The 288,358-nt window shown below is 42.2% G+C and overlaps 2 protein-coding genes across 8 annotated transcripts; both read left to right on the top strand.

Moving 5' to 3' along the window:
* Nucleotides 1-9,182: 9,182 nt before the first annotated feature.
* On the top strand, nt 9,183-234,394 carry CCNY (cyclin Y). 6 transcript variants are annotated; one of them, XM_084619274.1, is made up of 12 exons: nt 9,872-9,998; nt 48,813-48,848; nt 52,641-52,793; nt 156,862-156,936; nt 164,133-164,167; nt 183,033-183,133; nt 186,493-186,528; nt 190,011-190,068; nt 190,173-190,292; nt 208,236-208,402; nt 215,529-215,691; nt 233,928-234,394. In XM_084619274.1, the coding sequence occupies exons 4-12, from the start codon at nt 156,870-156,872 to the stop codon at nt 234,042-234,044; spliced, it is 864 nt and encodes a 287-aa protein (XP_084475400.1). In that variant the 5' UTR covers nt 9,872-9,998; nt 48,813-48,848; nt 52,641-52,793; nt 156,862-156,869; the 3' UTR covers nt 234,045-234,394. The 6 variants fall into 6 exon arrangements, with proteins under 6 accessions (XP_084475397.1, XP_084475401.1, XP_084475398.1 ...); XM_084619275.1 differs by lacking the exon at nt 48,813-48,848 and having other exon boundaries at nt 9,871-9,998; XM_084619272.1 differs by lacking the exons at nt 48,813-48,848; nt 52,641-52,793 and adding an exon at nt 138,292-138,385 and having other exon boundaries at nt 9,871-9,998.
* A 36,980-nt stretch (nt 234,395-271,374) lies between these two features.
* On the top strand, nt 271,375-276,597 carry GJD4 (gap junction protein delta 4). 2 transcript variants are annotated; one of them, XM_084619269.1, is made up of 3 exons: nt 271,375-271,463; nt 271,986-272,126; nt 274,602-276,597. In XM_084619269.1, exons 2-3 carry the CDS (start codon nt 272,063-272,065, stop codon nt 275,798-275,800), a joined length of 1,263 nt encoding a protein of 420 aa, XP_084475395.1. In that variant the 5' UTR covers nt 271,375-271,463; nt 271,986-272,062; the 3' UTR covers nt 275,801-276,597. The 2 variants fall into 2 exon arrangements, with proteins under 2 accessions (XP_084475395.1, XP_084475396.1); XM_084619270.1 differs by lacking the exon at nt 271,375-271,463 and adding an exon at nt 271,770-271,790.
* Nucleotides 276,598-288,358: the final 11,761 nt, after the last annotated feature.

The raw sequence follows: 288,358 nt of genomic DNA on the forward strand, positions 1-288,358 counted from the left end.
GCTCTATTGTTAATTTTTGTCCCTTATCCCTCCTCTACCATATAACAATGTACAGGAGAGCTCAATCTCCTCTCACTGTACAAAAATGAGCACTTATTGGCACTCCCCTCTCCTGCATCCTGCGCACCACAACTGGAGTGCTGGGACTGGCTAGACTTCTCCAGAGTGGAAAAAAGGTCCTGACTTGCCGCGCCATCAGAAGCCCCGGCCATGTGCTCCACATCATCCTCCAGCTCTACCTTCTTGTCCACCACTTTGTCATCATGGTTGAGTCCGCTGGCCACTGCCTCCACTGACCCCAAAGTATCCATGGGACTCTTGATGGTGGATGTGGGGTTGTCGCCAAGAATGGCGTGCAGCTCTTTATAGAAATGGCATGTCTTTGGCGCCACACCAGAGTGATAGTTGATCACCCAGTAGCTTCAGTCACTTCTGTAACTGTCTGTAGATCAAAGGACCAGTTGAGAGCCACCATTAACATCTTCTACCATAACAACACCTCTCACCTCAGCTCTGCTTACACTCCCAGGACAGTCTAAGATGCCGACACTCTGAATGACCTGTGTCCCAGACAGAAAGAAAAAGAATGGGGGAGGGGAAGGAGAGTGCACACAGCGCCCTGGCATGGGAGAGAAAAGGGACTAGGGGATTTTGATATGGGGAGAATGGGGGACACACTGAAACCACATAATGGGGCAAAGGGAGGAATGGGGGTCTGTGGATGTGGGGTGAAGGGCATACAGAGCACCTAGACTGGGGGACAGTAGTATGGGGAAGGAGATATTAAAGCACACGGGGTCTCTGGCATGTGGCAGAGGAGGCAATGGGGCACACAGAGCCCCTCTTATTGCGGGGGGAAAAATGGGAGACCCTGGCAGTAGGGGGAATGTGAGGGTACACAGAGTCTGTGGTATGAGGGATGGGAGCTGCTGGGAGTCCCTGAAATACAGAGGGAAGTGAGAGGGCACACAGGGAACAGAAGAATTCCTGGAGGCCCTGTGGTGAGCAGTGAGCTTGGCCTTGAAGCAACAAAGCGTGTGACCCTCTAGTTTTAAGAGAGACCCCTAACTATTTGAGCCTGCCCTTACAGGTGCTGACAACACCTGACAGAAAGGTTGCAACTATTATAAGATGTACTTAATTGCACTTTTAGTCCACTTGGGATCAAACATTTGATACCCTTACTTGTGGCTCCTACAATTAGATCCACCAGAAAACCCCATCTACAAACTCTAACTGCATGATTACACAGTGGTTTTTGTCACTGCATGTGTTCTAGTGATTTTTTTTTTCTTGCTCGATTTCTTTCTTAAAGAAAATAACCACAGCAAGGGACTCCATGTGACCAGCAAAGGAAATGTGTCAGATATTAATTTACTCGTGAACTTGCCTGCATGGTTTAAACAAACAATCAAGTGGAAAATGTTCACAAGTTAAGACACTTTTGCAGAAGTAATGCCAACAGATCTGACCAGCAACAAAACCTTATGTAAACACAGTATTTCTCCACCTACATCTAACCAACTATTTATTTTAACCATTAAACACCACCTCCTAAAACAGGTACTAATTGGACTGATCTCTCACATGTTGCATTGCTCTGTGGAGAAGCATATTGCATTGTGATTTAAGAATTAGGTCTCCCCAAGGCTAGCTAAGGCTAGGGGTAGTGTGGCTGAAGAACTTGCAGACTGCCCTCCACCACCACATCCTGCTACAGTGTAGAGCTAAAGCGTCAGATGAAGCTGTCAGCCTTTATGACAGGGTTGTCTTGTGAGGCAGCTATTGAAGCACCAGAGGAGGTTGAGAAGCTGAGAGAAGACTCAGGGATATAGACATTCTGGAATAATTTCTACATTTACAAAAAAGTCTCCGCGCTTTCTGGATGGAGAAGGGAAGGCTGGTTCTCAGTCATGCAGTGGAGGCATAGAGCTCCTGGCAGTCAGACAACTGAGCCCACAATATGAAATGGTGGCCGCAGTGCTCCCAGCCTCTTTATTTGAAGGGAGAAAAGACTTATTTCCTTCCCCATGGCCAAAGAAGTGGCGGTGATAGCAAAGGCAGACACTATCCAGACCCCTCTTTGCCCCTTTCCCTCCCAAGTCCAGTAGTGTCTGAGAGAGCTAAGTAGCTGTGACCCAGATCCTCAAAGGTATTTAGGCTCCTAACTGGCACTGGTTTCCATGCAGGTTAGGAGCCTAAATACCTTTGAGGATCTGGGTCTGTATGACTGATTAATAATAGTAGCCTGGTGTTTGGAAGTGCTGAGCACAACCAATTCCAACTGAAATCAGTGCAGTTACACCAGGGATGAATCCAGCCCAGTGGGTGTAATAGCATTCTTCCTTTAGCTGACAATGGGTCTATTAAATGCAAGTGGCAGCAGAATAGCCAGACTGAGTACACTCTGTTGCTAGACATACCTCTTTGCAATGTTTATGTTCTGTTTATATGTGTAGGTATTTATATTACATTCGTTCTTTATTCTTGGACTTCATTAAAAGGTCTGTTCTCCTCTGTAGATGGAGTCTCATTAAATAATACTCAAATAAATTTCTCTCATTTTCCAGAATTATTTAAACCCTGATGTTTGTTCTCTCTCCACTTCCTTGATGTGTAGGCACTTAGCACTGAAAGGTTAACTAGAAGTCTCTAGTCTCAGCTCCATTTGACAGAAAATCCACATATCCTCAAGGGCATTCACCTCTTTAAAGTCCCAAGATGGAGTTTTATGTCAGGTTAATTATATAATTCTTTACAATTTGACACAATGAATCAGAATAAACACAAATAGGTTGAATGACCAGATTAAATTTCTAATTAGCATAGAATTAGATTTTTTTAAATATGGATGTGTCAATCATCTCCACATAAAAATGACATTTACTCTTATTTAACTCTGTTTTTTCTTACTACCTTTGGGATAACAGACTTTATTTTCTAAACCTTATTTATCATACATGGAACATATATATTTAAATGTGCCATTAGGAACACAATACATTTATTGGTTCAGAGACTGCAGAAGTTATACGCTATAAATGAAGCATGTCAAAAATTCTTTCCATTATTGAAATTGAATGGTGACCAAATTGTCTTGTCTTAGTTAAGAGATGACAAGAATTTTATCATTTTAACTAAAAGTAAAGGAGTACTTGTGGCACCTTAGAGACTAACCAATTTATTTGAGCATAAGCTTTTGTGAGCTACAGCTCACTTCATCGGATGCATACTGTGGAAAGTGTAGAAGATCTTTTTATATACACACAAAGCATGAAAAAATACCTCCCCCCACCCCACTCTCCTGCTGGTAATAGCTTATCTAAAGTGATCACTCTCCTTACAATGTGTATGATAATCAAGTTGGGCCATTACCAGCTATTACCAGCAGGAGAGTGGGGTGGGGGGAGGTATTTTTTCATGCTTTGTGTGTATAAAAGATCTTCTACACTTTCCACAGTATGCATCCGATGAAGTGAGCTGTAGCTCACGAAAGCTTATGCTCAAATAAATTGGTTAGTCTCTAAGGTGCCACAAGTACTCCTTTTCTTTTTGCGAATACAGACTAACACGGCTGTTACTCTGAAACCTTTCATTTTAACTGTTTCTCTCCCTCTCTGTGTGAAACTTGCAAGCTGCTAATTGTGTTAGTACATCCTAAGACAGAGAGAGACTCAAAGCTATACTTTGTAACAACAGAAACAGCACACAGAGACTCCCCACCCTTTTGTTGTATTTATCTCGCTTTGTTAACAATTGTAATTAAAATAGAGATAGAGGATGTTTGTGGATGGATGCTTGGTGTAGATAATAAATGAATGATCAGGGAGGTGCCAGCCGAGGAGTTCAGTATCCGGCCAAAGAATGCGCAGAGTGGAGACAACCAGAGGACCCCCGGAGGGCAGACTGGAATCCACCCAACAGCCTCAAGGAGGGGAGAACCAAAGAACAAGATAACATCTGGCAGCACAGAGCCGTCAGGAATGTGCCATCTGCTGATCAATTCAGCAACAGCATGATGAAGAAATTCCCATAGACTGGTATAGGAATAAATTCCTACAAAAATAGACTCTAGAAACTGAGAACTTTGAGTCCGGTTCTGCTACCACCCTCCAGGAGCATCAGACGTGCAACTGACAAAGACTCAGCTCCACTCTCATGCCCAAGTTACCTGGCTGGTAACTTGGCATGAGCAACCTCCAGGCTGGTAACTATAACAAATTTGCAGGACCTGTGTGTGTGTATGAATGAAAGTGTGAATGAATGTGAAACTGAATGAAATGTTATAGCTATAACTGACTGCCTACTCTGATTATTTTTGTATTCACAATAAATGTGACATTTTGTCTTATCCCCTTTAATAAGATCCTGCTAGTTTTTATTTTATTGGTATAACACAGAGACTGAAGAAATTATACCCTATAAATGAAGCATGTCAAAAATTCTTTCCATTATTGAAATTGAATGGTGATCAAATTATCTTGTCTTAGTTAAGAGATGACAAGAAGTTTCATTTTAAACTTTTATTTTCAAGGGTTTATAAAACTTTGCTCTGGGGCTAAAATTTTGATGTTTTATTGCAAGTAGGACCTCTGTTCACCATTAGGGGGCAGAATGGGATGGAAGTTGTATGACAGAAGTTTCTATTCTAGCTTATTTTCTTTTCCAGATGTAAATTATGAGCCTGGAAAATGTAATCCATTTAAAAAGATATGGTTGCCACCAGTCTATTATTTATAATGCATTCCTACTTTTTCACTTCTGTCTCCCATGTTATTTATTCTACAGACTGAAAATGATTTTGGATTAAAAACTATCTTCCAGATTCTTGTACATCAACAGTGGTACCTGGAGTCAAAAGACTTCTCATTTTAAGCAATACAATGATCCACCTCAGACTGTCCCAATCATTTACAAGTTTTCATGAACGTTATAGGAAGATCTCAGAGATCAAACCTTATGAATCCCGATGGGTTCCATCTTCATAACTTGACAGAAACCCTCCTTATTGAAGCCCACTCCCCTTCCTGTGGGATAAGCTGTGTAGTTATGCAGGAGTAAGTGCCATATAAGCCTAGTCAGCTCCAAGCAGGCCAATCTTCAAAGGCCTGGGCCTAGTGTTGAGGGGCTTTATGGTTGTTCTGCAGTAGGCAGAATAGAGCTGTTCACAGAAGAAAGAAGCTCATGCTGATCTCTGATCAAATGAAACACACAACAGATCTTCCTTTGAAGTCAATGGAACTTAACCAAGTTAATAATGGTTCAGGGAGCAGCTCTGACTTTACTGTACCAAGAGCTATCAAATAATAAGATTTGCATCATGCATTAGTCTCTAAGGTGCCACAAGTACTCCTTTTCATCATGCATTTGATGTCACTAAAATAAAGTCATTATAATTGAACATCCAAGAATATCTTTTTGACATTTATTTCACAGGTGTTTTGGGTTCAGCTCTTGTGTAGCACCAGCAGGAGTCCATTATCCTGTGGCAATGTTCTCTTCCCTTGACATTATCTTTTAAATACATAATGTAGCACCAGCCTCTTTTATCAATAGACTGCCAACTAAGTGAGATTTGAGGGTGAAACCAAGAAGAATACAAGTCAAGATAAAATTGAGAACACAAGTAACCAAATAGGAAAAGAGAAAATTACATTAATTTGTTCAAAATGTCTTGTACATTTTTAAAGGCTGCTTTTTAAATGTCTAGTTTCAAAATATATCAGTGTTTTAATTGTTTCAAAACTCACCTCCAGTAACAACTTCTGATTCTTCTGTCTTCCATCTCATCTAGTAGGAATTTTGTATTCAATTCTAATAGAAGGTGCCTAACTCCAGATTTACACATGCACAAACTGTTTTTAAAAGGTGCTGAGACACTCTCATTAAAGGGATGAATCCAGCCCATTGCATTTAATGGCATATCTCCTGCAGCAGACGTTGCATTTACTTAGCGCCAAGAGAAACAGATTGGCAAGAGTGAACACACTCTGTTAGTTACTAGCATGTATGGCTAGATGTATGTCTGTGAAATATTTCTGTTTTGTTTATTTAGGTACCATTTTATAAGTGCTTGTTTTTGGCCAAAGTTTCTTAGTGTTATAGATGAAAACACATACAATATATAAAGTTATACAAAGAACCTAGTGTGCCAGAAATGAACTAATACGTCATAATGTTATGAATACTGTTATGTAATAATTGTTAGTGAGGGAAAATTATAGTATATTGGGGGAAAGTGTAAATGTTTATTATATGCCTATAATGCTCAAATTCAATGGGTGTGTACAGGAAGGTAACCCACTGGCTTCCCAGATAAGAATACCCAGGCACACAATCAAAAGACAGTAGCATCCATCAAGGCTCCAGGCTGAAATGGCACAGCTGTTTTGCCAGGGTGGGAAAGGATCAAAAGAGATCAAAAAGGACTACAAACTGTTAAAAAGTGTCTTGATCCCTGTGAAGAAGGTGAGGGACTGTCCAGACAGTATCAGTGAGTTCTGACAAGGGAGGCATACAGACAGAGAGAGGCTCCATGGAAGAGATGATAGAAAGCCAGTCCTAACTAGGGTTCTCATGTGGAAGACACCTGCTAGGCTGGACATGTGTAGTGTGTTTTACTGTTGTTAGGTTTTCTCTAATATGCTTTGTTCTAAAAAAATAATACTTTGCTTGAAGAAAACTATTTGATCAGTGCTTACCACTGTCATTGTCCCAGAAGGTACAGAAATATAGGGTCTGAACCTAAGTCAGACCTGCTAAGGCAACCATGGTAAGTACCAGAGGACGGCAACCCAGGGCCTGGTCTGTGAGTGGGAGAATTGCATGATTCCACCTAAGCCAGATGATAGCGAGAGGTTTGAGTCTGAAAGGTGGGTGCACTTGACAGGACCAGTTTAGCTCAGTCACTGTGACACCTGGCTAATGATGGAAAGTACTAGACATTACAGTGCACAAGCTAACACTTTTCCTAAAAAAGGAAAACAAAAAGTTTTAATTTCTGTTTCTTTGGATGAAACTCAGACATTCACTCCCAATGGAAGAAAATAGGAAAGATGCTCCCATTAATATGTGTTACTAAAGTAAAGTACAAACAGCCATGGGTAAGTAAACAAATAACTCATCAAAAGTTGTGCATTTATAAAGGTTACACACCTTTTTGGGTGCTACTGCAATATTGTCAACCTCAAGCATTCAAATATGAGTCAGGCCTCATAAAATTGTAATTGGCTAAAAGATGAGATTTACTTTTAAAAAACTGGATTCTTTTCCTCTGCTTTCTGGTTTCTGAGCCTCTAGGGTGCCTTAGAGCATGTTATCAAATATTTTTATGCAACTATGAGGTCCAGAAATGTACTTTTTAAAGGATGAAAGCTGAAACTCTCATGTAATCACATGACTCCAGGAGTTGAGGTTTTAAGAACAGTACCAAATCTCATGAGACTACTGCTTTGAGCCACCACAGTATAAAGCCACAAGACAAAACTCTTTTCATAACCTGAGAAGTATAGGTTTCTTCTACCAATGTTGGCAATCCAAAGTGTTCAACAATCATGAATCAGGCCTCCAAAAATCATGAGATTGGCTTAAAATAATGCGATGTTTAAAAAAATAAATAACATTTGGAAATCTACAATTAATTTCTTCTAAACACTCGGCACAGCAATCAATCAACAATAATTCATATAAAGCACAATCTCCGTCTTGCGTAGCACGAAAACCGAGAGTAGTCACTCTGCTGTTTGGGAAAGCTATGAATATAGAGACAATGGAGTGTAGGAAGACAGCACTGCATTGGTTACACTCACTTCATGTTCGGGAGATTATCTTTGTCACCTTCAGGGCTAGAAACAATTTTATGCAAATTAATACTTAAGAAACTGACGGCTTAGAATACTATTTGCCAAAGAAAGTTTCCTACTTGCCATTGGTGAATGTCTGTCGCGAGGTGGAGAGGCAGAGGATGTAATTTGGATTAGGTGGCTAGCCCCTATAGTTTGATCAATCATAAATTATAAAGGGCCTATTTTCTGGTTGAGGTTTGAATGGAAATGACATCTTAAGAATGCATCCGATGAAGTGAGCTGTAGCTCACGAAAGCTGATGCTCAAATAAATTGGTTAGTCTCTAAGGTGCCACAAGTCCTCCTTTTCTTTTTAAGAATACAGAGGCTCTTGTGAGTTTTCTGTCATTTGGGGCAAAAATAGCGGAAGAACAACCTGTGTGATTTCCATGCTGTCAAACCTGACCCCTCGTCCTGATTCACTCCCATACCCAAGCTCCAGCTCTGTGCCTAACTGGACTGTCTGGCTGGCCCATCTCTATTACTTTCAGTTTGTTCTGTAAAAAGAAAAGGAGGACTTGTGGCACCTTGGAGACTAACACATTTATTTGAGCATGAGCTTTCGTGAGCTACAGCTCACTTCATCGGATGTAGCTCACGAAAGCTCATGCTCAAATAAATGTGTTAGTCTCTAAGGTGCCACAAGTCCTCCTTTTCTTTTTGCGAATACAGACTAACACGGCTGCTACTCCGAAATCTGTTACAATGGGAGTCCTGCAGGCCATTGACCAACACTGCAACTTAGAGCCAGGGGGTGCTGCTGGGGCACCCCCAGTTCCAGCGCCCCTGAAGCCCCTTTTGGCCAGGAGAGAATCCTGAAGAAATAAGGGAAGGGGGGGGCCGTGAAGAAAATGGGCTCAGGGGTGGGGGCGCTGATTCTTGCTTTGCAGAGGAGAAGCAGCGGGCGCATGAGCTCTGCGCAGGGGGCATGAATCTGACGGCGGGAGGGAGAAGCAGAGAGGGGGTGAGTGCGACAGACAGGGCGGCCGGAGGAGTGAGAATGGAGGGAAGCGGGGGAGAGAGGGAAGCGCGGCGGCGGCGGCGGCGGCGGCGGGATCACTCCCCCGCCCCCAAGCGCTGCCCCTGCCAGCCGCACCGGCGTGTGAGGCCGGGGCGGGTCCGAGTCTGCCCTCGCCGAGAGGCCCGGCCCCGCCAGACCGGACCTCGGTCGCAGTAAGAGCCGCCCAAGGAGCTGGGGGCCGCTGTGGGGAGCCCGGGACTGCCTAGGAGGGGGCTCTTCCCGCAACCTGGCGGGCCGGGGGCGGGGCCTGGGGGGAAGGGGCGGGGCGGGGCCAAGGGGCGGGGCCTCGAGCGGGGCTCGGCGCGGGTGTGCAGCGGCGCGACGGGAAGGCAGCCGCAGATTGGACAGGCGCGGCCCCCGCGCGCGCGCTGCCTGCCCCCGGCCGCTCTGTTCTCTTCCAGGGCAGCCGCCGCCGCCGCGGGAGGAGGGGCTACAGCCCTGCGCCTGGGGCTTCCCCTCTCCCGAGGCGCAGCAGCAGCGCCCCAGCTGGGCGCACCCTGGGAGCGGGCGGCGCCGCTGCACGCGCCCCGTGTCTCCCTTCCCAGCCCGGCGGGCAGGTGTTGCCGCCACCCGCTTGAACCGGAACCGTTTTTGCAAAGGCAGCCTGGGAGGCTGCGGTGCCGCCGCGTGCGCCGGGGGAGTGGATCCAGCCCGCTCCTGGGGAGGCGGAGGAGGAGCGCGGCCGCTCCGCCGCTGGCAATGGGGCTGTGCCTGAGCCACGCTTAGCCGGCCTGTGCCCTGCCTGCCGGGGCAGGATGATTTAGCCGCTGCGCCCTCCGCTCGGCTGGACGTGCTCGGGGCACGGCTTCTTGGATGAGCCGCCGCGGGGATCAGCCGGGGAGCGCGGCTGGAGGGAGCAGCCGCCACCGCCTCTTCCTCTGCCGCTTGTTGTTTTCTCCGCTGCTGCCCATGGCTTCTCGCCCCCGCCAGTGACGGGCTCCCCCTGCATCCTCCCGCGCCTGGCCCGGCGGCGAAGGAAGATGGGGAACACCACCTCCTGCTGCGTCTCCTCCAGCCCCAAACTACGCAGGAATGCCCACTCCCGGCTGGAGTCCTACCGCCCGGAGCCCGAGCTGAGCCGCGAGGACACGGGCTGCAACCTGCAGCACATCAGCGACCGGGAGAACATAGACGGTAAGAGAGGTGTGGGGGCTGCTGGGCTGGGGAGCTCCCGGCAGCTAGGGCAGCCCCCCCCCCCACAGCCCCGCTGGGCTGGGGAAATCCCCTCTATCTCCAGCCACAGGGGCAGCCCCCGGGGAAAGGCATCTCCCACAAGCACAGGAATTGCCAAGTGGGGGACACTCTGCTGTCCTGCTCAAGGGGGGAAACATGGAAACACCCAGCCCTCCCTCCCCCCCCCCCAAACACCTTGGGAGCTCCCGTCGCCTCTTCCTTGCCGCTCAGTGTTTACTCACTTCTGTCCCCCGAGGGAATCTCTTCTCTCCCCTCCTCCTTTTCCTGGGTCTTTCGGTGATCGCAGAATATATAGCGAGACAGAGGGTTTGTTTGGGTTTTATGCCTCCATCCACAACTTCGAGGTCTTTGGATGCCCCTATACTTGTATAGCACAATGCAGCATTATTGACCCCATACTAATATGTCATGATGTAGCTCTATTTGTGTGGATTCCACCTGTGCAAGTATGTGGTACACAGTGTTAGGATCCTTGTGTGGATTCTTGCAGTGTACATTGTGCTATGGCATTATTTATCTGCCCTTTCTTCTGATTTGAGGCCTTTATAGTTCTCCCACCTTAGCATTGAATGAAAACCTGGAGTACTATTTACCCCAGACCATACTTTCAAGATCTTTGTGTGTATTTGCCCCCTCACCCAGGGTGGACTGATGTGACACTGTTTACGCTGGTCCACAGCTTCCAGATCCAATCCACTCAACTGTTTGAATTTCAAAAGCGAATTTTGGCCCACCCAAATTTCCTGAACAAAGATGGTCCGTGGACTCAACTGGTTATCTGTTGCTATGTGCATGCCAAAGCCAATCCTGGTTGAGGGATAAAACATAAAGAAAAACCCAGATAGTTATGGAAGTGGGAGGAATTTATCTTGTAACAACCTTCAGTTCCAGTGACTTATTTCCTTCCATTATACTGATGATGAGGCATTGGTATAATGGAGTGATGAATATTCTCTTTCTGCAGTATTATTGGAAAAACTTTATTCTCATTGACTTAATAATGACCAATATCCTTTTGTGTGCTCTGGTTAATTAGAACCTGGCTTATTCTTAGGTGTGATTTTAATGTTTAAGTATAAACTAGTTTCTGATTAGCTGAAATAGTTCTAAAACTTAAGTGGTAAAACATCAACTTTCTCATAGTTTGACGTGAATTTCCTTTGGTAGAAAGCCAAAAAAGTCACATTGGCATACACTTAATTTTTTTCAAAATTTTTTCATAGATTGTGATCAATTGCAAACTTTGTTTTAAACCAGTTCTCACCATTGGCTAAAATTTAGCTCTTAATAATAGAGTAATTTTACCTCAGATTACGATTATTTCTTTTAATTAAGTTACGTTCTGGAATTGTGACTGTTGTCTTTAAGACATTTTTGTTTCCACAGTAGCAGAAGTGGACTGTAAAAGAAAAAAAAAAAAGTGTAATGGTCAGGTTTGAGAAAACTGGGGAAGATTTCTGAGCCAGTTGTTGACCTGTGAATGGCTGATTCTTGTAACACCAGTGTTGTCCAGGTTGGCAGTGAACACCATTTTGCATGATGGTATGGATAATATCTAGTCATGTTTCACATCAGTAGGAAGAGGTCTTGCTCTATAGTTTTAAATGAGAGGTTTGGGTTTTTTTGAGGGGTGGGGAGTTTTTCTTTAATGTGGTGACAATACAGAAAGTTCTAAATGTCTTTCTTTGTAAACTTACTTTTTGCCAAGAATTCTCTTCATGGTTTGGTTAGACCAGTGATGCTCAACCTTTCCAGACTACTGTACCCCTTTGAAGCGTCTGATTTGTCTTGTATACCACAAGTTTCACCTCACTTAAAATATGCTTTCTCACAAAATTAGACCTAAAAATACACGTGTCACAGCACACTAGTAATGAAAAATTGGTCTTTTTAATTTTTACCATATAATTATAAAATAAATCAGTTGGTATATAGATACTGTAATTATATTTTAGTGAATAGTATATAGAGCAGTATAAACAAGTTGTATGAAATGTTAATTTGTACTGACTTTGCTAATGCTTTTTATGTAGCCTGTTGTAAAACTAGGCAAATAAGTAGATGAGTTGATGTACCCCGTGAAAGACCTCTGCGTATCCCCAAGGGTACACATACCCCTGCTTGAGAACCAATGGGTTAGACCAATTTTCAGATCAGTAACAGTACTCCATGAGTGGAAGCACTGATGGGATGTGTGTGCATGTTGTCTCTGTCCTAATAAATTCTTGTCAGTTAAAGGACCCTGTGCTTCACCAGTGGAACATAGAAAATAAATACTATCTATCTCTGTTTCATCAGGCTCAGCACTGTGGCAAATGAAGTTAAGTTCTCAGGTGGGGGAGTTGCCTTCAACTCTAAGAGCATATAACAAATGTTATGGTTTGTCTCCTTTGCCTTGCTGTTTGCTCAAATCTTGCTCCTCCCTATGATACTGATTAGGTATAGGGTCAGAGGCATCAGTTTTCATTGAGGAGACTGATGAAGAATGAGTTAGTGTTTCTTTGTTGAACACAATTGGGGATCTTATGGATAAAACTAATTTGAAATACTCACTTTTGCATATCTGTTGTGTTGCAGTCAGATCCACTGGAGGTCTTTGGTCAAAGATGATAGACTGATTACAAAATGTAATAAGACTTCTTTTTCTGGAATCTTATTTCCTGAGACTGGGTACATTTTTGTTTTTAGATTGCCATATAGTTTCAAGCAAACAGCTGTGGTGACACAATGGAAAAAAACAACAAATAGTGCACTGTAATAATATTTCTACTGTTTTTCAATAACTTGAAAAAATTTACATGAAACAATGAAGGAACAGTACTGTCGTCAATTCTTTGTGTGTGTGTGAAGAGAGAATAGAAGGTCTTGATTCTTCAAGCATCCTACAAGATATCTAAAATCCGTGAAATATTCTTGAGAGCTATTTAGCTCTTCAAGAATTGGATATTTCTTTGAAAACAAACAAAACAAAAAAAAAAAAACTGGTGGTACCACTGTAAATAAACAGTTTGGGTACTTTGCCACTTTGTTTTTTAACCTGTGTTTCTTGCTACCTGTTACTGCAGCGAGAACATCACTATCAGATACAGTATGTTTGACAGTGACGTTCAAGTTCTGGAAATGCTAATTCACTAGCACTGTTTTTTTTTCTCTCACACAAGTACTAATCCGGAATTGCACATTGTGGTGAGTAGCATGAGTTGTTGTTGTCCTCTACCTTCAAGTCTGCCTTCAGTCCTCTTGTGTTAATCAAGATTTATAGAACTCTACCTTTTAGGGTTGGGCAAAGCAACTTTTGTAAAACTACGCTAAACCTTCTCCCATCTTTAAACCAATCTTAATCTGTTACTAAGGTTTGAAAAATGTAACCTCTCATCTGTTTGTTCCCTACATCATTGCATGCTTTAGTCCAGGGCAGGACCAAAATGGAAATGCTGAAATGCAGTGAGAGAACTGATTATTGTGGCATTTCCAGGGTAAGTAGAAGCTATGGTATCTTGTGAAAGAGATTCTTCTCTTATAGTTGCCCGCCTAATTTTGTTGAAGAAACTGGTTCTTGTAAAAAATGAACTCTTGAGAGCCTGTGCAAACAGAACCTTTTGAGGTTTGCTAGTCGTTCTGTGCTTTGCACTGAAACCATTGCAAATGCTGTCATGAAGTGAGGTACCAGTGAGTTGCAATTCCAGGACCTGATCATGCAGCTCTTGCAGTGGAGGGGCTTGCATTGTCTTAAATGGAAGTTCTGCCTGAGTAAGGAATGTAGGATTGGGCCTACAGATATACCTGCCTGATGCCGTGTTGTCAAAAAGCATCATTTTTGTAAGATATCAGGAACTCTTCATGTCTGTAAGTGAAGGGAATTTTGGAAACGTTTGGGAACAAACTTCTTTCAGAGACTTCCAAGTGAGAAGGCTAAACTCCTTTTCTGAATGTTTTTTCTGCATGGTGGCCATGTGGAAATGCTTCAAGAATCACCTTTTTGATTATCAGTCAACAACACATTTTTCTGAAGAGTTAAATCCATTGAGTTTCACTGTTAATTAGACCATTATCTTCAGGCACAGACAGAGGCAGTAAGGATAACTGGTTATCTGCTTTGCTGCTATATGCTTCCCAAAAGCAAAAGAGGAATTCTAACATAGAGGTCAGAGGATACCCACTCTTTTTAATGACTGATTGCTCATAGAAACTTTTAAAGTTTATGAAATGGTTTAACCTTTAAAATCTTGCTTCAGGAAAGTTATGACAATAGGCTAAGGCAGTGGTTCCCAAACTTGTTCCACCGCTTGTGTAGGGAAAGCCCCTGGGGGGCCGGGCTGGTTTGTTTACCTGCTGCGTCTGCAGGTTCTGCTGATCACGGCTCCCACTGGCTGAGGTTTGCTGCTCTAGGCCAATGTCAGCTGCAGGAAGTGGCGGCCAGTACGTCCCTCGGCCCGCGCTGCTTCCAGCAGCTCCCATTGGCCTGGAGCAGCGAACCGCGGTCACTGGGAGCCGCGATCGGCCAAACCTGCAGACGTGGCAGGTAAACGAACCTGCCCGGCAGGGGCTTTCCCCACACAAGCGGCGCAACAAGTGTGGGAACCACTGAGCTAAGGACTTCTTCATGAATTTGGATGACCCATTTTTATATCTGTTGCTCATCAGGAGACTTATCCAGCAGTATCCTGGCTACAAATATAAGAGAGAACAGTAGATCACTTAATGTGTCAATCTGGTAAATTGCTGTTATTACTTAGATGACCTTTTTTTTTTTTTTAACCCAGTCTTTTGCTAGACATTGTCCACTTTAAAATTGTTGTAGTATTTGGTTATTGGTCTGATTAAGACATGTGGGCTGGATTGTGTATTCCATTTGGACATGGGGGTTCTGGATTTGAAAATCGCACAATGGACTCTGTAAGGGGCTCAGGTGTTATGGTGCTGGTGCTAGGTGCTGTTATAAAAGCTAGCTAAATAAAGGAAATTTAGATTACAGATTAGCTGTGGTCTAGACTACATTTATACATGATGTCAGCGTGTCTGTTGTCACACAGACAGATCCACTGTTGGCTTAACTAGTGAAAGAACTGAGAGATTGCTGGTCTGAAAAAGGTGGCTCTCAGACTTGATTTTCCTGGGTGGCGCAGATTTTTCCCACAGTAGGCTCTTTGTTTATTGAGCTTTGGTGGAGAGAGGATAACCTCAAAGGATATATGGTATGAGACCACTGTCATAACCTGAAACCGACTGAGCTCGTTGAGCATGGGCTAATCATAACTTGCTTTTGGTAGGAAATACAGTTCTTATTGTAAGAAGTTACTCTGTTCCACCCCTCCTTTCCCCCTTGCAAAATCCTTCTAATGTTGCTGGGTCCCATTTTTCATTGCCAATTGCAGATCAGATAACTGCACCCTGTGTGACTACATCCATAATAAACCTATTCAACGCTTTTTGTGGTGGGTTAATTTTTCTGCAGCTGGTAGACAAACTCTTGAAAAACAATCCACCAGGAAAGCAGTTTATTTGTGAAAATGGGTAGTAGCCATGTGAGAACATCTGAATTAAGATTACATAGTGTGCCTCAGGTGTGCTGGACTCTGAGAATCATGAAGTTTTATATGTTACCAAGTACAAAACTCAAGTGTAGTACGGTTTTATAATCTGTCTGGTTTACTTAATGAAGATTTACTGAATGAGAATGTTCCTTTCAGAGTTAATGGTGGATTGTATCCTGCCCTCATTTTCATTTTTTCCAATTTCACTGACCTCAACAGAATTGCACAGGTATAACTGATAGTAGACATTTCAGGCCAAATTCTGCAATTTTAACTGGTTCGTACTGGGATCTAGTGACAGTGTGGGGGTGGATTCCAAATCCATACATTAAAAAGCTGAAGTCTTAAGGCAGTGATACCCCCTTCTCTGTGAATGACTATTGTGTGATTTCGGTGTCTATATTTAGGATGTCTCACGTATAATTTTGTTCCATAGAACCAGTCAACACAAAGATATACATTCATTTGTATCCAGTTGAGTGCTGATAAAATACAACAATCTTCTGAACACCCAGGGCCACGTTTCACGAAGGAATAGACCCAGACCCACAAAAGCAATTTTGCCACTGTCTTAGTTTAGTTTGGAGTGTTTAGGTACTTGATCTTGCATACCACAGACTAAACTGTTTTTAAAAGTGTAATCTTGCTCACATTAGCACCTCCCAATCTCTCATAAAAATGGGCCATATGATTTTTAATTACTGTAAGTATGACTGATCTTTTGTCTTTACATTTCTTTTGAAAAAACAATGTAGTTTAGTACCCCTAAACTCTGTGCTGGAACACTGGTTCAGTACTGGCTCAGAGACAGCTTTGTCATTTACTGACTTTCTAACAGTATACCTTGCAGCACCTACTGTTATTCTTAGAGGTCGTGCATCTAGATATCGCTGATACCTTAGCCTTTAATAAAACTACTGTGTTTGCATTCAAGCTCCTACACTGAGCTTGGCTCCTATATTGCACTTTGCTACTGATGCCAGTTTGATGCTTTCCTTGCTTTTTGTGTTGGTTTTTTTCCCCTCCCCCTCTCATCTCCGTGCCTTTTTTCTTTCTGATCCTTCTTTGCCAAGTGACTACCAGCAAACTACCAGGCTTGTTCAAAGCCTGCCTAAATTCTCATTTCTCCCATGTCATTTGCAGGAAGTGAGTTAATTCACACTGTGTAAAATACAGTGCAGACCCGTTTATGCACGGATGTCGGGAGTCAAGCCGTCACGACCGCGTGATAATGGACTGCGGGTTAAGAGGGCCATGCTCAAAAAATGTCTAGTCATTCAACCATTTTTGCTGTTAGTGTATATTACTGGCAGTTTGGCGCTCTTGAGGTGATTAAACCAGCAGTTTATACCAGTTTCGTGAGTGAAATAAGCTATACTGGTAAAAGCACACATTGTTGCCACCTGATGGTGTGAAACTGTTGAGCCTGTCTTCCAGCTAGTAGAACCTTGGGAGCAAAAGAGCAAATCAGTAGTAGACCCAAGTGTGACAGGTTGGATCACAGAAACCCCCTGGGAGCTGCCACCTGATGTGCCAAGACTATTTCTGCCCGTGCTTTCCCTGCCCTAGCAGCTTAGGACTTCAGTGCCCTCCCTGGTTTGAGCCAGATCCGCTAGCCTGCTGCAAACAAAGCCCCAGGTCTGAACCGTGTCCCCTAATCGCTGTAGGCTTAACTGAAAGCAGCTTACAGAAGTATTTTTGTCCTTAAAAAGAAAAGGAGTACTTGTGGCACCTTAGAGACTAACCAATTTATTTGAGCACGAGCTAGCTCACGAAAGCTTATGCTCAAATAAATTGGTTAGTCTCTAAGGTGCCACAAGTACTCCTTTTCTTTTTGCGAATACAGACTAACACGGCTGTTACTCTGAAACCTGTCATTTTTGTCCTTGACACTCAGATGCCCAACTCCCTATGGGGTCCAAACCCTGAATAAGTCCGTTTTACCCTTATAAACTCATAAATCGTTCGCCCTCGATAACACTGATAGACAGGTATGCACAGCTATTCCCCCCACCCCCCAAGTATTAATACATACTCTGGGTTAATTAATAAGTAAAAAGTGATTTTATTAAATACAGACAGTAGGATTTAAGTGGTTCCAAGTAGTAACAGACAGAACAAAGTGAATTACCAAGCAAAATAAAATAAAACCCACGAGTCTATGTCTAATAAAACTGAATACAGACCAAACCTCACCAGTTCCAGTAAGCTTCCTCTTACAGACTAATCTCCTTTTTGTCCAGGTCCAGCAATCACTCACACCCTCTGTAGTTACTGTCCTTTGTTCTAGTTCCTTTCAGGTATCCTTGGGGGTGGAGAGGCTATCTCCTTAGCCAGCTGAAGACAAAATGGAGGGGTCTCCCACAGGCTTAAATAGACTTTCTTTTGTGGGTGGAGACTCTCTCCTATGCAAAGTCCAGCTCCAAGATGGAGTTCTGGAGTCACCTGGGCAAGTCACATGTCCATGCATGACTCTCAGTTTTTACAGGCAGAAGCCATTGTCCACATGGTATCTTGAATGTCTTCAGGAAGACTGATTCATAGATAATAAGGTCAGAAGGGGCCATTATGATCATCTAGTCTGACCTCCTGCACAATGCAGGCCACAGAATCTCACTCGCCCACTCCTGCGAAAAACCTCACCTATGTCTGAGCTATTGAAGTCCTCAAATCATGGTTTAAAGACTTCAAGGAGCAGAGAATCCTCCAGCAAGTGACCCGTGCCCATGCTACAGAGGAAGGCGAAAAACCTCAAGGGCCTCTTCCAATCTGCCCTGGATGAAAATTCCTTCCCGACCCCAAATATGGTGATCAGCTAAACCCTGGGCAAGATTCACCAGCCAGATACTACAGAAAATTCTTTCCTGGGTAACTCAGATCCTACCCCATCTAACATCCCATCACAGGCCATTAGGCCTATTTACCATGAATATTTAAAGATCAATTAATTACCAAAATCATGTTATCCCATCATACCATCTCCTCCATAAACTTATTGAGTCTAATCTTAAAGCTACATAGGTCTTTTGCTCCCACTGCTTCCCTTGGAAGGCTATTCCAAAACTTCACTCCTCTGATGATTAGAAACAATCTAATTTCAAGCCTAAACTTCCTGGTGGCCAGTTTATATCCATTTGTTCTTGTGTCCACATTGGTTCTGAGTTTAAATAATTCCTCTCCCTCCCTGGTATTTATTCCTCTGATATATTTATAGAGAGCAATCATATCTCCCCTCAACCTTCTTTTAGTTAGGCTAAACAAGCCAAGCTCCTTGAGTCTCCTTTCATAAGACAAGTTTTCCATTCGTCGGATCATCCTAGTAGCCCTTCTCTGTACCTGTTCCAGTTTGAATTCATCCTTCTTAAACATGGGAGACCAGAACTGCACACAGTATTCCAGGTGAGGTCTCACCAGTGCCTTGTCTAACGGTACTAAAACCTCCTTATCCCTACTGGAAATACCTCTCCTGATGCATCCCAAGACCACATTAGCTTTTTTCACGGCCATATCACATTGGCAGCTCATAGTCATCCTATGATCAACCAATACTCCAAGGTCCTTCTCCTCTGTTACTTCTAATTGATGTGTTCCCAGCTTATAACTAAAATTCTTGTTGTTAATCCCTAAATGCATAACCTTACACTTCTCACTATTAAATTTCATCCTATTACTATTACTCCAGTTTACAAGGTCATCCAGATCCTCCTGTATGATATCCCCGTCCTTCTCTAAATTGGCAATACCTCCCAGCTTTGTATCATCTGCAAACTTTATTTGCACACTCCCACTTTTTGTGCCGAGGTCAGTAATAAAAAGATTAAATAAGATTGGTCCCAAAACTGATCCTTGAGGAACTCCACTGGTAACCTCCCTCCAGCCTGACAGTTCACCTTTCAGTAGGACCCGTTGTAGTCTTCCCTTTAACCAATTCCTTATCCACCTTTCAGTGTTCATATTGATCCCCATTTTTTCCAATTTAAAGAATAATTCCCCATGTGGCACGGTATCAAACACCTTACTGAAATTGAGGTAAATTAGATCCACTCGGTTTTCTTTGTCTAAAAAATCTGTTACGTTCTCAAAGAAGGAGATCAGGTTAGTTTGGTACGATGTACCTTTTGTAAAACCTTGTTGTATTTTGTCCCATTTACCATTGACTTCAATGTCCTTAACTACTTTCTCCTTCAAAATTTTTTCCAAGACCTTGCATACTAAAGATGTCAAACTAACAGGCCTGTAGTTACGCGGATCACTTTTTTTCCCTTTCTTAAAAATAGGAACTATGTTAGCAATTCTCCAATCATACAGTACAACTCCTGAGTTTACAGATTCATTAAAAATTCTTGCTAATGGGCTTGCAATTTCGGGTGCCAATTCCTTTAATATTCTTATGTGGATTGGAGCATTCCAAGATGCATTGCTCCTTAAAAAGAAAAGGAGTACTTGTGGCACCTTGGAGACTAACCAATTTATTTGAGCATAAGCTTTCGTGAGCTACAGCTTACTTCATCGGATGCATACTGTGGAAAATACGGAAGATGTTTTTATATACGCAGACCATGAAAAAATGCGTGTTAATCACTACAAAAGGTTTTCTCTCCCCCCATCCCACTCTCCGGCTGGTAAAAGCTTATGTAAACCTGATCACACTCCTTACAATGTGTATGATAATCAAGGTGGGCCATTTCCAGCAGAAATCCAGGGTTTAACAAGAACATCTGAGGAAGGGGGGCGGGGTGTTAGGAAAACAAGGGGAAATAGGTTACCTTGCATAATGACTGAGCCCCTCCCAGTCTCTCTTCAAGCCTAAGTTAATTGTATCCAATTTGCAAATGAATTCCAATTCAGCAGTCTCTCGCTGGAGTCTGGATTTGAAGTTTTTCTGTTGTAATATCGCAACTTTCATGTCTGTAATCGCGTGACCAGAGAGATTGAAGTGTTCTCCGACTGGTTTATGAATGTTGTAATTCTTGACATCTGATTTGTGTCCATTTATTCTTTCACATAGAGACTGTCCAGTTTGACCAATGTACATGGCAGAGGGGCATTGCTTGCACATGGTGGCATATATCACATTGGTAGATGTGCAGGTGAACGAGCCTCTGATAGTGTGGCTGATGTTATTAGGCCCTGTGACCGTGTCCCCTGAATAGATGTGTGGGCACAGTTGGCAACGAGCTTTGTTGCAAGGATAGGTTCCTGGGTTAGTGGTTCTGTTGTGTGGTATGTGGTTGCTGGTGAGTATTCGCTTCAGGTTGTTCCTTAAGTGCTTCTTGATTGGGCACTTAACTTTACGAATTCCTTTCTCCAGGAACTGACCAGATGCTCTACTAAGGTTATTTAGAAATCAAGCCAGTACACGGTCAATATTCATAACTTTGAATACAAAAATGATACATGCATAGAAATAGGATTAATAGATTCAGTAGATCATAACTTTACATAGATATGTTACAAGGCATACGTAGCATAGAACATATTCCAGTTATATATATTCATAAGCATATTTCCATAAAGCCTTATGCGGGGCACTGTCGCACCAAGTTTACTTCCAGTGTGGTGCTTTCCATGGTGCATTAGTATTTCAGCAAGGTGATGTATTTGATACTGTTACCGCATTGTTCTTGCGTTTGAGATCTTTTCACAGCCTTCTGATGGATACAGAAATGCATTATGAATTATTCCTGCTTCTCTCTGTGTGAAGGGAAGAATTTATTACTTTTCGCTGTTGAGAAGCAGTTGTTCGTGCTTTGCAGGTCTTGCATAGGAGAAGAAAAAAAAATAAAAAATGGAGATGTGCTTGATCAGAGAACCCTAAATTTCCTTGCTTGCACTCTGTCTCTAGGGAGCATGACAGAGACTGTAAAAGTGTTTGTGTGTGGCAAATGGTGATTTTGTGTTGGGAAAGTATGGGTTGTGGATTTTTGTTTCTCCATTTCTGCACAGTTTAATTGTTTGTAGGGAGTAGTGATGTTGTCCTCCTCTCTCCTTTCCCAGCTCTGTTGTGTTTATTGAGAGGGAAGTAAGATAACAGTGGGATCCATGTCAGATGGATCAGTACTTTGACTTTCAGAGATGTGATAAATCCTATATGGCTTTTTACTTGTTCTGTGGGGAAAACTTTCCTTGCTGCAGTTGAGACTGGTGACCGTAAAAATACAAAACCTTTCTCCTAAATGAACAAGTCAATATTTATTTCCTTTACTATGCAACAATTCAGGAGATAAAGAAAATTTCCTGCTTTACCTCTTTATGCCTTCTGCACAAAAATGATTTTTCTAATGTTCCCTTTGATTTCGTTAAAAATAAAAATTAGACAACTGGTACCTGTAGGTCAGAGTTTCTCAAACTGGGGAGCAAGCTGCTGGGAGGGAAACATGCAATATATTTTGGGGGCATATGAGAAGCTTTAGAGGAAAAAAACAAACATAGCAGTGAATAACTAGCAAAGCTGATTCCTCCTGGTCCTCATATGGTGCTGTGCATTTTGATGGATTTCTGTTAAGGTTGCATAACATGATACAAAATCATTGCCATCTGTACATTAATTTTTTTGCTGTGACACAGCTGAGATACTCTGTACCTCAAAGTAGTACACTGTACCCCCCATATTGATCACTGTCATATGATTATTATATGTTTTGTACAAAGTATGCCTTGTGAGGCATCATTTTAAAAGTCTTGATCTATTGAATCTTAATATCCTGGTGAGGTTGTATGTACTATCAATGTATGTGAAGTTATAAATTTATTGCCATATGTGATACTGAAATATGTTTCGTGAGGTTGGGAGACACCCATAGCTGTCCTTTCGGTCGGGGCAAAGGAACAACTAGCCCTGGCCAGACAGGCATTGTGGCCCATAAGAAGAATCCACTCTCCTCGAGATTTCTGAGAGAGGGGACATACGCAATGAGGGCTGCCTAACCCACGTCACAGCAAGGATCTTTCTAACTGCTGAAAGACAGTGTAAAAGAGGGACAGTGACATCATGACAGTGAATTTCAGCCTGTCTTCTTCCCCCATCTCAAAACCTGGAAGATTGTCTGGAAGACAAAGACTTTGAACTGGGGAGATTGGTCCCAGCTTCGAAAGGGAGTTCAGCCTGTGAATTGAGAACTGTGAGCTGCCTGTAATATGTTAGAGTGAGAGACTCTTTGAGTCAAATCTTTCTGTAGAATTTAGATTGTGAGGTTTATCCTTATTTCTTATGTAACCAACTCTGATCTTTGTCTGCTACTTATAATCATCTAAAATCTATCTTTCTGTAGTTAATAAATCGCTTTGTATTTTACCTAAAACAGTGTCTTTGGTTGAAATGCTTGGGGAAATTCATCTCAGATTACACAGGCTGGTGCATGTCCACTTTCCTTTGACAAAGTGGTGAACCATCTAATGAGTTTGCACTGTCAAAGGGAGTCTTGAGCAGCATAAGATGATATATTTTGGGGTTCAAGGCTGAGGGCTTGGGTGATGTGCTGGTGCCTCTCTGTATGATTCATGGGACTCAGGGAACATTCATGCAGTTTAGCTGAGTGTGGGGCTCCACATGTTCATGGCTGAACGATCGCAACTCCTGGAGGAGTTTTGCTGCTTGTTGCTGGCATAGCATTATGTGAGAGACAGCCCAGGCTGGAGAGTGAAGGGGGCACAGAGGTCCCTCAGTTCCAGGTTATACCATGGGGATCCTGTCACAGCAGTATGCATATTTGATTGTAAACATAGACTACATTGCTTTTGCTCTTGTTACAATGGATTCTTGGCTCTGTTTGAATCGGTGCCTTAGTGAATTTCATGTTGATTATTTTTTAAAATCGATATATGGCCCTACCAAATTCACCATCCATTCTGATCAATTTTACGGCCAGAGGGTTTTAAACTGGTCAATTTTCATCTGAAATTTCACCGTGTTGTAATGGGATTGGGGAAGGGGTGTTTGCAAAGTTGTTGTAGGAGGGTTTCAAGATGGCCACCCTCACTTCTGTGTTGCCTTCAGAGCTGGGCTTTGAAGGCAGCACCCTCCCAGGTTCCTGTAGTTAAGAGTAGGTTCCCAGAGGTAAAGGTGGGTAGGATCTTCCCCGTTCTGCTGAGAGCGCTCCAGCCATGGGCTTCTAGCTGCTAGTCCAGGGCAGGGACAGATTAAGGCAGGGACTCCTTGCCAATTTGGGGAGCCCCCCAGGAAAAATGGGTGCCCCAGCCCCAGAAAAAGCCCCAGGGGCTGAAGCCTCGAGCTCGGACTGCCCTGAGCCCCAACTGTAGTGGCAAGGGGGGTGGACGCCCCAAGCCTGGGCTGCCTCGAGCCCCAGCTGGAGTGGTGAGATGGGGCGCAGAAGCCCTGAGCCCAGGCTGCCCCAGTTGGAGCAGTGGGGGGAGGCAGAAGCCCCTGGGGAGGAAGCCCTGGACTCAGCACCCGGAGCCACAGCAGAAGCCGAGGGAGGGAGGGGAAACAGAAGCCTGGAGCCCAGCTCCTGGGCTGCTGCAGTGCATCCTAATTTCTGCGCTGCCTTTGGAGGTGGTCTGATCTCTGCACCAACAGCGACTGTGTAGGGGAAGGGCAACTCTTGTCCCTGCCCAGCCGGACTAGCAGCTAGGAGCCCCCAGCTCCCAGCAGCAGGGGAGATCAGATTTCATGGGGGAGGGCTCATTTCATGGTCTATCACACATTTTTCACAGCAATGAAATTAGTAGGGCCATAGGTATACGTACTTGTGTGGCTGTGGGTGGGGGCGTAAACTGCTACAGACATGAAGAGAGGCATGATCAAATAAATTTGAGAACCACTGGTCCAGGTATGTCTACAATGTTGTTGTAGCCATGTCGGTACCAGGGTATTACAGAGACTAGATGGGAGAGGTAATATCTTTTATTGGACCAACTTCTGTTGGTGAAAGACGAGCTTACACAGAGCTCTTCTTCAGGTCTGGGACACATACTCAGTTTCACAGCTAAATACACGATGGAACGGATTGTTTAGTATCAGTAGTTCATAAGGTTATAGATAATCGTCAGACCTCTGGGGACGATGTTTTGTTTCTGCATCTGTGGACTGCCAAGATGTTTACCTCCTAGATGTCTGTAGCGATTTGAGCACCATAAACACCTGAGATACTACCTTGGGTTGGGAATAAGAAGTTTGTTTATAATATTGTGTTCTTCTGTTTAACTTAAAGTATTCATGAAACTAGCTGATTAAAGGAGGATATAACTCCAGTATTTTACTGGGACAGTTGGCTAGTAAAGAAGTCCTCCCTACTGAAAGCAACGAGAGTGGTTCAATGGACAATACAAAACTTAGCTCAGTGGAATCAAGGAATATTGCTCAGAGGAACCCACAAACTTCATTGTAGGAAAAAAGACTGTAAGGGGTCTGTTTTGGATTAGTTGACTTGAGTATTGTGGTTGACCACTGTTCAGTTTTATTTTATTTGATCATTGTTCACTCAATGAAGTAAGGTGTTTCTGTGATTTGGGAAATTATGCAAATATACATACTCACGTCTGACTAAGTGTAAACCGTATACTTTCCTGTGTAAAGAAAGCTTGTATCAAAATAATACATGTTTAGTTAGGAATCTTGACTATTATTGAACAAGACAGCCAAAGGTATATAGACAAAACATGTCCTAAGAGAGAGACATTTAGGTAGTCCTCCAGATACTTTACAAACATTGAATTGAACCTCACAACAACTCTGTGGGGTAGAGAAGTACTTTGCAAAAAGAAGTTAAGTGATATGTCTGAGGCTATATAGGGAATTCAGTATCTGAGTGGGATTGGAACTTGCACATTTTTGGCTCCCCGTTCTGTGCTGTACCATTAGATCGTGCCTATCTTTATAGATTGAGTAAGGTTTTCGTTAATCAATAAAACTATTTAACCATCATTTGGTTTGAGCAACTGTGGTACTGAGGCAACTCTGTCCCTTTAAAATGAAATACAGGCTAAAGAAGTCTCATAACCCAAAATCCCCACACAATCCCAGAAATGATGGTTAGTATTACGTAGATCAGCAGAAGCTTCTGTTCATAGACAGATGGTTACTCTTCGTTGAACTACGGTCAGTGTATTGCAGTGTTAATTCTAAAGGCTTGGCTATACTGCACCCTAAATTGGTGCTGCTGCGATTGGTGCAGCAGTGTCGATTTAGGGGGTCTGGTTAAGATGCAATGAGCTCTTGTTGACTTCAGTACTCCACTTCCCCGATAGGCAGAAAGTAAGTCGGCAGGAGAGCATCTCCCGTCATCCTAGCATGGTGTAGACATTGCATTAGGTCGATGTAAGCTATGACCTTGAGAGGGGTGATTTTTTTTCCACACCCCTGAGGGACGTAACTTACTTTGACTTAAGCGGCAGTGTAGACCAGGCCTAAGGTAGACAAAGGTTGCCTTCAGTTTTCGTTCTAATACATATTTATTCTCTTGGCAGACATGGTAGCTTGGCTGCCCTAGTCAGTAAGGGTAGACATTATTATAAATTGGTCTTATCTTCCTTTATCTTCGCTGAAGTCTCACTGACACTAAATAGTATTACATACATTACACTCCCTCAGTATATAGCTGTTAAATTTAACTGCATTTTAATTTTAGAGCATGTTTGTTTTTTCTTAAATACTGTTACTAGCATGATCAATGACACTAAATTGGGGACTAAGAGCAATTATTGCAAGACAAGATGCTTAATATGCAAGGTCACACACTGTTCTACTCTGTACATTGGGATTTGAAACCATTTTTTCACTTTACTAGGAAGAACAATATTTCATGATGCTAACACAGTTTCAGATTCAGCTGTAGACCGACTGTAGCCTTATACAATACCCAAACTCCGTGGGGTGAGTTCAGGATGCAGTAGTAGCCTTAAGTTGAAATTCCCTGACATGCCTTTTTTTGAACACATTTTGAATTTTTTGGTGAATATTAAATCCATGTAGCAATTAACAATAAATAGGACAATTTTTTAGCCATTTTATGCTAATATAGGCTGAAGAGAAATACTAAAACACTTTTCCAACTATACAGAAACTCAAACTGTGATGAGCTTTGAATTAATTAAAAATGTTCTTTGATACATGCTCTTACTCTGTACATTTTAAGGACCCAGTTCAGATATGTTATGTCTATTTCAAGATGATTTAACAAGGTACTTGATGAGAATAGTTCATCTACACTAAAAAAAAACAAAAAACAACCCCACAGCTGTGAGTCTTATAGCCCAGGTCAGCTGACTTTGGCTCCTGGGGCTTGTGCTGCTGGGCTAAAAATAACAGTGTACACACTCCAGCCTGAGTGGGAACCTGTATGCTGCTATGTTTAGCCCTGTAGCATGAGCCTGTTTAGTTGACCTGGACTCTAAGACTTGCTGCTGTGTTTTTTGCAGTGTAGACATACCCCTGAGCACTCTCGAAAGTGTGGTTTCTGCTGGTGACTCATCCTCTTAGCTCTTTCCCTTTGGATTAAATGTATTGTTAAAAAATGCAAAATAGCTGTCTTTAAAAAAAAAAAAAAAAAATTGAACTATTAAACCTCAACATTTTATTCAAGTGACTCTGGCAAGTGGCTCTAGGATTGTTTCAGCTTAAAACAAAACATCAACCAAAAAAAAATCCAGTTTCACAGGTGAACAGTGGAGTTTTACCCTCACATGTGCACATACAACAGATCATATTTCTCAGCTCTCCTGGTCTCTCTTCCATTGGGTTAGTTATCATTGGCACTCCCTTCTCTGTAGCTTTTTATCGTTAATATTCCAGCTTGACAAAAATCCACCCAAACTATTATTTTTAGCAGTCTTGGGGTTGGTGAGAGAAGGGAGTAGAAAGTTGACCATTTTAAAGTTTTAAATCATACTGTCTGCAGTGGAAAGTCCTCTCTTCTTTCATGGTTGGCCTTTGGGATAATCCTTATACTGTCAAACATATTGCTTTAGCAAAATATATTTACCATCCTGATACCAGCCACAGAAAGAAGTAAAATATGCAATATATGTTGGTGTTGTAACCCTTTTTTGTTTTGTTTTTTTGCTTGTGTGTCTGCGTGTGTGTGTAACATTTTTCAAAGGGCTGAATGTGAGAAGAATGGGATTTCAGTAATTTAGAAGCCCTTAGAGATCTGCGACACTACAAAACCAGCATGCAGTATGAGTTTTAACCAGTTGTTTTGTGAAATTTTACCTTTTGTGTGAACTGGTGGTTTTTTATTTCAATACTTAAAAGGTTTTTTCACTGCAGTCACTGTAGTTTTCCCTTTCTACCCAAGTAGCTAGTCAAATTTCAGGGCCCTGGGGATGTTCCAGTTGGAAGTAGAAATTGTTGGACTGTTGTTTTCTTTGATGCAGTCATGTTTATTTGAAGGAATGTATAAAGTCTTTCTCTGAGTGCAGGAGAAATCAGAAACCAAAGAAATAGTTACTTAACTTAAAGCCCCAAGCCTCTTTAGCCAACAGACCCAAAAGTGTTCTCTCTATTCCAGGGTTACATAGTGCCCACAGGCTACTGCTGGACTTTCTCTTGCTTTTTGACTCTTTCTTTGTTCTTGTCTCTTCCCAGTTTCTGTGTGATTCCACACCCCCCCACCTGGGCACAATGCCCAGTGGAACCCCTTGCCCACAAGGTGTTAGTTTTTGGGCATATTCTGTTAGGCCTTGTTTTAGGTGTGGCCCTTTAAGTGTTTCTCTCATTTGTTTTAAGTGAAGGGTATATTCACATATCCTCTTGAACAAGGTTTTTAATTCAGCTCACAAAATGGTTTCACCCAGCTCATAACAGTACAAATTTTGCACCCCATGAAATTGTCTGCTTGGCAAAATTGAATGTTTAAGTTAAAGGGACACAGTCAGGTTCCATTTAGCTGGAGATGGATACTTTTTTTTTTAAAGTAAGCTTTTAAGAAACTTAGCCAGGTTATTCTTAATATTCTAGTTGACAGTTATTTCTAGAATAAATACTTGAATTGCAGTGTGTGCAATCCAAACGTTAAGGCATTGTGGTAGGCCATGAGAACCTGAAAGTGAACTTGAGTGACTAATGTATTTTTTTTTTTTTTGAGAGCCTGACCTGTTCCATTACTGAGAGAAGAAATAATTAATGCTTAAATAGTATCACTACTCTTCCAACCTTCTCTTAGAATACAATGGTCCTTAACTCCACAGGATGCTATAAAAGGGTGTTCTGTTTAATGTGTCACTTCCAAAGATACTGTTTCTGTCAGTGCAGCACCTTTCTGTCTACTGTGCTGTAGTGTTAGCAGTATAATCTTGAGACCTGGTCTGGGATGTGAAATTGATCCCTAATTCTCGTATTATCAAAAGGTAAATAGGATTGTCTGTCTGATTAACCCCCTCTGTTCATGCGTTAGTTTGTATATCTCTATCATACTCCCTTTCCAAACTCATCCTAATCGTCTCTTTCTCTTTACAAGGACATCTTTCCAAGTCTCTCATTTTTTCTCATCACCCATCTCTGGATCATATCTATTTCTGCTATACCTTTTTTGAGATACCATGAGCAGAGCTGAACATAGTAGTCTAGGTGAGAGTGTATTATTGATATATTTTGATGGCATTGTAAATTTCAATATTGTTTTGTAGTCTTATGCATCCTAACATAGTTTACATTTTAACAGCTGCTGCTCATTCCTGGTTCCTATTGCTCTTGCAGGTTTTATTGCAGGGGCAATGGTATTGATCCTTATTTTCTCAAGTCTATACAACATCAGATCAAACAGCTGTGTCTACGGTGATAAGAATTCATATTTTTGATCTTTGGTGCCTTCTGACATGAAATAGTATTTGTATTTTGAGCATACACTTTCTCTAGTAACATATATATGTGAGTAATCTGCTTCGTTGCTATGCTTTAAATGGAATTTAGTTGTTTTCTTCCCTGGCTTTAAGAAGTACTGAGCCGTGTAGGCTGCTTTCCTCTTGTTAAAAAAAAATACCAGCAGATACAGTCCATTAGTAACAATGTTAAGACCTGCAGTTCATGGAACAAATGTCTCAATTTCTGTCACTGTCATTGGTGCTCTGCAAAACTTTAATACCTCCAGCTGTAAATCTTCTCTTGCTACATATTTTTGCATTTCTCTTTTAATGTAAATGCGAAATCTCATTTCCCTATTGGGACCCCAAACCGATCCATTTGGCAGTTACATTGCAAAACAGGTTACATTGCTGAGATGGGGAAGTTTTTTCTTTTGTCCCCTTCTTCCTCTTAAAGGGAGGTAACTTACATGAGTGTGTTAAAATAAAATTGTTGTGGAAAGTTGCTGAAATTGTCTGTGCTGTTGCCTACGCCTACCTGCGGTTACAGTGTTCTGTTGATCTCATCATCCCGACAAGCAACTTGTTCTGTGTAATCATACTGTGCTAATCAAACACTGGGGGGGAATGTCACATACTGAGTCAGCACACCAGCCAAACTTTGATAGTATAGTCAGCTGTATAGCTTGGCCTGTCTTATTTACTTGACAAAAACTAGCCTAGACTGCAAGAATGTGTGCCAACCATCTTGGTCCCGTGTCAGTTTTAGGAATGGGTTTTTAATCTTCCTTGCATCTTGGTGAAGCAGTCAGTGCAGGTACAGCAGGAATAATTTAAGACATTCAGTGTTTGCTAACTGCATTATCTCAGACCATGATCTCAGTCGGAAAATGGTACAAGGAATTTGGCGTGCAAGTCCTCAAATCAGCAAGACGCACAACCATGTACTCAAGTCCATTCCATTATACAAAACACTTAAATGCATGCTTACGTCCGAAAGCACTTCAGCCTGTGCTTAACTCTCAGCAAAGAGTGGGACTTAAGCGCATTCTGAAGTGCTTTGCTGAATCAGGGCATGCGTGGGGATAATGTTGGCTAAAACCATTGTGTACTCTACATGGAGTCCTGCAAGATGCTGAGCAGGTGAGCATATGTAACATGAAACTCGTAAGTAGTCCCATTGACCTCATTCTGCTTTTTAATTTAGTGTTCTGTTTCATTCAATGATCTGGTTGCAAAATTCACATTTCCTAAACTTTGTTACAGTGTTACCTATAAGAGAGTGCCAGCAAATACCACTGGTATTAAAATAGCACATGATAACATTTACTTTGATGGTATTGTCTACATTTGAGGTTGTTGCAATGAAGAATGGAAGCAAGGAGAAATCTAGTTAGATTGGTCTACAAACATAAATCAGAACCATGATTGGTTGGTTGGTTCTCCAGAAAGATCTGTACATCAACTTTAAAGAATACAGTCATAATGTTTGTGTGCTTATAGCTGAAATAGATACAGATCCAGGCCCTGATTCAGAAAGGCATCTTGAGTTTCAGCATGTATTTTAAGTCCCATTGAATCTTTCCCTTCTTTGAGTGATTGCACATGTCTATTCCGCTTCAGGTATGTGCACACCTAGTATGCTGTTGTCAGAGACTTTTTCCTCAGCAGTACTCGTCAGGGTGGGGCTTGTGCCCTCTGCTGCCTCGTGATGGTATAAAAGACAAAGCTGCCCCCAGTTACCCCCTTAGTTCCTCCTTACTGCCCGTAACAATTGTTGGAGCATCTTGTTTTGCCTTTACAAGCTTTCCCAATTTGTCTGTTTTGTAGCAGTTGGTACTCATTTAGCTGTAGTTTTTAGTGTTAGGTAGATTTTAGCATTAAGTTTTCCTTTTAGAGTGTTACGCTCTTCAGTTCCTTTGGTGGGGTCTGGTAGTGGAGCATGCTTCGGTCACAAGGCTTCAAGCCTGTCATTCCCGCAAAAGACGTTGCTGGTAAGTGACTCCCATTCCAGGTACCTGAAGTGTCTTGGAGAGTCTCAAATTTGGGATAAGTGTCAAGTTAGTAGGGACTTCAAACCAAGGACCAAAGAGGCAGAGTTGCCAGACTTAAATTTCTACTGATGCAAGCAGTTCTGCACCCTCTCTGAGCCTTCCCACTCTGAAAGGCTGCCAAACACATGTGGTTCAGTTAGGAGCATTACCCCTGTGTTGGCTGACGCCGGGTGCCAGTCTGCTTCCCAGGCACTGGGGAAGAAACACTTCAAGTTGCTCTTGAAGGATTCAGCATTTAGGGGAGAGAACTCCATCTGTCTGCAAGCTTGCTGACCTTTGGTGCCAGGAGGCTGAGTGCACTTGAATTCAAGGCACGCCCCAAGGAAGTCATCTACTTGGGCAGATCTGTTGACTCTGGTGCTGGCACCGTTGAGACTGGCCCCTGAAGTAGCACTGTTTGAGCCCAATGGTGCCGCCTGTGGTGTCCCACCAGCAGGAGACTTTCTCAGTGCCATCAACTCTAGAATCTTATGCTGTGGCATGGGACTTACTGAGTCTGTTGGTAGCAGTTTCACCAGCAGTTGAGGAGTCGTCTTGCACGGAACCTCTGACTGTGGGTAAAGCATTGCCAACCGCTATGACCCAGCATGTGGTACCGGGGCACCTCCTGATCTGAGTGCTTCATCATTCAGTGCTGTACAGAGGGAAGCTGGCAGTGATCTTTTTGATGCTGTCTTCTCCGGGCTGTCAGCACTGATCACCAGCGCCAAAAGGAACAGTCCCCCCAGGTCAGAATGAGCTGTTGGCTCGTGTCTTTCAGTTGCATCTCATCCCTCACTGTTCCCCTCCAAGGACTTACCGCTACTGGTAACCTCTGGAGGGGCCCATCTTGTCAAGCCAGTAGAGATCCATGGCCTGGAAGGAATTGGGCACTAGGGCCTTAGCCCAGTGGCTGTTTTGGAATCCTTGGAATTTCCACCTGCCTCCAGGTTGTCTCTGTGCCCTCCCGACTCTGCTTCTTTGAGCAGGTAGCAAGACCCACCCCACCAGGTAGAGTTGGAGGCCGGGCTCAGTATCGAATAGGAAGGTGTTACCGCTCAATTGCCAGAGGAGTCTCCACTGTGCAGATCTTGGCTTCATACTCTTCTTCACCTGACAAGGCAGTGGTGTCAGAAGGCTTTGTGTGATAGCTATAAGGCCCATCAGAACCTTTCAAAGAGGGTGGCTTCTGCCTTGAATATCCAGGTGGAAGAGGTTTGTGAGTTGTCCCACAGATGTAGTGACATTTTGGTCACTGTAGGACCATCTCAACTGGCACTTCTGATTAATGAGGCTCTCCTGGAGCCCACCAAAGTACTGTGGCCGACTGTACTTTCCCTTCCACCCACATCACAGTGGGTTAAGTACAGGCATTATGTACCCTCCCCCAGTCTGGGCTGCAATAAATCATTTTCTGGAATATCTGTAATCCATAAAACAAAGTCCTGGCCATCAAGGTCTATCTAGCAACTGTCTTGGCTTTCTGTCCTCCTGTAGCCAATTGGCTCATTTTATCAATCATTTATTGTGTGATGTTATGATTAACTGTCCTGTCATATATAATCATTGTATGCTAAACAGATTTAAATTGTAGGATTATAGAAGCATAAGATTGATTAGTATTTAGGTTGGATTAGATATCTAAGTAAGTCGCGCTGAAACGCTGAGGTCTGTAAAATGTCCGCTTTGCCATACTAGGCCATAGGCTTAAGAAATACTTGACATAAGTGACCAAAGAATGACCCTATGCCACAAGATAATGGGAAAAGATGTGCCAGTGGGTGGTATTGTGAAAAATTCACTGCAAGATTAATTTTTGATTACAAGACACCTGGTAGTCCCATTTTTCTAACACTTGCCCAAGTTGCAGAGTGCACTATGTGCATAATTGTTAATGAGAATAAAAGGAACTACAAATAACCTATGAAAAATGGGTACCCCAATAATCTTGGGGGACAAATAAGGAAATACAAATAAGGAAAAAGAGGATGAACACTTCATTCAAATGTGTAGAGTGTAGTGTAGTCAGAATTAGAAGATAAAAGAGGGCTACCAGATTGGGTAAAACAAGTTCCCCATGGGAAAACTCCAGCAGGAACCATCCCTCTACTGATGATCAATTGGCAAGGCAGCCATCAGACTCTAAGAAGTTTAGGATGTGAGTATGATTATACTTGTGCAGAGGTCTTCATAGGATTTCTATATGCATGGGTAATCATAACTTTAATTGTAAATTTAATAAAACGTGTAAACCAGACTAGACGTTTTACTTGTGAATGTATGTGTAGTCACTATCTTTGGTCTTTGTGTTCCTAGAGGCTCTAAATCTAAAGCAGGTAGCAGAGGTGACTTTCAGTCTGAGCTTGAAACTTTAGCCACCAGAGCCGAACCTGTGGTGGTGTAATACAACATTACTAAATTCGCTCTAAATAAAATAAAAGGCTACACTCCGATTGAAGATTGTTCTGTTTTTTCCAGTTCTGTGTTGATCATGTTTTTGTAGTGTTTGGAACTGTTATACCCACAGGTGGAGAATCCTGTTCCCCCATAGGATTTAAACTTGATGTCAAAGCTAATGGTCCTCCCTTTGAACCGCTAGCTATCTGTTCCTTGCTACATCTTTCAATGAAGTTAGCATTTTTGGTGGCAATCAGTTCAGCCAGGAGAGTGGGTTAACTTCATGCTCGAATGTCTGGACCTCCATATATGGTTTTCAATGACAAGGTTTACCAGCGTCCCCCTCCGAAGTTTCTTACAAAAGTTGTGTCTCGCTTCCAATTCAATCAGGCAGTATACTTGCCTTCTTTCTTCCTGAAGTTCATAAGGATGCGGAGACAGTGCACGCTTAGGATATCAGGAGAGCATTCTACTTGGACAGGACTAAGCTGTTTAGATCAGCCTCACAATTATTTGTGGCAGTTGCAGATAGGATGCAGGGACTCCCAGTCACTTCTCAAAGGATCTCATCTTGGATATCCTCCTGAATACACTTGGGCAATGTAGTTCCACCAAGTGGGGTAATGGCATGTTCAACAAGGCAGTGGCCCTTCTAGCTTAAGTGTCTATCCTACATAGTTGTTAGGTGGCAATGTAGTTTTCAGAGCATACTTTTGCCTCACATTATGCCATCTCTTAGCAATCTAGAGATGATGCCAGATTTGCATTTGTGGGCCTCCAATTCTTCCTCAGCTAGACTCCGATCCCACCTCCAATCAAACTGCTAGTGAGTGAAGTGGAATGGGCATGTAATCACGCAAAGAAGCAGAAATGGTTACTAACCTGTTGCTTAACTGTTTTTCTTAGCGATGCATTGAATGTGTTTATTCCATGACCTACCCTGCTTCTCTTCTGTATCAGTGTCTGCTCAGTAAGAAGGAACTAAGGGAAGCTGGAGGTGGCTCTGCCTTTAATACCATCATGCAGCAGCATGGGGCTGCAGTGTTCATGTGCTACCCTGATGGGTACTGCTGAGAGTCAAATCTCTGACTGCAGTGCACTGGACATGAACACACATGAAGCGGCATGGACAAGTGCAACACCTCTCGAACAGCAGCAGTTATGGAACAAGTTAGTTACAGTTTCTTAAGCTCTTCTTGGCCATGAAGTCTAAAAAACACTTGATGCCATGGTGTGGACAGTACTGTTTCATCGAGTACATCCCCGCTGCAATAGAAGACCTGTGGCATGACTGCAGCTGGCTCAGGTCGGCTGAGTCGTGCTTGCCAGGCTCAGGCTGTGGGGCTAACATTACTGTGCAGATGTTTGGGCTCTGCTGGGGCTGGGAAATTGACAAGAAAGCCTAGCTCCCCAGCCGGACTGCTGCCCAGGCTCCTTGCATGGAGTCTGGCTGCGCCGAGGCTCCCAGCTCCGAGCCAGGTTCCTCCCCCTGGGCCCAGGTTCCTCCCCCTGGGCTCTTGGTTCACCACCGGTAGCACAGCAGCCAGTTGGACTCTGGCTGTGGGTCTCCCCACTGGAGGCGGGAAGCCCCGGATGGCTTAACAGGGAGGCGAGAAGCCCGGGGGGAGCTGTGTGGAGTTAAGAGCCTTGGCTCTCAGCCCCCTACACTGCCCCTCTTCAGTAAGTGGAAGCACTTCTAGTAAGGACACGCACCACCGACAGAAGGAGAGTAGTGTGGACACTTTCTAGGTTGACTTAAGGTTGTAGTGTAGATATAATGTCTGTGTTCAATATTTCCAGCTTCTTTGTTACTTTGGTTGAGAGGGTTCATTATTACCTTAATGTGCAGGGTGTTGACCCAGCAAACTATCAAGGGTTGGGAATTACCTATGGATGAGTTGTATTATTTTATTTAGTCTTATGATCCTGCTGTTGTCATACTTACCCCTTTAGCAGGGTGTGTCTAAGTGTGTGTGATTTTCAGGCTTTGGTAATTTTTTTGTTTTGTTTTGTTTTTTTTTAAAAAGCTCAGGCAGCAGTAAAAGGAGAATTGCAAAATTACCTATTCTTTGCCTTTTAGGAAGATGGAAGATAAAGAAAAAGGCCAGGCAGCATTGAGAATGAAAGCTAAAGGAGATTCTCTCATTAGCTTATTTGGCACATACAACATCTGGATCTTGGAAACAAGAATCAATTTCAAGTCAATATTTATTCTCCTTTGCCAGTCTCTAGCATGAAAATATATTTTTAAAGGGCGTCTTGATACTGAAAACTAACTTTAAAAATAATAATAGACCTTTGTTGTTCATAACTGTTGCTAAATGCATTATGCATGATAGTAACAATATTTGTGACAGAATCAAAAGCACTTCATTCTTCCAACTCTTGCACTGATGATACAATATAACTCCTGAATTCTTCTTAGTATATTTGTGAATCTTCTCATTCAAACAACACTGAAGGGAAATTAACAATTATTGTTAGGAAATGCCCTCCGAAGGGTGGTCTTTCCAAATTAGGTTTGAGGCTTGTTGGTGGGGAAACACAGAGGCCGCTTGCATTGCTACTGCTCATGCTATCTCTGTTTTGTTGGAATTTCACCCTCCCTGGGTTCATTTGTTTAAGCACTTTTCACCAGCACTAATGCTCACTTAAAACTTGGCTTGTGTAGCCTTACCAAAAGAAGGGTGAGAGGAGATATGATTGCTCTCTATAAATATATCAGAGGGATAAATACCATGGAGGGAGAAGAATTATTTAAGCTCAGTACCAATGTAGACACAAGAACAAATGGATATAAACTGGCCATCAGGAAGTTTAGACGTGAAATTAGACAAAGGTTTCTAACCATCAGAGGAGTGAAGTTCTGGAATAGTCTTCCAAGGGAAGCAGTGGGGGCAAAAGACATATCTGGCTTCAAGACTAAGCTTGATAAGTTTATGGAAGGGATGATATGATGGGATAGATCTTCAACTATTAGCGGTAGATATGCCCAGTGGCCTGTGATGGGTTGTCAGATGGGGTGGGATCTGAGTTACTACAGAGAATTCTTTCCTGGGTGTCTGGCTGGTGAGTCTTGCCCACATGCTCAGGGTCTAGCTGATCCCATATTTGGGGTTGGGAAGAAATTTTCCTCCAAGGCAGATTGGCAGAGGCCCTCGGGGTTTTTCGCCTTCCTCTGCAGCGTGGGGCACATTGTTGGAGGATTCTCTGCACCTCAAAGTCTTTAAAATACGATTTGAGGACTTCAGTAGCTCAGACATAGGTTAGGGGTTTGTTACAGGAGTGGGTGGGTGAGATTCTGTGGCCTGCGTTGTGCAGGAGGTCAGGCTAGACGATCATAATGGTCCCTTCTGACCTTAAAGTCTATGATACTCAGCTGTTGTGAAGTAGGAGGTCACATGCCTCGTAGCTGCAGTAGGCTGAGTATACTGCACGCACCAGCAGCTCCTTGTATCTCTCTCTTCTACCCCATGAGATCCCTGTGTATCACCCTCACATGCCCCTCTGTTTCAGGGATGACTCCCTGCAACTGTCTCCTATTCCCTCCCAGGGCTTCTGTGTGCTGCCCATACCAGTGTTCCCCAGCGCTCGATGTGCTCTCCATTTCCTCCCCAGCCCCATGCTAGGAGCTCTGTGTGTTCTGGTCCCCCATTCTGTTCTCTCCTCCTGCACGCTATGCCAGGAGCTGTGTGGGCACCCACATTGCCTCTCGTGTTCCCCCCATTGTGATGTGTCTGGGAGAGAAGTCATTCAGGGTGTCAACATGTTAAGCTCTAGTGGGAGGATGAGCAGGGGTATTGGTATGCTGGAAAGTATTAATGGATGCAATCAACCCGTTGTTCTGTAGTTGATTGCAAAGGTGCTTGTAACTGTGGCTGTGCTAAACAGATGTCAGGGGCTCCATGTGTCCCTCACAGTATTGCCAACTTCCAGAGATGAAAAATCATGAGTCGGACCCCCTAATATTGTAAGATTTTTTTTTTTTTTTAAAAAAGATTGGATTGTGTTTTTTAGGTCAGTCTCTTGATTTATTTTATTTTATTTTTTTTTTAACTCCCCCTGCCCATCCCCAGGGTGTGTGCATGTGACAGTTACTGTTGCCCACTCTCCCACATGTGCTGGGTAAGGTGATTTTTGGCTCCAGCTGCCAGAGCTCTCCCCCCTTCACATTTACCTGTCTCCTGTCCAGCAATTAATTCTGTCCAGTGTCCCAGCCCCCATCGACCCCCACTGCCTTCAGTTCACCCTCTCATCACTCACCCCATCTGCTCAGAACCCACCATCAACACAGCCCTGCCTCACCCTCCTCACTTCAGCCCACCTGCAGCAACCAGGACATAGTTCAGCTCTCCCAGCCTCACCTCTGCTCCTTTCAGAGTACTTCACCCTCCCCAGGCCTGGGGGGCGAGGGGTGGGCTACAGTGGGGTCCTCTCTCCCACATCTAGGCTGGAAGGGTAGTGGCCTACAGCAGGAGCCCTGAAGTGCGGGGCTGACAATGGGAGCCCCTCCTTGTGGGGCTGAAAAAAATTCCTGAGATTTGATAACTCTCTTGTGAGATCATGAGTAAAGCGTAATTCTACTTAGGAATGGTGTCTCTCACAATAAATTTGTGAGAGTTGGTATGTCTGTCCTCATTTTCCCCTCTTTGTTTTTCTGCTTCCCTATCTCTAAATCCACACGGTTCTCTTCGTTGGTGCCTTGAGCATTCCCTGAAATTCTGGAATTGATCAGATGTGGCATTCGAAAACTACTGTGTTACAGATAATCAGACAAAGGCAGAAATGACTTCAAGCTGGGAGTAGGGCTTTCGTAGACTAAATTGATTTATACCACCTGAGGATCTGTCTTGTTACTTCACCATTTCTATTAACAGTTTAAAATATGTCTCCTAATTAGCATGGAGTGCTTTGTGCAGAATAAACTCAGGTTACAACGAAAGAAATTTCTTCAATAGGTTGCTAAAGGAAATGTGGTGTTTTAAAACAATAGGCTAGCCAGACAATACACTTTCCAGCATGTTTTCTCAATTCCTTTCCCTTAAGTCATGACTTTCGCCTTTCATGTGCTTTTACTCTGAAAAGGCTTAGGGTTTGTCTACGCTGGCACTTTGTCGGCAAAACTTTTGTCATTTGGGGTGTTAAAAAAACACCTCAGAACAACCAAAGTTTTACTGATGAAAAGCGCCGGTGTGAACAGCACTTTGTCGGCAGGAGGCTCTCCTGCCGACGAAGCTGCTGCTGCTTGTGGGGGTGGAAGCTTTTCGTCGGCGGGAGAGCTCTCTCCTGCCAACAAACAGCAGCTACACTGTGCGCCTTTTTGCAGCAGGGGTGTAGCAGCACAGCTGTGTAGTTAAAAGCCTCATAGTGTAGCCAGAGCCTTAGTTTGTTTTATAATTGAATATACTGCTGCTTTTCTCACAGATCATACCCCAAGTTTTTTCCCCAATGGGCAGGCAAATGCAATGAAGTGCAAACATCATGTCAAAATAGGAAATTCCATAAATTTGTTTGTTTTCTAAGGTGCCACAAGTACTCCTGTTCTTTTTGCGGATACAGACTAACACGGCTGCTACTCTGAAACCGAGTTTCACTAGTTATCTAGGACTCTTAGTTGTTGACTTCACTTCAGAGAGCTAGAGATAAAGCCTAGAGTAAAATCCTTGTTTTATAAGAAAAGAAGTGATCTCCGTGTTATGGACTAGAAGACATCACTATTTAGAAAGCACCACATCTTTATATACAGAACACTAGGAACTCTGGGATTTGATTGGTGACTGTCAAGGCATATGGATTCCTAATGTGAACCCATAAATTAAATAGAGCTGCAGCCACAGAGATTTATTTTTTTTGTTGCTTTTCTCTCCCTGCCTCCACGAGCTGTGCAGTCCTGTCTTCCAACTGCTCTGTAAAAAGAAGAGAAGACAAACAAGAATGGGATAAAGAAAAAGAGCCTCTCAGGAGTCAATGAGCAACATAACCACGTGTCCCACTGCTGCTGGGTCCTTAATCAATTGTGCATTTGAAAGCTGGGCACAGTCACCAGTCTGGGCAGAACGTCATTTGGACATCTCATGAGCTCTCTATCAAAGCGTGAAGGACGACAGGTAGAGAGACGCAAGTGGAACGTGAATGCAGAACCATAGGCTTTCTTAGGGTCGCTTGTAATGATAAACTCAAGCCCAGAACAGCATCTTCACTCCTCAAAATGTGAATTTCATATTAAGTAGATTGAGCTTTCCTCTGTCGAGCCTACTGTAACTATATCTCATTACCACTTACAATGTCACTTAGTCACTTTCCTAATAAACTCAGGGTAGGGAAATTTTGGCTTTTTTTTATAGTTTTCCATAGTGACAAAATCATCCTTCAGAGTTGCAAGTTTTGTTTCTTTCCCTAGAAAGTATACCGAGAACACATCTCAAATCTGGATTTTCCACTGCATAGAGTACTCATGTTTTTGTATTAACATACTAATGAGATTGGACTTTGACTTCTAGAAAAAGCAAAACTCCTGTTTATCCTCTCCTATCAAGGAAGGGGAAAAAAATAATGTTTTTTTAAAATAAATGCTGGGAATGCTATATTAGGGAAGACCCTTACAGAAGTGAAGGGAAACAAAGCATTAAAATGGGGTTTCCTTTTGACACTGTAGCAAGAGTATGAATAACAGAAAATGGGGAAATTTTGTGGTGGTAAATTTGTAAATAAACAAATGGTAATCAAATACAAAAGCACACGGGCATTAGCATTTGAATGGGAAACTCTTGGAAAGGTACTGGGGATGGCTTTAACAACAACAAAATGTTGGGCAAGATGTATACTGTGTTTTCTCACCAGTTACATACTTTTCTCTCCAGGTGCACTGTTTCTATACAAAGTCTCTATGTTAAATTCGTGCCACCATCAGTCAAGTAAAGATTCAACTTGGTAGTTCAGGAAAACCCAATGAATATTGGGGTGGGGAGAGGAATAGAAGAGGCAGCTCCTTTCCCTTTCCAGTGAACAGAAGTCCAGGGAAGGGCAGAATAGTAAACACACATCATAATAACAGGAGGTTGCGGTATGGGAGGGAGGGAGGAAAAACGCACACAGATAATGCTCCCTTCCCTGCAGTCAAAGGGTCCTGGAGGAGGTAGGGAGCAAGGATTTCATGTTTATCAGGTTCTTATTAGCTTGACAATGATCCAGATGATGGAGGCTCCAAGTAGGCTCCAAGGATAGCACTCTGATAGGAACCACAGGGTTCTCATCCTTTCCAGCAGAGTGGTTGGAAGCAGTGGTGGTGGCTGGACTGGCCTGTTTACCAAGGTGTTGCCACTGGCCAAAGTAGTGGTTGGACTCTTCTTTAGATTTAGCTTCTGTTTCATAGGTGTGAATGCATTCCCTCCCTCCCCTTCTTAAATCCTAGTTTAGAAAAGGCCAGCGTGACCAGATGTGGCTTCTGCCCCATCCCAGAGTTAACTAAAGATTTTCTGGGATTAGCACACTTCATTTAGGTTAATCTGGGTTGTTCTGGGTATTTCTTGTGCTTGGAGTTCCATGAGGACTTTCTTTTCTTTTGTGGTAACTGTCATCCTGAAAGAGACCCTCATTTCACCAGGAGAAACTAGCTGTGTAACAATTTGCTAAGAGTTCAAACATTCACTTATAATTAAAGTGCTTATGTAAAGTACTACATCAACCACTTTGGAGACTGAACTTTGCTGTTCAGCCACAAAATGGGTGCAGCATAGGGAGGGTTTGTTGCTTGCTTTTCCGCAGACCATGTTGGTTTGCCCCAACCCTGACTTGAAAGGACCGTTTCTTGGGGTGATGTAGTTCAGCCTCCAGGAACATCCAGTCCTTCGCTTCTCTACTCAGACTGCCTACAGAGTGTGTGTCTATGTATGTTGTAGATACCTGCCCAGTAGGAACTGTCCTGAGACCTACAGTTGTTTCCCATGGAGTAGGCAATTGGGTAAATAGTGGAGGGGGATGAGGGATGTTTAAAAAGCACTTGTGTTAAAATGTGTGTTTAATTTTCTGTCTGACCTTGAGCTGAAACCCCATCTTCTTATAAGAAGAGATTTCCTTACCTCATGGCTGTCTGTGAAGGGAAAAAAGATGAATTCAGAACACAAAACTTCCATTAACAATTTAATCTCTGCTGTGCTATTGTGGGTGTTGAAGAAGAGGGTCGATACATTGAGAAGAAAATCAGACAGGAAAGCATGTCAATAAAGAGCCAAGTGAAAAAGCCCTTTCCAGAGAGTAGATGGTCTTACATATATTGGGTAGCTGGATAAGTGGAAAGGCTTTTATGAATTAAAAAATGCTTTTTGTTGGAGGCTGTGGATAGAGTTCACCAAGAGGCACTGTAAGAATCTGACTATTGACCTCAAGTACAAGCTTTTATATTCTATGCTACTTTACACAAGAAATAGGAGTGCTAAGCCCAAGGTCCTTGGGCAAATCCTGTTCTCTGGTTTACATTCTGCCTAATTTATATTTACCGTGTGTCTTCTTCTGTTGGATTAACTTCTGTTGGTGAGAGAGATGAGCTTTGGGGCTTACACAGAGCTCTTCTTCAAGTCAGCATGCACAATAGCTACAGATGGCACTGGTAAAAACAATTCATTCTGCATATATGAATCCTAACATCTTTTTACATATTATATTGGTACTGGGCGGACATGAGTGAGTATACTGTACTTTGTCTGTTCACTACCATTGGTTTTGGGGGGCTGGGGAACATAAGGAAAAATAGGGGGGCAGGGAAAAAAAGGGGTTGCAGTTGGAAGAGGAAGCATATCTGCCTTATGACAACTAAGTGCTGCTAACTAATCTCACATATTTCTGACCTTTCATAGTTGTGTGGCCACATAGAGATAAGAACGTACCGTAGCCCTCTAAATCTAGTTTTGTTTTATTTCAGTGGCATGAAAGCAAAACCATGAGAATGAAAATAGTATTGTAACAGTTTGATTTATCTTGCAAATTGATACTAAGTTTTTAATTTAGGAATAAAGTCTTCCTTAATCAAAATAAAGGGTCTTAATATGTATGTAACACATAAGAACTAATCTCAACTAATTTATTAACAGCACACTTAAAAATCCAGACTTATTGCAAATAGCTTTTGAATATATTCACCAATTTTAACTGCATCTCCGTCAAGCGTTTTCAGAAGGACACAATCAACCTAAAATCTAGTTAATTTCAAAAAGTGAAATAAGTCTTTTTAGGTACTGCACATGCCTCACCCACCTTGTTTCTAATATTCTGGGACCAACACAGTGAATGCAGTGTTGTTGCAGCTAACTTATAAATGCAGTGTGTGTTAATTCCCCCTCACCTCTTCAAATACCTGAGTGGCATGGCCTTACCTCTGAGACTAGCAACATTACATTGTTCAACTATTTGAGTAGGTGGCATTTTGATCATGAGTTTGTCCACTGGTTATTTGGGTCACATGGAGTCGAGAGTACTGTTTGCAGCTATCATAACCATTCAGTCTCTTAGTAGACAAGATTTTTGGAAGGAAGCTTAATTTCTGTTTTCTGGGCTCTTTTTGTCTGCCACAAATGTGATTTGTAGAGGATGAAAACTTGACTGCTGGATGTGCATGTGTGTGAACCAGTGAGAGAATGTAATGTGAGTGCGGACGATTAAAAATTAGGGAAGTTAAATAATTTAGTGAAATTGGTCACTTAATGCATAAGCCTAGAATCTAGTTTAGCCTGCTACCTATCCCCTTCCAGCACCACTGCTATAGAGTATTAAACCAAAGAAAGAAGTAGCAGGTTGCTTGTGGGTTTGGAGAAACCTTCTGGTGCAAAGGGGATATTTATTATCCTACCAAAATAATTTACTAAGCCAATATTGCTGGGATGAGAAACAGGAACTTGATCATTAATGCAATTTCCTTATGGGTATCGAAAGTATAAATAACTTGGCTGTTTCTTTGTGCCCTCTGAGGCAATAAAATGATCCAGAGGATTCAAATTTATAATTTCATTGCCTTTTCCATAGAATACATTAGTTTTATAATGTTTTTATTAAACGTTACTCTCAGGCTAAGTTATATATGTAGATTTGGTATTTTTAAGTGTTAAATTTATATGAAAGACTTTCATTGTATTTGCATTGATCAACAACATTATTAGGATAATTGTTTTTTCTTGTGACACACAATGGCTAGCCTTTTCAGCCTTTTGCTGGGTTCTGTAAAACACAGTCTGTTCTCAGCACTCTTTCAGCTGGATTCTAACTTTGGGATTGTTAGGAAATGAACAAACAAAGCTTCAGGATTAACACTTGTCTCTCTATGGGAGCACCAACCTCCTGTTAGGAGTGCTTGTGTGTGTTTTGTGAATCCGTATTTTTGCTTGTGTTGGAAAAGGCTAATCCCTGTTTAACCCAGACCCTTAAGAGATTATTTTCCTTTACTGGATTAATTATTTACAGACTTTTAAACACTTTAAATTCTGGCAAATCCTGAAGTCTGATGCTAATTCCAGATAAATAGATGATATGCACTCTTTTATGTGAACACCATAATCCCTTTTAAGGCAACCTGCTTTTTTAATCCACAGGTACCCCTCAGTGTCTCTCTACATTTGCTCTTAATGTGCAGAGAAGCTGATTCTACTAGATAAATGCTCATATAATTAGAACCATAGCAGAATGAAGCCTGATGACTTATTTTACTGTCTGCCGCAATATGTATGTGGTGGACAGAATTTCTAGTGGCACCTTAGAGACGAACAAATTTATTTGAGCATAAGCTTTCGTGAGCTACAGCTCACTTCATGGAATGCATCTGATGAAGTGAGCTGTAGCTCACGAAAGCTTATGCTCAAATAAATGTGTTAGTCTCTAAGGTGCCACAAGTACTCCTTTTCTTTTTGCGAATACAGACTAACACGGCTGCTACTCTGAAACCAGAATTTAAAATGATGTGCCAGTATCTTAATTTCAGTGGAACTAATATTTAGAACTGTGATTTTAAACTGCACATAAGTAATGTCCTTGGTAAAGTTGTGATGTTAGGAAATTGCATACGCATGCTGCGCACTGGAAATGTCTGAAAGATTTCAAAGTGACGATGTGTCATACCTGTAAAGTAGCTAACCCATTTCTGCAGCAGTGTTGATCCTTTGCATAAAATTTGCAGTAAGCAGCTTCCTTTTCTTTTATAAATAGTGGGAGTGTGGGCACAGTGGGAGTATATATTCACATACTCATCCCCAGAGTCTCTGAGAGAGCAGAGAGAATGAACATGGAGATTCTTTCTCCAGCTCATAGTTGATGTGATAGGGAAAAGACACTTGCTCTGCTTCTGTCTGTACTGTAACTGTTCAGTCTCTAGAGAATTTCAGTCTCAGGGACTGTCAAGCCACAGGGCTGGCCTGATAATCCTGTGGGACCTTCAGCAAAATGGAAGAAGTGATGTTTACACCTTTGCAAAATAGTGGTGACACAGCAGTCTATCTGATGTGATGCACATGGGCAAAAGGGGAGCAACCACACTGGATAGTCCCATCTCCAGTATTGTCTTTTGTATTTTGCAGTCAGAGAATGCCCCATTACATAAGCGTTGTCAGTCACTGTTTTACTGTAGTAGACTCAGTACTCCTTTTCGTTCTCTGTCATTTGGGCATGCTGAGTTATTGCCTCATTTCTTTTGGAAACTAGTTGGGGATGGGCCCAGAACAGAGACACTGTAGAATACTTTTCACACGATGCTCTCTGCTATTCTGCCATGACCTGAGGCGCCCTTCCCTTCAGACTGAATGTGCTGTTTTTACATCATTCCCAGCCCATTCTGGGACTGACTGGAAGCAAGAGACAAAGAGCAGGAATATGGCGTTGCTACCCCAGCCTTCTCTCTTAGTCTTGCCTTTTGCCTTTCTCCTACTGTTTTGCATACTTCTGAAGGCTTTTAACTTTTTTTCCTAACTTACGTAAGGTGAGTTCTTTCTTTTTGCCACATCTACTCCCTAAATGGCTTTTCTGGATTAAGAGTTTTTCTGTCTGTGATTGACCAGAAATGATGATGATGATCTTGAGGGAATAGCTTTTCTGCTTTGGTCCAGAATGAGATGTCAATCTGGGAGTGGGGTTGGACAAGCATTGATTTGGTGGTGTTGAAGTGATTTCTGTCTGAAACCTCCTTTAGCATCTCCCATGGCTTAACCTTCATCAGAGAAGATTGAGATGTGCTCTGATGTTTACAAAAACAAACCCTAAAGTTGTTGCTCCATTCTGAAAGGTGAATGGAACCAATAAATGAGAGATGTTACCAGACAAGCTGTATCCGAGTGGAGAATGGACTCCTTCATGCAGCTGCACATTGTCAGGCTTAAGGTGAATATCTTAATTTATGACCGATAGGTGTATTCTCAGATGTCAGAGAGGAGTTCAAATGTCTGGCATGAGGAAAACAGTGGATTCCACCTGATGACAGTTTACAGGTTTTTGTGATAACCTGGTTATTGAAAAGTAATGTAGCATTCTTCTTTTTTTCTCAAGCCAGGTTTTTATTTTGGGGAGGCTTTAAGGAAACAAAAACAAAAGAACAAAACAAAAACCCTAGTTGAGGATTCCAAAAAGCCAAAGTCTGGTACATTGAATATGCAGTACCATACATGGCTTTCTCAAGGGCTTACTCACCTACGTTTGCGTTCTATGAGTTAGGGTTAAGGACTTCTGTTCCGAGCTAAACAAAATTTACCCTCAGTCAGAACTTAAGGAAGAATCTGTTGCTTTTTTAAACTTTGTAAGATATGGAGCGATCTCTGTGTGAATAATGTGTGAAGTTAGCATCTACTTCACATCAGAATTTGTTTAATTCAGGGCAAGCCTGAGGCACATGCAGAAGGGTGATCTAATTAATCTTTCAGTTTTGACAGCTATAAAGTTTTACACAGATTGGTTAATCATGGACACTTTATGGTGTATTGCAGCACTGAGGAAAAAACTCATTTGAGAACTGGTTAGTGAAAGGCAGTTCATGGCATAAATTGTATTCTAGTTTATTATTCAGGCCTGACATTGAGGGGCAATGTATGAACTACATAAAAATCCTGCCACTTCCAGGCTTGCTGTGCAACATAAGCATGTGCAACATTGTAAGAAAACAGTTCATGTCATGATTTCTGACAAGGCAGGCATGTATATAGTCTTCGTGCGACTGTTTGTGAACCTGGGAAGTATTCATTTGAGAAACCCATGAGGAGGTTACAACAAAAGAGGAAGATTCTGATGGATTTTCCTCTTATAGAAAACAGTGGTTGTGCAGTGAAGTGGGGAGTGGTATAATGTTTCTTGATTTAATAAAGGAACTGTAGGAAGTTATTCCTACTGGTCTGTTTCTATATTGGACTTGTCCAACAAGAGATTTCCATAGGAGGATTTGTTGTATTCTGAGCTGATAGTGTGGATTAATGAGAACTATTGTGTATTGTCCCTTCTCACTACTTTGAGAACTAAATGTATTTGTCCTATACAAGGAGCTAATACTAATAACAGATTTTCACCCCTCTATTTAGTTTACTCATTGGGTTTGTAAAATTAATATTCAATATTAAAATTAATAATATCCACTAAACCCATTAGGTTTGTAATGTTTTGAGTATGTAACATTTTTGTCTTCCTAGCCATCTATAAAGGCCTGACCAAGTCTATTGGAGTCAGTGAAAAGATTTGCATTGACTTCAGTGAGCTTTGGATCAGGATCTGATGGTGAAACTTTTAGTTTGTGACTACAACTTACAAATTATTTCCCCTCTCCCTCTCTTGTTGTGTAGAGTCCTGTAGTTTTTACAAAACTGAGTTTAAGTAATTGGATTTGAGAAATCACTTAATAAGGGATGGTATATAATTCATTTAAAAAAGTAAATAAGGATCTGACTTCATTAAAAAGGAATACTTTAAATTTGGTATCTGTTCCCAAGAGGCCACTGGAATTACATGATGCAGCACATTTAAAACTCTGTCTCTTCTGTCTTTGCTGCAAGAGGTGCTGGATTTATAGATGTCTGTGAATGTATGTATCTGCAAAAATATTTTGATCAATTTAACTTTGTGGGTGCGCAAAGAAATGATGATCCCTTTTTCCATCTCCTATATAAGACAGTAATTCTTTACTTATCAACTTCTTTCTAAGATGCTTTACTAAATACCTTCTCATCGTCTTGAGGGAGCATGTCCATGGTTTTAACTTTTTTTGCTTTTATCTTCAATGTTGTATTTATGACAGGTTTAGTATTTTAATACCACAATTATAATGGTGTATATTTTAACTCCGTAGTCAGGCCTCTTTTGCTCTGAGCATTTAGGACTTGCCTGACTGATCAAGCATGCTTAAGATGACTCCTTAGTTTGAAACAAACTGCAGAAATTCCTTTATCTCTTAGGGATTGATTGATTGAATGTTGATGAAAACCCTGAGGCCTTTTTCATATGCAAGTGTCTTCTCTTGTCCTAGGGTGGAGGTCAGCGCTGGCCTGTATCATACACTTGGAAGACTGTAAATATAATGCCCTTTTAAATGGGAACATACAATGTAAACAGTAGGATATTTGACCAAAGAAGCTGTTTTTTCTCAGAGACATTTAGAACTCTTCTGCTTCAGCATGTTTGTGGCCAATGTGTGACCTTTCTTGCCTGTAAACAGTCCACTCCTTCAGTGACAGGTTTCAGAGTAGCAGCCGGGTTAGTCTGTGTTCGCAAAAAGAAAAGGAGTACTTGTGGCACCTTAGAGACTAACCAGTTTATTTGAGCATAAGCTTTCGTGAGCTACAGCTCACTTCATCAGATGCAACCGATGAAGTGAGCTGTGGCTCACGAAAGCTTATGCTCAGATAAATGGGTTAGTCTCTAAGGTGCCACAAGTACTCCTTTTTCTTTTCACTCCTTCAGTGTTTGCTCTCCCTGTTGGCATTTACTTTCCTCTCAGACTGGAATCAAGCCAGGGGGTGATTGGCTCTTTGGAAGTATTTTAGTTACAGTTTTTTTAAAAATTTGCCCTTCCTTCTCATTTATAGGAAATTCCAGCACTTACATGGTGGAGAAAGAGTGAGGCAAGTATAACATTTTTACTCTTCTCTCCCCCCCTCCTTCTTTTTTTGCCTAAGAGGTTATGGGATTGAATTTTTGCTTTTCTGCTCTGCAGATGGAATCTTTCTCCTCTCCACCACCAACTTTTGCCTAGTTCTTTAGTAAGTTCAGTTTCACCAACAGAAGAAGAGTGCTTTCCTCTGTCTAATAAATTTTAGTCTCTAAGGTGTCACAAGTACTCCTTTTCTTCAGGAGATAATGTTCTGCAGTGAGTGTAGGGAATCTGCAGGCAATTAGGCCACCCTAAACAGAGGTAGCAGGGATGAATGTGTGGGGTTGTGGGGAAGTTTGCTGTGTATGGGGAAGGAAAATCTAGAGAGGATGTTTGAATGACATTGAGCTGATGTAATGGCAGCTGGATGATGGCCAGCATTCCTAGACTTTGTTGTGGGAAAGCAAGTAGTAATGACATGACTGAAGGCACTAGTCACGGAGGCAGTATTGGGGTGAAAAGAGGGGGAAGGAGAAGGAGGATGTTGAAGGTTGGGAGAAGACTGCGTTGAAATATAAAGAGAGAACTAAGAGAAAAATGAGATGTTCTGCATTAACTCTTGCTTGTATTCTAGCTTCTCCTGAGTCCCCTTTGCTAATATTTGCAGGTGGTATGTAATTCAGCGGGAAGGATACTCAGGATTCTTAAATATTACTTATGTCAGAAAGATCGTGTGGTCAGGATAATCCAAACCAGTAGGCCTGGGACTAGAGATTTTAGTCTGCTATTCTGGAATGGCAGCTGTGTGAACAGTACCACCCACCCTGCTCTCTGGCTAACAGGAAGACCTGGATGGGTGGCTATCTTGCCTCAATGACTTCAGCAACAACAGTAGCGCCAGCCAGGTTTAGGCAGTGAGATGCAGCTGAATGTTAGGTACATCAGAGGAGCAGCATGTGGGGGGTGAATGAATAGGTGGTTTGGGGATAGGAAGACACCAGAGTTGTGTGTGTGGGTCATTGGGAGAAGGGGGGGAAGAGAGGAGAAAGAGGATTGTAGGTGCTAATCAAGGAGGGCAGTCTCTGAAGAGAGAGGGGTTAAACTTGGAAGGGGGTGCTGCAACCCTTTGATCGTTTCTGAGCAATTCTACATTATGATTAAAGGTGAAGAATGGGAGGTAGTGCACAACTGAGGGCCAGAATAACACTGGGCTATTCTGGTCCTACTTGTGGTGGATATGGGTGCAAAGTGGGGCAGGGGGAGGAGAAGATATGTCACTAAAGCACACAACTTTTTGAACTATCTGCAAAATAATCCCGGGCTGGTTATAAATTCAGGCTCTGACGTGGCAAAAAACTTGCATAACTGAAATAAATTAAGTAGCTAAGGGGCATGCCATATTTTGACCTACAATCCAGTTTAAACTATCTTGTTTTTTATTAATTAATTTAATTATTTGTGGAGAAAAGACTGACAATACTAAAGCTTTTGCTTGAAAGGCTTTCTATTATGTGTGCTCAGTCAGACCTTCTTGAAAGAAATTCATTAAGAATGTGTCTTTTAGGCTGTCAGATCTCCATTTACAAGGAGATGTTCAGAAGTTTTGTAGAATAAATATTTTTAATAACATTCATGGTCTTAATTTGGGTGTTATAGATCTTAGGGGTGGGCAAACTTTTTGGCCTGAGGGCCACATCTGGGTATGGAAATTGTATGGTGGACCATGTATGCTCACGGAATTAGGGTTGGGGTTCAGGAGGGGGTGAGAGCTCTGGCTGGGGCTGTGGGCTCTGGGGTGAGGCCAGAAATGAGGAATTCAGGGTGTGGGAGAGCACTCCAGGCTGGGTGTGGGGGGTGGGTGAGGGCTCTGGCTGGGGGTGTAGGCTCTGGGGTGGGGCTGGGTATGAGGTGTTTGGGGTTGTAGGAGGGTGCTCTGGGCTGGGATCGAGGGAGGGAGGTCAGGGCTGGGACATGAGGTTGAAGCCATGGGAGTAGCTCAGGGGTGTAGGCTCCGAGCAGCATTTACCTCAAGCAGCTCCCAGAAGCAGCGGCATGTCCCCCCTCTGACTCGTGGTCAGAGGAGTGGCTAGGCAGCTCTGTGTGCTGCCCTGTCTGCAGGCATCACCCCTGCAGCTCCCATTGGCTGCAGTTCCTGGCCAATGGGAGCTGCGGGGCCGGTGCTTGGGGCAGGAGCCAGATGGGACACATGCTGCAGCTTCTGGGATCCACGCGGAGCCGCTGCCTGTGCACGCAAAGCAGCCCCCAGCCCTGCTCCCCGGCTGGAGCGGGTCAAGCCCCAGACCCTGCTCTCAAGCAGGAGCTTGAGGGACAGATTAAATTGGCTGGCGGGCCAGATGTGGCCCGTGGGCCATAGTTTGCCCACTTCTGATCTTGCTAGTTCTTGCATGTTGGAAGAAATAGAAATCAAAAAGTAAAGCAGGGAGCTTTGTTATCCATGTTTATTCCTCTTTCTCTTTCTAGCTAGAGCTGGGAGAGTGTCAGCCTTCCTTTGCCTTAGATGAGTTCTTTCATTAGATTTTGAGTCCATCTGTTAGGGATAGCTGGCCTATGGTGATGGGGAAGAAGAGTTTTCAGGGAAGAGAATGAAGTGAAGAGGCAAGCTTCTAATTTGTGTGGCTTTCTCCCAGTTTCCTTAGACTCTTTTAGCATATATTCCATTAGGTCCAGAAGGACAAGAGTGCTCCATGTCAATCACCCATTATCAGTATCTCTTACTACTTTGTTGTCAGGGCCAAGGGTGCAAAAATATAGGCCATTCCCCCTTGCTAACGTCCCCAGTACAGTTTTGCTCAGACCATGGTGACACTTTCCCATCTCATCCATCTTGACAGACTGAGTGTCTTTCATCTTCCCTTTTACTCCTTGCTGTTTAATGTGAAATGTGTGGTAGACTTGACAGTTGCCTAATAGGTTACCCACATATTTAATCAAATGGCGGTGGGGGGGGGGAGAATTCTTCTCCACAATATGTTGCATTCATGGGTAAGGCATGTCAGCTCCCAACAACCAAGCACTCCATTCTTCAGAGCCGGGGACAAAACTGAAACCTGTTTCACTCTTGTCTGTTAAATGAACTTCCCTTGCATAAATCTCTGTGAATGTGAGAGTCCCCTGCCCCCTCTTCCCTGCCCCATGGGTAAAATTAACAAAACTTGAACAATAAGATTTAAACATTTTATCTAAAATGGAATGAAAACTATTCAAAGATAGAAAAATCCTAATTAAGATAAACACTTGAGAGGATGTCAGGTTAGTCTTTGTTGCATGTTTTTAAATTTTATTAGTTTTGTTGAAGTCTTAATTTTTTTAAGCCTGGGTTTTGTTATTTACTCTTCATTCCTGCTGGTTTACCATATGCAGTTTAACTAAAGTGGCATTAATTATAAGCCCAGCTAATTATAACCCTGAAGGCAATGAAACGATGACGGTTGTTTTAAGGAATTGAGACCAAATGAAGGCATGGTGTACTGTACAGAAACTAGCTTCATTGTGAGGTTTCCAACACTCTTTCCTACAGTATCCTTATTCAGAGAAGCACAATATTATTCTTTCCATACCCTGTACCAGGAACTGCCCAGTGTTGCCAATTAAATAAATTGAATTTAGTGATGTTGGGTGATGTTTTCTAGGGACTTGAGCTGAGACTGCCACGCTTACTTTATTTTAAACTTTGCAGTGGACTCTTAAAAGTGAACTATCTATCAACCCTCACAGCTCCCATATGGGTCAGTAACATTTAGCTTTTTGATTATTGAGCCAAGCTAATCCAGAGAAGCTAGTTCCAATTATTTTTCTTTTTCAGATGGCTGACCACTGTGCTTCTGTACTCATGATTGCTAAATGAGTCCTAACATGCTTTCTCAACACTTTGAAGTGTGAAGAAAAATCAGTGCTATTCTAACATTTACTTCTGTAAACTTAGAATTTTGGGTCAATGGCTCACAGCTACATAAAGGTAGGTGGGCAATTGATGCTCTTTGGTGACCACTACTTTTTTTTTTTTTTAATTAGCAATTATTATAGATGTTGAATCTTAAGTGTCCCTGTGCAGGAAAAGAGAAAAGAGACTGGTACTTTTTTGTGTCTAAAAATCTTTGATATGCTGTGTCAAGTTTCCTTCCCCACTCTGAACGCTAGGGTACAGATGTGGGGACCTGCATGAAAACCTCCTAAGCTTACTTTTACTAGCTTAGGTTAAAACTTCCCCAAGGTACAAACTATTTACCCTTTGCCTTTGGACTTTCGCTGCCACCACCAAAGTCTAACACCAGTATTATTATTATTAGGAAAGAGTTGGTTTGGAAACGTCTTTCCCCCCCAAAATCCTCCCAAATCTTACCCCCTTTTTTCTGGGGAAGGTTTGATAAAAATCCTCACCAATTTGCATAGGTGACCACAGACCCAAACCCTTGGATCTTAAGAACAATGAAAAGAGCATTCAGTTTCTTAAAAAAAGAATTTTAATAGAAGAAAAAGTAAAAAAGAATCACCTCTGTAAAATCAGGATGGTAAATACCTTACAGGGTAATTAGATTCAAAACATAGAGAATCCCTCTAGGCAAAACCTTAAGTTACAAAAAGACACAAAAACAGGAATATCCATTCCGTTCAGCACAGCTTATTTTCTCAGTCATTTAAACAAACAGAATCTCACGCCTATATAGCTAGATTACTTACTAAATTCTAAGACTCCATTCCTGTTCTGTCCCCTGCAAAAGCATCACACAGACAGACCCAAACCCTTTGTTTCTGCCCCCCTCCAGCTTTGAAAGTATCTTGTCTCCTCATTGGTCACTGTGGTCAGGTGCCAGCGAGGTTATCCTAGCTTCTTAACCCTTTACAGGTGAAAGGGTTTTTCCTCCGGCCAGGAGGGATTTTAAAGGTGTTTACCCTTCCCTTTATATTTATAACGTGCTGTTAGACTGTGACTTAGCCACTTGAGATTTTAATTCTGTTTTCTTTCTAAATTCATTTTTTTCCTCTCAACGTCTTCAGGGGTGCCCTGGTCACTTTGTTATTTCAGCATGAGTTGTAGACAGCCAGCAGACTTTGATTTAGGAACCTAACTTTCTGTTTCCAAGTTTGAAAATGTGGCTCTGAATGTTTCTGGTTTAATGAGGTTAAACTGAAAGCATTAGGTATGGCTTAAGTTTAAATATTATAAAGGTTGTATTTTAAAATAATTTAATTTTTCTCTTTGGTAAGGCATATAACAGTTTTCCTATATTTTATCTGGACAGCCTGGAAAATGAATCTCATGGGTGGTTTTGTGGCCAGACAGTTTACTGTGCTTAGATGTGTCCATACGGGAGGAGTTAAGTATGCACAATTCTCTTGATTCTGAGATGGAAAGCTATGTCAGGGAAGCTTAGCACATTGTCCTGTTCCTGTTGAATGGGAGCAGGATCTAGCTTTTGGCTATAATATTGTGTTTTGTGTGTTATCTGTCCAGTAATGTCTTCTATAAATGGTTTGCTTGACCAAATAGCTATATAGAATAAACGGAGTAGAAGTACAGTATCTGATAACTTTACAAGATAACCAAGTTTTCTTGTTGCAGTCAATTTAGTAATATATAATTGACTATAAAAGTCCCTTGATGCCCTCTCCAACCTGGGAATTTATCTCATGTCCACTTTATGTACTGATGGAGATTAATTTCCAAGAGGTATAAAACAAATATCAGGTGTGCAATTGAGAAAAATGACAAATTGTGCCTTCTGTGCATAGATCATCTTGCTGGACATAGGCATGCTGTCAAAGTGGGATGAAAGTTGTCCTAATCATGGCAATAAAATAATACCTCTGTTTGCCTTGGGTGATTATTATAAAAGTATCATCTTTGAAATATTGGTGGTACACCCAGAAATAAGACAATATGTGCTGCAAAAAAAAAGCTTCAGATACAAGTCTACAGTGTGTTGAATGACCCCCTTTGTGTTGCAACCATGTACACAACTAAGTATTTAAGTAATCAAAATAGAACCTACACTTACTCTTCCAGCTTCCTGTATTCCTCCTCCCCCCCATCAACAACAACAACAAAAAAATGGCTGCTCTGATAACGTTTTAAAAGAAAGATACCCTAATCAACCTTATAAAAAGCGGTCATGTTCAAAATGAAAGACTCCAAGCTCATTGTCTTGGAGAGTTTGAAATTTGGAAGACAGATATGGGAAGAGGAAGGGGAAAGAGTTACCTTGGATGATGCTTTCTTTTATCTTGTTAATCTGTTCTTTGTATTCTCCTTAAATTACTCTTTTAGGGACTTGGAAGTGGAAAATATATGGGATAGTACAAGAAGTATCAAATGAAAACAGTATTGAAAGGTATTCAGTTAAGCGTATTCCATTGTACATAACCTGAATTTGTGCAGATGTTCCGAATTCTAAGGATTTGTGCACATATTGTAGGTGTGGGCTAAATAAAGTTATATATGAGATCATTTAGATAAGGAGAGAGAATAATTATTTCAGGTTTACATGTGTCCTGTTTTACTTCTTATGGAATAAGGCTAAATATAAAATCTTTGTAAGTCTAAGTAGAATACATTTCTTTGTATTGTATTATTGGTATTTTATTCCTCATTAACATGGGAACATTCTAAATGTATTCCTAAGCATAATTCCATTCCCAAGTGCAATCCTTGATTTTATATTCTTGTTCTCTGATGCAAGATTTTGAGCCTGTGTCTGCACTATTGAAGTTGTGTGGGAGTTTTGCCATTTATCTCAGTTGGAGCAGGACTGGCCTCCACAGCATTATTCTGTTCTATAAAGGGAGGTGGATTGATGTTAATTTACCATGAAGAAGAAGATGCTGCAGAATTTACTACCCTCACAGCACTCGTCTTCTGCTGTTGCAGCCATGTGCCTCTAACAGCTTCATGTTGATTTTGAGAGCTGCTCAAAATGTACTGTTGTGTGGTGGAACCAGTCATAACATCTGTAATTTTGGATCAAATGGTTTGTGTTCTTGTACTAACACTGTGGGGAATGCCCTGTTTTTGCAATATGGTATTTTTCAGTTTGATCTTGTAATAAACACAATGGTTATGAACCATTATTCCAAAGCTTGATAGTTTAATCTTTTTGTAAATTGCTGTCTCAGGAAATAGCTTTGCCCTGTTTGGCATCCCAGAATACATGAATGACAACTACATAGAAAGAAATGTGCTGAAGACATTATGCACTTTTTCTATCTTTGGTTCACCTTTTTTTAAAATTAAAGGCCTGGATAATTCCCTTCACTCTGTGCTCCCATCATAGACTTTATGGGAGCAGACCATCCCCAAGATAGGTAGTCTTTCAGACTACTGTTCTGCAGTGGGTTAGGCTGTCTTCACGGTGCTCTTTTGTCACACGTTCTGCATGCGTGGCAGCCTCTCAAGTTTGAAACCCTACCTCCCCAGTGAGATGATGTATCGGGGGATCCTCTTGGAGTCTTGGAAATCCCCTTCCTCAGATCCCTCTCCCGTTGTGTAAAGGGGGCGCTGATCTGCGTTGAAGTACTTCAGTGTCCTCATTTGTTGGGTTCCATTATTTAGCTAGCAAGGACATGGCTTTAGAAGGGAATGACGAATGTTATTTATAAATCCCCAGAATAAATAATCAGTACAAGGTGAACAGTTTTGGCATTTTATATTTGTAATATTTTAAGTGAGATTTTCACACTTGTGAAAAGATTTGGTTTAACCACTCTGGAAGACAAAGTTAAACTATTAAAAGAACAGGTACAGCACAGTCATTGGCACTGCTAGCTTTCCTCATTGTCCTTGCAGTCCTAGATCTGGAGAGACCACCTCTAGCTCTGGGAAAGATAGTTGGGTTCTATTGTCCGTTTCGTGTTGTGGATGGTGGTGGTTCTGCTATGAGCATTTGTCTACCATAAAATGACTGATGCAGTGAACAGTGCTGACACCTCCAACTCATTTCACCTTCACTAGGCCAATTATCAGCCATTAGAGGCAAGCAACTCTTGAACGTTACCAACATGGTTCAGGTGCAGATAAGGGACCTAGAGGCCAAAGGCTTTGTCTGTACTTGTGGATGTTGTCAGCTTCACTCCAGCAGAAGAGATAACATTGCTAACAGCCCAACTTATATGCTAGGGTGACTTGCCAAAAATGAAACCAGGATGCTTTGTAGGAGTGCATAAAGCTATCTCTCTGTCTTTCACGTCTGTTTCTTTTTTCTCATCAGATGGGGCTTTGAAATAGATAGGGATCCTGATAAGTGCACCTTACGTAGCTGATTGTATATTTCAATTCCCTGTCTGTTCTAAAGGGGTGAGCGCACACACAGGGGATAGAGTACGTCATACATGTGTGCAATTATGAAGAAATCCAGCTTTTCAGATGTTTCTTCGGCAGGTTGCCCATCAGGGAAGTTGGTACTTTAGCAATGTTGCTACCTTGTTTTGGAGAGCTGATATATTTTTTAACATCCAGATGGTGAAAAGTAGAATATAATTCAATGCAGAAAGCTCTTAAAGCAACAGTATGGTTGCAGTAAGAGAGAAAAGTCAGGAAAGGCAAAAGTGAAGGCTCCTGCAACAGGGTTAATTTGACCATGTTTGTGCAGCGGCATCATTTTGTATTCCTGTTTTTTCTTTTTAAATGTTTTTAGTTTTAAATGATATGTCCTTTTGTTTTTTAGAATAAACTTGTGCAGTATGAATAAGTTAAAGCCTCTGTGTGACCCTCTTGCTTATCCTGGTGTTATATTCTGCAACCTTAATGGAGTTTTTGGATGGAGATATATATAATTTATTTTTTTTAAAGGGGAAAGAAATAGACTGTACTTAATAATGATTCTAGCATTCAGTTTTTTCACCTATGCTTTGGAGTTCATGTCAATAAGGTGACTGGGGTGCGGGAGAGAAGTGCCTTCCACTTCTGATGATATTGCTGTCATCTGGCTGTAAACACAGTTACTGCAAGGCTGGGTCGCAGATCAAGGCAGCAATGTGTGGGTTTACCCTGTGGTACATCAGCCCTGTCTTTCCAGTGGCAATAGAAATTTGTAGACATAAAATTTAAACAAAACTTAGAACTTTCCCCTCTTCAACACAGTCACCCTCTCCTCTCCTCCCTTCCCTCTCCATTTAGTGAAGGCAAGGCAGAGTTTTATTTTTCTTTTGTAAAATTTTGCGGTGTACTTAATGATACATTTGCAATATCTCTAATACAGGGATGCCTAACCTGTGACCTAGGGGCCACTTGTGGCTAGTGACAGCAGCTGTTCTAAGGAGATGTGCATTTGATTACAAATGTAAAATGCATTCTCGGAACTGTATTCTGTGATTTTTAAACAGAAGAATTTGAATCACCCCATTGCTACAGGGAAGAGGAAGAGATACTATCTATCACTGCTTCCCTTGCAGCCCTAGGCATAATTTTTGGCCTGAGCTGGGGGGGAGGAGGTATTGTTTCATGGTCTCTGTGTGTATATAATGTCTTCTGCAGTTTCCACGGTATGCATCCGATGAAGTGAGCTGTAGCTCACGAAAGCTTATGCTCAAATAAATTGGTTAGTCTCTAAGGTGCCACAAGTACTCCTTTTCTTTTTTGCGACTACAGACTAACACGGCTGTTACTCTGAAACCTGCACTGCCACTGGCAACCTGCTGCGTTGTGGAAGGAAGGGAGGAAGTGTGTTCTTCCGGGCTGTGAAAGGAAGCCCCAGGGAAACTGGCTCAGCTGGCTGTGCCTGAGCCTGGGGAAATAGTAGAAGTTTTGATTGTGGCCCCTTGAACTTCTTGAAATATGTTAGGCCCTAGACTGCAAAGTTCAGGCTCTAATGCTAATTGTCCCTGCAAAAGCCTGAAGGGCAGCTGCTGCTCATTTGGGGCTAAGGCAGAAAGATTGTGCTGTGATGTCTGAAAGGGGACAGGGCTTTATAATCTTCTGCTAAAATCGTAGCTCAGGCTTAGAAACAACCGTAAAAATCATGTTTTAATGTGTGCTTAAACAAATTTATCCCAAACCTAGCAAAACTTAGTTTTTAACTTAAACAGGCTTTGGTATGGCTGTGTCTTTCTTTATATGTTAAGTGTGTATGTAATCTAAATTACACTCTTTATTGCAACCGTTGTTTGGAATTCTGTGTTGCAAATTTGTTTGTTTTTTTTTTTGGTATTAACTGTATTTTTTTCTGTCACTGCACAAACCCTTATTTCAGAGGCTTAGCTATATTAACAGGTGGCTGAGCTTTCTCTTAATCCTTTCTTTCAGATGAAATCTATCCAGATAAGTCAAAGTAACCTTTCTAAGAAATTAGAAGTGATTGCCAGGATAAAGAAAGGCAGTCTTAGGAGGTACAACAGAGTTGCAGTTGATAGGAAGAATTAGGCAGCCAACCAAAACTACTTGAAATAATTCACAAATTATGCAATACTTTGAAGTGGTTTGTTGAATTAAAAAAAAACCCCAAACAACCCCTCCCCCGCAACCTTACACAATGTTAGGAATTGTCTTGAAGATTCTTTTGGGTAGTTAGGAAATTAACTTCTGTATATTACTACATAATTGTATATCTTTAATAGAAGGGGAATTACAATAGGAGATGATTTCAAAGACCTGGAACCTGCTCTCGCTATTAATGTGTTTTTGCTCTTACAGTGATTCTTCCTGAGAAAAGCAAACAGACATTTGTGTTTGTGTATTATATTTAATCTAACTTTCCCTTATTCCATATTCCCTTATTCCCTAAATCAGTCCTCAATTCCATAACATACAAACACATGTCCTCACCAAAGCAGCATTATCATCAGAAACACATTATATTCCTGATTCATTGTTTTTCTAGTAAACTGTGTAACCAGTTTGGGTGTAATATGAGTTTTATGTTGCTTCTTTACTTGTTGGTGATGGTGGTGAATCTGCCACCCTGACACATTCTCCTTCTCCATGAGTATTCCCATTTGTATTAATAAGGCAGTTTGTTTAGTGAGATATTTCTGCCACTTCATTGTATTAAGAAGTTGGTCATAAGACATTTTCCCCTATATTTCTCTCCAATAACTCTCCTGTGGCTACACTGAATTTCCCCTTTATTATTATTGTCGCTTATTGATTTCTGGAATGTATTTTTCTCCCCTCAAACCATTACAGAATTAAAAGCTGCATACCTGTGAGGATCTCTTCATCAGTCACTATCGGAATGAGCCATTGCTCAGGTGGAAGTTACCAGCCACTATAACAGCACCAGTACCACTATGCAATAGTTTAGGGATGCAGTTGAAGCCTGATTGAACTTTTAAAGATGCAGAATAAAATTACCTAGTTGGAATTTAACCAGAGCACTAGGCCAGATCTCCCTCTTGTGTTAATTTTTCAATTGCAGTAGCCCTATCACATCCATCATTGACTACTGGGTGGGATGGGAAACAGAAGCTTCATTTTGAAGACTGTGTATCTGTCAGGGGCAAATCCATTTAGTGCTGCTGTTGTGAAGAGATGGCTTTGTAAACAGCGTATTACTTCCTTACCTCCCATGTTACTTCTCCGACAAAGTCAGTTTCCATTAATCACCTTTGTGCCACTTCAGGCCTGGGTCACTTAGGCCACTTACACAGTATTCGTGCACTAAACAGTATACTGCACTTACACAGTATTCGTGTGCCCGCTTACGCACCTGATGTTTGCATACATCTTGAAAGGGAAGTTGCACGAAGAGCCAGAACATAGATGAATTGCTTTGCCCTATCAGAGCTTCCACATAGAATGTCATATATTTCCTGGACTTCCAGGAGCTAACAGTGTTTATAGTCGGAGGGTAGGGAGGGGAGTAGAGACTGCAGCCAGACATATGCCTTTCTGTCAGACTGTGGGCTAATTGACACTACACTGGCTTAGCCAAAACAGCTATACTGTTATAGCTATATCGGCAGAGCCTCCTAGTGTAGTCAGTGTCCGCTGAGAGAAGAATTTTTTTCTCCCAGCATAGTAACACCATTTCCCTGAATGATACTAGCTGTGCCAACAGAAGCATTCTTCTGTCAGAATAGTTGCATCTACACGGGGAGTTTTGCTGGCATGGCAGTGTCTGCTAAAGGGGTGTGTGTGTTTTAAACGCCCCTGCCTGACATAGCTCTATTGGCAACACTTTGTAGTGTAGACCTGGCTTGAGTATTGCTGCTGTGCACTATTAAATAGTTGTCAGGTTTTAACTCAGAGGCAGCTACATTGCAGCGTTAGGCAAAATAATTTAATCCTCTCTATCAATATATATTTAGAATCAGTCCTCATGTGAGTGGGTGCAACTCCAGTGCAGTCCCTACTTCTGTCTAGGGCTGAATGACTCCTGATTTGTACAGTCACTTAGCCACGTGGGATTCTTTGAGATGAGATGTGCTATAAAAATGTACAACTCCATCAACTTCATAAAAAGAGCATGCACTTTTGTGTGGGTTTAGTACTTCACTGATTGGGTTTTCATGTTCTGCATGGTTGAGAATAAGATGCAGCTGAGAATGAAATCATATGAATTCTTGTATATATGACAAACTGCAGCTCTACGGAATATACATTTCATTCATTTTCCTTTCTAAATAAGTATACAAAGCTTCATTGATATTCAAAACTGGATGCTGATGCCAGAGTGAGTTAACCATTTAATGTGCAGCCACAGCGTTCTGGCACTAGGCTGAATCTCCTTTTCTCATTGGATAGTTTATTGGTTTAAACAACATAAGAGTCAAAGGATGGTGACTTGACATTTTCTTGTTTTGTTCTGGAATGCTTTGCTGCTTAATTTCTCAAGAAGAATGGTTGAAAAGGCTGAGTCAAGATAAAATTGCACATAAAAAAAATCTCTACCTATGTTGTTAATGTGTATTTACATTATTAAAATTGAAACGTTATAAAAATCTAACTCTTTCCCTCCATTCTCTTACTTTGGCATTTCATATGTTTTGGGCAAGGAAGTTATACAGGTTAGTTTCATTTCTTTTTGTGCTTTGCTTCTAGTTATTTTCATTATCTGGCTTTTGTACAACACCTTGCAAAATACACTTACCACTGAGTAAGTAATGATTTTATCTGATCCAAAACTGAGTGTGTGTGTGTGTGTGTGTGTATATATATATATATATTTTTTTTTTTTTTGCCAAAACCATTATAGTGTAGGGTGGATGAGTAGGTTTGGTGCATGGGATAGCAATACCATAGTGCTGTTCGTTTGGTTTCACAAGGCTACAAGTGAATAAATAAAAAACAAATTCTGGACCCAAATTGAATTGAAGGTATTTGTTTTTAATAAAACTTTTTGAAAGGGGAGGAAAATGTAGCACTGATCTGGACATCAAGTAAAAGCAGAAGTTGTCATGTGTCCCTCACTGCTGTTTTATGTACCTAATGACCTATTCCAGTGGTTTTCAACCTTTTTTCATTTGTGGCCTCCTAAACAATTTAGAATGAAGGTGCGGACCCCTTTGAAAATCTTAGATGTAGTCTGGGGACCCCCAGAGGTCTACAGACCACATGTTGAAAATCATTGACCTAATCAAATGTATTTGTGGCTGGAGTCCTGTCAAGTAAAGAGACAGATGCATACAAATAGACTGGAGAATCTGGGCTTCCTGGTGGGATTCCAGAGTGTTTATCTCTTGCTTTTTCAGTGTTATCAGGAGGATTAGCTTTAGGAGACAGAAATGAGCTGTACAGTACATGTGTTGCGATATTTGTTTGAATATGCTGTATATTATGTGTTGTATTTGAGTCAGTATGTGCTGTCACACATTTCTGTTGTTCTATTTGGCCTTGGCAATAGAGGGGAAAGGGTGTGCTCCATTGTGGAGTAATGTTTTTCCGTCTCCAGCTTGTCTCCAGGGAGAGGCGTGCCTGTTGTGAGTTTCCTACAATTACTTCCTTTAAATAATTGTGAAGTGTTGTGGGCTGCTGAAAGCTGTTTATGACCTTTTAGAGCTGCTCCTTCACAGTGACTAAACTCTGCAAATCTGATATGTAACTTTTTTTTGTCTACATACATTGAGTTTTCTTCATAAATTAACAGTGGAGTTAATAAGATGCCATAAACATGGCGGTTATTTGTAATGTGTGGTGGGGATGTCATGGCTTTGATTTGTGCATCCTGAGTAGCCCAGCGATAGCTCTGCGGAGCCAGTCTGTTTCAATAGAGGCTATCAGACTCGGCAAGTACTAATGCTGGCAGAATAACATTCAGTATCTCTTTACTTTCAATCTTTATTCAAACAAACACACGTTCACACTATGCCAGTTGTTGAGGCTTTCTTGAGGCTTGGTATGAAGTCATCTCAGCTTCCTTCAGCTAAATGTCTCCAGATAGACGTGTACCGTAAGGGCAATATGAGCATCCTCGAACATAGCTCTGTCTTCTATGGCCTTTCCATACTTTCGACCTGCCAGTTGTTTCTGCTGATCTCATCTCTCTTACCTCTGATGGCAAATTTGACTGTCTCCTCTCTGACTTTGTCCATGTACACCAGTGCCCCGCTTCTCCAAATGTGCCTGAACAAAACCCCACTCACAGAGAGCTGCATTGCTGTCAGCCAGAGTCTCCAGGGATCTAGAGACTGGTTCATTTCCTCCTGCACTCCTCCATCCTAAACATTGTTAATGGGGAACACAATTCCTGGTCTGTGGCAGAATTCTTATGCTCTTTTGAGGAATTGGATAGCATTTTTCATGCCTGTGGGTAAACACACTAAGCCCTATTAGCCATTTCTAAAGCCTTCCTCCCGTAACACTTAGGGCTTGTTTTTACTGCTGCGCTAAATCGGCGCTGCTGAAATTGATGCAGTTGACGTTTACGTACGTCGATGGGAGATCCACCTCAACAAGAGACAGAAGCTATGTCGGCAGGAGAGCTTCTCTGACTGCCATAACGCACTGTACACACCGCATTAAGTCAATGTAAATTACGTCGCTCAGGGGTATGGTTTTTTTACACCCCTAAGCAACGTAACTTACATCGACTTCAGTGGTAGTTTAGAGAAGACCTTAGAGACAGCTGACAGTGCTTCGTCTATCTGCCAGGATGATTCCTTTGGTTCTGAAATCCTACAAGTGGTAAGGAAAGCCCCACCTCAGCTTGGTAGGTTATGCTATGTCCATCTGTCCCTGCATGTCTGAGACTTAGAATGGGAGAAACATTATCTATAATGAGGGAAAGTTACGGTAATTCCTTTATCCTCCCATTCCACATCCCGCCGCCTTCTCCTCTGAGGCAGCTATGCCACGATGAAAGAGAGACTAAGGAGGATAAAATACAAAGAACCTTTTCTTTAGGGTTCTGGAAATCTCATTGAAGGGAAGTGGAGCAGACTGGTGCCTTTAATGTAGAGCTTGACTGACCTTTTGCCTATCTTTTGTACTTATATGGTCCCCAGCACTGGAGTAACTGAATGCTTCACACTGTTTGTAATAAGAACAGGAGTACTTGTGGCACCTTAGAGATGAACAAATTTATTAAAGCATAAACTTTCGTGAGCTACAGCTCACTTCATCGGGTGCATAGAATGGAACATGTAGTAAGAAGATAGATAGATATATCTATCTCTACACACACACACACACACACACACACACAGAGAAGGTGGAAGTTGCCATACAAACTGTAAGAGGCTAATTAATTAAGATGAGCTATTATCAGCAGGAGAAGGCTGTTACTCTGAAACCTGTGTTAGTCTGTATTCGCAAAAAGAAAAGGAGTACTTGTGGCACCTTAGAGACTAACCAATTTATTTGAGCATGAGCTTTCGTGAGCTACAGCTCACTTCATCGGAGTATGCATCCGATGAAGTGAGCTGTAGCTCACAAAAGTTCATGCTCAAATAAATTGGTTAGTCTCGAAGGTGCCACAAGTACTCCTTTTCTTTCAGCAGGAGAAAAAAACTTTTGTAGTGATAATCAAGATGGCCCATTTAGACAGTTGACCAGAAGGTGTGAGGATACTTAACATAGGGAAATAGATTCAATATGTGTAATGACCCAGCCACTCCCAGTCTCTATTCAAACCCAAGTTAATGGTATCTAGTTTGCATATTAATTCAAGCTCAGCAGTTTCTCCTTGGAGTCTGTTTTTGAAGCTTTTCTGTTGCAAAATTGCTTCCCTTAAATCTTTTACTGAGTGGCCAGAGAGGTTGAAGTGTTCTCCTACCGGTTTTTGAATGTTATGATTCCTGATGTCAGATTTGTGTCCATTTATTCTTTTGCCTAAAGACTGTCTGGTTTGGCCAATGTACATGGCAGAGGGGCATTGCTGGCACATGATGGCACGTATTACATTGGTAGATGTGCAGGTGAATGAGCTCCGGATGGCGTGGCTAATGTGATTAGGTCCTATGATGGTGTCACTTGAATAAATATGTGGACAGAGTTGGCATCGGGCTTTGTTGCAAGGATAGGTTCCTGGGTTAGTGTTTTCATTGTGTGGTGTGTGGTTGTTGGAGAGTATTTGCTTCAGGTTGGGGGGCTGTCTGTAAGCGAGGGCTGCTCTGTCTCCCAAGATCTGTGAGAGTGAGGGGTCATTTTTCAGGATAGGTTGTAAAACTTCGATGATGCGCTGGAGAGGTTTTAGTTGGGGGCTGAAGGTGACAGCTTGTGGCGTTCTGTTGTTTTCTTTGTTGGGCCTGACCTGTAGTAGGTGACTTCTGGGTACTCTTCTGGCTCTGTCAATCTGTTTTCACTTCAGCAGGTGGGTATTGTAGTTTTAAGAATGCTTGATAGAGATCTTATAGATGTTTGTGTCTGTCTGAGGGATTGGAGCAAATGTGGTTGTATCTTAGAGCTTGGCTGTAGACAGTGGATTGTGTTGTGTGTCCTGGATGGAAGTTGGAGGCATGTAGGTAAGTATAGCGGTCAGTAGGTTTCTGGTATAGAGTGGCGTTTGTGTGACCATCACTTATCTGACATCAGGAATCATAACATTCAAAGACCGGTAGGAGAACACTTCAACCTCTCTGGCCACTCAGTAAAAGATTTAAGGGTAGCAATTTTGCAGCAGAAAAGTTTCAAAAACAGACTCCAAGGAGAAACTGCTGAGCTTGAATTAATATGCAAATTAGATACCATTAACTTGGGTTTGAATAGAGACTGGGAGTGGCTGGGTCATTACACATATTGAATCTATTTCCTTAAGTTAAGTGTCCTCACGCCTTCTTGTCAACTGTCTCAATGGGCCATCTTGAGTATCACTACAAGAGTTTTTTTTTCTCCTGTTGATAATAGCTTATCTTAATTAATTAGCCTCTTACAGTTTGTATGGCAACTTCCACCTTCTCTGTGTGTGTGTGTGTGTGTGTATATATATATACGAAAAATATACGAAAGCCCACGAAAGCTTATGCTCAAATAAATTTGTTAGTCTCTAAGGTGCCGCAAGTATAATAGGTTAACTTATCTTTGTAGTGTAGATATAGTCTTAGTGACTTGCCCAAGGAAGTCTGTGTCTGAGCAGGGATTTGAACCTTGATCTCCAGTGCTAGACTAGTGCCTTAACCTCCTGGACTATCTTTTCTCTCTGCTGCTTGATTCCTGAAGCCATGTATACATTACACATATGGGCCACAGTTCCTGTCTGAAGGCAGTGGGAGCTACAGGTGCTCAGCGCCTCTAAAATCAGTCTGTATCCATCCTTCAGTGTCTCTGTTCATAGAATAGATAGAAAGGACTAGGACAACAGGAATTGTTGGTCTAATTGATCTTCCCTCTGCACTCTGCTCATTGGGATGGATGTGCCTTGTTAGCTATTTGCTCTTGCCAAATGAAGCCACTGATTACAAGTGTCCAGCTCATCAACTCCCCATCTATTTTCAAATCTCATCTGAAAGCATATCCATTATCTCGGTCTCTGTACCTCTTGATTTCACGCATTCTGCTATTTATTTTAACTTTCATTGTGGTGGTCAACTCTATAAAGCATTTTGGGATAAAATAATTTTAATGGCAGGTGCTATAAAGAATGAAGTTGTATTTTATTCTTTAGACATATTAGGCCTTATTCTGATTTCACCTCGACGTTAACCCGTTAGTAGTGTTTCTATTTAGAATAAGGCCATGTCCATGCTACAGCCCCTGTAGCCACACAGCTGCAGTGCTACATCTATGTGCTGTATCACTGTAGTGTAGACAGTTCCTACATCAGTGGAAAGGGTTATTCCGTCTGTGGTGTTTGATCCATCTCTGAGAGACGTGATCACTAGGTTAATGGAGGAATCCTTCCATGATCTAGCCGCATCTACCTACCATCGATCTAGCCGCTGATCTAACTATGACACTCACGGTGCAGAATTTTTCATAGGCCCCGAGCGACATAGCGAAGTTGACCCAAGTTTTAACTGTAGACTGGGTCTATATCTGAGAGGAAAATCATCCCCATTAAGTGAAGTTTTAGTTTCATTTTCTCCCTTTTATATCCAGTCTTGAATGTGTTTGCTTTTTGCCTTTCTTTGCTGAAAAGCTTTTTACGCCTAGTCTAACATCTGGAGACTGTTCAGAGGATTAAATAAATTATCTCCTAACTTCAGTGGTTCTCTTGGCCTTATCCTCTCTCATTTTCCAATTTTACTCTTGTGATCTGTTCCCTTTGGTTTTTTAGTCTGTCTTAAGCACTAGCAATAGAGAGAAATCTGCTTTTGGAATAACATTGGTTCTTATCTCTGCAGAGAAGCATGTTTTGCGCTTCAGTATTTAGTTAAAGGACGCCTGAAGAGCAGTGAATGTGACATTACTACTGTAAGTGTGCTTGACATAAAAAATCAGTTGACAGAGGCAGTTTAAGGAGGAGATTGAATATTCGAATTTGCTTTAATAGTGATATAAGTGATTTAAAGAAAAAAAAATTTGAGAGGGCCTTCTGTGTTGTTGAATATAGCCAAGGCAGGAGGCTTTTAAGATAGGATAGGACATTAGGGCTTCGCATGGGCTCTCAGTGTTCCTGACTATTTGATCAGGACTAAAAGCAGGAAGCTTGGCTTCTGTAGAAAATGGATGGACCAATGGATACGTCTATATGAAAAGCAGTAGTGAAGTGGAAGAATTGATTTGAATTAAATTACAGCAATACACAACATCAATATTTGAAATTATAGTGAGTTAAAATCCCCCAAACCCTAGTCCAGTGGTTCTCACAACAGATTTTTTGGTCGCCTCCGAGTGCGGCCACAAACTCTCACTGGTGGCCGCACTGATGCTTTTTCCTAAAATACTTAATTAAATTTAGGGGAAAAAATTAAATATGCAAAGATTCACATCCAAATCATTGTAATTTATGTTAGTAGGATTTTTTGGAAGATTCAATAATAAAAATAGTGCTGCCCCCTTGCCCGCCGCCCCGGTCTTAATGGGACCTGGGGCTTGCTGTGAAAAGTAATATTTATGTATTTGTTAATATCACAGTCTGCTTTGTAGCTACCTGGGAGGCTATGATAAGTGATATTAACAAACACACAAGTATCACTTTTCACAGATAGCTAGTAAGTCTGCTGTGAAAAGTGGTATCTGCATGTTTGTTAATATTTTTCTCAGCAAGCCCCAGGACCCATTAACCCCTGGATGGGGGCAGGGGGAGGGAAGAAGGGGGTGGCAGCAGGCAGCGGCCGAAGGCAATGGCGGGGGATGGATGCAGGGCTGGGGAAGGCAGCGGGAGCCCGGGGCAATGGGGGTGGGGCAGGGGCGATGGGTGATGAGCCCCACTGTTGCATGGCCAGAGCCTGGTGTCTGCTGCCATGTGGCCAGGGCCAGGACTCAGTGCCCATGGCCAGAACCCGGAGCCAGGAACAGGACCTGCATGGCTGGAGCCAGGGATCCTGCTGCCATGCAGCCGGAGCTGTGGGTCAGTGCCCAGGGCTAGTGCCTGCCACGGCAAAGCCAGAGCCCGGAGCTGGGTGCCGGAGCCCAGGAGTGTGTGGCTGGAGCTAGGAGCCAGCGCTAGCAGCTGTGTGGCCAGAGCCAGGGGTTGGCACACAGGGCCAGCTCCTCTCACTGTGTGGTCGGAGCCCAGGAACAGAACTGTGGGTCAGCGCTTGCTGCCATGCAGCTGCGGCAGGGGATCAGCGCCAGGGCTCGGGCCGTGTGGCTGGAGCTCAGGGCCAGCGCCCGCCACCGCGCGGCAGGAACTGGGGGCGAGAGGCTGACTGAAGCCAGAGCCGGGGGTTAGTACCTGCTGCCCCATGGCCAGAGCCAGGGGTTGGCGGCCAGAGCCCTGCGGTTGGAGCCCGCTGCCTTGTGGCTGGGGCTGGCGGGGTGGTGCCTGTGGCCAGCGCCTGCCACTGCATGGCTGGAGCCCGGGATTGGAGCTGGGAGCCAGCACCTGCTGCCACGCAGCTGGAACCAGGGGCCGGAGGCTGAAGCCCGGCAGCTGGAGGCCAGGGCAGCGTGGCCAGCGCTGGGGGTGTGTGTGGCAGTACCCGCTGCTTCACGGTCAGAGCCTGGGGTCGCATGGCCAGGTTAATCAAGTCCTGCTGCTGGAACATGCCGCCCAAACCCCTCCCCCCAACCTGGGTCAAAAACTCACCTTTCTCCTGCAGTGTTGTGCCCCACCTCTCTTCAGGGCGATGCATCAAGGAGCTACAAGGAGGGAGGAAAAGCAGCCGATGCTTTGCCGTTCTCCCCCGCATCACCGCCCAGGAGACTGTCATGGCCGCACGAAAAGCCATGGGTGGCCACATGCAGCCACGGTGGCCGCATTTGAGAAAGGGTTTGGGGGGTTTAACTCACTAAACTTCCAATAATACTGATGTTGTGTATTGCTGTAATTTAATTCAAATCAATTCTTCCTCTTCATTACTGCTTTTCATATAGATGTATCCATTGCTCCAGCCATTTTCTACAGAAGCCAAGCTTCCTGCTTTTAGTCCTGATCAAGTAGTCAGGAATACTGACAGCCCATGTGAAGTCCTAACTGTGTCCTATCCTATCTTAAGAGCCTCCTGCCTTGGGTATATTGAAGGACACAGAAGGCCTAGTCTAACGCCTTTCATTGCTTCTGTTCTCTAGTTAAGGATGCATCCGATGAGGTGAGCTGTAGCTCACGAAAGCTTATGCTCAAATAAATTGGTTAGTCTCTAAGGTGCCACAAGTACTCCTTTTCTTTTTGCGAATACAGACTAACACGGCTGTTACTCTGAAACCTGTAGTTAAGGAGTATGTTTGCTGTAGCTTTGTTGTTGAAGTGCTGTGATGTGTTAGTATCTGTTACAAGTAGAGCTAAAACCTTGATCTATCACGTAGTTGTCACTAAAATGCTGTGCCTGCCTCCAGCATAGAGGGAATACAAATAGTCTTTCCTATGTTACATTGTTTCTCTGAAGGCAAAAAGATGCATTGAAATTCCCTGAGTAGCACATTATGACATTGCTAAATGGTTTTCTATGTCAAGTAGAGAGATACTTATACAATGTTCAGAGGAATTAGGCAATCTTTTCAATCCATTTATCAAAGCATTTGTATTGCACAATTCAAGTCCATTTCTGCAATAAGAAGTGTTGGCTTACAGCTTTTTTAAATTAAGAAGCTACTAGGTAGGACAGACAGACACTGCTGCAAGACAGAAGTTTGCAAAACCATTTTTTCTTCCCTCTGATAGGAAGTGATGTAGAGTCTTCCTCAGAACCCTCTATCTATGATATTCAGAGTATATCTTAGGCCTGATCTAAACACACAGTTGCACCAGTGTAAATAAAGGCGTGATTTGAAACTGATTAGTTAAATCAGTGGAACTTTGTGAACAAATGTTCTTAAATTGTTTTTTTAAACCTGGCTTATTTCAGTTTAGCCTGCACTCTGTAAATTTGCAGGGGCAAATTAAATTGGTAGAATTCTATGCACACAGGAGATTTTATCAGTTTAACTACACCAGTTTATTAAACTAGTAAGAGATTGTGTGTGTTTGTAGATGAGTCTTTAGATAATGTCTGTGATAGTATCCTTTGCTTTTGGAAGGATATTTGTGTTTTGGATGAAAATGGATATTTCACAGAAACACCCCCACACCAGAAACACAAAAAGAAGAAAAAATGCAGTGGTTTTTGCTCAATTTACAAAAGTCAGATCTGAATCTAGGTTTACAGCTCCTCAGTGTTTGGGAGTGGCAGAATCTGGGGCTCTAGGTCAGTTATTTTCTCTCCAGCAATGAAACTGTTAAAATGAGTCTAAGAATCCAAGAAAATCTCTTATCTATATTGTGTGTGGAATGAGAGTGCATTATTTTGCTGGTTTGGGAGGGCATCATCTGATACTGGTCATGTGTGCTGACAGCACTGAATCATTGTATGTCTGTAAACGGGAATTATTATATAAAATCTCAAATGCTCTCAAATGAGTGCTTATGCAGCTTTTGGTAAAGCAAAGGGAAGAAGGTATAGTAAAGATTGCGCTGGATTTGTGTATTTTTTTTTATTGAGTTTATCACTTGCAAAAGATTCCGGCTGGACTGTGTGGATGTCATCTTTCATCACCATATCAGGTTCAACACAGGTAGCAGCAGTGGTAGCTTAACCCGCTGGCCCACAAATGGGTGACAACTCTCAACTGCATGGGAATCATCTGTTCGGGGGAGAGGGAAATTCACTTTCAGAAGTTGACCGTTTTTCTGACCCGCTGACCAGGATGCCATTTATAATAGAAGTCGTGTGATAAGGGTTATCTGCTAGGAAGTCATCTGAGAGAGACTGTTTTCATGATTGCTTGGTGCCATTTCTGCAGAGGTATATTATGCATTGTAATGTTTACTGCTGGTGCCTCTTCCTCTTGTCTGTTGAGTGAACAGACATCTTCTAAAAATTGTGGCCTAGCATTGATGCTGCTGGTACTAGTTTTGATTTCACCTTGGCTGCTAAGCAGCTATTTCAGGGTTACAGCTTCTGAGCACTAAGAACACAGCTTGAATTTGAATAAGTGAACTGTTAATTTCTCCTCACAAATAAATGGGAAATACTAACATCTAGTTTTCCCCTCTTTTAAATGCAAATCTGGAATATGAATTTTCAGAAAAAAAAAATAAAACGGGGCTAAACTTTAATTTTCTTGACATTTTTAAGGCATTGTGGTTGCTACATGAATATCAACTGCATTTGTTTTTGTTTTGGTGCTATATATATGTTTTCTAAATTTATTATGTTGAATCCAGAGCAGGTAGACTTTGCATGGCTTTCCTTTCTTTTCCCATTCTCTAATGCAAAACATTCTCCAGACATTTATTGTGAAATATACAAATTTAACACAAATTCTTGGTTACCCAGTCTTGCACTTGCCTTTCTTAACACAGCATATTCTGATGTCTTGTCAGCTGCTCTGTTCACAAAGAACCATATCATACTGCCATGTGCCCCAAAACCACAACTCTCTCTTCAAACGAAGGTTTTGGAAAATGTCTTTGCAGCAGGCGGGTAGTATTTTGCCTGAAACATATGTCAGAAGGTGTTGATACTACTGGGAAAAGGGTTAAGTGGATTCAATTGACGCAGGCCTAGTCTACACTAAAAAGTTAAGTTGATCCAGCTATGTTGCTCGGGTGAAATCCACATCCCTGAGCGACATAGTTAATACACGCTAACCCCCTGCGTAAACAGTGCTTAATAAAGGGAAGAATTCTTCTGTCAGCTTAGCTACCATCTCTCGGGGCAGGGATTACGTAGACCACTAGAAGAACCCTCCTGTTGGCGTAGGTAGTGTCTACACCAGAGGTCCCCAATCTGTGGGGCACACCCCCGTAGGGGGCGCTGAGGAACATTTGGGGGTGTGCGGTTGGGACCTGGGCCAACCCCCACTGGGTGGTGGGGAGGGAGTGTCACCCTGCTCGGCTCCTGGCCTCGACCCGACTACTGGCCCTGTGCCCAGGCTCTTGGCTTTGGCCCGTGCCCAGGGCTCTCTTCTCCCAGTCCTGCACCTGGAACTCCGCATTCACCCTCAGCTACGGCCCTGGCCTCCACCCCTTTACCCTTGTTCGCATCCCCCATTCATGGAGCCGCGGCCCCGCTACTGGCCCTGGGGGGTAAGGAGGGCACAGATGGGGTAAGGGAGGGGCATGAGGTAAAAAGTTTGGGAACCACTGGTCTACACTGACGTGGAACAGTGGCACAGCTGAAGCCCTGCAGCTGTGCTGCTGTAGCGTTTCAAGTGTAGACAAACCCTTTGCTTTAAGATGGCTTGTTATCCCACTTGGGTATAAAGGAAGGTGGGAATGGTTTTCTAGAGAGAGGCCGCCGATGTGGATTATCAATTGTGGGGCTGTTTTTTCGTAATGTGGACACGTCTGTTGGGAACTGGACTTATCATGTCATTTCATTTCACGTAGGTCATTGAAACGGCACCGGATAGTTACAACTTTTTGGTCACTGTTTACTGTTACAGTTTCAGGATAACTGCACCTGTATTGGAGTAACTATTTATTAATAATCCTGCAGTATCTAAAAATATTGAGGTTAATTTAGTCTTGTAAAAGGTCACTTGAGAAACTATTACAGAAAAAGAAGCCTTATGGGAGCAGGACTGAAGGTAAGATTTGTGATTAACACATCCCTGTGTCAGAATCCTTTTTTGGAATTTAGTTCTTTACTTGAACAAGTTTTTTACTGACTTAGGGTTGTATGTAGTTTAGTATTGGTTTCCATTTAGCTTCTTTTTGCCTTCTTGCCAGAATTCTGAGGATGGAATGTTCTTACTCTCCTCTGACCTGGCATGTATTCTTCCCTGTAAAGATCCCTTGTTAATAGGGCTGTCAATGAATCACAGTTAACTCAAGCGATTAACTCAAAAAAAAAAATTAATCATGATTTAAAATAATTGCGATTAATCACACTGTTAAACAAGAGAATACCAATTGAAATTTTATTAAATATTTGGCATGTTTTTCTGTATTTTTCATATATATTGTATTGTGTTGTAATTGAAATTAAAGTGTGTATTTTTATTACAAATATTTGCACTGTAAAAATGATAAAAGAAATAGTATTTTTCAATGCCCCTCATACAAGTACTGTAGTGCAATCTCTTTGTTGTGAAAGTGCAATTTACAAATGTAGATTTTTTTTGTTATATAACTGCACTCAAAAACAAAACAATCTAAAATTTTAGAGCCTACAAGTCCACTCAGTCCTACTTCTTGTTCAGCCAATCGCTTAGGCAAACAATTTTGTTTAGATTTGCAGGAGATAATACTGCCCTCTTATTTACAATGTCACCAGAAAGTGAGAACAGGAATTTGCATGTCACTTTTGTAGCTGGCATTGCAAGGTATTTATGTGCCAGATATGCTAAATATTTGTATGCCCCTTCATGCTTTGGCCACCATTCCAGAGGACATGCTTCCATGCTGATGATGCTTGTTTAAAAAAAAAGAAAAGAAAAGAAAAAAGTGTTAATTAAATTTGTGACTGAACTCCTTAGGGGAGAATTATGTCCCCTGCTCTGTTTTACCTGTATTCTCCCATATATTTCATGTTATAACAGTCTTGGATGATGACCCAGCACATGTCGTTCATTTTAAGAACACTTCGACTGCAGATTTGACAAAACGCAAAGAAGGTACCAATGTGAGATTTCTAAAGACAGCTATAGCACTCAACCCAAGGTTTAAGAATCTGAAGTGCCTTCCAAAATCTGAGAGGGACGGGGTGTGGAGTACGCATCAGAGTGTGGCTCTTTTAACACTTCTGAAAGCATAAACTACAGAACCCGAACCACCAAAAAAGAAAAATCAACCTTTTGCTGGTGGCATCTGATTCAGATAATAATGAAAATGCATCAGTCCTCACTGCTTTGGATTGTTATCGAGCAGAACCGATAATCGGCATGGACGCATGTCCTCTGGAATGGTGGTTGAAGCATGAGAGGACATATGAATCTTTAGCACATCTGGCACATAAATATCTTGCAACGTCAGCTACAATAGTGCCATGTGAACACCTGTTCTCACTTTCAGATGACATTGTAAAACAGAATCCTAGAATATCAGGGTTGGAAGGGAACTCGGGAGGTCATCTAATCCAACCGCCTGCTCAAAGCAGGACTAATCCCCAACTAGATCATCCCAGCCAGGGCTTTGTCAAGCCTGACCTTAAAAATATCCAAGGCAGGAGATTCCACCATCTCCCTAGGTAACGCATTCCAGTGTTTCACCACCCTTCTAGTGAAAAAGTTTTTCGTAATATCTAACCTAAACCTCCCCCACTGCAACTTGAGACCATTACTCCTAATTCTGTCATCAGCTACCACTGAGAACAGTCTAGATCCATCCACTTTGGAACCCTCTTTCAGGTAGTTGAAGGCAGCTATCAAATCCCCCCTCATTCTTCTCTTCCGCAGACTAAACAATCCCAGTTCCCTCAGCCTCTCCTCATATGTGTTCCAGTCCCCTAATCATTTTTGTTGCCCTCCAGTGGACGTTTTCCAATTTTTTCCACATCCTTCTTGTAGTGTGGTGCCCAAAACTGGACACAGTACTCCAGATGAGGCCTCACCAATGTCAAATAGAGGGGAACAATCACGTCCCTCGATCTGCTGGCAATGCCCCTACTTATACATCCCAAAATGCCATTGGCCTTCTTGGCAACAAGGGCACACTGTTGACTCAGATCCAGCTTCTCGTCCACTGTAACCCCTAGGTCCTTTTCTGCGGAACTGCTGCCGAGCCATTCGGTCCCTAGTCTGTAGCGGTGCATGGGGTTCTTCCGTTCTAAGTGCAGGACTCTGCACTTGTCCTTATTGAACCTCATCAGATTTCTTTTTGCCCAATCCTCTAATTTGTCTAGGTCCCTCTGCATCCTATCCATACCCTCCAGCGTATCTACCTCTCCTCCCAGTTTAGTGTCATCTGCAAACTTGCTGAGGGTGCAGTCCACGCCATCCTCCAGATCATTTATGAAGATATTGAACAAAACCGGCCCCAGGACCGACCCATGGGGCACTCCACTTGATACCGGCTGCCAACTAGACATGGAGCCATTGGTCACTACCCGTTGTGCCCGACAATCTAGCCAGGTTTCTATCCACCTTATAGTCCATTCATCCAGCCCATACTTCTTTAACTTGCTGGCAAGAATACTGTGGGAGACCGTGTCAAAAGCTTTGCTAAAGTCAAGGAACAACACGTCCACTGCTTTCCCTTCATCCACAGAACCAGTAATCTCATCATAAAAGGCGATTAGATTAGTCAGGCATGACCTTCCCTTGGTGAATCCATGCTGGCTGTTCCTGATCACTTTCCTCTCATGCAAGTGCTTCAGGATTGATTCTTTGAGGACCTGCTCCATGATTTTTCCAGGGATTGAGGTGAGGCTGACTGGCCTGTAGTCAGCCTTACCTCAGTGAGATCCTCCTTTTTCCCTTTTTTCTGTAGAAGATCCTCCTTTTTCCCTTTTTTAAAGATGGGCATTACATTAGCCTTTTTCCAGTCGTCCAGGGCTTCCCCGGATCGCCATGAGTTTTCAAAGACAATGGCCAATGGCTCTGCAATCACATCCGCCAGCTCCTTTAGCACTCTCGGATGCAGTGCATCCAGCCCCATGGACTTGTGCTTGTCCAGCTTTTCTAAATAGTCCCAAACCACTTCTTTCTCCACAGAGGGCTGGTCACCTTCTCCCCATCTCCCCATGCGGTGCTGGCCAGTGCAGTAGTCTGGGAGCTGACCTTGTTTGTGAAGTGGGCAGTGTGATCTCCTGCAAATGTAAACAAACTTGTTTGTCTGAGCGATTTGGTTGAACAAGAAGTAGAACTGAGTGGACTTGTAGGCTCTAAAATTTTACATTTTTAAATTTTTGAATAAAGTTTTTTTTGTACATAATTCAACATTTGTAAGTTCAACTTTCATGATAAAGTGATTTCACTACAATACTTATATTAGTGAATTGGAAAATACTATTTCTTTTTTTTTTTTACAGGGCAAATACTTGTAATCAAAAATAAATATAAAGTGAGCACTGTACACTTTGTATTCTGTGTTGTAATTGAAATAAATATATTTGAAAATGTAGAAATTGTCCAAAAATATTTAAATAAATGGTATTCTATTGTTTAACAGGGCGATTAATTGCACAATTTTTTTAATTTTGCGATTAATTGCTTGACAGCCCTACTTGTTACGAATTGGATTTTGGCTTGGAGGCCATACTCATTTCACCCTTTCCTTCCATAGGCCATTTTAAAAATGTTTTCCTCCCCTTCTCCCTCCCTTTTGAAGCAGTTTCCAAGTCATTATAGCATTTGCATTTGTGTCTGTTTTGAAAGACACTGCCCAACTACATTGTCTTATATTGGTGAGCAAAGAGCAAATACATTATGTCTACATGTCTCTTCTTCAGATGCCTTCCTAATGTACTGATCCATTTAAGTCTTCTGGCATAATAAGGTACTACTGAAAAGTTCTGTCCATATAAAATCTAATTCTGTGTATGCTTTAAGGTACTAAACAAGATAATGTTTCATTATCAAGGCCTTGACGCTAAGACTGTTAGAGTTTAGGACTGAATGCTAGCTGCCCTACAGTTAGCTCTGAATTCTTCTAAGTACAATCCTGTGTACCTCCTTCTGAAAGCAATTGGTTAAGTGAATTAATTTTAGATTGTGCTCCTGACAAAAGCACAGACTGAGCCTGCAGTCAGCATGTGATTCTGTCTTGTTTGTACCAGCAATATGTGTGCAAAGCAGAGAAAAAATCATTATTATAACATGGGACTTGTAGTTTTTTCCCCCAATGCCTGCATTTCTGCGGTAATTTAATTTTTCCCTTTCTGTTCAACATACTTATGTGTTGAGAAAATATCTTTGTCAGAAAAAGATGCTACAGTAGTGTACTCATTAGAAATGTAGGTAGATATTTTTGTAAAACATAAGGCTAAAGAACTATTTGGCAATATTTATTCAACATTAACATGTTAAACACAAAAAAACCCCTAATTTAGTTCAATGGTTAGCTTTTCATTTTCATTACCGGTTAGGAAGTACAAAAGTCTTTGTTTCCACATAAATGAGAGAAGATGGGGAGGGGGAGAGATTTAAAAATGGTTCTTCAGTCAGTGTTCAAAGTCCATCTTTATTATGGATTAGGATGGTGCCTCCATGGGAGTGCAGATTATACCACATCCACCTACTCAGAGGTTCTTACACCGTCTTCTGAAATGTCTAGTGCTGGCTGCTCTTGGAGACAGAATACTGGGCTAGATGGCCCATGTGTCTGAAACAGTATGGCAATTCCTGTGTTCCTAACCACTGGCTCAGGTTGTCCGTGAAGAACACCGTTGCTAGAATATCTTCAGAGCATTCTCAGTGAGGGGAATTCAGCTGTGGTGTATCTCTGGCTTGAAATGAGTCCAGGATTGTTAAATGCTGAAGGAATACTGCAGAGCAGTCATTTTGGGAGAATGGAGTAATGGCTGGGAAAATCTTGCCTCTGTGGGGTTACTTTTTGGGAGTGGGGTGGGCTAGAGCTTTTGTGGTAGTTTGCTGCTGCCTTTGTTTGGGTTGTATTGTTAAGTAGTGTCTGAGTAGGAAAAGGGCATTTTTATGTCATAAATCAAAAGAAATAATTATTCAGAGCTACTGCTGCCCAGGAGGCTCCAATGTACCTATTTATTGATGCTCCCATCACCTAGAAGGGCTAGGAAGCTCTTTTCAGTTACTTTTCCCCATAAGGACTTTGAAAACCATAAACTCATGTTACACAGGAGCCAATGAAAAGAGATTACTGGTGGTTGTGGTAGGAACTGAGTGGTAGAGTGGAACTGTGAGATTAGGATCAAGGAAACCCCTCTGAGAGAAAACATGTTGTTAGAGCTGGTGAATAATATTTTTTTTTCTGGTTTGGCTAGTACACTGAAAAACCAGGCAAATGATTTGGTTCAGTTCCAAAAATGGCTGTGGGAGACCCAGGTTTGAATCCCTACTCTGGAGCAGGGACTTGAACTCAGATCCTTCCCCCACAGGTGAGTGGTCCAACCACGAGGCTAGACTATTGGGTGTTCTGGGCTGAGTTGCTCTCAATCTCTCCTGTTGAAGCTATTCCACTTTCTATAAATACTTAAATATTTATTGGGCCAAGGAGAAAGAGACTGAGAGCGATTCTCTGTCCTGATGATGAAGGCACTCACCTGGGAGGTGGTAGAAGTGGATTCATATCCCTCCTCTGAATCTCCCTCCACGTCCCCCAGCCGAAACTATTCAGGTCAAATTCACAAGTAGTTCTGGATCAGCGGAAACTGCTTTTTTGCTGAGTAAACTGTTTATCTGAAAAACTTGACCAAGATTTATCTGCCATGCTGTTTGAGGATCACAGGGGCAGGTTTTTGATACCTGTACTGATGTTGAATGGTACTTTGCTTCACAAGTAGTCCCACTGACGTGAGTGAGGGGTTTCTCTGTGGATGGGTATCAGAATTGGGCACACACTGATACTTTTATGAAGAGACTGGAGAAAGCCAAACAACTTGCTTTTAGAGCAAGAGCTTGAACTGTCTTGTGCTTGATTACGCATGTTTTTGAGAGCAGGAAGTTCTGTGGCAATTGGAGCAGCTACAAATGGTCAGAGTAGCCCCAGACATTTTATTTTATTGCAGACAGGTGACAGGCTATGATAAACCTGTCAGCTAAGAACTCAAAGGATTGTTTTGACTCTCAGCACAAGGGTGGGGTAGGTATATCACATATATGTGCATGTTACATAAAGTTGGTCTCTATTCTTGCTTTCTACTAGCTGTTGTGTAAGTAAAATATTCCTGTCTGCCCCTGTCTCTACTACATCTTGCTCAAAGGAGGTAGGTTTGGAGAATTGTAGACAACTGGGCCTCTTTTGTTGCTGTTTCCTGGAGAGTAGGGAGAGCCCTGGCTGTATATGTGGGAGGGGTTAAAGGCTTCAGTTCTATAGTGTGTTCTCCATACCTGATGAAATACCCTTAGGGTATGTCTACACTACGGAATAAGGTCGAATTTATAGAAGTCGGTTTTTTAGAAATCGGTTTTATATATTCGAGTGTGTGTGTCCCCACAGAAAATGCTCTAAGTGCATTAACTCGGCGGAGCGCTTCCACAGTACCGAGGCTAGAGTCGACTTGCGGAGCGTTGCACTGTGGGTAGCTATCCCACAGTTCCCGCAGTCTCCGCTGCCCATTGGAATTCTGGGTTGAGATCCCAATGCCTGATGGGGCTAAAACATTGTCGCGGGTGGTTCTGGGTACATATCGTCAGGCCCCCGTTCCCTCCCTCCCTCCGTGAAAGCAAGGGCAGACAAACGTTTCATGCCTTTTTTCTTGAGTTACCTGTGCAGACGCCATACCACGGCAAGCATGGAGCCCGCTCAGGTAACCGTCACCCTATGTCTCCTGGGTACTGGCAGACGCGGTATGGCATTGCTACACAGTAGCAGCAACCCCTTGCCTTGTGGCAGCAGACGGTACAGTACGACTGGTAGCCGTCATCGTCATGTCCGAGGTGCTCCTGGCCACGTCGGCTGGGAGCGCCTGGGCAGACATGGGCGCAGAGACTAAATTTGGAGTGACTTGACCAGGTCATTCTCTTTAGTCCTGCAGTCAGTCCTATTGAACCGTCTTATGGTGAGCGGGCAGGCGATGCGGACTGCTAGCAGTCGTACTGTACCATCTTCTGCCAGGTAGGCAAGAGATGAGGATTGCTAGTAGTCGTATTGTACCATCTTCTGCCGAGCAGCCATGAGATGTGGATGGCATGCAGTCCTTCTGCACTGTCTGCTGCCAGCCAAAGATGTAAAAGATAGATGGAGTGGGTCAAAACAAGAAATAGACCAGATTTGTTTTGTACTCATTTGCCTCCTCCCCTGTCTAGGGGACTCATTCCTCTAGGTCACACTGCAGTCACTCACAGAGAAGGTGCAGCGAGGTAAATCTAGCAATGTATCAATCAGAGGCCAGGCTAACCTCCTTGTTCCAATAAGAACGATAACTTAGGTGCACCATTTCTTATTGGAACCCTCCGTGAAGTCCTGCCTGAAATATTCCTTGATGTAAAGACACCCCCTTTGTTGATTTTAGCTCCCTGAAGCCAACCCTGTAAGCCGTGTCATCAGTCGCTCCTCCCTCCGTCAGAGCAACGGCAGACAATTGTTCCGCGCCTTTTTTCTGTGCGGACGCCATACCAAGGCAAGCATGGAGGCCGCTCACTTTGGCAATTAGGAGCACATTAAACACCACACGCATTATCCAGCAGTATATGCAGCACCAGAACCTGGCAAAGCGATACCGGGCGAGGAGGCGACGTCAGCGCGGTCACGTGAATGATCAGGACATGGACACAGATTTCTCTGAAAGCATGGGCCCTGCCTATGCATGCATCATGGTGCTAATGGGGCAGGTTCATGCTGTGGAACGCCGATTCTGGGCTCGGGAAACAAGTACAGACTGGTGGGACCACATAGTGTTGCAGGTCTGGGACGATTCCCTGTGGAAGCTTGCAACGCCAGACAGCTACCAGTCAGTTGGGAATCAATTTGGAGTGGGCAAATCTACTGTGGGGGCTGCTGTGATGCAAGTAGCCCACGCAATCAAAGATCTGCTGATATCAAGGGTAGTGACCCTGGGAAATGTGCAGGTCATAGTGGCTGGCTTTGCTGCAATGGGATTCCCTAACTGTGGTGGGGCTATAGACGGAACCCATATCCCTATCTTGGCACCGGAGCACCAAGCTGCCGAGTACATAAACCGCAAGGGGTACTTTTCGATAGTGCTGCAAGCTCTGGTGGATCACAAGGGACGTTTCACCAACATCAACGTGGGATGGCCGGGAAAGGTGCATGACGCTCGCATCTTCAGGACCTCTGGTCTGTTTCAAAAGCTGCAGGAAGGGACTTTATTTCCAGACCAGAAAATAACTGTTGGGGATGTTGAAATGCCTATATGTATCCTTGGGGACCCAGCCTACCCCTTAATGCCATGGCTCATGAAGCCGTACACAGGCAGCCTGGACAGTAGTCAGGAGCTGTTCAACTACAGGCTGAGCAAGTGCAGAATGGTGGTAGAATGTGCATTTGGACGTTTAAAGGCACGCTGGCGCAGTTTACTCACTTGCTTAGACCTCAGCGAAACCAATTTTCCCACTGTTATTACTGCTTGCTGTGTGCTCCACAATATCTGTAAGAGAAAGGGGGAGACGTTTATGGCGGGGTGGGAGGTTGAGGCAAATCGCCTGGCTGCTGGTTACGCGCAGCCAGACACCAGGGCGGTTAGAAGAGCACAGGAGGGCGCGGTACGCATCAGAGAAGCTTTGAAAACCAGTTTCATGACTGGCCAGGCTACGGTGTGAAAGTTCTGTTTGTTTCTCCTTGATGAAACCCCCTGCCCCTTGGTTCTCTCTACTTCCCTGCAAGCTAACCACCCTTCCACCATTGCTTGCAGAGGCAATAAAGTCATTGTTGCTTCACATTCGTGCATTCTTTATTCATTCATCACACAAATAGGGGGATGACTACCAAGGTAGCCCAGGAGGGGTGGTGGAGGAGGGAAGGAAAATGCCACACAGCACTTTAAAAGTTTACAACTTTAAAATTTATTGAATGACAGCCTTCTTTTTTTGGGGCAATCCTCTGTGGTGGAGTGGCTGGTTGGCCGGAGGCCCCCCCACCGCGTTCTTGGGCGTCTGGGTGTGGAGGCTATGGAACTTGGGGAGGAGGGCGGTTGGTTACAGAGGGGCTGCAGTGGCAGTCTGTGCTCCAGCTGCCTTTGCTGCAGCTCAACCATACACTGGAGCATACTGGTTTGGTCCTCCAGCAGCCTCAGCATTGAATCCTGCCTCCTCTCATCACGCTGCCGCCACATTTGAGCTTCAGCCTGCCACTTACTCTCTTCAGCCTGCCACCTCTCCTCTCGGTCATTTTGTGCTTTCCTGCACTCTGACATTATTTGCCTCCACGCATTCGTCTGTGCTCTGTCAGTGTGGGAGGACAGCATGAGCTCGGAGAACATTTCATCGCGAGTGTGTTTTTTTTCTTTCTAAGCTTCACTAGCCTCTGGGAAGGAGAAGATCCTGTGATCATTGAAACACATGCAGCTGGTGGAGAAAAAACAAGGGACAGCGGTATTTAAGAAGACACATTTTATCGAACAGTGGCTACAGTCTTTCAGGGTAAACCTTGCTGTTAACATTACATACATAGCACATGTGCTTTCGTTACAAGGTCGCATTTTGTCTCCTCCCACCGCGTGACTACCCCCTCAACCTTCCCCCCTCCCTGTGGCTAACAGCGGGGAACATTTCTGTTTAGCCACAGGCAAACAGCCCAGCAGGAATGGGCTCCTCTGAGTGTCCCCTGAAGAAAAGCACTCTATTTCAACCAGGTGACCATGAATTATATCTCACTCTCCTGAGGATAACACAGAGATAAAGAACGGATGTTGTTTGAATGCCAGCAAACATACACTGCAATGCTGTGTTCTACAATGTTTCCCGAGTACGTGTTACTGGCCTGGAGTGGTAAAGTGTCCTACCATGAAGGACGCAATAAGGCTGCCCTCCCCAGAAACCTTTTGCAAAGGCTTTAGGACTACATCTAGGAGAACCGCAAATGCCAGGGCAAAGTAATCCTTTCACATGCTTGCTTTTAAACCATGTATAGTATTTTAAAAGGTACTCACCAGAGGTCCCTTCTCCACCTGCTGGGTCCAGGAGGCAGCCTTGGGTGGGTTCGGGGGGTACTGGCTCCAGGTCTAGGGTGAGAAACAGTTCCTGGCTGTCGGGAAAACCGGTTTCTCCGCTTGCTTGCTGTGAGCTATCTACAACCTCCTCCTCATCTTCTTCATTCCCAAAACCTGCTTCCGTATTGCCTCCATCTCCATTGAAGGAGTCAAACAACACGGCTGGGGTAGTGGTGGCTGAACCCCCTAAAATGGCATCCAGCTCATCATAGAAGCGGCATGTTTGGGGCTCTGACCTAGAGAGGCTGTTCGCCTCTCTGGTTTTCTGGTAGGCTTGCCTCAGCTCCTTCAGTTTTACGCGACACTGCTTCGTGTCCCTGTTATGGCCTCTGTCCTTCATGCCCTGGGAGATTTTCACAAAGGTTTTGGCATTTCGAAAACTGGAACGGAGTTCTGATAGCACGGATTCCTCTCCCCAAACAGCGATCAGATCCCGTACCTCCCATTCGGTCCATGCTGGAGCTCTTTTGCGATTCTGGGACTCCATCATGGTCACATGTGCTGATGAGCTCTGCATGGTCACCTGCAGCTTTCCACGCTGGCCAAACAGGAAATGAGATTCAAAAGTTCGCGGTTCTTTTCCTGTCTACCTGGCCAGTGCATCTGAGTTGAGAGTGCTGTCCAGAGCGGTCATAATGGAGCACTCTGGGATAGCTCCCGGAGGCCAATACCATCGAATTGTGTCCACAGTACCCCAAATTCGAGCCGGCAACGTCGATTTAAGCGCTAATCCACTTGTCAGGGGTGGAGTAAGGAAATGGATTTTAAGAGCCGTTTAAGTTGAAATAAAGGGCTTCATTGTGTGGACGGGTGCAGGTTTACATCGATTTAACGCTGCTAAATTCGACCTAAAGTCCTAGTGTAGACCAGGGCTTAGTGAAAAGACCAGCCACTCTGGGAAGATCAGAGTCTTAGCCCTGATCTTCACTAGGACTTCAGGTCAAATTTAGCAGCATTAAATCGATGTAAACCTGCATCCGTCCACACGATGAAGCCCTTCAGTTCGACTTAAAGGGGTCTTAAAATCGATTTCCGTACTCCACCCCTGACAAGTGGATTAGCACTTAAATCGGCCTTGCCAGGTCAAATTTGGGGTACTGTGGACACAATTCAACGGTATTGGCCTCCGGGAGCTATCCCAGAGTGCTCCATTGTGACCGCTCTGGACAGCACTCTCAACTCAGATGCACTGGCCAGGTAGACAGAAAAAGAACTGGGAACTTTTGAATCTCATTTCCTGTTTGGCCAGCATGGCAAGCTGCAGGTGACCATGCAGAGCTCATCAGCAGAGGTGACTATGATGGAGTCCCAGAATCGCAAAAGAGCTCCAGCATGGACCGAACGGGAGGTACGGGATCTGATCGCTGTATGGGGAGAGGAATCTGTGCTATCAGAACTCCGTTCCAGTTTTCGAAATGCCAAAACCTTTGTCAAAACCTCCCAGGGCATGAAGGACAGAGGCCATAACAGGGACCCGAAGCAGTGCCGCATGAAACTTAAGGAGCTGAGGAAAGCCTACCAGAAAACCAGAGGGGCGACCGGCCGCTCCGGGTCAGAGCCCCAAACATGCCGCTTCTATGATGAGCTGGATGCCATTTTAGGGGGTTCAGCCACCACTACCCCAGCCATGTTGTTTGACTCCTTCAATGGAGATGGAGGCAATACGGAAGCAGGTTTTGGGGACGAAGAAGATAGCTCACAGCAAGCAAGCGGAGAAACCGGTTTTCCCGACAGCCAGGAACTGTTTCTCACCCTAGACCTGGAGCCAGTACCCGCCGAACCCACCGAAGGCTGCCTCCTGGACCCAGCAGGCGGAGAAGGGACCTCTGGTGAGTGTACCTTTTAAAATACTATACATGGTTTAAAAGCAAGCATGTGAAAGGATTACTTTGCCCTGGCATTCACGGCTCTCCTGGATGTACTCCCAAAGCCTTTGCAAAATGTTTCTGGGGAGGGCAGCCTTATTGCTTCCCTACCCCTCCATGGTAGGACACTTTACCACTCCAGGCCAGTAACACGTACTCGGGAATCATTGTAGAACAAAGCATTGCAGTGTATGTTTGCTGGTGTTCAAACAACATCCGTTCTTTATCTCTCTGTGTTATCCTCAGGAGAGTGAGATATCATTCATGGTCTCCGGGTTGAAATAGGGTGCTTTTCTTCAGGGGACATTCAGAGGAGCCCATTCCTGCTGAGCTGTTTGCCTGTGGCTGAAAAGAAATGTTCCCCGCTTATAGCCACGGGGAGGGAGGCGGGTTGAGGGGGTAGCCACGCGGTGGGGGGAGGCAAAATGCAACCTTGTAATGAAAGCACATGTTATGTATGTAATATTAATAGCAAGGTTTCCCCTGAAAGACTGTAGCCGCTGTTTTATAAAATGTCTTTTTAAATACCGCTGTCCCTTTTTTTTCTCCACCAGCTGCATGTGTTTCAATGATCACAGGATCTTCTCCTTCCCAGAGGCTAGTGAAGCTTAGAAAGAAAAAAAAAAAACGCACTCGTGATGAAATGTTCTCTGAGCTCATGCTGTCCTCCCACACTGACAGAGCACAGACGAATGCGTGGAGGCAAATAATGTCAGAGTGCAGGAAAGCACAAAATGACCGGGAGGAGAGGTGGCAGGCTGAAGAGAGTAAGAGGCGGGCTGAAGACGGGGCTGAAGCTCAAATGTGGTGGCAGCGTGATGAGAGGAGGCAGGATTCGATGCTGAGGCTGCTGGAGGACCAAACCAGTATGCTCCAGTGTATGGTTGAGCTGCAGTAAAGGCAGCTGGAGCACAGATTGCCACTACAGCCCCTGTGTAACCAACCACCCTCCTCCCCAAGTTCCATAGCCTCCAGACCCAGACGCCCAAGAACGCGGTGGGGGGGCCACCTGCCAACCAGCCACTCCGCCACAGAGGATTACCCAATAAATTCATTAAATTTTAAAGTTGTAAACTTTTAAAGTGCTGTGTGGCATTTTCCTTCCCTCCTCCACCACCCCTCCTGGGCTACCTTGGTAGTCATCCCCCTATTTGTGTGATGAATGAATAAAGAATGCATGAATGTGAAGCAACAATGACTTTATTGCCTCTGCAAGCAATGGTGGAAGGGTGGTTAGCTTGCAGGGAAGTAGAGAGAACCAAGGGGCAGGGGGTTTCATCAAGGAGAAACAAACAGAACTTTCACACCGTAGCCTGGCCAGTCATGAAACTGGTTTTCAAAGCTTCTCTGATGCGTACCGCGCCCTCCTGTGCTCTTCTAACCGCCCTGGTGTCTGGCTGCGCGTAACCAGCAGCCAGGCGATTTGCCTCAACCTCCCACCCTGCCATAAACGTCTCCCCCTTACTCTCACAGATATTGTGGAGCACACAGCAAGCAGTAATAACAGTGGGAATATTGGTTTCGCTGAGGTCTAAGCAAGTGAGTAAACTGCGCCAGCGTGCCTTTAAACGTCCAAATGCACATTCTACCACCATTCTGCACTTGCTCAGCCTGTAGTTGAACAGCTCCTGACTACTGTCCAGGCTGCCTGTGTACGGCTTCATGAGCCATGGCATTAAGGGGAAGGCTCGGTCCCCAAGGATACATATAGGCATTTCAGCGTCCCCAACAGTTATTTTCTGGTCTGGGAATAAAGTCCCTTCCTGCAGCTTTTGAAACAGACCAGAGGTCCTGAAGATGCGAGCGTCATGTACCTCTCCCGGCCATCCCACGTTGATGTTGGTGAAACGTCCCTTGTGATCCACCAGAGCTTGCAGCACTATCGAAAAGCACCCCTTGCGGTTTATGTACTCGCCGGCTTGGTGCTCCGGTGCCAAAATAGGGATATGGGTTCCGTCTATGGCCCCACCACAGTTAGGGAATCCCATTGCAGCAAAGCCAGCCACTATGACCTGCACATTTCCCAGGGTCACTACCCTTGATATCAACAGATCTTTGATTGCGTGGGCTACTTGCATCACAGCAGCCCCAGCAGTAGACTTGCCCACTCCAAATTGATTCCCAACTGACTGGTAGCTGTCTGGCGTTGCAAGCTTCCACAGGGCTATCACCACTCGCTTCTCAACTGTGAGGGCTGCTCTCATCTTGGTATTCATGCGCTTCAGGGCAGGAGAAAGCAAGTCACAAAGTTCCATGAAAGTGCCCTTATGTATGCAAAAGTTTCACAGCCACTGGGAATCGTCCCAGACCCGCAACACTATGCGGTCCCACCAGTCTGTACTTGTTTCCCGAGCCCAGAATCGGCGTTCCACAGCATGAACCTGCCCCATTAGCACCATGATGCATGCATAGGCAGGGCCCATGCTTTCAGAGAAATCTGTGTCCATGTCCTGATCGTGACCACGCTGACGTCGTCTCCTCGCCCGGCATCACTCTGCCAGGTTCTGGTGCTGCATATACTGCTGGATAATGCGTGTGGTGTTTAATGTGCTTCTAACTGCCAAAGTGAGCTGAGCGGCCTCCATGCTTGCCTTGGGATGGCGTCCGCACAGAAAAAAGGCGCGGAACGATTGTCTGCCGTTGCTCTGACGGAGGGAGGAGCGACTGACGACATGGCTTACAGGGTTGGCTTCAGGGAGCTAAAATCAACAAAGTGGGTGGCTTTACATCAAGAAGTATTTCAGGCAGGACTTCACGGAGGGTTCCAATAAGAAATGGTGCACCTAAGTTATCGTTCTTATTGGAATAAGGAGGTTAGTCTGGCCTCTGATTGTACATGGCTAGATTTACCTCGCTGCACCTTCTCTGTGAGTGACTGCAGTGTGACCTAGAGGAATGAGTCCCCTAGACGGGGAGAGGGGGGAAGCAAATGAGTACAAAACAAATCTGGTCTATTTCTTGTTTTGATCTACTCCATCTATCTTTTACATCTTTGACTGGCAGCAGATGGTGCAGAAGGACTGCATGCCATCCACATCTCATGGCTGCTCGGCAGAAGATGGTGCAATATGACTGCTATCCATCCTCATCTCTTGCTTGCCCGGCAGAAGATGGTACAGTACTACTGCTAGCAATCCTTATCGCCTGCCTGCTCACCATAAGACGGTTCAATAGGACTGACTGCAGGACTAAAGAGAATGACCTGGTCAAGTCACTCCAAATTTAGTCCCTGCGCCCATGTCTGCCCAGGCGCTCCTGGCCAATGTGGCCAGGAGCACCTCGGACATGACGATGATGGCTACCAGTCATATTGCACCGTCTGCTGCCAGAAGGCAATGGGTTGCTGCTACTGTGTAGCAATGCAGTACCACATCTGCCAGCACCCAGGAGACATAGGGTGACAGTTACCTGAGCAGACTCCATGCTTGCCGTGGTATGGCGTCTGCACAGGTAACTCAAGAAAAAAGGCATGAAACGATTGTCTGCCCTTGCTTTCACGGAGGGAGGGTGGGAACGGGGGCCTGATGATATGTACCCAGAACCACCCGCGACAATGTTTTAGCCCCATCAGGCATTGGGATCTCAACCCAGAATTCCAATGGGCAGCGGAGACTGTGGGAACAGTGGGATAGCTACCCACAGTGCAACACTCCGGAAGTCGACGCTTGCCTCAGTACTGTGGAAGCACTCCATCGAGTTCATGCACTTAGAGCATTTTCTGTGGGGACACACACACTTAAATATATAAAACCGATTTCTAAAAAAACGACTTCTATAAATTCGACCTTATTCTGTAGTGTAGACATACCCTAAGGAGGTAAGATCAGAGATAGTAGGAGCTGCCTGGAGAGATGAGAGGCTGAGAAGGAGGGAAAGATCCGGCCTTAGCCAGGCTTGCTAGGAAGAAGATTGGAGACACGCAGTCTTGGCAGAATTTAGCATTAGGCGGGGCAGTGATTGGAGACTGAGAAATGACAGGGGAGTAACGGAGGAGGAGAAGGACCTTGGAGTATTGGTTGGTCATAGGATGACTGAGCCGCCAATGTGATATGGCCATGAAAAAACCTAATGCAGTCTTGGGATGCATCAGCTGGGGTATTTCCAGTAGAGATAAGGAGGTGTTAGTACCGTTATAAAAGGCACTGGTGAGACCTCACCTGGAATACTGTGTGCAGTTCTGGTCTCCCATGTTTAAAAAGGATGAATTCAAACTGGAACAGGTACAGAGAAGGGCTACTAGGATGATCCGAGGAATGGAAAACCTGTCTTATGAAAGGTTTCAGAGTAGCAGCCGTGTAGTCTGTATTCGCAAAAAGAAAAGGAGTACTTGTGGCACCGTAGAGACTAACCAATTATTTGAGCATAAGCTTTTGTGAGCTACAGCTCACTTCATTGGATGCATAAAGTGGAAAATGCAGTGAGGATGTTTTATACACGCAGACCATGAAAAAATGGGTGTTTATCACTTCAAAAGGTTTTCTCTCCTGCTGGTAATAGCTATCTCTTATGAAAGGAGACTCAAGGAGCTTGGCTTGTTTAGCCTAATCAAAAGAAGGATGAGGGAGATATGATTGCTCTCTATAAATATATCCGAGGGATAAATACCGGAGAGGAAGAGGAAGAGGAATTATTTAAGCTCAGTACTAATGTGGACAGAAGAACAAATAGTTATAAACTGGCCCTCGGGAAGTTTAGGCTTGAAATTAGACGAAGGTTTCTAACCATCAGAAGAGTGAAGTTCTGGAATAGCCTTCCAAGGGAAGCAGTGGGGGCAAAAGACCTATCTGGCTTCAAGATTAAACTTGATAAGTTTATGGAGGAGATGGTATGATGGGATAACATGATTTTGGTAACTAATTGATCTTTAAATATTCATGGTAAATAGGCTTCATGGCCTGTGATGGGATGTTAGATGGGGTGGGATCTGAGTTACCCAGGAAAGGATTTTCTGTAGTATCTGGCTGGTGAGTCTTGCCCATATGCTCAGGATTCAGCTGATCACTATATTTGGGGTCGGGAAGAAATTTTCGTCCAGGGCAGATTGGAAGAGGCCCCGGAGATATTTCGCCTTCCCCTGTAGCATGGGGCACGGGTCACTTGCTGGAGGATTCTCTGCATCTTGAAGTCTTTAAACCATGATTTGAGGACTTCAGTAGCTCAGACATAGGTGACAGGTTTATTGCAGGAGTGGGTGGGTGAGATTCTGTGGCCTGCACTGTGCAGGAGGTCAGACTAGATGATCATGATGGTCCCTTCTGACCTTAATACTATGAATCTATGAGATCAGTGAAGCTGGAGACAAAAATACAAGAGATGCGCAGCCATATTTGTTTGGGAAGGTGAGAGAAGGGGCTCCCACTCCCAACCCCTCATGCCCTCAGTGTCATGACTACCATAATTTTCCAAATTGTGTTAGCCATCCTTTTGTGTCTCTACAAAACCCCAAAAGTAATTTCACAAGTGCCAGTTTAAACACTACATTTGAATGGTAGCTGCAGTCCTTGGGCTTGTCTACACTGGCAAGTTTTGTTGCCAAAAACTCTCTTTTGGCGACAAAACAGCAAGAGCATACGTACTGCAATGGGACTTGTGTCGCGAAAAATGCCTAGTCTTAGCAACAAAAAGCTTCCACCCCATGAGAGACTTTTGTCTTCCCCCCCCCTGTATTGTTGACGAAGAGCCCGTGTAGATACTGCTGATTGTTTTGTCGACAGAACTGGCTTCTGCCAGTATCCCACAATGCCTGCTCTGATGGTTCTGCTCCCTGTTTTGATCTCTGCTGCCCCTCCCCTTTCAAAGCTCTGGGAAGTACCTGTGTGCCGCTCCTCCGTTTGGGGAGCAAAGAAAGAGCAAAGCATTGGAATGCTTCTGTCCTGCCCTGCACTGGGAACACAACAGTGGGCAGATTGCTGCTGCAGGGGGAGAGGGGGACAGACTGCTGTGCTGCTTTGCCATGCCTCAGCACGGAGAGCTCACAGAGCTGCTCATGATGCTGCCCTTGGCAGCTGAGGGGGCTGTGGGAGAACTTGGAGAGAATCCCAAGATGCGCAGCCATCAGCTCTTCCTTCCCACAAGACTGCACTGTGGGATACATACCCACGGTGCATTGCTCACCCTGTCGATGATGGTGTCCCCAATGTGGACATCTGTCGATGGAGGGAGCAAATGTGAACGCCCTTTGGCGATTTTTGTTTTGTTGACATTTGGGTGTCGACATAAGTTTTGTCAACCAAATTTGGTCGTGTAGACAAGCCCCTTTTTCCTCAACTAATCAATTTTTTTCTTTTTAATCTCCATGGTAGAATGTTATGCACAAAGTGGAAGCTAATAGCCTCTTTTACCAAAGGAATAGAGGTGAAGGTTGCTTTCAATTACTGTATAAAATATATTTTTATACCATTTCTTTTGTTTTCTCCTTTTACTCTCAGCTTTGTTTCCATTTTTCACTCTTGCCTTCCATACAGACCCCTGTTTCTGACTCCCCCGTCCCCCCATTTGCCAATGAACCACCCTCTCCTTTGTATTTCTTTAACACACTCTCCATTCACGAGGCTATTTTAAACTTCTATCTTCCACTTTTTGGTAACTGTAGTTTTTTAAAAATTAAAAAAAAAAAACATAACACAACCCTTACCAGCTAACACAGCCACATGATCTTACTGTTTATGACCCTTGTACTTCTTCTACCCAACGGTTTTTACCATCTGAGTGAGCATGGCTCCCTGTAAAATAGAAATATTTTGTGTGTTTTCAGGACCATTTCTGACATTCTGATCAGTTCTACAAAAATCCATGTGGCGGTTCTGTTTTTGTAAACCCTTGAAGCCTCTATCCATCAGAAGGCCTCCAGCCAGCTGAGCTGGTGATATTGACAGCAGGCTGGCCAAGCATGTGTGTGTCTCAAGGAGCACCCTCACAATTCCTGTCACATGTAGCAACCCAACTCAGCCCTTCTCCCAGCACAAACCCTTGAGCCAGTGCTGTCCTTTATGTATGATCAGCCTCATGGCTGTCAGCGTCGGGAGTAGTGAGGCGACAGGTAGCTCAACTGCTCTGCTACAGAATGCAGACTCTCCTGTCAGCATAATAAAACCACCTCCACAAGTGACAGACGCAGTGTTGGTGGGAGAAGCTCTCCTGCTGATATAGTGCTGTTCACACAAGTGCTTATGTGGGTGTGATTTGTGTCACTCGGGAGGTGGTTTATTCACACCCCTGAGTGACATAAGTTACACTAACATAGCCTAAGGCCGTGTTTACACTACACAGTTATGTCTACAGAAGTCAGGTTTCATCGACGAAGCAATGGAGGCATACACACACTACAATGTTCCTCCCGCCGATTTAACTCTCCTGCTACGCCGACAAAATAAAACCACCCTGACAAACAGCATAAAGTTTTTTGCGACCAAGTTAGTGATGTAGTGTCAACATAGACACTGCACTTGCTTATGCCACCCTAAGTGGCTTCCAGTAGATGTCCCACAATTCCCATCATGATCTCTCTGGTTAGCAGTTTCTCCTCTGCTGCCCTTCACCCAGGTATACAGGTGTGCGCCCCTCCTCCTTTAATGACCCGGGAATTTTTGAAATTCCCTTTCCTTTTTGCTTGGCATGGAGAATTCTCATGGCATCTTCCTAGCTGACTGCAGTTAGGGAATCCCATTGCTGCAAAGCCATCCACTATTTCACGCACATGGCTCAGAGTCAGTCCTTCACAGCAGGAGGCGATTAATGACCCTGTACATGTGCTTCACTGCAGCCCCCACAGTGGACTTTCCAACTCCAAACTGATTCGTGAGTGACTGACCTGTTGCAGTCTGGAGTTGCCAGCTTCCACACAGCAGTCGCCGCTCACTTTTCCACTGTTAGGGCAGCTCTCATTTTGGTGTCCTTGCACAGCAGGGCAGGGGCGAGCTCTACACAAAGTTCCAGGAAGGTGGCTTTGCACATCTGAAAGTTTTGCAGTCCCTCATCAACCTATACCTGCATAACAATACGCTCCCACCACTCAGTGCTTTGTTTCCCGAGCCCAGTAGTGACTGTCCACTGTGTGCAGCTGCTCCATGAATGCCAACATCAAGCTTGCATTTTCTTTCCATGGCACACAGCAGGGCAAGCACTATGGATTCCTGTTCAGACTTGCAGCTCATGAGATACTGCAGGATTAGCTGTGTTGTGTTCATCATGCTCATCACAAGACAGGAGAGCTGTGCAGGATCCATGCTTTCAGACAGAGATGGTGGGCCCATAGTTTACATGGACAGTTGAAAAATGGTGTAAAACCTAGTTAGACGCCCATGGAGTGATGGGACGGAAAAAATGCATCATGAGATCATGGGGTGGTGAACCCTCTTCTCTCCCCCTCCATGAGGGACTGCGATCCATTCCCAGAACTCCTAGTGCAGAGGTGGGCAAACTATGGCCCGTGTCCTGCCTGGGCTTTGAGCTCCCAGCCGGGGAGGCTAGCCCCTGGCCCCTCCCCTGCCATCTCCCCTCCCCTGCAGCCTCAGATCGCCATGCTGCCAGCGCTCTGGGCGGCGAGACTGTGTGGCGGTGGGGCTGGCTCCAGTGGGGCTGCTAGTCCTGGTGCTCTGAGCGGCATGGTAAGGGGATGGAGAGTGCGGGCATTGGATAAGGGGCAGAGGGTCCTGGGCAACAGTCAGGGCACAAGGAGCAGGGGGCAGATGGTTAGGTGTGGGATTTTTGTGGGGACCTGTCGAGGCAGGGGTGTGGATAGGGGTTGGGGCAGTCAGGGGACAAGGAGCTGGGGGGTTGGATGGATCAGGGGTTCTGATGGGGGCAGTCAGGGGGCAAGAAGTGGGAAGGGGTGGATAGGGGGCAGGGGCTAGGCTGTTTGGGGAGGCCCAGCCTTCCCTATCCGGCTCTCCATACAGTTTTGGAACCCCGATGTGGCCCTCAGGCCAAAAAGTTTGCCCACCCCTGTCCTAGTGGGAAAAGGTGGTGAGTTGCACAGTTGGATAGCTACCCACAGTGCACTGCTCTCTGGTGTGAGAGCACCAATTGTGGATGCACTCCGCCGACACAAGGAACGTTGTGTGAACATGCACAAGCTATGTGATTACAGCTGTTTATGATCATCGACATAACTTAAGTTGACTTAATTGTAGTGTAGACTTGGCCTAAATCTGTGCTCTTCCACATCTCCCTAACTGCAGATGTGAGAATGCAAGTGTAGCACAGAGAGAGAGAGACTGTGTGTCTGGGAGACTGAGGGTGAGATGGAGTACACTGAAGTGAGGAACAAGCAGAAGAGAGAGACCAAACAGGAAGAAAAAGCATAGAAAATATAAGAATAGAAACCAGTGGCAGAAATTGGATGGAGGCCAAAGGAGAAAAATCAAGAAGTAAATTAGACTTTGAAGCAGGAATGAATTAAAAAACAAACAAACAAAAAAAACCAAAACACCCCACAGTACACAAAAAACTGGACTTGCAGATACAGGACAGGAAATGCACTAAAGGGGCAGAGACTGGAGAAGACAGTAGTGAGGCGGCAGAGATAAATGCTGCTTCTTTGACATTGCCTTTCCGGTAACCCCACTCCCCATGACTTTATTCTTAAAGGAGAGAGAGTGGGGGTGGGGCTGGAAGGAGAAGAGAGTGAGGTGTTGCTTGAATGAAGAAGTGAGGTTGAGTGGGCATGCTTTTACTCTCCCCCAAGAGTAGCCAAATCTCTCTTCGCACTCTTTCCCTTTAACTTAAGGGCTCACATTCAGCTTCCACACGTACAGCTGGAGGTGAGCAAAACCACAAAAGAATGTGGTTGGGTGCAGGGAGGAGAACTGGCTCTGTGGCCTGCTCTTGTCTCCTCACACCTCCAACTCTGTAGAAGTTCTTATGCGGGGATCCAAATTTCATGACTGGAGAGGGGTCAGGACTGAAAAGTGAGGATGAACTCCAAGATTACTTCTCACCTCTCCCATCTCCAGGCTATGGATCTCTCTCTCCTGAGGAGAGTTTTGTGGGCGGCACTTATTGAGGGACTACGGAGAGACTCTGTGGCCATATGGGAGCCTACTGCAATATTGCCAACCCCCAACGTTAAAAAAATCATGAGATCAAAAACCCAAAACCTCTGAATTCTTTTAATTTGTTTTCTGTTTTCTGAGTCATTATGGTGCACTTGGAACATGTTTTCAAGGTGTGCCCCCCCCCCCCCAAATCTCCCTGTAACCGTGAGTAAGGCTACAATTTAGTCAGGGATATTTTTAGTAAAAGTCATGGACACATCGCGGGCAATAAACAAAAATTCATGGCCGGTGATCTGATCATGACTTGCACAACTGCTGTGGGAGGGCGCATGGGATCCATGGCACCAGGTGCCGGGGCTGCAGACCGTGGCTGACGCAACCAGCCACACTGCTGCCCTGGGACCAGTGGACTGTGGCTGCTCTGGCTGGTTGGCTGGAGACCGCTGCCCAGGGCTGCAGACTGCAGTGGCTCCGTCCATCCCGGGACCGCTGCCGGGGGCCTTTGGAGCAGCAGCTGGTGTGGCTGTCCCAGGGACTACCTGAGCAGCTGGCCCTGGAGCCAGCCACACTGGCCCTGCAGAAGTCATGAAGGTTGCAGAAAGTCACAGAATTCGTGACTTCTGTGGCAGACATGGAGCCCTAACCCTGAGGGCTAGAAACTTTTTATATTTTTTTAAATGAAAGAACAGCTGATTTTTCTCTTATAGGCACAGCTTCCAGGAACTGGGGCTTGAAGTAAAGCACCAAATATCAAACAGATCTTGATAAAATGTTGAGAGTTAGCAACAAAGCATTGCCCCCTGCCCCCACTCCTCCCACCCAAAGTGCTCAGGGTGAATCCTGGACATTACCATTTTTCTGACCTCCCCACCCTCCCTGAAAGAAACATTGGGAAAACTTATAATGAAATGCTGGCATCAGTGAAGTCAAGTGGGAGTTTTGTTGCTGCCTTCAGTGGGGCCAGGACTTCATCCATGGAGTTTCTCCTCTCATCTCTGCATAGGGGATTACTAGTCCCTTAGACAGTAAATTTTTTCTGGGCCAAGCGTGTTGTCTTTCACAAGTCTATAATGCACTTATGCACATTTATTGAGATTTATAAACAACAATAAAGAGCCTATTTTTTAATACCGTGGCTGCTGTCAGCTGAATCTAAATAGTAATAATTTAAACAAATAATCAAATCCTTTTCTTTAGGAATAATGTTCATGTCTCCCAAAGTTTAAAAAAAATACATTTATATTATATTGATGTTAAACTTTCACAGAAGAAATCTGCAAAAATTTTGACTGTTCATGAAACTTTCCAGGATCGAAGAACAGATGGATCACAAGTTAAAGTGAATAATGTGTTCTAAGCACAGTGTCCAAAAAGTAATTTCTCCCTCCCCCTCCCCCCCCGCCTCCGAACTTAAAGGCTGCATTGTGGTGGTTTGGTTTTGTTTTTGGTTTTTTAGATGTGTGCATTTTGCTTTTGTTACCAGAGAATTCCAAGTTTCATAGATTCACTGATGTGACTTGTCATTTGTTAATGTATAAGACATGTTATGATGGTTACCAGCAATGATGATCAGTCACACAAAAGAAAACCAGCTGCTTCTAGTTAAATTTTGTTGATATAATTAAAAGTAAAGACCATTCACAGGTTAAGACGAATGGGCCTTTATGTATTGGTTCCTGCTGAATATGAGAATGAATATGTAATTGCTGTTCAGAGTGAACATTTGGATTAAACAGCCTGATACAGTTTACCTCAATTCTTTAATTCAATTGGAACATAATTTTGCCTGCATCATAAAATTATTAGTGCTGAAGGACATGTTTTAGGATTGCAAAGGGGCACTTAAGCTAATTTGAATTAGAAATGGAAAAAACCGATTACATAATTGAGTCAGTTATTGGTGGATTTGAAAGTATAAACACAATTTTAGGAATCGGAAATGACGGGCTGTACTCCAACCTCCCAGGACATCTTCTGTTGTGCATATTCATTAACAGACAAATGGCTTCTTCAGGCCTTGGATTTTTAGACTAATAAGCCAGGGCAGACATGAGTTTTATCAGGAAACAAACTTTGAACAACCTTTGCTATCTTGGTTGGAGTAAAGACTTTGTTCTACTAAAAGTGATAGGTAGAGTAGATTAAAAGAACGTAAATAACTGTCTTCTAACATGAGGCATTCTTATCCTTTTACATACAAAGAGTTCATAGAAAACTTTAAAGAGCCTATTGATCTATTGCATGTCCGTAAACCTGATAACCTAATGGCTTTGGCTGTAGCAACTGTATGGTATCTCACTCTGGAAATACTGTCAGCCATCTCTAGCTCTGTTGCTCCCATTGAAATTATTTAATAAGTGTATTATGCATGTTCTTAATTCACTGATGTGAGGTAGTTACCCAGGGATCAGAAACAAACCTAGTGGATAATGTCTTGTTGTGCAATCTGGGACAACATTCTTTGGTCGCAGTCATTTGGGAGGCAGAAGCAGCTAATTGAGTCTTCCTCACTAACCTAAACTGGCCAGGTGAGATTCTGCCCAAATTAATCATATTCGTGGGCAAGGCAAATATTCATAGGATTGTCTGTCATGACAAAATCATCAGGAGGCCGCAATTATTATAATCTGTGGATCCCACAATTCCAGAAATAAACGTAAGTCTCTCTGAATGCCCTACAAGCTAGCTTTGCAGGGTGCTAGATGGACTGCTTGACCATGTTGCAAACTTCAGGATAGCTGATAGCAATAATTGCATTTTGCTCTGTCCCTACCATTGTAGCTATTGCCCAGAAATACAAAGATGAATAAAGCTGCATCTCCCAGAAGCTTATGTAATCAATCAGTATATCCTGATTTTTGTCAGGGGGCGGGCGTTATTTAATGGGAAATGTTGTTGTTTGCCATGAATTAATATCAGGGAACCTATAAAAATTAAGGTTTCAGAGTAACAGCCGTGTTAGTCTGTATTCGCAAAAAGAAAAGGAGTACTTGTGGCACCTTAGAGACTAACCAATTTATTTGAGCATGAGCTTTCAAAATTGGTTAGTCTCTAAGGTGCCACAAGTACTCCTTTTCTTTTTATAAAAATTAATTAGCTCCTGAAAGAAATGGTGGTTTACTTAGTGAAATATTGCAGAAGTTATTCTGGGGGTCATAGTACCATGTGATCTGTCAAAAGCCATCTTTCAAGCATTGGCAACATTTTTACTTCATTTTAAGCTGCTGCTTATAAATGTTTCAGTTTCTTCATGTGTACTTTAATATCAGACTTCTGACATTCTTCTGTGCATTCCCAGGAAAATTTTGTATTTAGCTTCTCTTGGTTAAAATTGCAACTGTTATTTGAATTCTGTGCCACATGGGTTCCAACTGCAAGCGAGAGCTTTTGGGTGGCCTGCTGCACTCATCATCATTCCCAGTTGCATCACAAACTTTATTTTACTCCTTAAGGACCTGCACTGAGGAATCCCATGGGAACATTGCCATTTATTTCAGTGGAGATAGGATCAGACCCTTAAAGTATTTAGGTAATAATGAATGCTCTTACCCAAAACTTGAGAGCGTGCAAAGGAGGGATTTTTTTCTACCAGGCCAGCTAACTTCTAAAGGCCCGATCTATACTTCTGTTAAGAGTGAAAGAAAACACTCTCATTGTCGTCATTAAGAATTGGATTTGGTCCTAAAATGGACTGTGTTAATCCTTAGACTAGTAAATCTGACATAAAAAATACCCAGACCTTGAAAAACTGCATTCCTATGTAAAAGAGAGATCTCCAGATCATAAGTAAGAATTTCTTTCTGATATGAAATGATATGTTAAATTACCTCAGCCATTATTAAATGAATGATCTAGGTCTCTCATTCTATTAAGTTTTGGAATGACTCTGCCATTTAAATGGGAGATGGCATTAGGTTAAAAGATACACACAAACTGGTAAGAGTAAACAAATGCCTCCATTTTCCTATTAGAGAGGTACAGTAGTTTTCATCAGGATTGTGTAATTTACCACACCTTTTTCTTTAATGCTCAGACTGTGGGCTGCTTGGGATAAAGTCATAGTATTGGTATTTAGTATTGATATTTTTTTTTTAATAAAAGACTAAGGTAAAGACTTGGAAGTAAAATAGCAAGAGACATTCAAACCATTCCACTCCTCCTATCACATCTACCTATATAATTGATTTCATTTTATTAATATGTCAAAAGACAAATAAGTTGTGGCAAGGAAACATTTCAACATCTAGATAGCTATGTCCATTGTTGTTGGGAATGATGTGTGAATTTGCCATAAAAAGGTTTAAATGAAAAAACAAAACAAATCCACAATATGCAGTGCTGGTTTGCATGAGGCCAGTTAGAGCATGTTGTAAAAGTGAATTGAAGTGCAAACACTCTCCTTTCAGGACAACGGTTGCATTTACAGATTTAGGTGGTGGTGACTGTAGTTACTGGCAAAAAAATATGTTTACCATGAATATCTCTGTTAGTAAATGTTTGGGTTTATAACTAATTTTAATGGAAATATAAAAAATTTTCAGAAGCATTGGTAAGGTACACGTTTGAGTCTGATGTATAGGCTGGAGTGATGCTGGTAGGAAGAAAATAACAATCCAAGAACTTTTCCCATAGAACCCCAGTTACCTTCAGATAGTTCTGTCTGCAGCTGTGGAGGTCATCTTTGACTCCACTGTACTTAGATGCCCAGATTGCTTTGATAGCAAACAAAACCCACTTCCATCTGTTGCTGGTCAGAGGACTGCCTCTTATCCTTTTGGATAGAGTGTAAGCTCGTCTACTGCAATTTCCTTGATCTAGGAATGAAGCCCAATGCCCCAAGGAAATTCCATCTGGTTCAGAACGTGCTGGCTTGTCCACTTTCTTACACAAGTTAACAGGAACATACATCCAGATCTGGTTGGTGTGATATTCCCAGAATAGCCCTCTCAAACACTTCATCATCCTCACACTTACATATATATCACTTTTTTAAAAAAACAAACAAACAATAGCCTAAGTTTGCTGGGCTACAAAAGATTTTAGGGGTATTTTTGGTGTGTATTTTCTTTTCCGTGAAAGTTGCTCAGATACCATGGTGATGAATGACCTCCTCAAAACCTAGGTAGTTCCTAAACCTGCTTCATTCTAAGCTGATGTCAAATAGTAACTTTAGTTCCTTTCTCTTTAAGTTAGTAAATAGGACTAGCAAAAAGATATGAATGTGACATTGCTTCTTCATAGGGCAAAACAGATGGCCAATGGTATTTTTATGATTTACACACAAACTGCATTAAAAGAACAATAGTCAGGTTGCAAAGTTAAGAAGTGCCAGAAGTAAGGTTGCTTATGCAGCCTTCATTAGGTCCCAGTTTGTATGCGCATTATGTTAGTTTTCAATTACGTGACCACCTACTATTTTTCCCCCCGAGGTCCCCTGCCTCATTTTCATGTAGTATTTTTTGTTTTTGTTTTTTGGGGTTTTTGTTTTTGCATCTTCCTAGGTTTTTAAAGAATAAGCTGAAAAAACAAATTCCATCTTGTAAAATCATATTGACACTCTCATGCTTCACCAGCTGTTTTGGAATCTTTAGATCCACTGCAAAGGCCTCTGCCACTTAAGCTAATGGAGTAAGTGATAGCAGTAGTAGGTTGTTATCCTGTGTGTGGAACAGCACACTGGAGGGGTAGGAGACACTTTGGTGGTGGGTTTGAAAGATGCTTGACAGCGGAGGAATGTTGACTTCAATTTCAGGCTCTAGGGGAGAGTGTGGTTTACCAACTCTTCTGCCTATTTCTGCCAAATTTGACCCTTTTTCTCCTGCCCCCCTCCAGCCTTACCCTGACTCATTCCTGTCTCTCATTTCCCCACCCTGGCTCAGTCCCATTTTCCTTGCACAGCCAGTCTAGTCTCCCTGTATTGTGTCCTGGCCTCCACACTTTCCCACATCCAGTCCCAGTCTCCATGCCCAGCCATTCCCATTTCTCCCTTCCCAGTCTGGCTTTCTCCTTCTGCACACTGACTCCGAGTCTCCTTCCTCTGACTCTTCTTCCAATCTCAGTCTCTTCCCTTCCCCCCAGTAAATACAGTGGTATATAGTATTAAATGTAACATTATTAAGATTTTATAATCTGTCCAGCCTAGTATTCAGTTTTCACATGCAGTTGATGATATTGTCAAGCATCCAAAAACTGCTGCTGACACCTTGATTATCACAGCCCCATTTTAACATATTTTAGTTTTGAGAATCTTCCTTTTTTTTTTTTTTTTTTTTTTTTTGAATCAATGGTTAGAGAAACTCTTAATCCAACAAATGAGCTGTGCTTGGAAAGATTTCCGCAAAATTTTAAAAGTACAAATTCACTTGGTGCTCATGCTGTATGTTTCAACACAGTTGGTTATGATGTCATTAATTGTATTACAGTTGTTTCCAGAGGCTCCATTCCGGATTAGGGGACCTATTTCGACATGGTACAAATTCACTGGAAGAGATAGTCCCTGTCATGAAGAGTTTACAAGGCAGTGCTACCGGCAGATATAACCAACAAAGAGAGACTGAGGGAAGAAGAACAAAGCTGACCAGTGACTGAAATGTGGTTAACTGATCTAATAATGACAGGTTTCAGAGTAGCAGCCCTGTTAGTCTGTATTCGCAAAAAGAAAAGGAGGACTTGTGGCACCTTAGAGACTAACCAATTTATTTGAGCTTAAGCTTTCGTGAGCTACAGCTCACTCCATCGGATGCATTCAGTGGAAAATACAGTGAGGAGATTTATATACACACAACATGAAAAAATGTGTGTTATCATACACACTGTAAGGAGAGTGATCACTTAAGATGAGCTATTACCAGCAAGGGGGAGGGAGGGGGGAAGAGAACCTTTTGTAGTGATAATCAAGGCGGGCCATTTCCAGCAGTTAACAGGAACGTCTGAGGAGCAGTGTGGGGGGAAATAAACATGGGGAAATAAGTTCCTGTTGAGTGCTGGAAATGGCCCACTTTGATTATCACTACAAAAGGTTTTCTCCCGCCGGCCCCACACTCTCATCTTAAGTGATCACTCTCCTTACAGTGTGTATGGTAATACCCATTTTTTCATGTTCTGTGTGTATATAAATCTCCTCACTGTATTTTCCATTGAATCCATCGGATGAAGTGAGCTCACGAAAGATAAAATAAATTGGTTCGTCTCTAAGGTGCCACTAATACTCCTTTTCTTTTTGAACTAATAATGTGCACATTTAGCTGGCTGAGTCAAAATTAAGATTATAAACAAACCAGAAATAACCATGATATGAGTGAATCCATGAACCCTACCAATCATATGTCCAGTGGGTGAAAAACGCATTCTTTGATACGGTTGGGCCATCCTTATCTGAATTATTTTTGCTGTTAAACCCAGTTTAGTGGTGTTAATAGGTCTGATGTTCTCTAATGTTGCAAGATGGCATTTTAATTTTCAGCGTGAAAAGCCAGGCTTTTCTTTTTTAATTTCAACATATTTTAAGTTTTCTCCCTTGAGAACTTGCTATTTCTTGAGAACATTTAAATCCAGTTTAACATGTCTGTGTTTGAATTCTACTTTGTAGAAAGATGGTTGTACTTGTCAGCACCATGGCTGTTTTAATTAACTTGCCTTTGTTGCAGTCACTGTGGGACAGAGCCAGTATGTTGAATCGGAGGTTTCAGTCCCAAGTGCTGGAGTGACTTTTTTTAATGCAGATTTTTGGGTGTTTGTGTGTATAGTGATGTGTATATATAATGTCTGAAATATGTAATAATTTGCTGAGGTATAAAAGATTATCTGAATGAATTTGAGATGGCCTGGGGAGGTGAAGCCAAGATTCAGTTATGAAGCTAATCCTAAACTATTTTTGATTTAAAAACCACACAAACCATCGTCTTTTATGTCTTGTTACTGGAGAACTTTTTAGAAAAGTTGTAGAGAATTTTGAAAGCATTTTTTGGAACTATTTTATTTTTATCCAATCTCATGTAAAGCCACATGACTTAATTACCAGAAGCTTAGCTGTGGAGGGGTCAGAGAAGAAAACTACAGAAAACAACCTGAAGTAACTGAATTATCTGTGATCTTCCAAGTGTGTATAAACTGTTAGGTTCCATGCTGATGATCTCCCCATCCCAATGTGATAGTTTCTGTTTCTAGCTTTACAGGTCAACGAGGTAATGGATTTTAAACTGTAAGAATTTTATATCTAGAGAAGTTTGTGCTGGCCCAGGATGACTCTGAGTTGTCTTGGGCCTCGGGTCAGTATAGTTTAAGATTCCATGTTTGGGAGAGAGAAGAGAACATGTATTTAGGAGGCTGATTATTTTAAAAGAAATGCTGCTGAGGAGTTTGGTGTTTTGGAAGAGGGAGATGGACTGTTAATGGGTAAAGGGCACATGAAGTGACCAGAGGTGTATAATAAGCATATTTATTACTTCCAAATTTGTTCATGCATGTGTGTGACACACAGTGTTTATTAATTTTGTCTTATGTCCCTTCCAACCCCATTGTTCTCAGCTGGATTTGGTCCAGAGCCTTCAGATAGAGATCCTTTTAAATATGATAATTTTTTTAACTTCTTATTTCTCAGAGCTGGAGAAATCTGGGTACTTTCTTAGGCTTTTTCTTTTGCAACTTAATTTCTTTTTTCTGTTTAAAAAAATGAATGCAGTAAAATGTCTGTTGCCCAGTGGTCCACTCATCTGTGTACTCCTGTAATTTAATTATTTAATGTTTGAAAAGCAGTTGGAATATGTAAAGAAGTTTATAAGAGTTACATCTTTTTTCTCCACTGTGTTTAGTTGATCTACTAGCTCTTTTTGTCTGGCTGGCCGATCTTCCTTTTGGTAGATCTTACTACTTTCTTGTAGTGACAAGCTTGTTGACCAACTAAATACAATGTAGTTCATCTGCTGTATAATTATATTCCAAACTACACTGTACTTTTGGTGTGCAGTTTATTTGTAGAGGAAGGTGTGATATGAAAAAAATAGGGATTTTAAAATTGCATTTATGCACTAAATTCTGTAACTTAGACTGCAAAACTGTCCTGTAATTAATAGCACATATAGATGCTAAACTGCGTGATCAGACATCTCCCCTTCACTGAACAATAATGTTCAAAATTTCCCCCTTTTCTTAACATCAAATGCAAGGAAGATGCTTGAGTTAATATATGAATACAGTAGCAAAGATGATAATTGAAGAAATAAACTGTAAAGGGGGAAAAAAGGCAAAGGTGCAAAAAGAAGAGAATGTTTATAAATATTTGGGCCTTTCCTCCGGAGAAGGGCAAGTTTTCAGCAAATGTTACTTACTGGTATTACCTTCCCATTCATCGACTGTATGTCTCTATTCCATTTGATTGTGTCCCTGTCTTGGGGCAGAAAACCTTAACTGTGATGTTTTATGCTCAGAATGGTGACATTTTCAGTTCTTGTTAGCCTATCATAAACATGATGATTAGCACATTGGAAAAAAGAATTATCTGTAACATATCAGACTCTTAGGCCATGTCTACACTAGCACTTATGTCGGCAAAACTTTGTTTTCACACCCCTGAGTGACAAAACATCCCGCTGAGTGACACAAGATTTGCCAGCATAAGCGCTTGTGTGCACAGCGCTATGTTGTTAGGAGATGCTCTCTCACCAACATAGCCACCGTTGCTCGTTGAGCTGGTTTTATGATGCCAACCTGAGAGCTCTCTCCCATTGGCATAACGTGACTACATGAATGATCTTACAGCGGCACAGCTTGTAAGTGTGGACATGGCCTTAGGTCGTCAAGTGGGATACTTTTTCTTCAGGCCAATCCTTGAGGGTTCAGAGCCAAGTGGAAAAACCTTTCTTAATCTAGTTGCACGGTGCTGTACATGGCAAGTCAAGGGAACACCTTTCTAACTTAATTTGTAGCCTGAAGCAAGAGACTTATTTACTGTTTTCATTGCTTGCGTAACAAATATTACACTTAAAATTATCCCTCCTGGTTGCAGCTGCATTGCATTTATCCAGTGCGAATGGAAAATATGTACAACATTCTAACTGGCTTAATTGGTTATATCAGGTGTCACACTAAATTGTGTCTGAGGTTAGTTAGAACTTAAACCTTAAAGGTGGTTTTGGAATAATCCTAGTTGGCCTTATAAAATGATTGCCATTAAAATTTTTTCCAAATGCTTCTACAAATGGTTAGCATTAGTATAGTATTTACAGTATATATCCCCCAGAGGTATTCCCTGTACTAGATATGGGAAACATCACAAACACTGCTGTAACTGTAGCTATTTGCAAAGGCAAAATTGTCAAGGCTCTCATCTAATAGTTTCCTTTTTGATCGTTCTTTCCTGTTTTTTAACTTGGGGCCCCTTCCCAGTCACCAATTTGTTTTAGATGTTTTTTATTTTGGAAAAACGGTTGTGATGTTTTTATCACTTTGTATTTTTTATTCTCTTTTGCAGAATCCGTATGTTTTGGCTGTGCCAGGGATGCTTTATAAATAATGAAATAATTTTATTATTATTAATAATAAATACTTTATTAGTAGGAGATTAAACTTTTGGAAAAACCATAGGATCTCAGAATGAAAAATCATTCTTAGGGAGTTTTTTCAACAAATGTCATAATGCTTTAGAAATACTTTTTTTGTTGTTGTTGATAATAAAGATCAAAATAACACTACTTTCTGACACTCCAGAGAAAGTGTTTTTATTAACAAGCCAAGCTGTTAAACTGCTTCTGTACCTTTCTGTTAATTGTGTTTTGTTCCTTCTCTCTCCCCCAAAATACAATGATACAATGTTTGGAGTATTATTCCACTTAATATATCAAAGTATTTGTGTAAGCCACTACATTATGTGCACAAAGTACAGTTGCGCCAAATGAACCTAAAGATCTCAGAGGATTTCAGTCCTAGGCCTGGTCTAAACTTAAAACTTCATTTGACGTATGTTGCTCAAGGGTTTGGACTTTTTACATGTTTGAGACCTTGTCTATACTACGGGGGTAAGTCAACCTAAGTTATGCAATTCCAGCTATGTGAATAATGTAGCTGGAGTCGACGTAGCTTAGGTCGACTTATTGCCGTGTCTTCACCACTCTGGGTCGACGTGAGATGCTCTCCTGTTGACTTACTTACGGTACTCCACCAGAACGAGTAGAGGAGTCAACAGGAGAGCCATCTGTGGTCGATTCAGTGAGTCTTCGACTCCTGGTTCATTGATCGCCACGGCGTCGATCCCCAGTAAGTGTAGACTTGCCCCCGAGAGATGTAGTTAAGTTGACCTAAGCTGTGGTGTAAACATAGCTAAGTTGACAGAATAATTCTTCCATTGACCTAGCTACTGCCTCTTAAAGGCACAGATAGAAAAACTCCTTCCATGGCTGTAACGAGTGTCTGCACTATGTCGTCACAGCAGCGTAGCTGCAGAACATAACTGTGCTGCTGTAGTGTCTGTAGCGTAGACGAGCCCTTGTCTTTTTTCTTTGTAGTGGCTTTCTTTGCATTTCAGGCACTTAGGTCTCTGATCTATAAGGTGCAAGCTCTGATGTATGATTTGGTTTGTTTGGCTGAATTCCAAAATGTTCACTGTCAAAGGCATAGTTTGAAAGCCCATTAAGTCAATGCTGTGTTCGGCGAAAGCCCACAAACCCTGTATGGCTGTAGAGTTATTGTGGGGAAGCCAATAATCTTAAATATGATATAGGATGAGGGAGAAGAGTTTGTGTTTTGATGTTAGGCAAAGGCAGCTTTTCCCCTCTTTAAAGAGACTCGAGAGGCCTGTACACTGGCTCGAGTACCTTTTTTTCTTGGCTGGGCATGTCATGAATATAAAGGGAAGGGTAAACAAAAAATCCCTCCTGGCCAGAGGAAAAACCCTTTCACCTGTAAAGGGTTAAGAAGCTAGGATAACCTCTCTGGCACCTGACCAAAATGACCAATGAGGAGACGAGATACTTTCAAAAGCTGGAGGGGGGAGAAACAAAGGCTCTCTGTCTGTGTGATGCTTTTGCCGGGAACAGAAGAGGAATGGAGTCTTAGAACTCAGTAAGTAATCTAGCTAGATATGAGTTAGATTCTGTTGGTTTAAACGGCTGAGAAAATAAGCTGTGCTGAATGGAATGTATATTCCTGGTTTTGTGTCTTTTTGTAACTTAAGGTTTTGCCTAGAGTGATTCTCTGTTTTGAATCTGATTACCCTGTAAGGTATTTACCATCCTGATTTTACAGAGGTGATTCTTTTTACTTCTATTAAAATTCTTCTTTTAAGAACCTGATTGTTTTTTCATTGTTCTTAAGATCCAAGGGTTTGGATCTGTGTTCACCTATGCAAATTGGTGAGGATTTTTATCAAGCCTTCCCCAGGAAAGGGGGTGTAAGGTTTGGGGAGGATTTTGGGGGGAAAGACGTTTCCAAGTGGGCTCTTTCCTGATTATATATTTGTTAGACGCTTGGTGGTGGCAGCAAAAAAGTCCAAGGGCAAAAGGTAAAATAGTTTGTACCTTGGGGAAGTTTTAACCTAAGCTGGTAAAAATAAACTTTAGGGGGTTTTCATGCAGGTCCCCACATCTGTATCCTAGCGTTCAGAGTGGGGAAGGAACCTTGACAGCATGTTAGGCAGCATATTGATCTCTTTAGCATTCATTAATTCACCACAAAGTGGCATTTTACAAAAACTGCCTTAAGCCTCCCCTAATTGCTGCAAATCTCAAATTCTTCAGACATTAATTTTACTCCAGATGCTACCTGCCTTCTAGGAAAGGAAAAGATCCTGATGTTGCCTTTCTCTCCTGTCTCCTGTTCAATATGTTGTCCCGTTTGGTGTCCAATTTCTGAAGAAAGCTTTATGGGCATCAGGTCTTGTAGCAGCTAGGCTTAAAGGGCTTTTTGATGTTGTGGGCTTTATCCAGAGGACCCCCCAAAAAACAAACAAACAAAAAAAAACAACCCACTGGCAATGAGATTCACCTTAGCCCAGGGGTGGGCAAACCTTTTGGCCCGAGGGCCACATCTGGGAATAGAAATTGTATGGTGAATGCTCACAAAATTGGGGTTGGGGTGAGGGCTCTGGTTGGGATGCATGCTCCGGGATGGGGCCAGAAATGAGGAGTTTGTCCACCCCTGCCTTAGCCGCTTGCATTCTCCTGGTTTTGGAAATCAAGAAAATTAATGTAGCTATCTGCCTTATTGTTGCACCTGGAGTTAAAGCAGCAGAGCAACCAAATGAACTGTGCACTTTCAAAGCAGCCAAACTGAGTTTTTCCTTGTACTTTGTTAGGTTTTATGATGATGTATTCAAAATACCTAACTTTCTGTTAAGTTTACTCAAATTGTTCATAAAGAAATGATTCATGTGGAGCCCTCCAATATGCAAAGTGACAAGCATGTTCATTATTTGTGGCATTTCATGGTACAATAAGAGAAACCTCTCCGTTTAAATTTGCTATTTATAACCGTTCACACTCTAAAAAGGATGATTGTGGTAAATAAGATCTTGGACTTTTATGAGAACTTGTGAACTGAAATTTGGTTCATTGTTACTTGCCACATGTACTTTTAATCTTTTAATTTTTCTAAGATTAATATGCTATATCTGTGTGAATCTGGAGTGACGACACGGAAGTTGTAATTTAAAGTCAAATTTGTCCGAAAGGGCAAAGCTTTTTGCATATGATTATCTGAGCTGTAATGGGGAAATAAAACATAGGCAGATATTACATTTTTTGCATTATTTCACGATGACTTTTGTTAGAGACCTTATTCCTTCACTCTCCCACTTCCCTGGTCCTTCTCGCATGAACAGAGAACAACAATACCCAAAGTCGAAGGTGTAAACAATTCGATGTCTATTGGGATGAAGTTGCAGGAAGCTTCAATCCAAGTTCCTTTTTCCTTATTTTCGAATCCCAACTTACTTCCTGTTTGCCCCTAATTTATATAGTAATATTCTTAGCTATACCTTAACCAATCATTTTACTGAAATTTATCTAACCAATCCAAACATACTGTAACATGATTAGCTAACCAATTATATTCCACCACCTTAATTAGTTTACACCCAGCAAAATTAATTATACAGCAGACAGAAACAATCACAGAATGAGACAGAGACCATGCAAATAAACAGCAGCAAAGTGGGAACAATAATGACAAAACAATACAGAAGTGAGCATTTCACAACTACATCTCTAAAGACATAAGGGTTTCCCAGCTGTGTCTATTGATAAGTGAGTTTTTACCAGACAGAAAACTATCAAACTCAATTTCCTTTTACATCTTCTAGGTTCTTCCCTTTCTCTGGAGGTGATAGATCGGATCACCTTCCTAACAGCCCCATATTGACTAGTTTGGAATGTGAGGATGTGACCATTCGCTTCCCAGCTTATGGCTGGTCCCACTGCTTAGCCAAAGGCATTGGCCTAAGAACAGGGCCTCAGACTGTCACAGTGAGAGAAGGCCCTTACACGGATTCTTTCTTATATACCTCTATTACTAGCTAAGTGATAAGAATACACCTAAATTCTTTAAAGTATAGGCCTTTACAGGCAGGCCTGAAGATCTATATCCTAACAACTTTATTTATGAACCAAAATGAACAACTTTTGCAGGGTACCTATGTGTTTAATTTAGACCCCATCATTTTATATGTATAGTTGGGATTATGTTTTCCAATGTGCATTACTTTGCATTTATCAACATTGAATTTCGTCTGCCATTTTGTTGCCCAGTCATCCAGATTTGTGATATCCCTTTTTAGCTCTCCGCAGTTTGCTTGGGACTTAACTATATTGAGTATCATCTGCAAATTTTGCCACCTCACCATTTACTCCTTTTTCCAGATCGTTTATGAATATGTTAAATAGGATTGGGTCCAGTACAGATCCTTGGGGGACACCGCTATTTACCTCACTCTCTTCTGAAAACTGACCATTTATTCCTACCTCTCGTTTCCTATCAGTTACCAATCCATGAGAGGACCTTCCCTCTTATCCCATGTCTGCTTACTTTGCTTAAGAGCCTTTGGTGAGGAACCTTGTCAAAGGCTTTCTGAAAATCTAAGTACACTATATCCACTGGATCCCCCTGTCCACATGCTTATTGACCCCCTCAGAGAGTTCTAGTAGATTAGTGAGGCATGATTTCCCTTTATAAAAACCATGTTGACACTTCCCCAACAAATTGCGTTCATCTGTGTATCTGACAATTTTGTTCTTTACTATAGTTTCAACCAGTTTGCCTGGTAGTGAAGTCAGGCTTACTGGCCTGTAATTGCCGGGATCACCTCTACAGCCCTTTTTAAAAATTGGCATGACATTAGCTATTCCCCAAGTCTTTTGGTACAGAAGCTGATTTAGATGATAGGTTACAGACTACAGTTAGTAGTCCTGCAATTGCACATTTGAGTTCCTCAGAACTCTTGGGTGAATACCATCTGGTCATGGTGACTTATTACTGTTTAGTTTATCAATTTGTTCGAAAAACCTCCTCTAATGACACCTCAATCTGGGACAGTTCCTCAGATTTGTCATGTGGCTCAGGTTTGGGAATCTTCCTCACATCCTCAACTGTGAAGACCGATGCAAAGAATTGATTTAGTTTCTCTGCAGTGGCCTTATTGTCCTTGAGTGCTCCTTTAGCATCTTGATCATCCGCTGGTTGTTTAGCAGGCTTCCTGCTTTTGATGTACTTAAAATTTTTTTTGCTATTACTTTTTGAGTCTTTGGCGAGCTGATCTTCAAATTCTTTTTTGGCCTTCCTAATTATATTTTTTACATTTTATTTGGCAGTTTATGCGCCTTTCTGTTTTTAAGGATGTCTTTTTGCCTCTCACTGCTTCTTTTACTTTATTTAGCCATGGTCGCTCTTTTTTTGACTCTCTGTTTTTTTTGTTTTTTTTTAATTTAGGGTATACATTTAAGTTGACTCTATTATGGTGTCTTTAAAAAGTTTCCATGCAGCTTGCAGGGATTTTACTTTTGGTACTGTACCATTTTAATTTCTGTTTAACTAATCTCATTTTTGTGTAGTTCCCCTTTCTGAAATTAAATGCTACAGTGTTGGGCCGCTGTGGTTTTCCCCGCCACAGGGATGTTAAATTTAATTATATTATGGTCACTGTTACCAAGCGTTCCAGCTCTTGGACCTGATCCTCTCCTCCACTTAGAACTAAATCAAGAATTGCCTCTCCTCTTGTGGATTCCAGGACTAGCTGCTCCAATAAGCAGTCATTTAAGGTGTCAAGCAACTTTATTTCTGCATCCCATCCTGAGGTGATAGGTACACAGTCAATATGGGGATAGTTGAAATCCCCCATTATTACTGAGTTTTTTATTTTAATAGCCTCTCTAATCTCTCTGAGCATTTCACAGTCAATATCACCATCCTGGTCAGGTGGTCAGTAATATATCCCTACTGCTATATTCTTATTATCTGAGCATGGAATTACTATCCATAGAGATTCTATGGTACAGTTTGGTTCATTTAAGATTTTTACTTCATTTGATTCTACACTTTCTTTCACTCCCCCACCAGCACAATCTGTTCTGTCCTTCAGATGTATTTTGTACCCTTCTATTACTGTGTCCTATTGATTATCCTCATTCCACCAAGTTTCTGTGATGCCTGTTATAGCAATATCCTAATTTAATACAAGGCATTCTAGTTCCCCCATCTTATTATTTAGACTTCTAGCATTTTTATATAAGCACTTTATAAACTTGTCACTTTTTAGCTGTCTCCCTTTACATGATGAATGAGCCTTTTTTCCATTTGACTAAAAAAACAACAGAGAGTCCGGTGGCACCTTTGAGGTGCCACCGGACTCCTTGTTGGTTTTGTGGATACAGACTAACACGGCTACTCCTCTGATACTTGGTTTTATTTGACTGTTTCTCATCAGATCCTATCTGTATTTTATCTTCCATACTCTCCTGCTTACTAGGATATAGAGAATCCCCATTAGTAGATCCTCCCTTAAGGGAAGTGTTTTTCCAAACCACGTGCTACTCAGCACCTGTCTGCTTTCCCCCAGCCCATAGTTTACAAACTGCTCTTCGACCTTCTTAATTTTAAGTGCCAGCAATCTGGTTCCATTTTGGTTGAGGTGGAGCCCATTCTTTCTGTATAGGTTCCCTGTTTCCCAAAAGTTTCCCCAGTTCCTAATAAATCTAAAAATGAAAGAGAGATACTGTTAAACACAGGCATATATTTTTTCACCAAATATCTTCCTGAATTAACTCAGGCCCTAAAAATATAGCTCAGTAAAAGCAACACATAAGAAACATCCTCATTAGACGCCTGAACATATCAAACTTTGCTTTCTCACAGAAGATCCAGATGGAAACATCGTAAGCAGGGAAGGATTTTTTTTCCCCCTCACCAAAGAAAAGAGGAAAAATATCCAGATACTTTATTTTTAATTGTGCTTGCACTGACAATTGAAAAAGATCACTATAAACTCCCCCTCCCCAACCATTAAATATCTTCCTGTATTTACAATAATTGTACCCTCAAGTTAATTTTAACAGGCCATTAGGATCTAACTAAGGAAAAACTCTAAGACTGTAATAAGAACAGGAGTACTTGTGGCACCTTAGAGACTAAGAAATTTATTTATAGAAAGGATACAGTGGGTAATTCTGTTCATGGGCTTCTGGTAACAGGAATAGGCAATGTAATCTTGCTAAGCACTAGCCCTGGGCCCCAAGAGCCAGTTTGACACCCAAACTGCCAAGCTTCCTGTCTCCAACCCAAGGAGGTGGTTTGTGCAGTTTTTCTGCTTTCATTGGGAGCTTTTCTGTCTATCCTTGTTCTGCTTTCCTTTCTCCTTCCTACCACCCCATTGGTCTGTGGAACCATGATGCTTCTCCGGACTCCACCTCAATCCACTGCACAGGGCTGAGGCCGTCACTGGTGGCTTGTTCCAGAGCCTCCTGCCTCTCAAGCTGCCAGCAGCAGTTTCAGGAGGGTTACAAGTGCTCAGCTGCTACTGCTGATTTCTTTAAAGTGCCAATTCACAGGAGAAGCTTGTGGCGAGCTGCCTGCAGTTAAGTCTTTACCTGTCACCTGTCCCCAAGTTGACCTGCCTGCTACCACCACCTTCTCCATCTAGCTTTTGGGCTGCCAGGGGCTCTCCAGCAGGATCCCTCCACAATCTCATTGTGGGGGATCACAGGCCTTGAACTTGAGCCCACAGGTCCTCAGGCAGTGCTCAGGCCATGAGTGCCACACAGCAGCTCACCTGAATAACCAGGGAAGGGTCCAGTGAAGGGCAAGCGTGCAGAGGGCCCCACCCCCAAATACGGTTGCCAACCCTCCTGGTTTTGCCAGGAGTCTCCCGGAATCAGGCTCTATCTCCTGGAGGCTACTGAAGCCAAACTGGGAGATTTTAGGCCGCTGAAAGTCTGGTGGCGCAGCAGGGCTAAGGCAGGCTCCCTGCTTGCCCTGGCTCCTTGCCACTCTTGTAGGCGGCTGACACGTCCCTGTGGCCCCTCGGGGGGAGGGGCCGGGCTGGGGACTCCGCACGCTGCCCCCGCATGGAAGTCCGCAGCTCCCATTGCCAGGAACTGTGGCCAATGGGAGCTGCAGGGGCAGTGCCTGCAGGAAGAGGTAGCGTACAGAGCCCCCTGGCCTCTCCCAAGGGCCACAGGGATGTGCCTGCCACTTCTGGGAGCAGTCCAGGGCCAGAGCAGGCAGGGCCAAGTCACGAAGAGGACACTGGTTCCTGGAGTAAGAGAGGGGCTACAGAGCAGAGAGAGCAAGAGAGAGCATGCAACCGTGGGAAGGGGCGCGTCGACCTTGCAAGCTAATCCCCAGAGTAGCCAAGAGAGGCTAAACCTAGTGGTAAGTGGAGCACCCGGTGACACTCAGCAAGGCAAACATCTGCATGCATGTGAAAGATTCATGTTGTGTACTGCATAGCATGTCAGGTGAAGGGGGAAACACTACCACCATGGTGGAGGGGCGATGTATGCTGAATTTGAAAAGACCGGCACAAGGGCTATTAGAAGAACCAGCTATGGTCCTATTCAGCTGAGGGAAGCCTTAAAAAGATCATTTTAACAGTCACAATAGTGTTTTATCATGCTTTTATAAAACTAGTTTGCCTTTGAGTGCACAGAGCCTAAACACAGCTGGGTTACAGATTTCTTTTGTGAATTTTGTAATGAGGCTCTTATGCATGGTGTAAACTACTATACTCTGATATATATATATATATAGAACTTCATTGTGTTCAAAGACACAGGAAACAAAGTGAAAGTGCAAATACACAAGGCAACATTTTTTTTAGTAGTACTGTAAGATGGGTTTTTTAAGTATGGATTACCAAGTAAACAAAAAACATTAACGTTTGTGTATTAAACATATTACAATGTTTCATTCATATTAGAACTCATGGAGTGCATCATGGCTGATCCTGTGGTTGGTGTAGGTGTGGTCACGGTTCTCCTTGTTTTCCCCTGGCATGGAGTGGTAGGGTTAAGGGTTCTAGCCATGCTACCACCTGTTATGCTATGGGGGGCATAGAGAGCATGGAGTTTTCCATGGATTGGAAAGACTGCTGTGTCTGGAGTCTTTGGACATGCAGCTCAATAATGCTCTGCAACATCCACGTTTGTTGCTTGAGCAAACCCATAACATCCCCGCGCATTTCCCAATGCACCTTTTGGTCTCTTTGCCTTTCCTGCAGCAACTGCTCTTTCCATTTTCATTCCTTCTCCCTGGTGTTGACCATTTGGCCCACCAATCCCTGTGTTCACTGTTATCAACTGTAGAGCACTGGAAGATCTTGCAGAACATATTATCCCTGTTCTGCTTTTTTCTTTGGATCAGGATCAGATGTTCAAGAGGTGTAGAGGGGCACCTCTCAACACTAGAGGCAGCTGATTAAAACATACAGATGCAGCATTAGATTTACAGTCAAACGGAAAAGGGAAGTTAGTACAAAACTCCCTTACATTATTCCCATAAATACCTTTAATAAGAAATTCTGATAGTCACTTTAGTGTCAGAGAACCTCTTTACAGCACCACTCTACATCTCAAGCCACAGTGAGCACAGCCCAGGGGAGGAAGGGGAGGAGAAGAAAGGTTCAGGTTGCTCTGTTGCATGGAAGGTTTAGAGGCTAGGCGCCCATGGGTACGAGTACAGGGAAAGTGCAGTGAATATTGCCAATACTTTCATAGGCAGTGGTGATTTTGGCAGTTCTCTCCCTCCTGAGGATGACAGAGAACATAGTGGCTCCTGGCATCCCAAAGCCACCTTTGCCGTATGCTGCTAGCCTGTTTACTACAATGGTGCCAGTGTAATTTATCCCAGAGTGGTGTGGGAATGCCCCTTATCATGGGGGGAAGAAACAATGCTACCATCCCTAGAAATGTTTGGGAAAGGATATCAGAGGTTTCTCCATGAAAGTTTAATCGAGATTGCTCAAGGGACATCCCTGTTCAGATATGCAAAGTAGCCCGCACAGGGAGAACTGCGGTCCACCCTGCCGAGGCCAACAATAATAAGACACAGAATAAAAGCGAGGATGCCGCCTCTACATTTCTGCTACCTGTATCCAAGCACAGGAGAATGTGGACTGTGTAATTCAGACTGCCATACTATTTTTTTAAATTTATTTTCTAACTTTTTTAAAGTAAAAGGAGCAATCAAAAGTCATTGCCTTTGTTCTCTAAATGCATGGACAGGATGGACACTGTTTTTAAATGGGGAAGAAGTTATGGGCAGGAGGTTTCAGGCACCTCAAAGGTAAAAAAACGCTTTGAGGAATAACGCAGGTATACACTTACCCAAGGTTCCTTCTGCTTCATCACTGGCCTCATCTGCACTCATTTGGAGGAACTAGCTTGACTCCAGTTTCAAACAGCTCCTGGCTCACTGCATGGTTTCTGTCTCTCTCCATTCAACCCATTCACTGTGCACAGCAGGGATCTCCGTGTCAAGCTCCTGCAAAGCATCCACAGTCACATGCAGGGTGCTGTAGGGGTCCACCCCAAGTACGGCATGCAGCTTGTTGTAGAAGTGGCAAGTCTGCGGAGCTGCCACAGACTTGCTGCCTTCGTCACCTTCTGTTATGTCTGCTGAAGTTCCTTGCTGTAGGTGGTACTGCTGCTCATCTGTTGTGCCCCAGCTTCTACATCCCCTGTGCAATCTTTATGTAGAGGTGTATATTTCTTTGGTGGTTCCTTAGCTGTGCTTCCACAGTCTCTTCACTCCACAGGCCAAGGAGATCCATGACTTTTTTTCCTTTTGCAGGCACGGATGTACCTAGCAGCTCTGTGTGCGCGTGGAGCCGGCATGCTCAGATGCTCACAAAGGTGGTCTAGTTAGTAGGTGTGTTCACCACAGGGGGCAATCAGTAAAAGTTATTTCAAAAACAAGCTCGTGAGTTTAACGTAGGGGGAGAGGAGGAGAATTCCAGTGTCTGTGACCCCTGAGGAGTAGAGTTCAAAATTGTGACCAGAGCAACCACTATCACAGGGACAGGGGCATTGTGGGACAGCTGTTGGACTGTTAGGTCTGACACTGGTAATGCAGAGTCTACACTGGCACTGCATCAACAGAAAATAGGTCAACTGTGACTGTGCGTCGTTCAAGGAGGTGGTGAATTGCATCAGTGTAACAGGATGCTTACGTCAGCAGGAGACAACTTTAGATGTAGAACAAAACAAGTCAACTTTGGTTGACCTAACTTTGTAGGGTAGATCAGGCCTAAAACTGGAAAAACTTCAGGAAATATAACTAGAAAACAACACTGGGGTAACTTTGGGCAGCTAAGGCAGGCTCCCTGCCTGATCTGGCCCCACTCTCGGAAGTGGCCAGCATGTCCCTGCGGCCCTGGGAGGGACCAGAGGGCTCCGCATGCTACCCCTTCCTGCAGGCACCGCCCCTGCAGCTCCCACTGGCCGCAGTTCCTGGCAATGGGAGCTGCGGACTTGCTGCGGGGGCAGTGCACGGAACCTCCTGGCCTGCTTCCTCCCTCCAGGGGCCACAGGGATGTGTCGGCCACCTACAGGAGCGGTAAGGAGTCAGGGCAAGCAGGGAGCCTGCCTTAGCCCTGCTGCGTCGCCAGACTTTTAGTGGCCTAAAATCTCCCAGTTTGGCTTCAGTAGCCTCTGGGAGATGGAGCCTGATTCCGGGAGATTCCTGGTGAAACCAGGAGGGTTGGCAACCCTACCAGTGTATGGCTTCATGAGCCAAGCAAGCCAGGGGTTGGCACGGTCCCCGAGAATCACTACTGATAGTTCAACATGGCCAGTGGCAATGGTCAAGGAAGATGGTCCCTGCTTGCAGCTTTTGGAGAAGTCCTGAATTCTTAAAATGTGAGCATTGTGCACCTTGCCTGACCAGCCCACTTTAATATCAGTGAAGCATCCCTGGTGATCCATCGGTGACCGCATAACCATGGAAAAATATCCCTTTCTGTTTATGTATTGACTGGTACTGTGTGATGGTGCCAGAATAGGCGTGTGCATCCCGTCTCTTGCCTCACAGCAGTTCGGAGATCATATTACTGGTATTTCTGTCTACTATTTCCTACACATTGCCAAGAGTCACAGGCCTCTGTAGCAGGAGACGCTTAATGGCCTTGAACACTTTGGCGATCATGGCCCCTGTCACCGTGCCTTTGTGGGTCACATCTGAAAATACCAAATTCAAGACAAACTGCTCAGAAATAGGGCAGACACACTTCAAAGCTGGTGGTTATTCTCGACTACCAACAGAAGTAAACTTCTCTTTCACCACACTGTCTAACGAAGTCAGAAAAGCAATCTCCGTAGGTATTCCAGTCCTTGGATCATGACCAAAACCACCAGACTTAATGATGAGTGGTTATTTAAAACCAATTTTATCAACCAAAGGGTTCTTCTGCTCTCAAAAGACCAGCCACATACCCAGGTCAATATATAACTCGGATCTTACCCAATAATCATGCTGTTGCCAATCCTTTAGTACCGAATATCTAAAGGTTTATTTATAAAAAGAAAGGTGAGAGTTAAAATTGGGTAAAGGAATCAAATACATACAATAATTGCAAAGTTCTTGGATCTGGCTTGGAGTAGTGATGGAATAAACTGCTAGCTTGGTTGCTTCCAAATCATTGGAAGGTCCTCAATCCCTTGGTTAGAATGCTCCCATTAGTACAAATTCATAGTCCAGAGATCAGAGCAGGAAAGAGGCAAAATGGAGATGCTCTCAGGGCCTTTTTGCTAGATCTATCAGTATCCACTCATCATCGAACATCTCTTCTTTTTCCTTGCGTGCCCGGTTGTAAGTATTAGTTATGGAAGTTCTACAGATGCCAGGAGAAGTGTGTCCTGTATTAGCCGTGGTCATGAGAGTTGTACTGAGCTGGGCAGGGTCCATGTTTCCATTAGGAAGATGGTGGAGACCAAAAAGTGGTGTGCTGGACTATGGGACTTTTAAAAATGATGCAAAAATTATGGGATAGAACAAGCATTCTGGGGTGGAGAAAGTGGTATCATGGGAACTTGATCCATGGTTCTCTGAAACCTGTGGGTGAATTGTTAGTATCCCACAAAACTGCAAAAATGTCCTTCAAGGCATTACACTGGAGGACAGCATGGGGCACACTGGGATACCTACCTCAGGTGCACCATGTTCTCCATCAGTGAAACTATTCGTGGTGATTACGTGCAGTGCCAGTGCAAGCAGCCAAGCATGCGTACATCTCAGGATGTACAAAAGTCTAATGGATGTTCACTGCCGTTACTGATGTTCACCAAACTTCGTAGTGTACACATGGCCTTAGAAGCATTCTCTCAAGTTTCAGCATTAAACCGGTTAAGTGGTTGTTTCCTGGAGAGAGAAATTTGCATATTCCAGCCCCCTGAAGTAAATGAAGTTAGCCAGCAGTTCTCTCTGGATTGGCAGAGGGCCATTCCCTGAGATAATCCATTAATGAGTAAAACAGAATTGGTCTAATCTGAGGACATAGGAGTTTCACTCTTAAAAACTAGAGGTATGTGTTTCAGGGTTTATCTTTTTAACACGAAACAGATTATGTGCAGAGGAACCAGACCACTACCAAAATATTTTGAAGAGTCCTTTTTCTTTGTCACCTGTTCATGAATTTTGGTACCATAATATTAATTATTTAAATAGTATCATTGATGTTCACCACGCTCAGAAGATGGAAGCAAAAAGTAAAGGTTCCTGTCTGACAGAGCTTATCAAGTTTGATCGAAGATAGAAACAATGAAATGACAGACATCACAGGGTGTAGGTAGGACTGTGGAGGAGAAGAGGAGAGGGGTAACAGCCCTTGAAAATTGGTAACTGGCAGTGAACAGGGGGATGAAGCTGGTATAAACTTGAAGGCATTGAATTGGTAAGACTGATGGAAGAAGTGAGTGTTGACCTTGTTAGGATTGAGACTGAATTCAAAGTACAATTTACTCCTGGGGAAATTCTGCACTGAAAAATTGAAGTCTTTGCACAATATTTTAAAATTCTGCGAAGTTCTGCGTACTTTATTTATCAAAATTACATAATCACCCCAGTTTCAATTATTTTGGTAATTTATTTCGAAATACCTGTCAGCAAGTATGTCTGTAACAATACAGACAACAAAAAAGATTCAGGAAATGTTTTTTGACAAATAGATTCCTTGTTAGGCATGTTAGAATCATAGAATATCAGGGTTGGAAGGGACCTCAGGAGGTCATCTAGTCTGACCCCCTGCTCAAAAGCAGGACCAATCCCCAATTAAATCATCCCAGCCAGGGCTTTGTCAAGCCTGAACTTAAAAACTTCTAAGGAAGGAGATTCCACCACCTCCCTAGGCAACGCATTCCAGTGTTTCACCACCCTCCTAGTGAAAAAGGTTTTCCTAATATCCAACCTAAACCTCCCCCACTGCAACTTGAGACCATTACTCCTTGTCCTGTCCTCTTCTTCCACTGAGAATAGTCTAGAACCATCCTCTCTGGAACCCCCTTTCAGGTAGTTGAAAGCAGCTATCAAATCCCCCCTCATTCTTCTCTTCTGCAGACTAAACCATCCCAGTTCCCTCAGCCTCTCCTCATAACTCATGTGTTCCAGACCCCTAATCATTTTTGTTGCCCTTCGCTGGACTCTTTCCAATTTATCCACATCCTTCTTGTAGTGTGGGGCCCAAAACTGGACACAGATGAGGCCTCACCAATGTCGAATAGAGGGGGACGATCACGTCCCTCGATCTGCTCGCTGTGCCCCTACTTATACATCCCAAAATGCCATTGGCCTTCTTGGCAACAAGGGCACACTGCTGACTCATATCCAGCTTCTCGTCCACTGTCACTCCAGGTCCTTTTCCGCAGAACTGCTGCCTAGCCATTCGGTCCCTAGTCTGTAGCTGTGCATTGGGTTCTTCTGTCCTAAGTGCAGGACCCTGCACTTATCCTTCTTGAACCTCATCAGATTTTTTTTGCCCAATCCTCCAATTTGTCCAGGTCCCTCTGTATCCTATCCCTGCCCTCCAGCGTATCTACCACTCCTCCCAGTTTAGTATCATCTGCAAATTTGCAGAGAGTGCAAACCACACCATCCTCCAGATCATTTATGAAGATATTGAACAAAACCGGCCCCAGGACCGACCCCTGGGGCACTCCACTTGACACCGGCTGCCAACTAGACATGGAGCCATTGATCACTATCCATTGAGCCCGACAATCTAGCCAACTTTCTACCCACCTTATAGTGCATTCATCCAGCCCATACTTCTTTAACTTGCTGACAAGAATACTGTGGGAGACAGTGTCAAAAGCTTTGTTAAAGTCAATACAGAAGTCTGTTAATACAGAACTTTGAGTAATTTATTTAAACTACAATACAGAAATGTATTTCACACACCCATCAGAAGCAGTGTAAAGGCTCAGGGGAGTCGGGGGTAGTGGAGGAGCTGAGGAAGAGGGAAGTAATTGCTGGGAAGGAGCCTGAGGAATGAACCTGAAGAGTTGTTGGGTGTGGGTGGGAGAAGTATGAAACTTTTTTTTTTTTGTGGGGAGGGATTGTTAGGGAATTGGGGAGCCTCCACCATGCAGACCCTGGCTGAAACCTAGTCTCTCCCATTCAGTCAAGCATGTGCCTCTGCACCCCCATTCAGCGAGCCAGATGTGCACATATACCCATGTGGCCCTGCTTCTCCACTCTCCATTCAGCCCCTGGTTCAATGTTGTCAGCCTACTAGCTCATGTGCCCCAACTCCAGTCTATCCCTCCCACTAGTCCTTCTGAACCCCAGTCTGTGTGACACCCCAGCAGCTCCATGTGCCCCTCTCTGCCCATTTCCCGCATATCCCATACCTTCTCAACTGGCCCGGCGGGCAGCATATTATGAGGAAGGCAGCCTATGCCACCTGTCTCTCCTCAGCTGGCTGCTCTGGCCCATGAACCCACTGCCCCCTTTTCTGGTGCCACATCATCCCCTGGTCGTGAAAGGTGTAGTTGCAGTGTGACCCTTCTCATAGCTGCACGGGGAGAGGGGGAAGGGTGAAATCTTTGGGAGATATTAATTGTGTGTTTGATCAATGGCACCAAATTCCCCCAAGAGCATATAACATACTTTGTTTTGACTATCTTTGGCAGAAGATAAGTCTAGGAATTTGTAGTGTTGGAATGAGAAAGAATGGAATAAGTGGGGAAAGAGAAATACTTTGGCCAAGTTGAATCTCAGAGTGTCTCTCTGGAAAAACACAGCTCTGACTTAATACTAAGCAGCATTTTACATACATTCACAGCATTAGCTAAGCTATAATACACTGATCTGTGTTATTGTTTGTTTTATTTTAAAGATTTCTTTAGAGAGACTCGGGGCTGGTCTACAATACCACTTAAGTTGATGTAACTTACGTCACTCAGAGGTGTGAAAAAGACCTCCCCACCCCGCCCCGAGTGACTCAAGTTTCGTTGACTTAAGTGTTGTCCACACTGGCCTCATGTCGGCAGAACGTGCATTCCCACGGACATAGCTTCTGCCTCTCGCGGACGTAGTGTAATTTTGCTGATGGGAGAGCACTCTCCCACTGGCATAGCGTGTCTTTACCAGAGGTGCTAAAATGGCACAGCAGCATTGACGCAGCTGTGCTGATGTAGCACCGTAGTGTAGACTTGCCTGCAGACAAGGATAGAAAAGGTTAAATACTTTCTAAAAATCAAATTAATTATTTCTCTGGAGATGGTATAGTTTGAAAAAGTTTATGGAGTATTGCTAGTCATTAAGCACCTGCATTCAAATGTTGTTTTTTTTTGTATTCACTCCCGGAATTAAATTCTAGGGGTAGAATTCATCAACCTGCAATCAGCCTCTGAACCGCTAGACAGCTCTTGTAAAGAGTGGCTTCCAGTATTCAGTTTCACCAGTGCTGTGAATAATTAATGTGGGTATTAAAAATACACACCGATCACTTCCCCCCGTGAATCTACAACATCGTAGCCTGTTTGCAGACTTATGGAGATGTTGTCATAACCTCAGAATCTTGGCTTCCTTGTGGAATGAACATCTTGGGTTTGGGTTATCAGATTGCTAGGTGCTCAGATTCTGTGGGAAGGGGAGCCATACAAATACCTAGATTAGTATTTTTAATAATGTATCAATCAGAATTTATTTTCCTAAGCCATTTTTGCCATTGTTACAGTAACATTCAAATTGAATTGTTTCTTCAAAGTGAATAGGAAAAGCACGAAATAAAACGTGTCTGAAAACTATAAATAGGTATATGGGGAAAAGGATTGTCTTTATTAGTAGAAAATTGCAGTGGCTAAAATGGATTTGTCTGGATAATTGGCAGATTAATTTCTATATAAAACTAATTTAAAGGAATGCTGTGAAGTTGTCACCATGAGGAGTCCAATGAGAACAGTCATTCTTGGCAGATGAAAGAAAGAGAAATGAAGAGATCTGAGGCCATGTATTAAACTTTTTTTTGAACTTTTGAAAATTTGCATAATAAATCTGCTTGCTTTCTCTATTGGCTGGATGGCAATGGTTTTCTACTCTCATATGAAAAATGTGTATTTCTGTCTATTTGCGTAGTGTGTCAGTTCGATGATGATATTTTCATGCTATCTCTTTATGTGGATTGTAGAGTGACTCTGAAATGATGTGCATGCTTGGGCAGACAAAGCAATTGGTGAGCATCTTGGTAGCCATAATAGTGGTATGACACTTTTCCCTTGTAGCTAACACTTGATTATTTCTGTCCTCTTCAAAGGCTTGGAAAGCTGAGTATTGTGTGTTGCTATGCTAATCTATTAGATGCAGCCTTCTCAAGATCATCGGTTTTATTGCACCAAAACGTATGCTGTTCTTGGTGTTGTCCTTGTAGTGCTTTCCAGGGCGGCCTTGATTCTGGTGTTTTTGTGACAATTCTCCACAGAAAATTTTTCTGGGGAGTCGATGTTCAGGCATCCTAATGATGTGTCCAACCCAGCGTAGTTGGCCTTTTATCAGCATGGCCTTGATGCTTGTGGCATTTGACTTTTGGAGGACCTCCGGGTTGGTAATTTTGTCCAGTGGATCCCCATAATGGTACGCAGAATCTGCATGTGGAAGGCCTCTAGCTGTTTGTTATGCCATTTGTATGGTGTTCAGGTCTCTCAGAAGTAGAGGAGAGATGAGAGCACAAAAGCATTGTAAATTTTTTTATTTTTGTTGAGAGGCTTATGTTGTGGGATTTCAGGACTTTGATATGTAGCTTTCTTAGTGACCAGGAAGCTTCCTGTATCCTGTTTTTGATCACTTTGTTAAGAGATCCATCATGGGAGATGTAACTACTGAGAGAGGTAAACCTGCCAGCTTGCTTTTGTTGGGTTCCACTAATGGAGATGCTCGGGGGGATATGGCCTGGAGCGGTGAAGATGACTGATGCAACACCACAGTTTTCTCCAGGCCGATTGTGAGGCCAAGCTATTCGGATGCTTAGCGAAATGATCTGCGATGCACTGGAGATCTCTCTCTGTGTGCGCTAGGAGGGCACAATCCTCCGCAAAGAGTGCTTTTCTCAGTAGTAGTTCTGTTACTTTTATTTTGGCTTTAAGCCTTATGAGACTGAAGACTGAGCTGTCATGTCTGTATCTGTTGTATATGCCTCTGTGGAGCCTATTTGTAGCATGGTTGAGAACTTGGGTGAAGAAGAGGTTGAACAGTGCAGGGGCAAGGATACAGCCTTGTTTGACTCCATTTGAAATGGGAAGGAGTCAGTGAGATGGTCATGAAAAAGTACCTGACCTTGCATTCCCTCATGGAATAAATGAATGATCTTTACCAAGTTTGCTGAAGATCTATAGTCCTTCTCTATTGACTGTATCAAATGCTGTTGTCAGATCAATGAAGACGCTAAACAGATCCAGGTTTTGTTCAATACATTTTTCTTGTATTTGCCTGACACTGAAAATCATGTCTATGATGTTACAACCAGTTCTGAATCCACACTGAGCCTCGGGTAGATTGGCTTCTGAGATGGATGAAATCCGTTGGTTCAGGAAGAGACAAGCCAAGATGTTTTCCAGCGACAGATAGGAGAGATATCCCACGGTTATTATCACAGACGCTTTTGCTGCCTTTATTTTTAAATAAAGGAATAATTATAGCATCTTTGAAGTCTTGTGGCATTTCTTCATTCTCCCAGATGTCAGTAAGGATCTTCCGGAATGTTGTTGCCACCTTTGGACCAGCAGATTTATATATTTCTGCTGGTATTCCATCTCTGCCTGAGGACTTTGCTGAGCTGCTTATACTGATTGCCTTTTCTGTTTATTCAAGTGAGGGTAGTGAGTCAAGGTGGTGCTCAATAGGCTTTTAAGGTATCTTGTTAATAACACTTGTTTCAATTGAGGATGGTCTGTTAAGTAGCTGACTGGAGTATTCAACCCATCTCTGTTTCATGCCATGTTTTTCTTCGACTGTCTTCCTGTCAGCCATCATGAGTGAACCTGTGTCCACAAACCCAAAGGTGGGATAAGACCTATCTTTGATCTCAACAAGTTTATCAGATATTTGAGATTCCATGTGGTCATCCCGGCAGCTGTTCTCCCCCTGACTAGTTTGTTGCCCTGGATCTTCAGGATGCTTATTTTCATGTGACAATTTGAGGTGTCTGAGGTTTGTCATTGCAGGTCAGCACTATCAATACATTGTGCTTTCTGTCGCTTGTCTGTGGCTCCCAGTATTTTTACCAAGTGCGTGACCATGGCAACAGCATACCTCAGTTAGAGGGGAATTCATGTCTAGCAACTGGTTAGTGAGGCAAATGCAGAGAAGTCCTCCTCTAATGTCCAGTTCACACTACATCTCTTTGTGTCTATTCTGTGCCTCATCCTAAACAAGGGAAACTCAATATTGGTACCTACTCAAAGAATTGAGTTAATTGGCACTCTTCTAGATTCTATGAGTGCAAAAGCTTTTCTGCCAAACGAACAATTCTGAACAATTCGCTGCTTATGTCTGGCATTGCAGTCTGAACCTTCAACCATGGTCCATGTATGCCCCAGTTTGTTAGGCCATATGGCTGCATGCATGTACAAAGTCCAGCGTGCAAAACTGAGCCTTAGTCATAAGCTGTAACTCGTTTGAAGATGGTTTGTTATCCCAGTTGTCATTCTTTGGAGAGGCTGGTCTGAGTGCCTCTGAGAATGCTAGACTCCTTACAGTGGTAGATGTTTAGTGCAGTGTGTGCCAGGGTGCTCCATTTTCCCTGTTCCCTACTAACCAGGACTACAGCCACCTATGCCTCCTCTACAGGCTGGGCAGTTCATCTAGAGACATTGACAATTAAGGGGCTATGGTCAGAACAGGAAACTTCCCTGCATATCAACATCCTTGATCTGCGAGCTATTTAAAGTGCCTACCAAGCCTTTCAGAATCACAACAGGGACTTGGCGGTTTACATAATCACCGACAATACCACCACAATGTACTGTGAAGAACCAGTGAGAAGATTGCTCTAGCCAGCTTTGTCAGGAGGCAACGAAACTTTGGCTGTTCTGCATCGAGGAGAGCATTATTGCAACTGCCTGTGTGGAATGAATGAAGGGTAAGGCAGTCTTTACACAAATGGTTTCCAGGTAAATAACGTGCTGTATTACAACCGCTTATGATATAGCTCAGACTGTGCCTCCATGGAGATTGCAGGCCTGTTTGACAAGAGCTCAAGTGACATTGATTAGCATTCCTCAGTGATGTTTCAATTTTGGACATTGTAGGACTGGCACTTGGTCCTCTTTATATGCTTTTGCCAAGTGCTGTGCTATCATGACTGCTTTGAGATCAGATGCAGACGTTGGGAAGTCAGTCCTGCAGTCATTGTGTAAATAGATCCTGAGACACACCTCCCACGTGTACAGCTTGTAAGTCACTTAAGTGTAATACACATCTGCAGCCACTCGAACAAGAAAATGGTTGCTTACCTGTTTGGTAACTGTTCTTTGCGATGTCGGTGCAGATGGGTATTCCACGACCCACCCTCCGTCCTCTCTGCATTGGAGTCTCTCCTCTTGTTGTTCTGTGCAAAGAAACTGAGTGGGACCGGGGCACCACCAATCTTATAGAGCCAGGGAAGGGGGTTAGGGCCACAGTGCTAGAGCACTCCCTATACAAGTACTAGTAGGCAAACTTCTCCAGTTTCGATGCACTGGGCATGCACATACCTATGTGGAATTCATGTCTGCACCCATATCATGAGGTAACGAACCTGTTTTTTATCCATTGGCGGTTGGATTGAGACCATTAAAATAACTTCACAGAGGGTTTGTCTATGCTACAATCTAAACTCATGGCTAATAGAACTTGAATTGGCAGCCCCTGGGTTTGTTAACCTAGGGCTTGTGTCTCCACTCATTTGTAACCTTGGATTAGGAATTGTTGAACCCTTGGTCCCAGCCTAGGGCTTCAGTGTCTACACTGCATGAGGGCCTGAGTCCAAACACCCACATACCAGACTTCCCAAAATGTGGCTACTCTAGCCCGTTGTTTGTGCTGCAGGGTGGGAAAACGTCACTGTCGGCCACTTGACTGTTCAGAGGACAAAGAAAGTTGGTTCGTGTGATTGTGGAATACTTCTGGTGACTCCCAAAGCTGCATCTACACTGCAAAGCAGTAGGGCTTGAACCTGGGTCCCAGTTTGACCTCAGATCTTCCACCCCTCTGGTTCTGGATCCCTGGGTTAGCGCAATTTGTGTATAGATGGAAGTGAGGTTAGGCTTGAGCCTAAGTTTGAACCCTGGGCTTACTTTTCAGAGTAGACCTACCCAGAAGGGGCCAGAACCTCAGCTAATATAAATTAGTACAGATCCATTAACTTGAATGAAGCTGTGCTCATTTACCCCAGATGAAAATCTGGTTCAAGATTTTTTTTTTATTTAAATAATTTAAATCTCTCTTCTGCCCTTTATCTGGTAGTCCATTTTGTAATATATAGAATGTAAGGGCTCACTTGTAATCTCAGATACATTGATATGCCTTTGAGATGTATGCAGCTGTGCTTTTGAATACATAAGCAGTAGGAGATTTTTCAGGCAAGACTGCAGTTCCCTCCCACGTATCTGGAGATTACATAATCAGATCTTGTGCGTGTTTCATGCAACTGGAAAATAGGGACAAATTAGAAACAGCAAAGTGAAATTAACACTTCTAGTTATTTAAAGTAAAGCTGGGAGCTGCCAGAGGGTTGCAGTATTATTATCGGGGAGACAGTGAAGATGAGGGATTCTTTTGGTGGAGAACAGTGATTCCAGATTGGATTCAGACTATGGTCCAGGTGGATGAGGACAAAGGTGATTTTAAGTCCTTTGTTCTTCTACAATCCTGTGGTAAACCAGAGTACAGTCTGGTCTCCAGCATAAATTAGAACAGTACTGTGTCCTCCTTGCCAAACTTGGTAAAATGCTATTTATTTGCTTCCATGTGTTGAGAGAAGGATAATGCATCAGCTGGGGGGAAAGAGGAAATAGTTAACTATGTTTTTTGAACAGGAGGACCTCCTGAGCTTTTTCATTTTAAAAGGTGACTTATTACTAGGGAAGGTTGAATAGCTAAATAAAAAAAAATGTCCTAGTATTATTCAAGTAATTTCATTAGAATTTGTCAAATATGTTCACCAAATAGAATCTCACTAGCTGTGGAGGTATCAGAGAGTACCAAAAAAGTGTTAATTGAATAAATTATTTGTCAAATAGCAGTAAAAACTGTTGAATAGTCTGTTTACTTGAATATTATTTGATCAGCTGTACCTAGCTCATCTTTGCTTTTGCTATACCTTATTGCCTTCTCTGGCTTTGCTCCACTTTTTTTTTTCTTTTCTTTTTTCTATGATAGATCATGCTGTATCTTTTCTTGAGTTGTCTTAAGTGTCTTTTTCTTTTTCTTCTCTCACTCACTCTTCCCCATCTTCTCTCACTCTCTCTTTCCCTATATTTTGTCCACTACTGCCTCTCCTGTATTTTGTCTTTTCATTTATCTCCCTCCACAATCTGAGTTTTACATTTCTCTTCTCTAATTTACCCCATTAGTCTCTCCATCCCTTTCTTATGCCCATCCACATACTCAGAAACTGCAGGACACTACAAAAAATATAGGCCCTGCTCTCCAGAAGCAATGCCCCGTCCAGCTTATGCTCCACCATACAAGTGAGATCATGAGATAGAAAATATTGCAAAAAATCATGGATGGTTTCCAAATCTGTGTATTATTTTTTTAAATCAAAATTTTCCATTGTTCTGACGCTTTTTACAAAACTTTTTTTCAAAATAGCAGCACTTGTAGTCATCTTACAAAAGAGGCATGTATACTTTTAAAGATAGTATTGGCTTGTGTCCAAATGTGTGGTGTTAGGTGGAAGAGTTGAATGTCTGACTTACTTACCCATCTTTAATCTCAGAGTGGACAGGAGAGATATGTGTTACTAAATGGAAAGTGAGTGTTATTCGGGCCAGAAAAATTGGAACACTTTAAATGCCAAATGTCTTAAATGTGAGGCCACCTTGTCATTGCCATCAATGGGCAAATGACTGGATTGTATATTTTGGTTTGGACTCTTTCTATATCACCTCAGATCTAGCTGTGTTTTGGGTGCTGTGGTTGAAACACAAGATGTCAACAACCCTTTTCCCCCTTCCTTCCCAGAATTGCCAGTTGTCAGGTCAAATGCATGTCAAGTCAATGTTCTAAGGCTGAAAGTCTGTACAGTGCAATAAAACTGTTCTTGGAAAGTTGACACTTCTAGGCCTATGGAGGAGAGTGATTTAGCGTAAAACTACTTAGCCATGTCACCTCCCACTCGCTCAAGAAGGTCCCAGTAGTTCCTTCCAAAGGGGAGCAGTGGGGCCAAAAACTTAACTGGTTTCAAGATTGAGCTTTGTAAGTTCATGCAGTGGATGGTATGATGGGACTGCCTGTGGTGATATGTGGCCCATTGGTGACTGCCAGTAGCAAAAATCCCTAACGGCTGGAGACAGGACACTAGATGGGGAGGGCTCTGAGTTACTACAGAGAATTCTTTCCCAGTTATCTGTCTGGTGGGTCTTGTCCACATACTAAGGGTCTAACTGATTACCATATTTGGGGTTGGGAAGGAATTTCCCCCCAGATCAGATTGGCAGAGACCCTGGTGGTTTTTAACCTTCCTCTGCAGCCTGGGGCATGAATCACTTGCAGGTTTAATCTACTGTAAATGGTGAATTCTCTGTAACTTGAAGTCTTTAAACCATGATTTGAGGACTTCAGTAACTTAGCCAAAGGATAGGGTCTATTTCAGTGATGGGTGTGGTGAATATGCAGTTCAGACTAGATGATCACAATGGTCCCTTCTGACCCCGTGAATAAAGGAGTCCTCCTGCTTTGTGCTTGATTAGACCAGGTATTCCAGTGACCCTGGAAGGGAGTAGAGCTGTCAGTATCTAGGATTGTAATCATTGGCCCTCCTACTCTGCCTTATGAGTGTTGGTTTTGGGATCACAACTTATTGGGGTTTTGAGAAGTTGATTTGAAGTTCAGCTAACTACCTGGCACCCATTGTCGATAATGGGATACATGCTAGGAACGCCTGAATCCCCACATCATGGAACAAAACTTACAAGTTTTTGTGCGTAAATGCATGAAGTTGCAGTTACTCCATTTAAGAAGATTGAAAGCACCAATACATGTCCAGTAGTGTGTACACTGGAACAATCCAGTGGACTTTCTTGTGCTAATTAACTGCCAGTCCTGATTTAAAGGAAAAAGTCTGAGAAGACCTAAAATGATAACGTTCTGTCTTGAATAAAAGTGTGTTACTGCATTTTATCTTTATGGGGCAATTTCTGTATTTAAAGGTGCTCAGACAGGAGAATTTCACATCCATTTAGTACCTGGTTAAACATCACTTGACCCGTTGATGCTTGCTAAACGCATTCCTATTAGGTGGAAGCACTGCTGTGACTCTGGCTGCTGTTCACTGTCGTTAGAGTAAATTGGTTCTCTTGGAGGAGAGTGGATGAAGCAGCCATTCTGATTAAGTGGGTACTATATTATAAATTCTCTTTTTCAGTGTAATTTCTGTAACTTTTATTGGACTCTCTCCTATAGGTAGAGCAATGGAAACATAACAAAATAAGAGAACACATCAACATCTATCATCAATGAACCTCATATATTTTCTGTTAATAATTAGGCTGTTAGCATATGAGTATTTCTGGTTTTGGTTAGCGATTTATATCTTTGATCTTGCCCAAACTTGCACTTTTTAGATACTTAATTTTCTACGGTCAGGGGCAGGCAGTTTTCCAGAAGCAGGTAATTTTAACCAGTGTGTTGTCTAACTACCATTTCTCTGTTGTTACTATCAACATTGGATCATTGCATCATTGGAGAAGTACAGGTCTGAATTTGCTTGCATAGATATATTCTTAGTGAATATTTTCTTTGTGATCATCTTTATAAATAATATAAAAGCATTTAAGCATCGATATTGAAAGAAAAATAGCTGAAGGAAATTGAACTCCACATTGCGTGAAAAATATAGAGGTAAAATAACCTCTCTTCTCCTACTCTATTCCCCTGTTTATGCATCCGAGGATCACGTTAACCCTTGTGGTCACAGTGTTGCACTGGGAGCTCAAAATTCAACTGATTATCCACCTCGACCCCCAAATCTTTTTCAGAGTCACTGCTTCCCAGGATAGAGTTCCCCATTCTGGAAGGAGAGTGATCACTTTAGATAAGCTATTACCAGCAGGAGAGTGTGGTGGGGGGAGAGAAAACCTTTTGAAGTGATAAACACCCATTTTTTCATGGTCTGTGTGTATAAAAACATCCTCACTGCATTTTCCACTTTTATGCATCCGATGAAGTGAGCTGTAGCTCACGAAAGCTTATGCTCAAATAAATTGGTTAGTCTCTAAGGTGCCACAAGTACTCCTTTTCTTTTTGCGAGTACAGACTAACACGGCTGCTATTCTGAAACCTGTCATTCTGGAAGTATGGCCTACATTCTTTGTTCCCAGATATATACATTTACATTTAGCCATATTAAAATGAATAGTTTGCTTGCGCCCAGCTTATCAACTGATCCAGATTGCTCTGTATCAGTGACCCATCTTCTTTATTATTTACCACACTCCCATTTTTTATGTTATCTGCAAACTTTATCAGCGATTTGTTTTTTCCTAGGTCATTAATCAAAATGTTAGGTAGCACCAGGTCCACAGGGGGACCTCACCAGAAACATACCTGCTTGATGATGATTCCCTATTTATAATTACATTTTGAGACCTTTCAGTTAGCCATCTTTTAATCCATTAATGTGTGCCATATTAATTTCCTATCTTTATAGTTTTTAATCAAAATGTTATGCAGTACTGAGTCAAAGTATATTATATCAACACTTTTACCTTTGTCAACCAAACTAGTAATCTCATTACAAAAACATAGCAAGTTAATTTGACAGGATTTATTTTCCATAAACCCATATAGATTGGCATTATTTATATCACTCTTCTCTCATTCTTAATTAAACAAGCCCTGAATCAGCTGTTCCATTATCTTGCCAGGAATTAATTTCAGACTGATATGCCTATAATTCCTTGTTCATCCTGTTTACACTTTTAAAATATTGGTACAACCTTAGCTTTCCTCCAATCTTTTGGAACTTCTCCAGTGTTCCAAACATATTAAAAATCGGCAATAATGGTCTAGTGTGCTTCTCAGCTGGCTCTTTTAAAACTCTTGAATGCAAGATCTGTTTTAAAAATGTCTAACATTAGTAGTTGCTGTTTACTCCTCCTGAGATACTTGTGAAATAGAAAGTGTGTTATATGATATGACTCTCTCATTTTTCCCCAAAATACACAATAGAAATATATATTGAACACTTCTGCCTTTTCTGTATTATTTAAAATTCTACCATTTCCATACAGTAATGGGTCAAAACCATTGTTAAGATTCTTTTACTTCCTAATACACTTCTTCTTGTCCTGCTGGCCATAGATTTCTCCTCATATTACTTTGCTTCCTTTATCAGTTTTCTGCAATTCCTAACTTCTGATTTATATTCATTACTAACAACTTCTCCTTTCTTCAGTTTGTTATATATTATTTTTTATAGCTGCTTTCACTTCCCTTCTAAACCAGGTCATTTTTTAACCTGTATGTTTTCTTCTTTGATTATGGCTGTCTGGGTATCTAGTAAAGTGTTGTTAAACAATTCCCAAATATCATTCACAAATTTCTGATTAAATTGGTCCTCCCAGTTGATTTGGCTCATTGTATTCAGCATTGCAAAATTGGCCCTTTTAAAACACCAAGTATATATATCACTGGTCTGGACTTTATTCTGCTTACACATTATAAGTGTGATGAAGTCATAATCACTTGTAACTAAGTTACCATTAATTTTCAATTTTCTGATCAGTTCCTCTTTATCTGTCAAGACAAGGTTTAATGTAGAATTTTCCCATGTTGGACGCAACATTTTTTGAGTTTGGAAACTTTCATCTGTAATATTTAGAAATTCCAGGTACTGGCAGCATGAGACCTTCAGCATATGTCACCCACATTGACGTCCCCACTGATCACACTGCTTTTTTCCCCTACACATTAAAGATAGGGGCGTAAAGAAGTGGTCAGTCCTGTTCCTTAGTGATTTGGTGATCTGTGGCAGACACCAACTAATACCTCATCTTGTGCTTTTTATCTAGTAAGACACTGATCCATAAGCATTCAAGATATTTTTCTTCTAAGTTATAAGTGACTCAGAAATAGGTAATGCCAATTTTGACAGAGTGCAACTTCCTCTGTCCTTTTGCTCACTCGATCGTTCCTAAATAGATTAGGACCATTGATTTTTAACATTCTAATTGTGGGAATCATTCCACCTGGTTTCACTAATACCAACTAGATCAAATTTATGCTTAAAAATAAGCATAAGGGTCATTGGTGATGATTGTTAAAATGTTTTTCTAAAAATATTATAGTACAAGATGGTTTGTCACTAATTTTGCCTACAACCAATTTGCAGTATACACCGGCATAGTCTCTAAATATACTCTCTGGTTCAGCAGCCCATGGTATGGATGTGAGAACATGTAGCTACCCATAATAATTTATGAATACTGTATTTTGACTGTTGGTGTGGTGGTTATTATATGCCTATTAATTCACTAGCAGGTTTTTCAGGAAATGCACCCAAGAAAGGGGAGATGAATCCTGATATTCCCCTCTCTGCAAACACTTGAGGAACAATGCAAAGCAATTCACTTTGATGCCTTTACTCAGTCCCCAGCTGGGCCTGGAGACAAGTTTTACCCAAAAGTGACTCAGTCCCTGTGAGAGCTGGGAGAATCAAAAGCTTCAGGAGGGTTTAATTAGACACATGCCTTTGAGGAAGGACACAGCTGGATAAAGTGGAGAAAATGACCTTCAGATGTTAGGGGGTTTTGAGGAAACTTATTGTGCATAGAATCATAGGATCATAGAATATCAGGGTTGGAAGGGACCCCAGAAGGTCATCTAGTCCAACCCCCTGCTCGAAGCAGGACCAATTCCCAGTTAAATCATCCCAGCCAGGGCTTTGTCAAGCCTGACCTTAAAAACTCCTAAGGAAGGAGATTCTACCACCTCCCTAGGTAACGCATTCCAGTGTTTCACCACCCTCTTAGTGAAAAAGTTTTTCCTAATATCCAATCTAAACCTCCCCCACTGCAACTTGACACCATTACTCCTCGTTCTGTCATCTGCTACCATTGAGAACAGTCTAGAGCCATCCTCTTTGGAACCCCCTTTCAGGTAGTTGAAAGCAGCTATCAAATCCCCCCTCATTCTTCTCTTCTGCAGGCTAAACAATCCCAGCTCCCTCAGCCTCTCCTCATAACTCATGTGTTCCAGACCCCTAATCATTTTTGTTGCGATCATAGATCGCTAATGTTTTGGGATGGTCATACTTTAGGTTAGATAGAGGTGTGTAAGCTCTGTTTAAAAAACAACTCCTCTTTTTTCTCTTCTGCTTTGCTATTCTTACTGTTAAGATTAAACAATACTTGTTTTAAGAAGGCTGTTTTGGGTCACTGTATTCATCACTGGTCATGTGCTCCGAAAGGAAATAACTGCAGGTACCCAAAACCAGTGGACCTGTTGGGAGTAATCCTGGGCAATTCGCAGGGTACTGTGCCAGGAACCAGGTCTAGGAGTGGGAGAATTGTGGGACTGCACTCTGGGAGAGATGCAGGCATGGGGTCTAACATGTGGGGGGGAGGCCAGAGAGGTGTCAGAGGTACAGCTCACCCTGATCTGTGACAGTGAAATATGCCATGTATTGCTGTGAAGAACTTTATCTGTAATCCTTTTCAAAGAAAAGACCTTCTTCTGTCAGTTTCTAAACCTTCTTCCATTGAAGTAAGGAGCAAAACTTTTACAGTTGACTTCAGTGGGAGTAAGGTCAGGCCCACAGAGAGGTGCACATACTGTTCATATGCACAGCACCATTTGTCAGACTTCCTAGTACAAAATCTAAAGGAAATACGTTAGGTTTTTTTAGGACTGTAAAGTGATTAAAAAAATTAATCGCGATTAATCGTGCTGTTAAACAATAATAGAATACTATTTATACAAATATTTTTGGATGTTCTCCACATTTTCAAATATATTGATTTCAGTTACGATACAGAATACAAAGTGTACAGTTCTCCCTTTATATTTATTTTTTATTATAAATATTTGCATGGTAAAAATAAAAAATAGTATTTTTCAATTCACCTAATACAAGTACTGTAGTGCAATCTCTTTATCACAAAAGTTGAACTTACAAATGTAGAATTATGTACAAAAAAACCTGCATTCAAAAATAAAACAATGTAAAACTTTTTAGAGCCCACTCAGTCCTACTTCTTGTTCAGCCAAACAAGTTTGTTTACATTTGCAGGAGATAATGCTGCCTGCTTCTTCTTTATAATGTACCTGAAAGTGAGAACAGGTGTTCGCATGGCACTGTTGTAACCAGCATTGCAAGATATTTAAGTGCTAGATGTGCTCAAATAAATTTGTTAGTCTCTAAGGTGCCACAAATACTCCTTTTCTTTTTGCGGATACAGACTAACATGGCTGCAACTCTGAAACCTAAAGATTCATATGTTCCTTCATCTTCAACTGCCATTCCAGAGGATGTGTGCCCATGCTGATGATGGGTTCTGCTGGATAACAATCTAAAGCAGTGCAGACCAATGCATGTTTATTTTCATCATCTGAGTCAGACGCCATGAGCAGAAGGTTGATTTTCTTTTTTGGTAATTTGGGTTCTGTAGCTTTCGCATTGGAGTGTTGCTCTTTTAAGACTTCTGAAAGCATGCTCCGCATCCTGTCCCGATCAGATTTTGGAAGGCACTTCAGATTCTTAAATCTTGGGTCGAGTGCTGTAACTATCTTTAGAAATCTTACATTGGTACGTTCTTTGCATTTTGTTAAATCTTCAGTTAAAGCATTCTTAAAACGAACAACAAGCTGGGTCATCATCCGAGACTGCTATAACATGGAAATATATGGCAGAATGCGGGTAAAACACAGAGCAGGAGATATACAATTCTCCCCCAAGGAGTTCAGTCACAAATTTAATTTACGCATTATTTTTTTTAACAAGTGTCATCAGCATGGAAGCATGTACTCTGGAATGGTGGCCAAAGGATGAAGGGGCATGCGAATATTTAGCATATCTGGCGTGTAAATACCTTGCAATGCTGACTACAAAAGTGCCATGTGAACGTCTGTTCTCACTGTCAGGTGGCATTGTAAATAAAAAGCAGGCAGCATTATCTTCCGTAAATGTAAACGAACTTGTTTCTCTTAGCGATTGTCTGAACAAGAAGTAGGACTGAGTGGACTTGCAGGCTCTAAAGTTTTAAATTGTTTTGGTTTTGAGTGCAGTTGTGTAAGAAAAAAAATCTACATTTGTAAATTGCGCTTTCACGATAGATTAAACTACTTTACTTGTATGAGGTGAATTGAAAAGTACTATTTCTTTTGTTGTTTTTACAGTGCAAATATTTGTAATAAAAATAAAATAAAGTGCGTACAGTACACTTTGTATTTGTGTTGTAATTGAAATCAATATATTTGAAAATGTAGAAAAGCATCCAAAATATTTAATAAATTTCAATTGGTATTCTATTATTTAACAGTGCGATTAAATCTGCGATTAATTGCGATAAATTTTTTTGAGTTAATCGCGTGAGTTCATTGTGATTAATTGACAGCTCTAGGTTTTTTGGCCTTTCCAGTCATTGCACGTTGGAGCACTCTCACTGCCAAATTTGAGCTGTTATGAAAACAAGAAAAAATTATAAAAAATCCTTTCCACAAAATATCGATTTGTTTTTTTACCTCAATTAAATTCTGGATCCTTTTCATTTATGACTTAAATATTAATTGTATTATAAAAGCAAAGACTATTCGGTATCTATACTACATGAAATAGTATGGACAGGATCAGAAGAACAGTGCCATATCTGTTCTCTGGATTTGATTTTCCAGATCTCTGGGTCAGGAGCATAATCTTTCATGAAAACCTCTGTATTACAGGTTTCAGAGTAGCAGCCATGTTAGTCTGTATCCGCAAAAAGAAAAGGAGTACTTGTGACACCTTAGAGACTTAGATGCATCCGATGAAGTGAGCTGTAGCTCACGAAAGCTTATGCTCAAATAAATTTGTTAGTCTCTAAGGTGCCACACGTACTGCTTTTCTTTCTGTGTTACAGGCCGTTCTTTAATTTCAAAGCTTTAAGGCCGTTGCCTCCAGATTCTCACAGTTGTCTGAAAATATTAAATCACTAATTTATATTGCCTAGTTTATTGCTCTCAGCTAAATGAGAACATTTTCTCACTATATAGCAGACCACACTACCCTGCATGCACTAGTTAATCCATCCGAAGCGTGTTTGCTAGTTTCTTTCCAATTTCAAGGCACACTTATATCTTGATCAAGTGCTGAGTGGACCCAGCAGACAGAAATTTTGTAAGGAATTCTAGGCCTGAATTGACACTTAGTCTGATGTAAACCAGGAATAATGCTACTAAATGAGATTATACCTTTGAAAAATTCATGGGAGTGGATCTTAGCATTTAAACTACAGTTCCTCAAAAACCAGTTCTTGTTTTGAAATGTAGGTCACAGTGCATGTAAAGCCCTTCAGACTATTGTAAGTGGCATGTTCATTTAGTAATAAACAATAAATAGGACATGAGAAGTTTACAAATATTTTGAACCTTTATAATCAATATTTATATCAGAGCAGCATGTAGAATACTAGATTGTACAGATACTATTTTGGGAGATAAAGAATCAATGCGCAAGAAAACCACTGACAGCTGTCAGTTGTTTTTTTTTTAAGTTTTGAACAGAACGTCTGCAACATTAATTCAGCCCTCTTGTGCATATGCATTATGATAGTCTTTAATTACAAGGTGTCACTCTGATTTTTTTTCCCCGTGACAGGACCCCTGTCTCATTCCGTACAGAGAGTGGACCTGCTCTGGGGATGAATTGTAGCAAAGGAGGACCCCGTCTCAATCACTGCAGAAGTTAGAAGGTGTGTAGCAAATGACGACAGGTTTCAGAGTAACAGCCATGTTAGTCTGTATTCGCAAAAAGAAAAGGAGTACTTGTGGCACCTTAGAGACTAGCCAATTTATTTGAGCATAGGCTTTCGTGAGCTACAGCTCACTTCATCGGATGCATACTGTGGAAACTGCAGAGGCAGTGAATTGCAGAAAGAGAAAAGATAGTCTCATGCTTAAGGCCGTGGCATGTTGCCGTGGATAATTGGATTCTATCGCTGCCTCTGCCACAGAGTTCCTGTGTGATGCTAATCAAGTCACTTAACCCAAACTTGTGTCACTAATTGTGTGTTTTCCATTTTCTGGGTTCCTGACTTTCTGGGTGCCTAGGGTCTGTTTTTTCAGAAGAGCTGAGTTCTTGTCCTTGCAATTGAAGCCAATGGGCTCTGTGCTTTGAACATATAAAGTGCTGTATAATACTTAGTACTCTGAAAAATCAGGTCCTCAGTATTACCCAGAATTAATGGATACTTTTTGTCCCTAATCTCTGTACCTCAGTCCACACACCTCACAGGGGAGTTAAGAAAATAAATTAATGTTTGTGAAACACTCAGATACTATCGTGATGAGTGCCATATAAAAGATCCTGAGGAAATTAATAATTCTATCTATAGAGCAGGGTCTGAACAGTGTGCAATAAGTAAAGCATGGAGGTCAGACATTGAACAGTAAAGAACTCAAAATATTGAATAGCTGCTCATTAAGTGAGCATCATCCAAACTGTGCACTGAATGAGGTAGGGGTCCTGTGCAAAAAAAAATTGTTTGGTCATATAATTAAAGATTGTATCAAGTCTTATATATTAATAATGTATACACTTGGACTGAGGTTGAGATGGAAATAGGAGACAGACTTGTTGAAAGTCTCTGGGTAAAGATAAGGAGGTAAAAACCAAGGATGATGTCATGGTGGGGGGGTCTACTACAGACCACCTAACCAGGAAGAAGAGGTGGATGAGGCTTTTTTTAAACAACTAACAAAATCATCCAAAGCACAGGACTTGGTGGTGATGTGAGACTTCAGCTACCCAGACATCTGTTGGGAAAATAACACAGCAGGGCACAGATTATCCAACAAGTTCTTGGAATGTATTGGAGACCATTTTTTATTTCAGAAGGTGGAGACAGCTACTAGGGGGAGGCTGTTCTAGATTTGATTTTGACAAATAAGGAGGAACTGGTTGAGAATTTGAAAGTGGAAGGCAACTTGAGTGAAAGTGATCTTGAAATGTTCATGATTCTAAGGAATGGTAGGAAGGAGAACAGCACAATAAAGACAATGGATTTCAAGAAGGCAGACTTTAGCAAACTCAGGGAGCTAGTAGGTAAAATTCCATGGGAAGCAAGTGTAAGGGGAAAAACAATTGAAGACATTTGGCAGTTTTTCAAACAGACATTATTAAGGGCACAAGAGGAAATTATCTCACTGCGTAGGAAAGATAGGAAGTATGGCAAGAGACCGCCCTGGCTTAACCAGGAGATCTTCAATGATTTAAAACTCAAAAAAAAAAAGTCCTACAAAAAGTGGAAACTTGATCAAATTACAAAGGATGAATATAAACAAATAACACAAGTATGTAGGGACAAAATTAAAAAGGCCAAGGCACAAAACAAGGTCAAACTGGGTAAGGACATAAAGGTTAACAAGAAAACATTCTACAAATACATTAGAAGCAAGAGGAAGACCAAGGACAGAGTAGGCCCATTACTCAATGAGGGGGGAAAGACAATAACAGAAAATGTGGAAATGGCAGAGGTGCTTACATGACTTTAGTTTCGGTTTTCACCAAGAAGGTTGGTGGCTATTGGACATCTAACATAGTGAATGCCAGTGAAAATGAGGTAGGATCAGAGCCTAAAATAGGAAAAGAACAAGTCAAAAATTACTTAGACAAGTTAGATATCTTCAAATCACCAGGGCCTGATGAAATGCATCCTAGAATACTCAAGGAGCTGACTGAGGAGATATCTGCACTATTAGCAATTATCTTTGAAAAGTTATAGAAGATGGGAGACATTCCTGAAGACTGGAAAAGGGCAAATATAGTGCCCATCTATAAAAACAACCCGGGGAATTACAGACATGGTAGCTTAACTTCTGTACCCGGAAAGATAATGGAGCAAATAATTAAGAAATCAATTTGCAGACACCTAGAAGATAATGAGGTGAAGAAGTAACAGTCAGCATGGATTTGTCAAGATCATATTGTGTCAAACCAAACTGATAGCTTTCTTTGACAGGGTAACAAGCCGTGTGGATGGGGGGAAGCGGTAGATATGGTATATCTTGACTGTAGTAAGGCTTTTGATACTGTCTTACATGACTTTCTCATAAATAAACTTGGGAAATACAGCCTAGATGGAACTACTATAAGGTGGGTGCATAACTAGTTGGAAAATCATTCCCAGAGAGTAGTTATCAGTGGTTCACAGTCAGGCTGGAAGGGCGTAATGAGTTGGTTCCTGCAGGGATCGGTTCTGGATCTGGTTCTGTTCAATATCTTCATCAATGATTTAGATAATGGCATAGAGAGTACACTTACAAAGTTTGTGAACGATACCAAGCTGGGAGGGATTGCAAGGGCTTTCGAGGATAGGATTAAAATTCAAAATAAACTGGAGAAACAGTCTGAAGTAAATAGGATGAAATTCAAGAAGGACAAATACAAAGTAATCCACTTAGGATGGAACATTCAGTTGCACACATACAAAATGGGAAATGACTGCCTAGGAAGGAGTACTGTGGAAAGGGATCTGGGGGTTATAATGGATCACAAGCTAAATATGAGTCAACAGTGTAACACTGTTAGAAAAAAAGCAAACATCATTCTGGGATGTATTAGCAGGAGTGTTGTAAGCAAGACACGAGAAGTAATTCTTCTTCTCTACTCTGTGCTGATTAGACCTCAACTGGAGTATTATGTCCAGTTCTGGGCATCACATTTCAGGAAAGGTGGAGAAATTGGAGAAAGTCCAGAGAAGAGCAACAAAAATGATGAAAGGTCTAGAAAACATGACCTATGAGGGAAGATTGAAACAATTGGGTTTGTTTAGTCTGGGGAAGAGAAGACTGAGAATACATAAAAGGTGGTTACAAGGAGGAGCATGCGGAGCAATCCTACAAAATTGTTGTTCTTAACCTCTGAGGACAGGACAAGAAGCCATGGGCTTACATTGCTGCAAGGATGGTTTAGGTCGGACATTAGGAAAAATGTTAAGCACTGGAATAAATTGCCTAGGGAGGTTGTGGAATCTCCCTCATTGGGGACTTTAAGAGCAGGTTGGACAAACACCTGTCAGGGATGATCTAGATCAGGGGTGGGCAAACTTTTTCGGCCGAGGGCCACATCTGGGTGGGGAAATTGTATGCAGGGCCGGGGCAGGGGGTTGGGGTGCAGGAGAGGGGGCGGTGTGCAGGGATGGGCTCAGGGCAAGGGATTGGGGCAGAGGAGGGGTGCGGGGTGTATGAGGGGGCTTGGGGAAGGGGGTTGGGGTGCAGGAGGGGTGCAGAGTGCAGGAGGGGGCTCAGGGCAGGGGTGCAGGAGGGATACAGACTGTGGGAGGGAGCTCAGGGCAGAGGGTTGGGGTGCAGGGGGCTGCAGGGGGCTTAGGGCAGGGAGTTGGGGGCCGGGGTGCAGGAGGGATTCGGGGTGCAGGCTCCGGCCCAGCGCCGCTTACCTAAAGTAGCTCCAGGGTGGCAGCAGCGCACACTGGGGCCAGGGCAGGCTCCCTGGCTGCCTGCCCTGGCCCCATGGTGTGCCGTGCCGTGCCGCTCCGCTCCAGGAAGCGGCCAGCACCACATCCCTTCGCAGCCCCTGGGGCAGGGGTGGGCCACAGGGCTCTGCATGCTGCCCTTGCCTCGTCTCCAGGTACTTCCCCCGAAGCTGCCATTGGCCGTGGTTCCCCGTTCCCGGCCAATGGCGGGGGAGGGGGGATGATGCCTGGAGGCAAGGGCAAAGCATGGAGCCCTCTGCGGTGCCTCCTCCCCCCCTCCCCCCCTGGGGCCCCAGCTGGTTCTGAGAGTGGTGCGGGGCCTGCAGCACCAATGGGGAGGCAATCCTGTGGGCCAGACCCAAAGCCCTGAGGGGCCAGATCTGGCCCACAGGCTGAAGTTTGCCTACCCCTGGTCTAGATAATATTTAGTCCTGCCTTGAGTGCAGGGGACTGGACTAGATGACCTCTCGAGGTCCCTTCCTGTTCTGATTCTATGATTCTAAGATTGCACAGGCAACCGTAATTATGGCATTTCTTAAATTCTGAGTGCTTGACTTTGCAACCTTAAGAAAGTTCTTTTAATATAATTTGTGTGTAATATATAAAAATGTTGAAACTTTTAAGTCTGTTATCACATGGCCCTGCAGAGCAAGTACCATTGGAAAGGGGAGATTCTCAGATCCCAGCAGGACTGATTGCTTTCACTTAACCCTGGACTATCTGAAGACAGACTACATTTCTGCATGTTTATGGATTGAAAACTATTTTCATTTGCTTATAGAGGCACATTGGGGCTCAGCATAACAAAGTCACATGGCTTTAAAGGCATTTTTTGTTTTCAAAATTAGTACCAAGAGCATTTCTTAAAAAAAAAAAACCAAAAACCCACCCTCAATTATATCTACAATAGTTTTTTCTGTAAATTACTTGTCAGATACAGAATACATAATGGCGTGGTGTATAGACATTTTATCAGTAGGAGTTTAGAATGGTCACATTACTCATGAGTGGCTCGGTCAATGTCAAGATTTTGAGAGCTAGAGGAAAGAACTGGGTGTGAGAGTAAAAGGAGAAGAGGGACATGGATGGATGAGTGAATGAATAGGAAACTGAAAATATCCCCATACCATTGCTATAAAGCTCCTATTTAGATCTGCAGAGTTGCAAGATATCTGCCTAGAAATAATTACTGATCCAGGACTGAACATTACTTTTCCTGGGCATTGGGCCAATGTAACTTTGGGAAGAATTCCATGTTTGGGGGAAGAAGAAAACATTTCTATAGGAGTTGAATTTAAAAATAACTGTATAAAACTTTGTGCTTGTTGAAGCCGCTCCCAGGTTTGGAGTGCCAGAATAAGTCTCAGTGGAAATTGATGAGTGGGTAGAGTGTTAGTGATTCAGTCAGAAATTCACAATAACTAAAATTTGCACATGGCTCTGCATTTGAGCATATTGAAATCACTACCTTCTATTTGACTATCAGATATGTAGTCGCCACAAAGTGGGATCTCCCCAGTCCATACTTGCTACTTCCAAGAACAAAAAATATGAACCGAGATTTTCTTTCACTGAGATTTTGATCCCTTAGTCAGCACAGCCTCTTCCCCACTCTTGCTCCCCCTTTTTTGCCTGGTATAGAAAGCGTATGGATCTGATTGAGCAGCCTGGACCTCCCAGGTCCCTTTGAACAAGCATGAGAGAGTGAGGTGTTGGGGAATCCCAAATTTCATGGGGGTGCTGGGATGTGACACCCTCAGTGTCCTTAGTCCTAGTAAGATCCAGAGGGGTATTAAATCCCCTCACAGTTGGATGTGCTTGCACTATGTATCTGAACTAGAAATGTGCTGAGGCAGTCTGACATCCTTTTGTGGGTTAAATGTGTAGCATTGTTGGCTAGGTTACAGCCAGCATTGTTCATGGAGTCTGTAGTTTAAAACCTCTTTTGGTATCTGGCATTTAAGGTATTAAAACATTGACTGGCAGGTGAAATAATTTGGTGTAGCAACAACTGATCGTTTAAGTCTGTCAGGATATGATTGTAACTGCAAGTTTATTTTGTGTCTTTAGATTATTATTTTAAATGAGAGGGCACTGTGCTTCATGTAATTCACGTCTCTCCTTAAAATACACCTCTTCATAAAATCACACCTTCTTTCTGTCCTTCCTTCTCATCACTTCCAGTCCCTCCCTCTTCTGAGCTATTTTCTGTTGTTGCCTTTAAATTATAAACTCTTCAGGTTGGGAAACCTGTTCTGTAAAGACCCTTGTAAATGCAGTGACATACAAATGCTTTATAAAGTATATACACAACTGATGCAATCCTATTAAAAGAAAAACAGTTTAAGGGGTGGATAGACCATTAAATTCCTATCCTGAATCTGCCTCCATGCAGTTCACCAATCCAAATTCAGTTGCAAGATTCGTAGATTACAAGGCCCGTAGGAGTCACTGGGATCATCTAGTCTAGGCTGTTGCGAGACACAGGCTGTGGACTTCCTTGAATTAATTCCTATTTGAACTCAAGCATATCTTTTAGAAAAACTTGCAATCTTGATTTAAAAATTGCCACACATGGAGACTCCACCACAATCTTTGATAAGTTCCAATGATTAATTACCCTCACCATTTAACTATTTTCATCTTATTTCTAGTCTGAATCTGTCTTGCTTCAACTTCAAGCCACTGGATCTTGCCCTTAGCCCTGCAGCTGCATTGAAGGGGGGATCTCACAGGATAATAAGAAAGTGGGGAGGAATGATGGAGTTAGAATAAAGCTTTCAAATGGATCGACTTTTTCAAACTTGTGTTCATGATATTTAAGATGTAATTTGTTCCAACTGGCAGGCCTGCAGCTCAGATCATTAGGGGCTATATGAAATAATTATCATTTCAAGCTGACTTAAAATACAGTGTTAATTATATTTTCAAACAAGAAATACTCCCCCACTCCCCGTTTTGGGATTTTGTTGTAAGTACAAGTTTTACAATTTTTAGCAAAATCTTAGCAATTCACCTTTGAACACCTCTACTGGGGATTTAGCTTTCTGTAGCAAATGCGGAACAGATAGCTCAAGACTCTTGTTCTTCACTAGTTCACATTTTTCCTTAATTATTGTACATTAAATAGGGTTAGACTTAAAAACAAACTGACATTTATATTTTTATTAAGGAGTATGATGGGTAGTACATAGTAGGCAGGACATTGAGTCAAGACAGAGTATATTACACTGATATCATGAAAGTATATGTTGTGATTCATTCAATTACATTAGTATTCATCCTTCCAGTATTTTATTTTCTCGAGGTTACAGATTTCATTATTTTTGAGTTCCTTTAGTGGAAGCAACATTTTTCTTCTTACACCCACAAGCCTTGGAAACAATATTTTTCCTGTGTACTGGTGGGTATATCCATGTATTTATTATATATAAGGCTACGATTATGTTACAGAGGTCACGGAATCCGTGACTTCCAGCAACCTCCGTGACATTGGGGGCCCCCAGCTGACTAGCCCTGTAATGTGAAAAACTGCTGACCGCATGCGCTAGTAACAGTAACATCTGCTGAAGCCAGCAGCGGGGGACCCCTGCAGCAGCCCAGACACAGGAGCTACTCAGTGGCCACGAGCAGCCACCCCCACCCCCGCAGCTCCCAGCGTCCGGCCACAGCAGAGGGACTCCGGAGCTGCTCAGTGGCATCTGGAAGGTCCCCCTACTGCTCCCCAACCGGCGGTGGTCAGGAACCCTTCCCTGCTCCATCTTTGCAGGGGCAGTGGGGACCCTTCAGGTCCCTGCTGTTGCAGTTGGGGGAGGGGCAGGGTGCTGGACCCTCTTCCCTCCCCATTTTAGTAAACAATTTTACAAAACCTTTTGTAGTAGTAAACACCCATTTTTTTCATGGTTTGTGTGTATAAAAAGATCTTCTGTACTTTCCACAGTATGCATCCGATGAAGTGAGCTGTAGCTCACGAAAGCTTATGCTCAAATAAATTGGTTAGTCTCTAAGGTGCCACAAGTACTCCTTTTCTTTTTGCGAATACAGACTAACACGGCTGTTACTCTGAAACCAGCCTTAATTATGTATTAGGCACCTTTTAGCATTTTTACACAAGCATTTTCTCTGTCATGTGGGAGTTTGAGAAAGAGAGGTGCTCTTGCATTAATGGAAAGCTGCCAGAGGAGTCTTCTGTTCCCATAGCACAGAATGGTTGGTCTCTAGGATCATGCTGATTTTTCACTTAATATGGAGAAATCACTTATTTCCTTCTCTTTTCTCAGAGAGAAGAATTAAATTACTCTTTTCTGATGGTATCATTTATGTAGATGAGACTATAAACTTTATCATCATTTACAATTAAAAGTGACAGGTTTCAGAGTAGCAGCTGTGTTAGCCTGCATCCGCAAAAAGAAAAGGAGGACTTGTGGCACCCTTTTCTTTTTAATTAAAAGTGAAAAGCTTTTGAGTTCAGTACTGGGATATTCCAATGAGAATTCATCATAGAATCAGAGAAATTAGATGGAAAAAGACCTACTATTTATTTCCATGTCCACAGGTGCCACCCCCGCAGCTCCCATTGGATGTGGTTCATGGCCTGTGGGAGCTGCGGAGCCAGTGCTTGGGGCTAGGCAGAGGCAGCGCAAGCCACCTGCTGCCCCTCCACCTAGGAGCAGCAGGGACAGGTCGCCGATTGAGGGGAGCCACCGGAAGTGAGCGCCCCCCCAGATCCGGCACCCTGAAACACCACCTGCTCCCCAACCTCCTGCTCTGAGCCCCCTTCTGCACCCAAACTCCCTCCCAGAGCCCGTACCGCCTCCTGTGCCACAACCCCGCACCCACTCCCGCACCCAAACTCTTCCTCCCTCTTAAGTGGAATTTCCCTCCCCCCTTCCCCCGACATGTCGGGTAAAAAAGCTTTTACTGTAGTTTCCACCATCACCAAGGTGCCCCAGTGTGTGGAACAGAGCAGTAAATAGATATGGGCAGTTTTCTCAAGCTTAAACCTAGAAAAGACAGAATGAAAGTCGAAGGAGGGGAAAACCTTAACCTCAACTACGATCAGTGGTATTGGACTACAGATTGCCACAGTGGCTTGAAACCTTGTGGTCAAACTGGACTCATTACTGCTCCTGGACGTGCCATTGTCATAGTGACCAGGAATTTCTCCTCCTCTCTCACTAACAAACTTGCGTCATTCTCCCTCAGATGAGAACCTAGCCATGGTGATCCATGCTTTTGCCTCCTTCAAGTTAGGTGACTGCACCTCCCTTAACATGGACTAAACACAGCTTCCACAAGAAAGCAGAAGACTTACAACCTGCTTTATATTCCACAAAGATCAATTCTGCTGGTTGTCAATTCACTCCAGAAGGGAATTCCTGCACCTGATTCCAATCTACAGTCCCCTTGAATGACTGCAGCCTGGCTCCCTCAGAGGTCACCTTACCTTCTGCAACTCTCCAAGATATCTATGCTCCGTGGGGACAATGCTGCTGCAGAGACCTCGTTTTAGACCCTCAAGTGCAGGAGCCAGAGTCTTCTCAATAGCAGGACCCTAGCTCTCGTGTAGGAAGAGCCATACTAAGCCCAAGCCTGGCTAGGTCTGAAATGAAGTTTAAGATGCACCTTTTCCATTTTCTTTTTTCTCCGGGAATCCTTCCTACTTAATGAATTTTAAAAATAAAGTTGAACATACATATTTGTACTCTCCTGTCGCATGGAGGAATGTAGAGAGAAAACACTAGTTGCACTAGTTTCTTTGGCTACTTCTTTGCTTTGTTCAACACTAAGACCCTGATCTAGCAAATCACTTAAATATGTACTGAACTTGAAGCATGTGAATAGTCCCATTGGCTCCAAAGGCAGTGTATTCCTCATTTGCTTGAGTGTTTTGCTGGATTGTGGCCTTAAATGCCTAGGTAATCGGTTCCGTATACATGCAATGTTGGCTGAAACTTGTTTTTTTTGAATTGCCATCCTTTATATTGTAATCTAGGAAATGGCTGTACTTATAAACTGCTGCAATTACATGTTCTAGACACTGGCATATGATTTGACCTGATTATTTGGGCTTTGAAAGTTGGGGAAACTTCTGAACAGATTGGGTTAATTCCCAGAGCTCGATTTGCTATTGCATAATTTTAGAAATCAACTCCAAAAATGGTATTTTGAAAGATTCCAGTTAGAAATGCTGCACAGTAGAGTGAGTCATTCAGTTTTTCAATAGGCAGATTGTATCTCTGCACTGACTTCTTTGCATAAATTATAGAGATTTTATAACCCAATACAAGAAGGAGATCTACAAGAGCTAGGAGTGTTTTTTTGTTTTTTCCCTATGATTTCATTTTTAAAAAATCTTTGGGTTTCTGTTTCTTTTGATGGCAGGAGACTGATTAGGGAGATCATCACTTGGTGTACCCATTTAACACTCTTTGACCTTATGTTTCTGCTGTCATGAGAATATTCCCTTAAATGGCTAACCAGTATTAAACTAACATAAGCAGCCCACCAGAGTGAAGAAGGCAAGATAGAAAAACAACAGACATATCTCAGGCATTAAGGACCAAGTTGAGATTATGTCTAGATCAATGTAAGGAGACTCTCAATTCCTACTTGATTTCCCCCTTGATCCAGGGGACAAGCAATCTGTGGCTCTTCACCAGTAGCAGATTACTTCCATCTCCAGTCTGCAACTTTGCCTGTATCAACTCACTTGCACTGGCCGGCATGTTGGGAAGTGGAACCAAGAATCCAGCCACTACTTACTCCTCTCTGCTCACCATCATGCAGGAGAAATAGCACCTCTTCTGAGCCAGCTTCACACATGCACCTAGAGAAGCAAGCACAGACTGCACAGAGTAGAGGGGGTGTGGGGTAGGGGATAGAGAAAGGTCTTATGCCTCCTTATTCCCTTGTGTGGCAGCATAAGAGGAAGGCACTGTCAATGCTCATTGAAGTCAGTGGGAGTCTTTCTGCTGACTTAAGTGTGCACTGAATTCATGCCTATGTTTGCATGAGGTATGTAGTTTGGGCATTCCTGCTGTTGTGTGCTCAGCACTGAATTTGTGTGAATATTAATTGATGTACATTATTGTCTTCCATTTTGACATACTTCAGTGAAAATTAACAATAATACATAGCACTTATGCAATACTTTTTATCTTCTAAGTACTATGCCTCATCACCCCTGGGAGGTGGGTGTACAAGTAATATCAGATTACAGATGTGGAAATTGAGGCAGAGAGGTTAACAGAGTTGCCTAAGGTGTCAGAGAGAATCTGTAGGAGATCTGGGATTAGAACTTGTGTTTTTTGGCTTTCCACCTTGCTTAGACCTCTCAGTCAGACCTTTCTCTAACCCAAAGGTTCTCAAACTGGGGCTTGTGGTCCCTCAGGGGGTCGAGAGGTTATTACATGGGGGGTCGTGAGCTGTCAGCCTCCACCCCAAACTCTGCTTTGCCTCCAGCATTTATAATGGTGTTAAATATATAAACAAGTGTTCTTAATTTATAAGGGGGGTTGCACTCAAAGGCTTACTATGTGAAAGCGTTCACCGGTACAAAAGTTTGAGAACCACTGCTCTAACCCTAGTACATAAATAACTGTGAAAATTCATTAAAAAAACCAAACACTAATTGACTGAGGCTGTATCTACACGGTGAGCTAGGAGTGTGATTCCCCTGCTCGTGTCCTCACACTCATGCTGGCTTGAGGAGTGCTAGCACAAGTCTGAATAGCTATGTAGCCATGGCAGCATGGGCACCAGCAGCAGCCGTGGAGGCATGGCTGAGGTGTGCTGGGTACAGACGTGTGCTGGGTACTTGGCACTGCTCAGCTGTTCTGCCGTTGCCTGTGCTACCATGGCTGCACTACTGTTGATAATCTTGCTAGCTCTCATTGAGCTACTGCGACTCTGTGGGTAATCACACCCAACTCGTGGTGTAGTTTTACCCTGAGTGTGTGACCTTACCAGTTCCGAGCCTCAGTTGTTCGGTCTGTAAAATGATATCTATGGATACGATACAGGTGGTAACTATTATCCTTCACCAACTTACGATTCAACATGAAATAATGGGCAGAACATTGCATCAAGAGGGAGGTAAGTAATTTCATTGTGTTTTATAGCTGTTCAAATATAAAACGTGTTTCTATAGGTCATGTTCAGTAACGTTATTTTTTTATTGTCACAGCATTGTTAAGGGAGTGGGAACATGGTGAATTTTATTTGCTGAAGAATAAGAAACAAGGTCTTATTTTTCTAAAATTAAATACGATGTTAACACTGCTGTCTATTCCGAGAGCCATATATAGAGTTTTTGAAACCAGGTAACAGTGTTGATTTTCCTTTTGCAACACAGTGAAAGCTCTGTGTTCCTCAGAAGAAGCTAGTTGCTAGGATACTTGTCCTTCATCCTCTTGTGGGGCCAGTGTTCTATCTGTCTATGCTAATGAGTTTAAGGCATTGTGATATGTCTTTAAAACTGTGCCAGAAAAACCACCTCCCCTTTTTTCTTGTTTTATTTTGCCCAATGCTTTCTGACCATGAGTTTTGAAACTTAGATCTTTAGAACTTAGGTCTTTCTGAAGTAAAGAATGAGGCAGAGTCAGATGCAAGTATAGAAAGTTTACTAACGTGTCCTAAGCTTTTTGGGTTTGCTGAGATTGTTTTCTACTTCGAACTAAACCCTGTTTCTTTATGTTGCTATACCTGAGAGGAGATGATGTTTTGATCATCATGTCTTGGATTTAAACTCCCAGTCCAGGCTTTAAATGGCCTGAAATGGAATTGTTTCACAAACTACTTCTCTGTGATCAGAAGAGACCTTAACAGCTATAATCCTTACGGTATGTTTACACTGCACCTGGGAGCATGCTTCCCAGCCCAGGTAGACAGACATGCACTAGCTGTACTCAAGCTGGCGTGCTAAGAACAGCAGCGTGGGTGTTGTGGCACAGGTTGTGGTATGGGCTAACTACACGAGTTCACACCCAGGCTATTGGGCAGCTTTATGCTCGTGCCACTGCCCATGCTGCATTGTCCACTCTGCTATTTTTAGCAGGTTAGCTCTAGCAGAGCTAGCCCACGTCGGTCTACCTCTGGGGTTCTCAAACTTTTGTACCAGTGACCCCTTTCACATAAGTGCGACTCCTCCCCTTATAAATTAAAAACACTTTTTAATATATTTAACACCATTATAAATGCTGGAGGCAAAGCGGGATTCTGGGTGGAGGCTGACAGATCGAGGCAAAGCGGGATTCCGGGTGGAGGCTGACAGCTTGCGACCCCACCATTTAATAACCTCGCAACCCCCTGAGGGGTCCCGACTCCCAGTATGAGAACCCCTGGTCTACCTGAACTGAGAAGCATGCGGCTAGCTGCAGTGTAGACATACCCTTAGGGACTTCGGTTCTGACCATTCTAGGGGCCAAACCTATATGACCTTCCTGTAGTCACCTTTCAGATTTTGGAATGGCTGTGTATGTTCCAACTTCCCTCAGAGAGCTCAGGTAAGACTTGCCTCTCCTTTTCTCAGTATCATTCCCACAAAAAACTGCTTTTAAGACAGCAAATCAGTCAAGGAATATGTCATGTTTTCTTGGCACATGCTATGCCAATGCTATGCCAGGGAAGAATACAGTCTTTGGTCTGATTGCATATTTTTGTAATTGTGGTGGTGTTCAGATACCACAGTGGGAGGTGGATTATTGACCGTTGTGGGATCTCATGTTGTGGAGGTGCTTGAGGAAGAAATTGTTTGGCGTAAAAAAGATTTTGGGCCCAAATCCTGCAAACATTTGGGCACACGTATAGTTTACTTATGAGATGAGTCTGTGACCATTCTCAGGCTACGCAGGGCTGTGAGTCATCTTGTTACTGCCTGCCTCCAGCGTGAGGGAGTCTTGCTTGTGGTAACTGGGTCAGTTCCCTAATGCCAGCCAGTCAGGCACTCTCCTCCGGGCTACGCCAGCCCTGTCTTTGTCTTGCAGGTTAACAAGAGTTGTGCCTCAGTCCCCAACTCCCTTGAAGCGTTTCCCTGATTCAGAAATCCCAGATCCTTTGCACCCAATAGAGCACTGTACCTCCCATTACCAGTTTCACCTTAAACCCCATGCTCCTGTATAGCATACCACACTTGTGAGTACTTATGATAAAACAAAAGAAGGTTTATTTAAGAAAGAATAGAGATTCAACTAGAAACTAGAGAATGTGATGAAAACGAAAGGTTATAATACAAAACAAAATAACAAAACTTAAACTAGGGTCTACACTTACTAAGAGTTGCCTTTCTTAACTGATAAAGTATTTTTTCCTCCCAGAGTTCAGTCTCTTGCAGAGTTGGCTGGCTTTACAGGAACTTTACAGGAGCTCTCATGAAAACACCCCTGCTCCGAGATGTTTTCTCAGTGAATGGATTCAGAGTGCCTCTCCCCGCTCGGTGTTATACTGAAACAGTCTTTTGTCTCTATTAATAGACAGAGATTCCCTGTCTGATGTAATATTCATTTTTTTTTTTAACTTCCAAGTGGTTTTGATTGTTTGCAGTTGTCCATTGGTTTTGGAATGGAGCAAGGCTTGACAGTTATGCTTTGTACAACATTATCGGCTAACTAGGGAGGTGTGACAGTTCCTTTCTGCTTGAATGGGCCATCCCTGAGACATATTATCCACTAACTTTTACTGCAAGGTCATAAAGCATATTTTCAGAATAGTTACATTGTTCTTTCAGTATTATCTATTATAGCCCCTAGGGCTAGCTTGCCTTTATTAAAATATGCCTTTATTATACTCCGCAGTAATGCAAGGAACCTACAGGCCTATATCCTGTAAGACATTGGCTTCAGCAGTTAGCACAAGGCTTGAGACCTATGGACTTCGGCACAGATAAACAGCCCAGTGGTAACCCCTAAGTTTTGAGGAACTGGCAGTAGAGTGTAAGGGGGAATTTTGTCCATAATGACATCAGCCAACCACAGGAACATGAGCTAACACCAGATTTTGGAAACTTTTGAAAAGAACATCCAACCACAAGACTGCCATGGCAACGAATTGACATATATGATAAGAAGTTGAGATAATTAATAAACTCACCAGAAGAGAAGGGCACCTCAACATTAGTAAATTGGGGAAATACAAATAAGGAAGAGAGGGAATACCCTTACTGAATATGCATTAAGCGTAGTGATGTCAGCATAAGATATGAAAGAAGTTATATTCCAGCCCAGGGGCAGTAGGAGAGAGAGATGTAGTCCTTGGGATGTGCCACATGATGGCCACTGGTGATGAGGGGGAAGGTGACGGCGATGAAGAAGATGATAGCTAACTTTTCAGGTTGTTCTGCAAGGGGATGGTGTGAGTATATGGCTGTGCAGATGTACATTCTGTAGTATCTCTGTCTACCTTACTGAGTTTGAGTGCTTGTGACTGAGCTAAATGTATTAATAAACTATTAATAAATAGAGAGGAGTTCCTATAGTGTGAGTGTTGCAACTGTGCAGATGGGGGTTCCCGACTGTGGAATAATTTGAATAATACTGGGCCTGATCTTGGGACAGGAACCTGGAAACCCTCAAAGTGATAACTGGGAATTCTTAAGTAATCAATATAATTATTACATAATCTATAGATCAGGCTACACCATACATACATCTCGCAATGACTGAGTCCTGATTAAGTCACAAGCTGTCTGTAGATACCTTACATGTCATTACTTATTGATACATATCCTGTAAGATGTGTTATGTGTAATGAGTTTGTCGGGCCTGACATGAGAGTTGATTGCAGCCGGGAGGGGGCGGGGGGGGGGCTTCTGTGTCATGGAGTCCCAGTAAGCTCACTAGAGTTTGTGCATGTGAGTAAAGTTATGCTTGCGTTGGCAGAATCAGACCCTTAGTTTATATAGCTATATAGACCTGATAACTCTCTGAAATGGTACCAAAATGTTGTCTTCTGTAATGGAATAAAAATGCACGGGAAACTAAAGAGGTGAAAAAAGCAACATTTAAATTATAGTAAGAGGCCAAAAAATATTGGAAAGCTAGGGAAACATCTGTGTGCAGCATGAGTCAAAACGCTCAGACTTGATCCCAATGAAATTAATGGCAAAACTGCTACTGTCCTCAGTGGGGAAGAATCAGTCCCAAAGTTTGCACAGAAGACATCACCAGAACCATAAAATTTAGGAACCTTAATTGTCTACATCTGACATACACGTTTATATTCCACTAAAATGCTCTATTCTGGGAGCAGATGGAATCTCAGCTGGTCGGGCTGAGATGCTGCCCAGTTTTGTTCCTGTCTAAAGTACAACACAACACGTGTCCAAAGGTTCTGGCCACCATCAGAGACGTGGTACTGAACTAGATAAACTTTGGGTCTGATCCAGCAGGTCAATTAATTTGTTCTTGTATTCCTAAGAATGCTCACTATGCCAACCATGGCACTGGTGAAAAATCAATTTTTTTCTTATCACTGCTCCAGAGTGAATTATCTTTTCTCTGTCCAAGTTATGGACTTACAGTAATGTGTGTTAAATTACCATAGGCACAGTCTTTGAAAAGCTCCAGCACTTGAATATCTAGTATCTAAACCATTTAATTACCTTTCATAACAAATTTTAAAACAGTGTTGCCTTATAAATTGCAGCAGTCTAAAAACACAGTTTACCTCGCCATGTCCTGTCATTTTAAAAAGAAATGAAAGATTGCACAGGGAGTTTGAAATGCAAGCTTGAAAGGAGAAGGAAGAACTATCGGACTTAGACCAGTGTTTCTATTGGGTGGGGCGAGGAGGAGAGAATCTCATAATAAAGGTGTTGAGACTGATCTTTTAACTCTCAGCCTCTCCAAGTTTTTATAGTGACATTTTTTACAGCATTTTTTGTAATACAATGAATTGATGACAATTAGAACCTCTTAGGTTTTTTTCCTTTATAAAATATGCTATGGTACAGAGCAGAACATTATAAGCAAAGATATCATGTTAGTACAGATTTTTATAATTGACTTCCTTGCTTGCTCTCACTTTTCTCCTTCCCACCAATTACTGAAGATTGTTCACTTAAAATTTCTCTGTACCTTAGTTTAGTATTGGGAAATGGGTAATGTAGCTGCACCGGTATTTTCCCCCTTGTGGTACACTCCAGGGGCTTCCTCAGGTTTCTGTCCATTTATCCTGTCTCTAGATGGGGACTATTCTCTCACTCCTCCTGACTGGGCTGCACAGCCTCTTGCCTTACACTGTGATTTCCCGAGCAATCCAATTTGCCTAAAAGCCAGTGTCAGTGTTCCCCCCGCCCTCTCAGTGTGTGTGTTTGTGGGTTGTGAACAGTGTATTGCCAGCAGTCACAAGTCACCACACAGCTCTTCCTCAGCAAAATACATTTATGCTTAAGATTAAAAAAAAAAGATGAAAGAAAAAAGAAAAAAAAAAAGCCCAGAGCCTGAAAACTTCTTCACAAGATGTAAATCTTCATCCAACAGTGATGCGCCAATAGTATGTAAGCAATTTACAGTCTAAAGCAGTGATCGGCTTAGAGATGTGGTCATCGGTTTTTCTTTCTTATATTTCCTGAAAACAGTGTCTGAACCTGTGCCAAAATATCCATATTTGCTGAAAAGACAAGGGGCTGATCTTACGGCCTTAGACTTGAATAAAAGGAAACACCTGGTTGCTGAAGTGCTATGTTTAAATGTCAGAGTTCAGCTACGTGTTAGGGAGATTGCTTTGACTGATTTTACATTGCTGTGATGTAAACAGAAGTTACATGGAAACCTCTACAATAGGATAAAACCATATTGGGTTTTATTTATGACTGTACAGAAAATGACATATTACACAATTTTAAAGTATTGATTACAAAATGAAATGCATGTTGGGTTCAGGTTAGTGGGTAATTATCTTAGCAGCAGCACCACCCATCTCATTGCGGGTCATCTGATGGTTTGTTTTTTTTTTTTTTACTTCTCCAGTGCTGTTTCTAAGTAAGGTATGGAAAGCCACATGAAAAATGTTATTTGTAATCATGCACTATTGTTCAGAGTTTCTCAGCGAAATAAGATGGCCATCTCAGAATCTTTTGGGAGGGCGTTAATCTTGCCAAGGAAAATAATACTTTCTGGAAGTTCACATATGTTGTGAAAGGAGGAAGTAGGCTGGTACTGATTTAATTTGTAACCTGGTACCACAGGGCATCCTTATGATTATCTTGGTGCATTCTTTTTAGAAATGAAGTTGCCACAGCAGGAAATATGCCATTCTGTGACGCTTCCTGTGGACCTCCGGGAAAAGTTCATTTTCCAAAAATGTAGCCTTTTTAAATGCTCTGTTCTAATTGTTTAATTTAAACAGCAGTAGTTGTTTATTGTAATCACATATAACAGTGGAAAGCCATCTACTGTCTGCATGGTTCTACATAATTGTTTTACAGTACCTAATTCTCCTATATTACATGCAAAAGGCTCTATTCCTGCACTTGGTGAAGTCTTGGGGGTGTGGAAGGGAAATGAATGAAAAATGTACAACTCTCGACTTTGTATTACAAATGTCTAAAAGCTGCTTGTCTTACTTCAGTCCAGGAGAAACCATTGCACCCAAGGCCAAATCCTACAACTCTTTCTGATGCAAGTAGTCCTCACTCCAGTGGGGCCCATTTGTGCAAATAAGGGCTAAAGTCTGCTTGTTGCATTGGGTGATTACAAACCTTTTAACATATTGTAATTTTGTTTCTTCCTTTCAAGATTTGAACATGGAGTTCAACCCATCGGATCACCCACGGGCCAGCACAATATTCCTCAGTAAATCTCAAACAGACGGTAGGTTACTGGATTTACTACAGTTTTCTCTTTTCAGATTATTTCTAAACTTTGCATGCAGTAACCTATATTAAGTGGGGGGTTTCGGTTTTGTTTGAATTTTTGCCCACCTTCAGGAGAACAAGACACAACAATGGCAGATTGGTTTGGCTAAATGTAATTGGCCAGGTCCTTAGCTGGTGTTAACTGGAGCTATGCTGATATACACACACTGAGGATCTGGCCCAGTGGCTTATTGTTAGTAATTAATGCACAGTAAGATATGATCCTGTTTCTTTTATGCAAAACAATAAAATCTAAGTTGACTTCAAAGTGATCCTTACCTGTGAAAGGACAACAGGATCAGGCCCATAGTTATCGCTATGTTCTCTAATTTATTTGAATCCTAACCTATTGAATTGATTTAAGTGTCAGAAGGTTGTTAAAAGGTGTGGGCCCATCCTGCAAACACCTGTGCACATATAGAAGTTGACACCTGTGAATAGTCTTGTTGAGTAGACCCCATTGGACTACTCACATGCATCAAGTCGTGCACATGAGTGGGTTCATGATTGGGGTTTGTTGGACCAGTCCCACACATTAATTCATACGAGTCACTATGTTGAAATCGTTTGGACCCATGGATATGCAGAGAGATTCACACAGGGCCTGAGGCAAAGCCCGCTGAAGTCAATGACAGTCTCTCCATAGCTTTAGGTCAGACCCATGAATAAATGGTTACAGAATTGAACCCTGTAGCATGTTGACTATTACAAGTTCAAAACATACAGTGGAGCTACAAATACTAATAACGTGTAAAAGAATTAGCTTCTTTAAGTGTAAACCTTTCAGTACAGTTGTCTTTCAGAACTAAACAGAAGGAGCCAGGTTCCCAGCTAATGTACATCCACATAGCTTAGTTGGACCAATGGCAGTTTAGACCAGCTGAGGATGTAGTCTGATGTCTCCCCCAGACAGATTGAAAACTGTAAATCCCAGTTCACATGAGCCCTTCGATGGGTTTTAAAAACAAATAAAAAATATCCCTTTATTTTTATTGATCAGCATGGTTTGACAGTATCTTTCATTTATCTGGAATTTATTTTATTTATTTTTTTACTGAGAGACAAAAATAACCTGATAGAAATTAAGCCTGTGTTTTTAGAGAGCCTCTTGATGTAATTAGTGGAATGGAAGCCACTTACTTTTGGCTAATTGAATCTACAATGTCTAGCTTGAGTGATGTTAGTGTTTTGCCAGAAGTAGACGTGAATAATGAATACAAAGCACGTCATTTTCTACCCAAACTTTCCAAGCAACTTTTCTGTTGTTGTTGTGCATTCTCTGTGCTCCTTGTTCGGGGCATATGAACTCTGTTTTAGACTTACTGAGTAAATGATACTTTACTGAGATTTTTATTCAGCTAAGTGCACATTTGTATTTCAGAAATTCTAGTGACCTCGTTGTTTGTTTTCTGGTAGTTTTTGAAAATGTCTACAGAGACTATGCATTTTAGGCCCTGATTCTGCAGTGGGTTATGTGTGGGTACTCTTCTGCCCTTGGAGGCCTACTGACTGCATCTGCAAGATTGGAGCCTTAATCAAAAGGCAGCGTGGTATAATGGGGAGAGGGCAAGAGCCAGGAACTTGTTGCTCTGCCGTTGATTTGCTGTGAGGTTTGGGTATGTCACTTAATCACACGCACCATGCCTCATCCTTCCCTGGGCTTGGCAGTCTGTAAATTGGGTATGGTGACACTTCCTTACATCACAATGGTACCGTGAGGATTAATTAGTTAGTGTCTGTACAGCATTTTGAAAGTGCAAAGTAATATTTGAATGCTAAATATTGTTCTTAGAGCTGGCTGAAAAGGTGAAAATGTTTCACACACAGTTATATCTGAAAACATTTGATCAGCTCTAATTATAATTCTTTTATTAGTGACTGATTTTTTGTAATTGTAGGTTATGAGAAATTTTAGAAAATGACAATTTACAAAATCTGATTGCTTTCAGCCCAGTTAGTTGTTGAGTTATGCAGCTTCTTCCAGCTTAGAGAAAAGGAAGGAATTTATTATTCTCACAAAACAATGTCAACCTTGCTGAACTGCCTTAGAAATTTACCAGCTGAGGTATAAAACCTGCTCGTCAACCTTCTGAGTTGATGATAATGAAAAAACAAATGACACCTTACTCGCCTGCCATATGAAACACTGTCCTGAAAATACTACTGGGTATAGTGCCCAGAACAATCACATTTCAGTGGGCTAAACAGCACCAGTAAGCACTACACCTGGTTGTATTTCAGGCCCATTTAATATATGTATCTGCTCTGTAAGGATAGGAGAAAATATTCAGTAATGTTTCATGATGCCAAACTACAATAACATGGTTTATATAGGGGGTAAGCAGAGTTAGCATAAGATTTGTCAGATTGCGTAGGACCCTGTACAAATGTTCAAGTCATGGTAGTGTACACTGCATCTAAGAACTGAGGCCATTTAAGGCCCAATAAATGTTAATCAAGGTGCCAGATGGTAGGCTCAGAGAACTGCTTATGCAAAAAGTCTTTCATTTTTTATCCCTCCTCTTCACAGGGACTGTTCAAGGTGCTAAGCCTGGTGACAATCTTCCTAGCATGTTAGGAGTACCACCTTTGATATCTTTAAACTTAATTTAGAACTCATTAAAAACAAAAAAAAAGCTTAATAGAATCATAGAAGTTTAGGGTTGGAAGAGACCTCAGGAAGTCTAGTCCAACCACCTGCTCAAAGCAGGACCAACCCCAACTAAACCATCCCAGCCAGGGCTTTGTCAAGCCAGGCCTTAAAAACCTCTAAGGATGGAGATTCCACCACCTCCCTAGGTGTAACCCATTCCAGTACTTCACCAGCCTCCTAGTGAAATAATGTTTCCTAATATCCAACCTAGACCTCTCCCACGGCAACTTGAGACCTTTGCTCCTTGTTCTGTCATCTGCCACCAAAGAGAACAGCCATGCTCTTATCTCTTTTGAACCACCCTTCAGGTAGTTGAAGGCTGCTATCAAATCCTCCCCTCACTCTTCTCTTCTGCAGACTAAACAAGCCAAGTTCCCTCAGACTCTCCTCGTAAGTCATGTGCCCCAGCCCCCTGATCATTTTCGTTGCCCTCCACTGGGCTCTCTTCTTTCTGTAGTGTGGGGCCCAAAACAGGACGCAATACTCCAGATGTGGCCTCACCAATGCCGAATAGAGGGGAATAATCACTTCCCTCAATCTGCTGGCAGTGCTCCTACTAATGCAGCCCAATATGCAGTTAGCCTTCTTGGCAACAAGGGCACACTGCTGACTCATATCCAGCTTCACATCCATTGTAATCCCCAAGTCCTTTTCTGCAGAACTGCTGCTTAGCCAGTCGGTCCCTAGCCTGTAGCGGTGCATGGAATTCTTCTGTCCTATGTGCAGGACTCTGCACTTGTCCTTGTTGAATGTCATCAGATTTCTTTTGGCCCAATCCTCCAATTTGTCTAGGTCACTCTGGACCCTATCCTACCCTCCATCATATCTACTTCTCCTCACAGTTTAGTGTCATCCGTGAATTTGCCGAGGGTGTAATCTATCCCATCATCCAGATCGTTAATAAAGATGTTGAACAAAACTGGCCCCAGGACCAACCCCTGGGGCATTCCGCTTGATACTGGCTACCAGCTAGATACCAAGCTGTTGATCACTACCTGTTGAGCCCAACGATCTAGCCAGCTTCTATCCACTTTATAATCCATTCATCCAATCCATACTTGCTGGCAAGAATACTGTGGGAGACCATATCAAAAGCTTTGCTAAAGTCAAGATATATCACGTCCACTGCTTTCCCCATATCCACAGAGCCAGTTATCTCATCATAGAAGGCAATCAGGTTGGTCAGGCATGCTTGTCTTTGATTAATCCATTCAGTAAGGGTCCCACACTTTCCCTGACCTTTTTCTTGTTGCTAACATACGTGTAGAAACCCTTCTCCTTACCCTTCACATTCCTTGCTAGCTGCAACTCCAGTTGTGTTTTGGCCGTCCTGATTACACCCCTGCATGCTTGAGCAATATTTTTATTCTCCTCCCTAGTCATCTGTCCAAGTTTCCACTTCTTGTAAGCTTCCTGGATGGGATGTGTGTTGGACTGGAAACAAAGGGTGTGTGCATGCTGCACACACTGAGTTGAAAGTGGAGGCTGTGGTTAATTCAGGGTTTTTAAAGTCAGCCTCTGCAATAGTGATTTCCCCACCTGTATTAGTTAGGGGAAACTTGATTGATTGCTACTTCAGTGTGTTGGAAATCCCCCTTTTCATTAGTTAGATAGAGCTGTCTCCTTCCTTCACTTCCATTAGGTCCTTACTGTACCAGCATTGCTGACTTTAGCAAGTAATTGGCTTCAAAGGAAACCCCAGTTTATGGGATGAGCAGGAATGAAACCGACTGTGCTCTGTTTTTATAGGTTTCACAGTAACAGCCGTGTTAGTCTGTATTCGCAAAAAGAAAAGGAGTACTTGTGGCACCTTAGAGACTAACCAATTTATTTGAGCATAAGCATCCGATGAAGTGAGCTGTAGCTCACGAAAGCTTATGCTCAAATAAATTGGTTAGTCTCTAAGGTGCCACAAGTACTCCTTTTCTCTCTGTTTTTATGTAGACCAGCCCTTAGATCAGGACCAGTCAATTCCCTTGTTCCTCTAACAAGAGGAATCGTAGCTGTATTCCTGTTCTAAATTATTTAGGAACTCTCAAAACATGAGAGGCTTTGATCGATGTGTAATTATTAACCCAGGGATATTGCCTTTCATCCTTTTGAGGTCTACCATTAACACTGCTTATGCACATTGCACAAAGGAATACTAAGAGAGCACAATAACAAAAAGGTGTTTTTCTCCCCCATTTTAATCCTGCATAATTTATTCATCCTACTGTAGTAAAAATGCAGTTTTAACAATTTGAGTGCGCTTGCAAAAATGAGAACAGGTTATTTTGCCTTGACATTTAAAGAAAATTAAGAAATTTTGGCAGCTTTCCCATTTGTTAGTATGCCTGACGAAATCTACCCAGGATGCAAGTTTTGTAAAAAGCGAAAAAAATGTAATAGAAAAATAAATAGGGACTTAGAGTCTGAACTTCGAAACTGTGATTTCAAGTCTGTTCAGCTTCATTTCATCTTAAACCACTGTTCTTGAAGCCAGATACTACAACTGTAGCAGTCTGCGGTACTATATGCTAGTTAATTAGAATGGGGTCAAGTTCTGTGGTTTGCACAGGAGCACTTTGCACTGCTTACACCACACAAAGTGCCCTTGGGCAGCCGGTGAAGAATTCCCTCTGCACAAGGACTCTGTTGGTGAAAAGCTGGCACAAGTGGCTTTGCCATCTCCTGTACCAGATGTCCTTATTCCTAATGTGAAGGGGGTTTGTTTTGGGTAGAATAGGAAGGAAGTGTGACAGAGTGGAGTTCTGCTGTGCCTGATGCTCCCGGCAAAGGTTTCTTGAGGGATCATACACCTTGCGTCAGTGCTGGGCAGCGCAGAATTAGAGAGTCCTGCCTGACTCTCTGTGGTCCTCCACTGGAGAATAAAGCTCAATGAAGTTTACTTTCCTTTGGGAAAAGATGAGGAAAAAGATCAATTTGGGTCTCACAAGGAGAGAGAATCTGCAGAGTGAGGGGTGTGTCTGTGTCCGTCTGTCCAGCATTGGAAGATGGTAAATGGCATGGGTGAATGAGCAGTAAGTGCAATACTTCAGCAACTAGAGCATCATACAACGGTGAGGGCACCAAATGATGTGGAGGGTGGGAGCAAGAACATGGAAAGAGAAGAGTGGGGGATCAGGAAAAGCCGATAAACTGAAATATTGACACAGGGCTCAGAGGCATTTTGTCACTAATTTTGTTGCATGCCACAGCATGCAGTATGAACGCAGTGAACAAAGTTATGCTCCTAGATATTTAATTGTGTGCAAGTAAAGTTTTGATCAAGTACAAAATAAATTTTGCCATTATGAAATTACATCTGTGCTTGGTAAAGTGTCTGCCTGCAGCTTGTGAAAATTATTTACATCACTTACATTGTATTACACAATAGAAAAATACTTTGGCCTGGTGTTAAGTAACTAAATGATGGTAGATATTTTCTTAGATTTATTATTTACTTAATTGATGGAATAACACCCTGACTGGAGCTTCAGAATAGAAAGAACAGCATTTCAGCAGAAGGACGAGCAAGCTGCTTAACTGCTTACTAGCTAATCAGAATCCCCCCGCTGTGTTTTGAAAACTGCACAATCAAATACACTTAACAAAATAAGTGTTCTTTAACAGCGACCCGTTAACAAGGTTGCACATATGAATACACTGAAATCGTGCGTGTGAATACGTGCAGACATAGAATCAAAATGTGTAAAAAGTGTTTAAAAAAATCCATACGTAGTATTCCTCCCAGGGAGAGGAAGTGAGAAAAAGAGACTCTCACATGACTGATGCTAGTTGTCTCTTAAGGTGCTTCTGGAAGATGCTCAGATACCACGGTGGTGGGCGTAGTGTAAGAGAGAAAATAGAGAACAGGACCAAGCACACCAAAGTGCCTTTAATCACCTATGACATTAAACCATTTTTAGTTTAATTCCACAATTTGGTTGATATGTTACTGCAGCGTTATCACAGTTGTTGAACAGAGCTCCACAGGCTGGCTAAGGGATGAGTCAATAGGAAAAATATTCACAAAAATTAAACCAGTATATAAAATCAGTTGTAACATTAAAGTTTATTTTAGCTTGCTCCTTTGCTTGTAAGCATTTTGTCTGATAACAGTGGGCCTGATCATGCAGCGGTTACTCATGTTGAGTAGGAGTTACTCATTGAGTAGTCCCATTGACTTCAGAACAACTACTCAGGATGAGTAATGGCTGCAGAGTTGCACCAACTGATTTTAGGAGGCAGAGTTCCAATGCACGCAGTCGTAGTGAAATATCCAAACAGATGAGAATTTTAATCATCCAGCACAATGCAGAATTTAAATGCCTTTAAGTGTCCAGGTATATGAGATGTTCCTTCTGTGCTCAAATAATGAGTGAACTTGGTTAGTGCAATAATGATGTTACACATAGATACCTTCCTACTTTTGATCGTAAAAATGGTGTAACAGAAGCTTAACTGAGACAAAATACAGTCATATAATATTTCTATTACATTTTATGTTTTTGCAGTGAGAGAAAAACGCAAGAGTCTCTATATAAACCACGTAAGTGAAAATGTCTCCCTGTGCGGCTTCATACACATTGTTGTCTATATTATGCAGAACTAAGAGTCTTTGTAAGTAAATCCCTTGTGTGTGAGAGAGTATAATGTTGCCTCTGGGGACTGAACCATGGACCTCAGTATGTAAAAGCATGGGCCTTCACTATTTGAGCTAAAGGGCCAGTTCCATTAGCTTGGAATTAGTAGCATTCACACAACCCTGTATATGTGGCATGGCCACTAGAAGGGACAGAGAGCCACACTGTGTTAGCGTGGGTCACAATATTATTTCAGATTAATATTTTTTTGAAAAACTCAGAACTTAAAAATGTGCTTGCAGTGTGTAAATTTATATTATGTGGAGAGTCTGTAGAGTATCACTATTATTTTTGAAAAGGGCTATTAAGGTCCAAACTGATGGGATGCATTGCAGAACATATATGTAATATATGGTAAATGTTGGAGTAGTTAGATGTCTTAATATTTATCCTCTACGTTTTTCTTTCTTGTATTCTTTTCAAATGAATACATTGTGGGGCTGCTGCCGGTGACATCAAGAGCAAAACTCCAGTTGACTGTGTTAGGGACAGGATCAGGACCTTTATTATCATTCTCTTTATTACCTTAGCACCTTAGGAGCTTTATAGATCAAGGATTATCCCCAGTGTAACCAGCAATATTGCCAACCCCAAATATTCAAAAATCGTGAGTCATGTCCCAATAAATCATAAGATGTGTCAATAACATAAAATTGGGAGGTTCTTTTTATATGCCTCCTGGTTTCTGAGCCATTAATGTGCACTTGGGTCACATTTTCAAGGTTTTCTCTACCACCATGAGGTCTAAACATTTAATTTAAAATAAATAAATAAAATAAAAAGCTGAGTTGCTTATGTAATTTCAAGAGCTGAGGCTTTAAGAAAAACAGAATATGGAAGGCTTCAAAATTGCGAGATTTGACAACACTGGACCAACAAATATTTTTCTTCTAAAATACTAGTTTTTATTGTTTACCTGCATATGAGAATAGTTTGCACTGAAACTACTTTGAAAGTCATATTATAACAATGCACAGTATTGGAGTCCTGTAAATTTACTGATATGTGCTGAATAACTGCCAGTGAGCACATTAACACAAAACTTATTTTTTCTTCTTTTAAGTCCTCATTGTCCAGACAGGTAACACAGCTAACTGTCTCCTGACTTGCTTTGCCACTGCATCACTCACAATGGGTGGGATTCTCATCCCTACCCTGGCCCGTTTACAACCTGTAAAAGGGCTAAAGTAGAATAAAGAGGCTATAAAAGCTTATCCCAGCTGGAGGAGAATTCCTCTGGTAAAAATGAAGACAGGCTCTGACTTTACATACTTGCCACTGTTGCTGCGGCTTCACTGCTGTTGTTAGTCAAGCGAGCTTTGGTCTAGCTAGATCTTGGATATGTCTAAATATGCTGCAACCACTCCTCCCAATTGCAGTGAAGACCTGCGCTTAGGAGAGCAGCACAGAATCTCGCCCCACATTTTGACTTTACAGTTACTGCAGAACCTTGCCAAAGCCTTGAGAGAAATCCTCTTTCTCCCCCACTCATCCAAAGTGTGTTTATATAAAAAAGTGTGTGTGTGTGTATTTTTCTGGTTTTTTAAGTTTTCCTATTTTATATTCCAAAGAAGAAGAATAACGAAACTTTGAAAAATGTGTGGTATTAATTTTTAAAAGGACTGAAAACTGATCCTTTTAAGGCTGACAGCATGCTCCCAGGGGGGTTTTATGATAGGTGTAAGAGTATAGTGCATGACAAACCATCAACTGTATGTGGGACTAAGCAGCTGCAGCAGGACAGAATGATGTAGAGCCTGAAAGATGGAATATTTTGTTATGGTAATTTGCATGTCCTTATTTCCCTTCTTACTGATGGCGTTCAAAATGTTAAATAAAATTCCTACAACTTGATCTTTTTTCAGGCTTGGTTAAATGAAATTAATTTACAAACTCCAGGTGTATGGAAATTAAAGATTTCAGATAACTTCTGGATACCAGTCAGGTGATTTTCCTGTGTAAAATATCATTTCTGGCTACAGAAGCAGCTGCTTGACACTACAGTGTTGACAAGTCAATAGTACTGTGTGTGTGCAGTATGCATGTACAGAAATTGCTTCCTGCTAGACTTGTTCAGCACCCAGGCAAATAAATAAAGAGGAGGAAAGATTAACAGGGCCCAGTTATCCTTGTGCTTGAGCCCTTCTTATCTTGAGTGCAACAGTGACTTTCAGTAAGAGATGGCTAAATAATTAGTATCAGATCTGCTGAAGGGGGCGGAGAGGGGAAACCTGGAAGTGGTCTTAGCAGCTGGTTCGTTATTGACAGCAGTTCTGGAAAATGCTATGCTGGAGACTTGCTAACTCAGAATTCCTAGGCAGAGCTACAAATATCCAGGATTGTTCTACTAAGACATGTGCCAACATATTCACCCATGTGATAAATTCTAAAGTGTGCTCAGCACGAATGTTTTAAATGGTTGAAAAATAATCACAGTAGAACTAATGTGAATGCTTCAAAAAAACTGCCATCCCCTTTACTAAACTGGATTTTACTTTGTTTTATCCTCCTCTTATAGTTTAGTAAGTTAAACGGTGTTACATGGGCTACTTGCCAGACTTCACTTTGACCAAAAGGTAAAGCAGAAGACCGAAATGGTGGCATGAACAGGCTACACACAGGGTTAAAACTGCTACTTTTATGTAGGGGAGGAAAAAGTGTTTACTAGGATTCCATTGGTGCTTAAGGTAATCCTCCGTAACATAATTGAATATCAGTGTTCTACCTTAATGTATTTTTACCAATCCCTATCGTAAATTGGAAAACTAAAGAATTTTCTTGACAGCTGTTCCTTTCTTGCCGAAAAATTCCCGTAACTACGAGTTTTGTTCTTACAGATGAGTAACCACTCCATAGGAGTTAGCTATGCTTCATATGCTTAAGAGCATAAGGGCCAAGTGGCCTAAATGTTCAGAAGTGGCCCCTGATTTTGGACATTCCTCAGTTGTGGAGTGCTGCTGAACTTCAGAAACTTAAGGCTTGATTTTCATGGGTACTGAATAACCATAACTCAAACTGATGTCAGGAGTAGCTGAGGGTGCTCAGCACCTCCTAAATAATCAGGCTTCAGATTTCTAAAGTTGGGCACCCAAAATTGGAGATCACACTTGCAAATGTTGCTTGGGTACTTCTAAACATAGTAAACTAAGGTGGCTCCTAGATTTTTAAGGGCAGAAGGAACTATGATTTTTAAGGCCAGAAGGAACTGATCTCCTTATTTGAAGTGAATGGGAGTAAATAGCTTAAGATGCTGCAATTTGCCAACAGCTTAATGTGGCAAATTATAGACAATGTTTAAGGGTAAAGCAAGTATTGTTCGTGTACTCTATCGATTACTTAGTCTCTCTGGCACCAGGCTCATCTTTCTATGCTTATTAAGGCATGTTTGTAAGAGGAGTTGGCTTTGTTTGGCACCGTAATAAGTAATCTGTTTCCTAACTGACTTGCCCACATGTGCTGCAGGGAACAGGCAAGAGGACATAAACTCTGGGTGGTTGTTTTGCTTCCCTTGTACAAAAGCTGCTTGTCACAATACAGAGGAAAACGCTCCTTTCTTGCAAGTTATTTCTCTCCAAGATCATTGTTAGGTTTTAAAATTTCTACCTGTACTTATTCTCCTTCTGTGACCTGTAACCAGGAAGATTGGCACCTAGAATATTGTTATTTTCTGTACAGCATTTTAATAGTTTGAGCTAGTATAGTGGCTCTCTATCTTTCCAGACTACTGTACCTGGTTCAGGAGTCTGATTTGTCTCACTTAAAAATTACTTGCTTACAAAATCAGATATAAAAATACAAAAGTGTCACAGCACACTACTACTGAAAAATTGCTTACTTTCTCATTTTTACCATACAATTGTAAATAAATGAATTGGAATATAAATATTTTGCCTACATTTCAGTTTTTAGTATATAGAGCAGTATAAATAAGCATGAAATTTTAGTTTGTACTGACTTCACTGGTGCTTTTTATGTAGCCTGTTGTAAAAGAAGGCAACTATCTAGATGAGTTCATATACGCCCTGGAACACCTCTGAGTACCCCCCCCCCCAAGGTACATGTACCCCTGGTTGCGAGCCACTGATTAGTGTTTAAACGTCTCCTGTGAGTTCAGGTATGACAAGTAAGCTGCAATCAGAAAGAGAAATCTTGGGAAACACAATTTTTCTGTACAATTTTAGTTTTTTATAATAAAACATGTCCGTTTTTACACAAAATGTGATTGTAATTCAGGAGCTTTGTAGTTATGGCTCCTTTTTGTTGTCATATTTAGCAAACTTGTCACAGTTTCCTGAAATAGTTTTCTGGCAGTTTAGTTGCAAGGTTATCAAATGGCCAATTATGCTTCTTTTGATCTGGTTTCCTGTTGTCTCTTCCCTTCAAATGTACCTTTTCAGCATAGTCACTAGCATGCTCTCTTTTATAAAGTACTTCTGCTGGGTGAATCATTTCCATTTACCCAAACACAAACAGTGGGATCTAGAATTACTGCGATTTACTGAACTTTGTCTGGTGTAGGTAGCTGCAGAGTTTTTATTGTACCTTGTCATTAAGTGGGCTTGAAGGATCCAGCAACTGTGTTAATGTTTTTGTTTGTTTGTTTGTTTGTTTTAAAACCAATTAAAATAGAGGGATGATTTCTCTGGTGTAGCAGTCTCTCACACCCTTCCCCAAAAAGACACTGAGATGACTTGATTTAGGATTGTGCTGAATCCCACATACCACTCCAATGCTCACCTAAGTGGGAATTTTCAGAATAAGCTGCTAACAAGGGAGGTAAGCCACCTTGTATCAGCTGTTCATGTTTTCCTCCAGCCAATTTTTATCTCAAGCATTTGCAGCAGATTCTGTTTTCCTTTCGGACTGAATTGATGATCAAGATTTTTGTTACACCTTTAATGCTTCTCCATTCTTCACTTGTCCTTTAATCTGCTATCTGTCTCAATTTACTAAGTGTGTGACTTAGGTCTGGTCTACACTACAGACCTATATCAGTGTAACTACGTTGCTAGGAGTGTGAAAAATCCACATCCCTGAGCAATGTAGTTATACCCACCTAACCTCCACTGTAGACAGCACTATGGCGGCAGGAGAGCTTCTCCCGCTCAGATAGCTTCTGCTTTTCGGGGAGGTGAGTGAAGTATGCCGACAGGAGAGACCTCTCCCATCAGTATAGAGCATCTTCATTAAAGCACTGCAGTGGCCTGGCTGCATCATTGCAGCTGCGCTGATGCAGCGTTTTAATGTAGTCTTGCCCTTTGTCAAACGACTTGAGGGGAGAAAAAGATGCTTGCATTTCCTCTTCGCTGAGGGAGTGATGACTTCAGTATCTCCGCCTTCAGAAGGAAGGCAAACAGGAAGGCTTATTTTATTTTTTGCAGTACCTGACTTGGGAGGAAGGGGATTTTTGTTTTCTCTGTCAAGTTGGATGTGTAGGATTTTTCCCCCCTGGAGGTCATGAAAATGCTCCACTTTACAAAGATCTTTCTCTCTTCTACTCTGGCAATACACATTCTAATCTTAGTAGTTTTAGGAGCAGTAGCATCCTAAAAATAAACCTTTTTTCCATAAGGGAAATATTTCTAAAGGAGGAATTATCCTCAGTGGAAGAAGATACAACATTTCTCTTAAGCATCTTTTGGATTCTAAAGTTTGGATCACCCTTATGCTTTGTAAGAACAAGATGATGCTGGAGGGGATTGCTTGATGGTCTTAACGTTGACTTCTACCACCTAGACTCTCTGGAACTACAGGTTCAAATCCCAGCAGGCTTTTCTCACCTCTTTATCCTTCCAAGGTGGATGGACTATGTTCCACATGCAATTATGCTGCGAGTGTGTTGTCCTGAACAAAATTTCATCTCTTTGCTATTGTGTACTTGCTGCCACTGTCCATTCCAGAAATGGATGTTTTCCAGTGCCCTGATCCTTTAACCTGATCCACACAGGTAGACTCTTGCACCCATGTGAAGCCCCACTAACTTCATTGGGATTCTGTGTGATTGCAAGGGTCTTGTCTGGATCACATTGCAGGATCCACTTCACCGGGGTACCTGTGCTTAAAGTTAGGCATGTGCTGAACTGGGGCCAGAGTTTGTAAAGCAGTTTGATTCTTTGGGATGAAAAGCAGGATTTAACTGAAATATTACTGTTGATTTATTATCTGGAATGCCCAAGGCCAACGATGACTGTGGAGGTTTATAATGCCAGTTCAAATATTGTGTGCCTGTCTCCTTAAGATTTTTTTTTAGTATTACTTACTGGGAGATGAATTAGAGACTACTGAGAGGCTACTGCACTTTCTTCTGTATAGATTGCCTAATCTGCTCTTTGCTCCTTTCCTGTGCAAGAGGCAGATCTTCTCCTCATCCACTTGCCCTACCAACCAGGAGACTGAGTGTCATTTTGATGTGAAATGAAAAAACTTTGTGAAGGGTGAGATATTAGAATGTAGCCGTCAGTTGTGTTTGACTCACCATTTTTAAAAGGGGAAGAGTAGCACATGTAGTAGTTCCTAAAGAAGTTACTGAGTGTTTATTGCTGTACTGGAAGTATAGCAAAGGCCGCCTTCTGCTGTTGCACGATGTAACCACTTACATGCTATGTAAACTTGGGTCTCTGACATGCTGTTAGTTCCCAAGGAGATCCTGAGTCTCTAAAACCCGTTGCTAGAATTGGATGTGTGTTATCAGTAGTTAAGGAAGGCCCTGTGTATGCTACAGAAACAAAATTTATGAACTGTTAATAAACTCATTTGGAGCTCAACTATGCTCTCATGTGGATTGCATAGTCTGTGTGTCTGGGGCCAAACTATACTACAGTTGGGTTCAAAAACTGTGCTTACACCCCAGTAAAGACCTAGGCTAGGGCACTGTTTTTGAACCAGGTTAAAATGTGGGTCAGCCTAATAAGCTAAGGATGGCACCAGACCATGTGATAGGATGGTTATGTGCAATGGAGTTGAATAATTGGTTAAACTGGATTGTGTTTTGTAGTGAAGACGCCACCATTATCAAAGTACAACTTAGGGCTTAACTACAGTTACAGCAGTGCAGCATCAAAGAAACTACCTACACCAGTGGGAGAGAGTCGCCCATTGGGATAGGTACTCCGCTTCCCCGAGAGGCAGTAGCTATGTCGATGCGAGAAGCTCTCCCATCAACATAGTGCTGTCTACACTGGGGTTAGGTCAGTATAACTATGTCACCCCCACACCCCGGGCAACGTAGTTATACCGACATAAATTCATAGTGTAGACCAAGCTTCAATACAAAGAGAGTTTCTCCTGCTGCTTCTGTTCATTGAGACAACTATAAGCATGTAGCCATTCATGGAAGGGTTCGGTCATATTGTGCAGCATGCTACGAGTCACGGTATTGTGTAGTTTGACTAATTTTGGCTAGTTTCTCTCACTGACGCATAAAATCATGTTGCTTCAGTGAAGAAAACGGGTATCAGAACAGAGACCATGTTTACATTGCCACTTATGCTGACAAAACTTATGTCACTCTGTGGTATGAAAAAAACACACCCCGAAGTGACATAAGTTTTGCCGGCATACGTGGCAGTGTACACAGCAGAATGGCTGCGGGACTCCAGCCGACATGGCTGCCGCCAGTCGTTGAGGTGGTTTTATTGTGTCAGTGGGAGTGCTCTCTACCATCAGCATAGAGTAGTTACACAAGTGATCTTACAGTGGGACAGCTGCATCAGCACAGCTGAGCCACTATAACTCACTAATGTAGACATGGCCTAAATCATAGCCTGACGCAATGGAGAGTCCTCAGAATAGGCTTTGTCCTGTCCTGTTTGAGTCAGAAACAGTCCCAGTCTTAACCTCTTGCTGTAAGTTGGCTCCTGACATTCCTTTACACGCCAGTTTTGCCTACTTGTTTTTGGATGTCACCAGCCTCTACTTTCCTGGAGCTGATGGCAGATAAATAACTTGCAGTGCCTTTTGGTTTAAAAACACCGACAAAAAACAAAATCCTGCAAATCTCATTTTAACTTTTTCAGTCATTTTTAAATCAGGCCCCAGAGGGATTTATCCTTTTGCACTGACTGAATATGAAGCAGTTTACATTTTGTCTTGTCTTCTCACAACAACAACAACAACTGTGATACAATCTGCAAAGCTTGTGATTTTTGTCTTTTTTCAGCGAGCATCGGTCTTAGAGCTGTTCTGGTTTGGGTAAGACACCTTGTGTTTAAGATCTGAACAGTTCATACAGAGAACTATAAAAAATAAAAAACATAAACACAGAGAGAGAGAAGACAAGGTAGGTGAGGTAATATCTTTTATTGGATTGGAAGTTATGAAAGTAACAAGGTGGAATATGGTGCCAAATAGAGCAACAGTGTTCCCTTAGAGTTACGAATGTCCTGTGACAAAACAGTTGATTTTAACAGCTCGAAAAGCTCCTGGCTGAAATGAAAGTACTTGTTACAGCACCTGCATATTTTATAGGAACATTCTAAAATATTCAGGTGCTGTAACAAGTCTAACACATTTCTCCGCTTTGTATGCCTCTTCCTTACAAATCTCATTAAATACACACTGTTTTATATGCCAGCTCTGTCCTCTAACTAAATTTGGTAAAACGTTGATGACCCTGACCTTTCATGGAGGAAAGAGCTAAAATCCTCGCCAGCCAAAGAAATCTGCATGGACGCTTCAGAAGCACATCTTTTTGACCTGTGAAAATAGGACTCCAAAGCAATTCTTTACCCGTTCCTTCAACCCCCATTTGCTGATTGTGGCTTGGGCCATGTCTACACTACGAAAGTACTCCGATTTTGCAGAAGTCGATTTTTGGGAACAGATTGTATAAAGTCGAGTGCATGCGTCCACACTAAGCACATTAATTCAGTGGTCTGCGTCCACAGAACTGTGGCAAGTGTCGACATTCCGAGCGGTGCACTGTGGGTAGCTATCCCGCAGTCCCCGCTGCCCCTTGGAATTCTGAGCTGAGCTCCCAATGCCTGATGGGGCCAAAAATTTGTCGCGGGGGTTATGAGTAAATGTCATCACTCAATCCTCCCTCCCTCTGTGAAAGCAACAACAGACAATCATTTCGCGCCCTTTTCCCTGGATTGCCCAAGCAGACGCCATAGCACTGCAAGCGTGGAGCCCATTCAGCTCACCGCAGCAGTTATGACCATTGTAAACACCTCGCGCATTATTATGCAGTTTATGCAGAACCAGCACCTGAAAAACCAGGCAAGGAGGTGACGGCTGCGTGGTGATGAGGACCGTGGTCCCCAGCAATTTGAAGATCATGGTGTTACTGGGGCAGGCTCATGCCATGGAACGCCGATTCTGGGCACAGGAAACAAGCATAGTGTTGCAGGTGTGGGATGATGCATAGTGGCTCCGAAACTTTCGCATGCATAAGGGCACTTTCATGGAACTTTGTGACTTGCTTTCCCCTGCCCTGAAGCGCAAGAATACCAAGATGAGAGCAGCCCTCACAGTTCACAAGTGAGTGTCAATAGCAATGCCAGACAGCTACCGGTCAGTCGGTAATCAGTTTGGAGTGGGCAAATCTACTGTGGGAGTGCTGTGATGCAAGTAGCCAATGCAATCATTGGGCTGCTGCTATCAAAGGTAGTGACTCTGGGAAATGTGCAGGTCATACTAGTTGGCTTTGCTGCAATGGGATTCCCTAACTGTGGTGGGACTATAGACGGAACCTATATCCCTATCTTGCTACTGGACCACCAGGGCAGCCAGTACATAAACCGCAAGGGGTACTTTTCAATGGTGCTGCAAGCACTGGTGGATCACAAGGGACGTTTCACCAACATCAACGTGGATGGCCGGGAAAGGTTCATGACGCTCGTGTCTTCAGGAATTCTGGTCTGTTTAAACAGCTGCAGGAAGGGACTTACTTCCCAGACCAGAAAATAACTGCTGTGGATGTTGAAATGCCTATAGTTATCGTTGCCCTGGCTCATGAAGCTGTACACAGGCACCCTGGACAGTGGTCAGGAGCTGTTCAACTACAGGCTGAGCAAGTGCAGAATGATGGTAGAATGTGCATTTGGACGTTTAAAGGCGCGCTGGCGCAGTTTACTGACTCGCTCAGACCTCAGCGAAACCAATATTCCCGTTGTTATTGCTGCTTGCTGTGTGCTCCACAATCTCTGTGAGAGTAAGGGGGAGACATTTATGGTGGGGTGGGAGGTTAAGGCAAATCGCCTGGCTGCTGAATACGCGCAGCCAGACACCAGGGCGGTTAGAAGAGCACAGGAGGAAGTGCTGCGCATCAGAGAAGCTTTGAAAACCAGTTTCATGCCTGCTTGCAAAAGAAATAAAGTCACTATCGTTTAAAAAACATGTATTCTTTATTAATTGATTATAAAAATAGGGAGATAACTCACAAGGTAGCCCAGGTGGGGTGTGGGAGGAGGTAGGAAAAGGCCACTTTAAAACTTGTTGAATGCCAGCCTTCTGTTGCTTGGGCTGTCCACTAAGGTGGAGTGGTTGGGTGCCCGGAGCCGCCTCCCCCCCGCGTTCTTGGGCATCTGGGTGAGGAGGCGATGGAACTTGGGGAGGAGGGAGGGCGGTTAAACAGGGGCTGCAGCAGCAGTCTGTGATCCTGCTGCCATTCATGAACCTCCACCAGACGCCAGAGCATGTCCGTTTGATCCCAGCATTGCATCATGCCTCCTCTGATCTTCCTGCCGCCACCTCTCCCTCACGTTCATCAGCCACTGTCCTGTACTCTGCTATTGTGTCCCTCCACACATTCTGCTGAGCTCTGCCAGTGCCGGACGACTGCATGAGCTCAGAGAACGTCATCGCACGTTTGGTTTTTTTTTTTTTTGCCGTCTTATCTGAGATAGCCTTTGGGACGGAGGAGGGAGGCTTGAAACATTTGCAGCTGCTGGGGGAAAAAAGGGAGTGCAGTATTTTAAAAGGTACATTTACAGAGCAATGGCTATACTCTTTCACGGTGAATAACACTATTCAAATTACATAGCACATGTGATTTTGGTACAAGGTCGCATTTTGCATCTTATACTGGCCATGAATGCATCCCAAGTTCTCAGGGCTACTTAATGGTTAAAAAATGCTTGCTTTTATAACATGTATTATATTTTAAAAGGTACACTCCCCAGAGTTCCCTTCTCCGGCTTCGTTGGCTTGGGAGGGTATTTCGGTCAGGGTGATAAAAAAGATCGTGGCTGTCGGGGAGAACGGTGTGCTGTGTGCCCTCCTCAAGCTGCTGCTCCTCCTCCTCCTCCATCTTCCGCATCCGCAAAATCCTTAGGCATGGCGGAGAGTACCCCATCATGGGAGTCCACGGACTGGGGTGGGGTAGTGGTGGCAGCCCCCCCTAGAACTGCATGCAGCTCAGCGTAGAATGTCTGGGGCTCTGTCCCGGAGTGTCCATTTGATTCTTTGGTTTTCTGGTGTGTTTGTCTGAGCTCCTTAAGTTTCACGCGGCACTGTGTTGCCTCCCTGCTGTAGCCTCTGTCCCTCATGGCCTCAGAATTTTTTGAAATGTTTTGGCATTTCGTCTTTTGGAACGTAGTTCTGATAGCACGGATTCCTCTCCCCATACAGCGATCAGATCCGGTACTTACCGTTTGGTCCATGCTGGAGCTCTTTTTCGATTCTGGGACTGCATGGTCACCTGTGCTGATGAGCTCGCCTGGTCAAACAGGAAAGGAGATTCAAAGGTTCCCGGGGCTTTTCCTGTACACTTGGCCAGTGCATCAGAGTTCAGAGTGCTGTCCAGAGTGGTCGCAATGGTGCACTGTGGGGTAGCTCCCAGAGGCCAATACCTTCTAATTGCATCCACACTAACCCTAATTCGAAATGGCGATGTCGATTTCAGCGCTAATCCCGTCGTCGGGGAGGAGTACAGAAATCGGTTTTAAGAGCCCTTTATGTAAAAAAAAAAATGGCTTTGTTGTGTTGATGGGTGCAGGGTTAATTTGATTTAATTCTGCTAAATCCGACATAAACTCGTAGTGTAGACCAGGCCTTAGAAAAGAACCTAATGCTATTTGAGGTCTTCCTTTAGCTGTAGGGCCTAGGTTTCAGTTTCTGGAGATCTGTGGTATTTTATTATAGAGAGGGAGGGGCTAGCCTCCCCACAATTGAGATAGCAACTACTGTCCCATTAATGTGCTGATTTCAGTCCAGTTTTACCCCTTGCTCTCCCCTTTCTGCAAGTCATGCTATCACAATTTAAATGTTTAGGAATCTGGTTTATCTTCGACCTAAAGCAGATCTATTTCTTAGTAATCTACTGTGCAGAGCTTCGGACAAGCATCACCAGTAGTGCTACTGGTCCCCTCCTAACATCATGTACATCAGTAAGTAAAAAATTGTAGTACCACATCTAGAACTGTTCCCTAACCAGACTCAGAGCTCCCTCTTTCTTCATCCCTTTGATCCTGGCATTTTCTTAAAGATGGGTTGGGACACTGCTTCATTTTACATACCTTATGGTGAGCTGTCATATACTTCTGGATGGTTAAAAGCTAGAAATCAAGCTTCAACAATCAATTGCTGCCTGGAATATGAACCTTGTTCTTCATTATCTTTGTCTTCACTGCTTTGTCTGTAGGTCAGTCTTCCTGTTTTGTCTTTAAATACTAGAAGCTGTTACTTTAGCACCTAGCGCTGGAGCTCACTGCCCAGTTTAGGCTATTTTTCTTTCCTGATACTCCTCAATGTTTTCTTTTAAGACTGTACCCAAAATTAACTCTGTTTTTTACATGGTCATACTTTCCACCTGTCTACCCTCCTGCCTTCCCTAAAGAGTGGCTTTGACAAACCCTAGATGTGGTTAGGACCTCGTAGTTCCACCTCCATGTAACACCAGAATTTAGGGTTACTAAATCCCTCTTTGTGGGTCTTTCAAGGCCACAAGAAGGGACAAAGTGCCTACTAGATCTGTTAATCAAGGCAAATACTGTGCTCATCTCCGTGGATCTGAGCCCTTGACTAAATGGATCTGACTATGCACTGAATTGTGTTTATATAGCCAAAGGGCATCCATGTCCTCTGCTTGAGACATCTTGTTCCTCTGGTAGGCTGAAGTACTCCTGCTGAGAGACCGTCTTGTTTTAGGAAGCCACCTGATGATCTGCTGGCACATTTATCATTTATGATATTAGGGTGAGTGGCTTCTCACAGATTCATTGGGACCGTAGCAGTTCGATGTTACTTTTAATTGAAACGTTTTTGGCACCTTTTTGATAAAACCCATGTTTTCCATGGGTGTTTAATTTCACCATGAAATGAGTTATGTGCTGAAATAGCAGAGAGAGTCTCAGCTCAGGAACGAATTATCAGGGCAAATTACAGGTTCTTCCACTATATGTAAGTGTGAATCCCACTGTGAGTAAGCTTTAGTCTTGTGTACAAGATCAGAATTTTTTGAATAGCAGCATCCTTCAGGGTCATGCCTGCACCCCTGTGCTCCTGTATGAAAGGAGAGAGGGCTAGGGTGGTCACGATCTCCCTTATCACCTGTGGCAGCAAGATGGAACCCTGTGAGTGTCTGACCTGCTAGGTCTTTTTGCCTTTGGCTAAATTTCTTCACACTCTTCATAAAGCCTTCAGAACTCTTCTGATTCTGTGGCACACAGCCTCCATGAGTGATATTGACCTATCTGGATGGAATATTTACAGGACAAACTTCCCCACACAGGGCTTCTCAACATGGCAGATTAGAAACCTGCAGGCTTCAAGCTCTACCCATCCTGTGATGGGCTAATGACATTGAAAGATGGACAAAGCAGATGCCTCTTCAGCTTAGGGAGATTCCTGTATACCAAGACGTTGCTCATTGTGCCTTTCGTTCTCCATAATAATGCGTAAGTCATGAGACGCTCAGTTGAAGCCTCACCTCCTTGGAGCAATCTATGAAGGTCTCTTTGGATCCAAAGGGGACGAGTGCCAGTGTCCAGGCAGCAGACGAGCCAGCTTCATCCTGTGCCCGGCCTAGTAGGCAGGTGACTGTAAAAAGAAGATGAGGAGAGACCTGGCATTAGTGCCACTACCAAAGTTGGCACCATAAACACCCCTGGAACTGAAGCCGATGCCAGCACTGAAGTCCAGCTCTGAGAGGCACATAAGCAAATGCCAAACAGAGCTTTGTGTCTCTCATAAAGACAGGCCACCTAAGGTCTCAGGGGAAAAGCCACCAAGCCCCTCATGGTGTCAAGGGCTGGTGATAAGCAGCAGCCTATGGCACAGAGAGAGTCTTCTCCAGCACTGATCTGAGCTCTGGCATTGCAGCCTGTACCACTGGGGAAACCTGCTGATACTGATGCAAGATACCTGCTGATACTGATGCAAACCCTTGTACTGAGAGTGCGGTATACCGTGGCACCACCCCACAGAGGTGGTTTGTGCCTCTTCTCAGTCACCAGGACATATGTTCTTGCCATCTTCAAGCAAAGGACACTCTCTGGAACCTGTGGTCAGTATCACTGATGTCTGCCAGCTCTTCCTCTGGGCTCAGTCACCTGTGCAGCAGGAATGGCATTGGACTGGCTGATACCGAACAACCCAGCCATACTGCTACAACATGTGCCGTGGCTCTGTTGGACCTACTGGGGTCTTGCCTCACCGGCCTCTAGGAGCTGCTCTCCAGCAGATTTGAGGAAGAGGTCACTCCTATCTGCTTTTCTGGCCAGATCACCAGGAAGACCCAGACCCTGGGACAGAGCAACAGCAGCATCCTATTTCACTATCAAAGGAGCTGTTACCTTTGTCAGCCAGTGAGGCAGTGCCTTTGGCACCGATTACTCCATGTCATTTCAAGAGCTCCTTATAAGAATCCTGAGACTTTAGAGTTGGAGACTTTAGTCTTGGAGAAATCTCAAAGGTTTTTGACATTTGACAATCCCCAGCTCGACCAGATACATCCTTCCTATAAATGAGGGGCTGCTCAGCCCAGCCAAGGCCTTGTGGCAGACACAATACCAACTGTAAAACAGGTAGAGAAATGGTGCTAGGTCCCTCAATCTGCGTTGGAATATGTTTCTGCCCCCACCCCAACCCGGGTTGTCTTGACAAAATACAAACATTTTAAATCAAACAAAAGTACTTCTAAGGCTAAGGACCCAAAGGGGCTTGAGCTGTCTGGGAGAAAATCTTACTGCTCTATCTCTTTACAACTCTGAGTGGCAAATTCCAAAGCCTTACTGGCCAAATACAACTTTTTTGACTTGGGACAGAGTGAAAACCATTTCTCTCAACTCCTGCATGACTGGAAGGAGGAACTCTGGGATATAATCAAGAAAGGCCAAATGGTGGCCAAGATGGCTTTACAGGCAGCACTTGGAAACCTTTGACACTGCAGCCAGATTTATGGCCACAGTGGTGACTGTTCAGAGCATCGTGGCTCCAAGCATCAGGCATCCCTAGGGTTGTATAGGCCACAATCAAGGACCGGCCCTTTGAGAGCGTGGAATTATTCAGCAAGCACACTGACAGTGCTCTTCACTCTCTAAAAGATTCAAAGGCCTCTATACCCTCCCTGGGGATTTACTCTCTGGCCCCCATGCCACAAGCCGTATGTCCTCAACCCCAGTGCCATCCTATGACTTCTGGCAAGCTGAGGACCATACTACGAAGAAGTTGAGCTACAATCGGGGTTGCCAGTCTTCCTTCTCCTCTGCGGTGCATCCTGTCTCTCTGGCATGTCAACAAATTTGATAGGACTGTTTGGAGCCACAACAGATCCACTTCTGAGGGCACCACTTTCGGAAGCACACTTCCCCATTCCACTGGATGTAGTCTGCCACAACATTGGATGAATAGGTGTTAGGGATCATGGCCTATTGCCTGGGCTGTTGTCCTTCGCTCAAGTTGTAGAGAACTCCCTTGCCTCTGCAGTTGTTAAGGCTTGTCTACACATGGGTTATTCAGGAATAGGTATTCCCCTTTCAATTCACACCCTATCTTGTTCCTGGATAACTTTAATGTGTATCCAAGTAGAGCTGGCCAACAAACTGTTCTCCTGTCTTATGAAAACTCTTGAGATGTTGAAAAATTTCCTGATCTGCATCAGGTCAGAACTGAGACCTTCTGATGTTTTTCACAAAAAGAGGGAGAGCAAGACTCACCCTGGAACAGTCAATAGCCTAGTAGTTAGGGCGCTCACATGGGGTGTGTGAGACCCAGGTTCAGGTCCCAGCTCTGCCTGAGTCAGACGCTGATTTAAATGTGAATCTCTCACATCCCAGGTGAGTGCCCTAACCAGTAGGCTATTGGCTATTCTGGGGCAAAGCTCTCTTTCTCTCTCTCTCCCCCTTTGTTTTTTCCAAAAATTGCAAACCTTTCCTGACAAAAGTTTAGTAGAAACTGTTACATTCTCACTTAAAGTTGTGCTTTCAATAAATCACCATTTTCCAACAAAAAAGTTTAATCCAAAAATTCCAAACCAGCTCTGTAGACAAGCCCTTAGCTTATTGGCGAGGCTCTGTGCCTTCCAATGACCTCTTGCATAGACCAGGATGACAAAATGTGGAACCAAATGTGTCTTTCCAAAGAGGGAGTTGGGAAAGACAGGGAATCCATTCTTTGGCATAGCAGTGGGGTCAGATGGCATTGCAGACTTGGAATTGGAAATGTAGCTCTCTCTTTTATGGGTCCGATGTTCATATATGCAGAATAGTGGGTTCCTGTATGGTACTTTCAGAAATGTTGTGCTTACCAGCGCCATGCTAGGGCTTTGGTTTAGTACTTACTCAGATTAAATGTAAATACTGTTTACTTGTGTAAGCGTAAAGTGATGGTGGTGTTATGACATTGCTTTTCGTTGTTACTTATTGCAGTAGAAAAGTCTACTGATTGTATTTAGTTATTCCAATCCTATTTATCTTAAATTTTATAACAAAAATGTTCTTTGACATTTAAAAAGTATAATTGGATTTTTCAAAGCCTTTTGTTTTGGGGGTGGGGTTATGATACTATTCTGTCTGTACATGTTCATTTTGTTCAGATACCAAATAAGAGCCACTGCGAATGAATCTGACTTACTCTGGTTTTATTCCTGTCAGAAGTGAACATCATGGTTGTGAAATGTACTGAAGAACCTAATATAGAACTATGAAATAGCAGATGATGGGACAGAAGTTGTAAATCACGTGAAGCTTAGTCATTTCTTCCACATCTCGCAGTACCAGATAGCAATAGTATATTTTACCATGTTATCACACTGAGTGCTTTCCCTTTTTTTACCTCATGTATTACATATGTTAATAGCTTGGGTATAGATGGATTAAAAGTTCTCAAATTAATGCCAAGTGTATTTCTGAACTCCCAGGTGATAACCTTTCCATAGTTAAGGTTGCAGGTAATTTTCTGCTGTATACCAGATTTTGCACCCTTTCCAAGAAAATGTAAAGCAACCTGAAAATGTATAGGTGAAGTCAGGGGCCTGGATAGAGTTGTGGGGAAGCTGCAAAATCATTTGAACAAAGACGTCCCAAGATGTGCATTATAAAAACCTGATCTGTTTCAAAGTTGCAAAAGTCTTCTAATGCTTTTGCCCAGACATAGGGAAAAAACAGGAACAGAAATGCATACAGTTTTTATCACTGGAGTCGAGTTAGTGCATGTTACCAAAGAAGGTCCAGAACTTAAATGGGAAAAGTTACTAGACCTTAATTTTAGAACTAGAGTGAGATAACAGAGTGCTGGTGATGCATTTATAGATCACAGGCACATTGCATAGACTAGATCTGGAAAGGAGCACTGAGATGGGAGTCAGGATACCATGGGCCAGATCCTCAGCTGCTACAAATCGGCATAGCTCCATTGATTCAGTTGTCTCTCTGATATTGCTGACCCAAATCTCTTCCACTCCGTCACAGTGCCAGGCAGAGAGAACAGGCCAGGGAAAACCAGTGGAAAGTCATTAACTGGGGGCTGATAATGGAGATGGTTAAAATTTTTCTTTAGGGCGGCAAAGTGTAAGCTACTTTTTACCAGCTAATGGAAAGGCCATTGGTGAAGGCCTTTCTTGAGCTTGGCATTCTTGCTAGCTATCACTCAGTTTCAGACTGGCTCCCTGTGGCCACTGCTCTCCACCAAGTCCAAGTGCTGCTCAGATAGTGGTGAATCAGGGCTGAAGTTTTGTAGAAAGTAAATTTTCTAATTAAAGAAAAATTCATTTTTGTTTTCATATGTTTTATCTAGTGTTCCTCAGACTGACTAACCTATATTTTCTCATACTTTTAAAATGTTTTGTGGGAGCTTTTTTGCTCTAAGCCTTCTGTTCGCCAAGATATTTTCCCCTTGATTTTCCCTTTCTCCCCCATTGTATAATCTTCAGTGCTTTATTCTTCTTTCCTCTCTCAAACTCTCCCCATTACCTGTTTCATGTCCATTTCTAAATCCCCTTTTGTCCTCTCCTTTCCATTGATGCACGCTCTCCTGTTCTTTTTGAAATGAGGACCAGAGTGCAGAACTTGCTCATGTTTGCTTTCTAAATGTGGATGCTGAAAGTGTTTGGGAAGGCAGGTGGGGTGACACAGAATGAATTCTCGGGTAGGTGTTTAGATCACTTGTGGCTTTTTGTGCTTTTAAGAAAGAACCATTGGGTGGGGAAGGGATCATTTTGATTTTTATATAGGATTGTTTTTGCCATTTCTAAATTTCTTCAAGACATGATCAACTTTGAGAGAGTGATTTCTCTCTCTCTCTCTCTCAGCTACTTCTTAATTGTGATGTCTCCTTGGAAAAAGATTTTTGTATTATATAATTGCTATTATTCTTTTGCATTTTATTTCCTAGCATCCTCCTGGGCAACTGAGAAGGAAATACAGTTCCTGCTCCACTATTTTCCTGGATGACAGCACAGTCAGTCAACCAAACCTCAAGTATACAATTAAATGGTGGGTGATGTTAAATTCTTTGACTTAAACATATATTTAATTATTTCTGAACAACTGCTAAGCAGGCACTGCAGAAACCAAGCTACAAAATAGTGGGGGTTTTGTGTGTGTGCAGCCATATATGGATGTACTGCAGAGGTAATGGCTGGGATTTTCTAAAGGTTTTTTTTTTTTTTTTTGTAATAAAGATTTTTGATGCTCAGCTCCTTCTAGGGTCATGCCATAACTATCTGCACTGCACATGTTCTCACAAGAATGGAGTGATCAGGGATTTCAGTTGTACTCGTGATGAGTGAACCAGCCTCAGATTGGTTGGTTTGCTTTGGATGAGCACCCGAAAGTTAAGATACCTATTTGCTTATCCAGTACTTGTGAAATCTGATGAGATTTCCAGAACTTCCTGCTTCTTTCGGGATTGAAAATACAGTACTTCCAGATTTGGCTTCCACATTCAGTGCAGGCAAGTACTGCACAGCAATGAACTGACAATGGGCAGCCTTGTGTAGGGAGTGCGCCTCTGGCTCGTCTTCACGTGGATTCTCAGCACAGCTAGGTTAGTTACCGTCTTTGCTAGAAAACTTTTACGTTTAGATCATGTGGAAATGCAGCTGGTGTTTGGAGCATTGTTCTTTCCTCTACGTTCTGTACAGTGGAGGGAAAATGGAAGACTAGATGGCCAAGCACCTTACATTCTTTAAAAATTTAAAAAGAAAAGAAAAAGTTGCTATTTGAATCCTGCTCAGATTCCAATCAACTGTAGTATCTCTATTGTTGGGTATACCCATTTAATGTAAAGTGTGTTAAATCATGATCCATGCTGCAAAGGTATTTACATAACAGACCAGACATTCAGATGAGTATATAGCATTGGTAGTCACTAACGCATTTTCCATGTCTGTAAAAAGGCAGTTGCCTTATGCTGCCCTCGTGTTTTTTTTTTTAATTTTTTTATTAAAAATATCATTAGAAGAACCAGAGGACAAAGGGGCAGCATATAGGCCACTTCCAGTTCCTAAACGTTGCTGAGCTGGGTCCCAGCCCTTCCTCAGTTTTTGGGCCACTCTAGTAGTGCCAAGGGATTTAAAGCAGCCTCCTAGATAAACTTGAGGATACCCCTAGTTTAGAGGTATCCTCAGATGGCATAGGACTGGCTCCCCAGTGTAGGGGAAGGAGTGTGTCAGGGACAGGAGGGCGCAGGGCCAGAGCAATGTGCAGTTTGGTAGTTCAGGTGGGAGGAGTGACTCCTTTAGAGCCATTATCCACCAGTGTAAATAAAAGTAGCCCTTATGCTGCTTTAACTTTTATAAAGGGACTGGATTGGCCCCTGGCAAACTCCAGGGTTGGATGGGTGGAAAGTTGATGGAAAGCTACTTAAGTTCACAAGCTCCTCCTATCCCAAATGCACTGACTGCTGATCTGATCCAAGAGATTATTTAAAAACACACCAACATCCTAAATTAAAATATTGAGGGATCTGACCAAAGTTAGGAAATGCAGACTCAGCCCTCACTCTACTTCATAGGTTTCCAAACGGTGGGTGTTTTTCCAGTTGGTGGGGTGATGTTTTGTTACGAAGCCACCCTTTAAGGGCAGCAGGTAGAGCTGTGCTTTCAGGTGTCCACATGCCACTCCACTGAAGTCAAATGGAGTTACGTATATGTTCCTGAGGGCAGAATTTGGGCTGCATTTTTAGTCTTAACTCACAGCTTCCTGAATTTTTTTCAATCACATCAAATTATTAATTATCTTTCCTTTTTTTTTCCTCCTGTGGGTGGACATGTGTTCAGTAAGCAAGGTGCACTGTCCAGGGAATATTTAGTACTTTTTAACATCTCCTTTTTTAAAAAAAGTTGCAATTTTAGATATGATCAAGCCATTTAAATCTAGGAATTTCTAATGCATCTGTCACCAATAGCTAAATTCTATATTGCCAAAGCAAAGTACAGTTTGCAATATATGACATTTACCTTCATCCGAGCAAAAAAATTGTATTTTCTACCATATTCCTGTTTTTCGGCTGCTTGCCACCTAGAATCATTTAAAATTCCACTGAGAGAAACACACAGTATAGCTGCAACCTGGTGTTTTCTCAACATGTGGGGCGTCTGATGCATCACAGTTGTCTTACAGAAGTTCGGAGCAGAAATTGTGAAACAACCAATTAACTTTTTTAAATGGAGCCTTTTAGGTCAGACTGATTAAAAGAAAATACTAGACTAGCATGTAACAATGAATCATTGACAGAACAAATTGCCAATAAATGGGAACAATAAAATCCCTCCTCCCTCTTTATTCCCCTGTTAGTTCTAGTGGCTCCTCAGGCTGTCAGAACAAGTAGTTAGGTTGGCGGTTCTGCTTTGTCATATGGTGTTTACCTCTGGCACCTGTGGGTTTGTTCAGAGCCAGGAGCTGAAAACTGACAAATAATATGAGGAAGCTATATTTTTCTTGTTCTCGGGTGTGAATTAGATCAGTGTGTCATATTTGCACACAACTAAAATTTGAACTGCCTGTGAAGACTTTCACGTTTAATTTCTGAGTTTGACTTTCAAGTAAAGAGAAAATATAAAGGCTTGACTGAGAGCAAGAAAAATGCATAATATAATATGTTAAAATAAAATAAGTAACTTATAAATTGGTGCAAAATGAAAAAAAATTGGAGCTTGGTATTTCAGTAGCTAACTGGGGAGACAGCCAAAACGTAATGGATTTAAAAGTAAAAATCACACAAGCCACTACAGGAGAAGTAATTCACATAACTTAGCAGCATTAGCAAAACCACTGATCTACAAATGCAGTAGATAATAGGCTGAAGGTCCATGGAGGAGTTCAGGCAGGGGTCTCACAAAAACTCGTTTATTAATGACCAACCTCTGTTTTACGTACCAGAGAATATCCAATCCTTCTAAGGCCTTATCTTGCATCTTTCAAGTCATTGAGAGTTTTGTCATTGACTTAAATGGGAGTAGGCCTTTAAATAGAAGGTACATTATGGAGTACAGGAGATGAGGGGTGAGAAGGAAGACAAAATTTTCTGGAAATGTGAGTGACTTGATATATGGAGTATAAATGTTCCATTTTATCCACAATTTATCCACAGTGAAAAGTGGACACTGTCTGCTGAGCAAAATACTCCTAACTCAGTTTCTACAGTGTTTTTTACTACCATTGAATCCTGGACAGCAAAATATGTTAATGATCATACTGGTTATCTGGGCTTTGTGCTGTTTTAAATTTATATAGCTCTCTGTGTGTGTGTGTGTGTGTGTGTGTGTGTGTGTGTGTGTGTGTGTAAAAAAAATATATTTTTAATCCTAAATCTGATTCCAAGGCCATTAACTCTATATTTTGCTTTACAGTGTAGCTCTTGCAATATATTACCACATCAAAAACAGGTATGTAAACAATGAGTCTCACATTATAAAAAACGTTCAGTGTTTCTTTTTAATTTTTTTCCATAGCCTGTAGCTTCTCCTACCCCTGGAATAAAGAGATTTCTCTATAGATCACACTGCTTTTCTGGGAATAAATTGAGAGTTTTAAAAAACAATATTATAATGATGACTAAGTGTGGTTCAAATTCGTTGTAGTTTTAGAAAACTTCGACTTCTGTTTAACAATTTTAGTTACACACACACACAATGGTCACTTACTAATAAAAAAATGTGAGTACAAATTACGACACACACATCTAAACTGTGTCCTGCTGTGGCTTCTGTTTTGCCCTTTGGTGAAGGTTGCTGTAGGAACCATTGGGTCAGTGAGTAGTTAAGAATTATCAATAGTGATGTGGCATGAAATAAAAACTCATATATTGGGCAATGGGAGTGGCATTATAAATAAATTAGTAGCCTCAGGAACAAAATTATTCACCAAAGTAGGTGTGCCAATACCAGGTAATGTTTGTTTGGTTTTAGCTTGGGTGTGGTAATTAAAAGGTGACGATTAGGAAAAGGATGAGAGAGAGAGATCTAGAAATTAACTATTCACTTAAACTGTTAAAGAGTTTAATTTTGTAAGTTGACTTTTTTTTTTTAACAATTCTGTTTTCTGAGAGCACCCTTTAAATAATCTTTCCTGAAATTGTCAGAAGGGGTTTTCAGCTTCCCTATTGATGATTGTTTTTAAACAGGTCTTTTCATTAGCAGAGGAAATGACTTAGGCTCCAGTCCAGCAAAACACTTAAACATGTGCTTACATTCAACCATGTGAATAATCTTGTTGACTTCAATGAGCCTACTCACCTGCTTAATGATAAGGATGTACCTAGGTGCCTGGGTGGGTCAGGGCCTCACTTAGTGTGGCCCAATTTTGCATTGAAGCCAGACTCTGTTTGCACGGGTGTGAGGGTCTACACTATCAGGTACTTGTGTAGCCTCTACAGGGAAACACTTAAACTAACTTTTTATAAAAGTGCTGTAAAGGCCTGATCAAAAGTCCATCAAAGGACTCCATAGATTGCAATGGACTTTGGATTGGGACCTAGAAGTGCAAAGTAAACAAACCGGAAAAAATAGATGGAGAGTGGAAATTTTAGCTAACTTCTTTCAGTTTATAGTAATCTGAACCTATTCAGAGTCCCACAGTCTTCAATGAGATTGTAGCTCTTAACTATAGTAGGTAACAAGATGAGCATGGGTAAAAGTGTTTACAGGATTGGGGCCTGAGGATCATGTCATGAATGTGATACTTGTAACATTCACCCTTCTTGGTGAGGGTTAGGTGAGTAAATGGAGCTGGTTGCCTAGGATCACTTTTTTTAAAGTGACACAACCAAACTAAAATATTTTCTGCTCTTGTTTTGATTTTGTACCTAAAGGGTGTCAGTGTCAATAATCTGAGATCTATGTGCACTGAATGTTTTCCTGTTGGAAAGCTTGATTGCTTCTTTCACTCTTCTGAGAGGTGAATTTATCAAGAAAGAACTGCACTGTCTTCTGTAGCTGTGCATTGATACACAACATGTTGTAAATGCGCCCTCTGCTGTACTCTTCAGAAACCGTTCTAGAAGTGAAGCTCTTGAAATCTCTATTACATTTTCTTAAAGAATAGACATGAAGTGACTGTCTGTGAGTCAAGATTAAAGGGACAATTTGAGGACAGCACTCTGTTGTTCATGCTACTGTAACAGTAATAATTTTTTAAAAGTTCAGTTTCCCAGCTACACAACCAAAAGTGAAGCATCAGTGTATATAGGATTTATCAATACTTGGTTGTTGGGGTTTTACAAGCACAGTCATGCTCCCATAGAAGTCAATACGAGTCTGACTGTAATGGGAATTGAATCCAGACCCTTGCTTTGCAACTGGATAACCTCCATGAATTTAAGTCCATCAATGGCTATTAGCCAGGATGGGTAAGGAATGGTGTCCCTTGCCTCTGTTTGTCAGAGGGTGGAGATGGATGGTGGGAGAGAGATCACTTGATCATTACCTGTTAGGTTCACTCCCTCTGGGGCACCTGGCATTGGCCACTGTCGGTAGACAGGATACTGGGCTGGATGGACCTTTGGTCTGATCCAGTATGGCCATTCGTATGTTGTTAAGAAACTATTTAAGAAATATTTCATTCATTCTTTTTCTGTCCAGCACACCAGATTTACTCAAAACTAGATTACTTTCTAACTTCCCGAACTCTAATCAGGTGTTACAATCACATTTTCAAGAGAAATATTGATAGATCAGACCAATCCTCGCTAAGTTTTCCCATAGTTAACCCAACTCTCTGACTGTATTGTTGTAATTGTCATCCCGTCTTCCCCCAATTCCTTTTCCTCATTGTTTGTTGTTCTCTTTTGCATCTTTCATTCTATTTAGATTTTTTGCTCTATCAAGCAGGGACCATGTCTGTCTTGTTTGTGAAATGCCTAACATGCTTTTGGGTGCTCAGAAAGCAAAACAATAACAAAACACTTCAGATTAAATAGAAAATACTTCAGTCCCAAGAGACAAAAATACCAAATGTTATTTTCAGTGAAGAAAATAAATGCTTATCATATCTCATTCTTCTGTTTAACAAAGTATTGACGGCCAAGCAAATGCTTTCTCGGTGGGCTGCAGCTAAAGCACGGAGGAAGGAGAAAGAGAGAATCCTTTTCTCTTTCCTTTGTAAAGCGCCAGAATTGTAATACCCTTCCTCACCACTCATTCTAGTGGACTATATGTAGAGTAAGGTGATACCCTTACTCTCACACAGTATAAGAATGTGGCCCAAAGTATATATCTTCTTAGCTGATGAGGAACTCTTTGCTGCATGCTAACTTCAGTTACAGTAGGCTGAGATGTTCATCCCATTTTAAGAAAATGTTTATTTCGTGCATTAGAAGGTTGCAAAGCAGAAACCTTTAATTTTCAGGTGCTGGGGCTTAAACCTATGTTGGGCACCAGTTAAATATATTTTGTGATCCCAGATCCCCACGGAACATCCAAGCTGTAACTTCCCTGAATGCACACAGTTCAGTACAGATAGAAAGTACATTCAGCAGTCTCTGTTCAGGAGAAGCCCGTGACCAGAATAACAAGGATGCATCGAATAAAGATTAAACTGTAATTAGAAATCCACATGGAGCAAAGTCCTGAGTTTTGACCGCTGCTGTTGCTACAACCTTTTTTCTGATCATTAATATTTATTCCAAAATTACACAAAGTTCTTAACTTAAATAAACCAAATATTGTTATTAATGTCTGTGGAGTTGCATCTAGTGTCTTGCTGTTCTTCAGTAGATGGGATTTGATTGTAATACCAAAGTTTAACCGTCTTACAACCAAGATGGTCAGCACAAATAGTGCTACAATTAATGATGACTTGTTTTAGTTTGTGAAAGGCATGCACAGTCTTATGCTGGCAGAGAAATTACAGTGTTTCTCTCTCTTTTCAGGGACACAGACGGAAGGATGCTCTTAGATATTTTTGATGAAAACCTTCACCCGCTTTCGGTAAACTCATCTACCTCTTCTTGTCTTTCATGAGACAGTCTGCTGCCTTGCCCTGTGCTTATGTGTTTGACTCAGTCACCTGTTTGAAAATATTTCTTCCCCAGAAATCCGAAGTGCCACCAGACTATGACAAACACGACCCAGAGCAGAAACAGATTTACCGCTTTGTTCGGACGTTATTCAGTGCTGCTCAACTGACTGCTGAATGTGCCATTGTCACCCTGGTAAGTGTCTGTGAAATTACATCAATCATTCAACAGATCCACCATTGTTCCTTGAGCTTGTTTCTGTGCAGCTGTACAGAGCTGGACGTTGTTAAGGAGTTTGTTCTCATCACACTTTTTGTGGAGATGAAGGAAGTTATTTGAGTTATTTTCTTGGAGAATACATTATTGAAGTTATTACTGAAGTTTTACAGTCATCTATATAGCATGTGTCACGGTCAGGTTTATATCTTGCTCCCACAGCGTGATAACATTACTGGCCACCAGGCAATATAATACTCAGGTGGGGTAAGTGTCTTGGCCATGTGGGAATTTTAGATACTGAAACCATTCCACTTTGGTCAGGTTTACTGTGTATCATTATAGCTTCCAGCAAAGACTCTTTGACAACTGTCAGTAGCTTAATGGCATTAGTAAGAGTTATGGATGCACAAGGGCTGCATGAGTGACTGGAGCATGTTGGAGGCTGCTGTTTTTACTTGTCGTGTACATGACTTTGAGGGGCATGTCGGATCAGTGAACAATTGAATAGCTAAGGATGAAGTTTATCTACCTAAAAATAGAGTGCTAAAGATGAAGGGCCAGATCCGCAGCTGGTTTAAATAGGCATAACTCCATTGATTTCATGGGCTAATGGAGGTAGTCCGATTTCCGCCAGCTGAGAATCTGGCCTGAAATTTCTATCCTACTGACCCTGGTGAGTCTCTTCAGGTTTCAGACACAGTTTTTGCTACATTCTTGGTGTAGGGTTTAAAAAACCAGACATGCTGGTTATTTTCACCTCTTCAGAGTGAGTTTGTAGGACAGTTTTTACCAGGTTTATTTTTGGGGGATAGGAGGTGAAATTGGAGAGGCAGAGCCTTGACATTTGACCCCATTCTTCCTCTTTGACAGTCCCTGAAGTGTTGTATCTCTTAAGCCCTCCCTCTCTTTGATAGAGAATAGCCAGTGGGTCTGGCTCCCTCCAGCGTCTGTCAGTACCACTCATGCTGGTCAGTAGGAGACATGAATATGGGAAGAGTCATGCAAGGTTCGCCCCCTAAAGCCCTTGCTGTTCTGGGATGGGTATTGGAGTGTGCTCCTAGTCAACTGCTTGGCCCAGCCACTATCCATAGTTTTATACAATGAGATTATTGCTCTGTCTCATGCAGAAATAGCACTTAATTTAAAGAGCTTACTATCAAATACAGTGGAACACTCTTACAGAAACTCCTGTTATCCAAATTTACATTCTGTGAGCCGTTGTGATCCCTCGTTCTAGTTGAAAAGACAGGCTTTTATTATGCATAGCAATAATGTAGCGACTGGTTCGCATTAGGCTGTCACACCACTGCTCCGTGTTTCCATAGGAATCTTGTTAATGTGGTCACCTTTGAGGAGAAAGAACAGTCCTCCATTCCTGTTGTAGAGAAATCGTTAAAAATAAAACCCCACAGCTAACTGATTGGATTTTCATCAGCAGTTAAACATGCTGTTTGAATTAATTGACTATTCTTTTGTCTTAATTAACGAGCATCCCTCGTGATTGGAAGCTGAGACCTGAACTCAAGTGACTTGGGTTCTCTTCCTGGCTGTGCCTCTCACGAGTTGTAGGAGCTTCGGCAAGACATTCGTGGCCTGATGTTCTGAGGTGCAGAACACCCGCAGCTTCCAGTGACCTCAATGGGAGTCGCACATGCTCGGCACTTTTCCAGATCAGGCCGTTAATCTGCCGGAACTCCCGTACCACTATCTGTAAATACCCACCTCTGTAACGTGCTTCCAAACCTTCTTTTAGAAGTATGACACAGTAGTATTTTTAATACCACGTTATTCATTAGCTACATATTCTCCCTTCATCTCTGATTTCCGTTTCCTCATATGTCACCATTGCCATCAGTGGGGACCTAGAAATGGATCTCTCTGACTGCATGGAAAGTAATCTGCTTTTCTTTTCTTTTTTAAACCCTCCTAAGTTGGCTTTGCTGACACATTACAAACTTTAGCCAAAATCTGCCAAGTGCTTTGAGTTTTGAGAAGTTGACTATGGGTAGAAACCAGCCTCCCCTGCACAAGCCTGTGTTTCATTGCAGTCCGATGTGGGAACAGACTACAATCTGATCTGCCATCTGCCACTCATTCCTTCTCGGGGGCCTGCCCACACTCAGGCATGCAGCATGTCTCCAGGAAAGCAGATCACAATGCCTCTTAAGTAAGAGACTTGAATTATTGGTTTTTTTCCAGTCCCTCTTTAATATATCAATATATTATTAAAACATTAACAAAGATCAAAGTATGTTGGGTGTCTTGAGGTGAATGCACTGCTTTCCCCTTGGCATGCAGGCATATCCTGGCGATGCTGCCTGAGAAGCATGGACAGCAGCAATGGTGGGTTAGATTGTAGTCTGTACACCTGGTGAAAGAACTGAGTGAAACGAACCCCCATCCTGTGTCGTAAAAGCTGCTTTCCGGAAAAAAAAAACCCCCACAAAACGAAACTCCATTGTAATGTTCCAGGTCAGAGGTGGGCAAACTTTTTGGCCTGAGAGCCACATCTGGGTATGGAAACTGTATGGCAGGCCATGAATGCTCATGAAATTGGGGATTGGGGTGCGGGAGGGAGTGAAGGCTCCGGCTGCAGGTGCGAGCTCTTTGGTGGGTCCAGAATTGAGGAGTTCAGTGTGCAGGAAGGGGCTCCAGGCTGGGGCACGGGGGGTTGGGGGGAGTGAGGGCTCTGGCTGGGGGCGTGTGCTCTGGGGATAAGGGTTTGGGGTGCAGGAGGGTGCTCCTGGCTGGGACCAAGGGGTTTGCAGGGCAAGAGGGGGATCAGGGCTGGGGCAGGGGGTTGGGGCATGGGAAGGAGTCAGAGGTGCAGGCTCAAGTAGTTCCCACAAGCTGCGGCATGTCCCCCTGCTCCAGCTCCTATGCGGAGGCGCAGCCAGGCAGCAATGCATGCTGCCCTGTCTGCAGGTGCCGCCCCTACAGCTCCCACTGGCTGTGGTTCCTGGCCAAGGGGAGCTGTGGGGGCAGCACTTGGGGAGGGGACAGCACGCGGAGCCTCTTGGCTGCCCCTATGTGTAGGAGCTGGAGGGGGGACATGCTGCTGCTGCTTCTTCCAGGAGCTGCACGGAGCTGGGCAAACCCGCGACCCCTCTCCCCAACTGGAGCGCCGGAGCGGGGCAAGCCCTGGACCCTGCTCCCTGGTAGGTTCTCAAGGGCCGGATTAAAATGTCTGAAGGGCCGCATGCAGCCCCTGGACCGTAGTTTGCCCACCCCTGCTCCAAGTGCTTAATTAAAACATTTCAATTAAAGCCTTTAATATTACAGCAAAACAATTTATAATTAAACAAAAATATTTAATTTCCACAAAGCCCTCCAAAGCTGCGAAGAGATTTCTTGTACTGATAGGTGAGGAAATTAATATCTGAGGTTGAGACAATTAAAATACTAATTTGCATTATTTATTTTCAGAATAACACCACACAAACAACAATAATCGAAAGAATAAATTTTATTGCTGATTAAAACTCATTTAAATAACATTTTCTGTCTTGGTGAATTGCTGGCTTGTGCTCAAGCTGTGACCTGGCTTTATGGAAGGAATACTGCGTAAATGTTCTCTTCCCTCTCTAGGAGGTACTTCCATCCTTGCTGAAGCCTAGCGATTGTCATCATTTTCCACCAAGCATATCTGCAACACTGTTCTCAAGGTTCTGTGTTGCTGGTTGGGTGGTAGTGGCACGATCTAGTAAGGTCACTGTTTAATTGGCTACCTCAATATAAGTGCTCAGTATTAATATTATCCATAACTCAAGGAAAAGGTGTCTTCACTAGTTATTTGTTGTCACTTTGTCCTACAAACACATAAGCAGTCTGATCACTAGAACTGGGGAGGAAGGATGGTCTATTGGACATCAGTTCTGTGCTCTGCCACAGACTTCCTGTGTCACCTTGGGCAAATCACTTAATCTCTCTGTGCCTCAGTTCCCTATCTGTAAAATGGTGGTGATAGCACTTCCCTGCCTTTCAGGGCTGTAGTGAGGATAAATACATAAATGATTGTGAGATGCTCAAATAATATGGTAATAGGGGCCAGATGAGTACCTAAAAGAGCCTAAATTATTTTTTTAAATTTAGATGAATATAGATACAAGAAGATATTTGTTGGTGCCTGGATCACATTCAGCATTTGTACCATGTTCATCTCCACAGTATGCCACAGCGATGAGAGTATTGTAATTACATAAGGGAGTCTACGTTTGCCATATGAATTTAACTAATCCAACCAAATGTTCCCAAGTTCTCCTTATCCTGGAAACAGTCAGGTTTCCAACAGTAAAATAAAGAGAGCACTGCAGAACTGCAAAGAGAAAGTTCATCCCACCTGCAGTATTTCCTCAGAAGGAGAGTCTAATGCTTAGGGATTTACTTTGTCTCTCTATCAGGTATTCCTCCAGGACAGTTTCATTATAATTATAGGATCTCACGTGTGTGTGTGTACACACGCATATGTGTAGAGCAAAAAAACTTGCCCTCCCTTTACTGCATTTACATCGCGTATTCTGACTTTTAACTGCTAGTGAAAATTTGTTTAATCTAAAAACATTTGTTTGACTTGCTAAATTGATGTATGGAGGAGAAGGCTGTTTTTCTTTCTGTTTATTGATTTTGCTGGGTGTCTGGAAACCATTTTCACCAGATAGGAGGGGATTTTCTTGAGAATAGAAAGGTGTCCTTTATGGAACGGAAAGCCACATTGTCCATAGTGTGACAGTTCATTGTGAATCACGAAGGAGGTAGCAGAGCTAAGAGGAAGGGGAGGAATGGGCACTAAGTTAGTGAAATATGTCCCTCCACCATATTCTTTAATCTGTCCTAGTGACATGAATTCTGCAGCTATCACAGCCCTATTGAATATCTGACAAACTCAAGATATGAAAACCCTTCCACGTGCTGGCCACCATTCCTCTTGCTAGTGACAATCTTATAAAAGCTATCCTGAATGCTTATTTAATAAAATCTTGTCATTTAAAAAAAGTAAATTGCCACAATGCTATTCTTTATCTTTTGTTTAAGTTTGATACCCTATTGTGTCCAAAGATTCATGTGGCAGCATTAGGTTATTATCTGACATAAAATCTGCTCCATATTATATATCAATACTAAATTCACTGTCTAGGAAATTTAAAATCACTACCTCCCATTTCTTTTTTGGGCAGTGAGACAAAGCCAAAAAATTCCTGTTAGGCTCAGTTCTCTATTTTCCATACAATGTCACATACCTAGTGGTGATTTAAGAAAAAAATAAAACAAAACCCAAAACCTGCTGATCTGCAGTAATGACTACAAATGCTTTTCTTTGGAGCTGTGCACTTTCCTAACTAGTAGCATCTGTGACCATGCATAATTACCCAAGAAAACAAAATGGAACTGTGTTGACTTCTGCTTCAGTAGAAATATTGCAAAGAAGCAAAATTTAAGAGAATGGGGGGAATCTGTTTTGGGGTTTTTTTTCCAAAGGAAAAAGTACAAATTCACTCAGGGAATGTGGTTTTATTTTTAGACTTCTGAGTTAATGATCTTGATCTTCCATTCCTTGTGAACCCAGAACTTCCACTTAAGTCAGGGGGAATCCTGGCTGTGTTAGGAAGGAACAGTGAGGCCCAGTGTACAAGGAGAGTGGAAAATAAATATCCTATAATAGTCTGAGTGTCTTTTAGCTGCATCTTTCTTTCCAGGAGAAACTGGATGAAATTTTGAGGCAGAATCAGAGGTTATGAGCACTGGAGTTTCTCCTGATTCACCTAAGGTTTGATGTTAAATATCTGGTGTTTGTTGTTGTTGTTAATAATAATAGTTTTTTATTTTTGGCCACCTTTTTCAGAGATTTTTGGAGCTAACTACTTCACTACTTTTCACATTTGGTCTCTTTTCAAAGTTGGACAAGCAGAAGCAGTATCATGCCAGGATATCCTCTTCTACAAAATGGATGGCACCAGGTCTGTCTGGAACATGTTAGGTGCCCAGCTGAGCAAGTGCAAAGCATGAAGTTGTTTTTGGAGAGAGTCAGCAGGGAGCTGGCTAATCTCTTAGAACAGAAGCTTGTGGCAGTTCAGTGGCTGCATTCGAGCCAATAAGCATCTTTCAGTGCCTAGCAAAAGTTACCTTAGTGCCAGTACATACAATAATCTTTCCATGCAAATCCCTTTTCAGTTTCAGACATTGGGATGCACCAAACTTTTGTACTTGTGAAGAAACAGATGTATTTATTCCTTTTTACTTTGTTGATGTATGTTGGAATGGAAACTGTGCCTTCATGTGTTAGGTGGGGGATGATAACATTTAGGCCCCAGTCTCACAACTGACAGTGTGTGGGCAGATTACCGTGCTCACAGGGACCACCACTGGAGCAGATTGGGGTCCATAGAGGCACAACTGCATGCTACCAGCTGCAGGATTGGAACCTTAAACAGCATAGGCTGGACTCTCTTTACCAATGTAAATTCAGTGATTCCTCTAAAATCAATGAAGTTTTGCTAGTAAAATTCAGATCAGAATCTGACCCACAGTACTGAAAAAACGTCATGAGAAAAGGCTCTGTTTCTACCTTTATGATGCTAAATCCTTCATATTTCCTTCTCTGCTCAGGTTGATGGCTGATGAGAAATGAAGTTTTTTTGGCGGAGGTCTTGCTCCTACTGCTGGTATTTTGTCTGAGAATTTTATAACATTCTGATAATGCCAGCTGATTTCCATCAGCTCAGTCAGCCATAGGTTGGCTGCCCACTTGCTCCTTTGTGCTTTCTCTCTCTCCCCCCAGAAACATTCAAGAATGGCTGACTTTTGTATTAGAAATATGTAATTATTAATTCTGTCATCTGCTACTCTGTTATCTTTTTAAGGTGAGATAGTTAATCAGGGATTTCATTTTCCCAGTGGTAGTCACTGTGGTATAAATTTTTCACATGTAACTAGCCATTTTGACTGGACAGTAAATTTTAAGCCAAGTAAGTACATTTCCCTTCCCCCCCCCCCCATCTCCAACCCTTTCTGAGCAGTTTACATGGACTGGGTTGGATGATGTAATGAGCATTCTGAATCTACCCTTTAATTGACCCCACATCTCTTTCAGAAAAGAGATCATCTAGTCTAAAAGAGTACCTCTGCTACAGTTTTCATAATACCTAGTTTTCACTGTACCCAAATCTGCAGTAAATTTGGTTTTGACATAATTAATCTCTACTGTTACCACTTCATTGCTCCACTGGGCTCTTGTTTAAATGTTTTGAGATTTCTAAAGTTCTTAGATGAACATTTTTTAATTTGGGCACCTAGATGCATTTAGGCATCTGAGTAAAAGTGGCTTGACTGTTTTTTTTCTTTCCCCAGAGGGACTAAAGCAGGTAGTGCTCAGCACCGCTGGAAATTGGCCACTGAATCATTTAGGTGCCTAAATTTTAGGCACTCAGTATTGAAGGATTTTCAATGGCCTGAGCCCTCAAGTTCCTTCAGTTCTTGTTGACTTCAGAAGGCGGTCAGCACCTCACACGTTTGGGCCTTGTGTGAAGCTTGTTCCAAAATTAAATGCTTTCAGTGCAGAACTGTGTAGGTCAACAGAGTTCTTGCATTTTGCAGAACAGGAAAGGAACACCAAATTACTCCTGTTTTCTTACAGCTGCTCTGTCACTGAAACATCTGATCTGCCACACAAACAACTTGTCTGAATCTTGCCAGTGTTGCAATGGAGATGGCAATTTCAAGTTATTTCTTTTCAGTGCTCCCTACGTAGCCTCCATTTTGTCCGATGATAAAAACAGCCATTAAGAGTAGAGCTGGTTGGGAATTTTCCATTGGAATGATTTTTTTCAACAGAAAATACAGTTTCTTCAATATCAACGTTTCCTTTAGGAACATTTTTCAATTTTTCAAAAAAAAATAATGTGGTTTTCCATTGGGAAAAATCAAAATGAAATACTTCATTTTGCGTTAGTTCAACCTGAATTGGAACATTTTGGTTTGTTGAAATTACCTAAAAAGGTTTTATTTTGAGTCAGTTTAACATTAAGCTGCATTTTTCCACTGTGGTGCATTGCTGATAGGACTTGCAGTGCAGACCCTTTTCTCTCCATTGGGCTGGCTTCTACTGGGGACTACATCTCCCTTAATACAACATGGTCTCTCCTCTTGCAGTCTGTGTGATGTATTATGGAAGGCACAGGAGTACAGATGCATCATAGGACATGTTGTCCGGCCAGGAAGCCTGGCCTGTAAATGGGAATTGAATATCTGGATCTCGAACCATAACTCCTATGAAGCAGTTGCTCATACTGGGGGAAGAGCAGTTAAATGCTGAACTGACTAAAAACAGTGTTTAGGGTCAGTTCAATAAGCCAAAAATATACATTTTGATTTGGGAATATCTAAATATTTTGTTTGGACCAGAAAACATTAAGATGAAATGCTTTGATATTCCCGAATAGAAATTTTTTTTCAATAAGTCTTTGCACAAAAATTTTGGTATTCAATATTTTGTCCCAATTTGGGAGGCAAACAAAATTTGAAATATTGGAATTTCCCATGGGATGGCAATTCTGAATTTTTCCTAGCTCTCATTCAAAGCAAAGAAATCAATACCATCTTGGTTTCAGTCTTCTCCAGTCTTGAAGTATGTAATAAATATTATTCAACTATTAGTGTGTCATCAGAAAGGTATTCGCAGCTAGGAAAAATCACCTAAGCAGTTTAATGTATGGCTAAAATATTAGACTGCTAATGTCCTGAGTGTAACCTCCAATCCGATATTTGGTGTAAATTCTGTGAAATGGCCAAGAAAAAGCCAGAATTATTACTATTCTGACTGAGATTTTAGCTTCAATTCTGTTATTTTATGTTTGTATTATTAAAAATGCCCAAAGATTGCTTACACGATACACCCAAGAATTTCATTTGTGGTTACAGTGAAATACAAAGATGCCAAGTTTTCTACAGGAAAATCTGTTGTATGTAGCTGGTGCTTGACATTTTCAATGAACAAATGTAATACAGACATGCAGATAAGGCCAGCTTAGGTGGCAAATACATCAAGGAAGTTTTTGTTTTTGTTTTTGTTTTAATATAAGGACCAGTGCTTCTGGAGTTTGGGGGCACAGCATATTTCAAAGTAAAAAAAATTTTAAATGAGCATTACTTAAGATTTTCTACAGCAGAGCATTCAAGTAACCAAAATATGTAAACAAAGTTTTTTTTAAAGATTGAAGTGCAGTTAGTGTTTAAAGAAAAAAAAGTGTGTGTGTGTGGCAGGGGTCCAACCTGTTTTGCAGCCTCAGATAATAAAAGCAAAGTCATATCTTGTTTGGCCAAGGGCCACCAAACATTTTCTATCCTGTGGTGTTTGTTTAAATAAGAACTGAGCTCACTATATGGCAGTCTTGTTACCAATCAACCTGAGAGCCAAACTGTAGACTCCATAATCATGCTTGTTGGAGTCTTGTGGCCACACTATTTGTGATTATAATTGGGTAAAGATGGGGTTTGGAGGCTCTGAAAATACTGAGAGGAATGGGAAAGTGAACTGGGGTAAGCAAGTGCTTTTAGTTTTTAGAATCCAGCTCCGTGAATGTTTAGCTAGGGAAGCATTGTGGACTTCCATCTGCATAAACCTAGTGTCAGAAAGACAAGTCCCTAGGGATCAATTACATGGAAATAAAGTGCTATTCCAGAATGTCTGCAATCTGTTAAGGCAGTAGTACTATTTCTAAAGATGGATCAAACTCTCTTAAGTGGGTGAAAGTAATTCATGGCATTTAACTCCTGGCTTCTGAACACCATACATGGTAATTATATTGTATTACTTATGGTTCTGTAACAGAAAAATCTACTGAGATAGTCACGTGGAGATGAGTCTTCAGTAAAGATGACAGATTGCTTCTCCTGATTCTTTCAGGTACAGATTTATTTCCTCCAATGTTCAGATGAGTACATTTTATAACATACTTCCCTAAGATGAACTTTTTAAATTCAGATTTAGTCCCCTTTAATTTAGCAACTGATCCTAAAGACAGGAAAATACAGAAGGTCTATTACTTTTGTAAGTTAAGGAAGAAGGAGAATTAGAACATAATGAGCTTAGCAAAGACATTAGAAAAGCACAATAAATCTTAGGTCTATTTGATACAAAAATTGGATTGAAATTAGTGAGCAGATCTGCGTTTACCCGAGTGCTAAATGTGCAGAGACGTAGTTGCACAGATGATGTGAATACCAGTGGGAGCTGCACAAGTAAATACCCAGCATTTGTTTTTCTTGAGCCTAGAGCCATTTCTTGGCTTGTGCCAGCAGAAGCCAAGTTTTGGTCCCACGCTGCCAGTGAATCTGCTTAAAATTAGGGCTACAATGGTGATAATCACCCAAAAGCCTTGCTCTGTAAATGGGCCCAGAGCCAGCTGGAATAGCTCCAAAAGTTGGTGCTGATTTAGCATCTCTCACCAGGAACTTCCACTAGCCAGAACATTGCATTGTGTCTCCTCAGCAACACAGGCTACCAAGGGAACAGCAGACCCATTCTCTAATTTCTACACTGGCTTCCTGTACAATATTGAGTCAAGTTCAAAGTCTTGATCCTTATTTTCAAGGTGCTTCATGGTCTGGGTCCAGCATACCTAAGAGATGGCCTGAAGCACTGGGATGAAGAGGGTAGCCAACAACTCTGTTCCTCTGGCACAATTTAACTCTCTATCATAAGGGTAAAGCTCATCTGTGCAGGAGACAGATTTCTTGGTCTGAGTCTGTGGAAGGAACTCCCGCAGAAGCGAAGGACCATTACAGACCTTCCAAGTGCCAGACACACTTCTCAGATCTGCCTTCTCTAACGTAAGTGCATAATAGCTTGTACATTGAAAAAAACCAAAACCCCACCGAAACAGAGCACTAAGCTGCACACACAGTTCTCCCCTTAGAGACAGGATAAGAGAGAAAACCAGCCAAACAGGACAGATTGCTTAATGGGCTACTAGATGGTGCTTAAATACTATGGAGATGAGGGTAGTATAAGAATAAAATAGTGTTCTCTGGAGTCCTAACTTGATTCTAAAGCTGCAGGCCCCTGGAAAGGGTGCTGGCCATGCTTCCTTCCCCAAGGAGAATTACCCCTCCAACCTAAATGTGCTCTTATTTATATTAGCTTGTTATTTCTAGTCTATATTCCCTGTATCCTAAATAATTCTTCTTTCTTCTTGGTATTTACACTCTTCAAATATCTGTATCTCATGTCCTTAATCTTCTCTGAGCCAAGCTATACATATTTAGCTCTTTGAATATTTCCTAATATTTCCTCCCCTCTCTCTGATCATTTTCCGGCCCTCCCCCCGCTTCTGGCAGGTTCGCGGGCCCAGTGACCCCGGCAGGAGCAGGATTTCCAGCACTAGGACCCTGTCAGGGCAGCAGGTGGTCAGGATGTTGAGTGCTGCTTGGCTCCTACTTAGCTGAAGCTGCTGCTCTTGCTAAGGATTGAAAAGGTTAAAGGGGGCAAATTGAGGGGGATGGGCAGGGTCTGAGCAGAGGGTGGAAACTGACTGCAGGCCAGGGATCAAACAGCTGGAGGCAGAGGCAGGAGGGAGGCTGTCATAAATATAAAGGGAAGGGTAAACCCCTTTGAAGTCCCTCCTGGCCAGGGGAAAGCTCCTCTCACCTGTAAAGGGTTAAGAAGCTAAAGGTAACCTCGCTGGCACCTGACCAAAATGACCAATGAGGAGACAAGATACTTTCAAAAGCTGGGAGGAGGGAGAGAAACAAAGGGTCTGTGGGTCTGTCTATAGTCTGGGTCTTTGCCGGGGATAGACCAGGAATGGAGTCTTAGAACTTTTAGTAAGTAATCTAGCTAGGTATGTGTTAGATTATGATTTCTTTAAATGGCTGAGAAAAGAATTGTGCTGAATAGAATAACTATTTCTGTCTGTGTATCTTTTTTGTAACTTAAGGTTTTGCCTAGAGGGGTTCTCTATGTTTTTGAATCTAATTACCCTGTAAGATATCTACCATCCTGATTTTACAGGGGGGATTTCTTTCTATTTACTTCTATTTTTTATTAAAAGTCGTCTTGTAAAAAACTGAATGCTTTTTCATTGTTCTCAGATCCAAGGGTTTGGGTCTGTGGTCACCTATGCGAAGTGGTGAGGCTTTTTATCCAACATTTCCCAGGAAAGGGGGGGTGCAAGTGTTGGGAGGATTGTTCATTGTTCTTAAGATCCAAGGGTCTGGGTCTGTAGTCACCTAGGCAAATTGGTGAGGCTTTTTACCAAACCTTGTCCAGGAAGTGGGGTGCAAGGTTTTGGGAAGTATTTTGGGGGGAAGGACGCGTCCAAACAGCTCTTCCCCAGTAACCAGTATTAGTTTGGTGGTGGTAGCGGCCAGTCCAAGGACAACGGGTGGAATATTTTGTACCTTGGGGAAGTTTTGACCTAAGCTGGTAAAGATAAGCTTAGGAGGTTTTTCATGCAGGTCCCCACATCTGTACCCTAGAGTTCAGAGTGGGGGAGGAACCTTGACAGAGGCTGATGAGCAAAATTCGGGGAGGGAGGTAAGAGCTAGTGTTCAGGCCAGGGCTGAGGTGCTGTCAGATGGTGGCAGAGGAGGTAACAATTACTGTGATGGGATGATCCACCTGCCCTGTTTGCAAAAATAGGGTGTGGGCAGAGGAGCTTCCATGCTTAGGAGGAAGTGTTCAGAAAAGAAAAATGAAGATGTCCTGGGCTGCTTATGATATACAGTTAGGGGAAGCAACAATAGAAACAAAGAAAGTAAACACTGCACAGGTAAAACATACCTTAAGTTTTTAGTGAACACTCAGAGTAGATAAAACACCCTGCTCCCTCCTTTAGCTGTGTTTTCCTATTACTGCGACCTATCCTTACTTGTTGCGGCCCCAGCTTGATTCAGTGGTTATTACAGAGAACAGAATAAGGAGCCTCCCTCTGATCCATTGTAATAATGCTCCATTCGCTGGCCAGCAAGGTGCGCTCACACATCAGGGAACTGACACCTTCAGGGCAGACTGGCCCAGGATGCTGAATACCACTTGGCTTTTCTTTTAAAATGCCTCTAATTCTGGGCAAGGGACAATTTTCAGTTGTGCCCCAACAGATAAAAAATACAGGACATTTACAGTACAGGTGAAGTGTACAGTAGGGAAATCCACATTAAGCACAGATCTGGATTGGGGCTGCCGGTGAGATATGCACTGGCGAAGAAGCATGTCCACTGTATCCTGTACTTTTAGCATTCTAGGCTGTGACACAGCCAGTCTATTCCTGACACCCGTCTTTACGACACCGGGGCCATCACCTGGGTAATATGTCCATCTAGCCACTATAACCCTGGCACTGGCATTTCTCTCACTGAAGCACAGCATACTCTGATTTCACAATCACCACAGCCATATACTTTCTTCTGTCGCCACACTTAGGTGAGAGGGGCCTCGCCTGGCCAGAAGTCAAGTGTCATAGAACCACAGGGTTAGAAGGGACTGCAAAGGTCATCTAGTCTAACTCCCTGTCAAGATGCAGGATGTGTCATGCCTCTGATCAGCTGTCACAACATAGATTCCCCAACTGAATGATACTTCGCAACTGGCCTTCTATAAACAAGCCATTCTGCTATAGTCCTTCACCTTTAAAGGGGCATAATCACAATTTGCTTGGCAGGTTTTTAGGAGGAGAAACGATCAGTTATAAGCCAACCATAAATATTGTACCGATAAGCAAACGATCAGTTATAAGCCAACCATAAATATTGTACCGATAAGCAAACGATCAGTTATAAGCCAACCATAAATATTGTACCAAGAGCAAACTCTTCTTAGAAAAATAAAATCACAATCCAAAAGGTAAAAAACAGAAATATTACAATGTTCCCACCCCTTCTATAAAGGCCAGAGAAAGGGTGGCCTCTGCTTACAGAGAGTCAGATGCTTTGTTGGTAATTCAGTTGCTAGATAATCTACCTCTGAGGTAAATTCGTTCTTTGTTTACTCTTGAGTCCCTTTTATTCTCCTACGTGTCATCGAGAGAGGTGGCTGTTTATTCTAGCCAGAATCTCGCTGTGAGGTGGTGGAAACCAGTATCACCTTTTTATAAACAAATACAATTATGTGTCTTTCTGAATATGTTTCATGCCATTAAGTCATTGCAGTATCCATATTTGTTACAATTATTTTCAGTCCGTGTTTTTTTTCAGTACCTATCAATGAGTTTATTTAAAGGTTATGTAGGAGGATACTAAAGGAATGTTAAAGGATTGTGTGACAATTAATGTGGCACCTAAAAGAATTGTACAGTAGCTTTTATTGTCTATGTACTGTACCAATATGCAAAAATAAATGTCGTCAGATGTCACAAGTGTGGTGCTCTGCTCTGTCCAATATTGATAACGGTCGGCTGCGTGCGTGTGTTCCCTCTGTGTGCTGCCCTGGCTCTGCACAGATCGCTACACAGCAGACCCCGAGAGAACCCCCAATGACCACAGACTCTGTTAAGGTATGAAGACACCCTGCCAGGTTTATTGTCAAATGAAGCACAGTAATAGTTTCCCGCAGACTCCACAGGACATACTACGAATATGTGCCCCCTTGACAATGGACCCAGCTCAGTCAGTGGCAGGACTCTCCACTGCTCCCTAGGCCGGACAAAGACATCTACTCAGGGATGCATTCTTATACACAGGTACAAACAAGTTACACATCACTTCTGACGTATTGAGGTACAACCCCTCTGCCTGTTGGGGTGCTGCCTCTCTCCTTGTACATGTTGGTTCGAACCAACAAGTCTATCCATCATACTATCTTTTTGACCCTGTCTTTTAGGATGGGTCAGCCTGTTCCTCATTATTTCTGTGGAATGTATTCGTGCCGGAATGTTCTGGTGCCATCCTGACACAGGTTTATCCTATTAGTACTTGATACCCTTTAGGTATGTGTATACGTCCAATTAGCAGCCGCCTTCATGCCACCTTTTGTGAGCAGGGCCTGCCTCTGGCTCATAGCTTAACTTTGCTTTGTTAGCGAAGTCTTGACCATTACTTTAGTTCAGGCCTCAGACCGGGCCTCTGATACCAAGGGTTTATGTTTCAGGGCCTCATCTTACTACAAAATGCATTATCATTACTCTGTAATATCCTAACTCAGATCATCTAAAAACTAATGGTAGGGAGGTAAAATACGCTTGCTTGCCCAAGACGCTAAAATGCCTACTTACAGCTCTGTCATTTTCCTTGCTCTTCTCTCAGCTCCCTCCAGTTTGTCATTACTTTTCTGCTTCTGCCCAGAACTGAATACAATATTGTGGTTGTGATTAAACTAGAACTGTATAGACAGGGACTGTTACCTCCCTGTTAGATGTGATACGATATGACTCTCTATAGGAAGCTCAAAATGGTATTAGTTGAATTTCCTGCTATCTCTTTGCCGGTTCAAATCTAATATGTTGTTCACCATCACAGTGGGGATCAAATTCAGGGCTGACTTAGAGCAAGTGTAACTCTAGTGACTTCAGTGGAGTTGCCCCATTTTACAACACAGCTGAGTTTGGCTCTAGGCCCCTTTGGCATTACAGTTTCCATAAGTTTCTCCCTCCCACTGAATATCTGTCCGTGTTTTTGGATTATTTTTCTCCTAATGCATTACTTTGCATTTTCCTGAAATTCAGTCTCCTGTTTAACTCAGCTCACAACAGGACATTCCTGTTGGTTGTGGCTTGTTCGAACCAGTAAGCAGATTCACAGTCTGCATTATGAACAACTGTAATTGTGTAATGCTCTTTACGCTGGCAGTTCACTAAGTGGCAGATGGAGTTCAAATTGGCACTATTGAGTAGTTTGGGCTCTGGCTACATGTGAAACATTTTTCACCACCTTCTTTTCAGAGATCCCATCACTGGAGGTTGCTTTTAGCAGGTTGATCGTCATATTGGTGGGCCCTGGAGTGTTGAAATTATTCTTCTTCAACATCCAGATCAGTCCTCTTTCTTCACTTTTACCTTTCTGGACACATCTCTTCCCTAGTGTTGGATTTGCCACCTTTTTTGTATAATTTTCAGTGGGTGTTTGTTGTTCTCTTAAAATGTGATTTAATTATAGTATTTATTTTTATATAGCACTGGGAGTGCTTACATGAGCAGAGCTCCAAAAACAAATTTTTATTTATAATTGTGTTGTTTTTAAAAGATTCAGTAAAGACATACAAATTCATGAATTAGTCAGGTCTGAGATCACAGGACCTCATGTTATGCTGAAATGTAGTTGCTTCTTTCTGTCTTTCTAAACAGCAACAAACTATTGAATTTTGATTGAAAGCTCATGCTCAAATAAATTGGTTAGTCTCTAAGGTGCCACAAGTACTCCTTATCTTTTTGCGAATACAGACTAACACGGCTGTTACTCTGAAACCTGAATTTTGATTATTTCTTTTATGTCAAATTGTAAATACAGTAATCTGAGATGATTAAAAGTTTCACCACAATAAGGGTCAGGTGCTCTCCCTATTTCATGTCTGTGCAGTTACAGAAGTAATACCAGTCTTTGTGCTTATTTGAAAACAACGATATTTCCATGAATTCCCGTTTCCTTGCAATTGGGTGTTAGCAGGCAGTTAGAAAACCAGTCATGTGTCTGTGGGCTAGATGTTCAATCTTTTCAAAATGAATCCCTAACCAAAAAGTCAGTGAACGAAGTGGAAAAGTCAAAATTCTCTGGCTTCACTGTATTAGCTTTATGTGCAGTTTGAAGTAATGTCCATTGACCAAACCTTTAGTGTGACCTGAATGGAAATAATACTACCCAGACACACAGGGTGCATGGTAGTCAGTCCCCAAATGGTAGGGTAATATTTAGTGAGTTAATGTGGCGTGAAGTATTATAATAAATATTGTGTCTTCCATTTAAACCGAAACTTGTAGTCATGCACTTAGGAATTAGATGTGCACAAAACTTACACACAACGGAGTAGGTTTCAAACTCAGCAAATTATAGCTAAAGATTAAATAGCCCAGCCAGCTCCTTCACCACATGCTGATTTAAGGATCTTGTGAGGTCCAGCTTCACTTTTCTAGGTGCTTGCTGTTCTTGGTATCACTTAAATCTCTAGAGTTTCTTATTTTCTGAAGACGTTAACATTACCCGTGATGCCCTACAAATCCTTATTGTTTTGGGTAGCATGTTTACTGCTTTTCATTTTTTTTGTGTTTAAGGATATAATGTAAAAAAAATAACCAAAGTCTTTATTAGAATGTTTGGAAATAATCTCTGATCAACAGAAGAAATGTATGAAATCCTTTCACTGAGACTGTATCTGATGTTTCTCCTTGGTGACAGTGGCATAGTTATAATGTGTGGGACACTGTAGGCATATATAGATTCATAGTCCATTTAAAACAGTATGATATAAGTAGGACAATTAGGATCCCATCATTCTCAAGGTGCAAATAAGCTTCTTAAGTGCAGACCACTGTAACAGAGGTGTTCTGTGTAATTTTCATAACGTGTAACTGTTTTTATAAGTGTATATTGCTTGATTGATTCTCCAGGATTACACCCATGGTTTAAGTTGTCGTATAATTGTCCGTGCACAGCATTGTTAGCCTGCCCTTGTTTTTTTCACTGTTATGTCAAGACATTCAAATGCTGATTAATATGAGTGGATTCATTAAAGACAATTGCAAACTCTGCTTGTTTTCTTATGTCAAGATTAAGATCAGAAAGGAAAGAAGTCATAACCAAAACATAGATTGACCAGATCCAACCTTTAATTTAGTTTTGCATGAATGGATTAAATCCTTCTTTCCTTTCCAAAACAGACTTGACGGGATCAGATCATTGAGTTAAAATAGGTGGAACGGATTGTTTAGAATACATTTTTTCCCTAATATTTCTATTAAGTAGAAGAATATACTAAGTTTTGGTTATAACATGTCTTCCCAGGTATATCTTGAAAGACTGTTAACTTACGCAGAGATAGATATTTGTCCAGCAAACTGGAAGCGAATTGTACTGGGTGCAATTCTACTGGCATCCAAAGTTTGGGACGACCAGGCAGTGTGGAATGTGGATTACTGCCAGATCCTGAAAGATATCACAGTTGAGGACATGTGAGTTCCATATGTTTTATCTCAGTCTATGGATGCCGAAAATTTTGTGTGTATGTGTTTGGTGTTTCTTATACTCCCTAACAGACTTTATTATGTAAAGTTAGTGCACTCCAGACTATATCTAGAGACATGGAATGTTAACAGATTCTGATGAATTTGTTGGGACTGTAAATACAACTATGCCTGTTGCTGATTGCTCTGTGGGATTGTAGCATTTTTGAAATGGTGTCTACTGCAATTTTTTTGCAATTTATTGTTCTAGTAAAACAGAATTGTTACAGCACTGTTTTTAAAATATACATTACTATTGGGATGTGTGTTGGTGCAAGAGTGGCAAATAATGGGCCCCCTGGATGCTTAAAAACTGTTGTTGAATAAAAAGAGGAATAATAAGCCTGCAGTTCTTTACCTGTGTCTTTTTAAATAATATTCACTGCCACTATTGATTCTGCTTGTGGACAGTGGTCCACAATTTTTGGATTTGTTATACAGGATGATGTTTTCTGCATTACATCAAAGTCCATTAGTTGCCTCTGGCCCACAACCGATACAGCCGTTGCTGTTCAGAAATACTGGCTTTAGTGGGTTTGTTCCTTGTCTTCCCACGTTAGCTTGCAGGGTGTTAAAAATCACAAACACAATTTGGAATGGGAAATTTTCCCACTTTCCCCCAACCTCTTTCTGCATCATACTGTGATGCTATAGTTTTTTGTCTAGGAGGATAAATACCAGTTAAAGATAACACTAAATCTTTTTAAAAGGTATAGTCCAGCAGTAAGAGAGGGGCCAGCCAAGAAAGCGGAATTGTAAGCACTATATTTCCCAGTAGATTGTTGGGGGTGAAATTTTGGTAGGTTAGGTATTGTAGACACTTTTTTGTAGACCTCTGTGGAACATGTAGGGATGCTGGAAAGCATAATATAGTTACATGACATGCACCATGTTCAACCAGAGGTGCCCTGGGGTATATGTGAGAATAGCAGTGGAGCGGTAGAGGCTGGAGTCATTATGCCAGCATAGTGCTAATTGGGTAGAATGCCTCCAAGAGGCCAATGCACTCAGAAAACAACAGTTCTTTAAAAGCGCAGTGTGTATTCCCCCAGTATTAGTCTTCAGGTTTGCGTGAGAACCAGGCCACGTGTTCTGTACCACAGGCAATACTAACCAATTCTCTGGTATTTAGAGCAACTGCTTCAGCATGGCTGCTGCATCCTACGCAGGTATGCTAGAGGAGGTAATGTGCTCTCTGCACCATCCCCAATGCTCACCAGTGCACCTGCACAGGGCAAACTACAGTTTGCTCCTGTACATGAAACTATCTGTGTAGGTATTTGTGTAAAATGGTTTTCCATTAGGGAATGGATGTAAAAGCTGTGGGCGCTGTTCGTATCATATATTTTTCCCTGAGGGGCCAGGTTGTAGAGGATTAGCTTCTTTAGAGAAAGAGGGGGGGTGTTTACTGAGATTGTTTAAATAGGATTGAGAACTTTCGCTGATGTTTTGTTGGTTTAATTGTTTATATCCTATGAATTAATACATGCTCAGAGTAACATAATGAGAGTTTTATAAATCTAAAATCAGTAAATTAAGTGTGTTGCTTGGTTGTCAGCAGAAGTTGAACCCAGGGCCTCTAGGCACTTTTGAAAATCCCACTGGGCACCTATCTTCATCTTTAGGCACCTACACCTTTAGCAGTCTGGCCCTAATCCATTAACTGTAGGCAGTAGCAAGAGGCTATCTGCTGGGAATCAGACATATTCATATACGCTTATTTGTGTGCCCTCTCTACAGCCAGGGATGGGGAGAGCTCTATTCAGTGCTTTCAGCTGCCTTTCCTCAGGACATGCTGTTGTAGATTGCTTCTGTTTTTAAATAATTTTCAGTTTGAATATGTTTTTTAAGAAGTTTTTGATCCCTAGCTATTAAATAATTAAAAAGAGAGAGAGAGAGAGAAGGAAAAACTGATTTATGATGACTGTCGAGGCAAAAAGCTAATACCTGAATTTTGCTTCCTTACATGTTCTTGATAATTATATAACTCATAAACTATGGCTATTTTTCCTGTAATGTTTTGTGGTAATTGTGCTTTTCTGGAATAATATTAATATGATTAATATTCTCCAAAAAGCACAAAAAAGAACACTTTAGAAAGAAGACGTTTAAAAAAATATAATTTTTTCTTCCATTGATCATTTTGGTGCAGCATTCATAATCTTACCAAAAATGTAAAACCCAATGGGAATTTTTCTAATTAACTGTTGGTAAACCAATCAAAATCCCAATTAGATATACTGTTTGACATTTTTATAGTAGCTTTTATACATTTGAATGTTAACTTTACGTTTGAGAATTATTGTAACATGAGTGTCTGGTCTATGCTCTAAATCATGTTGACGCATAACCATTAAAGAGACTTTGTATAGTTGGTGTGTCTAAGCTTTTCATTGGGGGCTGGGGGTGAGAGAAGGGGAAAGGAGAACAAATGTTTATACAGACAGCATATTTTTTTAAATCTCAGATTACAGCCTCAAAGCAGTGAAGGTCCAAGATTATTGCTCAAGCAGCCCCAGTTTAGTTTCCAATTAGTTCTGACGGCTTGTCAGGCTTATGGCTGGTCTCAAAATTATCTATAAATGAAAGGATAGATGCTAGGATTCAGCTGAGTGCTTTATATTAAGCATGTTGGGGTCCCTCTGGCTGGTAAGAGGTTTATAAAATGTGACCTATCATTACTGGAATATTAAGAAAGTTTGGTCTAAATCAGTATTAACTGGCCATTTCTAATGAGGGCTTACTGTCGTGGGCCAAAAATAAATAAATAAAACCTGATTGTTCTGGTAAGTCATATGCACATCCAGGAGGCATGGGGAAAACACATACCCACATGGCACTGATGTGGGAAATATGGCAGATGCCGCTTTGGGTATTTTTTTTAATTCAACTTTTACCATTAAAAATAATCAGTAAAAGATTGATGCCACTTCTAGTCCAACAAAATCAGACACGATAAGATTTGAGAATACAAAGTATAGATGGGAAAGACCTACCAGTGCTAGGTCACCTGATCCACCCCGCCTCTGTAGAATTGTTCCATGTTGTACATTTTTGCAGTGTTTTCTTGGCTATTTTGAGTTTTTTCATGATGGATTTCGCGAAGCTACTCTTTCTCTGCATGGTCTTGTTCCCGTGCTCCTGATATTTGGGTTCTGAGAATTGCAGTAAAGACCTCTTTTCACTCCTTCTGCAACTTAGCCTCTGATGAGCATATCTCATTTTTTAAAAAATGGTTTTGAAGTTGCTGTGTTTTTCCTGCGTAGATTGGAAAGGCTAAGAGTTAAGTGATCATCTTAAGTGATCACTCTCCTTAGTGTGTATGATAACACCCATTTTTTCATGTTCTGTGTGTATATAAATCTCCTCACTGAATTTTCCACTGAATGCATCAGATGAAGTGAGCTGTAGCTCATGAAAGCTTATGCTCAAATAAATGAGTTAGTCTCTAAGGTGCCACAAGAACTCCTTTTCTTTTTGCGAATACAGACTAACACGGCTGCTACTCTGAAACCTAAGAGTTTTGAGTGGCTGTAATGAAGGCTGATCGTGTTCCATGATATTTCAGACCATTTACCTGAGACGGGTCATACATAAGGTGATGGAGATTGTCAGTTTTAGCATCACTTTGAGTTTGTCAAAGGTGCATTTGAAGAGGAAGAATTTGAAGCTGCACTGGAAAGGACATAATGTTCTGGTGTCAAGAGAGAGAAAAGGTGGATGGAATGCATGATGGTGCTGTTAAAGTCAAACTTCACCAATCTAAAAATGTTACCGACCTTCTTGATTATCCTTAAATCCTATCTGTCTTCTGAGGACTAGCCAAAGCTCTGCTCCTGCAGAGCTTATTGGCTGGGCAGGACTGAGCTCCCCAGGGGACTTTGTCCTTAGGCCCTGGAACTCCTGTGTAACTCGGTACTGCAGAGCATCTTCGGTCTGTTCTTGCAAACTTCTTGTAGTCCTCATGAATGGAGCTCCAAAGCCAGCAGTCTCAGGGAAGCCTGCTGGCTCCCTATTCGATGATCCTGGGTGAGCTGGCTCTGCAGGCTTTGAGCTCTTAGTTCAGGGGAATACCAAACACCTAAGCACAGAATTCAAAGCTTGCTAAACCAGCTTCCATGATTATGTATATAGCTAATTCATCCAAAGGCTTTTCAAGTAATTGGGATTGTATTATGAATTTCTACCGTGCCTAACACTGGGCAGCCAAGGGCTTTAAATATTGAAATTAACACACACAAACACAACACAGCTGTTAGTCGAAACATTAACAATTGTGATAGGGTATAGGGTGAAAGTGTCTTTCAGACAACCAGTGGTTTTCAAACTTTTTTTTTCTGGCAATTCAGTTGAAAAAAATTGTTGATGCCCGTGACCCAACAGAGCTGGGGATGAGGGGTTTGGGGGGTGGGAGGGGCTCAGGGCTGGGGCAGAGGGTTGGGGTGCGGGGTGAGGGCTGCGAAGTGGGGCTGGGAATGAGGGGTTCAGGGTTAGAGGGGGCTCTGGGCTGGGGCCGGGGGTTGGGGTGCAGGAGGGGGGCATGGTTCTGGGCTGGGGGTGCAGGCTCTGGGGTGGGACTGGGGATAAGGGTTGGGGCAGGGGGTTGGGCTGTGGGAGGGGGCCAGGGCTCTGGGGTGGGGCTGGGGATAAGGCGTTTGGGGTACAGGAGGGGGCTCCGGGTTTGGGGGGGCTCAGGGCTAGGGCAGGTGGTTGGTGTGTGGGAGGGATCAGGGCTCTAGGGTGCAGGAAGGGCCTCTGGGTTTGGGGGGGCTCAGGGCTGGGGCAAGGGATAGGGGCATGGGTTGTGACATGGGCTTACCTCAGGTGGCTCCTGGTCAGCGGTGTAGTGGGGGTGCTAAGGCAGGCTTCCTGCTTGTCCTGACACCATAGACCATACTGCGCCGCAGAAGCGGCCAGCAGCAGGTCCAGCTCCTAAGTGCGCAAGCAGCTCCACGTGGTTCTCGCCCACAGGCACCGCCAAACTAGCCAATGGGAGTGCAGAGCCCGGTGCCCCCTCCCCCCCCGCCTAGGTGCCAGACCTGCTGCTGGCCACTTCTGGAGCACAGGAACAGTAATGTGTCGGAACAGGTAGGGACTAACCTGCCTTAGCCAGGCAGCTCAGCCGATGGTACTTTTATCGGCCCAGTCGGCAGTGCTGACCAGAGCCGCCGTGACCCAGTGCTTTACATTCCGTGACCCACAGTTTGAAGACCACTGATCTAGACCATTTGGGGCTTTATAGATCAATACCAACACTTTGAATTGAAGCTAGAAGCAAACAGGGAGTTGATGTAGAGAATTGAATTGTAGGTATATAAATGCATTGGCTCACACCACTCAGAAATGTAGCTGTGTTCTGTGCTAGTCTGAGCTTCCGGGTGAACTTGATGGGTAGCCATAAGTACAGCACTACCAACTCTCCACAATAGATTACTGTAAATTAAATTACATTAGCTCAAATGAGGAATGTGTGTATGTTTTGATAGGTGTCTATAGTTTTGCTAGTCAGTTGCCGATGATCTACTGATGTTACCTGGAAATCTGGAAGCCAAGATGTAGTCAAAAGAAGTCTGAGGCTGTGTGTTGTTTCGTCAAAGTTGGGTATATTCCTCAGTAGATGGACAAACTCTCTCTCTCTCTACCTCAACAAGCTTCATGTTCTATATTATTCCTCCAGACTTAGCTTGGAGAAAGTCAAATCTTGTATTTTGCTGGTAAACTCTTCAAATGTTAAATTTTATGCCAGTGTGGATTTTCTGTAAAACTTGTACTATTTTAGTGCTACTAGAGAGCTATTAGAGCAGTGTCAGAAAGTTAGGCCCCCATTAAGTTTTTAAATGGGAATATTGATATGTATCAATGTCTAAAAACTGAATGTGGGAATTGAATAGAAAGTGGGGCTATATTGTGGAAGCAAGGTGACAGCCTCTGTATTAAGTGAGAGGAGAGAAATAGTTAGTTGTCGTTCATTGCTGCTGTAGGTGACATTTTCCTCTCTCGGCCTCAACTATTTCCCTTCATCACCTGTTGCCCACTTTATATCACGCTGATCCTGTGCAATCAACATGTAGCCTAAATGTATCACAGCAATAAACACACACGTGCAGATTTTAATTCTGCAGTTTCCATATAAAATGTAATACCTGCTTTAGAGTAATCATGTACAACATTGATCCCTCATTCATTTTTCTTAAACATTCCAAAACGTATTTTGTAGTGGCCGTTTTCAGTATGACAACCTACCTTGTTTACTTTGCATGCCTGCATCTCAAACAATATGGAGAACTGTGCAATATCATTTATGAAAATCATCAATCCTTTAACGTCAATGGTTTACTGCAGTGGTTTTCAACTTTTTTTTTTTTTTTCATTTGTGGAACCCTAAACATTTTTGAATGAAGGTGCGGACCCCTTTGGAAATCTTAGGCGAAATCTGCAAACCCCCAGGGGTCCGCAAACCCCCAGGGGTCCACAGACCCCATGTTGTACACCACTGCTCTATGGTAACAAGAATCTTACATGGACCCTTAGACATGGTCCGCAGACCACAGTTTGAAAACCACTGATTTACTGGCTTATTTCCATTCGTTTTTGGTGTGTGATAGGCAGTCAGACAACCTTAACTAAGACTTTACGAAGTATTTTGTGTGGGAATATCAATAATAGTCTCTATTACTAACAGTTATGTTGGTAAACAAAGCTGTCTTGTTTTATTGTTGCCCAGTATGAATTTTGCTTACATGTATGGGGGAAAGTAACCTCATTTAGTCTGATTGGAAGCATACATAAAAAAGACGGGGAATTATGGGGAACTGATTTTTTCCTGATTAATTTAAAAATGACAGTGGAAGCTGAAACGAGTAAATACTTTTTCAGAAAAACTATGGTTTAGAGGATGTTCCAGCACTTGGGAGAGATGTCTGTGACAAACTGAAACTAGTTTTATTCTCTCTTGGGAGTAAGAAGTATACTTGGGTCAATCTGTTGTAGTTTGATGTAAAGTATATTCAGATGGTGGCAGGAGGTTATACACACAGTCTAAAATATATTTTCACTTTTATTTTCTCGTTAACAGGAATGAGCTGGAGCGCCAGTTTCTTGAGTTGTTGCAGTTCAACATTAATGTTCCCTCCAGTGTTTATGCCAAGTATTATTTTGATTTGCGTTCCCTGGCAGAAGCAAATAACCTGAGCTTTCCTTTGGAGCCCCTCAGCAGGGAAAGGGCATATAAACTTGAGGTAAGATGGTTTCCCTTCATGTTATTGCAGAGTTGAGAGCTGATGAGACATCTAGGAGTGTTTTTTGTTCAAACTATCATTGGTGAAAAATCAGAATCTCATGTACCCAACGTTGTATTATTGCCCTTAGCTGTTCTGCAAGTGCTCTCATTTTTTGTGGCTCTGTGAACAGGTTTTTGGGCTGAATGTGCTTCCTCTTGGCTTGTTTTGTAATGTTTTTTCAACTCTTGTTGACTGGTTTCAATGCAGTGAAATGTTAGTGGTTATGTTAACTGACCATCAGAAAGTACCTTCAAGTTTTACAGTATATTTTACATTGACCTTTGGTCAAAGATCAGCTGTTAGACAACCAGTTTTTACTGATTCTTTTGGTTGCATGAGACCTGTTTCATTCTACATATTTGTAACGATCTGGATACTGACAAGTACTTACGGAAATTCCCATTCCATGCACATCTGTCTCATTCTCCTTACTCTTACACCAGTGTTACTCCATTGATTTCAATTGGGTTGCTCCTTAATCTCATTAGTGCGAGAGGAGAATCAAGCTCATTTTGCTATTAAATTGTCAGACCTCATGATATGTTCTTACAGGACCTGATTTATAAGAATACTTGAATGTGTCATGGGGCCTGATCCTGTGAAGTGTGGCGCATCCTAAATTCTCATTGATGTGCATGGTGTTTAGGGACATCAGACCAGCTGAGTATTTTGCAGGAGTATCTCTTGACCCTTTGTTTTTTAGGTTTTAAAATGTCATTAACATCATTACATGAAAATGTATATACGTTACTGCTAATTTGAAATCTGCCATTGATTGATGACTAGTCTTAATTTCCCTTCCCCTTAAGAATACTACTGCTTTGCACCGGAAGCTCTTTATCTGAGGATCTCAAAGCTTTCCTTGCATTCAGACTCTCCATGCTCCTGAGAAATATTCAGGCATTACTGTCCCTATTTTCAGAAGGGAAAACTGAGCCACAAAAGGTTAATTGATTTATCTATGACACACAAGAAATTAATAGATGGACTGGGAATTGGAGTGGTTGCAAATTGGTGGGGAGAGAATTCATGAATATTTTAGCAAAATTTCATTTCCGTTTCCACTGAAAAATTTGTCAAAATGTCCGAACCAGCTCAAGCTGACAATATAACTGTTCCCTAGATAACAGGCCACTCGAATGTGTACAAAGTTATTTACGCTAGTGATTCAAAAGTATGAAAATACTGTCAAGATACTAATCGTATGTGTAAAAAGATAGCTTTGTTAAATGTTTAGGTATCTGTTTCTGATAATGAGCTCTATAATGTATTGAACTAATGTAAATTAGTTTTGCATAGAAAAATGTAGGTGAGAATTTACTGGAACAGGTTGCCCATGTCTGTATCACACAAAAGGTAAAACGTCTGGATAAAGCCTTTTTAATTTTGACTATAAGCTTGTGACTGTTCTCTCAGACTCCAGAAAAGAAAATACTTAATAAACTCTATAAAAGAGAGGGAGTTGAAGCACTATAAATACATCCGCATAACAGAGGCAGCTCATACTGTCTCTTAGCATTTATGGATGATTTTTTATTCCCTCTTTATCTAAAAGCAGATCAAGAATTAATTTGTACCTATTGAGGAAAATAAATATTTAAAAGATAAATAGAATAAGATCAAAAAGATAGCAATCTTAATACATGTATTTGGGCTGATTTGTAGTGCAGGTGCAAAGCAGCTCTAAGGCAGTATAGCTGGTCAACAACCCAGAGGAGGGGAGCCCCACAGTGATGTAGACCTGGTGTAATGGCTCTCGGACTATGCGCACATCCTGTGACTGGGAAAAGGGGGACATGACTGAGGCTTCCCTGCTGCTTGACAGTCCCTGGCTGCCATAATGGACCCTTTGTTTACCAGTGTCTCTATGTAATTTACATCAGCCTTTATTCTGCTCTAACTTATTCACAGGGACGAGCCCAACATATAGCCAGCCAAGAATCAGTAAAGGTGTCTTAAAGTCATTGTTGCACCACTGACCTAAATGTGGTGTTTGCTTGTCAGCCATGGCCAAGATTCTGAGCATTGTGTTAAATCAGTGAGCTGATCTGCAGGTTGGGTAACCTGAAATCAGTGGAGCCACACCAGCTGAGGAGCTTGCCTAATACGTTTTGAGAGAAGGAATAAAGTCTGTGATTATAGACAGCAAGTTAATAGTTAACGTGTACCCCCCTGATAGAATGATTGACCATGAAAATAGAAACATACTCATTCAATTCTAAGATTTAAATAAAGCAGCTTCTTCCTTTGAGAAAAACTAAATCTGTCACTGTCTTTTAAAGAAAAGTGGTATTGCCAGTATCAATCACTATAATACAATGCAAAGGTAGGCAGCACCAGAGTAACTTATACTCTAATAAATTTGTTAGGTGCCACAAGTACTCCTTTATACTACAGTAGTGTCTATGTGTGTTTGAGAAGCAAGAATATCAGATCTGGCAGGGCAAAACCTATGCTCTCCTGTCAGATACTTCATGCGTCTGACATGAAAACAAAATAAAACAAAGAAAGGAATTTGTAAAGTGAAATCCTTCATCAAATTCAAAGGCTGGACAGGATCTATCAGCAGTAACCTTTCTTTGAGAAGAACCATGAGGTTAAAAACTTGTCTGAATCATTAATACTTGATAGACTTTCTGGAGTAAAATATCTCACCATATTTTATATATCCACAACTTGACACTGAGTAGAGAGGCTTTGTCTTTCAGTGATTAAATTCAAACAGATTTTTCTTGCCAAGGTACAGGATATTAGTAGGCCACAGTCAGATTGAAGGTAACAGTCAAAGCAATCTATCCAGTGCTCTTCTGGCCGAGAATCTATACTTTTTCCTATTGTATGCATTCATAGGAGGTAGAAGTGGGACCTTTAACCTTAGGTTAAATCATCCAGACAGTCTATCTGCCAATGCAGGATTGTTCCTTACAGCGTATCTTCTAGTATGTTTTGCAGTCTAATTTTAACTATGCCAAATGTTGAGGCTTTTACCACTTCTCTTGAGAGATTCTTTCACAACTTAATTGATTTTAGTTCCAGGAAGCTTTTCGAGATACCCAGCCTAAATCTTCTGTTTCTTAATTTCCTCCTGTTACCCACCTAGTCATACTCTTACGCAGCAACCTAAAAAAATCTTCTTCATCATAATTGTTTACACCAGTCAAATAGTTATGGATTTTTGTTGCCTCACATTCAGTCAGGCTTTGTAATTTTGGATGAGTCTGCAAAGCACTTTACCTAATTCTAGTCCATGATCACAGCACTACAGCCAATTCAACACTAAGGATTTTGGAAAAACTGAGTGAGAGAATTCTTTGGAACGCATTCCCAACTTAACTGATGCATTTTATATAAATGTTTGATTACCTGTATTACTGAACTGCCTAGGAACCAGCCAAAACCAGGGCCATGTTGTGCTAGGCATTTTACATAGAGAAGTACACTGACTGCCTGGAAGAGCTTACAGTCTAGATATACCTGACAGAGAAAGAGTAGGAGAAAGGGATATAACCTACGAACAGAGTAATGACAGGTTTCAGAGTAGCAGCCGTGTTGGTCTGTATTCGCAAAAAGAAAAGGAATACTTGTGGCACCTTAGAGACTAAGAGAGTCTCTTAGCTCACGAAAGCTTATGCTCAAATAAACAGAGTAATGTCTTTTACATTCCCTCCACCAGCTTCCTGTTGCAGAAGTGGAGGTTGGCTACTAGCTGCTGGCTACAAAGTTTTCTTGACCAGGAAAATGCGTAGAAATGGACTTTTTTAATAGGCAGAGATTCTTCTTTCCACTTCTAGCTCTCACCAAATTAAGGAGGGCTCCTCTGTCACTAGCTTCTTCATGCCCAAAGTGTTTACTGGCTGCTTTTTGGCTCAGAAAAGGTGACTAACAAATATATTTAAATTCTTTTTTCTTTTTTTTTAATTTCCTCAAACATCAGTCCTTCCAGACCACTGTTCTTTTAATTTGTTTGGAGGGGTTTTTGTTTGTTTGTTTTTATTGTTTGCTTTTTTTTGTGTGTTATATATGAAGTCCCTCTAGTTTGTCAAAATATTTCTGGTAATGAGGTGACCAAATCTGCATACATTCATTTCCAAGTGGATGGCAGCGGAGCCTTAGAGAATGGAAAGTATTTCCTCCCTGCACTGGACGTGATTTGCAGCCCAAATTCACACTGGCAGCTTTGGGGTTTGTTTGTTTTCTTGCCAATGACAATGTCTTGTCCAGAATCATAAACCTTGATGAAGTGTGTACATTTATAACACTGGAGAGAATGTTCCTGGCTGATCACATGCATTACAACCATGCCCAATAAAAGACCATCTATTATCTTAATTGTTGGAGGAGAAGGTATTTATATTTGGTTTTGTATTTGTATTATTTGTATGTGTAGAGGCTTGTAGGGGCTTTGTGCTGGGAGAGAAGCTGAGCCCTGATTAGGGGGCGGGGCTTCTCTGACTAGGGGTCCTATAAAGGCAGCCAGCCAGTCAGGCAGCGGCACAGACAGCTGTAGCAGCACAGGAGCCAGCAAACAGAGCTGTAAACAGGGGAGTTTCAGGGGGAGTTATTTTGTATTGTGGTGCTTGTTTGGGGTTTGTTTTTGCTGTGGGTGGTGGTGTTTTGGGTGTGGTTTGTGTTTCCCAGATGAACAGGATTTAGGTGGGAAGGCTATGACAGATACAGAGGCAGCAGTGGGAGCGACCCATTTAGTGGAAGACACAATAAAGATGACTGGATGTGGACGCTGCGGTATGTACATGATCCTGGAGGGGGCACCTGGTAAGAGTTTTGTCTGCATGAAGTGCCGTCTGACAGAACTGATGGAGGAAAAGATCCGAGGTTTGGAGATGCAGGTGGAAAGTCTGGTTGAGTTTAGGAAGGGGTTTGAGCAGATTATGGAGCAAAGACATGAGGTATCTGAAAGGAAAGCTCAGACTTGCAGATGGAAGCAGGACTGAGGAATTCTGAGGGGAGACTGGGTGAGGAAAGTGGTCAGTGGAAGCATGTGACTAAAAGAACCAGGCAGAGGAAAAGACGGGCTAGTGAAGGAGAAATAGAGCTCAAGAACAGGTTTGCAGAGTTGGAAAATGAAGAAGGGGCTCAGCAGGTAGTCACTGAAGGTGGAAGGGCAAGGAAGAAGAGAAGAGTGGCTAGTCCTATAGGAAAAGGGGAAGAGTTAATGGACACTACACCAAATATGAGCCCCAGGAGGATACAGGATGGGTTGAAGAGGATTACAAGGGAGAATAGGAATGGAAAGAACTTGCAGCCAGAGAGAACAGCGGATAGACTGGAGAATAGCACTGTCACCAGGAAAAGGCAGGTCTATGTGATCGGGGACTCTTTACTGAGAAGAATAGATAGGCCTGTAACCAGAGCTGATCCAGAGAATAAAAGCATGTGCTGCCTTCCAGGTGCTAAGATACGGGATGTAGACCTGAGGTTGAAAAGGATCCTAAAGGGAGCGGGAAAGAATCCTCTAATTATCCTTCATGTGGGAACAAATGATACGGATAGATTCTCACTGGAAAGTATGAAAGGAAACTATGCTAGGCTGGGGAAGATGCGTAAGGAAATTGAGGCTCAGGTGTTTCTTAGTGGGATTCTGCCTGTTCCTAGAGAAGGGCAACAAAGGTGTGACAAGATTATGACTATCAACAGATGGCTTAGGCAGTGGTGCTATAAGGAGGGCTTTGCAATGTATGGCCACTGGGAGGCATTCAAGGGCAGAGGACAGTTCTCTCTGGATGGACTTCATCTGAGTAGGGAAGGAAATAGACTTCTAGGATGGAGGCTGGCACAACCGATTAAGAGAGCTTTAAACTAGGAATTTGGGGGAGATGGTTGGGAGATGTCCAGGTAATCTCCACGCCGGATTTTAGCATTGAGAGGGAAGAAAACGAAGTAAGAAAGGATACAGCCGTGGGTAGGAGAATGTATATAAGGAGGAAGGGCAGTGTGGATGCCAGTCTAATAAGTTATACTGGCTGTAGAATGACCATGCCTAATAGGGTACAGAATGTGAGCGAGGCCAAACAGCAAAAATTAAGGTGTTTGTACACCAATGCGAGGAGCCTAGGTAACAAAATGGAGGAACTAGAGCTACTGGTGCAGGAAGTGAAACCAGATATTCAAGGGATAACAGAAACATGGTGGAATAGGAGTCATGACTGGACTACAGGTATTGAGGGGTATGTGCTGTTTAGGAAAGACAGAAATAAAGGTAAAGGTGGTGGAGTAGCATTGTATATCATTGATGAGGTAGAAAGTAAAGAAATAAGAAGCGATGGAATGGATAAGACAGAGTCCGTCTGGGCAAAAATCACATTGGGGAAGAAAACTACTAGAGCCTCCCCTGGGATAGTGCTTGGGGTGTGCTATAGACTGCCGGATATGGATATCCGGATATGGATAGAGTCCTCTTTAATGTTTTTAATGGAAACTGCGTGATCATGGGGGACTTTAACTTCCCAGATATAGACTGGAGGACGAGTGCTAGTAATAATAATAGGGCTCAGATTTTCCTAGATGTGATAGCTGATGGATTCCTTCATCAAGTAGTTGCTGAACTGACTAGAGGGGTTTCCTTTTTAGATTTGCTTTTGGTGAGTAGTGAGGACCTCATAGAAGAAATGACTGTACAGGAAATGTTGGTTCAAGTGATCATGAGCTAATTCAATTCAAACTGAATGGAAGGATTAACAAAAATAAATCTGCAACTAGGGTTTTTGATTTCAAAAGGGCTGACTTTCAAAAATTAAGAAAATTAGTTAGGGAAGTGGATTAGACTGAATAATTTATGGATCTAAAGGCAGAGGAGGCCTGGGATTACTTTAAATCAAAGCTGCAGAAGCAATTGGAAGCCTGCATCCCAAGAAAGGGGAAAAAATTCATAGGCAGGAGTTGTAGACGAAGCTGGATGAGCAAGCATCTCAGAGAGGTGATTAAGAAAAAGCAGAAAGCATACAGGGAGTGGAAGATGGGAGGGATCAGCAAGGAAAGCTACCTTATTGAGGTCAGAACATGTAGGGATAAAGTGAGACAGGCTAAAAGTCAAGTAGAGTTGGACCTTGCAAAGGGTTTTAAAGCCAGTAGTAAAAGGGTCTATAGCCATATAAATAAGAAGAAAACAAAGAAAGAAGTGGGACCGCTAAACACTGAGGATGGAGTGGAGGTAAGGATAATCTAGGCATGGCCCAATATCTAAACAAATACTTTGCCTTAGTCTTAATAAGGATAAAGAGGATCTTAGGGATAATGGTAGCATGACAAATGGGAATGAGGATATGGAGGTAGATATTACCATATCTGAAGTAGAAGCGAAACTCTAACAGTTTAATCTAAATCGGGGGGCCCAGATAATCTTCATCCAAGAATATTAAAGGAATTGGCACATGAAGTTGCAAGCCCATTAGCAAGAATTTTTAATGAATCTGTAAACTCAGGGGTTGTACCGTATGATCGGAGAATTGCTAACATAGTTCCTATTTTTAAGAAAGGGAAAAAATGTGATCCGGGGAACTACAGGCCTGTTAGTTTGACATCTGTAGTATGCAAGGTCTTGGAAAAAAATTTGGAGGAGAAAGTAGTTAAGGACATTGAGATCAATGGTAAATGGGACAAAATACAACATGGTTTTACAAAAGGTAGAACGTACCAAACTAACCTGATCTCCTTCTTTGAGAACGTAACAGATTTTTTAGACAAAGAAAACGCAGTGGATCTAATTTACCTAGATTTCAGTAAGGCGTTTGATACCATGCCACATGGAAAATTATTAGTTAAATTGGAAAAGATGGGGATCAATATGAAAATTGAGAGGTGGATAAGGAATTGGTTAACGGGGAGACTACAGCGGGTCCTACTGAAAGGTGAACTATCAGGCTGGAGGGAGGTTACCAGTGGAGTTCCTCAAGGAGCGGTTTTGGGGCCAATCTTATTTAATCTTTTTATTACTGACCTCGGCACAAAAAGTGGGAGTGTGCTAATAAAGTTTGCGGATGATACAAAGCTGGGAGGTATTGCCAATTTAGAGAGAGACTGGGATATCTTACAGGAAGATTTGGATGACCTTGTAAACTGGAGTAATAGTAACAGGATGAAATTTAATAGTGAGAAATGTAAGGTTATGCATTTAGGGATTAATAACAAGCATTTTAGTTATAAGCTGGGGACGCATCAATTAGAAGTAACGGAGGAGGAGAAGGACCTTGGAGTATTGGTTGATCATAGGATCATTATGAGCTGCCAATGTGATATGGCTGTGAAAAAAGCTAATGTGGTCTTCGGTTGTATCAGACGAGGTATTTCCAGTAGAGATAAGGAGGTTTTATTTGTTATACAAGGCACTGGTGAGACCTCACCTGGAATACTGTGTGCAGTTCTGGTCTCTCATGTTTAAGAAGGATGAATTCAAACTGGAACAGGTACAGAGAAGGGCTACTAGGGTGATCCGAGAAATGGAAAACCTGTCTTATGAAAGGAGACTCAAGGAGCTTGGCTTGTTTAACCTAACTAAAAAAGGTTGGGGGAGATATGATTGCTCTCTATAAATATATCAGAGGGATAAATACCAGGGAGAGAGAGGAATTCTTTAAGCTCAGTACCAGGGTGGACACAAGAACAAATGGATATAAGTTGGCCATCGGGAAGTTTAGACTTGAAATTAGACGAAAGTTTCTAACCATCAGAAGAGTGAAGTTTTGGAATAGCCTTCCAAGGGAAGCAGTGGGGGCAAAAGACCTATCTAGCTTTAAGATTAGACTCGATAAGTTTTGGAGGAGATGGTATGATGGGATAACATGATTTTGGCAATTAATTGATCTTTAAATATTCATGATAAATAGGCCCAATGGCCTGTGATGGGATGTGAGATGGGGTGGGATCTGAGTTACTACAGAGAATTCTTTCCTGGGTATCTGGCTGGTGAGTCTTGCCCACGTGCTCAGGGTTTAGCTGATCGCCATATTTGGGGTCGGGAAAGAATTTTCATCCAGGGCAGATTGGAAGAGGCCCTGGAGGTTTCTCGCCTACCTCTGTAGCATGGGTCATGGGTCACTTGCTGGAGGATTCTCTGTTCCTTGAAGTCTTTAAATCACAGTTTGAGGTCTTCAATAGCTCAGACATAGGTGAGAGGTTTTTCGCAGGAGTGGGTGGGTGAGATTCTGTGGCCTGCGTTGTGCAGGAGGTTGGACTAGATGATCAGAATGATCCCTTCTGACCTTAATATCTATGAATCTTGTAAATCATGTGTTACAGAGCTCTTTTTACAGAAGCTGTCTATTTGAATACATAATCCTATTACAAAAACCTGACATTAAAAGTTAATAGAAAACGAAGATTTTGTAGAAGAGGGTTGATTTTCTTAGATCAACAGAAATATAACTCATAGTTCTAGTGTGTTACGTAATTAAAATATAAATTTAAACCCTAGCTTTCCAATTTCTTTCTTATTGGAATCTTTATTCTTCTCATCCCATTTCTGAAATTTATTTCCAAAGTGAACTTAAATTTTACAAAACATAAATTATGAAGGTTTGTATGTCCTGTGAGACCCTCATAAAATCAGAGTTAATTTTGCTAGTGGATATAACAGATTAAATATTAAATGCCTTGTCTGCAGAAAATTGTTGCCTTCCTGAATACAAGTTACTTTGGAGTTAATGTAAGGACAATGCTTTTCTTTTGTGTATATCGTATTTAAGAATGGCCATACTGGATCAGATCAGTGGTCCATCTAGCCCAGTATCCTCTCACAGAGTATCAGGGTTGGAAGGGACCTTAGGAGGTCTAGTCCAATCCCCTGCTCAGAGCAGGACCAATCCCCAATTTTTGCCCCAGATCCCTAAATGGCCCCCTCAAGGATTGAACTCACAACCTTGTGTTTAGCAGGCCAATGCTCAAACAACTGAGCTATCCCTCCCCCCAACAGTGGCCAATGCCAGATTCTTCAGAGGGAATGAACAGAATAGGGCAATATTGAGTGATCCTTCCCCTGTCCTCCAGTCCCAGCATCTGGCATTCAGAGGCTTAGGAACACCCAGAGCATGGGGTTGAGTCCTTGACCATCTTGGCTAATGGCCACTGATGGACTTATGCTCCGTGAACTTACCTTATTCTTTTTGTAACCCAGTTATGCTTTTGGCCTTCACAACAACCCATGGTAACGAGTTCCACAGGTTGACTGTGCGTTGTGTGAAGAAGTACTTCCTTTTGTTAGTTTGAAACCTGCTGCCTGTTAATTTCATTGGGTGACCCCTGGTTCTTGTGTTATGTGATGAGGTAAATAACACTTCCTTATTCACTTTCTCCACACCAGTCATGATTTAATACATCTCTGTCATATCCCTCCTTAGCTGTCTCTTTTCCAAGCTCAGCTGTCTCAATCTTTTTCATCTCTTCTCATATGGAAGCTGTTCCATACCCCTGATCATTTTTGTTGCCCTTATTTGTACCTTTTCCTATTAGGAATACTTGGCATTGTTTTCCAGTGTGCATTACTTTGCATTTATCAACATTGAATTTCATCTCCCATTCTGTTGCCCAGTCACCCAGTTTTGTGAGATAGTTTTGTAACTCTTCGCAGTGTGCTTTGGACTTAACTATTTTGAACAATTTTGTATTGTTTGCAAATGTTACCAGGTCACTGTTTACCCCTATTTCCAGATCATTTATAAATATATTGAACAGCACTGCTCCCAGTACAGATTCCTTGAGGACCCTGCTATTTACCTCTCTCCATTCTGAAAACTGACCATTTATTCCTACCCTGAGTAGAAATGCTTGATTTAATTCCTAACCCAAGTAGGTTTATAAGCCAAAATTGACTTTGCTTCAGCGGCAGCTTGAGAAAGTGGCTTCCAATGTTGATTTTGTGACCCCTCCCAAATATGGAAAAGCTGCATTTAAATACAGGATTGTTAAAATCCTAATCGTGTTGCACATCAGTGAGAATTCCCGTGTGAGAGCAAGGATGCAAAATATTATCAGGATCTATTCAAACCCAGTTTTCATCTTATCTGACAGAAAGCTAGGACAGAAATATTTCTGTCAAACGGACAATATTGAAGTAATTAATTCCTTTAGCTAAATGATGGGTTGCTAAGGATTATGGACTGATTTGGCAAGCAAATGGCTGAGCGCTCCATCTCAGGTCCACTTACTTTCTAAGCCAGTCTTTTGCCATGGTTAAACTATTTCCTCTATTTGGTTTTGAAACAGTGCTGTAAATATTTTGAGTCCGTTTGGTTTCTATTTGATATAAAATGTGGAAAGGTCTCATAACCCAAATCTCATTCTTACTAAGGACCTATAAGTGACTTGGGTTATAAAGTGTTGTTTTATATAAATGTTCTGTTCAGGTGCACTAGGAGAGAGAATAACCTCATTTGCTGCGATCATGTCTGCATATATCTACAGAGCCAGTTATATAAGGGGCAAAAGCTCCTGAAGTGTAGAAAACAGAACATTTAAAAATAGTTTCAAACTGATGGAGAAGGGAAGACAAGTACTTGTGTGTCTTTTTTTTAGAATGGCAAGTGTCTTGGCGAGCAACAAATAAGAGTATTATGGCAAAAATAATACCTTTCAGAAACGTCATGTGGGCAGAGATTTTACACATGCATCTTGTTTCCAGCAGACCCCAATTTGTATGTCACGATTTTATTTCATCAGTAAGGATAACTTGTGATGCACTGCAGACAACAGGAAGGTGACTTTCTCTACTGTCTTGAGATAATTTTGTTGAAAACTACTTATAGTTTTGGTGTATAGAGGCAAGATAATTAAGCCACTGATTTGGGACCCCATTAATAATGAATTAAAGGAGGGTAATATAATTAATGTCAGTCAACATGGTGTGAAGGTATAAGGGATACCACTGAACTGAGATCAGAGGCCAGCAGCTGACTGACTGGTTGGCTGATTAGCCTCACTCATTGCACCAGGGAAAAAGACCTGCAGCTTACTTGGCTGATCCTCATAAAACGAAGAGCAGGAAATAGAGAGGGAGACCTGCAATACCTGCCAGAGGCTGGAGCTACTGCCCCCAGAAACAAAACAGACAGAAAGCAGACTGTGCAAAGTCCTATTATCAAAAAGGCTGAGGTAAGAGCCATGAACTTATTGGTTGATGAACTTACAGGGGGTGAAGGACAGACTTAGGGAAGTTTTGATCTTGTTTTGTTGAGACTTGAAATAAAATAAAAAGGAAACACGACTGACCCTACTGGAAACTGCCTTCTCTGGACTCAGTGAGAATGTTCCAGGCAGAATTCCCCTGGGGAGGGTGCTGGCTCGGTAAGAGCAAGCTGGGGTCCAGCCGGAAGAGGGAACTATAAGACGGGCCCCAAACTCGTACATGTGGGTTAATGGAAAATAGATCCTGTCAAACTGTCATTGCGTTATTTTTTTTATGAGATTACAAATTCGATTGGCAACGGTACTAGTGTTGATGTAATAGACTTAGACATCTGTAGAGCTTGTACCTCACACCATTTTGGTTAAAAAACAAAATTTATGTGGCACACATTAAATTGATTAAAAACTGGCTAGATGACAGGTCTCAAAATATAATTGTAAATGGGGAATCATCACAGAGCAGGAGTATATCTAGTGGGGTTCCACTGGCATTGGTTCTTGACCCTACCCTATTTTATATTTTTATCAATGACTTGTCAGAGACCATAAAATCACCACTGACAAAGTTTGCAGATGCCACAAAGATTGGGGGAGTGGCAAATAATGAAGAGGACCGGTTACTGATACAAAACCATCTGGATTGCTCTTAAACTGGGTGCAAGCAAACAATATGAGTTTTAATATTGGCTAAATGTATACATCTGGGAAAAAAGAGTGTAGGCCATATTTATAAGATGGAGAACTCTATCCTGGAAGACAGTGAAAAAGATTTGGGGCCATGGTGGATAATCAGCTTGAACATGAGTTCCCATTGCGATTCTGTAGTGAAAAGGGCTAATCAGCCCTCGGTTGCATAAATAGGGGGGATATCAAGTAGGAGCAGAGAGGTTATTTTACCTCTGTATTTAGCACTGGGCTGAACCACTGTGTCCAGTTCTAGTGCCCACAAGTCAAGAAGACTTAACAAGAAGTTGATAAATGGGAGAGGGTTCAGAGAAGGACCATGAGAATGATTAAAGGATTAGTAAACATGTTTTATAATGACAGGCTGAAAGAAATCAATCTATTTAGCTTAAGAAAGAGAAGGTTATGGGGTGACTTGATCACAGTTTATAAGTACCTACATGGGAAACACATACTTGATAATGGGCTCTTCAATCTAGCAGACAGAGGTATAACACAATCCAAAGGCGAGCATTTGAAGCTAGACAAATTCAAACTGGAAATACGGTGTACATTTTTAACGGTGAGGGTAGTTTAACCATTGGAACAATTTACCACGGGTTGTGGTGGATTCTCCATCACTAGCAATTATTAAATCTAGATTGGATTTTTTTTTTCCAAAAAGATCTGTTCTAGGAATTGTTTTGGAGAAGTTCCATGGCCTGTGTTATACAGCAGGTCGACTAGGTGGTCACAATGGTCCCTCCCTTCTGGCCTGGGAGTTTGACTCTGACATCCTCTCCCTGGTGGCCCATTTCTCATTTAATTATTTCAAGTATTTGCTTTGCAGCAATTTGTCATCCAGAGAGATGGGGAGTGTATTACTCAAAAGATGGATGCATCCTTGGATCATGAGACTTTGAGGAAAGAAGTTTTTCAGGCTCATTCTCAGGCATTTCAGAGGGGGAGAAGTCTCACCACATTCTTCCAACAACTTAATTTTGCCAAGCAAAACAAAACAGGAGACAGAGCTCATGTACAATGTCCTTCTGCCTTCTTTTCTTTTGCTCCTCAGTCATTTCCCTGTCCTTTTTCTCCAGTCTCCTCATTCTCCTTCTTGACTACCTATCTTTGGCTCCCTTCTTTAGGTACCTGCCCCCTACAACTTTAACGGAAGAGATAAAGAAGCCTTTATGTGTTCGCCACTACTGTCTCTGGCCCTGATCCAGAAAAACGTCAACATTTTGGACAGCTCTTAATGCTTAAGAGTGTTCCTGAATCGGGGCCTCTGCATGTAAACCTGGTGCTTGGCATCAGAATGATGAACCTTAGCTCTGCATGGCTTCCCCAACATGTATCATGTATTTGGAGAGTATGGAGGACTGGGTGCAGATTATTGTGCACCCTACTCATCAGCTACAATCCTGACCCTGAATGTAGAAAAAGAGTTTTGTAAACCAGTTCTGGAGTTAGAATTTTTAAAGTCTGTATGATCTTATAGTACCTCCACAGGCATACTCTCCTGTGTGTCACATGCGTTCATTCTCAAGTTGGCTAAGGACAAAGTGAATGAAACAGTCTGCCTCCAGAGCTGCTCTAATGAGTCTCAAGGAATTTTGTGCCTCTTTTGAGGCTAGAATAATCTTTGGACTTCTTTTTAAAGGATGTTAAATTTTCTTGTGTATACAAGGTCTCTTCTGGATTAAATTATTCTTTAACATCATCTGTATTTTCTTCCACTGATTATATAAATTACCTAGCTAACAGGGCCCTGTGTCTCCTGAAATGAAGGAATGATGCATTATCATTGTGTTTCATAAAAAGATCCCATGGTTCTTCAGATAGGCTGATAAATTTTGACTCTCAGAGCAATCCCTCCAACAGAGCATTTGTCATGCAGAAAACGTCTTTCTTGTAATAGTAAATTATTTAAAATAAGAAAAAACTGTTTCCTATGCTCCAAAATAAGGTTAGCATTTATTTAATAAGTGTGTCTAAGGCTTCTTCTATACTTTTTCACCGAATAAAATATTGTGCATTATTAAAGAATTAGATTGAGACCGAAAGTGTAGGCATGTTCCACAGGCTGGGAAAAGGCCATTGTCTGAACCCAAACACATCTTATTCCTTGATAAAATGATCAGGAAGACCAAACCTAACTAAAAGCAGTGACGGCCTCAGGAAGATGGATGTTGTAACAAGTCAAGGGCCCTAAATCTTCCCCCACAAATTTTCACTGATGTTACTTCATTGAAGTCAATAGAGTTTATACCCTGTAAAACCAGTGTAGGTGGGAGGAGAATTAGGCCCAAGACGTTTGGAGAAAGACAGATTTTAAGACTCATTTTTTTCCTCTTCATTATGTGCAATTCAGAACAACAAAACTTCAGTTTTAATCACCACTCTCTTTGGTAGTGTTAAGATTATTTTTGGTATAAATATTACTTTTCAGTAAATCTCACTGAAAATCCAGTAAAAATTTCATAGACATTTCAGTTTTTGTAGATTTAAAAAAAAAAAAAAACTTTGGTTTTTCAATAATCAAAATCTTCAGTCACAAAAAAACCCTGAATTTTTTCCATTTAATTTTATGTCAAAAAGTTTGGTTTTTTAATCAAGCTCAAAATTCAGGAATTGTTGACCACTTTTGCTTTAGAATGACTTAAGATAGTAGTATATATCAGGGTGGGAAGGGACCTCAGGAGGTGATCTAGTCCAACCCCCTGCTCAGAGCAGGACCAATCCCCAATTTTTGCCCCAGATCCCTAAATGGCCGCCTCAAGGATTGAACTCACAACCCTGGGTTTAGCAGGCCAGTGATCAAACCACTGAGCTATTCCTACCCCCGAAAGTATTCATAGAATCATAGAATATCAGGGTTGGAAGGGACCTCAGGAGGTCATCTAGTCCAATCCCCTGCTCAAAGCAGGACCAATCCCCAATTTTTGCCCCAGATCCCTAAATCGCCCCCTCAAGGATTGAACTCACAACCCTGGATTTAGCAGGCCAATGCTCAAACCACTGAGCAATCCCTCCCCCCATAAATGGTTTGAATACTGTAAAAAAAAGGAAACATTTCTCTGTAGGGGCCCAGCTCCACTATGAAATTGTACCGTGATTTACTCTAGATTTTTCTTTTTTTAAAAAAAAAAAAAAAAAAGTCCAGGGACATGATGATGACCAGGACTGACTTGTCAGTGTAGATAAGGAGGAGGAGGGTCAGCATCATGACAGCTAGTCACAGGGTAATTCCTCATGCCAGTAGTGTTTACCCATGACTAGCTGACATGATGCTAAGCACAATTTAGCTTAGTCTGCAGTGAGCATTTTGTCAACCCGTTCAACTAGATTTTTAATAGTATAACTAGGATTCGGGCTGGATTAATTTTTTGTGGGCCCGGCGCCAAACATATTTATAGGGCCCCCTAGGGAATGATTATAAAAGGGACTGGGGGCAGAAGCACAGCTGGGCAGGAGCTAGGGTTGGTCCCTGGAGCAAGGGAGGGGCCGGTGGTAAACTGCAAGCGCAGCAGGATTGGGGAGGAGGTAAACAGGATCCCCCCCACCTGCCCCTGCCCACATAGAGCTGGTACCTACCTGGGTCTAGCCCATTCTCTTCGTCTCTCTCTGCACTGAGCTGCCCCTTCTCGTGCACCAGCAGGACAGTCCTCTTCCAGCCCTCTGGGGTGGGTGTTGGGAGTGGGAGGAGCAGAGGCTAATGTGGTTGGTCCTATAACCAGACTTATAGTTTCCAGTCAGCACTGCTAACCGGACACTCAGGTCCTGTTTTCTACTGGAGTTTCCAGTCTAAAACTGGATAGCTGGCAACAGGGCTGCCAGAAAAGCCTGAGGTCGGGGAGGGACAAGCAATCATTTTTAAAAGTGAGAGGGCTAAGCCTGAAGCGGTGGAGGGGGGGAGTGGAGAGTTGCTAGTGGGCAGGGCCATGTCTGCTGTACTGCCCAGGTAGGTTGGAGACTGTGGGGATCAGCTGACACAGTATCCCCAGCCCAGGTGATGTGACAGCCAGGGGTGGATTTAGAGTGAGTGGGGCCCCCCAGCTTCATTTTTGGGGCCCATCCTTAGGACCCAGCCAAGAAAAAGAACATTCTCTCATCTCCTCCTGCCCCCATTTTTCATTTTTTTTCTTCCTCCTCCTCTTATAAGTAATAGCAAGTAAATGGAAATAAAGTGAGGTACCTTGATTGTTCTTGTATTCTGACTTATTTTTCCACAGACCATTTGAAAATCGCGGAGGATCTCGACGGACCACTTAATGATCTTTCCAAATATTGTAAAAAAAACAAAAAAACATTGGGGTGCGGGGTCTGGCCAGGAGCTAGGGTGAGGGAGGGGGCTCAGGGTTGGGGCAGGAGATGCGGTGTGGAGTGCTTACTTGGGGCAGCTCCTGTTTGGTGCGAGGGGTGCAGGTGGGAATGTGGGGGTGTGTGCAGGACCTTCCGTTTGGTGCTCAAGATAGGAGTGGGGATATGACAGGTTGCAGGAGTCAGGGCAGGGGGCTGGGGGGCATGAGGAGGGTGCAGGAGTCAGGGCAGGGGGCTGGGGAGGTGTGTGGGGGTGCAGGATTCAGGGCAGGGGAGGTGTTTGGGGGGAAGGGCAGGGGGCTGGGGGAGTTTAAGGGGGGGTGCAGGGGTCAGGGCTGGGTAAGTGTGGGGGGGTGCGGGAGTCAGAGCAGGAGGCTGGGGATGTGTAAGGGAGGGTGCAGGGGTCAGGGTGGGCAAAAGGCTGGAGGTGCGGGCTGAGGTTGTGGGGGTGCTCACAGCAGGGGGCTGGAGAGGGTATGCCCTGCCCCCTCCCTCAAGGCCCCTCCCTCTCCTCCTGCCCAGAGTGGTGAGCGTGCTGAGGCTCTGCTTTTCCCTCTGCCTCCTGCTGGCAAACAGCTGATCAGGAGCAGGGGGGAGGGGCGGGAAGGTAGCGTTCTGGGGGAAGAGGCTTCCCTGCTGCAGCAGCAGGAGCCCCAGCACCCTCAGCACCAATCTTGTGTCCCCACAGGAGAGAGTGGTGGGCGGAGAAGGCAGAGCCGGGGCCCCTTTGGAGCGTGGGCCCAGCGGCGCCATGGTAAATCCAGTACTGACTAGGATTACACTTCCTAATGAAGAAAAAGCTTGTGTGGGTCTCTGTTAACCTTCAAAAGTTAACATTGTAGACTGTGGAACTTCCCACCGTGTTTATCCTTTTCCAGAGGAATGGACTGTGTCAAAAGATTATTTTTTTAAGAGTCTTATCTGCATTGCATCATAAAGTGACACATGGTCATCCTGCCACATGATAAACCTACCTATATATAAAAAATAGCAGTATGCGGTTCTGTTATTTGTGTAGTGGTGACCTCTTTGACCTTCCCATAGGGCCTGACCTTTCTTCCCCTTTTCATCCTCAGGCTATCTCTCGCTTGTGTGAAGATAAGTATAAAGACTTCAGGAAATCTACAAAGAAACGGTCAGTTAGTGCTGACAATCTGACTGTGGTTAGATGGTCCCCTGCCATCATCTCCTAACAATGGAGTCTGGGATATTTCGACAGAAGGACTGTTTCATCCATCCAAATTTTTTGGAGTGTAATGGGGGAAAGACAAGACTTTGGGGTTTTTACTTTTAGATCCGTCAAGCTGCCTTTACAGTGCCTCCCCCTTGTGTAGCACATAAGAATAAAAAATTGAGAGGAAGGAGAAATCAGTGCAGTATACAGGAGAGGAGATTGGAAGCAACTTTCTTTTTTTTTTTTTTGGTCACTATTCCTCACAGCTTTACCCTTTTTCTGAGGAAACAGCTAGTCAAATGCTTGGAAGAGGAAACAAAAAAAAAAAAAAATGGAGTAGAGGCAGAAAGAGATTAGGGGACTGTGCCATTTTTTTAATATTCTGTACTCTTCAGCAGAAGTGACGGCATGAAACCAAACCACATGATAAGTATGGCTGTGCACTATAGGAATGGAGTTGAATTATTTCTTCATAAATTATTCTCCTTCGTATCTTCTCTTTTTTCTATTTTCCTACTTCTCTGGGTTATTTTTCCAGCTCTTCTGCACAGCAGCAAATACAAAGTCTGTATCTACAGTAGCACAAACCTCTGAAAAAATAGTATTGGTGGGTTTTTTCATTGCACTTTTCTCCGTGAGCTGACTTATTTGCATTATTCTTCATAATCGTTATGCATATGTTATGTTTTATATTCCTTTTATTGTACTTAAAAATATAACTTGACCATAGTGCTGAACCAAAAGTTTATACTAAGATCAGATGATCATTCGTAATTTCATTATGTAGTTTATTTATAGTATATGTAGGTGTGTGTGCCTTCCTGGAATCATTTATATTTCCTTAATATAAAGACAGGATTGTGGAAGGATTCAGTGATGATGAGACTTGGGCCAAATTGTTGAAATTTCCATCAGATCTTGTAGTCCTTTTTGCAAATTTTCATAGCATTAGAGGTTTAGAAGAATTCATTATATAAAAGACAGAGTTTTTTGTAGGGCCCAGCTAGTTCATTCCTTCACCTCCAGATCCATTGTTGCAAGCAATAGCCTCAATTTTTATATGTTTACTTTAAATCAAAGCTAGTTTGTTTGTATAAAATAAAAAACTTTAAAAAAAAATTGTTCCAGTGAAAAGGCTCATAGAAGAGCAGAATGTTAATCTTTACCAAGGTATTATCACAGGTAGATTGAATTGGGAAAAAAAAAAACTTTCATTTTTCAGTGTAGGTGCTTTCAGAAATTTAAACAAAATTCAAACTGTGAAGACCATTTTCTGCTATGTTGATTATTGTACTCTTCTGTTATTGGTTTCCTTCTCCTCTTGTGCCTATTCCCTCATGAGAGACACAAGAACCTTTTATATCAAATAATGTATCTATGTAAAAACATTTGTTTGCTCTATAATGCTCGTGAGTGTCTGATTTTATGAAGATTTTTTGCACGTTTTAGAAAGACACAGTTGAAAAATCTGGGTTCCCTGAATTTTTTTTCCTCAAGTTTCCTTGAAGTGAATGGCAGCAGACTTCCTGTATTTGACTTGCTTTGTGCACTACTCCAGTAAACGATAGTCCATATTAGTTTTATTAAGCCCCTTAGGGCTTATAGCAGACATACGAGCTCATGGATACATGTTCCACTCCCAGTGCAGTGCTGATCAGATGCCTTGAAAGTGGAGAGGCATTGAAAGGATTGCAGTACTAATACCAGAGTTTTCTATTAATATTCTAAAGTGATATGTATAGTATGAAACATTAAAGTCTTGCCCATAAATTCTCCTAGTGTCTTTCAGGGCATTAAAAGTAATCTAATTCTCATCCTTTATCATTGTGCCAATGCATCAGAACTGTGAGTACCCAGGTCCATTTCTTTTCCTTGAACATCGAATGTAAAGCCCACTCTTGAAAATAGAAAAAATGTAGAGCATTTGAAACTCCATTCAAAATATAGCTAAGGGGGCATTTTCCTAGCATTTGGACTTTGAGATCCCTGCCAAGCATAAATTTAGGTTTTACCGATCTGTAAAATGATTTGTTTTATCAAAACTTTGCAAAACAATTTTCTGTTAACTTTATAGCAGGAATATTAGTTTTATCCATATTTTTTCAGTGATAGAGATATGAACTCTGAACTATGTAAAGATCTCCGTGCATCTACTATAATTTTTGTGGAGTTTATTAAACTACTTTAAAGATTGTATAGTCTATTTATTGTATGTATGTACATACAGTCTGATTTAAAAAAAAAAGTGGATTCCGTAAAACCCGGCTCAGTCACGTTTAGACTATTGAATATTGTTTTAGCCTTGTGCACTGGACTCTACCTCTGTATAGGAGAATTTTCCATATCCTTAATTAGTACTGATTCTGTGATTAACTTGGTTGTTTCTTGCACTAAGAATTAAAAAAAAAAAAATCTGCTCTGTGTATTTTTTTTTCTTTAGTTTCAGTTTTGCAGTCGGAATCACTTACACTTAGGTGGGCTTTTCTTTCCCACATGGTTATGGAATGCTTTGCTTTCTGTTCTGGTTTGTTCTAAGTCTGCTACAGACACATACAACGATACAATACTTATCGATAAATCTGAGTATCATTTGTTTGCAAGGTATTCAATTCCATGTAATTAAAAATTGAATTATTATTTAGGATTACACTGTGTGTTAGTGTAGTTTTTGAAATATCATTGGATTGCAAATATCATCATGAGAGGGGGAAGTGTTCTTTCAGAGAACAAACCAAAAAGGCCAAACTGTGTTTTATCAATGCAAATGGGTTGTGGATTTGTTTTCAACACCTACAATATCAATTTATCATTTAAAAATTTTGCTGGGGTATTTCTGGATTTATTATTTAGCTATTGTCTTAGTCAGAAACAGAATGGAGTTGGAGACTTCATATAAGACCTTCTCAACTATCACTGTCTTAATGAATTGTATACTGTTTGGGGCGCAAGGGCCCTTGTGTTATAGCCTAAACAGTGGGAATTGGGAAAATGTTTGTAGAAGACATCTTGTAATGGTTTTTCTGTGCACCCTTTTACAGCCAGAGACTGCATAGAGAACAGCCATCCCCATTCCTCCCCTCTCTAAACAGCAGTTGGTGTTGCAATTGATGAATAACTTCAGCCATTGTATTTGTCCTTTTGTAACCACTCTTCCTTGAAGCTTTATTTTGTCAAGTTTTTAAGAGTTGGAATCAATGTATAAATAGATTTATATGGAAAAGAACTGTTTAGCAGCAAAAAGACCTACAGATTTTTCAGATATATATATATATGCACACACACACACACACCCATCCCTTCTGTTAATAAAAATATGAAAATTCTCGGATGACTTTTCACTGGTTGGTATTTTCTGCCTCTTTCGGAGGCTGCATGTCCTGGATCTAGTACAGTCAAATCATGTTTCAAGGACCAGTGACTTGAATAACCACATGTATGTTGTTAGTGCAGCCATTCTCCTTTTTTAACACTTCTTTCTTTATCCTCTGCTTTGTTTACTAATGCTAGATAAACCTTGGATGTGGCATACAGCCTAGAAGTTGCAAAATCCTCATCAGAAGTTGAAGAGCTTCCTAGTGTAGTTTTTTGTGTATGGAGGCAGATGACAAAGTGATATCTGGCCATCTTGGCTATCTACAGAAAATAGCATTATGTGGGAGGGGGTACAGAAATACAAAAGTGGAGAGCCTGAGAAGACAAAGCCATAACAGATGAAGCAACAGAAATTCTTTGCAGTCACACATTGCTCACAGATGTTACATTTTCTAAACTGCAGGTGGAAATGCCTGCTTGGAACTAAATTGATCTCTGTTTGTGTTCTGTCATGGAGAATTTAGCAACAGCTCTTACCTTAACAACCATTTAGTAGTGCCTGGCTAGTGTATAGAGATCGATATACACCATCCCTGTAATATAAATAGTTAAATACATTTTTCCTCCAAGTGTTTTTGGTTATTACGACGCATGCCAGCATATCCCCGTTGTGAGCTGATCCCACATGCTGTCATGAGTATATTTTTGAGCAAAGAACTGGTGTTTGTATGTGAAAAGCCAAAAGTGTTCATACAGAAACTAAGCATAATTATTTCAAGTGTTCAGAGCCATAAAAGGCAACGGGTGTCTTTCTCTTGAGGAAACAGCTTCCCTCCCCTCCAGCGTCCCTCCCGCCGACTTAGGTATATCACCAACTACATTATTTGCCTATCCCTGAGAGACCACAGAAGAGGAGGTGGGAGCTGGAACTGGCATAGAACTGAGGTGCTGACATAGGATGTGCCTTGTCCATTGTCAGGGGCAATAAGTTTCACTGGAGATGAAAAGATCAAGAAGAGAAGCAGTTGATCATAAATAAACAAGAGAAGACATTGTAAGCAGAGATGGGTAAGGCCAGAAATTACCAGTCTAATCATCTAGGCTGACCTGCCTAACAGGAAGCCTGGAATTTTACCCAATAATTCCTTTAGCGAGACCATATTTTCTGGTTAAGCTAGAGCTTATCTTTTAAAAGGCTTCAAGCTCTTGAACTAGTCTCCCCACCACCACCCTTTGTGTATGGCACAGATCTATGGTATGACTTCACGGGGAAAAAAAAAAAAAGGCTGATGAAATTCTGATATCAGAAGAGCAGCTGCTCTTCTGCATTTTGTTTTGCCTCAAGTGTGCAAACTCATGTATAGCACTTCTATTTACTTTTGTAACATTACTAGATCCTTAGGCAAGCTGAAAGCAGCCCCAAGAGAGCAAGCAACAGCAGGAGACCAATTCAAGCTAAGTACTTGACAGAGCAGTATGAATAAATTATGTTTCTTGCAATGATGAATCTACCTAACATTGTAGTTCATAATAACCACCTGTAATTATTTGACTCTGTTCTTTTTAAGTGCATTTTCTCATGTACATTCTCCCTTAGCAATATCTCTGGTATTGTAGTGCATACAAAAATATGAATATTAAAAACTAAAATCCTTTCTAATGTTTCAGTGTGGAGCTGAGCAAAGCTGCTTTACTACAGAACAGATTCCAACTTTTTAATGACCATAAGCCTATAAATTCACTACTTTTTTTTCTGTCGGCATAATTATTTCCCTGTAGGAGTAAGCCAACTGGCTGTATCAGTCATCCTGTTAGTGCTGTGTCAAAATGTACATGTCTGTTTGTTTTTTCTGTGAACAAAACAACAGGTGGGTCATTGTCACATTACAATGGGATCTCTTTACAAATAAAAGCAAGCAGAAGAACCATTTCTTGAGGCCTTATGCGGGTCAAAGATAAGCCCAGAATTTGAGTTTCACCATTATAGGGGAACTTTCGAACATATACTGTGAATAAGGATTAGCTGCAGCTGGGAATAAATGGAGCAAATTTCATGCCCTGTGCGATAAGTTTGCGTGTTGATAGCTATAGCCTGGTTTGCCATGTCTGCTGGAAAAACTGGGAAGCTGAGTGCAGCTGGGAAGACAGCCCCCTAAAAGCATTAAACATTTTCTCCAGTCACTAAGTTGGAAAGGAAATGGCGATGGCTCACTTCCGTTAATAACAAAGTCTAAATCTACCAGCAGAGTGACAAAGGGTGGGGGTGGGAGGAGGGAGAGAGAGAATTTTCAGCCAAATGAGCAGCTTAACCAAAGCATAAGATCAGTTTAGACTCCTTGGGTTTTTTTCCTCACTCCTGTATCTGGCACCTAGGCTAGATACCATGATAATGGCACATTAAAAATGTCTGGAGTGAGAGAGTCTTTGCCAGGAGCACTCACTGACCATCCCGTGGCATGTCTGATCTGAGGCCTGAGTGGGTGCACAGGGCACAGTCATCTGCATATTGAAGTTCAATGACTGATTTAGAGATAGCATTTGTCTTGGATTGGAGGTGAATGAGGTTGAAGAGCTTGCTGCTATTCTGTATTGGAGGAGCTTGTCAGTGATGAGGATGACAGCAAAGAAGATGGAGAAAAGGTTGGACTGCTGACATCCTTGCTTAACTTTGGTCTTAACTAGGAAGGGGTCCATTCCAGATCCATTGCTGTTGACCGTCACAGACTTGTCATTGGAGGAGTCAGAGGATAGTGGCAAATTTTGGCAGACATCCAAATTTGAGGAGAACTTTCCACAGAGCCTTACTATTGATGGAGTCGAATGCTTTCGTGAGGTCGATGTTGCTTGTGGCACCTTTCTTGAAGTTAGTGGGCAGTGAAGATAGTCTGAATCTGCATTGCGATTCTGGATGGATTTCCTCAGCCAAGGGGAGCAGTGAGTTGAGGAGACTTGTGGCAAGAATCTTTCTAGAGATGGACAACAGGGTAATTCCTCAATAGCTTCCACAATCCAATTTGTCTTCTTCCTTGAAGATGTTCATGATTGTGGAATCCCTAAAATAAACTGGGATTTCTTCTGAATTCCATATCTTGAGGATTAAGATGTGAAGCTGGTGAGCCAGTTCTGTTTCTTCTTTGAAGATTTCAGTGGGGATTCGATCAGGTCCAGATGCCTTACTATTCTTCATTTGTTTGATTACTTTCTTCACCTCGATGAATGTTGGTGGGGTTCTGAGGTCATCCTTCATAGAATGTTGAGAGATTAAGTCAAAAATGCTTTTTATCAGTGTTGGAGTCACGATTCAGGATATCTTTGAAGTATTTCATCAATTGGGCATTGATCGATTCATTGTCCCTGAGGAGGCTAGCTCCATGCCTGGAGCTGAGAGGGGCTAGTTCTTGGTTGCTAGGACCATAAAGGGCTTTGGTAGCATTGAAGAATCCGTGCTTGTCATGGGTGTTGGCGAGTTGTTGGATCTCCTTCGCTTTCTTTTCCCCCCACTCGTTCTTCGTTTTGCAGGTTTTCCTTTGAACTTCTGCTTTGAGTTGATGGTGGACGAACTGCTTCTGTTTGGAGTTGATGTCATTCTGCCAAGCACAGAAGGCCTTGTGTTTATGATCAGTCAGGTCTTGGATTTCCTGATCATTCTCATCAAACCAGTCTTCATGCTTCCTGGTTGAGAAGCCCAGTGTTCCCTCTAACACAGCCTGGATGGCCGATTTGAGTGCTTTCTAGTGATCTTCAGGGCTCTCCATTTTAGGTTTTGATATTCATCGGTTTCTTGGTGACGCACTGCTGGAAAAAGAAAAGGAGTACTTGTGGCACCTTAGAGACTAACCAATTTATTTGAGCATGAGCTTTCGTGAGCTACAGCTCACTTCATCGGATGCATGCCGTGGTAACTGCAGCAGACTTTATTTATACACAGAGAATATGAAAAAATACCTCCTCCCACCCCACTGTCCTGCTGGTAATAGCTTATCTAAAGTGATCATCAGGTGGGCCATTTCCAGCACAAATCCAGGTTTTCTCACCCTCCACCCCCCCACACAAATTCACTCTCCTGCTGCAGTTTCCACGGCATGCATCCGATGAAGTGAGCTGTAGCTCACGAAAGCTCATGCTCAAATAAATTGGTTAGTCTCTAAGGTGCCACAAGTACTCCTTTTCTTTTTGCGAATACGGATTAACACGGCTGTTACTCTGAAAACTGCTGGAAAAGGTCACATTTAGTTGGGTCTGTAAAAATCTCAATGTTGATCTTCCATCCAGTCTTTCTTCCACATTTGTTGTTTTCGTGTGAGTTTGATGGAAGTGATGAGTGGATAAGGCAATGGTCTGTCCAACAATCATTGTCACCAGTCATTGTTTTGATGATGTGAACGTCTTCACAATCATGAGCACAGACAATGCCTTAGTTGATCAGATGCCAATGTTTAGAGACTGGGTGTTCCCACAATGTCTTGTATTTATTCTTTTGGAGAAACATGGTCAGGAGAAGAATTTCATTGGAATTGGTTTTGCTTCTTCCTTCCTTTCCGATCATGCCTTTCTACAGCTCCGAGTCATATCCAACTCTTAGGTTAAAATCGCAAAGGAGTATGAGCTTGTCCTCTTCAGGGATGGTGGAGATACTTTGGTCAAGGTTGGTATAAAATCCTTCTTCGGTTTCATCATCAGTGTCAAGCATATGCATGTTGCGTGCAGATTCTTGGCAAGTTTAAAGTGGAGTGTCATGAGTCGTTCATTGATGCTGGCTGGTAATTCTGAGAGTTGGTTGATTGCTAAACCAATGCTGTAGATCCATCGTTCTTTTTCCCCTTCCCCTTTCCAGAAAAAAAGTGTAACCACCACTTTGTTCCTTCTGCACATAGGGTCTCACTCAGTGCAGCAGTGTCAATGTCATGTCTCCTGAGTTCTCTGGGCATGATCGCTGTTCTTCACTCTGGCCAGTTACTTTTCAGGTTGTCCAGCAAGGTTTGAATGTTCCAGGTTCCAAATTTCATTGTTCAGTTTTGATCGCAGTAAGGTGATCCCTTTGGACGCGGTTATCCGTTTAGGGGGAGGCGAGGCAGAATATGTTTAAGGCACCTTTTCTGGCCCTCTCCCCATGCAGGATGAGCAGAGTGGATCCTAAAAAGGGCTGTTCAGATCATGGTGGTAGCTGCCAAGTTCCACTCCTGCCTGTCTGAATACAAAAACAACCATCTAACTGCCAGTCCGTCATTAGAAGCCTCCAGTCATCACTGTCCTGCTCCGATTGCCACTTACCAATTGCCACAGGACTTGGATGTGAATATGGAAGATGCCCGTGCATGAATTCTTTTAATGTAGGGAAACTGTTGCACATGGTGCTTGACAGGATGAGGTTCCTACTCCAATGGCAAGGAAACAAAGACAAATCATCCACCTTCATAGTCATTGAGAGAAATTTTCTCTTCGACCACCTGCTCTGCCGTTGAGGACTTGGGGGCGGGGATTGGATTGCTATTCATCTGGAACTGCACCTTCAACCTTGCTGCCTTGAGTGACTCTGCCAGGAGTGCGAGACTCCTGACAGCATTGCTCACAGGACCATGGGAATCCAGGAGGGTGGTGTTCATCTATAGAAAAGAGAGGAGATTTATGACAAAATGACAACTTTCTGGAGATCCCCTGACCTGCTTATTTAATTCTCCAGGAAAGGAACTGTACTTTAAACAGAATGACAAATTCCTTTTTATTGATACCAGCTAGACGCTGTATTGCATCATACTGGAAATGTGTGGCCCCCCTCACCCGCAACAGAATTGTGGTATAGTAAAATATGGACTGTCTTAAAATGAAAAAGCTTTCACACTACCACACACATAAGAGAAGCACCAAAAAGAGGGGTAGGTGTTTAGAAATTTGGTCAGCCTTTCTAACACACTCAGGGGAGGAGGGCTCTCCAGCTAGCAAGCCAGATTTGTTAGCCAAGTTCTTCAGATATTAACGTGATCCCAAATAAGCACTGTACAATGAAGTATGTTAATGTTTTATTTTAACTTTGCCTTAATAAAAAGTATCCGAAGGGTAGCCGTGTTAGTCTGGATTTGTTAAAGCGGCAAAGTCCTGTGGCACCTTATAGACTAACAGACATATTGGAGCATAAGCTTTCGTGGGTGAATACCCACTTCGTCAGATGCAACCACGAAAGCTTATGCTCCAATACGTCTGTTAGTCTATACGGTGTCACAGGACTCTTTGCCCCTTAATAAAAAGTTTCAAAGAAAGCAGCAAAATGATCTTTGAAAAAAACGAGAGGTTGCCCAAGGGAAAGACAGAAGCGAAGCTGGTAATTGGCATCGGCAGAAAGATGAGTGGCTGAATTGTATAGGGAGGAGGAGGAATTTAGAGTGTATATTTAATAAAAAAAAAAACTAACAAGGTGTGTTTCTCGTCAACCTTATTACTTGTACTTTATATCCCCTTTCTTTGTGTTTTCAGATTGTAAAAGCTTCAGGGCAGGAACCAAATATTCCTCTTGTGTTTGGAAAGCACTGATATTGTATTGGTATCTGAAATGTGATCACCACCACCAAGGCCCAGATTTTTATAATTAAGGCCAGCACCCACAAATGGGACTGGGTTTTCTAAAAAGTGGAGCTATTTAGGCACCTAAATGTAGCCAGATTTTCAGAAGTGCTCCCCAGTCTTTGTTCTGAGTAGGAGCTATTAGGTGCAGAGTACTTAGACAATCTGGCAACTTCTTTGAGATGCCTAAATAGCTCAGCTCTTACGTTCATAGTCACTAAGCATAAAGAAACGTGCAGATGGTATCTGTGCTGGCAGCATCTTTGTATGTTTGAAGACACAGATTTGGCTGCTTGGGCAGCACACAAGTTGATTTAGTCTAACGTGCTACTTGTGGTAATGGCCAATACTTGAAGCTTCTGGGGTAGATGGGTGCCGGGGGGAAATCCAATAATGATGCTATATTCATGCCTTTAATCCAGTAATGCTCATTCTGGAATGCTACTCAAATGGGTGTAAGCAGTGGTAGAAGATTCTGTCCTCTGCCTGGGATCATTTTGAACCCTCAAGCATGAAATTTAATTAGACCGATCACTCTGTGTTCATAACTTTAAATGTTGTTAGTAATTAAATTATTCATTACTTTAATAACTTCTACCACCATATTTCTTTTTTTTTTCCCCTGAAGGAATGAATTCCACAGGTTGACTATGCTGTAAAAGGGAGTATTAATGAATGGAGTCTAAATATGCTGTCTTCTAATGAAGCTAGTGAGTGATTCTAACTTCCAGACAAGAAGACTAAAATAAAATTTTTCACTATGCCCTGCATATTTGTGAGTTAGAGGCCCTCCAAACCTTAACTTCAGTGGGTTTTAAGAATATACAAGTGGCTAAGTGCTTTGCTTAATCAGGGCCTAACTAAGGATAAATATGATAAAACAGTAATATTGCTTTCATTCTGGTCACATCCCCCTGAAGCTAAAACAAAAGTTTGAAAAGCAACAAAAATGGTAAGACATGCTAATGATGGCTGATCATGAAGAAAGAAGAGTTAAGAAAATTCCAGGAGCTAGAAGCTAAACAGGTCACAGCCTGATGCATTAGAAAAGAGAAACTATCTGAAAAATTCAATACAGAAAATTAACACAGAAACATCTCAAATCTGATTAAATCAGAGAAAGATGCTTGGAACAATTTAAGAACCAAAAAGGCTTGTGCATGCTACAATTTCTAATCTTATCAATTAACCCAGGCTAGAACCCCATTACAAACGCACGCCCCAGGTGGGTTGTGGAACTCATCTGTCTGCATAGGGAAAGACTGGCCTAGTCTCACTGTTCATGGAGGCCTTCCTGCTTAAAAGTGAAGAGCTGTCCTCAAGTGCATTGAAAAATACTGCGGTATTCTGAAGAGGAACATATGGTAATTGTGATGCTGTCCTGCTTGCAAGATGAGGCATGAATCTTTAAGGAATCCAGGACTTTTTGAGGGTGGAAAGTGTTTAGTTATCCTTGACCAGATCCCCAGGTCTGCAGGTAAGAATTAAAAGCACTCAGTTAATATCAAAGAAAATTCCAAGCTGCCCTTTTGTTATTCCCAGCTGAACTGCTTGTGCAATACGGAGTAATGTTTTCTGGGATGACAAATGAGCACTTTGTTTTCTTAACAAAATTCAGGTGGAAATAAATGTTTAGCATGAACACTAATGACACATATGCCTCCTAAATGTGAATGAATTTAAGCAAACAGAGGTACTTAACTTTAGATCAGGGATGGGTAAACTTTTTGGCCTGAGGGCCACATCAGGGAAAGAAATTGTACAGCAGGCCATGAACGTTCACAAATTTGGGGTTTGGGTGCAGGCTCTGGGGTGGGGCTGGGGGTGAGGAGTTTGGAGTGTAGGAGGGTTCTCTGGGCTGGGACCAAGGGGTTCGGAGGGCAGGAGGGGGATCAGGGCTGGGACAGAGGTGCGGGAAGGGGTGCAGGTTCCAGCTGAGGATGCAGGCGGGGATGGGGATGAGAGGCTTGTGATGCAGGAGGGTGTTCTGGGTTTGGATCAAGGGGTTTGGCGGGTGGGTGGGGGATCAGAGCTGGGGCAGGGGGTGCAGGCTCCGAGCAGCACTTATTTCAACTGGCTCCCAGAAGCAGTGGCATGTCCCTTCTCCAGCTCCTACGCGGAGACGCGGACAGGCAGCTCTGCACGCTGCCCCATCTGCAGGCAGTGCCCCTGTAGCTCCCATTGGAGTGCATAGGAGCCGAAGCGGGGCCATGCCGCAGTTCCAGGAGCCGCGTGGTGTGGCCCTCAACCCAGTGCCCCAGCCAGAGTGCCAGAGTGGGGCCATGCTGCGTGATGCGGCTCCAACCTAGCACCCCAACCAGAGCAGGGATTAGCCAAATGGTGCAGCGCCTGAGCTGAGCCATGAGGTGCAGCCCTGACCCAGCACCCTGGCTGGAGCAAGGATGAGTCACCTCGTGCAAGCCCTGACCCTGCACCCCAGCTAGAGCGGGGATGAGTCGCCTGGTGTAGCCCCCAACCCCGCATCCCGGCCAGAGCAGGGCCGAGCCATGTGCTGCGGCTTGCGGGCCGGCTTAAAATGGCTCATGGGCCGGATCCGGCCTGCCGGCCATAGTTTTCCCACCCCTGCTTTAGAGAATCTTGATGTAATTCATTGCAAAATCAGTCATTTTGTTCACACTCTTATACCAGGCCTTTTGCAGCCCCTCGTGTGGGGCTGGTGCATCCTTTTGCCCTGCTGATCCCTGGGTGCTGGAATGGGGCCAAGAGGCTGTAGGCTGAGTGCAGTTTGGAACCAGGCTGGCACAAACCCAGCACTTTGTCACACACACATACCCCCTCATTCCCAGCTGTGCCCAGTGCTCCTGGAGCACAGCTGAGAATCTGGGCCTCCATTTGATTGTGTTACATTTTTGCATAGTGATTCGAGTTCCTGGCTTTGTCTAACTTGTATGTGACAGGTAATTCCAGCTCTCAATGGCCCCAGCAAAGTAATAGTCTTGTAAGAATAAAAGTTGCTGGAAATGTTTTCCTGTAGTATCCGAGAGGAACATGGATATCCTCATGCAGCTCCCAGCCTGACACCTCCTTTCAAAAAAAATTGTCAAGGAATTTTTTGATCAGTTGACCATTTGACCATTGATCAGTTTGACCATTACAATTAGTTTGTAGTTTTATTTTCTGCTCCAGCCCTTCTTATATCAAGCTGCAGCCAATGCTGGATTCAGATTTAACTCTGAGGGGATGGGGTATAAAAGGAAAGAAAGACTATTGGGGGAGTGGGAGAGGAAAGAGGATCTAGTGATTAGGGCCCTACCCTACAACAGGAAAGCCTGTGCACTGCTCCGCTCCACCAGGGTGAGGGGAGGAATTTTCTCCTCCCACGCTTCTGAGATGTAATAGCCTCTGTGAAATGGGTAGTGGAAGGAAGATCTTAGCATCAGCAAACACTCTCAACTCCTCCTTCCCCATTTTTCCCATTACCTTCCCCAGCTGGAATTACTCCTGTAGGCTAGCACACAAAGTCCCACATGGAAGTGAATTCCATGCTACCCAGGAGTGTACATCCCCGGCATACTCCAGAGAAGCTCCCTGCCCTAATGTAGTGTAGCTGCACTGTCCCCAGCCTAGCGGAGCCTCTGAGGAGGCTTGGGTAGGACAATGTGCATCTACAGACTTGACTTAACTGACAAACCTCCTGCACATACAATTTGCAAATGCTCCTAACTTTGTCAAAGCAGAACCCAGTATAGAACCAAGTGTTAGTCCTCACTGAGGACTATGTTGGTGCTATGCTTTAGACTTCAGTCTCTGATTGTGCCATGTGTGACATATGCTTAAGTATTTTTACAGAGAGAAGCATTTTTCCTAGTCTCCCATAATTCAAAAATGACAGAAGGGGTTTACCTCAGACTTTATACACACACACAGTTCATCTTTCTCTAACCTGAGACCCAGCTTAAGAAAACTTCAGCCTGAGAGATTTTTTTTTTCTATGAAGTGTAAGTTTGTGTGTGTGGTTAGAATGGCAAGTATTTTGCGGCATTAACAGTTGTGATGTCCTTGTGATTATACTGCCTTGTGAAGAATTAATACAAAATAACATTGCACCAGAAGATAGAAGAACTGGACTATAGCTCTTTATCACATCGTACCACTATGCAAGTTCACAGTGCTGCATTTTTAAGGGCAACAGTGGATCACAAAGTTGTTGCATAAGATATTTTGTGAGTTAGGATTGGCTGACTGAAAGGAAGGCCATGTAGAATTTTTTCCATTCCCTTCATTGGTCACCTGAGTAGTAATGACCCAATGCTGAATCCTAATTAAAATATTTTCCAGTACGTTTGCCCCATAAGAAATCCCAGATCATTAATTCACAGCACTCTCTTCTGCCATCCTCTCATTACAATACACTAGCCTTTGAAAAGGTTTGTTGTTAGCTGGTAGCTGAACCAAAATATTTTGCACATTAAACTGTAAATATAATTAGAACTTCTGTGTTTGCTTCAGAACTTTGGGTCCAGCTGTGACATTTTCCTTTTAGCTTTGCTAGCTCTCTTTTCCTAGTGCTCTCTAAATAAGGACATGAAATGTATTTTAAATGAAGCATGACACACGGTCTGCTACCAGACCAGTATCTGATTCCCTCCCCTCCCACACTGCAATGGGACCTTTTTTTTGTGTTTGAACTAGATCTGAAGCTCCCTTAGCTTGAGCCTTTTGAGTATTACTAGCATTTAGATAAGGAATTCTAATTGCAATTGCTGCTAATGTATTGTTTAATATTCTTTGAATCTGTTATTTGCACTCCCTAGGAATACATTAGTCTGATACTTACCTGTTCCTAATAGGAAATGAGACCACTCCTCCCCCAGATATACCATCCAGCTTGTAACATGAACACATTATCTGGATAAATTACCCTCCTGGAAAAAATCTGAAAACTGAAGCATCACAATTTCTTTAACAACTTCCGTTGAATCGTGGAAGTCAACAAATGGCTATGCAGGTGGTATCGTAGAGAAGGCTTTGGATTCTTTGACCATGGGATGGTGCTCCAAGAAGGAGGAGTGCTAGGCAGAGACGGGCTCCACCTAACGAAGAGAGGGAAGAGCATCTTCACAAGCAGGCTGGCTAATCTAGTGAGGAGTTCTTTAAACTAGGTTCACTGGGGGAAGAAGACCAAAGCCCTGAGGTAAGTGGAGAAGTGGGATACCGGGATGAAGCACGAGCAGGAGAGCGCAAGACGGGAGGACTCCTGCCTCATACCAAGAAAGCAGGACGATCAGTGAGTTATCTTAAGTGCCTATACACAAATGCAAGAAGCCTGGGAAACAAGCAGGGAGAACGGGAAGTCCTGGCACAGTCAAGGAATTTTGATGTGATTGGAATAACAGAGACTTGGTGGGATAACTCACATGACTGGAGTACTGTCATGGATGGATATAAGCTATTCAGGAAGGACAGGCAGGGCAGAAAAGGTGGGGGAGTTGCATTGTATGTAAGAGAGCAGTTTGACTGCTCAGAGCTCCGGTATGAAACTGCAGAAAAACCTGAGTCTCTGGATTAAGTTTAGAAGTGTGAGCAACAAGGGTGATGTCGTGGTGGGAGTCTGCTATAGACCACCGGACCAGGGTGATGAGGTGGACGAGGGTTTCTTCCGGCAACTCACGGAAGTTACTAGATCACAGGCCCTGGTTTTCATGGGAGACCTGATATCTGTTAGGAGAGCAATACAGCGGTGCACGGTGTCACGGAGTGTGGGGGAGTCTGGGCCCTGCACCCCGCTTCCTGGGATTCACTGAGACTCTCAGCCAGCCAGTAAAACAGAAGGTTCATTGGACAATAGGAACATAGTCTAAAACAGAGCTTGTGGGTACATCCAGGACCCCTCAGTCAAGTCCTTCTTGGGGGCAGGGAGCTTAGACCCCAGCCTTGGGGTTCCCTGCGTTCCACCAAGCAGCACAAAACTGAAAACAAAACCCCTCCAGCAGGCTCTCTCCTGCAGCCTTTTTCCAGTTTCCCCAGGCAGAGGTGTTACATTCCCCCCTCCCTTTCCTGACTCAGGTTACAGGCTCTCAGGTATCCCATCTCCAGTGAAACTCCCCTGCCACATTCCCAGGACAACACTCCCCGCTCTCTGCTGCGTCACACACAGACAATCCAAGAAGCGTTTGGAAAGTGTAGGGGACAATTTTCTGGTGCAAGTGCTGGAGGAACCAACTAGGGGCAGAGCTCTTCTTGATCTGCTACTCATAAACCGGGAAGAATTAGTAGGGGAACCTAAAGTGGATGGGAAGCTGGGAGGCAGTGACCATGAGATGGTCAAGTTCAGGATCCTGACACAAGGAAGAAAGGAGAGCAGCAGAATACGGACCCTAGACTTCAGAAAAGCAGATTTTGACTGCCTCTGGGAACTGACGGGCAGGATCCCCTGGGAGAATAACATGAGGGGGAAAGGAGTCCAGGAGAGCTGGCTGTATTTTAAAGAATCCTTATTGAGGTTACAGGAACAAACCATCCTGTTGTGTAGAAAGAATAGTAAATATGGCAGGTGATGAGCTTGGCTTAACAGTGAAATCCTTGCTGATCTTAAACACAAAAAAGAAGCTTACAAGAAGTGGAAGATGGACAAATGACCAGGGAGGAGTATAAAAATATTGCTCAGGCATGCAGGAGTGAAATCAGGAAGACCAAATCACACTTGGAGTTGCAACTAGCAAGAGATGTTAAGAGTAACAAGAAGGGTTTCTTCAGGTATGTTAGCAACAAGAAGAAAGTCAAGGAAAGTGTGGGCCCCCTTACTGAATGAGGGAGGCAACCTAGTGACAGAGGATGTGGAAAAAGCTAATGTACTCAAAGCTTTTTTTGCCTCTGTCTTCACGAACAAGGTCAGCTCCCAGACTACTGCACTAGGCAGCACAGCATGGGGAGGAGGTGACCAGCCCTCTGTGGAGAAAGAAGTGGTTCAGGACTATTTAGAAAAGCTGGATAAGCACAAGTCCATGGGGCTGGATGCTCTGCATCCGAGAGTGCTAAAGGAGTTGGCAGATGTGATTGCAGAGCCATTGGCCATTATCTTTGAAAACTCATGGCGATCGGGAGAGGTCCCGGACGACTGGAAAAAGGAGAATGTAGTGCCCATCTTTTAAAAAGAGAAGGAGGATCATCCAGGGAACTACAGTCCAGTCAGCCTTACCTCAATTCCTGGAAAAATCATGGAGCAGGTCCTCAAGGAATCAATTCTGAAGCACTTAGAGGAGAGGAAAGTGATCAGGAACAGTCAGCATGGATTCACCAAGGGCAAGTCATGCCTGACTAATCTAATTGCCTTCTATGATGAGATAGCTGGCTCTGTGGATGAGGGGAAAGCAGTGGACATGTTACTCCTTGACTTTAGCAAAGCTTTTGACATGGTCTCCCACAGTATTCTTTGCCAGCAAGTTAAAGTAGTATGGGCTGGATGAATGGACTATAAGATGGATAGAAAGCTGGCTAGATCATCAGGCTCAATGGATAGTGATCAATGGCTCCATGTCTAGTTGGCAGTTGGTACCAAGCAGAGTGCCCCAAGGGTCAGTCCTGGGGACGGTTTGTTCAATATCTTCATTAATGATCTGGAGGATGGTGTGGACTGCACCCTCACCAAGTTTACAGATGACACTAAACTGGGAGGAGTGGTAGATACACTGGAGGGTAGGGATAGGATACAGAGGGACCTAGACAAATTAGAAGATTGGGCCAAAAGAAATCTGATGAGGTTCAACAAAGACAAGTGCAGAGTCCTGCACTTAAGATGGAAGAATCCCATGCACTGCTACCGACTAGGGACCGAATGGCTAGGCAGCAGTTCTGCAGAAAAGGACCTGGGGTTACAGTGAACAAGAAGCTGGATATAAATCAACAGTGTGCCCTTGTTGCCAAGAAGGCTAACGACGTTTTGGGCTGTATAAGTAGGAGCATTGCCAGCAGATCGAGGCATGTGATGGTTCCCCTCTATTTGACATTGGTGAGGCCTCATCTGGAGTACTGTGTCCAGTTTTGGGCCCCACACTACAAGAAGGATGTGGAAAAATTGGAAAGCATCCAGCAGAGGGCAACAAAAATTATTAGGGGACTGGAACATATGACTAATGAGGAGAGGCTGAGGGAACTGGGATTGTTTAGTCTGCAGAAGAGAAGAATGAGGGGAGATTTGATAGCTGCTTTCAACTACCTAAAAGGGGGTTCCAAAAAGGATGGATCTAAACTGTTCTCAGTGGTGGCAGATGACAGAACGAGGAGTAATGGTCTCAAGTTGCAGTGGGGGAGGTTTAGGTTGGATATTAGGAAAAACTTTTTCACTAGGAGGGTGGTGAAGCACTGGAATGCATTACCTAGGGAGGTAGTGGAATCTCCTTCCTTTGAGATTTTTAAGGTCAGGCTTGACAAAGCCCTGGCTGAGATGATTTAGTTGGGGATTGGTCCTGCTTTGAGCAGGGGGTTGGACTGGATGATCTCCTGAGGTCCCTTCCAACCCTGATATTCTATGATTCTATTGTACATCAATATCCTTTCACCACAGCCCTTCTATTATATAACCTGCACTGAAATAAAAACCTCTGACATCATTATGACTTCTTCTGAATCTAGGAAGATTATAAAAATCTTCAAATTATTATACCCTAAGGACTTGAGACAGGGCCCTCCCCCATAAAGTGAATCAAACTAGGGAGTGACAGGAAAGACAGCTTGTTCAGACCAGTTGAAAGCTTACACAGAGAGAGTTTCAGCACCTTGTTCTATGAAGTAGTGGTGAGGAATTTGTAGCCTCACACAGCTCCCAGCTCATAAATGCCTTACCCTTAACTATGCAGGCTTGAAACCCCTAAAGTAATCTTACTGGAAACAAGTTACCCTCCTGCTCCCCCTTGTGGAGAATTACGACACTATTATGGAAATGTATACTGCTCTGAATGGTCAGATTATATACTCAGTATATACACATACAGTCTCAAAGGCATGATTATATAACACCAGTATCAGAACCTGGCAAGGACGTGTTAGGAGAATGAAGCTATTTATCTTTCCGTGTTTTCATAGCTGACTTTACACTTGGATGAGTTGGTTGTATACATAAGTGCCAGCTCCAGGGCTGGGGCCTGGGGAGGGGGGGTTTGAGTACCCCCCTGGGCCTGGAGGAAGCCGATGCCTATGGTTCTGTACATTACAGTGAGATCCTTGAGTCTCCCAATAATTGCTAGGTGTATGTCTGAGTTTCAATGTCACAAACGTTTTTTTAAAAAGCAAGCAAATCACACCCATATTCTGATACTTGTAGGTGTAACCGTGGCTTTCGGGGGATGCATCAGCAAAAGATAAGGTCTGGGGGTTTTTAAGTTCTGGCTCAAAGCAGACCAATTACCCAGATGAACAGTATTAGTGTCATGTCTTCTGCTTTAAGTTTCAGTGGAACCCCTTGGAAGGTGAACATTTTGTCAGCAGAATTGCCTAGCAACCACCATTCTGAAGAACACAAACACTTGTGAGAGCACTACAGGTAATGTTAGTGTGCTATGGGAATGTCACTTGTGTTACAGGAGCTGGACACTACAAATCTGGTGGGATGATTCACAGGGCTGGAATGTTAAAACCACTGAATGCGTTCCATTTAGGAACAATGGAATAGGCAGAAGAGGCATGAGGGACGCTACACAAGAGATGCCATTAGATTTACTGACAATTTAGAGGGCCAGGACATGGAATGCTTATGGCTCAATGTTCTAACTGATAAATCACAACATGGGGTATTGGTGAGAGGCTGCTATTGACCACCAAATTTAATGAAGGAACAGGATGAGCAGCTTGTTAAACATCCATCTTCAATGTGTAGAAAGAAAAATTGGGGGAAATATGCTGGAGGTCTCGTGATGCCAATGGTTTCTAAAAAATAAAGAAAACTTTCTAACAGAGTATTCTAATTGACTTGGGATAATTCTATATTAGACCTTGCCTAGGTGTGAGTGATCACAAACTATTTTCATTTGCTATATGCAAAAAGAATATAGTCCCATCCAGTAATATATATTTGGCACTTTTAAACACCAGTTTCTCAAAGCTGAAAATAATCCTGAGCCAGATAGAGTGGGAGGAAATGTTTAAACATAAAAATGTGAATAATGGGAAATTGTTTAAAAATAATTTATTTGTTCCTAATTCTCCTCAAGCCCCTCCACACGCACAATTTCACAATCACAAAAGACGACTTCTTGGGTTAAAAAAAAAATCCTTGTTCAGAGGGAAGAGTTAAAGGAGCAGCAATAAAATACATAAATGGAAAAATGGGGAAACTGATAGCAATGAGTACAAATCAGCAGTTAGAAAATGCAGACAGATGAAAAAGGAGGCTAAAGAGATCTGTGAAAAATCTATGGCCAAATAGGGTTAAGAACAATAAGAAATTATTTAAATATACCAGGAACAATCTAAATCCTAGCAATTTTATGGATCTGATATTATACAAGAATGGTAAAATTATCAATTATGATGCAGACAAGAAGTATTCAATAAATTTGAAAAGGAGCAGGATGATTATTAACGTAATAATGGAATCTTTTCTGTTCTATCAGTAGTTAAGGAGGATGTTAAACAGCAACTAAACAATTTTAAATCTGCAGGGCTGGGCAACTTGCACACAAGATTATTAAAATAATTGACTCGGGAGTTCTGAGGCATTAATTCTTTTTTTTTTTAAACAAATCTTGGAAAATAGGGAGAGTTTCACAGGACTAGAAAAATGCTAATGTACCAATATTTGAAAAGGTATATGGTATAACCTGGGAAACTATAGGCAGGTTCGTCTGACATTGATCCTGGGCAAAATCAATGAAAAGGCTAATATGGGATACATAAAGAAGATGGTACCATAATTTTATGGAAAATAGGTTCTGGGGTTACCTTTTGATATCTCAAGTTTGGCTGATAGAAGTAACTTGTTCATGTAACTGACTTATGTAAGTCATTGGACTTGAGGCTTGTGTACAAGATGCTGGCAAACCCCACTAGAGGGGTGTGATTTGTAAAGCTCTCTAACATGTTGTGCTCTACCAGCTCCATGTAGCCCTGCTGGTGCACTCTAAAAGGTACCTAGTTTGTGTTAATGCATAGCATTAATGCACTTTACAGATCATACTCCTCTGGCATGCTTTGTTGTGCCATGTACACAAGCTGTTGGTCCCACATGACATTCTGATTAAAAATAAAAACAATGTAGTATTATCGATCTCAAAAACTAATTGTAAATGGGGAAGCATCATCCAATGGGCTGTTTCTATTGGGATACTTCAGGGATCTGGTTTCATCCTAATGCTATTCATTATCTGCATCAATGATTTGAAAGCAAATATGAAATCATTGCTGGTAAAATGTGCAGATGACACAAAAATTGGTGGAATGGGGCAGGTCAGTTACACCAGGATAGTCTGGTAAAGTGGGCTCCTTTGCACAGCATTTATATACAACCAAATCTAACATCATACATCTAGGAAGAAAGAATATAGGTCACACTTACAAGATGAGACAGTATCCTAGAATGCAGTGACTCTAGCTCATGGTAGATAATCAGCAGAACATGATCTGCCAGTGGGATGCTGTAGCTGAGAAGGCAAACATTATCTTTGAATGTTTTATCAGGAAACATCAAGTGGAAGTAGGGAGGTGGTATTTCCTCTGTATATGGCATTACTGAGACCATTCTCTAATACTGTGTCCCGTTCTTTGGCCACAATTCAAAAATGATTTTTAAAAATTGGAAAGAGTTCGGACTAGGGCTGTTAAGTGATTAAAAAAATTAATCGCATTGTTAAACAATAATTGAATACTATTTATTGAGATTTTTTGGATGTTTTCCACATTTTCAAATACCGGTATATTGATTTCAATTACAACACAGAATACAAAGTGTACAGTGCTCATTTTATATTTATTTTTGATTACATGTATTTGCACTGTAAATAACAAAAGAAATTGTATTTTTCAATTAACCTAATACAAGTACTGTAGTGCAATCTTTATCATGAAAGTTGAACTTACAAATGTAGAATTATGTACCCAAAAAACTGCATTCAAATATAAAAGAATGTAAAATTTTAGAGCCTGCAAGTCCACTCAGTCCTACTTCTTGTTCAGCCAATTGGTCAGACAAACAAGTTTGTTTACATTTGCAGAAGATAATGCTGCCAGCTTCTTATTTATGATGTCACCTGAAAGTGAGAACAGGCGTTTGCATTGCACTGTTGTAGCCAGCGTCGCAAGATATTTACATGCTAGATACGCTAAAGATTCATATGTCCCTTCATGCTTCAACCACCATTCCACGGGACATGTATCCATGCCGATGACGGGTTCTGCTCAATACCCATCCAACGCAGTGCGGACCGACACATTTTCATTATCTGAGTCAGATGCCACCAGCAGAAGGTTGATTTTCTTTTTTGGTGGTTTGGGTTCTGTCGTTTCTGCATCAGAGTGTTGCTCTTTTAACACTTCTGAAAACATGTTTCACACCTTGTCCCTCTCAGATTTTGGATGGCACTTCAGATTCTTAAATCTTGGGTCGAGTGCTGTAGCTATCTTTAGAAATATCACATTTGTATCTACTTTGTGTTTTGTGAAATCTGAATTGAAAGTATTCTTAAAATGAACATGTGCTGGGTCATCATCCAAGACTGCTATAACATGAAATATATGGCAGATTGTGGGTAAAACAGAGCAGGGGATATACAATTCTCCCCCAAGGAGTTCAGTCACAAATTTTATTAAGGCATTTTTTTAACGATCGTCATCAGCATGGAAGCATGTCCTCTGGAACGGTGGCTGAAGCATGAAGGGGCATACAAATATTTAGCATATCTAGCACGTAATTACCTTGCAGTGCCAGCTACAAATGCCTTTCTCACTTTCTAGTGACATTGTAAACAGGAAGAGGGCAGCATTATCTCCTGTAAATGTAAACAAAGTTGTTTCTTTGTGATTGACTGAACAAGAAGTAGGACTGAATGGACTTGTAGGCTCTGAAGTTTTACATTGTTTTGTATTTGAGTGCAGTTACGTAACAAATAATTCTACATTTGTAAGTTGCACTTTCATGACAGATTGCACTACAGTGCTTGCATGAGGTGAATTGAAAAATACTATTTCTTACGCTGATAATTTTTACAGTGCAAATATTTGTAATAAAAATATACACTTTGATTTCAATTACAACACAGAATACAATATATACGAAACTGTAGAAAAACATCTAAAATATTTAATAAATTTCAATTTGTATTCCATTGTTTAACACTATGATAGGGAATCCCTGTCCTGAGGAGAGTTGGACTCTCTGGGCTCCTTGTATACTATCCTGTCCACCCCAAGCCAGAATCATAGCTTCTGCAGGCATCATATGGTCATTAGTCAGGTGCTCTATTGTCAGACACATAAAAGAATATAAATTGTTGCACAAAAGTCCCTTTGTGTAAAGGGAAATCATGTTTTACTAATCTATTCAAGTTCTTTGAAGGGGTCAACAAACACGTGGACAAAGGGGATCCAGTGAACATAGTGTACTTAGATTTCCAGAAAGCCTTTGACAAGGTCCCTCACCAAAGGCTCTTACGTAAATTAAGTTGTCATGGAATAAGAGGGAAGATCCTTTCATGGATTGAGAACCGGTTAAAAAACAGGGAACAAAGGGAAGGAATAAATGGTAAATTTTCAGAATGGAGAGGGGTAAGTAGTGGTGTTCCCCAAGGGTCAGTCCTAGGACCAATCCTATTCAACTTATTCATAAATGATCTGGAGAACGGGGGAAACAGTGAGGTGTCAAAGTTTGCAGACGATACTAAACTGCTCAAGATAGTTAAGACCAAAGCAGACTGTGAAGAACTTCAAAAAGATCTCACAAAACTAAATGACTGGGCAATAAAATGGCAAATGAAATTTAATGTGGATAAATGTAAAGTAATGCACTTTGGAAAAAATAACCCCAACTATACATAGAATATGATGGGGGCTTATTTAGCTACAACTAATCAGGAGAAAGATCTTGGAGTCATTGTGGATAGTCTCTGAAGATGTCCACACAGTGTGCAATGGCAGTGTAAAAAAAAAAAAAAAAAAAAGCAAACGGGATGTTAGGAATCATTAAAAAAGGGATAGAGAATAAGATGGAGAATATCTTATTGCCCTTGTATAAATCCATGGTATGCCCACATCTTGAATACTGTGTACAGATGTGGTCTCCTCATCTCAAAAAAGATATACTGGCATTAGAAAAGGTTCAGGAAAAAGGCAACTAAAATTATTAGGGGTTTGGAATGGGTCTCATATGAGGAGAGATTAAAGAGGCTAGGACTTTTCAGCTTGGAAAAGATGAGACTAAGGGGGAATATGATAGAGGTATATAAAATCATGAGTGGTGTGGAGAAAGTGAATAAGGAAAAGTTATTTCCTTGTTCCCATAATATAAGAAGTAGGGGCTACCTAATGAAATTAATGGGCAGCAGGTTTAAAACAAATAAAAGGACGTTCTTCTTCACATAGCGCACAGTCAACCTGTGGAACTCCTTGCCTGAGGAGGTTGTGAAGGCTAGAACTATAACAGGGTTTAAAAGAAAACTAGATAAATTCATGGAGGTTAAGTCCATGAATGGCTATTAGCCAGGATGGGTAAGGAATGGTGTCCCTAGCCTCTGTTTGTCAGAGGGTGGAGATGGATGGCAGGAGAGAGATCACATGATTACCTCTTAGGTTCACTCCCTCTGGGGCACCTGGCATTGGCCACTGTTGGTAGACAGGATACTGGGCTGGATGGATCATTGGTCTGACCCAGTATGGCCATTCTTATGTTCTTATTTAGGTTGCAAAATCAATCACTGGAAATGCCAGAATTGTGGTTGTTTCTGTAACCACAATTCAGCCCTCTTTCTGTAACCACAATTCAGCATATATGTTATGACAGTTTAATTTCATGAATGTGTACAATATTTTCCACAGGATCTGCTCGTTGTTGATTAGCCTCTTGAGATAACCCCAATTAACTGTGAGTGCTCTGGGCAGGGTTATGAAGAATTCTACCCTTGAGTGGCAGTGCTCATCCCAGCTGATAGGCATGTCTAAGGTAATACTTTTTGAAACTATATTAATATAAACTCCCTGGAGGAGATGTGCGCTGCTAGTAGAAACTAAAATCCTAGATAGAATATATATTTTTAAGAAGTTACCATAGGGATAATTACTCCAACCAGGACAGGCTAGGCATTTTAGAACTCACAACTCAAAGAATTAAATTTAAGCATAAGAGAGAAATAAACATTATGAAATGCGTAGACCTGTCAAAAAAATAAAGTAGCTTGCTGAAAGAATAAAATGAGAGAGAATATATGTGCATTGCAGGAAGTATCAAGAAGTAACAACAACAATACTACAGGTATGTGTTGGGAGGTGAGTGTGGAAGACTGAGTGTGTGTGTGAGAGAGAGGGAGAGACATGCATCTCCCATCCCAGCCAGAGCTGGGGCCAAGAGAGAGGCACCTCTCCTCTCACACCAGCCCTACATGCCTCAAGTTCCCCCAACCCCACATCACCTCACCCTACTGTCCCCACCCTCCGCATTCTCTCCACTCACCTGTGTGCATGGCTGCTGTGCAACCCTTGATGGCCTTGTGTGTAGGCACGCACCTTAGAGGGAACACAGGTGAGGAGCCCAATTCCCATTGAAAGTCAATGGAAGTTAAGTGTCTGACTGTTTTTTTTTTGTGCCGTTGAAAATCTCCACTATATGTTTAGCCCCCTCAGAGGGGAACTTTGAGACAATATAGAGCACCTTCAAAGAACTCGAATAGATTAGTAAAACATGATTTCCCTTTACACAAACCTTGCTGACTTTTGTGCAACAATTTATATTCTTCTATGTGTCAGACAATTTTATTCTTTACTATTCATAGAATCATAGAATATCAGGGTTGGAAGGGACCTCAGGAGGTCATCTAGTCCAACCCCCTTCTCAAAGCAGGACCAATCCCCAATTAAATCATCCCAGCCAGGACTTTGTCAAGCCTGACCTTAAAAACTTATAAGGAAGGAGATTCTACCACCTCCCTAGGTAATGCATTCCAGTGTTTCACCACCCTCCTAGTGAAGAAGTTTTTCCTAATATCCAACCTACACCTCCCCCACTGCAACTTGAGACCATTACTCCTTGTCCTGTCCTCTTCTACCACTGAGATTAGTCTAGAACCATCCTCTCTGGAACCACCTCTCAGGTAGTTGAAAGCAGCTATCAAATCCCCTCTCATTCTTCTCTTCTGCAGACTAAACCATCCCAGTTCCCTCAGCCTCTCCTCATAAGTCATGTGTTCCAGACTCCTAATCATTTTTGTTGCCCTTCGCTGGACTCTCTCCAATTTATCCACATCCTTCTTGTAGTGTGGGGCCCAAAACTGGACACAGTACTCCAGATGAGGCCTCACCAATGTCGAATAGAGGGGAACGATCACGTCCCTTGATCTGCTCGCTATGCCCCTACTTATACATCCCAAAATGCCATTGGCCTTCTTGGCAACAAGGGCACGCTGCTGACTCATATCCAGCTTTTCGTCCACTGTCACCCTGTCATAAATATAAAGGGAAGGGTAAACCCCTTTGAAATCCCTCCTGGCCAGGGGAAAGCTCCTCTCACCTGTAAAGGGTTAAGAAGCTAAAGGTAACCTCGCTGGCACCTGACCAAAATGACCAATGAGGAGACAAGATACTTTCAAAAGCTGGGAGGAGGGAGAGAAACAAAGGGTCTGTGGGTCTGTCTATAGTCTGTCTTTGTCGGGGATAGACCAGGAATGGAGTCTTAGAACTTTTAGTAAGTAATCTAGCTAGGTATGTGTTAGATTATGATTTCTTTAAATGGCTGAGAAAAGAATTGTGCTGAATAGAATAACTATTTCTGTCTGTGTATCTTTTTTGTAACTTAAGGTTTTGCCTAGAGGGGTTCTCTATGTTTTTGAATCTAATTACCCTGTAAGATATCTACCATCCTGATTTTACAGGGGGGGATTTCTTTATTTCTATTTACTTCTATTTTTATTAAAAGTCTTCTTGTAAGAAACTGAATGCTTTTTCATTGTTCCCAGATCCAAGGGTTTGGGTCTGTGGTCACCTATGCAAATTGGTGAGGCTTTTTATCCAACATTTCCCAGGAAAGGGGGGTGCAAGTGTTGGGAGGATTGTTCATTGTTCTTAAGATCCAAGGGTCTGGGTCTGTAGTCACCTAGGCAAATTGGTGAGGCTTTTTACCAAATCTTGTCCAGGAAGTGAGGTGCAAAGTTTTGGGAAGTATTTTGGGGGGAAGGATGCGTCCAAACAGCTCTTCCCCAGTAACCAGTATTAGTTTGGTGGTGGTAGCGGCCAGTCCAAGGACAACGGGTGGAATATTTTGTACCTTAGGGAAGTTTTGACCTAAGCTGGTAAAGATAAGCTTAGGAGGTTTTTCATGCAGGTCCCCACATCTGTACCCTAGAGTTCAGAGTGGGGGAGGAACCTTGACACACCCCTAGGTCCTTTTCTGCAGAATCGTCCACTGTCACCCCTAGTTCCTTTTCCGCAGAAAAAATTGTTTCAAATAATTTTCCTGGTACTAACGTACCAGTCTGTAATTGCCAGGATCACCTCCAGAGCCCTTTTTAACTATTGGCATTACATTAGCTATCTTCCAGTCATCGGGTACAGAAGCTGATTTAAAGGACAGGTTACAAACCGTAGTTAATTGTTCCGCAATTTCACATTTGAGTTCTTTCAGAACTCTTGGGTGAATGCCATCTAGTCCCGGTGACCTGTTACTGTTAAGTTTATCCATTAATTCCAAAACCTCCTCTAGTGACACTTCAATCTGTGACAGTTCCCCAGATTTGTTACCTACAAAGAACGGCTCAGGTTTGGGAATCTCGCTAACATCCTCAGCTGTGAAGACTTGAAGCAAAGAATTCATTTAGTTTCTCCACAATGACTTACAGATGATAGTGTTCCTTTTGTATCTCGATCGTCCCCACTGGTTGTTTAGCAGGCTTCCTGCTTCTGATGTACTTAAACATTTTATTACCTTTTGAGTTTTTGGCTAGCTGTTCAAACTCCTTTTTGTTTTTTTATTACATTTTTACATTTAATTTGGTGGTGTTTATGCTCCTTTCTATTACCTCACTAGGATTTGACTTCCACTTTTTAAAAGATGCCTTTTTATCTCTCCCTGATTCTTTTACATGTTTAAGCCACAGTGGCTCTTTTTTAGTTCTTTTACTGTGTTTTTTAATTTGGGGTATACATTTAAGTTGAGCCTCTATTATGGTGTCTTTGAAAAGCGTCCATGCAGCTTGAAGGGATTTCACTGTAGTCATTGTACCTTTTAATTTCTGTTTAACTAACCTCCTCATTTTTGCATAGCTCCCCTTTCTGAAATTAAATGCCACAGTGTTGGGCTGTTGAGGTGTTCTTCCCACCAAAGGAATGTTAAATGTTGTTATATTCTGGTCACTATTTCAAAGTGGTCCTGTTATAGTTACCTCTTGGACCAGATCCTGCACTCCACTTCTTTAATATACATATATACAACACACTATTTCTTTAACATATATTTTTTGTATGGTTTATGTGACGCTGGCAGACCAGGTACCAGCTCATGCCAAGGCCCCTAGGCTCCAACTGAACACTGAAGAATGCACAGTTGGAAACCAGTCTGGCTCACCTATGTGTTAGTATTATATTAAATAGGTATTAGATTTATAAAAGTGTGTTTAGACTTTATGAAATGCTTGTGGGATGCTGCATGTATTAATCTCACTTAATATCTGTACCCCATGGTATAAGTGTTTGAATTGTAAACCTCTGTAACTGTAACTCACCAATCAGGAAAGAAGCCTTCATTAATGTAAAGGCTGGCTTCCTACAGCATGTGTTAAGTCCTGCACACAAGAAGGCTCACTGAAACCAAACGAGCCACTGTGAAACATCAAAGGGCAAAGACTTTGCTGATTGCTCCCTCCACCCCCATGAAGAGCAGCCTTGCATGAAGACTTGTCCTATCACCTTGAACTCTGCGGGAAGGAAGTAAAAATCCCTGACAAGAAGAAACTGGGTCTCTATGCTGCTTGGATTTTGGGAGAGCAAGATTTCTAAGTGTGAGCAAGGGAGCCCAGCTGCTTAGCCTGGATTAGCCCTAGAGGACTTATAGAGTTTAAGACTGTAACTTACTGTGTGTGTGTTAACTTGTTTTAAAGTTGTAAATAACATTTCTTTTTCATAGTTAATAAATCTTAAGTTAATTTATTATAGGACTGGCTACAAGCATTGTCTTTGTGTAGGATCAATTGACCTGGGCTAAGTGACTGGTCCTTTTGGACTGGGAGTAACCTGAACTTTGGTGTAAGGGACCATCTATTACAAAGACAAGCTATATCAGAATACCAAGGGGGACTGTGACTCCATGGTTAGGCTGTTCTAGTACCTGAGGAATTCATACTGGATACTTGGTTGGTGAAGTTTAAGTATAGAACTCACAACCAATTTGGGATTTGTGTACCCTGGTTCGCCGCAGTCTGTGCTGAGATTGGTACCTGAGCCACTCCAGACAATTGACAGTTTTATATAAGGTTTGTGTGTATTTTTTACTTTATTAAAACAGTACATTAACATCGTTCAAGATTTCAAGTTCAAAAGTAAAAAAGTATAATCAAGCTCAGGCTAAAGAAATCTCATCGTTATGCTCATCCTGCTAATGATCTCCAGTGTGGCCAGTGGACGTATATGATGAGATAGCTCAAAGAAACCAAGTATTGAATCACAGAATCATAAAAATGTGTAGGGCTGGAAGAGACCTCAAGAGGTTATCTAGTCCTCCTCTGGTGCTGAGGTGGAATCAGGTATACTCCTAGACTATCCCTGACAGATGTTTGTACAACCTTTTCTTAAAAACCTCCAGGAATGGGAATTCCACAGCCTGCCTTGGTAACCTATTCTAGTGCTTAACTATTTTTGTCAGAATTTTTTCCTAATTTCTAACCTAAATCTCCCTTAATGCAGATTAAGATTATTACTTGTTTTCCTACCTCTTGTGAGCATAGAGAACAATCTGTCCCCATCCTCTTTATGACTAGAACATTTTCAACAAAGGATCTGAATGAAAATTAAGAAGAATATTAAAGTGTTCCTAAAACAAAAATAATTAAACAAAAAACAGTGGAGAACAATCCAAACAAATGATCTCTCATTATGACGCAATGTGATAAATGAATAGACTGGGCCTGTTGTGTATTGGAGGAAATGCTGCTTTTAGGAAAATTTTCATTTTGTGCAGCACAAGGTCTATCCAGCATTTAAAGTTTTATTTTGTGGGCTTACGTGAGATTTATGTGAGGCATAGGTTTTATGCTGGCCTTTTGCACAGGGATGCACTTAATTGGTTGTGAAGAAATTTCTTTGCATCCAAGAAGAAATTGACACCCAGTAGTATTCCTATACATTCTGAATTTTACATTCTAAATAAAATAAGGAAAGAACCTGCTACCATATTTCTTATTTCTTCAGTCTTTAATTTACACATTTGCCATTTCTCTGTAGAGCCTGGTTTTCTTTGCTTGACTTGAATGACCATCTCACTACAAATCATTTGTCTCTAATGTAAGAAAAAGCTGTCTCAGTCCTCAATAATGGAGACAACAGTATGAGTTTTGTTTCTTAAAATGGTTAGCCATGAAATACAAGAAGGTGTAAAGAACTCTATTTTAATTCTAAAACGGCTGCCTGTGTGTTAAACCTGATATGACAGATTTATTTACCAATGTCCAGAACCAACACAATAACCTCTCTTGTTGAGAATGCTGAAAACAGTAATCTATTTGCTCTCCACAAACCTGGCTATGTTTAAGGAGTTCTGTTTCATGGTATATAGCCAAAATATACAGCACTGAGTGGTAAATTTAGTTAAAGTGAGATATTCCACATACTAATATACCCTCTATTCAATATTATAACCTGTTTGATTATTTTTAGTATTTAAGATGTTTATATCTTATTTTAACTGTTTCCATGGTATTGATACCTCACACGTATAAGTACCAAGATTCCCTTATAATGTGAAAAATCCTTCCAGAAACAATGCCAATAGAGCCAACTAAAATTAAGTAGACTAAAGGAATCTCTTAAATCGTATTATGGTCCTTGCTTAGTTTCCTGATGCTCAGATATGGTCTATTGTTGTGAGATACGAGCATACCTCCCAGTCATGCCAATGGGATTGGTGTGTACAGAAGGAATAACAGATCTGAGAATCAGTAAATTAAGCAAACCACACTACTATGACTTGGTGAAGATTTGCAAAGCCACAAATGGGAACTGTGTCCAACTAGCATTGACTTTTAATGAGCTGTGGGCTTACTTCTTCTTTGTGGCTTTTGAAAATCTGTCCCTCAGGTGTTTTGTTATCCTAGTTCTGTTTATTACTTGGAGGTTGTATTTGGTTGGTCTCTGGCTGGTTACAGAGGGACTTGACAACTGTGAAAAGTGCTGTATAAGGAGCTGATCCTGAACTCCCTACTCAGGCAAAAATCAAAAAAGCTCAAGAGCAAGGCTACTCCCCTCTCTGAATTCAAACCCCCCTCTGCTGTGGCACTGGCAGGAAGCCAGCTGATTGCACTGACATATTTGTGGAGTAACTGACAATACCTGTAAAAGGATAAACTGGAGCCATTCACTTTCTTACCAGGCCAAGGCCAAAGACCACTTTGCTCCTTCTACCAACTTTTTGCACTCTTTCCCTTGCCTTTTGTCTATATTTAGATTCTGAGCTCCCTGGGTCAAGGACTGGGCCCCCTATTGTGTTTGGAAAGTGCCTTCTGCTGCAGTGAGCTGTAGCTCACGAAAGCTCATGCTCAAATAAATTGGTTAGTCTCTAAGGTGCCACAAGTCCTCCTTTTCTTTTTGCGAATACAGACTAACACGGCTGCTACTCTGAAACCTAACACATAGTGGGCACTAATAGAAACAAATAAGAGTCCAGGATCAAGCTGGTGGTATAGTGGTAAAAAAATAGGTGGGTAAACTAAACAAACCTAAACAAGAGTCCATATTACCCAAATGAGAAGTGGGTAAACACTATTCACCCACATTTACGCTCACCTACAGTACTGAATCAAGCCCAGAATGTGTTCAGCATTTTGAGCCTCAAATGCTTGTTTACTGTATACAAAACATAATCACAAAGCTGAGTGTCATGTAAACAGTAGTCACAAAATAGCCTAGTCCCTGTCTGTACCAGAGATTTTTGAACTGATGTAGATACACTGGTGCAAACCCTCAGTAGATGTCCTGCTACGCATTTCAATAGGAGTTGGGTGCCCAACCTGGTTAGGTGCTTTTGAAAATGTGCTAGGGGGCCTACCTGCATCTTTAGGCATTTAAATACTTTTGAGAAAGCTGGCCCCAAGATCCTGATTCAGCAAAGCACATGCTCAGGTTCCACTGAAGTCAAACTTAACAGTGTTTAAAGTTAAGCACATGCCAAAGTGCTTTGCTGAATAGAGATGGGTTTATGTTCTTAATTTCTTTGCTGAATCAGTGTCTAAAAGAACTGCTCCTTGGATAGGGTATTATCTTAGAACACAAGCTTCATAAAGAAAGATGACCTTTCCAAACAGTTACTGAGAAGGCGATTTGCCTTGAGGCAAAATAGGAATCAGAATAGATAAAACCCCAGTGGGCATATAGCTAAAACAATCTCAGCTTTTAGATTTACTAAATACGAGAAGAGGAAAAAAACAAAGTACAGTACACTGTATGTACCTTGTGTGCCAGATAGGTTTCTTAATAATTAAGCATGGGTGAACCCGTTTGTGTCAAGGATCAAGCCCAACCCCTGTCCAGACTTGAACTGTTAATTCACACATGCATTTCCCCCATAGCTTTCTGGGAGCAGAAGGGTCAGTGGCTGCACCAGATAGCTCCCTGAAAGTAATTGATGTGGAAGTGGCTAATTGTCCCTTTCTGAAGACCCAGTAAAGGATTGAAGCTCCAGGAGATATTGGACTGGAGGTGATGACAAGAGGGGAAGGTGACTTCCCAGCAGACATACCTCCTTGTGGCATGAGTAAGGTTTCCTAAGTTGTTTAGGCAAAGAGCTTGAGTAGAGTAAAGAATCAGAGGGGTAGTCGTATTAGTCTGTATCCACAAAAACAATGAGTCCGGTGGCACCTTAAAGACTAACACAGATTTATTTGGGCATAAGCTTTCGTGGGTAAAAAACATGGGCACGCATCTGAAGAAGTGGGGTTTTTACCCAAAACTTAACTCACCAATCAGCATTTTGTCTTGTTTTTCTGTAGCAACTTGCGCCTTTCTTCTCTTTGTTTTAGATGCCACCTTCCAGGCACCAATGGGCTGTGAAAGAACTCTCTAGGACATAGTAATAACGTATCTGGTCTCTGATAGGTTTTGTATTTGCCTATGCCTATGCCGGTGGGAGCCGTGATCGGCCGAACCTGCGGATGTGGCAGGTAAACAAACCGGCCCGGCGTGCCAGGGCTTTCCCTGAACAAGTGGTGGACCAGAGCTGAGAACCACTGTCCTATGCTAAGAGCTGAATTCAGCTCTGCAAAGTGTTTTGGGATACGTACAGCTCACTGTGAACAGAACAGGAGTAATCCGCATTTGAGGGGAAAGCATCACACAAGTCAATTAGCAAACCTACCCAACATTCAGATGCCATATGAAGTACACAGTATGAATCCCATACATGTGTAATACATGTTAATGTGTGTACTACACTAGTTAAGCCTGAGCTGCACTGAGTCCTCCTCACCCAGAGCCTAAGCACAGTCTTTACATTACATTATACATTCTGCCACATTGATTAACCTTTAGCAGAGAACATGACATGGGTCCGCACAGGTAGGTCTGTATGCAACCATGGATTATTGTTTTCACCACTTCTGCCAAATGTTGTCCATTATTAAATATCATCCTGATATGTGCACAACTGTTTGCACTCTCAGTAGGATACTCACAGGAGTGGCGTCACTCATGTAAGTGTTTGCCGGTTCAAGCCCTGAATTTGTTGTAAGTGGTTTTAAACTCAGACAGCAGTTGTGGATTTGAAAATAGATTTATTGCACCTTCTTGTATTTCATTGCTGACCCCTTCAAGTGAGGGCTGTGCTGTGGCTCTTTAAGGAACTGCAAGGGAAAAGAGATGAAACGACTGCAGGGTATTACAGTGATGTTTCACCTGTAGTCACCTCTTTTTTAAAAAAATACATAGTTTGTTCACGTGGGCTTGGATCACAGATTTCAGCACTCAGCTTTGCCAAAATTCGAGGATGATCAGATATGGGAATAATCCAATCTCTAAATTATTTAGCTTTGGTATCTATTGACAAACAGGATCCTAGGGAAGAGTACAAGGTGAATAGTAAACATGAGGGATCATACATCTGGAAAAGACACCTTCAGCTGTGTGGAAAAATTCTCATCACTGCTTCACATATTTCATGAATTAAGGGAAAACAAACTGTTTCTGACTCCAGTTATTTGGAAGACAAAAATATACATTTTGAAAATGAACGATAGTGAAGAATCAGCTGACATTTTACATAATTCCATAGGCAACATAGAAATACCACATGGCACTGAGTTTTATATTTATGGTTAAGTGTATTACTGAGGTACCTCCCAGCTACAGCTGAGATCAAAGCCCTAGTTTGCTAGGCATTGTATGAAAACATAGTCAAAGGGCAGGTTTACACTATGGGGCCAAATTGACCTACGTTACACAACTTCAGCTACATGAGTAACGTAGCTGGAGACGACGTACCTTAGGTACACTTATTGCGGTGTTTACACCACAGCGGGTTGACAGGAGAAACTCTCCTGTTGCCTTACCTTATGCTTCTCATTCCGGTGCAGTACCGGAGTGTGATCGGCAGTTGATTTAGAGGGTCTTCACTAGGCCTGCTAAATTGACCCCTGGTGGATCGATCACTGTAGTGTCAATCCATGGTAAGTAGAGACAAGCCCAAAGACAGCCCCTGCCTTAAAAAGCTTAGTAACTTGCCTAAAGTCACACAGCATAGTAGTGATAGAGCAGATTAGAACACAGGTCTCCTAACTGTGCCCTATCCCCTCTTCTCTAGGGCAGAGATTACAACACAGTTCATAAGCCTACAGGATAATGCTTTATTTTTAAAAAGAAAAATACACCTACCCATCTCAGCACATCTCCCTGTCATGGAGCCATTGTGCCCAGATTTTCTCATCTGCCACAGTCAAAAAGGATGGCAGATGGGGTTTTAAGGAACAAATATGCTTATTCTTCACATACTGTTATAGTCTATCATATTAAAAGTGGCTAAGGACATTTTAACTTGTGATTATTTGACATGATGAACAATTTATGACCTACTGTGTCAATGCAGCTGCTGTGCATTAGTATCCTGTCAGCATCTTAACATTCCTGATTCTATTTTTGATAAAGGAAGTTTCACACGAGTAGCTACTTTTCCAAAATTAATATGGTTATTTGCGCTCTTTCCCTCTCCTAACTCTCCCCCTCCCTCGAAGACCACAAAAACGCAACTTCAAGTACCATAAAAACAGTACAGTACAGTACTAAAGAGCTCCCTTTGGTTGGAAAAAGTTTATTACAAGAGTACTAAAAACTTAATACTACATATATTTATCACTTCAGATTAAAATCTTTGACTAAGGTAAATCCTCATCATCATTTTATTTTTTTTGAAGTTCCATCTGCATACACTGGTTTTTATGTTTCCCTTAGGCAGACTAACACAAATGATTCTCTTGCTGTCCTGTCTGAGGCCTTGAGCATTCCTGATTAAGTCTCAGTGAATTCAGAGAGCCCCTAGAGAAAATGTTTTTGGAATTGTTACATATTGCGGGAATATGGGCTGGGGAGAATGGGAAATTATCCCATTACCAATGGACCAGGGTCCCCATCCCATGACCCAGTCATGCTACAACTTGTACTGACGCTCTTCAGTTGACAGTTTCAGTAAATAGGTGGTCTTGAAAGGATTAGATTTTTTTTTAAATCGATAAATGTCAATTTTACTATACTCACACAAACCAATGAAAAATATTTCCATAGCTAATAACTGATGAGGCAAAGTAAGAAAATGCTGCTTGAGAACTTTAGAGTCTGGTTTAAGGAAATTTACTTTGTATATTTTGACGAGTTGACAATTTATGTTTTTAATGGTTATAAAGCTTTAACTTGTTGAATCTCCGTGTCTACTGTTACTAAATAATTGTCTGATCTCCCACAGTGTCTGAGCCCCCCCATAATAATCCCACACCTGTGACATTTTAAATTTATAAAAATCAAGTGTTAGATTAAAAGTAATTGTCAAAGTTATATTAAAAAAATCTAATTCCACCAAACCTACAAATAGTTCAGTCCCGATGTCCAGGCAAACCTTGGCCTATTCCACTCCCTCAGCAGAGAGTGTCTCCAGGTAGAAATGCATTTGCAGGGTTGCATTGACATGCTCACGCTTTTGCCTGTTCTATGGCTCAATAGAGGCTTTCAGGCCTGTCAAACCACCACTTTTCTCCAGCACTAAATAGATTCATACACACGCTACTTTAATCTCCCTCCCCCTCCCTGCCCCCCAGTAATTTAAGGCCCAGATGGAATTATCCTTGCAACCACAGCACACATTGTGGGTTACAGATGGGATGGAAGGGAAGGGAAAAGCAGATTCTGGGGTGAGGGTGGAAGAAGGGTGAGGAGTGGAAGAAGCCTTGGCTCTGTAACAGTCGTAGATTATTTTCTCTCTGGAGCTAGGGGTGACTCAGGCTACGTCTACACTTCTGACAGTGTCTAGTACATATGCTGCATATACATCTAGCATAGATACAAAGAACAGTGTAGATGGTAAGGCACTGCTCCGGATGCAGAAACTCCAGAACCTTTGAGTATATACCTGACAGGGCTCTCTGTCTACCCCAACAGGGCCTCCCATGTCTACACTGCTGTTTTTTGAAGTGTAGTATCTCACTGCCTCCCGACTGTTGGAGCCTTTCTTGGCTGCCCCTCTGCTCCTGGATCCTTTCATTGCTGGGTGTAGCTACACACCACAATGTGGAAAAGCCTGCTTTTCACTGCAGTGTGTAGCTCCGTGTGGTCTACATGCCATGGCAAGGCCTTAGTCATCATTTCCTCCTGGTTTGCTATGCCCATCACTCAGAACAGATTGTGTAAGTAGAGTTTAGCCTTAACACACTACATGCTATGGCTTACTTCTTAAATAGTAAATGTCACAAATATCTGCTTAGATTATCAATTCAGGCAATTTCTACTAGGCTCTTCCCAGTGATGACTACAATGGAAAACAGTTCAGACAGGAAGAACTCATCCAAATGAAAATGACTTTAAAAAGAAGATTTTTATTTTCCAAGATGCTATTAAAGATTTCATCATTTTCATCCTCCATATCCCTGCAGGGTAGAGATTGCTCTCCTCTCAGGCTGAAGGCAAGTTATGGAATTTTTGGTGCAACTGTGATTGACAAGACCATGATGTCCTCTCAGAGGAGGTGTGTTTTATTAATAAAATTACTTTGGGGAAATTGCAATGGGATAGCTTCCTAGTAAAGAGTTGCTAAACTGAAAATGCCTTCCGAAGACAGGGATGTTGGTCCCTTCGTATCCCCTTTCCTTGTATTTTTCATCTGTATTCCCCTTGGGGAAACAGAGAGGCTTCTATTATTTCCTGTACTGGTGTCTGATTTTTGCCACTGAAATATCCCAGCAATGCCAGGAGGCTGGAATGCCCTGGGAGGGTAAGAATAGCCCACAATGGTTGAGATTACTTCTGTTGCCTTTTGTCTACTTGCAGTTGTCAGGACAGGGGGACCACAGAGGTAAGTGCAGCAAATAGATCTGTGAAGCTAGAACTTTTGTGAAATCAACTGTATTTCCTAGGGAGGGTTTGTTCCCAATTTGCAAAAGTCAGCAGGCCTATTTAGCTCTTTCATAAAAATAATTCTTCATCAATAATGTTGTTAATGATTGAGTGTTTTCCCCGCATATATTTATTTTCTTCCTTCTCTGTCTAGGTCTAATTTGCTTTGAAAATGCCAGAATCCTCCTTAAGCTTTCAGAAGCTGAAAGTGTAGTGAACTAGTTCAAAAAGATGGAGCGCTGGGACTCACTGGGGTTTTTGATTATCACTCTCAACTACAATGTTACGATTGTAGGTAAGTATCTGTAAAAGGTGTGCTCTTTCTTTGAGAGTTTCATCCCCCCCAAATCATCCAGGTTTCTTCCCTGTTCATCAGCTTTCATTTCCAGCTATCAGTCTGACCATTCCACGACCCCCTTCCAAAAGAGAGTTAATTGTTTTGCTATGGGATATAAGAGCTGTTGATTGATTTTTTTTTAAATAGAAAATATTCATAGCAGATGAAGTAGGAATCTAAATGTTAGAAATGAATGAGGGGGGTGGAGGGGAGCTTTCAAATCTGGCTATTCTTACCCACCAAGTTTCCTCCCAGCTCTACTGAGAGCTGTAATGGAACACTCAAAGCTCAAGGCAGATGTAAAAAGTACATTTTTCCATTATATGACATAGCCCGCTTTAACAGTGAAGTAAATAACATAGGGAGAAGAAAACAAAACATTTTTCAATAAACTATTTGGTGATTAAGCAATCTTGTTTTTCATAGTTGGGTTTTAAAAGTTTACAGCATTCAAGTGCATATTAAAAATGCCCTTTAATTTTCTCAGACAATGACCTCCGTCTTGTCTTTTTTTTTTCTTTTAATAAGATTCCATCACTGATTCACTTTGTAATTTTGAGCAAATGACTTAGGGCCAGATCCAAAGACTACTGAAGACAACCGACTTTAGCCTTTACAGCTCAGTCCTGTAAATATTTATTACAGGACATTGCTCACTGCAGCAAGTAATCCAGTAACTGTCAATGAAATGGCTTGCTGAGTAACTGTCTGCAGAACTGAGCCCTTAGGGAAAATGATGCACAGAGTTATCTGTAAAAAGCTTGTCCCTCTCACCAAGAAGATGGTCCAATAAGAGTTATTACCTCACCCACCTTGTCTCTATAGTACTAACCTAACAGGGATCAAGTGATTTTTAAGCGGAACTCTCTCATGTGTACATTCTAATTAAAAACTGATGCCCTAACACATCCCAGGGTGTTGAGAGGCTTAATTCATAAATGGTTTTGAAACATTGAGATCCTTGCATAAAAAGCATAATAAAAGTACAGAGTATTATTTGTTAAGGGCTACTTTTGATTTCATATACTAGCCATTTTTCTCCACCAGAATAGCCAACTGAAAACACCAAGAATGCCATCAGAAACAGTTTGTGGTTAGGAAATATATTGTTTAGTTGGTTGTGGGAGGGTTTCAATATGATCACCTATTCTGCGGTTTCATGGAGTTATCAAGTTGTTTATATATTCTTGCCCAGTTTCACCATTTCTGAGAGCTGTGTTATTGTTATTGTCTCTCTTGCTGGCCATAAGAGAGGTATGTAGCTCATCTCAAATGCATGCCAATAAATATTAACACCCCAATGTTTTACAAACATTTAAATGTTTAAGATTCACACAAATGTTATAAAAAAGTGCTTAGTGTTTTGGCAAGTAGGAGAGGCGATTGTCTAAGACTAAGTATGCATACACTAAAAGCAAAATCCTAATAATTTTTGTGTAAAAAGTGTTATTTTTAACAATACCTACAGGGGCTATTTTACCAACTCTCTGCCTGTAAAACCACGTGTGTTTATACCAGAGAGAACCACTCAGTACTTTAGATTTCTAGGGCTCTGCACAACCATTAATTCGGTCCCACTCCTGCTTCTACTCTTGTCAAAGATTTTTACTATTGCATTTATCTGGAAGCAGAATTGAATCCTTAACCTTTATCCTGTGTTAATGTAGATAAGTATATATTAATCACTCAACCCCCCTTATTGTTTTGCTTTAAGTAGTGAAACCGAGGCAGAGAGATTATTAAATGACATTCCAAAGACCATAGGTAGTCAGTGGCAGAGCCAGGACTGAAACTCAGGATGTCCTGGCTTCAAACTCTATCTGCATATATTGATCAGTATAGTGGTAGTACTGAGTTTCAGTAACCACTCCAGTAAATGTTTCGAGTCCTAATTTTTTGGTTTTCTTTTTTTCCCCTTTGCAAAATATCCAGTCTGGTGGTTGAATTTTTCTGTTGTTAGTGTTTGTCCAAAGATTTTATATATCAGTAAAAACTCCTAAGATATAACATGCAAGCTTTTTTCAGTCTAACTGCCCTTTTTTTCAAACCAACCGAACTCCACAGCCCTGGAGAAGGTTTTTTTTAAATTATTATTTAATTGTTTAGAGACCAATGTCTGTGTACACATTACTTTGCAAAGATCTAACAAAACAAGATCTGGTCCTGAGAAGCATAGAGTCTGATGGAAAAAATTAAATAAATGAGAGGTACTCAGAACAATTAATGCTTGATCGTGCCCCAATATTACTAAGGGTTTTAATGGAGTAAGGACTGTAGAATTAAGGACCTGATCCAAAGCCCACTGAAGTAAATGGAAAGATTCCAATTGATTTTTGTTCATAAATAATGTAATCCAGCGTGAACAATATGAGCCTCTTGTTAGATTTCATTTTCTGTGCTGTGAGTCTATCACCATTTCTTCTTCCTCTCTAGGAAAGATCTGGCTAACGTTAGTAATCTTGCTGAGAATGGTGGTGATAGTGTTAGCAGGATACCCCCTCTACCAAGATGAACAAGAACGGTTTATCTGCAATACCTTACAACCAGGATGCTCTAACGTGTGCTATGACATTTTCTCTCCTGTCTCTCACTTTCGATTCTGGCTCATTCAAACAGTGTCTGTTCTGCTACCTTATGCTGTATTCAGCATCTATGTTCTGCACAAAGTAGCCATCCATGTTGTGACAGCACATTGTTTGCCATATAGATATGAAGGAATGAAGGCCTTAGCTGGCCATTCAGCTTTGAAGGAACGCTGCAAAAACATTGCAGTCACTAGACCATCCTGCAAGGCAGATCTTCTGAATATCCCTGATTTTTCTTGGGCATACACTGTTCACCTTTTTCTAAGAACACTGGCAGAGGCTAGCTTTGGAGCTGGACAGTATTATCTCTTCGGATTTGTTGTTCCTAAACGCTTTTCCTGTTACCAGTCTCCTTGTACCAGCATGGTCGATTGCTACATCTCCAGGCCTACTGAAAAATCGATCATGATGATTTTCATTTGGGGGGTGAGTGGCCTCTCTTTTCTGCTTAGCCTTGTTGATCTAGCCTTTGCCATCCAAAGAATGGCAGTAAGAAATGGACAAAATAAACCGATGGAAGGTCTCCATGCAGAGGATGAGCACAGTTCATTTCAGCCTGCAGCTGACAAGCAGGAGGATTCTCCACCACCTCCAGAGGACAAAGGCCATCAACATCTAGTGACACACAACAGTCATACTAGTGAAGTGTCTTGCTCACTTCATTCTGAAGATGAAGAAGAACTTCAGGAGGAAGAGAAGATCGTCTCCCAGCAAACTGCCATCTCTAACCTCAACAGTAACAGCAATAAGCCCTGTCTAGCAGACAGCCTTGCTGCTAATCAAGGCAGTAATGACGTGCCCCTGTGTATAAGTGACCAGCACCATATTCCATACAAGCAGCTGAGACATGGGCAACAGCAAACCTTCACCAAAGAGGCTTCCCTAACTTTGAGACCCCAGGTCAAGTCCCATCTTGGGGTTTACTCTTCTGGAAGTCAGAGCAAGCTTTTAGGATGTTACTCTTCAGCTGAGCTAAAAGCTTCTATTGGGCAATCAAGTTGTAGCAGTGCTGGCTACTTGGGATCAAAAAAATCAGAATGGGTGTAAAGAGCCGTGACATTGCATTTACTTCTCCTGGAATGACACACATTTCGCACCATCTAGTCTGACATCAAAACCTCAGTGTTGGTTAAATTCCGTTTTTGTGCCTGTAAAAATATAATTTTATAAAACATCTCTCTGGCGGAATGAAGAACAGGAAGCAGAACTTGCTGTGACTTTGACAGGATTGTATGGAAATCCTTGATAATACTGTGTGGCAGATTTCATTAAGATGGTAACTTTTGCTGTTTGGAATGTTTAATATTGAATATTAGGGATCTTTCTAACCACTACCACAGATTTATGCTGATGTGGCTTCTAACAGTCTTTTCAGATATATATTCATTTCATTATTGTTGTAGTCAAGCATAATATTTTTCTTTATATTAGTTGAGCTTGTTTAGCTTTTCATGTGTGACAGTGATGTGTTTTATCATTTCCTGGAGAGGAACCACATTAATTATTAAACTGATCAGAGATAGAAAAGCATTAAATATTTAGTTCTCTAGTCCGTGAAGTCTTTTTAATGGGATCTGTGTTGATTATGCTGTAATATCACAAATATTAGGACAAAGAAACCTTTTGTAAGTCATTGTATTTTATCAGCTGTGAGAAGGAATGCAGGGAACAAACATGGATTGAATGTATCTTGTATGTCTCTCAAACTGATACATGGACAGACAGGTGGATAAATAATGCAGACGCTGTGGCAGAACTCTGGAGCTTGTTTATTTGTCTTTATACCTATCTATTTTTAAATGACTAGAGTCTCCAGTATAAATCAGAAAGGGCCTGATTGTGTCTGAAAGGGATAATAAAGTTAATAGTCCTTTTCCTCCTCCTGCTCAGTGGTTTGTACTTACTAAACTTTGACCTATACTAATAATGCTATCCCTTAATTGCAGGTCAGGCTGCTGCCTGGTTTTACCTCCTGCAAATCCCCATAGTGTGAGGCCAATTCTATAAACATACAGCTGATGTGGAGAGTGCTGGAACTTTCAGAGTGTGTGCGTAACGTGAATATAAATTTCTGAAAACCGCCAATACCCTCTTAGGAAGATCTGCCGGACTCAAGCTTACTTCTGATGCAGTTGTGTTAAAACACGGCAATGGTTATAGCCGCACAGTGCTGGAGTACACCAAACCTCTAAGGTACCTGTAGTGTGCCAGGTGTACTGCAGCTGAGAGGCAAGCAGTGAAGGTGCTTCAGCAGCTACGCCTTGTAGGCGCTAGTCCTAGCTCCTCTGCACTGGCTCCCTGTCCAGTTGCTGCTGCTCCCCCATTAGTCCCAATCCTACGGTCATGTCTGGCTGGAACGTTCCATGTGCAGCTCTGTATATGGTTTCTGGGGGTTTCTTTCTGCATTCAGCTTCTCTGAAGCTCCTGGCTCATCATGCCATTGATGCTTCCCAGCAGTGCCCACTCACTTCCTGGTTAGAATTCTTCCTCCTACCTGGCCAGGGATGTGCAGTTGCAAGGGGGTGATTGGATTGTAGTCCCCTGCTTAGCAGTGTAAATGGGGTCTGAATGAACTCTCTTCTGACACCTAGTTTGGGAGGGAGAGAGACTTCAGGAACAAACTGTATTTACCTGAACACACCTACTCTGCATAGGTATCTAGCCCGAGGTGAAAGTAAGCCGGTATGCCCCAGTACGGCATACCGGCAAGAGCAGGTGCACCGTACTGGGGCAGCCCGGCTTCCCCAGGGAGCAATTTAAAGGGCCTGGGGTTCCCAGCAGTGCCTGGAGCCCCAGGCCCTTTAAATTGCCTCCAGAGAGTCCCGCTGCTGGAGCCCTGGGATAGCGGCTGTGAGGCTCCGGCGGCTATTTAAATGGCCTGGGGCTCCCCTGCTTCTACCACCCGGGCCCTTTAAATAGCTGCTGGAGCCCTGCTGCTGCTACTCCAGGGCTCTGGAGGCTATTTAAAGGACCGGGGCAGTAGAAGCAGGGGAGCCGAAGGCCCTTTAAATAGCCCCCAGAGCCCTGGCTTAGCGGGGGCTCATGGGGCTATTTAAAGGGCTGGGGCTCCAGCTGCCTCTGCCACCCCAGTCCTTTAAATAGCCGCTGGAGCCCCGCCACTTCCCCAGGGCTCCAGCAGCTAATTAAAGGACCAGGGTAGTACAAGCAGGGGAGCCCTGGGCTGCTGCTGCTACCCCGGTGGGGGAGTGTGGGAGGTGGAGGTGAAGGGGGGGTCACTTACCTTATAGGGTGGGGTGGGGCTGGCTCTGACCCCCTCAGCCCTGCCGCTTCTGAGGGCCAGAGCTGACCCCAGCGTACCGGTCAATCACTCGACTTACTTTCACCCCCATATCTAGCAGACAGGAGCTGTGTAGCTCCAAGTGATCAGCTTTGGCTGGTGTTAGGTTAGAAATCACATTAGTACTGAATGTAGAGGTAGTGAAAGGTTATCAATGTTGTTACCTTCATTGTATGACTAAAGGGGAGCAGAACCATGCTGAGCTTGTCCTGATTGAGGGGTCTCCCTCAGCTGAAAGGAACTCACTAAGCCAGGGGCTTGAATGTCATCCCCCCCCCCCCGTGAAAGTAAGAGGGGTGTGGACTCTTCCTAAGGGTCCCCGGGTTGGTTTACCCTGTTCAAAAATAGAGCTAAATAGGTTTCATTAGGAGCCTTTTTTTATTTCAAGTACTTAATGAGAGCTGAAATCACTTGTGGTGGGGCAGTGTTTCTACTCAGCCTGCTGAGAGCTAAAAATCACTAAGAGACTGATCTACAGAAGTCACAACAGAGAGGCAGGTGGCAGCAGAAGGTAAGTGATGGGCAGCTGGCAAAAGTGGCAAGCGGACGGCTGGCTGGTGGGGCAGCCAGGAACCATGGTGGCCAGCTAAAGCAAGTGCTCAGATGGTGAAGCAAGCAAGGTGCCTTCTTCCCCAGGTGGGAGATGAACTCACACAGATGCACCTCTGAACCCTGGGTCCTCACTGACTAAGGACAACCACTGCGAGTGGTGTCCTGTGAGGGAGTGGGGAGGAGGGGTGCAGTAAAGGAACTTTTGGTTGTAGAACTCAAGAACATGAGGCAGAAGGCTCTGACCCACCCACTCTGGGGTGGGTGTCCTCCTCACAGTTTTATGTTTATGAATCCTGCTTGAGGCATTTTCCCTAACTAATGTCAGGTGACTTCCCTCCTTTCATTAAAAGTTTCTTTGCTACACTCAGACTCTGTGCTTGAGAGTGGGGAAATACAGGGGTAGCAGGTTTGTGTAGTTTGTGGTGGTGCCCAGAAGGGATCCAAGTCCCACACCCCCCACCGACCTGCCGAAGGCTCTGGGAGGGAGTTTGGGTGTGGGGTCCAGGGTCGGGCTCTGGGAGGAAGCTGGGGTGCAGGAACTGGGCTGGGGAAGGCAGTTGGGGTGTGGGAGAGGGTGTGGGGGACAGGCTCTGGGAGGGAGTTTGGATGCGGGGTCTGGGCTGGGGCAGGGGTCAGGAGAGGACAAGGGGTGCCGTGCTTACCTTGGGTGGCTCCCGGAAGTGACCCACACCTCCCTCTGGCAGCAGCTCCTAGGTGAGGGCCCGGAGTGGTCTCCACGCTGCACTGCTCACAGGCACTGCTCCCACAGCTCCCATTGGCCATAGCTCGGGGTGAGGGCAGTGCACTGAGACATGGCCCCTCCAGGGGCCACAGGGATATGCCGGCCGCTTCTGGAAGCGGAGCAGGCGGGCAGGAAGCCACCTTAGCCCCATTGCACTGCCAGTGGCGGGGACCCTGGGCCCTTTTAAATTGCCTGGGTGTGGCAGGTGGGAGCTCTAGGGGAGGTGCACAGGGGCGGCAGGTGGGGCTGGGGACGAGACCTGGATCCAAACTTTGGTGGAGTTGGGCCCCTGTGCTTTCATATTGGTGGGGCACAGGCACCATGGGCCCATACATCTTGCTGTCTCTGGGGAAGTACTGCTTCTCAGAGGCACCTGGGATGGTGTGTAATTTTCCCAGATTGCTGGGTGGAGGTTCAAGCTGATTTTGTGCCGTATGGTTGAAAAGGAACCCCTAGATATTGAACCTGGCCCTGGTAGCTGCTGGCTCCCCCCGGCAGAATGATGAACCTGCTGTAACCTAAATAATTTTAAAAACAGTTTCAGTGAACAGGGTGGAAATGTGGAAAGGTCATAAATTGTTCATTAAAAACTCCAAGCCCATCGATGATTTTAGGTGTTTATACTACTCACAGCTGCAGTCATGTAAATGGCTGGCTGGAAGCTGATTAGATGTGGTGATTGAGGGGGTACAAGTTATGACAGAAGCAAGAGACAGCAAAGTAAAGCAATTTGAAAGGAGAAACAAAAGTATTCAACTATATTAGGGAGAGGAAGGAAACAGAATATCTTCTACTGAGTTTTAGGATCCCTGACTATTACGGTCAGGTACTGAAAGAGTACAAGTCCACTGAGTCTAGAGAGGGTAGAAATGTTGCTATCTGGAGGTCAGATATTACCTTCTGACAGAAAATTAAAACTAGACCCTGCTGTGACAAATATTGTAGGAACTTGGTTTAGAACTAGAACAGTGAAATAGCTAGATCTACTGCTACTCTTGCCTTTGAGACTTATTTCAGTGTCCCCCTTTATGTTGGAAAGAACCTACCACTGACCAAACGCTAAGCTTTCTGACTCTTCTTCAAATCCCTTCTTAACCATGCTCCTTTAGTAAAGAAGGGATTTGAAGGAGAATCAGAAAAAGATGGCTCCAAAACTTTCTGAAGATAACGCCAAAACTAGAATACAAGATATGGTCCTCCTCAAGCTTTGGGGAAGTTTGGATTTTGCACTCAAACAATGCAAGAGATCCAGATCACAAAGGAATTACCTCACCATCAACAAGTTGATATTGTAGTATTACTTCATGGTGTAGAATAGTAGCTGCGTTTGTTGCTCATCGGTCGGTCCCAGATGTTATAGAATATGGGAAGCTTAGTGCTGACTGAAGATTGTATGGTGACAAATGGATTTATTTTTTCCTCAGGAAGCTCGATATCTCCCCTTTTACCCTAACGTTGGCTGAATCATGTCTGGTTACCTTCCCACCCCAGTCTAATAGAAAATTGCTACCCTCTATTCTTTTATGATTGATCATAGGCTGGTGAATGTGTAATCACCCATAGTAGCAGTTGTCCTCTATGTCTCTCCAGCTTCAGAGCAGAAAGTTATTAAAATTTGAGTTAACAGATGTGTAGAGTTCCTTAATGTTATATAGCAAACTATTAAAATTGTCTCCCTGTGTGTGATTATTGCAATGATTATCTGATCAGAGAAAGGGGATACTAAAATTATACATTTATAGGTGAGAGGTTTTTCGCAGGAGTGGTGGGTGAAATTCTGTGGCCTGCGTTGTGCAGGAGGTCAGAGTAGATGATCATAATGGTCCCTTCTCACCTAAATATCTATGAATCTATTAAAATGATTTTTATCAATAGATTAGTTATTTGGTCCATATATTGTTTTAGGATAATTTAACCATCAAAGAAAATTTAACTATAAATTATATAGTGTATAATTTAACCATCAAAATATAGTGTATAAAATAAAAATAAAAACGGAGGGGAATTATGGGAGGCTATCTCCTGCTAAGCAATAAAGAAGTCATTTTACAATGTAATCTCATGTTTAATTGAATTGCTAACAATGTTCTGAAGCAACTGTTCCAAATCATAACAAACTGTTCTTGACCTACAAATAGTGAATTTTTTTAAAGTACAGATACTAATTTCATTGAATCACCCACATTGCCCTACTGTATAGTCTTGTCATTGTAATATTGTCCTTCCTCCTCACTTCTCCACTTTTTGTCCAAGATCCTCACTGACTGAGGAATGTTTAGGTTCCCCCCCCTTGACCCAAATCAAAACTCAAACTTATTCCCAAGGAAGTCCTTCTACCAAGAGGGTATATATAGCTGCCTAATTAGAAGTGCATAGGTATTTGGATAACCACCTTCACAAAATATTATGACTAACAATCAGTCACACTGTTTCATGTAAAAATACTTTAAGCCAAAGAGGTTCTCAGTCAAGCGACTGCTTTTCCTTTGTTTGCCAAACAACAGAATAAAATAAATAATAATAATTAAATTTAAAAAAAAGATACTGAAGGCTCTGTATTACCAACAGCACGCAGTAAGGATTTCCCCACAGACACTGAAGTCCACTGGTAAATTACTCCTGAAAAACTCCACAGATTAAAAAACCTGCATCAGGAGCTTCATTTTTTCTCCTCTTTGCTGCTCTCCACAGCTTGATAATATCAGGGGACAGCAGACAAGTTTCCTGTAGCTCAGGGATGGAGACCTTAACTCAGCTATCAGAGCCACACTAGGAAGCTCTCACTACTGAAAACCTGGCCTCAAATCAAGATGGTGGTGAATGTCACTTGCCTCCTGAAACACGCCCCCCCCTTCCTACATGCTCAGGAAGGGAATGTATAACTGGAAGGAGGAGTGGACTTATCCCCACATCTGGCTTTCCCATTGTATTCTTCAGTCCTCGAGATTCTAAGCACATCAGGCAAGAGACTGCTTATTTTCTGTCTTGTACAATGCTGAACTTTCGTTGGTATTAAAATAATAATAATAGTGGAGAAAGGCAGGAGGGTCTGACCAAGCAAAAGGAGCTTCTGCAGTGGCTCCTATTACTGTCTTCCCCAACCCAGCACTGAAGGTGGTAATACTCCTCCTCTCTACGGAGCACTGTAAGCTGAAGCAGGAAGTAAACACTGCCAGACTCATTCAAGAGGATGTTCTAGGGGGTAGCCTTCCTGCCCCTGCAATTTTAGACACTGCTTCTCCTCACCTCTCTCGACGTCAGCATAGCACTGTTTCGGAGGCCTCTGACAGACTATTCCCTTACTGGCTCCAGTATCCTCCTCCCATCTTAATGCTCTATACCTGCCCCATCCTACACTTCATCTGTAGTCAACTTAAATCCCTATGGACAGAGAGGGAAGCCAGGTGGACAATGCTGTATTGTGGAATGAATCCAGAGCTTTTCTGGCCAAAGCATTTTGCTGCAACACAAAGGTGGACAGTCCATACTTTAGCTTACCAGCCAAGATCCTAGAGTTTGACCCCATGTTAGTTACCTGTTTCACTAAGTCTGACAGGAGTATGAGGGACCCTTACAAAGGTCTTGCATCCTAAATATTATGACTGACCCTCAAAATGAATATGAAGTTCAAAAGATAACCTGGAAATAGGGAGAGATCTTGGCTCCCCCAGGTATGATCTTCCTAATAGTCAAGAAAAGACTGTCACAGCTTGGTGGTCAACCTGGTGTTCTTGAACAAGTGGGGGAGTATTCTACCACTTCAAGATGGACAGAATCCATGTCTTCAAATGTTCGGTGACCACAGAGATAAAGGGCCATATAAATATTTAGATAGAGAAACCCTCCTTCCAAGCAACTGAACAAATTCCTTACAACTGGAAACCATATTTCATGATGCCTGGTCAATAATATTGGCTCAGGTTTCATTAAGAGGGACAAAAGCAATAATCACCTTCCTCTTATTTGGTTAGTTCCTCTGCCGTTGATGCTTCTCCAATATTTTGAATCTAGTAGGAGCCTTGTTCAGATTTAGGAGTTTACATTTGATTCCCTAGAAGCACAGTGTTCTGATCCGAAGTCAAGAAGAGAACAGTGTACAGGAAGACATCTAAGGAGTAACTTTCCTCCTACAACATGTGGGATTCTTGAAAGACTATGGCCAAATTCTTTCTGGAACCAACACATAGGGTAGTGTTCCTATTTACAATAGCATACACTTCAGCTCAATTAAATCTCCGGCAATGGCTTTTGGGAAATTAGGATGGCACTCACTGGGAGACCTACTTCCCTTAAGTTGCTTGGAAAATCCCAGGCTGAGGTCCTAGATATTGTATTTATCCAAAATTTGACTTTCCAGAGCTGAAGTACTAGACTTTTCCATAATACAGAAATATTTCCATTAGAGAAGCCACTCCCAGAAAGTTTGGTTATAATGCTTTTCTCCAGAGGTCCCCCTGCTCAGAATTCTCTGCTTCATGTTGATCTCCAGCTAGTGCACATAATGAAAGTAGTGAGTGTACGCAGCTCCTCCCAAACCAGGTTTCTCTCTTTCATGAGTATTTGACAGGTTCATGTTAATACTTTATTTAAGCCTATTTGCTGCTCTCTAGAGGAACTGAAGGAGCCTGCAATGTTTAAAAAGATATATTTTATATACTTTGTGAGTTTTACAAATAAGCCTTTTATGGTCTAAGTATGTAAAAATATTATGCAGCTACTTCTGTAGTTTTTACTAGAGTTCAAAACTAGGGCATTACATTGATGACTATGACACTTGCAATGGTGAAAGGTGTAAGGTACTCAGCTGGCAGCTCACTTGCCTTTGGGGCTACATGTTCCTGTAGGGAAGAACAACTAATGTAATATTCTTCCTCCCCCCCCTCCCCAGCACTTAATTCTGAGATATTCAAGTAAGATATCCCAATTCTCTACCTTGTGATAACATAGGTCTGAAATAATAGTTACATATTTCTTTAGTAAACTATTTTTCCAAGCAGAATTGAAGTTTAGGTGCAAAAATATGATAAAACTATGACCTTCTTTGCTATTTAAATAGTGAAATTCACCCCTCACAGAGGGCCAGCACAAATCCTGTGCACCACTCAAGCATCCAAGGGGGGACTTAGATGTGCACAGACTTTGTACTGGCCCTCTGCACCCACGTGAATTTCATTCATGGTGAGCAAAATGTCTCAGGTGATGCCTACTTAACTGGTGAAAGGGTGTAACTCTGGAACCAGGAGATTCTGAAACTGTTGGAGTTCAGCAGTTTGGATAAAGAAAAAATGGAAGAGGAAGGAAGTGTAGCTCCAGCAGCAGGGGGAGAAAGATGGGAAGCAGGGAAAAACTGTCCGGGAAGTGAGGAAAGGAAAGAGATGGAACAGAGGAGGCCAAGAGAATGAGAGAAATTGGCAGGAAATAGGACAAGTATTGAAGTCAGTTGGAGAAGGTGAAGGACCTTGTGGTTATCACTCCTCTGAGCACTGAGTAGGGAGCAAGCTGCCTGAGCTTGTCTATCTAAATATAGGAATATGTTAGTCTCCAATAAATAAATTCTTCTCCTCACAGCTCTGATCCGGAGCATTACTTTTCTCATGTGAGTAGTTCCACTGTCTACAAGTCACTTATATATTTAAGTGTTTGTAGGGCCGGGGACTTAAGTGGTTACTTCTGGAGAAGACTTCCTCCCATGACCTTCAGCCCACAGGGGAGTCATACTGTCAAGTAGAAATCCTTTCATTACCACTATCCATGCAAGTGGTATAGGACAAAGTGTGTCAGGTTTACAGTGTAATTATGAGAAATGTTTCCTATGGCCCTGATATAGCAAAATGCTTAAGCGTCTGCCTAAGTCCCACTGAAGTCTAAGATGATAATGGCATAAAGAATAAACGTATAATGTTTGCAGATGATACCAATCTGGGAGGGATTACAAGTGATTTGGAGGACAGGATTAGAATTCAAAATGATCTTGACAAACTGGAGAAATGGTCTGAAATAAATAGAATGAAATCCAATAAGGACAAATGCAAAATATTACCCTTAGAGAGAAATAATCAATTGTTCAAATACAAAATGGGAAATGACTGCTTCAGAAAGAATACTGCAGAAAGGGATTGGGGTGGGTGGGTATAGTGGATCAAACTAAATATGAATCAATGTAATATGGTTGCAAAAAACTAAACAAACCCAGCTAAAACAAAAAGAACATCATTCTGGAATGTATTAGCAGGAGTGTTGTAAACAAGATGTAAAAAGTAATTCTTTCACTTTACTAGTCACTGATAAGGCCTCAACTGGAGTATTGTCTTCAGTTCTGGAGTATTACTCAACTGGAGTATTGTCTTCACACTTTGGGGAAGATATGCACAGCCCAGAGAAGAGCAACAAAAGTGATTAAAGGTCTAGAAAATGTGACCTTTGAGGAAATATTGAAAAAGTAGGGTTTCATCTGGACAAGAGAAGACAGAGGGGACATAACAGTTTTCAAATACATAAAAAGTTGTTACAAGAGGAGGGTGACAAGTTGTTCTCATTAACCACTGAGGACAGGAGAAGAGGTAAAGGGCTTAAATTAAGTTAGGGAAATTTAGGTTAGATGTTAGGAAAAACTTCCTATCTGTCAGGGTAGTTAAGCACTGGAACAAAATTACCTATGGAGGTTGTGGAATCTCGGTCATTGTCTAACCTGTTCTTAAAAACCTCCAAGCACCTGTCAGGAATGGGCTAGATAATACTTAATCCTGCCTCGGTGCAGGGGACTGGACTAGATGATCTGTTGAGGTCCCTGCCAGTCATACATTTCTATAATTGTACGTGCAGGCTTTGATGAATTGGAGCATAAATCTGCAACTGGTAGTCTTTGCAGTTAGGCAAAAAGAGGATGAAGTTCACTCTTCGGGCCAGCTGAGGGCACTCCTAGCTGCTCATTAACATGCAGCAGTAAGACAAAAGCCAGAGCCCATGTTCCTGCCATTCACATATGCACACACCACAGGCCAAAGGAAACTTGTTCTGGATACTGATTTTCATCAGACACTAGTTTATTTGTAAGGATTTTTCATTTGAGAGTTGTTCATAAGGATTTACCAGCTGTTTGGGGAAAGGAAGAATCAGTTGCTCTCCCAATCAGTTTTTATTTCAGATTAACATTACTCAGGCAGTGCATCTTAATGTGAGCCTGATTAAATAAACATATTAATGATAACCAGTCACTGGAGAGCCTCAACACACTTTGAATTTGGACTATTTAGGCTAAAGTTTCCAGCCTCTCTCATTTCTTCTTTTCCCCTTCGTTCTGTACTACCTTGTGAACCTATTTTCCTCCTTCCTCTCTCATGCCTGAACCCAGAGAAACCCATTCAATATGCTGTTTTGTGTCTCTTTTAATTACTCTCTTCAAATCACTCCAGATCTCAGAATGAATTATGTATGCATCTCTGACCTATGCCCCAAAGGTTGTAAAATTTAAAGATAGCAGTTTGATTGCTAGCAGAGGCTGTCCGATCCACTGGTAGACTTGGTGTCATAGCTCAGAAAGTGTGGATGCATTTAGGGCTACTGAAGGTAGAAGATCTAAAATCAAGTGTGAGAAAAAAGGAAAAGATGACCACTTAAAGCACAGGACACAGAGTCAGAAAACATGGGTCCTATTCCTAGACCTGCAACAGAATGAATGTCAATGTAGGGTAATCTCTTCCCTGTGCTTGCTTCCCATGGGGACTTTTGTGAGAATTAATTCATTAGTGCATGTAAAGTGTTTTGAAACCATAGATTAAAGTCCTTGAGCAGTGGTACCCAAACTTGTTCCACCGCTTGTGCGGGGAAAGCCCCTGGGGGGTCGGGCTGGTTTGTTTACCTGCCGCGTCCACAGGTTTGGCTGATCGCAGCTCCCAGTGGCTGCGATTCGCCGCTCCAGGCCAATGGGAGCTGCTGGAAGCAGTGCAGGCAGAGGTCCCTCAGCTGAACCTGTGGACGCGGCAGGTAAACAAACCAGCCCAGCCCCCCAGGACCTTTCCCTGCACAAGCAGCAGAACAAGTTTGGGAACCACTGTCCTATAGGAATGAAGATATTATTATCCCAGCCTTCAGAAGGGTCAATTCAGTGTTGGATCTGAGATAGTAAGTAGTCTCTAAGGCAGTTTGTCAAACCGAAATCACATTAAATTATAACTCCATATTTTAAATACCAGGCACTATGATAGTGTGAAAAATGTCTATGATGTACTGCACAGTTCCTGCTTCAAGGCAACTGCACTCAGCTATATGAGCTCAATACACTAGAGTGATGGGCACTCTCATAAAAACCTAGACAGACAGAGCTGTCTGGTAATTTAAACATATTGAAAATGGACCCATCTTGTAAGAATTGTCCTCTATCCTCCTCCCACTATGCTCAGGAGGAATCTGTTTCCTTAGCAAATAACCTCTACTATGAGCCTGGACTTTCTCCTCCTGGCCTGAAGCAGCCTTCACTCCACAGCGTTTTGGCTTTCCTTGAGGTCCTACATCTGTCTTTTTATTTACTCCACATTGGGCAGAGCATTTAGCCTACACCAGTCTTTAGGCTCCTTGCACTGCGTTTGTTAATTTATCAGAAAGACCCTAGCAGAGGCATTCCTATCAGCTCTTGCATTTTATGTACTGTTTGGGAAGAAAAGTATTGCAGGCTTGAGATACACATCCTGTTTCTGTTCTGGAGCTTTTACAAATTAAATTGACAGACTGTGCATGAGCCTCAGAAGTGGGCAGTGGTAGCCTGACCCCACCGAAATCAATAGGAGTTTTGGTACAGCCTTCACTGAGGTCTGGATTACCAGCTTTAGAATCCTGCTCTAACTCAGACACGGACATCCGCTCTGAGCTTGGGCACTTGACTTTGCCCTTCAGCCTTAAGTTCCCTTCCCCATGTAAAGATGAACACAGTATTGCTTACATCTCTCCATAGGGTGTTGGTAAAGTTTGTCAAGCACAAAGAACTCTAGAGTTAGAAAGTACCAGGATATTTTGCTTT

Source organism: Lepidochelys olivacea, assembly GCF_965140295.1.
Source record: "Lepidochelys olivacea isolate rLepOli2 genome assembly, chromosome: 2".
NCBI classification, from domain to species: domain Eukaryota; kingdom Metazoa; phylum Chordata; order Testudines; family Cheloniidae; genus Lepidochelys; species Lepidochelys olivacea.

Coding starts and splice junctions, on each gene's coding strand:
- GJD4 (XM_084619269.1), top strand. CDS start 272,063: ATGGAGCGCTGGGACTCACTGGGGTTTTTGATTATCACTCTCAACTAC. Junction 272,127..274,601: donor CTACAATGTTACGATTGTAG/GTAAGTATCTGT, acceptor CTTCCTCTCTAG/GAAAGATCTGGCTAACGTTA.
- CCNY (XM_084619271.1), top strand. CDS start 9,845: ATGGGGAACACCACCTCCTGCTGCGTCTCCTCCAGCCCCAAACTACGC. Junction 9,999..156,861: donor CGACCGGGAGAACATAGACG/GTAAGAGAGGTG, acceptor CTTCCTTTCAAG/ATTTGAACATGGAGTTCAAC. Junction 208,403..215,528: donor GATATCACAGTTGAGGACAT/GTGAGTTCCATA, acceptor TCTCGTTAACAG/GAATGAGCTGGAGCGCCAGT.